At 35.3% G+C, this 282,365-nt stretch overlaps 10 protein-coding genes across 16 annotated transcripts; 5 read left to right on the forward strand and 5 right to left on the reverse strand.

Moving 5' to 3' along the window:
- The first annotated feature begins 422 nt into the window (after positions 1 to 422).
- Positions 423 to 45,787, forward strand: LOC132543914 (caspase recruitment domain-containing protein 11-like). 2 transcript variants are annotated; one of them, XM_060207465.1, is made up of 20 exons: positions 423 to 479; positions 9,546 to 9,735; positions 10,875 to 11,003; positions 11,849 to 12,018; positions 14,558 to 14,672; positions 15,115 to 15,246; positions 15,982 to 16,055; positions 16,891 to 17,049; positions 17,412 to 17,537; positions 19,533 to 19,685; positions 24,704 to 24,752; positions 27,463 to 27,615; positions 30,198 to 30,405; positions 35,968 to 36,124; positions 36,912 to 37,056; positions 37,953 to 38,013; positions 40,157 to 40,330; positions 41,728 to 41,795; positions 41,982 to 42,014; positions 44,829 to 45,787. In XM_060207465.1, exons 2-20 carry the CDS (start codon positions 9,570 to 9,572, stop codon positions 45,083 to 45,085), a joined length of 2,529 nt encoding a protein of 842 aa, XP_060063448.1. In that variant the 5' UTR covers positions 423 to 479; positions 9,546 to 9,569; the 3' UTR covers positions 45,086 to 45,787. The 2 variants fall into 2 exon arrangements, with proteins under 2 accessions (XP_060063448.1, XP_060063449.1); XM_060207466.1 differs by having other exon boundaries at positions 44,832 to 45,787.
- Positions 45,788 to 49,039: 3,252 nt separating this feature from the next.
- On the reverse strand, positions 49,040 to 63,189 carry LOC132543884 (RNA polymerase I-specific transcription initiation factor RRN3-like). 3 transcript variants are annotated; one of them, XM_060207420.1, is made up of 16 exons: positions 63,063 to 63,189; positions 60,766 to 60,871; positions 60,294 to 60,350; positions 59,750 to 59,839; positions 58,196 to 58,325; positions 57,843 to 57,972; positions 55,987 to 56,155; positions 55,316 to 55,387; positions 54,636 to 54,801; positions 53,962 to 54,092; positions 53,088 to 53,218; positions 52,720 to 52,895; positions 52,454 to 52,562; positions 51,973 to 52,101; positions 50,956 to 51,028; positions 49,040 to 50,290 (listed from the first exon to the last, which is right to left on the reverse strand). In XM_060207420.1, the coding sequence occupies exons 2-16, from the start codon at positions 60,820 to 60,822 to the stop codon at positions 50,135 to 50,137; spliced, it is 1,776 nt and encodes a 591-aa protein (XP_060063403.1). In that variant the 5' UTR covers positions 60,823 to 60,871; positions 63,063 to 63,189; the 3' UTR covers positions 49,040 to 50,134. The 3 variants fall into 3 exon arrangements, with proteins under 3 accessions (XP_060063403.1, XP_060063401.1, XP_060063404.1); XM_060207418.1 differs by having other exon boundaries at positions 62,979 to 63,189; XM_060207421.1 differs by having other exon boundaries at positions 63,124 to 63,179.
- A 252-nt stretch (positions 63,190 to 63,441) lies between these two features.
- LOC132543855 (coilin-like) lies at positions 63,442 to 74,216 on the forward strand. Its single transcript, XM_060207370.1, has 8 exons — positions 63,442 to 63,683; positions 64,681 to 64,737; positions 65,395 to 66,691; positions 67,035 to 67,184; positions 69,185 to 69,232; positions 70,007 to 70,073; positions 71,416 to 71,480; positions 72,537 to 74,216. Exons 1-8 carry the CDS (start codon positions 63,442 to 63,444, stop codon positions 72,588 to 72,590), a joined length of 1,980 nt encoding a protein of 659 aa, XP_060063353.1. The 3' UTR covers positions 72,591 to 74,216.
- Positions 74,217 to 76,642: 2,426 nt separating this feature from the next.
- LOC132543856 (folliculin-interacting protein 2-like) lies at positions 76,643 to 89,613 on the reverse strand. The gene is made up of 21 exons (XM_060207371.1): positions 89,563 to 89,613; positions 88,739 to 88,753; positions 87,260 to 87,377; positions 86,815 to 86,913; positions 86,503 to 86,603; positions 86,000 to 86,068; positions 85,625 to 85,719; positions 85,038 to 85,127; positions 84,708 to 84,874; positions 84,432 to 84,550; positions 84,121 to 84,241; positions 83,365 to 83,537; positions 82,948 to 83,065; positions 82,631 to 82,683; positions 80,799 to 82,073; positions 80,435 to 80,545; positions 79,373 to 79,541; positions 78,977 to 79,038; positions 78,546 to 78,684; positions 78,095 to 78,210; positions 76,643 to 77,618 (listed from the first exon to the last, which is right to left on the reverse strand). Coding segments are annotated over exons 2-21 (3,276 nt in total). The 5' UTR covers positions 88,741 to 88,753; positions 89,563 to 89,613; the 3' UTR covers positions 76,643 to 77,539.
- A 13,275-nt stretch (positions 89,614 to 102,888) lies between these two features.
- LOC132543883 (cell death-inducing p53-target protein 1 homolog) lies at positions 102,889 to 133,130 on the forward strand. Of its 3 annotated transcripts, none has more exons than XM_060207415.1 (8): positions 102,890 to 102,996; positions 107,722 to 107,771; positions 108,129 to 108,167; positions 108,483 to 108,521; positions 111,760 to 111,789; positions 114,389 to 114,412; positions 120,259 to 120,454; positions 132,469 to 133,130. In XM_060207415.1, the coding sequence occupies exons 2-8, from the start codon at positions 107,735 to 107,737 to the stop codon at positions 132,575 to 132,577; spliced, it is 474 nt and encodes a 157-aa protein (XP_060063398.1). In that variant the 5' UTR covers positions 102,890 to 102,996; positions 107,722 to 107,734; the 3' UTR covers positions 132,578 to 133,130. The 3 variants fall into 3 exon arrangements, with proteins under 3 accessions (XP_060063400.1, XP_060063398.1, XP_060063399.1); XM_060207416.1 differs by lacking the exon at positions 132,469 to 133,130 and adding an exon at positions 126,311 to 130,894; XM_060207417.1 differs by lacking the exon at positions 114,389 to 114,412 and having other exon boundaries at positions 102,889 to 102,996.
- Positions 133,131 to 137,829: 4,699 nt separating this feature from the next.
- LOC132543998 (coiled-coil domain-containing protein 96-like) lies at positions 137,830 to 146,183 on the reverse strand. The gene is made up of 13 exons (XM_060207556.1): positions 146,169 to 146,183; positions 145,552 to 145,648; positions 145,268 to 145,417; positions 144,887 to 145,138; positions 144,774 to 144,832; positions 144,479 to 144,632; positions 142,307 to 142,437; positions 141,989 to 142,142; positions 141,589 to 141,782; positions 140,931 to 141,050; positions 140,548 to 140,640; positions 139,288 to 139,425; positions 137,830 to 138,075 (listed from the first exon to the last, which is right to left on the reverse strand). The coding sequence occupies exons 1-13, from the start codon at positions 146,181 to 146,183 to the stop codon at positions 137,830 to 137,832; spliced, it is 1,803 nt and encodes a 600-aa protein (XP_060063539.1).
- A 378-nt stretch (positions 146,184 to 146,561) lies between these two features.
- On the forward strand, positions 146,562 to 152,175 carry LOC132543920 (thymidine kinase, cytosolic-like). The gene is made up of 7 exons (XM_060207473.1): positions 146,562 to 146,651; positions 147,325 to 147,356; positions 147,677 to 147,790; positions 149,074 to 149,167; positions 149,598 to 149,687; positions 150,121 to 150,240; positions 150,826 to 152,175. Exons 1-7 carry the CDS (start codon positions 146,583 to 146,585, stop codon positions 151,006 to 151,008), a joined length of 702 nt encoding a protein of 233 aa, XP_060063456.1. The 5' UTR covers positions 146,562 to 146,582; the 3' UTR covers positions 151,009 to 152,175.
- Positions 152,176 to 152,428: 253 nt separating this feature from the next.
- LOC132543893 (uncharacterized) lies at positions 152,429 to 167,215 on the reverse strand. Of its 2 annotated transcripts, none has more exons than XM_060207431.1 (10): positions 167,127 to 167,215; positions 166,230 to 166,467; positions 163,693 to 163,776; positions 162,931 to 163,019; positions 162,414 to 162,596; positions 161,668 to 161,805; positions 160,254 to 160,309; positions 159,717 to 159,853; positions 156,437 to 156,561; positions 152,429 to 155,612 (listed from the first exon to the last, which is right to left on the reverse strand). In XM_060207431.1, the coding sequence occupies exons 2-10, from the start codon at positions 166,381 to 166,383 to the stop codon at positions 155,448 to 155,450; spliced, it is 1,131 nt and encodes a 376-aa protein (XP_060063414.1). In that variant the 5' UTR covers positions 166,384 to 166,467; positions 167,127 to 167,215; the 3' UTR covers positions 152,429 to 155,447. The 2 variants fall into 2 exon arrangements, with proteins under 2 accessions (XP_060063414.1, XP_060063413.1); XM_060207430.1 differs by having other exon boundaries at positions 166,230 to 166,514; positions 167,127 to 167,188.
- A 180-nt stretch (positions 167,216 to 167,395) lies between these two features.
- On the forward strand, positions 167,396 to 235,384 carry LOC132543887 (protein CLEC16A-like). Its single transcript, XM_060207425.1, has 23 exons — positions 167,396 to 167,535; positions 169,714 to 169,842; positions 170,048 to 170,181; positions 170,553 to 170,620; positions 170,920 to 171,000; positions 171,502 to 171,607; positions 171,816 to 171,939; positions 172,180 to 172,369; positions 172,631 to 172,681; positions 173,546 to 173,656; positions 174,180 to 174,369; positions 174,678 to 174,855; positions 176,052 to 176,152; positions 180,741 to 180,793; positions 180,974 to 181,043; positions 181,657 to 181,811; positions 182,084 to 182,134; positions 183,574 to 183,702; positions 202,323 to 202,443; positions 207,824 to 207,866; positions 218,366 to 218,474; positions 226,863 to 227,139; positions 230,587 to 235,384. The coding sequence occupies exons 1-23, from the start codon at positions 167,459 to 167,461 to the stop codon at positions 231,693 to 231,695; spliced, it is 3,657 nt and encodes a 1,218-aa protein (XP_060063408.1). The 5' UTR covers positions 167,396 to 167,458; the 3' UTR covers positions 231,696 to 235,384.
- A 4,328-nt stretch (positions 235,385 to 239,712) lies between these two features.
- On the reverse strand, positions 239,713 to 241,293 carry LOC132543923 (suppressor of cytokine signaling 2-like). The gene has a single exon (XM_060207477.1). The coding sequence runs from the start codon at positions 241,233 to 241,235 to the stop codon at positions 240,492 to 240,494; it is 744 nt and encodes a 247-aa protein (XP_060063460.1). The 5' UTR covers positions 241,236 to 241,293; the 3' UTR covers positions 239,713 to 240,491.
- Between the last annotated feature and the right edge of the window lie 41,072 nt (positions 241,294 to 282,365).

The following is a 282,365-nucleotide window of genomic DNA, read 5'->3' on the forward strand; positions in this document are numbered from 1 at the left end:
ACTAATATAAGTAATATCTGCACCAACCCGCCTCCTGTAAAAGGTTCGAAACGTTCTCTATGATAAGGCAAGTATACATCTTCATATTCGGACATTGTCACCCACTATGCAAGGGAGTTAATCCTGTTTTAAACTAGGCATATACGCCTTTGTGTTACTGGTGGCTCCTATGTATTGAACTTTTAAATTACTTCATTCACTTTTAATTGATGTACTTAAGGACATCTATGTAGTTATTTTGTATAGATTTTTAGTGTTAAAGAATTCTAATTAATTAAACCGGTCGATTACCCCTCGCGTGGGCCTCTCGGGTAAACCAGGAAGTTCTGATTTTGGGAAAAGATCTTTAACGCTGTTGTTTATTGGTCGATGTTACGCAACGAAGAGGTGTTGGTATTTGCGCCACTTCTGCAGATATGAGACGGAATATGAGCAGCTGCCAGCACCTGTAGTCATAACTAAAGTTATCATATTGTCGGGTAGGTAATTAAGATTATCAACATTAATATTGTTATTACACTTTAATATCACAATGAATATATATTTCTACGTATACTAGATCTACGTACATCAGTATGTAAATAACCACTTAATTAAGCCTGCAGTCACGTCATCAGATACGACTCCGTCAATCACGCATTGTCAAGTGTGTATACGTACCGAGTCAATCACGCATTGTCAAGTGTGTGTACGTACCGAGTCATATAAACAAAAATATTTATGTTTTTTTTTTATATTCACATCCTTGAACATCGACCACTTAGAGTCACATAGTGCCTTAAGGGGCCGAGATTGCACGGACCTGATGCTGCCCTTTAATACTATTTTGCAGTTACCATGAATTTAATTGATTTACAAACAGTTATTGAATTCTGTAGAAATGTTAAACATTCATGTTTTATTTTTGTGTTCAAAGTGTATAAAATTATAAGATACACTGAAGTTGGTAGGTGCACAGATAATGTTTCTTACCTGGAAATTCTGTGGACTCCATGTTCAGTGGGTGATCTATAAGGAGGCGATTCACTGCTAGGCCATCGCACAGAACTCTATATGACTGTTTCCAATAACAAAAAGTTATTGAAAAAAAATTCTTAACATAACATACAATATACAATAATTTGTTAGAAAAATAAGATATTGAAAATTCAATATTGATATCACAGAATTATTTGAATGGATGATAATTACCTGCTTGAATAAGTGATATGATATTTGATAACATGAATTCATGTTTTAATGATATACCTATGGGTGATATCTTTAATTAACAGACACTTCCAATATTGATGATATCACTGATTAACATTTTAATGACATCACCTGCTATAAATGATACCCTCAACTGTTTTTTTTTCGATTATATTACCTTTATTGGTGATATTGTTAATGGCTAGTTTTAGATGTATCATTAATTAATTAGTGATTTCAGTATTCTGTTATATAAATAAATGAAATTAGTGACATCCCAGATTTAGGATGTTTTTAAATGGTGTGAGTTGTCCTTCTGGTTTGTGGTATCTCTTTTTGAAATGATTATCAATTAATTGAATAATAACCTCACCAGTGACATTTCAATTAGTGTTATAATTTAGAAAATCATGGTTGTTGTCTCATGTGTGACAGGGTTGTGAAGTGAAACAGCCGGTAGTTTGTTTATGTTTAATTCTGAATTGTTCAATAAAATTACAAGTATTATCATCACCAAACCTGCTTATTGGTTATATTTAAGCAAGAAATCTTAGTACATATTTTTAATTAAGATTCTAACATAAAGTCAACAATTATTTCCATTTGTTAATTAATAGTGTCTTGTTTAGTTTTCCATTTAGATAAACAGTGAGCTTGATTTCTTTTCGTACATAACCATACTAATGTCTATCTATAAACATCCAAAAAGACGTTTCTAATTCTGATTTTCACCTACAGTTTTCTGTTAATTGGACTTAATCAATTTTGCCATGTTAGCCTAATGTTGAACTTCATTTCTCTCCAAGTTCGTACACATATCTATCATAACCAACACATCCCAAAACATATTTCAGATTCTGAATTTCACCTTGTGAACAGTTGTCTGTAAATTGAAATTCCATCCTTTTAACAACATTTCAACATCAATATGGTGTTAATTTTTTCTAATGTTATGTGCATTAAATTCTGATGTCAGAATAATGTTATGATTTGAAATTTATTGATGATGATGTTAAAAATGTTAATGTTCGAATGATGTCATAGTACATCCTTCTGATGTTAAATATTTCCAACACTATATTAATTTAAAATAAATGTTAAAAAATTTCAATGTAACTGTAATGTTATTTTATCTTTAAATGAAATTATTCAATGTTAAAGTAATGTAAAATATTAACATTATTTTCATACATTTGTGTTCATTTCATGTGATTTGATGCTAAAAATTTAATGTTAAAATAACATTACTTTTATGTTATTTAACACCATGAAAAATTGGTAGTTTAGTGACTTAAGTGTTTATAAACTGTTAACCCTTTGTTGACCTTGAAATCAGTTCTAAAAAAATGTGTATAAGCTTCCATTTCAATTTTGAAAAATTAATCCTGTCGAACAACTCATAATTTTGTTTCAAGTATCCTTTGGCTGAGGAAATAAATGTTACTCTGTTAGCTTTCTTGTGTTTATCATCCTGTGAACAATGAGCCTCATTTTGAGGGGGTTCTGTTTGCAGTAGTAGTAGGCTACCTCACTGAACACCATACAGAAGGCCTGACTGGGGTGGTCTCTGAACACCTACTTTTTTTAACAATAGGAAGGTGTTGTTTTTAGAAACAAATGCAAATCAATCACTTACTGTTTCAAGGTTTCTTTATTCACTCAGACTCATGTATGTGTAACAAGGGGTTATTACAATTCAATTTTACAAAATTTAAGGAGCGATGATAGACATAATATATTGTATACAGTTCATTGGGTTAATGGACAATTGTTCCAAATCGATACAAAAAACTATTACAACCAATATTGGCTAATATACGAAGTAAGCTTAATATTACTTAATTTTTACAGAACGAAATCATAGCAGGTTTGATAATTTTCGTACAAATAGGCTTACATTAATTAACAACTTTTTGTTAAATATTGTAAACATTCCATTCATTTTATAATAGTTTGGATTCGTATAGAAGTAGGACGGGATGAATTTATGTCTTAACTGTAGTACATTATCATTATTACAAATAAACAAAAAATGGAATTCGTCACCTATACCAGTGTCACATAATGGACAAATTCTGTTCTCTCGTTGGACTCCTGTCCATCTTCCTGTTTCAACAGGAATTTTTATATTGGAAGTTCTGAATTTACATATTACTTTCCACTCTTTCTCATTTAGACGTTTTAAATAATCTTCAATTTCGAAGTGATTTTAAAATATACTGTATGTTTGTCCTCGTGTTGAAGTTGCCAACTGCTGAAACCTATTTTGAATAAACTGATCGTGTAATGTTTGTTTAACTTTAATTCTTTAAATAGTTAACATTGGGTATGCATGAATTCTGATGTACCCAGACAAAACTAAGTCCGACACTCTAAAATACCTTTAACATAATTGATCTATTTGAACTGAGTTTGTCCAGCTTCATTAAGAGAATACATTAGTCTGTACATATGACTAGATAACTTATTTTCATTTGTGATTAAATTATACCATAAATTTATCATTCTCAATTTTATATCAACTCTAATCGGATATCTTCCTGTCTCTCCATATATCATAAAATTGGAGGTGTGTTTTCTTAAACTGAGCACTCGTTTGCAAAACTGCAAATGTATTGTTTCCAATCGACTGGTATTTTCATATCCGCATATATTGTCAGTAGTAGAATGACCTTTTTTAAAACCCGCCTGGGCTTTGCTGATAAGGCCGGTTTCATCAGATAGTTTATATAACCTGGTATTCAGTATCGATGTCAAAACTTTACCCAAACATGAAACAAGCTGTATAGCTCTATAATTATCCAAATTCTTAGGATCGCCTTTATTTTTGTAAATGGGTTTGATTATCCCAGTACTCCAGCTTTCAGGTATTAGACCAGTGTCTAATATAATGTTAAATAGTTTAACATAAATTGGTAACATAGTGTCAAGTGTACTCTTCATGTACTCATTATATATATCATCTATACCACATGCTTTATTATTTTTCAAATTCTTAACAGAGTAGACAATCTCTTCAGTAGTGACTGGACCGTTTAATATATTATCATACTGATTTCCCGCATTCAATTCTGGAACTTCAAAATCTTCATCTTCTCCATCTTGAAGATTCAAATTTTTAAGATATTCGTACAAATCGTCAATAGGCATGTCAACTTCATGTGAATTATTCCGTTTATCAATTATATTAAGGATATCCCAGAATGCCTTTGGATCATGCTTAGAAATTTTTCTAATATAAGCCATCTTTTTATCACCCAGATTTTTACCTGAGATTTACCTTTGTGTCATACAATACATTTTTTTACATGTTTGATGAGTGATCCATTGGAAAACTTTGAAATGTTGTTAGTTAATGTTTTATATTTATATAATGTAATAACTTTGTTATTTAAAGTTAAGTATATACATATGATATGAAATTTCACATGAAAAAAGAGAATAATTAAATTTAACAATTCATCATTAAATTATATATTAAAAACATTAAATTATCATATGGCCTTACAATACCACTAAAGACTATAAAATGAAAATTATTTCCACTAGATAAAAAAAACACAAGTTATTGAAACATATCAAAATTATGTAGCTAATAAAATTATGTGTCAAGACAAAATTTGATGTTAGCCAGCAAATATGTGATGAAATATATTATTCATCATTATTCAAAATTTTGCAAGTTATCACTGGGTTTTTTAAAAATACATCAAACTACATAGTTTACAAACTCACAACGATTGGTGGTGGATGGCCTTAGACAGTAACAGTTACGTTGCAACCATATAAATGGGCTTGTCCAAGGCCTTGGACTGTGTCCCCCATGGACTATTACTAGAAAAGTTGAAGGCGCATGGATATTGCTGTGAGACTAATTGAGAAATACCTGACTGGAAACAATGTGTTGGGTAGACTCAAGTATTAGCTCTTTTAAAAACCTAATCACAGGTGTCCCTCAAGGCTCATTATTAGGGCCATTGATTTTTAACAATTTTATAAATGATATTTTTTCATTTTACTAAAGAATCCAAACTATTTAACAATGCAGATGACAATACACTTAACTAAGAATTTAAACATTTTAGAAGAAATTCTGCAGAACTAATTTTAACCATGATTGATTGATTTGCAAACAAGAAAATGACAGGCAATCCAGATAAATTTCATGCGATCATTGTAGGAAAGAAAACGGTAAAAGGGGACATTGTCTTAAGAAAAATGACATTCAGATCAATGTGAGGATGATGTCAAACTTTTGGGTATGAATATTGATTCTGTTTCAAATTTTGACGCCTGCATTAAACACATCTATTCCAAAGTCTCTGGACAAAAAAATGTCCTGGCACAAATTGCTAACGATTTGACACTAGAAGGGCGAAAGGCAATTTACACAGCTTTCATTTGATCAAATTCCAATTTCTGCCTTCTTATATGGCATTTCTGCTCCAAAGCAAGCATCCAAAAATTAGAGTGAATTAATTTTAGAATATTTTAGTTTGTTTATCATTATTTTAATTCATCATATGAAGAACTTTTAGAAGAAATGTAACCAGTATACACCAGAAATAAACAGAATAAGAAATTTTGCTATTGAAACTTCAAAAAGATTTTACAAGCTCTTCACCAATTGCTATCTTAAGGATTATATTCATGTAAAACCTTCTAACTAGAAAGTCAGAAAGGTCATCTAATAAAATTGTAATTACAGATTTCCCATTAGGCTGTTAACATTTTGAATGCTTCATTTACACATTATACAAACTTGTATTAAAACTTTGCATGAAAGGAGGAAAACAAATTTAATAGAATTATTTTTGAAATGTCCAGATAAAAAAGATTAGGACTGTTCAAAATCACTCTTAAATTGTCATTATTGATTAATTTGCTATAGCTTTAACAATAGCATTCTATTTTCTTCCTCAAATAAATTTTTGTTGAATTATAGTTTTTTCTCAGTAACGTACTTTATATCTTTATTGATGATTTAAGGCCTTTCTGTACAACACATTCAATGATGGGCTTACACCAGATAAAATTCATTAAAAATTGTTACATATAATCATCTTATGGCTGGTATTTATATCATTTTGATGGGTTTTTGATGAGGAACACTTCAAGTATGTGTTCATAAACATCGTTGTCTTTATTCTTTAACAAGTTTCTTTTTCAGCTTCTAGAATTGAATCTGACAATAAACCCAATTGTCTGACGCCATTTACATTTCATAACAGTTAGGTAGAATTAGCAAGAACTGCTGTTTCATTGTCATGTTGACCTTCAGGGCTATTACCTGGTTATTGTAAGGTAAATACAGGGTGTTTTTTCAATGTTTTGCAAATAGCATATAGAATATACATACACACCAGGTATTATAACAGAAATTTGTACAAGATGGCAGAGAACATTTGCCACCATGTATACATACACAAAAACCATGACATAACCCACTATGTCATAACATTATGACGTCATCATGAAAAACTATTAACAAGCAACCATAACAGGAAGCGGGCTAATAAAATAACATAAGTCCACAATATTCTATTTGTACCAATGTAGAAATTGATGTGCACTATTTTCGCTCACAACTTTATGAAAAGAGTAAGGAAATCAATATACAACCCTGTATAAATTTCACATTCATATTACATCTAAACATTAAAGATGTATTTAGTAACTTATATATGCAATAATAACTTTCTCCTGGTTGTAGTGTGAATTAGATACCTAACAAAAATACGAAAACTTTTCACATTATTGCTAGAAACAGCCGAATCAATTTGAAAACAGAGTGGTCGACAATGAAAGTATGATTTGATATATAATTATCTTATTTCTGAATATGCTGGATATAGTAGTATAAAATGAGTTTCATCCTCAACTTCATTTTTGTCACAAGGGTGCCACAGTCTTCTAGTTGTATGAAGGCCATCGTATCTTCCAGTCTCAACATTTAGTGTATGGGCATTCAATATATACTTAGAAATGATCATTTTGATCTTTAAAAGTGGCTTGTTGAGATAGGATTGTGTAACAAACTGTTCTTTTACATAGCACTGGACACTTTCATATATAGATTTAACAACATTCAACAGTCCTTTAAAAAGAATGTCATAATCATTGCTCTCCAGGCTTTATTTCTTGTCGCCGATCGACTGGGCTTTAAAAAACAAGGATCTTTTAACCATGAAGAATTTTCATAGCCTTTTCAGGTGTATTTCATGAGCCTTTTGGTGGATAAGTATAGTTAATACAAAGTCAGCAAAACTAAAGCTAAATGCCAAGCTATGTATATTTTATCTTATTGTTTCACTACCAGTCAGGAACTTTTCAGATCATTAGGAAATTCAGAAATAGAGGAAATGCTCTGAACAGAAAAGAATTCTAAACCAAGTCATGGACGTAGCAAAATTTTCTCTTTTCCCCCCCTTTTTTTTTGTTGTTGTTTTTAACCAGTTCTTAGTCAAAGATGGCCCTGGCTGCTCATTGACTCACGATTATCATTTTTTTGGGGTAAACTTCCACATGACTGAGAGTGAAGAAATAAGATCTGATTTATGTCTTCATGGTTTGGAATGGCTGTTTTGATTTGGTTTATAAATTGTAAGTCCAAATTGACTTCCTTAGTCTATAATTTGCTAACAAAAAAATTTTGACGAGTCCCTAATTTAACCAGATCAGAAATACGGAAACAACATGTTTACGATATCATACCAAAGAACAAGTGACTGCCATACATGTGCTATCTAGGAAACCTGACACACCATGGTGTGATTAATAAAACCCAAATTATCTCAATTTTCCTTTTAAGTGCCATAGCTTGATATATTCTTCAACCACTTGTACCAGGAAATTTTGTAATAACTGAAGGATAATTGTAGGAGTGACAAAAGTGAGGATACTTCCTGTCTAATGGAAGATAAGGAAGTTTGAAGTTATCTGTATACATTGACCAGACCTGAAACCGGATCTGAAAGTCAAACTTGAATGCAGTAAATTCATGTGTTGCTGTGTTTATACCCATATCTTTTTGCATAAGTTTTCATTGAAAAAAGAAAAGATTTCATTGATTAAAGAAAATCTGTCAGGTAATACAAACAATCACACTATGTCATCTTGGTGTTGGTGTGTAACCCAGGATAAAATAGTGAATAATATTTGAAGTAGGATTATCAAACCTTATAGGTAAGTATAAGGTATACAAAACTGGATCTTACCAAATTTCAGACTGCAATGTTTTAATTTCATTTCTATAAACATCATTTGAAGTGTATTTCTCTTGTTTAATTTGTGTATAAACCCATCATAATTACTCAAAATAAATGAGTTTTTATATGTAGTATGGAAAGGTTAGAAATGCTGTTTATCACCCTGTGGATGATATCTATATATCGTCATAGTGATGATATCTTTATATCACCATAGTTATGACATCATTGTCACCATAGTGTCATTGTTATAGACATTTTCCTCAAAATATCATCGACCATTACAAATTATTAGATCAATTTTAGTTCACCTGTTTACAGGTCACAGAGGTCAAAATTGTTACAAACATTTAATGGCTGGTTCCCAATAACCAAAAGGCCCAGGATTATTGTATTGGATAAGTAGCATGCTGGGATAAAGGGATTTAATTTTGATTCAGATGTATGACTTTGAACCATTTTCAAGGTCATATAGTGTCAAATATGCTTAGATCTTAGTTCAACATTTTTTTCAGTAGCCAAAAGCCAAGGGTTATGTCACCAGACCTAGCATGCTGGGGTGAAGGATCACAATAAAGTCAATTTAACAAAATTATGTTGGTGTTCATCCATATTCACCGCAGACAAATTAGATTAAATCTTTTGAATGAAAAACTGCTGAATGTTATGATATCTGGCTAAAAGTATACTTAACTGAAAAGCAACAAAATCACTTCAGATGAATACTCTTTATCCTAGCTCACTAAAGTCAAATATGTTGAAATCTTCAAATAAGTTTTTGACAGTCGAGAGATCCTCATTTTTGTTATTTCACTTATACACTGTATATATACTGTAAGGTGAATAAGAAAGTTTGAGAATAAACTCTCCCGATATTATTATAAGTCTTAACTGCTTGCTATATCGTCATCATCTGTTTTAGGTGACTATACTTAATGATTTATGATATCATATCAAAATAACACAGAGATATCAAAATTGAATTACAAGGCAAATGTCGTAATATGATACACATCACAAAAAATCCTTTCACTCCTGTTGGTTTGACTGAATTACCTTCCTTTTCAGAAATATATCAGGAAAACAATTAGATATGATGTCATTCTGATGATAACACCACTAATGAATATATATATATATATACAGGAACACTTTGTAAAACAAGACAAGATGGATGAAGAAGATTTGTATGATCAGATGGTTGAACCGAACAGATGTACACTTATTAAGTATATAGAAACAGAAGATATTGTGGATGAGCTGAGACAAAAGAAAACCATCAGCGTTGATGACTATGATGAGGTCCATGCCTGTGCTGGACGAAGACGGAGAACAGGTACGGGCTGTGTTTAGTATGTGGTGCTTGGTTAATCAAAATCATAAGAGAAAAAAGGATTTTTTTTAATGATATTTTCGATTTCATAAAAATCCTTTACTTATCTCAATAAATTCCAAAAAAATTAACAAACCACACAGGAGCAAATACTGCCTAAAATGGTGACTTTGTCTACACATTAGTCTAGACAAAACATGTTATATATAAAAGTGTGTTTCAGGAATATTGACTGTTAAGGTAGCAGCCTGATTAAGAAATGACTCCAGATTCCTAGTATTACACAATCATGAATGTCTGTTTTATAATTTTCTTTTTTCTATTTAACACTTGACCTTGTAGAACAAATCAGACTTTGTCAATGTTTTGATAGAGGGCTTCATTGCAAGCAATCCCCAATTCTTGGAAGATGTACAAAAGCTGGAAGGAGGGGGCTTATTTGCCGGGGGATTGAGGCCTATTTACAGAGGAGTACATTAATAAACCAGTAACTTTGGGACTCAAATTTCATACAGGAACAATAAGACATAAAATTATAATATATACAAACTTACATAGGAAACATCATCTAGTAAGAATCCTGCAAAGGTCACTATATCAGGTTTTATTTCCCACAGTTTTTGGGGACAAAATGAAATTGGGAGAAGAAAAACTGCAATAGATTTTATTCTTTACTTAAAACTTTTTCAGTTCAGTGTCAAGTTCTATCTGTCTATAGGTTAACTTTTGTGTTGACAAGTTTGACCCAGTTCTTATAAAACTGCAGTAATAAAGTCATGTTGTCAGTATTTGTGTTTGCACTCTTTTCTTTCACCTGTCTTTTGATAAAGAGTTCAACACTGTGTTCCTTGAATTGTTAGATCTTTTAATATTTGCTTAGTAATTTTGTGAACAAATTCAATACAATCACCACACTTGGAAAATGTGCTTTTGATCTTATTTTTGATGTAACCTTTGATTGATCAATGACCCTTTTCAGTTTTTTTTAATAAACTTTATATTTTATTGTAACTTGCATATATACGCATGTTCATTAGAAAGTCTTTTTTCAAAACAATGTTTACATATTATACATCTATTCCAGGCAAGAATACATGACAGATTTGATTTGAAAAAACAGTGTTTCATGTTTCTCTATTTAGCAAAGCTTTTAGACATCTTACAAACGAAAGGGGACAGAGGCGTGCAAGACTTTTTCAAGACCATTGAGATGGTTTATCCTGACTTGTATCAGGCAGTGACAGGGAAATCTCCCCAGAAACCGCCTCCAAGTGAGTATTACAGAAGGTTGCCCACAAAGGGACATTGAATGCATTGGTTTACATGCGAGTTAAATTCTGTGAATAGGATTAGCCAGTGTAAGTGATATAGAGATAACAGAAAATACAGGTGTGGTATATTACATTTCTTACAGAAAAAAACAAACAAAAGTGATTGATATACCATATACTACAACCACAGGTTTGTGTGACATGTTTCTACAATAAAAAAATATACCAAAGTTGCATTCACTCATGTTATCTGTTGGAGTGTAATAGTATTACCTTTATTTGATTAGTAATTAGATAATAGGCTAATATGTGATAGTGTTTGATAGTGTAATATGTAATAGTGTTTGATAGTGTAATATGTGATAGTGTTTGATAGTGTAATATGTGATAGTGTTTGATAGTGTAATATGTGATAGTGTTTGATAGTGTAATATGTGATAGTGTTTGATAGTGTAATATGTGATAGTGTTTGATAGTGATAATAGAGTAATATGTGATTGTATTTAATGGTGATAATAGAGTAATATGTGATTGTATTTAATGGTGATAATAGAGTAATATGTGATTGTATTTAATGGTGATAATAGTAATTGATTTAATTTGTTTCAATTACCCATAGAGTCGAAGACTCTTTTCACATATGGCCTAATATATCAAATATATATGATGGTGATGTAAAGTCTACACACCACCAGACAATATTTTGTGGCGATGTGAAGCTGCATGATAAGTATATCAACTGAAAATTCTAGAAAAATGTGCTGGCTATGTTTTTTCAATGCATTTCTAATGGTATGATATCCTATGCTATAACTCATTATCTTGGACTGTTTTACATTTGACAGACTATTTGATAAGAAGTAGTCGAATGCCGTCTTTACACACCATAAACCACCTTCCACAACTTGCCCAGGACCTGAAGACGCAGTACCAGAATAACAAACAACTAGTTCAACAACTCCAGGAACTAGAGAATGCCATGGTGTTTGAACAGAATGACAACAAAGAACTGGAGGTACATAACATTAAGACATTACACAAGCAACTTAAGACATCATTTATTGGAATAATGTCTGGGAAAATTTTATTTTTCGCTTCAAACTTAAGTAACTGCTGCATATATTTTTTTTGTAATTCAGTTTTCATTTTATGCACAAAATAATGCAATACTTCTAAACATACAATCATGAAGAATGAACATAACACATATGTGCCCAGACTCATAAATACAAACACAAACATAGCAAATCACACACGCACATACATACAGAGAGCTTGGGAATAGGGTTAGGGGGATTGCAAGCCTCAGACTTCAAGTTACATCATGTGTAGTATTATAACAGTTATATTGCTACATATTGTAATTGTAATATTATTGCTTTTCATAAGAGAAGCCATTTTAAAAAATTTGCAAATCTATGTTATTTCTGTAGGCCTTATGATTAATTATCAGATTCTGATGGAATTTATTATCAAATTTGTGTCATTGAGATTTTAGTTTGGTTATCTATTGTTAAATTTGTGTCATTGACACAGTATTTTTCAAAATTAAATTCCTGTTTAACAGATTTAATAGGAGTGTTTGATCAGTAGTAATTTTAATTCTCATAACATAACACAAACTTCATTACACTCCTGAAGTAGATGGTCAATGGTTTGTGGAAAAGTTTTACAAAAAGCACAGGATAAGTCTTGTTTTATACCCATTATATGTAGAAGTGCATTTATAGTTAAAATTCTGTGCCTAATTCTATATTGTAACCATCTTAAGTTAGTGCTGTTGGTATTTTTTAAAGGACATGCACACATTTCTTTCCATTGTTTTTCCTGAATGTTGGAGATTAAACTTTTATTTTTTGTGATATACACTTAGTCTAATTATGACTTAAGACTGTATACTAATCATGAACCCCTTTTCTTTTCGTCGATAAAGATATCAAATTTAAAGATATACTAGGTAAACAGATCATTTTCCATAGAAGTTGTTTCTATTTTACTATTCATGAATTGTTTTATGGCAATAATTACACTATGAAATGTCAAAAAGTTAGATTAGTACCATATCTATGTTGAAATTCTACAAAACTGTAAAATGAACGATCTTCTTCAATAACGTCATATATACAGAATATTCCTTTTCTGTACCATTGTTTACAGAAAACATGTGTATTGTTTACTTTGATGTTGTGATGGTACCACAATAGAATTTCACAGATGTTTTCATTGTATATATGTTGGATGAAGATACTGTTTAATACCATGCTTCCAGAGCATCTCTCCAAAATATATTGGTGCATTCATCCATTATAGTTCTAAGTTGATGAGTTCGACAATTTGCTAATGGAAACTTATCAATGTATTTATCTATAATAAACATCCACTAGCATCTTCTTTATAGATCTCCCTTACCCACTTTGCTTTCAGAGCTGTTGCAAAAGATGAATCGTTTTCAAACCACCTTCATTGTATGACTTAATCATAGCATCACATTTAAGTTTATGTGTCTTTCCACACCATAGAAAATCAAACGGTATGTCATTTTTTTTTTTTTTTTTATATAAGAGTGCTATTGGTTTTGAAGAGCTATTAAGAAATGATTTAATTGTGAAATGAGTTTTTATAACCGTAATCTGCCCATTTGGAGTAAGATTTCTTTGGCTCCACGAACTTATTAGTGATTTCAGTTTACAAAGTTCCTTATCAGAGTTTAAATTTACTATGTACGTAAACATGTTCTATACCTTGAAGATTAAACTTTGTACTTCCTCATGAAAGATTGTGTTATAATTACTATGTTTTTGCTGCCTATCTAAAGTCTTCATGAAATTCATCGTGAGACCTGAAATTCTGGCTTAATAATTAAGTTGTTGTAGTGTAGCATTTAAAGATTTTCTCAACAGTAACCAAAGTTAATTGACCTGACAACGAAATGAACAAGTTGTTTCCAAAATACTTTAAAAAATTTGACAGAGGATCCATCAGAATCAGGACTTTTATTTTCTTTCATTTTAATGAAGGTTTTCCTCATTTTCGTTATGGAGATTGCCGTTCTATTGATAGTGATTCAAGGGAGAACATTTAGGTATATCATATGGACCTAATAATTCTCCCAAGTTTGAATCATAACCTCTACGGTTCTTTGTATAGGTTTTCATAGGAAAGTTTACTTAATTAAAAAATTAGTGAAACTTCGATTTATCATAGACGTGGAATTGTCAGAATGATTTCGTGGCTCATGCCATGCACCGTTAAACTTGGTGGTAGTTCCTCATATACAAAAATGTAGTCTAACCTTGCCTGTTTGCTGCATAATTCTTAAAGGTCTTTAATGGAAGACAGAAGCAATAATTAGAGCAATCATATTTTAGTAAACACTTTTTTCTTCTCTTTTTGAAAATCTATTCCCTCCTTTAAAGACCCCCTTGAAAATAAACTTTCTAGTAATTGTCCATTAAGAAATTGATATACGAATAAAGTTACATGAATGTATCGTGGAAATGTAGATTGTCATTTTGCGTGAGTAACACTTAATACTTTCGATGGTTGATTTTCAGAAAGAAAATACTGAATTAAGGAAACGAATTGACAGTTTAAGAACAGATCGTGATGCTTTGGAATCTCAGGTGGCAACCTTTATGGCTGAGAACCACAAACTAAAGGATGAATCGTGTATGTATATACAGATCTTAATATACTGTGTGAAATGTCTTCCTCATTCTTTGTAATTAATAAAACTTTGGTATGTAAGGACCTTTTACCGACAGAAATTCAGAGATGTCATCTTTAATGAGTATGATCACCAGGAATATCCCTAAGATATTATCAAAGTTACACGGAGACTAAGTTTTCCATGTAGTGTGCTTAGTTCGCTAAAAAAATGTATAGTAAATTCTACGACATACATTATTCATGTCATGTAATGGTCATAACCGTTGTCTAGAACATAAATTACTGGTCTCTGAATTTCTATGGAAATGATATTAATGTGAAAACTGACAATATTGTCGTCAGTCACATTTTTGTGGTATGGAAGTCGAGAAGTCTTTTCAAGTAAATTTGATCATAATTTCTCTTGTAAGTTTTATGTGTAAGTTTTTACGGCTTTGTACAGTAAACTACTTAAAGACAAGCCTTGATTACCACCAACAATCTGAACTGTACAAACAAAGGGCAAGAGAGATACAAATAGAGAAAGATGAAATGGAACGCACCTTCCAACGGATTCGACAGGAACACCACGAGGGTACAGTACCTATATCCGTGCTTTGAGTCCATACAGTATTTATTTCGTTTGTAATATATTCCTTGAAACTAATTGATGTTGTTAAATCTAAATTTACTCATGATATGCTAATAAAATTGTCCATCCATTGTCAAGTTGATAAATATTCCAGTATACTCTATTGCTGACAGCATAACTAATTGAATTAATGTATATATCTACAATCATCAGGTGGTGGACCCTTCAAATCCCCCTGTGTTTGCAGTCTGTCTTTAAACAATTTTTTTTATCTGTATTTTTTGAGAAGTGTCAGGTGAATCTTTCCCGAATTTCTAGGTATCTTTTGGTCCCTAATTGTGCTATTTCATTTTGAAATTGATCAGAAAAACAAAATGGATGACAGATGGGCATCTGCGATTTTGAGCGTGAAAAATCGGTTGTTACCTCTGCAAAAGTGGAGGATGGATCTTTCTAAACTTTCCTATGTAGGTTTCTCTTGGTCCCTAGATATACTCTTTTGATTAAAGTTTGTTACTTGTTGGATTTTCGTCACATTTATCTGACATTTCTCTGTGATCAGCAGTGTTTTAGGTGGATGTTTGTTTTGTATATAGGTTTTCTTTCCTGATCATTGTTACCAGATGATTGATTCATTGTAAAGCAAAAAAGAGGAGGGAAAAGGTTTCATGGAGATCATACAATGGTGGGTGCCAAAACCCCTCTTACCGTATTTCTTCTTTTTTTTCACATATAAAGGTGTTCGCCAGTCACGGTTATCCCTTGGTGTCTCCATTCGAGAAGTGCATCAAGGTCCTTCCTTCAACTCCACAGTAAGTCTTCCCACCTCACATCTATAACCTCCACAGTAAGTCTTCCCACCTCACATCTATAACCTCCACAGTAAGACTTCCCACCTCACATCTATAACCTCCACAGTAAGTCTTCCCACCTCACATCTATAACCTCCACAGTAAGACTTCCCACCTCACATCTATAACCTCCACAGTAAGACTTCCCACCTCACATCTATAACCTCCACAGTAAGTCTTCCCACCTCACATCTATAACCTCCACAGTAAGACTTCCCACCTCACATCTATAACCTCCACAGTAAGACTTCCCACCTCACATCTATAACCTCCACAGTAAGTCTTCCCACCTCACATCTATAACCTCCACAGTAAGACTTCCCACCTCACATCTATAACCTCCACAGTAAGACTTCCCACCTCACATCTATAACCTCCACAGTAAGACTTCCCACCTCACATCTATAACCTCCACAGTAAGACTTCCCACCTCACATCTATAACCTCCACAGTAAGTCTTCCCACCTCACATCTATAACCTCCACAGTAAGTCTTCCCACCTCACATCTATAACCTCCACAGTAAGTCTTCCCACCTCACATCTATAACCTCCACAGTAAGTCTATAACCTCCACCCTCACATCTATAACCTCCACAGTAAGTCTTCCCACCTCACATCTATAACCTCCACAGTAAGTCTTCCCACCTCACATCTATAACCTCCACAGTAAGACTTCCCACCTCTATAACCTCCACAGTAAGACTTCCCACCTCTATAACCTCAACATTAAGACTTACTACTTGATAACAACCCCCTGTTCTGCGCCCCTCCTGATTGTCTTTGATGTTTTTCCAGGAAGAAAGTGAGCATTCCAGTTTGGAGACAAACCTGATGTTGCAGCAGCAGATTTTGAATGAGAAGGTAGAGGAAATGCAAATGGATTTAGCTAATATAGCTGAAGACCTATTGCTGGCACGCACACAGAGTGACGAGTACCAGAACCTGTATAAAAATGTAATTAATATAGATCTAATGCTGTCACACACACACACATGCACACGCACACATGCAGTGACCAGTACCAAAACCTGTATCAAAATGTAATCAGTATAGATCTGACACTCTGGAGAAGTAGCCCTGACATTCAGATAATAAAGCAATAGATTTTTCATCATTAAGACCTGAGTTGCACATTGTTTGTGTAATACATTGTTCAAACAATTGAAATATTGTGGTTATATTTTTCTGAAAGACAATGCCCTGAAAAGAATGATTTTTTTTTATTTCCCCAATATAATATAGCAACAAGCAGTAAAATAAATTAAAAAAAAAAAATTGTATAAAATTTAATAAAAATATAAAAAATTGACTAACAGGTGAAGGAAACATGTGAAAAACTGAAAAATGAAAGAACAAAGATGGACAGCCTCCTAGAGAAACAACTGTACACAACTAACCATTACTTTGAGATGATCCAGAATCTGGAAGCAGACAAGAAAATGGTAGGAAGCTCCATATTCCTGGTGGTATACTTCAGATCTTTTTACTTACATTGGTCTTATATTTGAGTTACTTTATTCAATTGGCATTTTTCACTAGCCTGACTCATATGCATGGAGCTGACGTAATAACTATCCAGCTCCTGTTGTAAAGTTTTCCCCACTTCTTATGCTAAAGGCCTAATGAGCTGATGTTGTAGTGTGTCATCTGTAAAATGTCAGCATGTTTAGCTGGTACATTCCTGGGATGAAGCCCATCAAAGTTTTGAGGAAAGAAATGCTGTTGACCCATATTCAAGGTTACAGGAGTCAAAAAACTTATTCTGATTCACCAATAGGCCTAGAATTACATGGTTGGTAGGTTTCTTAGATTAAATCTGACAACATTTGAGAAGGGATTTCACATTAACCCATATTTAAATAAATGGGATTCAAATTTCTTAAAACTTACCAACAACTTCTTCTGATTAACCAAAAGGCCTAGAATCATGATATGTTATTTGACGGGTTTCTGGAATGAAGCCTGACAAAGTTTGCGTAAAGCAATGACCTTGACCCATATCCGAAGTCTCAGTGTTAAAATTTGTTAAAACCTGCAAGCAACTATTTCTGATCAACCAAATGGCTTAGAATCATGACATATGATTGGTAGATGCTTGGGATAAAGCCTCACAAAGTTTGAAAAAAGAATTGACAATATTCATGGTGACAGAGATCAATAATTTCTCACCCATAAAAAGGCTTAGAATCATATTTCACCTATAGGTTCCTGGGTTGGAGCCTGACAAATTTTACAATTAGAAGTGGACTGAAGGAATATTTAAAGCTGCTGAGGTTAAATTTGTTAAAAACCTTCAAACTACTTCTTCTTGTTAACAAAGAAGTTGAATGTAAATGATGTGAAATATTGATTTCTTTAATTATAGGGAATTTCACAATGCCTGTTTATCTATTAGGATATATCACCATACCTGTTTATCTATTAGGATATATCACAATGCCTGTTTATCTATTAGGATATATCACCATACCTGTTTATCTATTAGGATATATTGCCATACCTGTTTATCTATTAGGATATATTGCCATACTTGTTTTATTTATTAAGGAATTTCACAATGCCTGTTTATCTATTAGGATATATCACCATACCTGATTTATCTATAAAGGAATTTCACAATGCCTGTTTATCTATAAAGGAATTTCACAATGCCTGTTTTATCTATTAAGGAATTTCACAATGCCTGTTTATCTATTAGGATATATTGCCATACCTGTTTTATCTATAAAGGAATTTCACAATGCCTGTTTATCTATAAAGGAATTTCTCAATGCCTGTTTATCTATAAAGGAATTTCACAATGCCTGTTTTATCTATTAAGGAATTTCACAATGCCTGTTTATCTATTAGGATATATTGCCATACCTGTTTTATCTATAAAGGAATTTCACAATGCCTGTTTATCTATAAAGGAATTTCACAATGCCTGTTTATCTATAAAGGAATTTCACAATGCCTGTTTATCTATAAAGGAATTTCTCAATGCCTGTTTATCTATAAAGGAATTTCACAATGCCTGTTTATCTATAAAGGAATTTCACAATGCCTGTTTATCTATAAAGGAATTTAACAATGCCTGTTTATCTATAAAGGAATTTCACAATGCCTGTTTATCTATAAAGGAATTTCACAATGCCTGTTTATCTATAAAGGAATTTAACAATGCCTGTTTATCTATAAAGGAATTTCACAATGCCTGTTTATCTGTTAAGGAATTTCACAATGCCTGTTTATCTATAAAGGAATTTCACAATGCCTGTTTATCTATAAAGGAATTTCACAATGCCTGTTTTTCTAATCGGAGATATCACCACACCTGTGTATCTATTAGGATATATCACCATACCTGTTTATTTATTAGACTTGTCAATCTATTGAATTAATGAACTGAAGTTTCTGTTAATAATTAACTTGATGCTTTCCATGGGTTTCCACAGTTAGAAGAAGAACGTATTAAAGAACAAAAGAAAGTGAGTGAGGAATCAGAGAAGAGGAATAAGCTGTTTATGGAGAAACATCAGCTGGAGCAGAGAAACACAGCTCTAATTATGGAGGTAGAACGCTACCGCATAAAAGTACGGCGTTCCCAGGTAAATCCTTGATGCTTTTATTGTCTAGAACACTGTTTGTATTCTTATACTCAGACCAACGTTACATTCTTATACTCAGAAGACTGTTATATTTCTAAACCCCAGAACACTGTTATATTTATATACCCCAGTGTTATATTTCTATACCCCAGTGTTATATTTCTATACCCCAGTGTTATATTTCTATACCCCAGTGTTATATTTCTATAGCCCAGAACACTGTTATATTTCTATACCCCAGTGTTATATTTCTATACCCCAGTGTTATATTTCTATACCCCAGTGTTTTATTTCTATACCCAGTGTTATATTTCTATACCCCAGTGTTATATTTCTATACCCCAGTGTTATATTTCTATACCCCAGTGTTATATTTCTATACCCCAGTGTTATATTTCTATACCCCAGTGTTATATTTCTATACCCCAGTGTTATATTTCTATACCCCAGTGTTATATTTCTATACCCCAGTTATACTGTTATATTTCTACCCCAGTGTTATATTTCTATACCCCAGTGTTATATTTCTATACCCCAGTGTTATATTTCTATACCCCAGTGTTTTATTTCTATACCCCAGTGTTATATTTCTATACCCCAGTGTTATATTTCTATACCCCAGTGTTATATTTCTATACCCCAGTGTTATATTTCTATACCCCAGTGTTATATTTCTATACCCCAGTGTTATATTTCTATAGCCCAGAACACTGTTATATTTCTATGCCCCAGTGTTTTATTTCTATACCCCAGTGTTATATTTCTATACCCCAGTGTTATATTTCTATACCCCAGTGTTATATTTCTATACCCCAGTGTTATATTTCTATACCCCAGTGTTATATTTCTATACCCCAGTGTTATATTTCTATACCCCAGTGTTATATTTCTATACCCCAGTGTTATATTTCTATAGCCCAGAACACTGTTATATTTCTATACCCCAGTGTTATATTTCTATACCCCAGAACACTGTTATATTTCTATACCCCAGTGTTATATTTCTATACCCCAGTGTTATATTTCTATACCCCAGTGTTTTATTTCTATACCCCAGTGTTATATTTCTATACCCCAGTGTTATATTTCTATACCCCAGTGTTTTATTTCTATACCCCAGTGTTATATTTCTATACCCCAGTGTTATATTTCTATACCCCAGAACACTGTTATATTTCTATACCCCAGTGTTATATTTCTATACCCCAGTGTTATATTTCTATACCCCAGTGTTATATTTCTATACCCCAGAACACTGTTATATTTCTATACCCCAGTGTTATATTTCTATACCCCAGTGTTATATTTCTATAGCCCAGAACACTGTTATACCCCAGTGTTTTATTTCTGTACCCCAGTGTTATATTTCTATACCCCAGTGTTATATTTCTATACCCCAGTGTTATATTTCTATACCCCAGAAAACTGTTATATTTCTATACCCCAGAACACTGTTATATTTCTATACCCCAGTGTTATATTTCTATACCACAGTGTTATATTTCTATACTGTTTTATTTCTATACCCCAGTGTTATATTTCTATACCCCAGTGTTATATTTCTATACCCCACTGTTATATTTCTATGCCCCAGTGTTTTATTTCTATACCCCAGTGTTTTATTTCTATACCCCAGTGTTATATTTCTATACCCCAGTGTTATATTTCTATACCCCAGTGTTTTATTTCTGTACCCCAGTGTTATATTTCTGTACCCCAGTGTTATATTTCTATACCCCAGTGTTATATTTCTATACCCCAGTGTTATATTTCTATACCCCAGTGTTATATTTCTATACCCCAGTGTTATATTTCTATACCCCAGTGTTATATTTCTATACCCCAGTGTTATATTTCTATACCCCAGTGTTATATTTCTATACCCCAGACACTGTTATATTTCTATACCCCAGTGTTATATTTCTATACCCCAGTGTTATATTTCTATAGCCCAGAACACTGTTATATTTCTATGCCCCAGTGTTATATTTCTATACCCCAGTGTTTTATTTCTATACCCCAGTGTTATATTTCTATACCCCAGAACACTGTTATATTTCTATACCCAAGTGTTATATTTCTATAGCCCAGAGCACTGTTATATTTCTATACCCCAGTGTTATATTTCTATACCCCAGTGTTATATTTCTATACCCCAGTGTTATATTTCTATAGCCCAGACACTGTTATATTTCTATACCCCAGTGTTATATTTCTATACCCCAGTGTTATATTTCTATAGCCCAGAACACTGTTATATTTCTATACCCCAGTGTTATATTTCTATACCCCAGTGTTATATTTCTATACCCCAGAACACTGTTATATTTCTATACCCCAGTGTTATATTTCTATACACCAGTGTTATATTTCTATACCCCAGTGTTATATTTCTATACCCCAGTGTTATATTTCTATACCCCAGTGTTATATTTCTATACCCCAGTTATATTTCTATACTGTTATATTTCTATACCCCAGTGTTATATTTCTATACCCCAGTGTTATATTTCTATACCCCAGTGTTATATTTCTATAGCCCAGAACACTGTTATATTTCTATACCCCAGTGTTATATTTCTCTACCCCAGTGTTATATTTCTATACCCCAGTGTTATATTTCTATAGCCCAGAACACTGTTATATTTCTATACCCCAGTGTTATATTTCTATACCCCAGTGTTATATTTCTATACCCCAGAACACTGTTATATTTCTATACCCCAGAACACTGTTATATTTCTATACCCCAGACACTGTTATATTTCTATACCCCAGTGTTATATTTCTATACCCCAGTGTTATATTTCTATACCCCAGTGTTATATTTCTATACACTGTTATATTTCTATACCCCCACACTGTTATATTTCTATACCCCAGTGTTATATTTCTATAGCCCAGAACACCGTTATATTTCTATGCCCCAGTGTTATATTTCTATACCCCAGAACACTGTTATATTTCTATACCCCAGAACACTGTTATATTTCTCTACCCCAGAACACTGTTATATTTCTATACCCCAGTGTTTTATTTCTATACCCCAGTGTTATATTTCTATACCCCAGAACACTGTTATATTTCTATACCCCAGAACACTGTTATATTTCTCTACCCCAGAACACTGTTATATTTCTATACCATGTAATGCATATGTTATTTAATCTTTAATACTTAAATATTTCTTTCTGTACTTTAGCTAGAAATCTTAAATCTCTCTACCTTTGGTGTGTATGTGATTTTCTTGGTCATTTAAGTATTTGTTTTCACATTTATGATATGATAGGAGACCCAGGACAGTTCTGATGACTCTTTACATCCCATTCAGGTAAGGATTACCAATATGTAGGATGTTTTTCCAAGAAGAAGTCTATCAATAAAGTAATACTCTGTGTGCCAGGATGATAGTGGACCCACTTTTGTGTATCTTCCAGGAGTAAGAGGAGGTTTGCTTACAATTAACGCATGCCCCCTCCTTTCCTTGCTAGTTGGCTTTTGTCTATTTGCTGTTCATCATTTCTTTAACAATTCTTGTTACTGCTTGTTTTTGAAAAACACCACAAATCTTAAATTTAATTTGCTTGTTCTGCTTCATTTCTGGTTTTGAAAGTTCAGTTTTGGGACTTAGCGACCAATGATAATGGTTAACAGGTAGCCATATTGAATTTTAGTTGTGAAATGATTGTGCATGATTAATTTTGGGACTAATCATAAAGGCAAAATTGCCAACAGATGGCCATCTTGAATTTTAACAGGTATTGTATGTTTTTGCTATTCTTGATAGTTTAGAATGGAACATTCGCAAATTTCATATAAGTGGGTACCCTTTGTCCCCTTGTTATGCCTTTTTGAGTTTGGGACTAAGGGACTAATCAGAAAAATAGATGTTTTAAAAACTTGGTAAGGCATTATATGGATGAACCATATTATGATAATCATGTCTGAAACATGCATTTTTAATCTCTCCTAATTCTCCATGTGCATCAGTCTAAAGGGAAATGAACTTGAATATCTTTTCTGTTTTCTGACTTTTGTTTCATAACATTGCAAACTTAATGCAAATAGTGATACATTACTTGTTGAAGTCATGGGTATGATCATATGATCGGTACGACAATTATTCCAATGGACTGACACTAATGCAAACTGGGGGAAATGCTTGCAAATAGGTCTCCTTTCTTTTCATCTATTTACTGGGAGATGGGGCTAAAATTTGCAGCAAAATATAATAATGGTATTTGTGACAAAATGTGACTTTAAGATGGACTTTCTGTTGTATACAAGTGTTGCGATTGTTAGATGACGAGTTGACTGTCCACTAGTAAAACGGTTCATGTCAGCTCATCCCGAAAGTGCAATGATGTGTGACAATGCTTGCCAGTGTGTACTGCTGAACTGCTACGATAGGACATGTTCCATGCTCTAACAGTTTGGTCATATACCACACTTGCCGTTAATGTCATTTCATAGATTATGTCTATATTCATATGTTCCTAGGCTCTGTATCACTTTACATGTTCTATTGACAAAGGGTCCAAGTCCAAAAGTAAAAAAACGCGTACTGAAAACTTTAAATTTTAAATAAAGGAGGCTTGATTTAAAAAAGTCATTATCATTCAATCTATCATTCATTAGCGGCATAAATTCTGCAAAAATACTAACACCTGTCTAACAATATTTATCTTTACTTTTTATTTCATTTACAATTTTTCATACAAAATATCAAACAGAATAAAAGGTATTTATATACCTCTATTATTTACTTGGAGTTCATGGTTGTGCTGTCGTTGGATATATATATATGAAATAAGAAGCAAAAGGATGAGGGTAACAAAGAGATACTAAGTTGTTTATCAACAAAATCAGACTGGCTTTATGTACAGTATAGTAGCAGTCCAAGTTTTTGTTTCCAATTTTAGGAGTTGAAGTAGAATGATGTTAAACTATTTCAGACATAATATACAACACTAATGTGTCATGCTTTATATGGCTGCATTGTTACTTTTATAATCCAGGACCCCTCTGATGAAGACACTGGAGTCTTACAACGGAGAACTGGACAAGGTAGGTGTATATACCACAGAGACAGTCATCAGGTAGGTGTATATACCACAGAGACAGTCATCAGGTAGGTGTATATACCACAGAGACAGTCATCAGGTAGGTGTATATACCACAGAGACAGTTATCAGGTAGGTGTATATACCACAGAGACAGTTATCAGGTAGGTGTATATACCACAGAGACAGTTATCAGGTAGGTGTATATACCACAGAGACAGTTATCAGGTAGGTGTATATACCACAGAGACAGTTATCATGTAGGTGTATATACCACAGAGACAGTCATCAGGTAGGTGTATATACCACAGAGACAGTCATCAGGTAGGTGTATATACCACAGAGACAGTCATCAGGTAGATGTATATACTACAGAGACAGTTATCAGGTAGGTGTATATACCACAGAGACAGTCATCAGGTAGGTGTATATACCACAGAGACAGTTATCAGGTAGGTGTATATACCACAGAGACAGTCATCAGGTAGATGTATATACCACAGAGACAGTCATCAGGTAGGTGTATATACCACAGAGACAGTCATCAGGTAGATGTATATACCACAGAGACAGTCATCAGGTAGGTGTATATACCACAGAGACAGTTATCAGGTAGATGTATATACCACAGAGACAGTTATCAGGTAGGTGTATATACCACAGAGACAGTCATCAGGTAGGTGTATATACCACAGAGACAGTTATCAGGTAGGTGTATATACCACAGAGACAGTCATCAGGTAGATGTATATACCACAGAGACAGTCATCAGGTAGGTGTATATACCACAGAGACAGTCATCAGGTAGATGTATATACTACAGAGACAGTCATCAGGTAGGTGTATATACCACAGAGACAGTTATCAGGTAGATGTATATACCACAGAGACAGTTATCAGGTAGGTGTATATACCACAGAGACAGTCATCAGGTAGGTGTATATACCACAGAGACAGTCATCAGGTAGGTGTATATACCACAGAGACAGTTATCAGGTAGGTGTATATACCACAGAGACAGTTATCAAGTAGATGTATATACCACAGAGACAGTTATCAGGTAGGTGTATATACCACAGAGACAGGCATCAGGTAGGTGTATATACCACAGAGACAGTTATCAGGTAGATGTATATACTACAGAGACAGTTATCAGGTAGGTGTATATACCACAGAGACAGTCATCAGGTAGATGTATATACCACAGAGACAGTTACCAGATAGATGTATATACCACAGAGACAGTTATCAGGTAGGTGTATATACCACAGAGACAGTTATCAGGTAGGTGTATATACTACAGAGACAGTTATCAGGTAGATGTATATACCACAGAGACAGTTATCAGGTAGGTGTATATACCACAGAGACAGTTACCAGATAGATGTATATACCACAGAGACAGTTATCAGGTAGGTGTATATACCACAGAGACAGTTATCAGGTAGGTGTATATACCACAGAGACAGTTATCAGGTAGATGTATATACCACAGAGACAGTTATCAGGTAGGTGTATATACCACAGAGACAGTTATCAGGTAGGTGTATATACCACAGAGACAGTCATCAGGTAGGTGTATATACCACTGAGACAGTTATCAGGTAGGTGTATATACCACAGAGACAGTCATCAGGTAGGTGTATATACCACAGAGACAGTTATCAGGTAGGTGTATATACCACAGAGACAGTTATCAGGTAGGTGTATATACCACAGAGACAGTTATCAGGTAGATGTATATACTACAGAGACAGTTATCAGGTAGGTGTATATACCACAGAGACAGTTATTATGTTTCAGTTTTTTGTTTGTTTTTTGTTGATATTTCATTCCAAGCTTTCATAACCAAACTTAGAATATATTTCTCTCAATGCATGGCTATTTGAACACATATGTTTGGTTAATAATTTTACCTACAATGATGTATTTATTTTATAGTACTTTGTTAATAATGAGAATAACAGTATATGGCCACTTTTTTCAATAAGCCTACAGTCATTCATCCCAACATTTCAGTCCAGAAGTGTGATATAGCACTCAAGTATTTCAAAATTAATCAAGATTTTGGGAGGTAAATCTTTAAAATCTTCAGAAGTTGGATTATAGCTATTGGAAGAATATATTTATATCTAATGAATACAATATATTTTATAAATTCTGATGATATAGAAAAGTGAGAACAAATGTGACATGTAATTACATGTAGTTCATGTTTAATTCTAATGATACAGAAAAGTGAGAACACATGTGACATGTAATTATATGTAGTTCTTGTTTAATCCTGATGATATAGAAAAGTGAGAACAAATGTGACATGTAATTACATGTAGTTCATGTTTAATCCTGATGATATAGAAAAGTGAGAACACATGTGACATGTAATTACATGTAGTTCTTGTTTAATCCTGATGATATAGAAAAGTGAGAACACATGTGACATGTAATTACATGTAGTTCTTGTTTAATCCTGATGATATAGAAAAGTGAGAACACATGTGACATGTAATTACATGTAGTTCTTGTTTAATCCTGATGATATAGAAAAGTGAGAACACATGTGACATGTAATTACATGTAGTTCTTGTTTAATCCTGATGATATAGAAAAGTGGAGACATGCGAGATATGATAATTCTAGTTTTATAATAGAAATCATATATGAAGGTTATGTTTGTATTTGATTTAAGTAGTAAAGGACTTGTACTTTTATAGCAAACAAAAGAACTGCCATTTATAAACAAGAATGTTCCCTCCATGTTCATCCTGGGACAGTTCGTCAACAAAGTGAGCGCAGTGATCTAGAAATCGACCAGAACAATGAACTAAACACAACTGTGGCAATTTTGTTGGCAGCACGCCTTGGAGGTATTTATCTGAATGACTGACAGATGAAGGTATTTTAAGTACATCTTCAACAAATGACTTTCTGTTCAGATTGCCTTACATCTAGGCTGCTCTGTCTTTCTAGTATACTTGCTTTTGCTAATTCTTGAAAATAATGTAACATATCTTTCTCAGATTTCATACGATGCTTCCCATTGGTTCCTTTAATGATGCCATTTCAATTTTGTGATGTTAATAAAACAAAATAGCCATCTATGATTTAAAAAAAAAAAATTGTCATCACTCATGAAAAGTTCTCAATGGATCTTTCTCAAACCTTCTGGGTAGATTTGCCTTGGTTTCTAAAGGTATTTTCTTAATTTTGTAATCTGAAGATATTGGGTTTATCCTTCCATGAACAGCCAGTGTTGTTTTGAGGAAGGGTCTCATAAAGTAGCTGATGGCTGCCTCATTGCATAAGATGCATGACATCCTGAGCAATTACAGGGTACAGTGTCTTGCCCAAGGACACAACCATATCGGCACACAATGATTGGTTTCTCAGCTCCGTCTCTCAGCTCAGAGAAACAAAAAGTGTCACAAATTTGATTTTTAGATTTGTTAACTAGTTAAAAGGTGATTTGCTTTCTCTGTACAATAACGTAGTCCTTGTTAATAGGTGGTCTTCATGTACAGGAAACCAAATAGACATGTCCTTTCAAATTTACACATCAAATCACATTGATGGGAGTGAAAATCCCACAAGGATCTACCAGCTTAGGTTTATACATAGATAGATCTTTACATTGTACAACTCAATGCAGGACAATGATTGAGCCCATTTTTAGGTCACCAGAAAGGTCAAGATGTCCTAAAGTCATCATGTTTCCTTTATTGTCATTCGACATGCATCAATTTTTCACATTTAAAATCTTCTTCAAAAGTTCAACCAGTGAGATTCAGTTAAAACCTGCCTGAAATAATCCTGAAATATTTTGACCAAGTGTTGTCAGTTTTGGGGTTGATGTGACATCCAATATGGCCACCATGCATGTCATCTTGAAAACGTGCTTTAAAATAGTACCATTGAGTTGAAAATTGATGGGGGTGTTAAGGAAAGGACACAGACAAAGTGTTGCTATTTTTCAGTCTCCTTAAGAATTTGATATGGCTGTTGTTCAATAAATCATGATTGTGCAAATATATGGTCAATATTGGACCATACCGTCAATATTACTTACTAGATGTGTATTACTGAAATAGATATAATATCAGTGATGTAATAATGATAGTATGGACAAGTTACGTTACATACATAGAACATAAAACAAATACCAAGTGATCTACTAAAACAAGGAAATGGTAGTGTTAATTCAGGTGTTTTGATAATTTCTTTGGCCAATGGATGCCGAAGGCCCTTTATTGTTGTATGAAAGACGGTGATTCAAATATCAAAGATGTTTTATATAAGTTTTGGTACGTTGTGCACTGTAGCCTCAGATCATATATGTGATCACATTTACCATCTTAAGTTATTGCATGAAAGATAATGATAATAAATGTGATTTTTATTTTCATTTCATTAATTTTTTTTTATATCTTGGCAAATTCTGACCACATTTTGCCCAAAGGATCAGTACACCATCTGTTTATGCAGATTTTGTGAAAAATAGAAAGCAAGTCATATCACTGTGATGTCAATTTAATTAGAATGTCTTCAGAAATTGTAACTATGGTTATTATTTACTTCAAGTGATGGTTGTCACAGAATGGAAGAATCTTTGAGTCGTGCACATTTTGAAATCAGTTAATACATATAGAGAGACCGTATATACTCGCCTATAAGCCAGATTTTCTGGAGTAAATTTATGACCTCCGAGGAGGGGTCCGGCTTATAGGCGAGTCATTGACCGTGAGCAAAAAATCACACCATAATTTTCCAAAGGTAAGTCATGCTTTAGGACCGAGAATCATGTAAAATCACGTATATAGTAAAATATGCAAGTACAGTAAAGCATTGTCCTGATTGGTCCGTTTTCAACATTACACGCCTACCAGAACTTCCTTAAGTTCCTGGTTGGACACGTATGCAGGTAGGGCGTGGAAATGAATTGTGATTGATCTGTGCGTTTGATCAAAGGACTGACGATCGAACTGTATAATCTTCCATGTTTATAAACACACGAGAACTTGAAAAAATGTAATGACATTTTATTGAAATACCGTTATGTCTTTATAAATATTGAGAGCAGAAATGATCTTTTAACATTAAATTTTAACTGACTTGGCACTCTCCATCTCCATGATCATGACCAACACGTATCAGTACATGATCTCATTTCTGAAATAAAAATACTTACGATAGATTTCCACCAAATTTTATTCACGATCATTTAACTTTACTTCCAGAGATTTTCACTCAATTTTTTGCCAGAGCATTTTTTGATACCGTCTTATAGGCAGGGTCAATGTTCAATTCCAAAATTTTAACCCAAAAACGTACCTCCGGCTTATAGGCGAATCGACTTATAGGCGAGTATATACGGTAATGTTATAAATTGTTGTATTCCTTGATTGATGGTAAACATGAAGACTTTATTGTTTTTTGGTTTTGTCTTTTTCAGAAGCTAGTAAGGAAGATGATAAATTACAACAAGGGAGAGTGCAACGGCGAGGCAGACTGAAGGGTGGGCAGTATGTTACCATGAATATGATGGACGAGATCTCTGGGGAAGATAGGTCATTCAAGTCAGATGAATCTCTACATACCTCAGAAGCCAATGGCCCAAGCCTTGTGCTAGAGGATATACTTCCTTCATACATACTCTCCTCGTAAGTTTGAATTTTGAAGTATAAATTTTTATGTCAGTCTAAACTACTACAATTCTTATAAGTTTGAACTGAAATACAGTTGTCAATTGTCATAATTGTAATACAGCTATAAAAAGTCATAATTGTAATACAGCTATCAAAAGTCATAATTGTAGTACAGCTATCAAAAGTCATAATTGTTATATAGACACCTAAAGTCCTAATTGTAATACAGCTATCAAAAGTCCTAATTGTAATACAGCTATCAAAAGTCATAATTGTAATACAGCCATCAAAAGTCATATTTGTTATACAGCTATCAAAAGTCCTAATTGTAATACAGCCACCAAAAGTTGTAATTGTAATACAGCCATCAAAAGTCATAATTGTAATACAGCTATAAAAAGTCATAATTGTAATACAGCCATCAAAAGTCATAATTGTTATATAGACACCTAAAGTCATAATTGTAATACAGCTATCAAAAGTCCTAATTGTAATACAGCTATCAAAAGTCCTAATTGTAATACAGCTATCAAAAGTCATAATTGTAATACAGCCATCAAAAGTCATAATTGTTATATAGACACCTAAAGTCATAATTGTAATACAGCTATCAAAAGTCCTAATTGTAATACAGCTATCAAAAGTCATAATTGTAATACAGCCATCAAAAGTCATAATTGTTATAAAAGACACCTAAAGTCATAATTGTAATACAGCTATCAAAAAATTGTAATACAGCTATCAAAAGTAATTGTAATACAGCCATCAAAAGTCATAATTGTACATCAAAATAATGTAATACATATCAAAAGTCATAATTGTAATACAGCCATCAAAAGTCCTAATTGTAATACAGCCATCAAAAGTCAAAAGTCCTAATTGTAACACAGCCATCAAAAGTCATAATTGTAATACAGCCATCAAAAGTCATAATTGTAATACAGCCATCAAAAGTCATAATTGTTATACAGCCATCAAATGATATAATTGTAATACAGCCACCAAAAGTCATAATTGTAAAAAAAACCCATCAAAAGTCATAATTGTTATACAGCCATCAAAAGTCCTAATAGTAATACAGCCATCAAAAGTCAAAACCCATCAAAAGTCATAATTGTAATACAGCCATCAAAAGTCCTAATAGTAATACAGCCATCAAATGTCATCATTGTAATACAGCCATCAAAAGTCGTAATTGTTATACAGCCATCAAAAGTCCTAATTGTAATACAACCATCAAAAGTCATAATTGTAATACAGCCATCAAAAGTCATAATTGTAATACAGCCATCAAAAGTCCTAATTGTAATACAGCCATCAAAAGTCATAATTGTAATACAGCCATCAAAAGTCATAATTGTAATACAGCCATCAAAAGTCCTAATTGTAATACAGCCATCAAAAGTCCTAATAGTAATACAGCCATCAAAAGTCATAATTGTAATACAGCCATCAAAAGTCCTAATTGTAATACAGCCACCAAAAGTCATAATTGTTATACAGCCATCAAAAGTTGTAATTGTAATACAGCCATCAAATATCACAATTGTAATACAGCCACCAAAAGTCCTAATTGTAATACAGCCATCAAATGTCATAATTGTAATACAGCCATCAAAAGTCATAATTGTAATACAGCTATCAAAAGTCATAATTGTAATACAGCCATCAAAAGTCTTAATTGTAATACAGCCATCAAAAGTCATAATTGTAATACAGCCATCAAAAGTCATAATTGTAAAAAAAACCCATCAAAAGTCATAATTGTAAAAAAAACCCATCAAATGTCATCATTGTAATACAGCCATCAAAAGTCATAATTGTTATACAACCATCAAAAGTCATAATTGTAATATAGCCATCAAAAGTCATAATTGTAATACAGCCATCAAAAGTCCTAATAGTAATACAGCCATCAAAAGTCATAATTGTAATACAGCCACCAAAAGTCATAATTGTAATACAGCCATCAAAAGTCCTAATTGTAACACAGCCATCAAAAGTCTTAATTGTAATACAGCCATCAAAAGTCATAATTGTAATACAGCCATCAAAAGTCATAATTGTAATACAGCCATAAAAAGTCCTAATTGTAATACAGCCATCAAATGTCATAATTGTAATACAGCCATCAAAAGTCCTAATTGTAATACAGCCATCAAATGTCCTAATTGTAATACAGCCACCAAAAGTCATAATTGTAATACAGCCATCAAAAGTCATAATTGTAATACAGCCATCAAATGTCATATAATTGTAATACAGCCACCAAAATAATTGTTATACAGCCATCAAAAGTTGTAATTGTAATACAGCCATCAAATGTCACAATTGTAATACAGCCACCAAAAGTCATAATTGTAATACAGCCATCAAATGTTATAATTGTAATACAGCCATCAAAAGTCATAATTGTAATACAGCCATCAAAAGTCCTAATTGTAATACAGCCATCAAAAGTCCTAATAGTAATACAGCCATCAAAAGTCATAATTGTAATACAGCCACCAAAAGTCCTAATTGTAATACAGCCATCAAATGTCATAATTGTAATACAGCCACCAAAAGTCCTAATTGTAATACAGCCATCAAATGTCATAATTGTAATACAGCCATCAAAAGTCCTAATTGTAACACAGCCATCAAAAATCCTAATAGTAATACAGCCACCAAAAGTCATAATTGTTATACAGCCACCAAAAGTTGTAATTGTAATACAACCATCAAATGTCACAATTGTAATACAGCCACCAAAAGTCATAATTGTAATACAGCCATAAAAAGTCATAATTGTTATACAGCCATCAAATGATATAATTGTAATACAGCCATCAAAAGTCCTAATAGTAATACGGCCATCAAATGTCATAATTGTAATACAGCCATCAAAAGTCATAATTGTTATACAGCCACCAAAAGTTGTAATTGTAATACAGCCATCAAATGTCATAATTGTAATACAGCCACCAAAAGTCATAATTGTAATACAGTCATCAAAAGTCATAATTGTTATACAGCCATCAAATAATATAATTGTAATACAGCCATCAAATGTCATAATTGTAATACAGCCATCAAAAGTCATAATTGTAATATAGCCACCAAAAGTCATAATTGTTATACAGCCATCAAATGTCATAATTGTAATATGGCTATCAAAAGTCATAATTGTAATACAGCCATCAAAAGTCATAATTGTAAAAAAAACCCATCAAAAGTCGTAATTGTTATACAGCCATCAAAAGTCCTAATAGTAATACAGCCATCAAATGTCATAATTGTAATACAGCCATCAAAAGTCATAATTGTAATACAGCCATCAAAAGTCATAATTGTTATACAGCCACCAAAAGTTGTAATTGTAATACAGTCACCAAAAGTCATAATTGTAATACAGATATCAAAAGTCATAATTGTAATACAGCTATCAAAAGTCATAATTGTAATACAGCCATCAAAAGTCATAATTGTTATATAGCCACCTAAAGTCATAATTGTAATACAGCCATCAAATGTTATAATTGTAATACAGCCATCAAAAGTCATAATTGTTATACAGCCATCAAATGTCATAATTGTAATATAGCCATCAAAAGTCATAATTGTATTATAGCCATCAAAAGTCCTAATTGTAACACAGCCATCAAAAGTCCTAATAGTAATACAGCCACCAAAAGTCATAATTGTTATACAGCCATCAAAAGTCATAATTGTTATACAGCCACCAAAAGTTGTAATTGTAATACAGCCATCAAATGTCACAATTGTAATACAGCCACCAAAAGTCATAATTGTAATACAGCCATAAAAAGTCATAATTGTTATACAGCCATCAAATGATATAATTGTAATACAGCCATCAAAAGTCCTAATAGTAATACGGCCATCAAATGTCATAATTGTAATACAGCCATCAAAAGTCATAATTGTTATACAGCCACCAAAAGTTGTAATTGTAATACAGCCATCAAATGTCATAATTGTAATACAGCCACCAAAAGTCATAATTGTAATACAGTCATCAAAAGTCATAATTGTTATACAGCTATCAAATGATATAATTGTAATACAGCCATCAAATGTCATAATTGTAATACAGCCATCAAAAGTCATAATTGTTATACAGCTATCAAAAGTCCTAATAGTAATACAGCCATCAAAAGTCATAATTGTAATACAGCCATCAAAAGTCATAATTGTAATACAGCCATCAAAAGTCATAATTGTAATATAGCCACCAAAAGTCATAATTGTTATACAGCCATCAAATGTCATAATTGTAATATGGCTGTCAAAAGTCATAATTGTAATACAGCCATCAAAAGTCATAATTGTAAAAAACCCATCAAAAGTCGTAATTGTTATACAGCCACCAAAAGTCATAATTGTAATACAGATATCAAAAGTCATAATTGTAATACAGCTATCAAAAGTCATAATTGTAATACAGCCATCAAAAGTCATAATTGTTATATAGCCACCTAAAGTCATAATTGTAATACAGCCATCAAAAGTCTAAATTGTTATACACCCATCAGATGGCATAATTGTAATACAGCCATCAAAAGTCATAATTGTAATACAGCCATCAAAAGTCATAATTGTTATATAGCCACCTAAAGTCATAATTGTATTATAGCCATCAAAAGTCATAATTGTAGTACAGTTGTCATAATTCAAAAGTAAAGTACTGTCCTCATCAGTCTGACCTGTACTTCAGTCCTCATCAGTCTGACCTGTACTACAGTCCTCATCAGTCTGAATTGTACTACAGTCCTCATCAGTCTGAACTGTACAACAGTCCTCATCAGTCTGAACTGTACTACAGTCCTCATCAGTCTGAACTGTACATTAGTCTTCATCAGTCTGAACTGTACTACAGTCCTCATCAGTCTGAACTGTACTATAGTCCTCATCAGTCTGACCTGTACTACAGTCCTCATCAGTCTGAACTGTACTACAGTCCTCATCAGTCTGAACTGTACAACAGTCCTCATCAGTCTGAACTGTACAACAGTCCTCATCAGTCTGAACTGTACTACAGTCCTCATCAGTCTGAACTGTACAACAGTCCTCATCAGTCTGAACTGTACTACAGTTTGACCTGTACTACAGTCCTCATCAGTCTGAACTGTACTACAGTCCTCATCAGTCTAAACTGTACTACAGTCCTCATCAGTCTGAACTGTACTACAGTCCTCACAGTCCTCATCAGTCTGAACTATTCATAAGTCTGACCTGTAACACAGTCCTTATAACTCCAAACTAGCACTGTCCTCATCAGTCTGAACTGAACTTCATAGTGTTTCCTAACTACGTATGAAATAGTAGAAATGATAAAACAGTCCTTATCAGTTTAAATTGCCGTTAGTCCCCATATATCAGAACAGTGACAGTAATAAACACTATCTTTTGACCATATTGATATAAACTTCTTTTACAAGGACATGTGTTTATGATCATATATATTTGTGTTCAAAATGTCAGTTTTATGACAGTATTGATTTTTTATTCTATTTAAATACCATCTTGTTTGCTACATCTCCAGCTATATTATTCTGTCTGTACACATTACAGGGCCACAAAGACTCCAAACACATACACCATCAAAGTAGCCACTCCCTTACTGAAGGACAAATTTGACATCATAGGCGGCAACCTGAGTGGAATCTATGTCAGAAGAAGCACCAAGAAAAAGTCTGGTCCTATTGAAGAAGGAGATAAGATACTGTCGGTATGTCTGGATGTGATTTTATTGGTAGGACAAAAAATATAGTGTGTTTCTAGAACCACCCTCATTAGGAAGAGATACAACCCTGTGTGTAGTTCTGAAAACACTTGTTTCACAGATTAAAGGTTTCAGTAGTTAAGTTGATACTTATAGGATGGATAAGTTATTTGTGAAATTTCCTTTACAGGATAGACACAGATTGGTATCACTATGTCTTCAAATACCCCTACAGGATAGACACAGATTGGTATCACTATGTCTTAAAATACCCCTACAGGATAGACACAGATTGGTATCACTATGTCTTCAAATACCTCTACAGGATAGAAACAGATTGGTATCACTATGTCTTCAAATACCCCTACAGGATAGAAACAGATTGGTGTCACTATGTCTTCAAATACCCCTACAGGATAGACACAGATTGGTATCACTATGTCTTCAAATACCTCTACAGGATAGAAACAGATTGGTATCACTATGTCTTCAAATACCCCTACAGGATAGAAACAGATTGGTATCACTATGTCTTCAAATACCCCTACAGGATAGACACAGATTGCTGTCACTATGTATGCACATACTTTATTTAAGGAGAAATTATGACCTTACTTTTCATTTGCTGTAAGGAAAAATTCCTGATTGTAACATAACATTGGGGATTTGACCTTGTCTCCCAGTTGTATCAAGGAGAAACTCCTTATATGAATAATGATTATGATGTGTATATAACCTTCCCCTGCTGTAGGGAGACATTCTTCATGTAATATGATGTACATTTTTTGTTCAGGTAGGAGTATTCATTAGTGATGTCCAGGCCCTCCACACAGACTTGATGTACCGCACTTTTGAGGAGGCCACACACATTCTACAGGCCCAGGCAGATCCCAAGCATGCAAATATGGTGGAGGTCAAACTACAGAAGGACCCAGAAGGTGAGTCAGATGATACAATGTTAATTGTCTCACTTTTTATCCATTGATCAGCACCATCATGTGTGTTTGCCCAGGTACTCCAATTTCTTCTAACAGTAAGACTCCTCAAACTCTTCCAGCGAGCATAACTAATATCAGTTGATCTAACTTGTTTTGTAACTATTATGAAATAAAAGAAGTTTACACAAGCAAGTCAATGTGAAGGCAATTGCATTTGATCCAAGAAGAATATTAGAAGAGAATATTACTTTGTTTGCTATAGTATTGAGTTTGTCTTAATCAACTATCTTCACTCACTGTCAAGGTCAGTTGAGTTGAAGGTGTCAAACATAGTAACACTGAGTAATACTGAAGTCAAGAGTATTGGGTTAGCATGTTGGGTGAAGATTTATAAGTTGTTGTTCAAATGAATGACCTTGGTTATTTTCAAGGACACAATAGTTAACTAGGTTGCATAATGTCTTTTGTTATGATAGCTTGGCATGCCAATACTAGAGTGAATGGCTAACAAGATTGTTGAAATGATAAACGTTGATCCACTTTCAAGGTCATGGTGATGAAATGTGTTTTGAAAAATCATTGTGTTTTCCTTATGGTTGCTAAAGCCAAGATGAATCATGATATTTTTTCTTTAATTGGCTTCATTGGACTCTCAAATTATAGCATTTCCTTCTACAGTGTATTAGTTTTGTAAATTTTCAATGTGGTTGGTCACTTGTTTCAGATAATACCATTGTGAATAGCATTGAATAAGATGTGTTATACGGGCCCATGAGCTTCTTGTTTGTCATACTACAATATGATTACATATAATGGTTGCTTTGAAAGTTTACATGTAAATCTTGCATAAGGCACTAACTAGGATGAAGGACATGTCAATCTCTTCTCATCTCCAGGATATAACAAAGTACTCAAATGGACAGAGAAGCATGGTAGCACCGATTGTTTCTTTATCAGGTATGTTATTTCTCAGTCATGTGTATATGTGTGAATGTAAATGTGCATTCTTAGCTCGCCTGGCCTCAAGGGCCAAATGAGCTCAAGGCATACCATGGCATCAGGCATCCGTCCGTCCGTCCGTCCGTCCATCTGTCCTGCCATCCATCCATCTGTCTGTCTTTCAATTTTTTCATACAAATTGTTACTAGTCATAAACAACTTTGACCAAATTTGGTCAGAAGCATCTTTAGGGAAAGACCAACAAGTTTTATATAAATGATGGGTCTAGGCCGCCAGAGGCCTGCAGGGTGGGGCTCAAAATGGGTAAATTTTAAAATTCTGCTCCTTCTGTAGAAATGACTGGATTTTGCTGAAATTTAGTTTGAGGCATTGTTGGGTGAAGGGAAATCAATTTTGTGTAAATGGTAGGTCTTGGCCCCCTGTAGTGGGAGGGATGGGCCCATTATGGGAAATAGAGCAAGTTCCTTAAAATCCTACTTCTCCATGAGGAATGATTAGATATCAACCATATTTGGTCAGAAGTATTCTTTGGTGAAGTGGAACAAAGTTCTTAGGGACAGGGTTCAAAAGAGGAAATTTTGTAAGTTTTTGACATCTTACTCCTCCTAGAAGAATAAATGGATATTGCTTAAATTTGGTGTGAAGTATACTTGGGTGAAGGAGACTAAATTTTGTGTAAACAAAGCATCCTGGCCCCCTAGGGCAGGAAGGGTGGGACCTATTGGGGAAATGTAAGTTCTTAAAAGCCCTTCTTCCATACATGGATATTATCCAAGTTCGGTCAGAAGCAATATTTGTGAAGAGTGAATCTGACCTCTGTTTGACCACAAGGGCAGGGCCCATAAGGAAAATTATATCAGAAATTGTTTGTTATATTTGAAATTCTTTATTAGATTGCTGAATAACTAAATCAACCAGGTGAGAGATTCATGCTCCTTGGGCCTCTTGTTAATTTGATCCATTTCTGAACTTATCATCAGGTAAGATATTCTTAACCTGGCCAGGCCTGAATGTCAGACTTTGGCTGCAGGTAAGATATTCTTAACCTCGCTAGGCCTGAATGTCATACTTTGGCTGCAGGTAAGATATTCTCAACCTGGCCAGGCCTAAATGTCATAATTTGGTTGCAGGTAAGATATTCTCAACCTGGCCAGGCCTGAATGTCATACTTTGGCTGCAGGTAAGATATTCTTAACCTGGCCAGGCCTGAATGTCATACTTTGGCTGCAGGTAAGATATTCTTAACCTGGCCAGGCCTGAATGTCATACTTTGGCTGCAGGTAAGATATTCTTAACCTGGCCAGGCCTGAATGTCATACTTTGGCTGCTGTTTCTAATCCAGGGATATTTTCTTCTGAATCACTGATAGATTTTTGTTTTGTGTGCAACAGAGTTGCAGAGCAATGGTGTGGCTACGGGACAGTGGCAGAAACAGAATTAACACCAAATTTTTCAATTAAATTCAAGTGGAATTGAGCTACATCAGTTATCATAATAAAACATGGAATAAACTTGGGCCCTGATAAAGATTTATGTTTGGCTCGGCATTGAGCTTTATGATCATCCCAACACAAACATTTTAGGTTCTGATTTTTGCCTACTTTTTACTGTTAATCAAACTTCGTTAATCTATTGAGCTAGATGTTAAAGATTTCTGTTGAGCTCTGTGTTAAGCTTTTTAATGCTTAAAGTTTTATGCTGTCATGGCCAAACCTGAAATATATCTATATCAATGTTTGATCATTCCAACACATTTAAGACTCTGAATTTTTCACATACAATTTTTTATTTAATTGGTCTTGGTTAATTAATTGTGCCACAATAAAAAAATTTTGTTTAGTTATACTTGGAGCTTAATTTGTGTTTGTTTATAGGTCCTGACGACACATTAGAGAATTACATGTAATTCTAATTGTTACAAAATTTGATTGCAAATATATGAAAATGATGTAGATACAAAAATGTATAAATGGAAGAGTTTAGTTTCAAGGCAGAAGTACTCAAATGTACACGTACAGCTTGAATAGGAGATGGATCCAAAAAAATGACTTGAAGCTGTCAATTAAGTCAGTCTTTGTTGAGTGATAGGAGTAGTCACATTCCTTGTTTGATCTGATGTTGGATTCATTATGTATTACAGGGCAAATTTTGTTTGGGAAGAAGACAGCAATCGTCCCAGTATACAAAATGGAGACATTTTTTGTGTTTGCTCAACAAGGAAGGACAAGGAAGATAACTATTGGAAAGCATTTCGGTTTGACAAGGGGAGTAATTCCTGGAGCAAAGACCCTGTATTTTTACCCAATGTTTCTGAGTAAGTGAATCAGCATTTTGGTTTTATGTGTTGAATGTTCTGTTGAGACAAAAACAAGAGAAAAGCAAGTAAATGAAATTGACATCTAGGGAGAATGTATACTTAGTTTATCGAAAATAAATAATACTTAAAACAACTGGACCTGGCATTTAATCACTACAATGTAACCATATAATGATACAAGACAATGTTACCTAACAAAGACATCGGTATATATAGATACATACCACAGACATCGGTATATATAGATACATAACAAAGACATCGGTATATATAGATACATACCACAGACATCGGTATATATAGATACATACCACAGACATCAGTATATATAGATACATACCACAGACATCAGTATATATAGATACATACCACAGACATCGGTATATATAGATACATACCACAGATATCAATATATATAGATACATACCACAGACATCGGTATATATAGATACATACCAGAGACATCGGTATATATAGATACATACATCGGTATATATAGATACATACCACAGACATCAGTATTTAAAGATACATACCACAGACATCAGTATATATAGATACATACCACAGACATCAGTATTTATAGATACATACCACAGATATCTGTATATATAGATACATACCACAGACATCAGTATTTATAGATACATACCACAGACATCAGTATACCGGTATATAGATACATACCACAGACATCAGAATTTATAGATACATACCACAGAAATCAGTATATATAGATACATATCACAGACATCAGTATATATAAATACATACCACAGACATCAGTATATATAGATACATACCACAGACATCAGTATTTATAGATACATACCACAGAAATCAGTATATATAGATACATACCACAGACATCAGTATATATAAATACATACCACAGACATCAGTATATATAGATACATACCACAGACATCGGTATATATAGATACATACCACAGACATCGGTATATATAGATACATACCACAGACATCAGTATTCATAGATACATACCACAGATATCTGTATATATAGATACATACCACAGACATCAGTATTTATAGATACGTACCACAGACATCAGTATATATAGATACATACCACAGACATCAGTATATATAGATACATACCACAGACATCAGTATACTGGTATATAGATACATACCACAGACATCAGTATTTATAGATACATACCACAGAAATCAGTATATATAGATACATACCACAGACATCAGTATATATAGATACATACCACAGACATCAGTATTTATAGATACATACCACAGAAATCAGTATATATAGATACATACCACAGACATCAGTATATATAAATACATACCACAGACATCGGTATATATAGATACTAAGATTGAAGTCTTTGGTTATAATCTAATTTATAAAGGGTGTTGAAGCTGAAACGGGGAGGAGTTGTTACTGGTAGACAACGTGGCCGACAACAAGCATTCCGTCGTAAGTATCCTATATATATATAGGTAATATTACTACTGAAAGTGTGATGGTTTATGTCTGTGATATATTAGTGTATTGATTTCATGTAACTATAGAGTCGGTATTATCAACTTTTTATGTAACAATTTGTAAGTAAGTAAAGATTTGAACAACAACAGTCACATATTTTTATTTACTTTATTGCAGATCGACCCTACTCAAGAGTGTTGCCAACAGGATGTAAGCATTATTAAATCTACCAAAATGTGTGGTTGTAAAGCTTTTAGTTAATAATTATATCCCCCAAACAAAGTCTGATACAACAACTAGAGTTAACAACTGGATAAAATGGCTGTCTTACAGGGACAACTGATACAGTGAAATTCAAGTATTGTTAGATTTTTAGCCCACCATCTAATAGATGGTGGGTTATTCAAATCGCCCTGCGTCCGTGGTCCATCGTCCGTCCGTCCGTCTAGGCGGCTAGGCTTCCGTCCGTCATCCGTCCGTAAACAATTCTTGTTACCGCTATTTCTGGAAAAGTACTGGATGGATCTTTCTCAAATTTCATATGCAGGTTCCCTTTGGTCCCTAGTTTTGCATTGTACATTTTGAATGATTCGAATTGAAGATGGCCGACAGGTGGCCATCTTGGATTTTGGAAGTAAAAGTTTGTTACCGCTATTTCTGAGAAAGTACTGGATGGATCTTTCTCAAATTTCATATGCAGTTTCCCCTTGGTCCCTAGTTGTGCATTGTACCTTTTTTGGACTGTTTCGAATTCAAGATGACCGACAGGCAGCCATCTTGGATTTTGGATATAAAAGTTTGTTACTGCTATTTCTTGGAAAGTACTGGATGGATCTTTCTCAAATTTCATATGCAGTTTCCCCTTAGTCCCTAGTTGTGCATTGTACCTTTTTTGGACTGATTCAAATTCAAGATGGCCAACAGGTGGCCATCTTGGATTTTGGATGTAAAAGTTTGTTACCGCTTTTTCTTGGAAAGTACTGGATGGATCTTTCTCAAATTTCATATGCAGTTTCCCCTTAGTCCCTAGTTGTGCATTGTACCTTTTTTGGACTGATTCAAATTCAAGATGGCCAACAGGTGGCCATCTTGGATTTTGGATGTAAAAGTTTGTTACCGCTTTTTCTTGGAAAGTACTGGATGGATCTTTCTCAAATTTCATATGCAGGTTCCCCTTGGTCCCTAGTTGTGCATTATACCTTTTTGGACATCCGAAATCAAGATGGCTGACAGGCAGCCATCTTGGATGTCGACAGTAATACAGCACAAGCATATTGTCCATTATCCACCTGTAACTGACTGCTGTCTAATAATACTTTGGGATCTTTTTCAAATGATATTTGCTAATAGGTGCTTAATAAAAATATCTTGTGCCATCATTGAGTACATTCAATGAAGACCAGTTCATGAACATTTACAACACCTGTAACAAACAAAAAAAATTAAACAAATCTTCAAGACCTGAAAACAGATCCTCAAATGGTGGGCGCCAAGATCCCTCTGGGATCTCTTGTTTATCATGATTTGTATCAATTTTAATTAGATAATATGTACATTAAATATAAATACAGGGGTGTTTGGGGGACATATGTTACAATCAGTACATTTATAACCTTGATCTTATATATTTACTGTAACAAATGACAAGTGAAGTGCGACCTTGACACAGTTGTGACTGTATCTAATTGTAGCACTTGTTGTCACAATGAAAACAACAAAAACCAGGTGTGTTCTTCTCACTTTAATTCAAGAATGAATACAGTGACTTGGAGCCTGTAATATAGCAGACATAATGTGTTATTTCTGTTATAAGGCACAAAAGAGGTAAAATAACACTGAATATAAAACCGAATGTTGTGTGGTACTTACCAGGGGAAGGGTGACGTGGAGGCTGTGCCGGCCAGGTACGGAGTGACAGGTCGCAGACAGGTGACAGGTGACAGTGAATAACCACACATGCACAGCTCACTTACTTTCACTCCAGACTCTCACAGAGTGAGCTTATTTCGTGTGTGCTGATGGCATTGTAAAACAGTTACATGTACTTAGATACAGTAAAGTGAAGTTTGACTTTGAATCCTGGCATTGATAATGTAATGACTGAGTCTGCTGTAGTGTGACCTTGACCCTGTGGCGACTGTAACCAGTGTAAAGTGAAGTGTGACCTTGACCTTGAATTTCCTATCTAGTGACTGTGACTTGATGAGTTAGTTTATCACAACAATGTCATGACTTTAACAAGTGACTTGTGAATAGTGACATTGACCAAATAATGACTTACTAATGACTAGAGACGAAAAAATTTTGAGAATAAAGAAAGGAAATAACTAGTGGAGGGTAGAGGGAAAGGGAAGTATTAGAGTTGAGGGGAATGGGTATGTTAGAGAAGAACAAAGGGACTGTTTTAGGAGGGAAAGTTATAGAGGAGAAATGTTGCTTAAGAGGAGATCAGTGGAAAAGTATGAGAGGGAAAGAGAAGTATTAGAGGCGAGAGGACTGGATGTGTTAGAGAAGAAGGACTGCATTTTAGAATGGAAAGTTGTAAAGGGCTAGAGAGACATTTTAGAGCTAGTAAAGGGTAAATGTTGGAGAAGAAGGGCAGGAAAGTGTTGAGAAGGAGGAGTGATATTTGAGGAGAGGATAAAGGAAATGTTGAAGGATATGGATGGGAAGTGATAGAGGGTAAGAAGAAGTAATAGAGAAGAGGAGAAGGAAATGTGAGGGGAAGAGGATGTTACAGACAGAGAGGGGAGATTTTAGAAGAGGAATTTCGAGGAAATTAGAGAGAATGTATCAGAGAAAATGGAAGGGAAAATGTTAAGGGAGGAAGAGAAATGTTAGTGGGAGTTGATAGAAAGTATTAAAGGATTCGAGAGGAAAATGTAAGGGGAGAAGAATGTTAGAGGGGGATTAGATGGAAGGCAAAGAATGAGGGAAAACTTGGATTATATCATGCAGACAAGTGTTATTTACATGTGTTTAATTGAATCTTTGATTGCAATCCTCGACATATTTATGTTGTAGCAGCCAACACAGACTACAGTATGGATAACGAAGTTGTCTCCCCTTCTGTACCTCTCCCGTGGGACACCAAGTTCAAAGATAAGATACACTGGCACAAGGAGAGCCGGCTAGATGCAATGGAGGTGGAGAAGTACCGCCACCTGCTGGGCTATAGTTCGGAGATGTCATTTACCTCAAACAGTATTGACATGTACAGTGACACTTCCAACATATGCAACTCTATTTCCGTAACAAATGAAGAATGTCAATCCCTGTAGGAGGCGGATAGCACTTTTCATTGACCAGATGTTTGCTGAAACTTAATGATACGGTAGAAAAGCGTTGATGTTTTAATGAGACAGATATATTAAAGAAAGGAGGTAGATATTGCAATAGCAATGTTACTGTAAATCATTATGATCCTTACAAAGGGTTTAACATGTTAGATAAGTCATGCGTTTTCTGAATAAGAAATATTTCATGTTTTCTAGTTAGTTTCCAGGCCACCATTGTGACAAGTAATATATGTGTTATTAATGAAGTGCTCTTGTTGAATTTTTATTATGTTAATTAAGACTAACATTCCTTCTCTGGTGTACAGATTAATCAAACAATTGTGAGCACCCAGATCACTACAGGATCTCTTGTCATAACAACTTGTTAGTCCGTTTATCTGACTGCTGGAACTGATCTGAAGAAATCCCCTTAGACTTAAATGAAGCTTTACACGTAATTACATCTGAACATGTGTACATTCTTTCATTCTGATCCTTTTTTTATTGAGTTATGTCCCCTTGTTTAAAAACCTATCATTACTATTGTTTTTTTTTCACAGATTGTTGTTATTGTTACATAACCAGGCTTTTTGGCATGACAGGCAGTATTATTATGTATGAAGCATTTATATGATTTTTTTTTTATCTATTCTTATTTTTTTTTCATTTCTGAAACCTGATTGGATGAATATATAAAAAATTCAGATGTACCAAATTAAGTTTAGAATTCTACAATAAGATTGTAAGCTCTAAAATTTCTGAAATAGAATGTGATTCAAATATTCCTGTCTAATTTCACAAGGACATATTGGAAAATAATGATCAGTAACACTGTTCCATTGGTTAGATCACTGACAGAAATCAGTTTCTGTGTTAATACCTAAAGCATTGAAAGAACTACCAGGAGAATGGTAAAACATTCCAGACGATGTATCTTACATCATGGTAAAACATTCCAGACGATGTATCTTACATCGTGGTAAAACATTCCAGACGATGTATCTTACATCGTGGTAAAACATTCCAGACGATGTATCTTACATCATGGTAAAACATTCCAGACGATGTATCTTACATCGTGGTAAAACATTCCAGACGATGTATCTTACATCGTGGTAAAACATTCCAGACGATGTATCTTACATCATGGTAAAACATTCCAGACGATGTATCTTACATCATGGTAAAACATTCCAGACACTGTATCTTACATCATGGTAAAACATTCCAGACTATGTATCTTACATCATGGTAAAACATTCCAGACGATGTATCTTACATCATGGTAAAACATTCCAGACTATGTATCTTACATCATGGTTAAACATTCCAGACGATGTATCTTACATTTCATTAAAACAGTTCACACAATTTATTCAGTATCCAAACTCAGGTTTCAAATTTTCATGACAGACGAGTTAGATTCTATTAGAAATGTGTCTTAAACCTTTACCTGTTGATCATTATTTTTAGAAATTGATATTTTACCTTGCGTTACAGTATTGAGAACAAAACATTTTTGCTAATATATCATTCTGCTTCGCTGCTTTACCATTGAAACCATTGCCAATGAAATTTTGACATTGTATTAGATGACGCAAGTAAAAATTAACAAAGAAATCGTGGCATGTCCATTATGGTCACTTCAACCTCATGAACAAGCTCTAATTATATATTATCACAGAGTATAATAATAAAAATGTGTTTGCTCAAACAATGTCTGTGACATGTCCAGAAATCCAGAACAGCAGGTCATTATCAGCCATTAGAGTCTGTTAAATCTGTATTTATCATGTTATGTTTGATTGCTAAAGTTCAGAATAGCAACTTCATTTGCTGGTCTAATTCTGGATATTGCAGTTGTTGAAATCCATACATGTTTATGTACAGTGTATCAATATGTATACAAAGAGTTAGAAATATCAGTATGCTTTTATAAAACTTAGTGATGACATTGTCGGTTATCAAACCTTACATAATGATGCTTTTTCATGTAAATTCTATCAAAGATTTATATTGTTTGAAACAGGGTTACTTTATTATCTATTTTTTTGTCAGATTTTCTATATTACATTGTGTATTCTTTACAAGATTGTTGACATTTCCTTTTATACAGTTTTTATTTTGTGTATCAAATGCTTTTTTACTCGGTTGTACTGTGAATTTCTCACCTGTACAAAGTTTAAATGATCTACAGTTAATTTTGAAAAATTTAACTAAATTTTCACCAGCTTAACTGGAGAATGTTTTCTTGGATGTACAGAGTGTTTAATTCAAATTCATAATGATGCATTTTAATTTGTCTTCCAGAATGTACTTCATTTGTTCCCTTTTAACAGTTCACAGAAATATATACCAAATGGAAATATATGCTGCGTCGTGCAAACATTGATTCAATGCAACTGAAGTGTATTGATTTGTGAATTGAGACAGAATGTGATTAAATGTAATCATTTGTTTCCTTTTTGCGAGTGTGTGGCACAGTGTCAAATCAACAGCTTTGGAATTAAAGTTTGCCATTGTAAACCTTACTGATTTATTAAAGTATTTTTTGAAGAATGTTGTTCTTGTATTTGTTTTTACCAACTTTACCTTCATCTTTATCAAGACTAGGATTTATGATGTCATATCATAACATGTAAATGGTCAGAATTCCATTACCAAATGTAATGAAGTTTCAACTCTTAATTACCGTGATTAAACCAGTTGATGTTTGTTAGCCCACACATACTCCTGATGTACAGAGAAATGTGTTTTGGTGATTGGGCCTTAGTGCTTTAAATGCTTTCATTCCTGTGCTCTTGTTGACTCTTAATGTTCAAAAGCCTTTCATAAATTTAGGCTCAGTTATGACAAATATTGGATGTATATAGGTGCCATGTAATTAACAAAACAGTAATGATCCCAATGTGAAATCATTCAAGTGTAGAGAGAAATGGTCTGGAATCGAGGAAAAGGCACGATAACTTTGACACGAGATTGCTTATAAACGGAGTACCATCAGCTCATGAAAAGGGTCTTGTGAATAAAGAATATCTTATATGTATGTTTATGTTAAGAATTGTTATTACTTCCTTTCTGAAAGAGCAAGTGGGATGATGATATGTCGTATGCACAGTTCTAATTGTCTCAAGTTTTTAAGTGAACTTAAACCCTTCAAATCTCATGCTGCAGTTTGATTTACACATAGAAATGCCCTTGTTCAACAAAAGAACGGCAAGCCATATACTGATCTGTATTATACACCTTTATGTACTAATGAAAAAGTCTCATTCAATTTCAGTGCTACAAGTTTCCTCATTTAGGACTCAACATTAAAGAGGAAATACATTCTGATTTTTGTCACTTTTCAAAAGGCAACCGAGAAAGGATTTCCTCAGGAACCTGAACTCGGGAACTATCAAGGTAATGGGGTGTCTCTGTGCAAAGAAGGAAAGCACAAACATTCATTGCATTAACTATAGAAATTAGATCAATCTGACAGTATTTTTTAATCTGAACTTGTTTCGATAGATATGGTTTAACAACAAAGAATTATGTACTTTCTTTGAAAATAATCAATCTTATTTATTTTACAAAAATTGCAAAACAAGCTGTCAACTCATATCAACCACTCTTGATGGCTCTGATGGAACACATGAAAGGTATGAATGTGCAAGGAAAATGGAGTAACTTGGGAAAACCTACCTGGGTGGGACAGGTGACTGCATACCTTTTCATGTCCAATTTTGGAATCAAACGCTGGTCACCTTGGTGAAAGGCAAGTGTGTCACCCAACCATCTTGTATTTAGCGAAATGGCCATTTATAATTCTAAACTCATTAATCACAACTGATTCCATTGTGATACATCTGATGCCAAACACAACATACTATATTTATCTGGCATCATGCCAAGGGGGACAACTTATTGCTTCAACCTTAAACTTAGCTCAAAAAACAATAAACCATCGTTACAATCAGTACAGAAATAATTATTTATTTCATAAAAAAAAAAAATAGAATTGTTTGTTAACAGAAATATGCTGCAATGTCATTTCTGCAAATTATTAAGGGGTTACCTTCCTAATATCAGGATAAAAAATCACAAAGATATATATTTTCAGAAATAAATTTAAAATAATTTTGGGTGAAGAGTGGCATTCTATGCAAACATCTTGCCCTAAAAACTTTAATAAATAACAATTTTGCTAGTCAGCTAGAACACTGAGGGTACAAATAACGGATCATCTCCTAACATTATCATTACCTCCCCTTCATTATAATCACTGATAGTCACTCCCCGGGAAAAAAAAAAAAAAAAGCATTACTGGTCATCTAGAACACTAGGTACAAATAATGGATCATCTCCTAACATTATCATTACCTCCCCTTCATTATAATCACTGACAGTCACTCCCCGGGAAAAAAAAAATAGCATTACTGGTCATCTAGAACACTAGGTACAAATAACGGATCATCTCCTAACATTATCATTACCTCCCCTTCATTATAATCACTGACAGTCACTCCCCGGGAAAAAAAAAAATAGCATTACTGGTCATCTAGAACACTAGGTACAAATAATGGATCATCTCCTAACATTACCTTTACCTCCCCTTCATTATAATCACTGACAGTCACTCCCTGGGATAAAAAAAATAGCATTACTGGTCATCTAGAACACTAGGTACAAATAATGGATTAAGATATCTCTTTATATCATCACCCACTCCCCTTCACTACACTCACTGAAGCCTCAAACTTAAAATCTCGACACCCCTCACCCTTCCCAGACCAATAGAGCATCCCATTCATCAAAGTCACTTTCAATCAATCACTTTCCATGCTATTCATCAAACTCACTTTCAATCAATCACTTCCTACCAATCAACCCCATGATATTCATCATAGGCATTGGCCATTCCAATCACCTCCATGCTATCCGTCAAACTCAACAGCTGTTCCAATCACTGCCTCTGATCCTTCGCACTCAATAGCTGATCCCATCACCTGTCTAAATAATCAGCTTCAGATTAAGTCTTCGTCTTATTACACACAACGTAGTTATTCATCATCCTTCCATGCTCTGTGGCCAGTCCTGTGTTTGTTTAAATCCTGGGGAAACACTATATGCCATAAAGTCTGCGGAAGCTTTCCCTGCTGACAACACCGGGATAGAGTTTTTTGCAGACACAATATCGTCTGTTATAAAGTCGTCCTCTTCATCCTGTGTGTAAAATATAACAGATGTCGGAAATAAAAATACCCATCATAAACAGTTGGTGGATTGTTAATTATCACTCTCTAAAGATAAAGATAATTGTTGATTGTCATTTCTCTAAATTGAAAAAGGTTCATTCAAAAACCCAAGTCTTTACAGATACAGATACAGTTCTGGAAAGAATTACCGGTAATCTTGAAACTTCATTATCATATAACGGACATTTCTATGTCACTCAAAGTAAAGACTTCATGAGTTCTATTTCAGTAAAACATCTGCCTAACCCTTTGACTCCAGGTCTTGTTAAGGAGTAGTACCAACCGTATAATTTAATTTATAATTTGCAAAGAAGTAATAGGTAAAAACGTTTAAGATACCCTACAGATGTGATTTATTATGAAGTTCCAGGGTAGTGTCTTGTTCTTTTAACTGGAACAGTCGTAAGTAAATTAGATCTGTCAGATATACATAGATTTTTTAATTTTATTTTTTCTAACAGCATCTAATTTTCACTATTTTCATTATATACTAACATGGCAAGGTTTACATGGTTGGTGAAAATACAACAAGACTAAAATTACATATTCGGGTTTCAACATCAAATTGCCATACTTGTGCATGACGTAATACACCTGATATTGCATGACGTAATACACCTGATATTTACTTACTTCTGAGTCGTTATCCTCCTGTACAACATTGCCTTGATATTCCCTGTAATGAGGCTCGATGAACTTTCTTGACCTGTCAAAAAAGGGTACAAGCTCACGTTTCACATAGTATTTACACATTATTTTTAAAATGATGAACAATTTTTGATTACTTAATCTTGAAAAATTTTAATATGCAGACAAATATTGTGAAACAAGCATTACCTGTATGGTTAATTTTGGGTTCAAGATGGTTTGTTTTACCTGTGGTGAATAAAGCATAAAGGCTAGAGTTGATATATCTGTATGGTGAATTTAAAGTTTAGAAAGGGAATAATTTACCTGTGATGATACACTGTTTAGGGTGATGTTGATTTACCTGTGGTTATACACTGTTTAGGGTGATGTTGATTTACCTGTGGTTATACACTGTTTAGGGTGAGGTTGATTTACCTGTGGTGATACACTGTTTAGGGTGAGGTTGATTTACCTGTGGTGATACACTGTTTAGGGTGAGGTTGATTTACCTGTGGTGATACACTGTTTAGGGTGATGTTGATTTACCTGTGGTTATACACTGTTTAGGGTGAGGTTGATTTACCTGTGGTGAAACACTGTTTAGGGTGAGGTTGATTTACCTGTGGTGATACACTGTTTAGGGTGAGGTTGATTTACCTGTGTTGATACACTGTTTAGGGTGAGGTTGATTTACCTGTGGTGATACACTGTTTAGGGTGAGGTTGATTTACCTGTGGTGACATACTGTTTAGTGTGAGATTGATTTACCTGTGGTGACATACTGTTTAGGTAGAGATTGATTTACCAGTGGTGATACACTGTTTAGGGTGGGGTTGATTTACCTGTGGTGACACTGTTTAGGGTGAGGTTGATTTACCTGTGGTGATACACGGTTTAGGGTGGGGTTGATTTACCTGTGGTGATACACTGTTTAGGGTGAGGTTGATTTACCTGTGGTTGGGTTGACACACTTATGTAGTGAATATAGGAGTTAAGGTACAGGTACTGAGGTTGACTTACCGATGTAGTATGTAAGGATCAAAGGGAAATGCGTCATTCAATAGGTCTCCTGTTCCTCCAGATGATGATGGCAGGAAACAACGATTATTTTTCTCTATAATTGTATCACAGAAAGCTAACTGATGTGTTCTGAAAATACACAAAGAATTCATAAGATCTCTGTGAGATTATCCAACATCTGTAATGATTCAGATCCCACAATAAAAAGTGTTCCTCCATAAAGAATTCACCATCTAACCAATACAATCTACCACTCCTGTGCAATGTAGAAAAAATCTTATCAATATTATAACTGAATATTTGTTAATCAATTAAGACTTGACAATCTTTTAAACAAATTGAGTACTCACCTCGTTACAGAGGCAAATGACTTTACAATAACGGGCAGACACACTCGCAGAAAAAATGTAATCAATATTATAACTGAATATTTGTTAATCAATTAAGACTTGACAATCTTTAAAACAAATTGAGTACTCACCTCGTTACAGAGGCAAATGACTTTACAATAACGGGCAGACACACTCGCAGTGGATTGAGGCGACTTGTCACAATTCTCTGAAAATTTAAGCCTTCTGCCCATTTGTATCCTGTTCAGATAAAAGACACAAATACATAGTTAGAAAAAGGTGCTGACAAAAACAGATGGAGGAAATGAACATGACTTTTTTTCTACATACTGATTGAACATCATTTAACTTTATGTTACGATCAACTGTTACACCACATTTCTCAGAATGTACTCACCTTTTTTCATTTCAAATAGCTCTTTACTTCTGAACACAAACACATAGAAAATAGTCTGACAAACAGAATAGAAAGGTCCGTGGTGGCAGACATCAGCATGTACACAGTCCATGTTCACCTGGTCTAAGTACTTGTGTACCCAGTCACACATCAACCCTAGACAGGCTGTCACAGTACTGAAAATATTCAACAGTCACATGTTTTGAATGCATGTAACTTAATACATTTCCTTCTTCAATTATTTAATGACAGTATATAATTTATAATAAGGAATAATATTCATGGACAAAATTGAAAGAAACATCAATTCTATTGAAATAAAAAAATATCAGATAAATAAGGCGTCAACAGAGAGAGATTTTCAATACCTGATAGGTACAAAAAGTCCTCGAGACAACAGGCTTCCTATGTAGGATACACTAGCCTGGCGATATACACCCTGTGTGTTAGGGTCCTGCACTTTCTTCCACAGGAAATCCAAAAACCCTTCACAGATTGGCTAAAATCAATTGAAAAAAATCATTTGATCCCAAATTTTAAAATGAAAATCAACTAAAGGTGACAAGATCTGCATACAAGTTATTTCTCCTACTGAGTATATATAAAGAGTGATTTTTATTCACAAAACCTCGGATACAGGTTGTGCTGTACATATACTTTATAAACAGGGTTAATATCAATTTTCCTTGATTTCTTGTAATTTGCATCCCTCCTGTTAATGGCCTTCAGACTCTGATATCTCATTTCTACTGCAGAAGTTATCAGTGTTAAGGTAGCTCACAAATGATTTACAGATATAAATCAAGGTGTTATAGTCCATCCCAGTACATTTAAAGGTGAACGTAAATTAACAGCTGATCAATCTTCCACAAACAGTTAAAATTATTTACGTCACAGATGTGTGATTTGACATAAATAGAAGCATGATACTTTCATGTATTCCCTTTTCCAATTATTCTGTCTTTTTATCTTTTGTATTAAAATAAAATATCTAAGTTCAATAACAGCTCAAATTTGATACTCATAATTAAATAAACAATCAGGACATGGATAAGATGCTATTTTGTGAGAGTGTTTAAAAAGTAAAAAGGATACTGGGTACAACATCCAGTGTAATTGTTTTGGGACATATTCTCAATCAGTCAAACTAAACTGATGGCACCAATTTATCCAACCAGTCTATCAAACAATGTCATGTTTGGTAAATTCCCTCAAGGTGTTCTCTCCAGTACATGTACTGACCTGCTTTATAGCACACAGAGAAAACATGATAAACTGGACATGACAAGAGGCATGGGTAGGTAGAATGAGACGGTCAAACACCAGAAGAAGTTCCCGGTACAGCGTCTTGGCAGCTTCCCACTTCAACTGACCTATCAATGAACATGTTGGGTAATAATATAAGCAGCAAATATTGGAACTTTCTATATAAATGTATGAGAGAAGATCACTGTGTTCATGTGTAGACTTGCCCTTATTAAAGTATGTATTGAGTAAGTGTTGATCCAATTGATAGAAATATTATGAAAATATTATGGAACATGAGAAGAGTCAACCTCATGAAAGTATTATGGAATTGTGTGTAGACCTATCCTTTTGAAAGTTTTACAGAGTATGTGTAGATTTAACAAAAAGGAAAGTATTACAGAATATGTAGAGACCTATCCTGATGAAAGGTTTACAGAGTGTGTGTAGACTTACCCTCATGAAAGTATTACAGAATATGTAAAGACCTACCAGCATATAAGTGCTATGGAGTGTGTGTAGATTTACCCTCATTAAAGTATTACAGAATATGTAGAGACCTACCAGCATATAAGTATTATGGAGTGTGTGTAGACTTACCCTCATTAAAGTATTACAGAATATGTAGAGACCTACTGCATATAAGTATTAAGGAGTGTGTGTAGACTTACCCTCATGGAAACATATCTGTTGTATGTATTTAAGCACCAGATCCATCATTACATCGAGACGTTCAGCCTCCTTGTGATTCATGGGCTTAGCTGTTTCTTTTTCAAAGTACCCACTGCGATATCCAGCATCTGGTGATAACACTTCCTGAGTTGTACAAGGTTCATCCTTAAAACACAAAATGTTTGAGAAAATTCTCAACTACATTCATACTCTTTGAGAAACACTAGATAGTTTAAGTAAAACAACCCCACCCAATACCTACTTTAACAGATATAAAGCTAAATGTAAAATAAACAAGAACTGAAGAAAGCTGTTCATGTATATCACAAAATGTTACTAAAGTAGACAATACTGTCTCCAGCTGTTTCAATAGGCACATATGAAGGTGGATCACTTTTGAACTTCTAGTAATAGAGTGATAGATAGAAACATGAAATATAATGATGTATAACAAAATCTAAATTAAATGTCTTGACTCTCTATGTACATCTAAATTGCTTTTTGGTTATTCAGGTAAGGAACCGTTGTTTTATACCTTTAATACCAGTCAACGGTCAAAACTCTTTCCCCTCGATGTTGGTCCCAACACCTATGGAAAATGTTATTGACTGATAAGGTATGAAACAAAAGAATAATATCAATTTTATGGACAAAATTTTTCACTTGTCTCAAAGGTTACCATATCAAATATTATGTTATCCTCTTCTCCAGTTTCTTCTGCTTCTGCAATCTCATGTTTAGGGGAGCGTACCTACAGGAAGACATGATGAAACATCATACACAGTTAACTAAAACAAAGGTTATGATTTATGTATATAGATGTGTGACTGTGTATAATTATTTCTGTGTAAGATCCAATTATTGGTTCAAGTAGTCACTGAGTGAAATAATTCCCACAAAATTATTATCAAATATAATTCTACAGTTAGAATGCTGATTTGAAACTAATATGGAATTAAATACTGTGGTACATTTCAATTTACTAAATATGTTTTATAAGGGAAAGAGGAGCATGAATCTTTGTGACAATAGCCCTGAACAACACCATGAACAGAATAAATAAAATACATAACAAGCAAAAATTCAGTATACAGGATAGTGTCATGTAACTGTGCCAAAAGGTTTTTCAAATAAACAGATTCCTAATAAAATAAAAAATAAAAAGTCAATTTCAAGTTAGATTAAAAACTGTGTCAGTTTTATATAGACTACATATAAAAGTTACCAAAAGTAAATGTGATTTTTGCTTCATCTTTGTTTAATCTCTCTGTCATGTCTGTTAGCAAAATTTGTCAGTTTGTCTAGCATCAAAAACATCATAGGTAGAGTTCCAATACTCTTGATACCCACATCCAATTTCAGCATGCGGTCAACGATGAGTTCTAGTATGGCTGGTCTCTGTTTGGGCATGTAATGAGTGATCTGAAGGAGATTCTTGACATAGCACTCCTGTAGATACGTGTCCTTTGTCATGTAAGGGAAGTAATCACTAAGGAGAGGCATCAATACTGTTGGGCTCCTAAAACAAAATATTAAATCTGTAATCACCTTACAACTATACATACTGTGGACTCGAGAGCAAAATATGACGAGTGTATTGGTCATATGTGAATGAGTGGTGGGTGTATCAGTCATATGTGGATGTATGGTGGGTGTATCAGTCATATGTGGATGTGTGGTGGGAGTATCAGTCATATGTGAATGAGTGGTGGGTGTATCAGTCATATGTGGATGTGTGGTGGGTGTATCAGTCATATGTGGATGTGTGGTGGGTGTATCAGTCATATGTGGATGTGTGGTGGGTGTATCAGTCATATGTGAATGAGTGGTGGGTGTATAAGTCATATGTTGATATTTGTATCAGTAATATGTGGATGTGTGGTGGGTGTATCAGTCATGTGTGGATGTGTGTATCAGTCATATGTGGATGTGTGGTGGGTGTGTCAGTCATATGTTGATATTTGGTTGGTGTATGGGTCAAATGTTGATGTGTGATGGGTGTATGATCATATGTCCATGTGTAGTCGGTATATGGGTCAGTTGTTGATGTGCTGGGTGTATGGGTCATATGTTGATGTGTGTTAGGTATATGGGTCATATGTCAATGTGCTGGGTGTATGGGTCATATGTTGATGTGTGTTAGGTGTATGGGTCAATTGTTAATGTGCTGGGTGTATGGGTCATATGGTGATGTGTGTTAGGTGTATGGGTCAATTGTTGATGTGCCAGGTGTATGGGTCATATTTTGATGTGTGTTGGGCGTATTGGTCATATACTTGGCCCAAAATGTTAGGGATCACATTTTGAAGATAAATTTATTTACACCTAAAGGCAAATACTTTTGGAACATGAAATACAAGAGTGAAGTCAAAAAATAAGAAAACAATTTTGATCCACTTTAAATTAATTGAATAACTCTCTAAAACAAAAGTATCAATAGCGCTGAAATTTAAAAATGCTTCAGTGGGTTCAGCAGCACTTTCAATACTCCACTGGCCTCAATAATGACACAACGTCAGCTTGGCATGATGTGAATCAGGCAATGTACAGCCATTTGTGAAATTTACGGCCATTCTTGACAAAGAGAATCAGCAAGCTCCAGTCAGTTGACAGGAAGTCACAGACAATCAATAATGCATAGCTGTAACATGTCCAAAGCATGCTCAATCAGGTCAAGGTCGGGTTAAAGACTAGGTCACTCCATATGATTGACAGTTTGATTTTAACCCCGTGTAACATGATGTCTTGCTGCAATTCATTGTGTATACATTGGTGATGAAACAGTGGTCAAGGAGTGTCAAGCTTAATTTATTTTAATGGCAGAGAAAATCACATAAATTAATGATCCTTAAATTTTTGTGTCCAGTGTATGTTGATGTTGGGTGTATCAGTCATATGTGGATGTGTGGTGGGTGTATCAGTCATATGTGGTTGTGTGGTGGGTGTATCAGTCATATGTGGATGTGTGGTGGGTGTATCAGTCATATGTGGATGTGTGGTGGGTGTATCAGTCATTTGTGGATGTGTGGTGGGTGTATCAGTCATATGTGGATGTGTGGTGGGTGTATCAGTCATATGTGGATGTGTGGTGGGTGTATCAGTCATATGTGGATGTTGTGGTGGGTGTATCAGTCATATGTGGATGTGTGGTGGGTGTATCATTTTTCATCACATAAGACCCGATTCATGATTGAACATTGACTTACATTGGTACAATGTTAGATATGGCTTTTATCACCAAATGGACATTGATGAAGCTTTTCTCGTGGTCCTGAAGTTGCTGACTGTCTATTACCACATTATCTGTGGAGGAATTCTTGGAATTCTCTGAAATTTCTAAGCAAATTGTTTCAAATTACTTCAAAACTTCACATTGAAAACATGTAGATACACAAATATTACAAAGTTCAAAAATTGCTTCTTACTATATTTCAAAATAGGTGGTTTATCTTGAATAACTGATTAAATATTTACAAGTAAATAAAAACAGGTTACTTTAGAGAGCAACTTTAATAGGAGCACTGTTTGGTGCTTTTCTTTGCTAAACTTTGCCTCTTACTTGGTAGAAAGTATTTGACAAGCATGCGTAGCCCTGCACGAAGATAATAAGTGTGTGCTGACACAAGATTGTGTAGAAGGGTCTGATATTCCAGGACCACATCTGGCTCCTTCCTCATCCAATCTACTTTCTGTAACAAAAAACATCACATAATCATAAACTTTTACTTAGGTAGATCCAAAAATATCAAAATGGTTAGAGTTTAAGGTAAGTAGGTTTAAATCACCACTGTGTTTGGTAAAGGTCTCTCTACCACAGTACAACTACTTGAAAGGCTTTTAAAGTGACAAAAGTAAAAAAAAAATACAAGATCTCTATCATGCTATTGGTGTACTTCTTAATGCAATTTGGCATTACATGTTTGAGACATAAACTAAGACAGCATATGGTCATTCAGATTTTGTTTGTTCTGATGTTCAGCATTGACCATAACTTAAATGAAAACTTCATGAAACTAGAACATCAACAGGCTAGCTGTTTATGTATATACAAGATGAACCACTTCTTAATGACTAGGAGGGCTGTATCGCCATTTGCCCACTTTTTAATGAAAACAGGGACAGAAGAATGTTGTTAAAAGGTTAAAGACAAAAAATACCTTTCTAGTGTTTACATAAGTATATTTTTAATATAGGCTGGTAGAATAAACAACAAGAGTAATAGTGAAACTGATAAATGCTCCCCGAAAATGACTTCATTGGAAACAAAATTTTACCAAAGGGCAATAACTTTGCAATTAAAAATCATGGGCCCAGGCTTTGCAACACTGCACCTTGCATTTGTATGCTTGATGTATATATCATGTTTTAATATCCTAGTTTAAAAGCAGGTAAAGTAATGTTCTGGACTTATGGACAAAGTGGTGACTATATGCTCCTAAGAAAAATTTCAGGAAGCATAACAAACAAATATGAATATTTTTTTTCCAACCTTATGAATGTACTAAAGTTTTCTGTAAAATACCAAACTAAATTCCATATACATTACACAAATTACCAAATTTATCTTAAAGAACCACTTCCTCAGTTTAAAAGTTTAGTGTTAAGTTTAGAGAGAGCTTATTTGTGAAACACTTTTAGCTTACTATCTTGAAATTGATCAAGTTGCAAATATGAAGAAGGAGGCATATTTGTGGCAGGGGCTTATCTGTGGATACATGTGGTAAATTGATGATATAATTGATTTTTGTTTATTTATATATAATGCACAATCTTTAAGATAGCATGAGGTAGACACTGCTGGTGGACTTAAAGTCCCTGAGGTTTGCCGTAATCTGCATTTGAACAGGGGCACATTTCAGAATATACAAATGTACTTGACACAGTTCTCACTGTCATCTGATATATGAAAACTACAAAATATATTTAATCACAGGGCTGCTGCTGATTTTCCTCAGTTGCCTCCTAAGATTCAAAATTTAGGCCCTTAGCATCACTGACATGTCCTAGATGGATGCTGTTTAAGTCATTGTTTGACTCTACTGTATCTGACTCTAAATTAGTAAAAGGTGCTATTCACTTGTGTGTCTTTTATACAATCTTAAGAAACCCTTACCAACAGAACTCCAACAAGAATTTCATTATCCTTATCCAGTAGAGTGATACAATCCCTCAGTGACTGAATGTACCCTTTAAGTTGTGCAGACTGAAATATACACAATTAAATGAGAGTTTGACTGGTGTCACATACATAAAGACTGGGTTTAATATAAGTAATACAGTAAAATCTATATTCAGATAAAGTCTGAAAACATCTTAAAATTATCATCAGAAAATTGTGTATTTTGTTCTTAATCTGTAACCATGGAACTATAGGCAAAGAAACACTTAGTTTTAATTGTGAAAATACATATGCCAATATAATCTCAGTATATGAAAACGAAACTTGAATTTAATGATGGTTGTCTAAACCTGGCTCAAAAACTTGACAATACTTAACTGATACCTGTAATTTATTACAGACTTAACTAAAAATTCCTTACATCAATAGTGAGTAACAAGACTATTTTATGTGACAAAGTAAAGCACTGAACAAAAGGTCAATATTTTAAGACAAGAAATCCATTAAGGTTCTAAAAATGGATGGATGCGTTACTTACCGCAATGTTGGGATCCCCCAATCTGCTTAAGAAAATATCATATTCGTGTCTGAAACCCTGAAACAAAATATTAAATGTTGCAGCTCGCAATATCTCTCTCAACATGCACATAAAGAAATGATAATCTTGGGACAAAATGAATATAGGTAAGTACACCGATTCTTCAATATCAACACTAATATTACCATTTCCTCATCTCATCTAATATTTAACCAAACTCATACATGAACTGTTAACATTGCATCTCTATAAACAGTTAGCCAACATTGACAGAAGAAGACAGTTCCATCATCCAGTAACAGCTATCTGGGTTTAATACCATTTCAGTAACACCATAGACTGAGAGATTCTGTGTGTACTGGTATTCAGTTGTAGATTAATCCAAATAACAGAAAAAAAAGTCTTGTAGGGAATTTGATGACTATCTAAATCCTGTCCTTGTTGTATCTATCACCAAATAATGTTTCCTCACCCTTTTGTGGTCCTTCAATATGTTTTCTAGTTGAGGTATCTGATGCTCAGAAGACATGTTTACTCACATCTAATTGAAATCAAGGTTAAAGCCAAAGCTTAAGCTACTGAAACAAAAAATTCAAATACAGTTAGATATTTGTTGGTTGCACGACATGGACACTTTTTTATATAACCATTGATATATAACATATGGACAATGGCATCTTTTCTGGAACGACCAACAGATTGACAAATATTTTTTTGATAAATTTGGGGCATATAGACAGTGTCTGTACATGAAGAAACAAATGTGTACAATATGTTTTTCCAATTACCTCCTTCATTATCCAACTTTATTTTAAATCATCTATTAACTTGCATTTAAAATAAACTGGCATACATGTGAACTGAATTACTTATTAACTACTTCCTAACATTTAATAAATCTGAAAAGTTATGCCTATTATACTTTCTAACATTTAATAAATCTGTTATGCCTATTATAAAACTGCAATTAGACAAATTGCCATTGCAATGGTCTTATATGGCTATTGAATTATATTCTTCACTAAATTTCTCAACAAAACTTCATGGGAATTCCCTTAAGTTGAAAATTGTTACGGTATATTCATATCACTGACTTACATAAGACAAGTAAATGTTGAAAATATTTGCATGTGTTCTTGTTTAAGGCAATTTTCCAAAGATTTGCATCAAAATTATTTTTCCTATTCATGGTGAGCTTCACAGTTTCTTTGCACTTCATATTTTAATGAGGACATGTACACTGTACAGTACTAGAAAGTCATCTGACAAAACATTCTTGTTTTATAAATCATATAATGACCAAACCAATCGTTAAATAGAAAAAAAGAAATAGACAGATCTGACCAAATGAACAATATGAAACAGCTGCTTTTTTAGACAATTTTTGACTTTACAAGTATGTTATGCATGAAATCATTTTATTACAATAATCATATAGGTTATTGCTCTAACTTTATAGGGAATTCTTTGATAACTTTGATTTCAAAATCACAGAGATTTCATTTGCACAAATGTACCACAGTTTGAGTAAAACAGTCAGTGACTGTAACTGTAGGTATTAATACATATGAAATCACTTTTTAATCCATGGATATTTCTGTTTTCAGAGATGTACATATTATTTTTGGAGTTTTTCTTTTATATGATAATAGTAAGAGTTGAGATATTTCATACCTGATCTTATGACCCCTAGATTTAATATTACTGATCAATGCCAATTTACTAGTTCATTAATTCCAAATAGAGAGCTGATGCAAATGTATGCAAACTTGTATTTATTTCAATCACAAAATTATAAATGATGTAGAGATGACTTTATCCATACATGGTAAAATTGAATATATCAGAAATAAGATTGGATAATCTTCCTTCTACAAACATTTTAGAAGCTATGCTCATTGTATTTGTGTAGGAATGATGTGATATTTATGCTTATTTTGAGTCGATAATTACTTATAGCCAATAATAGAAAAATAAAATAATGCTGTCAATTTTGTTTGCAAATTTTCTGGAAGATTAGAAAGTATTAAAATTATTCCAGATCCTCTGTCGCAGACTTCTTCGTTATTTACACCCAGTGCCATTAAGGGAAGGCAAACTCAAACCATGAATCGTGGTTATTTGAAATGTTAATTTGAAATACTTATTTATGTACATTTGAGTGGTTAATCTCAGACGAAAAATATGACATTGAATAGTTTTATAATGGTATTGTTTGTATTAGTATTTTTCATTCTTCCTGGTTATATATACTAATTTTTTTCTGTATATCACCCAAATGAAAAACATATAATGCATAAGTGGGCCCATTCTCCTGTAAAAAAAAATGCTGATTTTAAGTTCGAAAATCGGCCGTAAATCGCAAAATTCTGAAAATCAATTCAAAACAGATTTTAGTAAAATAATCTCTCAAATATTTTATATACAGTCATAAGTTATAACTAGTAAAGCTAAAACAAATCGATTTCAGGTCAGTTTTCCTCCATTTCGGTAATTCAGTCGGGCGATAGTCCGTCCGCGAGTCGGCAATTTCTAAAATAAGTAATAGAAATGTTTCTAAGTGGAATTAACCCACTAGTTTTGACAAGCAAACCAACATGTCATTAAAGAATACAATTCTAGGTCCATTTTCTTAAAATATGCTTGATACAAGTCTCAATTTCCTCCATTTCGGTAAATACCTACCCGTGCTTTAAGTTGTATTATTCATCAGATTATTCAACTCTGACTTGTACACGTATTTGTATATGTAACGTCATTTAGGTTTACCTCAAAAAGACTAAACTTCACCATATATATTACGTTTTCTGAAAATATTGTTGCGTTTTACCAGGGACGTATAATGGTTTCACATGGTATAAGACGAAACAAAACGTCGCCTGCAGAAAACATGTGGCTTTCAGCTTTCACAACACTTTGAAGGGAGAGAACTCTAATGGACCGGAAATGATAAAAGAAATATAAAAAGGAGAAATATAAGTCTTTTAAATAAAAGTTGATGGCCAAACTCAGCCATTTTTAATAAAATTTTCTCATATTTCCTCCTTCATGTATTTATTGAAATAATAGAATAAGACTAATGTAAATGCACACCAGAGATTTATTATGGAACTCTTCAACACTGAAGTCACATTCGTTCCAATTCAATATGTCAGCCAGCATGGTTGAAAAGCATGTTCGTATACGTGTTTTCTTCGAGAATTCATCGCAAGCACCAATCTGGCTTTTAGTTGACTATGAGTCTATGCACACTATCCAAGATTTAGAAAACGAAATAAGGCATCGATATTTTGAAAACACCAATTCATTTGTGTTGTCATTAGACGGTTGCGTTTTACCAAAATCGGAAAAAGCAGTTATTTTACGAGATAACGACCGTGTGGTTGTCAGGTATATGCATTCTTCTCGTCATATTTGCTATATCTTCAACTTGGGAGAGAGGTACACATTGTAATTACTTTAACGGTGTAGTGTGTCGTTGTCTTTGTTAGAAGGTTCCAATCTAAAACAGTTCCCACATGCATTTTTTTATTTGGTCGCTGTTGGAACATCTGTTGTTATTGCAGATATACCTATGCACAATATTTGTTTTGTAAGAGGCACTGAATCCTCAGACATGGATAGGCCTACTTTGTATTTTAGTGTAGAGATAATTATTACAGGCCATGGCTTGTTCCAACCCCGCAAAAACCCTTAATGAGGTGGACTAATGACGGGTTCAATAGCAAATATGTAGCTTTGGGAGGGGGAGGGGCAAGTAGTTTCGGTACTCCTAAACTGGTTAAAGTTCATTCATACCATTATATTATAACTTCAGGTTCTGCACCTGATTAGATTTTGATAGTCATATTGTTCAACTTTTTGTCATATTGTTCAACATTAAAAAGTTGAAGATAACACTTTACCACATTTGAAAAGGAAAAAAAAAAAGATCAGGAATGAAAAATATCTATTCACTTGATATAAATCTTCGAATAACAAGAAATGTACCCATGTCAAATATGACATTTTTCATTTGTCAAACTCCATTTTATATGGTCAGTAATTCAATTTGGAAGAATCTCTCGCATGCTTTGTTGAACAATTGATTAAACATGATCTTCTGTACTCAGTGCTAGAAATATCAATATAACAGGCTAGGTGTGTATACATTGTGTAGCATTGCTCAGAAATAACCATAGAAATGAAAAATAATCATTGACTGAAATATAAATATATTATATAAAATGAGCATTTAGAAACAAACATTTTCATGTTGCTGTCTGTTTGTTTACAATCAATTAACTATGTACCACAAAATTCAATGGAAAGTCAGAGTGATGCAGTAAAATCATGAATATGTCAATAAATCTCTTTGTACTTTAATGTACTTGTATCTGTTTTTCAGACCCAGGCAAGTGGGAAAGGAAGAATATTTACCTGATTTACCTGATCCTGGTCCCGGGTAAGATATTTCAAGACTTGTGATTTTTTCAGATTGACCGATTGCACTTACAGAAAAACAATTTTGATCCTACATTTGTTTGTAATTTCCTTCATTGATTCATTATGGTGGCTTCCATTTAATACATATCACTAAAATTGATATTCAAAAACTAGTGTTAATTCTAAGGAATGCATATCACTGTCTCTTTTACCTTGATGTATTAAATAATTCAGTTGAACAGGAAGTACTGTTGTAACCTTTGTATTTGTTTCCTAGATTATCAATAGTAAAGTTGTATATGAATCAAAGAACTGTCAAAATTGTGTTCATAAATTTGAAGTAGAATCTACACCTCATATATAATTATTGTATTCCATCAAATTAAAGGAATTATTCCCAACCTTTTAACTTGTACTTTTGTTATGCAGACTGGTAACATCTGTGTCACTAGCCTGACTAGAAGTTCAATACATCCATTTAAATATGAAGATCTTAACTCAAATACATTCATGTACAGTGGTGTATATGTAAGTTGTACCATCAGATATAATAGATAGTCATAAATACAGCCATATTACATCTGTTTAGTGTCTGGAAATAGTATAGCTAGTACTTTGAGAAACAGTCTTAAAATATATGCATGCTAACTAATTTTAATATTGTTCGTAATTCTAGTGAAAGTAGCTGTACAAAAAGTCTGCCAGATGCAAGTGTATCATTTGTTCAGGAGAAAAGGGTAGTGTCTCCTGATTTTGATAACGCAGAAAAATCAAAGGAAGCAGACCTGACACAAAACAAAATCAAGAAGAAGAAAAGGAAAGAAAGCAGACCAGATGTGTGTCAGAAGAAGAAGAAAAAGACAGTATCTCCTGATTGTAACAATGAGAAGGAAACAGAAGACCAAAATGCCAGTATACAACATAAGATGAGAAAAAAGAAAAGAAAACAGGATGAAATTGAAGAAACACCTGGAACTGAAAGTCAGCTAAACAGTCATAAAAAGAAATGCAAACAGATTGTAGAAACCAAGGAAAGTCAACCACCAGAGACCTCCTGTTTATCAGAACAGACTCCATCATTGGGCAATTCCAAGGAGAAAAAGACTGTTGAAGATGCTGTACTTGATAACAGCAAAAGAAACAAAATGAAAGTAAAAGAAAAGAAATGCTCAAGGGAGTCTGTTTCTTCTGAAACATCAAATAATGTGCCACAAAATAGTTCCATGATGACTGATATTAATGCGCCTCCTGTGAGTAAAAAGAAACAGGATTCATTGACATGTCAGGAGATGGAGGACAATGGAATGGTGAATGAAGATGAACTTCAAGAAGAAAAATGTTTAAAGAAGCGCAGAAGACGAAGAAGGAAACCAAATGAGAAGTTTATTGAAGAAAAAACCGATGAAATTAGTTATAAAAACAAGAAATCTTTTGATAGGAAAAAGGAATTTCATCCTAAAGTTACAAGAAATGTTATTGATATGAGCAGAAACTCCAACAATCATAAAGTATTTAATGACTCAGAGTCTGAAGAGGATACACATACAACAAACAAATCTGTGACTGGGATGGAGGGCACCAAGGCATCTGTGGAAGAGCAGCAGGAATCATTACAACAAGCTAAGAAAAAGTTGTTACAGAAAGTTGAACAAGAATACAAAAGTATGACACACAGTTCAGATATAGCTGATGGACATTTAATCACAAACCAACTTCCCTGTCAGAGTGTGCAAGGACCGTCCAATAATCCACCTGCACATGAATATGATCAGCTACAGCATCCAGTCAATAAGGATGACCATGTTAGCACTGGTCTGTCCAAGATACAGCTACAGCTAACTGCCTTGGCAAATGGTGTGCCAGTGTACACCAGACAAAAACAGAAGAGGTACTTCAATGCTGGCTTTGGCAAGGAGCTCTCCAAAGAACAACAGCTCAATACAGATCTCACTAACATGTCCTTCGTCATCTTTGTGAGTGTATTAGATATTGTAGGACATGTGTAACAAACAAATTTTATCTTTTACATCGATTGTTTGTGTTTTTTAACTTTTCACATTATATTTAATTTACTGAAGCCAAAGGAAAGCACTAATTCACTTAAGGAATTCTATACTTTGACTAACTCATTTCATCATTGTGACTATTTTCTTGTATGCTTAATGTTAATATCAGTGTAGATTTTTGTTTTGTCCTTCCATCAATGAATCAAAAATATGGTTTGTTTTGATTTTGAGAAAAACAGATCTGATAGACATGTTTTAAACAACAATTGATATTGTAGTGATGTAGGAATCATCAACTGTTTGCTTTCAGAATGACAAGGCTGCTGCTGTACAGAAACCAGACAAGGAAGTAACTTGTGAGGGCCAGCCTCAAACTTTAATCCAACCTCAGATACAAGACTACACAAAATTCCCTCCTTTACAGGGCACACCACGACAAGGAGATAAAATAGCTTATAAGGTAACGAGGTCACCAATAAGGTTATCACTCACCTGCCTTCTCGATATAGGTCACCAACAAGATAGTTACACACATGTCCAGGTCAAACTTAGTTGGAGTTGTGGGTCAGTGTTTGAACACATTGAAGAGGTCATTGGTCATTGTCAGCATTCAGAGTTTTCAGATGACTCTTTAGACTCCCTAAATTTGATTGAGAGGTCTTGAGTTTAAAAAGACCCATCACAATTTTTTGGGAAGTAATATGTGACTTCTAGAAATCGGACTTGGTGCCTGTTTGCATATATACCTGTACTTCAGACTAGTGACCATCTTCTGGCAATTGCATTAATGACTTGGTAACCACCTTATGAAGTAATTGATATATATATAACAGTAAGGAAGGTATATAAAGCTAAAATATGCAAGATTTAGTACCAACATCAGAAATCCTTCAGAGTAAACAACAGTCACTAAGTCTGAAGAAGATTCTAACAAAAGCAAAGTTTGACAACTCTGAACAACACTCTTTCGCAGTATTAAAATGTGGAGACACAAGATGCAGAACATGAACCTGTATATATGAAGGGAATGGTCTGATATTACAGAATGGGAAAACAGCAAATCCTAATGGTAACTTTAATTACAAAAGCAAAGATTCAGTTTATGTCGTTATATGCCCAACTTGTAGAGAATATTATGTTGGTCTAACAGGAAATGCAGTAAGTGAGAAAGTTCGAATCCATAAACAACACTTGAAACACATAAAATTCCACTGAATGCACACCTTAATACACCTGTGTGCAAAGGAACTCACTCCATAATCCCTTGGCAGGTACCAGTACCACAAAAAGACTTTGCAAACAGGAATCGTTTGTAAAATCATTTACACCATTACTTAATAATCATTAACTGTAATGTTTAGTGACCTTACAGGTAGTAACAGTATCACCCACTTCTGTTACTATACAATATGTCATAATGCTATTACCATTGAAATAATTGCTCAAATATTGCCACTACTATGGTGATTTTGTTTTTTTGGCCAACCATCCTCAGATAGTGGGCTATTCAAATTGTCCTACATCCATAGTCTGTCAGTCTGTAAACAATTTTTGTTACCACTATTTGTTGAGAAGTACTGGATGGATTTTTTTCAAATTTCATTTGTAGGTTCCCCTTGGTCATTTGTACTCATTTGATTTTGGATGTAATTAGAAAAATGAAATGGCAGACAGTTAGCTATGTTGGACTTCGACTTTGCAAGATTGTTATCACTATTTCTTGAGAAGCATGTGATGGATCTTTCTCAAAAGTTTTTTTCAATATTTCTTTAGAAATACTGCATACCAGATTTTCCAGGTTATAATCCACACCGATATGTAAGCTGCAGAGCTAATTATTAAAGATTTTTTTCAATTTGATTGGGTAGGTCTTTCTGATATTTCATATATAGGTTCCTCTTTGTCCCTAGTGGTGTCTATTTGGGTTTGGGACTGATTAGAAAAACAAAATGGCCGACAGGCAGCCATTATTTATTTCGCCAAGTAAAGATTGCTATCCCTTTATCTAAAGAAGTTCTGAATGGATCTCTCTCAAATTCCAAACATATGTTCCCTTTGGTCTCTACTTGTATTTTTGGACTGATCAGAAGAGACCAAATGGCTTCCAGATGACCATTTTGGATTGAGCAGGTAAAGATTATCATTGCTATTTCTGCAAAGGAATGCTCAAATTCCTTATCATTAAAAGCAAAAACAGAGAAAATACTTTCAAAGAGCAAATAAAGATCACACAATGGGGGGTGTCAAGATCCCTGTGGGATCTCTTTTTTAATTATCTAACTGGTTCACAGCATATTTACAACTTAAACATAATTCTTTTTTTTGTTTTTTCTTTTGTTTTTATTTTTTGTTTTTTTTTCCATTTTTTTTTTTCATTTTCAACTAGCCGTAAGAGTTGTTTAAGATTATACTATCTGTTGTGTAAATCTGTTTGATGAATACTTAATGTATTCTCCACAGATTCTGGAACTTTCAGACAGTTACACTCCAGAAGTGTCCAAGTATAAGGTATGTGTGAAGAGATTAAACCTCTTTTTGTGCCAATGAAATTGTCATTCATGGATACAGTAACTCATCATGAAATGAATGTAGGAACAAGGAGATGTGAGATAGTAAGGTAAACAGATGTAAATCTTTATAATACTACTCCTGTTGTTCTAGCTGTTGATTTTTAGCTGAATTTAGTCTGAACCTTTTTCAGATGGATAGGTTTGCCTAATAGGGAGCTGAGGTGAATCTTAATGTGTACTTCATCCAACACAGATTAAAGAACTACATAATGTAATTTGGGTTCCCTGGGTAAATTACCCTCAATATGCCAGATGTTACTATCACTCTCTTTGTTCCTGTAACTTTTACATAGCAAAATTGAAGGCACAAGCAAAGAACAATGTAATCTAATTGGTATAGAGCAGGTTTCAGGAAAATAAAAACTGACCAATCACAGAATGACACACTCCTTAGAAGATTACAAGGAGGCAACACCCAACTTCAAATCAAGTACAACATACCGCTTTGCGACCTTGAGACCCGTTGGATGTACATCTAAGGATCGACCTAGTCATTTCCTGTCATACACAAGGTGTCACACATGGAACTTTTTGTCATGAAATGTTTCAGGGGTGCAGAGAGCAAAAGTGATTGTAACCTCTGGAGTATTGAGAAGGTGGCTAATTAGACACAAGGAAAATGAAATACAGAAAATTGTTTTGTAGCCATTTAGACAAAATTTCATTCAATCAAATATGTTAGTTCCACTCTACTCTTTTTACTTTTTTTTAGGAAGGAGTTGTCCTTAATTTTGATCATAATTCACAACTTATAGAAATAGAGACAAAACCAGAATCAGGCAAGTATTTTTGATATATTACACATATTATTATGATACAATATTATCGGTATGTATAAACCTGTGCTGTTGTTCTATTCTCTGATTGTAAGTCTCACTCATACAAGGAGCAGGCAGCATTTTAAGTTCATTTATCCAATAATCAATTGCCATGACCCTACTTTTCCCTGACTTTGCTGCTGTAGTAGAATGGTCACCACTATGTAACCACAACTTTATTGTAGACATAAAGAGACAAATTTGTCCATGCTGTCCAGATAACCTTTGCTTTTCAATCAGAATAAAACTAAGTTTAACTCAGTTCCTGGGTTAAAACATGAAAATAACTGATATCTCTGTCTTGTAATAATGTATGTCAGCTTAGAATGAGCAAATGCTACCTCTACAAGGCCCACTCGACCCGAGGGGCAGGTCATTATAGGGGCCAGTGAGATCACCACCTTCTAAGAATGAAAAAAAAAAACCAATTTAGTATGAAGAATTAACTACACTCATGCTATCTATTGACAGGGTCTGGCCCAACCTTGTTTTGATATTTTTGAGCCTAAAGTAAATACATGTAACTACTATACATCTTGACCAAGTTTTAAATGTAAAGTTTTTGACACATTGAACTTTTAATCACTTTGTTATATCAAGGAAGAGTACATCTCCACAACGTTTAGGAGCATTGCACACAATTGAAATAATTGAGTTTAATTCTGTAAAATCCAACTCTTCCAGACCAGGTGATCATTTTTCAACAAGACATGCATTTATTTATCTTTAGGTTCTAAAAGTCAGAGCCCAAAACAGAAATATGATGTTAATTCTAATGCTTTGATTACTGGAACATTCAGTTGTATATGAATACTCTGGGCTTTAGCCCGAGAAGAAAGTAGGTTTGAGGATTGGGCTTTGTTTGGTAATATTCATTTGTCTGCATTTAACTTGGATAATAAACGTCATGTAACACTTTCCCTATTCCTGGCCTGATGACTATTATAAAAGCATCACCCAGATTTTAGTTATGTAACTTATCCATTGTGACAAGACTAGAAATAGAGAAAAATACATCACATCTACTTTTTTTTTGTGATAAAATTGATGTGGACTAGTTCTCGTTTCATCTTATTATTTTTTGGCAACTGCTAGAGATATTGATCTACAAAAAGTATGATGCTTGTCTCCTACGTAAGGTATGATGATGATCCCTTGCATCAAGTGGTTTTGTTTTTCCAATAATTTTTCAGTTAAAATTATTGTTTCATAAATTGGCTAAACTTATTAGCATTCAGTAATGATTATTCAAATATATATATGTTGTGCAAGTAAACAAATTATGTCTTTTCCCCCACAATAGATTCCAGACTGCAGGGAAAGTTTGATCTGAACTGTGACGAGGATAATATTCACACAGAAACAAAGGTAATGTATAGATGTATATGTGATACTGGTATATATGTTTGTTTATTATATCTTCACGATTAAGAGGGGATGTAATGTTGTTACTGTACCTACACAACACCTAAAGTTAACAGTGCAGTATCTAGTGACATCATTCCAGAAGGAATTTTTATTAAACTTAACACAATTATAAAGGTAAGTTCCAAGATTTTGTAAATGTCGGCCACCCCAACACACATTTCAGATTTTGAATTTGACCTACAATTTACGGTTAATTAGAATTTTTTAATTGATTGCACAATGTTAAAAGTTTTTCATACAAGTGTTAAGCCAACCAAACTTTGTTAATTTGTGTTATAGCTAGTAAATCTCAAAACTACTGACATATTGGGTTATTGTGAAGGAATCCAGTTCTTTGATGAGTTTTTGAAGGGGAAAAAATACCACTTTGGATATTTTGAGAAGTATAGCTAAAAACATTTTTTTCAAAGTTGTTTGCAGTGGATTCACGTGTAATTCTTGTTTATCATGGTAGATGTCTTGATTTTTTCTTGTGTTATGTAATAGAGCCCCACTATATTACTTTGTGCCTGTGTGTTCATATAGTTGTGTGAATGTGAGTGTGCATCTGTGTCTGTTTCAAAAAGCTTGTGTACAAATTCTACACCTGATTCAATGTTTGTGGTCATTGGACAAGGTAAAAGGGCCAAAGGTCACATTTGATCACTTTTGAAACAAAATCATATATACAAGGTATTTATTTCATACCCCTCAATAAGTATCATTTCAAATTCTAAACCTGGTTACCATTAGTGGTAAATTTTGGTGACTGTTGTCAAGATTACAAGGTTAAAGGTCGAAATTGACCTCTTGAAATAAAATGATCCTGGTGTGATAGTATGACCAGTATATATGTTGGCCCTTGCAGAATTCCCTTCCTTGTTGTACTGTATTTTGTTGTATGAAATTGTAGTTATCAGGATGTTATGGCTGTTGAGTTTGATGACACTATATCACAGTTAGTACATGGAGCAATTTTACAAAGTGAATGAAATACCTTTTATTCTTATTTTCCAGCAATCATTGCCTTGGAAGTCTCTAATGGAAACAAGGTTACTTGACATTCTGTAGAACACAAGAAAGTGAGCTAGGCTTTATTTGTACAGTGTTAAAAATAAACAAAACCAGATGGAGAGCAGTGCCATTTAGAGGCCTTGTTTACAATGTTAAAAATAAACTTAACAAGATGGGGAGTGGTGCTATGTGGAGGTGACATGTACAGTGCTATAATTAGACCAAAACTCGGTGGAGAACATTGCTAAGTGGAGGCCCCATGTACAGTGATAAAAAATAAAACAAGATGGAGAGCCCAGTCATACAGTGGTTAATTGTACAGAGTTAAAAATAGACTTAACAAAATGGAGAGCATGACCTTGTGGAGGCCACTTGTACAGTGAGTTAAAAATAGACTAAACAGTATTAACAGACCAAAAAGATTGAGAGCTGTGCTGTCTGGAGTATAACTGACAGACCACCAGATGATGAGCTTGACCACATCTAAGCCATGTATGGTATATCATAGAAAGAACAATAGATAGTGTGCCACACAATGTTGTGGCCATCTGTACAGTGTACATACAGTCGGGACTGAAAATACTGATCCAAGTTATATTTAGGCCTTTTATTAGTGCTGTAAACAGTGCACCAGCTGTTGAGCAGGGATTTGATTAGTCCTGTTGTAAAGTGTTCAAGACAGAAACACAAAATGGTGAGAGGTGTTTGAGGTATTTTGTAAAGTGTGTTCTAAATGGTTCTGGTGAAGGTGAGCTGGGCCTTGGTTGACCTTCAGTGCAATTTGTTAATGACAGAATATATGATGGTGAGAGGGTTTGTGTGAAGCTATCTACGTTAAACTTTGTGATTGTTAAAAAGAATTTAAAAATTGTCAGAAATGTCATGCAGTTTAATTATCTTTTTAAATATCAGATAGCCTATGCATGTGATAACATACTGATGAATATTATTAGAGGTACATAGGAACAAGTATTTTTGAAATTAAAAAAAAAAACAAAATTGGACATGAAACTTGTACTGCAGGTTTATCTGACAATAAGCCCACCTCTAGTAAGACATTCATCTGTATATTATACTAATGTTCAATGACTTTACAATCAATCAATATAATAAATATCATACTGTTTAATCAAGCTTTGGAAATTATGCAATGAGAGTCTAATTTAAATTGCTTGCATTTAAGCTAGGACAATGAAACTTGATGGATACATTGATCATGCTATCACAATGTGCAGTGTATCAAGTTCATAGCCATGACCATATCACTAACAGAGTTATTGCCCTTCATTGAAAATATATTGTCCAGAGCAAAACTTTGCCTGCATTTAGGGTAGGATAATGTAACTTTACACAAGTATGCAGTGTACCAATGTTAGGGCCCACAACCCCATACAGTTATTAACCTTTGTTAAAAAATTCTCGTCCAAAGCATTTAAGTTATATTAAGCTATGATCATGAAAGTTACATTGATCATACGAAGACAATGTGCTATTGCCCTTTGTTAACATTTTGTATTAGAAGTATTACTTTGCCTTGATATTGAAACATGATGTATACATCAGTCAAATAAAAGCAGGGTGCAGGTCTGGGCATATGAACCCTCAGTACAGAGTTATTTCCCTTTGTGAAAATTTTGTTGTCCTGAGCATAGCTTTGCTTCCATTAAAATTAGGATCATGAAATACGTGTATACATTGGTTATGTTAAGAGAAGGTTCAGTATACCAAATTCAGAATTATGGCCCTTTGTTGAAATTTTGTGTCCATTGAAGTCAGTCTCACTGATACTCATAATGTTGATATTGTCTGGAGATCTGTCACTTTCCAAACTTCGTAGACTCCATGACCAAAGTTGTTTCCTTTACGAATCTCTTCTCTCAGTTTTCTACCAGTTCTTTAAAACTTAGTAGCTTTATAACTGTGATACAAAAATGTATTATCTTACATAACAACTAGAATAATTCTTGGGCTTTGATTTAGTAGCTTTTATATTTTGTACAAAGATCTTCCTCAGTCTTTCACCAGTTAATCTGAAATTTCACAGGCTTTATAACAATTATCTAAAATTTTCTTTTAACACCTTTTTCTTCCCTTTATCTTTTCCTGATATCTCCTTCCTCAATTTTCTGACAAATTTCTTTCAAACTTGTTTTCCCTTTTGATATTTTGATTCATTATCATTTTCCTTCATTTTTTTCAGATGCAATAAATATGTGTAGAATTCTTTGGCATGAAACAGCTTGTTCTTCTGTTCCACAGTACTCTAGTTGCCAATATATTTCAATTTTGGTAGTGATGACAACTTGACTTTATCTTAGAATGTTTTAAACCCCTATTGCAGGTCTTTCCGGGTCTTGCGTTGAATTCTGTTTTTTCATGAATTTAAACCACCAAATATATCCATAATCCACTATATTCAAAACATGAAGAAATGTATTGGGAATGAAAGGATGCTTTTTATTATAAATTACACATAAGTCATGAAATTTCAAACTAAATAATAGAGAATAATTATATTAACTGGAGCACCAATACAAGTTGTTATATATTATGTATTAGGTAAGATATGCATGTAAACCTCTTGCACACTCTACTTGTTTGGCAATCACTCGGGTTTGATTCACAAAGGCACAACAGTTTATGCAGTTACTTTGCGAACACAATTTTAAACAAGAACACAATTATATCTGCCAAAATATGAACTAAAGAAATGGATATGACCATGTAAAATTCCTAATCACAATTAATGAATAGATTGTATTCAATTAAAACTTGTCAAAAGACTTGTCAAGTTTATGTTTGCATTAAAGAGGCAAAATGGTCACCTAAAACGTTGATAGATGGGCTTATTACTTGTGCATGCTTGGTGAAAGTTCGGAACATTTTGTAGTTCCAGCCACCAAAATATCACTTATATATTTTGGGCAATTAGAAGAATTTTTGAGTGATGTTTAACTATGATTGAAAATTCTCAAGTTGAAGATAACAATGAATGTGGAGCAGTTTGAATGCCTCACCTATTTTAGGTGATCTATTAAGGCACTATTGATATACAATACTAGCACAAGATACACCTCTGTAAAATTCACAAACACACACAGTCCTAATGGTACTCATGATACTGGCCATTGACAAGATCTTCACACAAGACATGGTTAAGCTCACAATTATAATACATAATTATGTAGTAGTATTTTAAACATATTCATCACTATGACCTACACAATTTCAAAGGAATAGAGTGCTGCATCCAAAAAAGTTTCCTTTGTTAAAATAATACATTACCGGTATATAAAGGATCACAATAAATTACATAAAGCATAAATCAAGAGGTACTTTTAATGTATTTAGCAAATAGCTGCCCAGTTTAACTCTACAGCTATTTTACATATAATATTGGTACACACTACAAAAACATGTACCAGTACACTACAGGTATTCATAATAACTTAATGCTATCTACTACATAGGATATGTGTAGATTATTTACTATACTGTACATATAAAAATATGATATGTTCTATCTTCTCTTAACACAGCTCTGAATACACAACATATCTTACTGCAAACAATATTGAGCAGAAACACAAACATGATGATACATTAAGTCTGAAGAGGCTATCTTTTGATTTAATAAACTGTTATGGCTGTTGTGCATCCATTCAACAGTTGAAATAAAAAACATTTGGCTAACCCAATTGTCTGTCTTAAATTGGCAAGTGTTAACTATCTAGTCTATTGATTGTTTGTGACAAATTTTTGGTTACATCAATATCAAAAACCCCATCTAAGCCTTATTGATTTAAAATTTAATATCATTACATGGAAAGTAAGGAAGTACACCATTTATGAATTATAACCCTACTACATACAAGGATTTATGTGATGGTATATGTTTATTTACCTTATTATGGCACTTCAGTGTAAAAAGGACCTTACAATACACTGAGATGTTAAGTGGAACATCACTGATTGAGAGAATACTTCCTACATAGAGTTCTGTGACCAAATCTTTAAAGTATTTCCATTCTTTGATGAATCAAGTTTGCTGTATTTACAGTATAACACTAAAATATGGTATACTGAAAATATTCTGGAGTCTTAACACCAATCCATATCTGTCTCAAAACAACTACTAAAAGATATCACAATCCAATGACATCCAATAATGTAAATTAATCGGAGATCATTACACATGTGTCCTGTGAATTTGTAATACTGTAAACAGTGAAGATGAACAATACAGTACATACTTACACAATAATAACTTATGTAGTTTATCAGGAAGGCATTGTATGCAATTTTATTTTTATCTAGGTCAATGCAATGATATATATGGCAAAAACAGTGACAATACTAAAAATTTAGGATTATTAAAACTTTCCAAATCATCATTCCAATGCCAAAAGTTATTGTTTATCTGTTTAGTAACAAATATTCTGAATATCTTAATACAATGGGTAAGTAAAGTATGAAGTTTTGATGCTTTGTAGGATTTGGTGACACATGGAAAAGCAACAATGAGCTTACCTGATGTACAACAAAAACATTATCACTGGGAAAAAACTTTTTCATGAACTGCAATTAAATAATGTCACTCTTCATTACTGTACATGTATTCTTAATTTAGCGCTTTTCACTTTGAACGTACTGCACTAAAATATCTTGTTGTTGATCACATTTTCTGAATGTAATCTGTATAGCAATCATGGTGGATGCACAATTTCATCATTGTGCTAATTTGCCAAAAGGTTATAACATGCTAAAATTTGATAGCGCCAAGTAAGTACATCCACAGTCTAAATTAAATTCACAACAGTAATATTTGTGTATCCTTTGAAAGACCTATGATTTGCAGTGCATGTCCTTCTCACAGTTAGCTAATGGATCCTGGACTCGTATAGTGCTTTCCTTTTTTATAACTTTTTAAAAATCAGTTTAAACATCCTCATCTTGAATTTTCAAAATGTGACATTGTCGAGATGTAGCCTTTTGACCCCTGTGACCTAGATAACTCCCAAGGAGAGATGAGGAGAGTGAGTTCCTGCTATGGCCACTAATAAAGGAAGATCGCCTGGCTCAAACCTGCAACAGAAATTGTAATTAAATACAACAGGCAATATTTCAGATGGTCTGTACTTTTTAACCAGCAGTGGAAACTCACTTCACAACCTAATGTTATTAAATGTATTGACAATTTTACGATATATAGGAAGTCATTCAAATTTTGAATCTAACACGTTCTATTTTCACATCTTGTAGTCATGAACAAAATAATGTTACAAAAGGAATCAGTTGTGCCATAACAAAAGTGAAAAATTTCTAACGAAGCTTTCACTTCGGCATATTTTTCATATTTCAAGTACAAACCTTAACCTTGGATAGATTTTCTTTTTTACCTTAACATCCAACAGCTCCTTGTTATTAAGGTATTTTAAGTACATATCTACAGCTATGTCATATTGCCATATTTCATATGTCAATATTGCAAGATCCATATTATGAGTAAATTTAAACAGGTACACATCCTAGACCTGTGCGAGATCTACAATGATACATACCCTAACAGCTGTGTCAGCTCCTTAATGTTACACTTTTTTACATCCTTCAGATATTCTGCCAACATTTTGCTTTTGAAGAAAATTTCCTGAAGTCTATCTTCTAAATGCATGAGACACTGCAAAGTTAAAAAACGAAAGTAACACATAATATTCTGGTATCTGAATATTTAAACAATGTCTGAAAAATAACAGAACATTTTACCAGTGCACACACATTAAAATATTGTATTATTCTGAACATACATCACTTGTCTATAGAGGTTCCATACCTTTAAAATCTGAAAAATTATTCCAAGCATGAACATTGTTCCATTTTCTAAATTTCAGCATTATCCATTGATGACAGATTGAGTTATAGCAAAGATGTTTTTAAGGAAACCTAATTTCTCTTATTTTAAACAAGACTATTAATGCTGCTTTCCAGAAGTGTAATTGCAGAATTCAAACTTACAAACTCTGAGCTCATCTTTAGTTTACAAAGTTGATGGACTCCTTCCATGAGGTTACACACAAGTTGGGAAGCTATTACTGGCTTAGTTAGAGGTTCAAATGGCTTATCAATGTCCCTACTACTGGCCACATTGACACACCTGAAAAGATAGGATAAAGCAAAATATCTCTAGAAGCCATGCATAAATCACTTGTATTTAACTTGAATGACAGTTTGACAATGAATGAGTAAATCTGACCAGGGTGATTTTAAAGTTGGATCAGAATGAACTCAATGATCTTATTTTGCTTTCTGATAAGCTTTAACTAAGTCTTTTGAGACCTGTATTAATATATCTGCAGGACTGTCCTGTTTTACGCCCGAAATGTTACAATGCTGACCAACCAGGTGAGGCCAAAAAAGTAAAACATATCTAAGCTGTAAACACTAACCACTGATCTGTGTCAGCTATAACACACACCGCTTCACCTATGGGCTCATCCAACACAGAATGCTGCAGGTAAAACAAACAAAACAGTTAGCCTGATGAAGTACAATGTTAAAATCTAACAAATAATCAGTCCCTAGTATGTTGTTATTGATGTATCGCTTTATTAGTCTGTATCATCAAAAACTTCACAGAAAGAGCTGTAAGCTATCACTGGAAGGCTATTATTTGAGAAGTCCTAAATGGTTTAATAGATGCATCCCATTTACAGACCCTCAAGCATAAAATTCATTTGAAGTGTCTTAATAGCAATAACTTATCCAATGTAACCTGACAATTTAGAAATTACTATAAACCATTAACACTACTAAGATTAAAAACTCAATACACCTATACACACCTGGACAGCAACCTCCAAATCACTACGTAGTTTTTCATGAAAGCTGTTTTCTGAAGTACCATGTAAAACAAAGTCAGACAGGTAATGGTCGGAGTATCCTGCCATCAGTGACCGTCCAAAGTTACGATCAAATACTTTGATACTACTGCTGCTGAGCTCACCACTGAAACTATTTTCAAACATGAAATAAATACATCATCATTGGATGTTGCAATTGCTTTAATAGAATTGTCAAAACTAGCGCAATTGGACAATTACTAGTCATTTTTGGTCACATCAACATGTGTTAAAAAGGATGAAACAAATACTGTATGTTTACAAATTTTGGTCATATGTGATTGTTTTGGCTGAGGTTTTTCTATTAAGTAAGTTCTTAATTCATAAAACCCATTTTATTAAAAGTATATGAACCTATTTACATTCATTGATAACAAGAGATTACATCACTTTTCAATTTTATGGAAAACTCACAACTTTGTAAAATACATTTATTACAATTTTGCCAATGAAATATAGGAATTTATAAACTTTTCCACTACTTTTGTAGTTTTGATAAACCACACTAGTGCTTTCTAGTGCATTGAAATGTGTCAATTTTCTTGTTCAGACCCAAATAAAGTGAAGGTTGAAAAAGTGGTTTTCCATCAAATCATACCCATTGATATTTCTGGTCTACCGTCTTCTCTAATTTGGTATATAAAACAGCTTTGTAAGTGATTCTTACCAGATTATAACATAAATAGAATACAATTTTAAGCAGCCTACTGAAAATGGCATCCTTTTGTCAAGCATAGTATCAAACTATCTGACATCAAGAATTTCCCTAACCTTTTTGAACACCCCTTTATTTTTGCATCTGCATTTTCTCATGTTTTCCCTTTAAAAAACTAATGAAAAGAAATTTTGATTACATAATTCACTTGTATGACAGAATTCATATATATTTTTAACTCACGCAAATAGGTAGTAAATGGAAACCCATTATATTACAACAGGGATTTGTCCTTACACAAAATTGCAAAACATATCAAGTTCTATACCTATAACAGATTCATTACTTACTTGGGCATGTCCAGCTCTTTACATCCTGATGTAGGATCAGATAAATCTACATCATAACTACTTGTGGAGGACAGGTGACGCCGTCTACTGAGCTCAGTGGGAGTAACAGATCTAAAACATGAAAATATAGCATCGTTACAGCAGAAAAATCCATTGGCAATAAGCTCTTCTTCTGTTCCAGATTTGCTTTGATACATCTAAGACTTGGTCTAAAAGGGCTTTAAGAGTTTAAAAAGAATTCATCATTATTCACATTTAAAAGTTTTAAGAGGAAAATATGATTACTTATTCAAAACACTATTCAAGATAACAGTGAAATAAATAATGATATATCATGGATGCTCCAGATGTATAAAAAACTAACCTGCATCTTCCAGGTGCAATAGATGTGGGACGGCCAGAGATATGACTTCTATCTGTACTGTACTGACGAGAAAAGGATGATAAACGAGGACGTATCCCACCACCAAATGACCCAAGGCGATTCTCATGCGTGCCTTGTAACTCAGCAGTAGGACTATTAGCACAACCTGCCAGTTCTCTATTAATACTATCAGTAGAGCTCCTGATGGATTCAGACTTGACCAGCGGATAACTAACAATCCTATCTTTGGCATCTAAATTATCTATAGTTTTAGTTTCTATATTGGGATCAGTAAAATATTCATCAAACATGCTATTGCTTCCTTCTTTAAGATATCTGGCCCTAATGTCGGACTCTTTGGTTGTGGGTATCTCTGTCACTTCCTTTTTGGAACAAGATTCCTGTTCTTCTAAGAGTTTTTGTGTCAACCTGGACACACTACAAGAACTGGACGGAGAAAATGCTTGTGGTTTCACTGGGTTAGGTGTAGGGATTTCAATCAAACCGCTACTGAGAATCTCAGCAGATCTGGAAACATTCTTAACATTTTCTATTGGTACAGCCTCCAGTATCTGAGACACGGACAGACTACATGGCCTCTGAAGTGACGAGTATCCTTGATCTGGTGGATGAATTGAGTGATAGCCCTCGTCAGTCAGAGAATTGTCATCTGGCAAATGTAAGTGTAAATCATTATCTTTAACACTTTTTATTGTCTTTGGAATAATATCTTCATACTCCTTACTGATCCTTCTCAACTCTTTTTCCACACTAATCTGACGAACACATTCTTTAGGGGAACACAATAGTCTTATTTTACCGTCATCACATGCATCCTTTTCATCAAATTTACTGGGTTTCACTGCTCCATCACCAGAACACTCTGATGTTTTTCTATGAGATCTTTCCGTATGTGTTATACCTTGACTTTCATCACTTATTTTACTGGAGTTCCAACTTGTTTCTATTCTTTCTTTACTTAAGTTTGTCTCTCCATGCCTCCTCATACTTGCAGAATTTTCTTCTCTAACAGGTAAAAAGGCATCAGGTTGTTTTTCTATGATGGGAGTTATGTCCTGTCTTTCACTTTCCATCTCAAAAGTGAGATCATCGAGGCATGATTTTAAAGATCCTAGCTCATCATTTTCATGAACATCACTACATCGGATGAAGTAAGTGAGAATGTACAATATTTTTTTCACTAGATCAGCTTTTTTCCCCACCACCACTGTTCTTGCCAACTTCAGAGGGAAGCCAATAGCTCCATACAGGTCACTGTAACAAAGACCAACATATACCAATGTTGACAAACTGCAGTCTATACCCAAAGTAAATCAGTGTAAATTAAACAAACCTACAACTTGACAATATGCCCTAGATTTTCAAACTAGCACACTAACATGACACCAAGGGCCCACTGTGTGTTTGATCATCTATATCCTACACACTTTACTCTATCCAGGATTACCTGATCTATTTCTAACCCTTATCACACATCTAGATATAGCATAACAGTCTATCACTAAGTGAAGTATTTCAAGAATTTTATACTTATGATATCCAAATCTTTCTTTATTATACACAGGTGAGATAATTTAAGACAAGCATTATGGCACAGCTGTAGTAATGGAATGGTATTATTAATTTAACTTAAATCTAGATAGGATGATTACAAAAGATTAGATGTTAAATGAAGAAATAATTTTCATGATTCAAAATATGACAAAGATCAGAATCATAGAAAGATAAACAAACCACATCTGATTGTCATGTCATATTTCAACTTACATATTTATATTTCATATACAGATTTCAAAACATGTGACACTTACCCAAGTTGAGCCCACAGAGGATTGTAAGGGTGTGTTTTAGCAAAGGTGTCCACCTGTATTGAAAGTAATATTCTATTATGAAGAAACAAAAAAAAGAAGTACACAATTCAATATTTAATCTGTTTACAGAGGGTTATTATACATTCAGTAACTTGTTCAGCAATGTTCCCTATCTAGTAGCATAAACCTCTTCCTCAAACACACTTTTCAAGTTATGAAACCTACAACTGACAACATGAAGATTCCAAAACATTGCTACATCATTAACGTCATTAATATATTTCCAAAGCAATTTAAGCATGTTAAATAGTCCCTACCCAGTTTGGAGTGTGGTTGTGAAGATAGGTTCTGATTGAGGTACCGCCTGCTGGTGTAACTGTAGGCACCCATGCCAGGTGATGAGTGAGAACTGCTGTTACCAGGGTGCTCATAAAACTGGAAGACATATACATTTTTTTATTATCCTAGTAATCAGATAATTTGATAGTTGCTCTGAAAAAAATTACTGATAGTAATTATATACTTATCTAATGTATCATAATCCTGGTAAACATGTAAATGAGTTGATATGGAAAAGAACAGTTTTCATTGGTGATCTCAAAATAATCATTACTGTTTGTTTCTCTATGTTCAAACCTTTTTTGTATAATACATATGATTTTAATCAAAAGTACCACCATTACAAATATTTTTTTTTATTATACAAACAAAGATAAAATCAATATATAACTTACAAATTTGTGCTCTTGTTGTCATATTTAGACACAAGAAACATAAACTGTTTCATAAACTTTTCACACATGACATATCTGTAGCTACTATGAGACATCATGTTCAACCACACTGGTTCAGACAAACGTGGTGTCGTATATAAGTCCTGAACATCTCTCCGAAAGTTCTCCAATGCCTGGAAACAAAGTCAAATTTCAACAAAAAGGATAAACATGGCAGCTCTGTCCAAATCAATAATAACAATGATAAAAGATGGACTACAAGCCCAAACTCCTCAAAGTTTCATTAGCTTTTTTACCAGCAGCTGGTAAGTTTTTTTAATGACAAAAATGGAAACATTTTTCACTAACCACTTATAAACTGTGACCAAGTTTAAGCAACTATAACCAGACTGTTTAAACATCTTATTCTCTAATCAATGTTACATTCAAGAAAACATTTCACTTCACCACTTTAAACATCTGAGCATTATTCGCAGTAAACCATCCCCTCTTGCATAATGTGGCTCTTTTCACTTGCCCTCTCATTAACATCCCATATTGTGATTGTACCCTTTTCAATTTTTCTATCTGTTTCTGTATCTCCAAGAATGTATGTCAAACCATCTTTGTAAGACAAGCCAATAAATTAACAATACTTACAAAACAACCATGAAATGCAACACTACAAATTCATATTGGTCTTAATCAAGTCAAAACTTGAATTGTACAACAAAGCTGTGTTCACTAATTTTAGCTGTAAAATATATGGCATCTCACCTCCATGACAATGTGGACAAATTTCTTGCGATTGTGGTAGGCATGGCTCACCCCTGCCTTAAGCTTGTCCAGGTGGCCCTCAAACAGTGTTATGTGAGAGAAAAAGAAATTCTCAAAACACCTGAAAAATAACGAAAAATGTCATAGCAGCTCTTCTTTAAAGAATATACCAGTATCTTGTGTATTACAAAATAAACTTTTAAAGTTTGGATTTTGCTTGGTCTATATAAGCAATAAATATAGAAGAATGACAATCATCTAGTTTAATGCCTTTTGAATTTCGGGAAGTTCTATCAGATCATATATTTTACCTATTGACTCCCTGACAATCCTTATCTTCTTCCAATCCAAATAAGATGCCCAAGGCAATTTTGGACTGTTTCTTGTTTGATGAGGATGCTGAAGAGGTTGTACACGATGAAAAACTCTGCTAAATACACAAACATTGGGAAATCAAAATCCAGCATCGAACAAGACATTTATCTCCACAAAATCATCACTTAACAGTCTGTATCATTACATATAAGGGAATTCTTAATCAATTAATACATAAATGCATCGGATTGACATCTACTGTTTTCATTTACCTCATGTGCCACCAAATTGTCTTGCGAGTTTCGTTTCTTAAGTCCACTCTCTAAAGATGTATACTGCACCCTCATCCATCTGCGATGTAGACTGTTATAACTGTTATAACTACTAGTATTACTTCCAGGTGATGGGAATGGAGTATGGAAACTGCCACTTGAGGTTACTGAAATGCAAATTCATACCAGTAAGGAAATGCATAGTAACATATCATGTTGTAATAATTATGAAAAGATTATGATCACCATTTTTTTTTACAAAGGGTTGCAACTTATATTAATTTTTTATCTATTTCAAATGACAACTTCTGGACCTGTTTAAAAACTTACATGATGCCAAACCACTGTCTTCATCAATGTTATCAAAGTTGGCTCGTTTTGAGTGAGAGGATAAGGGTACATCCATAGGAACACTTTCAGCTACAAAAGCAGAATCAAACATATATATGTTTGCCAGCATATGAGAAACAAAGTTCAGAAGTTCCTATTATGTCCATCATGTCCGAATCACCACATAGTTTGCAAGACAAAAATGATGGACATATTCACAACTTATTGATATTTTTAGCCACCCATACCACCTGTACTTGATTATAATTATTCGCTCTTGTTACAAGTAGGTTACAGACATGCACTGCAGTTGTTGTCCAGTTTTATACTCTATTGAACAGACTTTGATCTTAATCACTTTCTCATCTTTAATTCCATTTTCAAATCATTGTTATTGACAACAAATTACCTGTCTGAGCTGTTCTACAGAAATTTTAACTATGACCAATAGATGATTATCCGAGATAACCCTCAGAAATGGTAGAATACTGTAATCTTTAAACAAGTGATCTGGACAACAGTATGTCCAAGATTCAATTTACATACAAGAGTAAAGTGAAAGAAAAACAGTGATATTTATATCTTACCCAAGTAACCTCCATTTCTATCAGTACAGGATATAGATTTTGGTTCAGTGGGATCTGAATGACTTTGTAGACTGAGAGATTCTGAATCCACTTCACTGCAAAGTAAAACAACAAAATTAGCATCATTTGAACACAAAAAGGATTTTGTTTTCTTTTTAGTATAAACTTGATTAATTGCTGATAAAGGCTAGATCCTGTAAACCTGACATTATTGACTGATTATAAGACAGCCTCCAAGACAACATGTGACATGATCAAGACACAACGATTTTACCTAATATTTTGTTACATCATACATGTATTCTCTAGACTGTTGCACCACATCATAAAATTATTTCACTACAATGAATTTAGTATAATAGCCCCTATACATACCTTCCTAATGACTCTCTTTTTGGTGCTTCAGGTACAAATACCTTCGTCAGCATCATTTGAGGAGGAGACCTAAATAACAGCAGTACATAATCATTTATGATTTAACTAAAAGACAGACAACTGAAATCAAAGGACAATGAAAGATATATCATTTTAGTATTCACTTGATCACATAGACTTATAAGTGATAGTCATGTATTTGCCAATGCAATATGCACTTAATTATGTAGACTTGAAGTGATATCCCTGTGTATACAATTTCAATACATACTTAATCATATAGACTTTAAGGAGTGACCCTACATATTCTATGGCAGGAAACCAGAGAACCCAGTGGAAAAGCCCACATGGTAGAGTAGGTGATCCTACACCTCATTCACATCCAATCAGAAAATGACTCAGTGACCTAGGTGAAAGACATACATAGTGCGTTACCAATTCACCACTTGACCATCAACACAGATTTTAAGCCATGATCCTGTAGGTGCCATTCTAATACTCACTTCGTCAAATGAACTTTCAGCGATGACCCTGTATATGCCATTCCAACGCTTCCAAACATAATCTCCTCCAGACTCTGTACATCTGATCCTGGTTTTGTGAACTACAAAATGCAAATAATTTCAACATTTCATTACGTTTTTCAGATCAAAATTTTCTGATAAAGTCAAACTTGTCTTTTGCTTTTTTCAATTTAAATTATTTTGACACTACACATGTTAAAACAACCCGAGAGATTTTGTTTCTATGCCATGTACAGATTTTCATATTTGAATGATTAAGAAAAAAAACTGTTTCTAAAGGAAGTCTCTTACCAGGAACTTTGACTGCCTTCCTCCACATATCTGTTCGCTCGGTCCACATAATTTTGTTTTCGGTGTAACAAATTTTCTGAGACCATGATAGCATTTTGGCTGCAAATGAATTGATATGGACATAATTACATACACAGATCATACAGAAATCAAATGAAAGCAATCATATAACTTGTGTTTATTACAAAGAGACAATGACTCAAAATTAACTTGGCTGTTGACAGGGTGACAACCTCCAGAAAGTACATAACTAATGTAAACAAATATACTTACATATAAAAATGCCACCAAATAAATATTAATTTTCACCTATATGGCTATAACATGTAACAGGAAAAACCAGAAATACTCTTAAATAGATATAATCATGTCATCTTTCACACTGAAAATAACAATTTAGTAAAGAAAAAGTACACAAGTAAAAAGTATATATATATATACAGACCTGTGGCTCAAAATTCCTTTTGACAGCCTTGGAATCAAAGAGTAAGGTTCTATCCCTTTCATTATCTACATATATCACCAATCGTATCTGGTCTGGGTCAAATTTTGGCGTCTTCCACCTAAAACACAAAACATTTGGGGTATTATCCAATACAGTTTGTCCACTTCCTTTATTGATCACAGATTTAGAGTAAGAAGAAGAAATAAACAGCGAAAATACCTAAGATTCATCCACAAAAGCAATTAGTTTCACTTGACATTTATCATGTGTATATATATCCAAATAATACATGTACAAAAAAATGAATGCACTGAGCAACTCAGAAAGAAAATTGTGAAAATTACAACATAAATTGCAGGATATATATCATCTTTAATAAAATGAAAAAGTATCTGATGAATGTAACAGAAAAAATATATATTACTGAATATATTGTTATAACAAATGAAACAAAATTGACTTTGTTCCCCTTTTTTTAACCTATGTTTTTTACTACTTTGAAAATACATAAGTGAAAGTACTGTGACCATGATGGGAAAGCAAGTGCCTCTGTGTGTGTGTGCAAGAGATGACAATAAGTTTCGGCAAAGTACCTCTTAATGGTATGCTACTAAATTACCAGTAAATAACTAGTTTTCAAATGACAGTCATAATGTTTCATGGACCAGTATGAATGAGTCTTTTAAAATGCATTTAAATTTCAAGCATGGTTTGACAGATTATAACATAATGCATATTATTCAGCTATTGAAGTTTTAATACTAATAATAATTGAAAGCATGCATTTTCCATGCAATCTGCACATCACTTAGTACCTTTTCATACAATAAACAAGAAGCATATTTCACTCACCTAGATATAATAACAATATCAAATTATTCTAATTAAAAGTAATACAGTAAATAATTGGCTTTCAGTGCCATTACTGGCCAGAGTGAGAAGATTTGCAGGACTTAAGCAACCAAAATTGTGTATGCAGTTGTTTTTCAGATGGACTTACATCACTTAATACTAAATTTTAAAAATTGTATTTTCCTTTTTTCATTCATAAAGCCTAACTTGCTTAGAGCAAACTGATAAAATAAATTGTTCCGATAATAAATTTGTTAACATTTCTTTAAAACTAATGATTTTTATGTTATCAGGTAGGATAGATTTGTCAGATACTTTTAGATTCCATGCAATAATTTTAAGTAGTAAACATGTATTTAAAAGGTTGAATACAGAGCATTGCATTTACCAGAAATTGACAGGAAAGCATTGGTTATTGGACAACTAAATATTTGTCTAAGGTCATTGTATGGGAAAAAACAGGAAGAGTAACATTACATTTTTTGACAATCAAAACACATGTGATTGTGATATGCATCTGTAGACCCTTGTAGAGGAGATTGGTAGTACAGACGTACCTGTATGTAAATACACCAGCCAAAAAGTAAGAAAACATTCTCAAATAATTCAATATACTTGTATACTTACATAGACTGAATATGCCTATTGAATATTAAACATGTATTTAATATTTAAAGATAAAGCTCGCTCTCACGCATACATACATAATATCCTGATTTCCCCTATAGCTAGCAGCCTTTCAGCAGGTCATTTAAGTTTGGAACATAACTGTATGTAAGACTTAAAGATTTTACTTTAAACTTTGCATTGTTTAAGCTATATACTCAGTATCATAATTTCGTCATTCAAGTTACTTTATTCATCACAGACTTTAATTAGAAAGGCTTTCAAGAATGTTCATCGTGTTTTTTTTTTCATTTGATGTCATGAAAACAAAAACATACACTTAGGAGTGGATTGTTAACCTGGTTAAGTTGCTCAAGTCCAGTCACACCGTATGATAAAGTGAATTTTAAAAATATTTTGCTTTGAAAACATGAGGATATTTATCATTCATTTTCAAATTATCATATGGACTGTGACTAGATCGCGATTAATAACAGACCGTTAATATCACTAAAGCTGATCAATACACTAGAGAGTTGTTTACATATCCCTAGCTTGTAATAATCACATGTCGCTTTCGTCAGTAGTGTCTCATCTGACCCTGCCTATACCAATACTGTTAAATCAAATTAAATACTTATCTAGTACAAAAATATTTATGGAACACAGAAGTTAAGATTACAACATAAAACATAATATTACCAAAAATAAACGTGTGGGTAATCCGAAAACGTCGTCAGGTCACGAACCAAAACAAATCACTTCTTTGGCAATTTCTTCCTTAATTTAAGGTTTGGTACGATTGAATTAGTCGAATTACTTTATATTGAATAATAGAAACTCACTCTGTGTTCGTGTCTGACGAATTCCATCGTTCAAAGGCAGTACATCTGCTTCTTTTGCTAGGTAATATCTTCTGTAACAGTGCCATCGTCCGCCATAACAGATCTTCTGTCACATGACTCACGTGGGGCAAGACCCGAGTTTGTATCCTTTCTTGTGATTGGTTAAAAGCTCGAAGTTGAAAATTGGCATTTCGCCAATAGTCACATGCTTCTGCTGTAGAGTGAATATCATGTGACAAAGGTGACGAAGGGCCACACCGTCTTATGTGATCATTTTAGACGAAAACAGCTGTAGACTAGACAATTGATATTGTTTTTATTGATAACGCCAAGTCCTATAAATTGGGTCATTCTGTTTTAGCGGTTTAAATAGCCAACTTGCGACGCATAATCATGTGTAGTTAGTTTATTTTTCACTTAACAGATTTCACGTCCACTATTATGGCCTTTCAGTTGACGATTTATCACTTTGCGTGTCCCCGTGATTATGACTAAAATTAAAAATTGTTCTGCGTTTGTGCTTTATGTCTCAGCTATTAATGGTTCGGTAAAATCATAAAGTCGCTTAAAATACTAGGGTGAAAAATACGTCAGCCGACTTCGTTCAAAAGTAGTCATAATAATTTCTTTTCAACTATCCCGATGCCATACGTAGAACACGAGATTTTACTGGGTATGTCTCTTGCACAGTGCTCGTCTAAACGAAAATTCACACTTGCCAAAGCTAGTAAGGTGACTTGTACTCTCAACTTCCACATTTGATTAGATGGTCAATACATACACAGCATATCCTATAGTTATAACGAGGGTTTGGTTACAGACATATAATATGTGTGGTGACATGGATGCCTGTGCAGATGGTTCAACATTTAAAGCTCAATGTTTACCCCAACAATCACATATAGCGCAGATGGAAGGAAACGATAATATAAATAGCAGCACATTTTGTGTACATTACAGATATGACAGGTCCCCTTTGTGTTAAATTTTAGCACAAAAAAGACGGGAAAGCCGTTTCAAGGATATGATGAATGATATAGTGTATTTATGCTCGCTTGATAGATACATTAGTAGATTTGATTACACTTACCAGTATTAGAAATGTAATAATTTATTAACCAATAATTACCATGTTTTCATAACCTGTAAGCTCATCATCCCATCTTGGAAAGAAGTTTTTATGAAGTAGCAGATGTAATTATTTTTTAGTTGCTACGATGTGTTTGTGTTCACCATCAATAGGGAAGAGTGACATGGCAGCTAAATGAGGTTAGTATCCAAGCACATGTTGAGTAGTACAATGTTATGTCACATCATCGTTCAGATTTTTCTGTCTATACAGACTGCATTTGATTTTTTAAGCAAAGCCATAATCTTTCTTCTCTATCATGGCTAATGCTCACAAACAAGTGTGTTGAAAACAGTCTTGGTGGTCAGAACTTTTTACATGACGGCAACATGTATAGGGCGAAGTTTGCTCGTGGTGAAAGGTATATCCAATATTATTGAAAATTTATACATGATTATAAGATATGTAACTTAATATTTTTCCTTTTTTTCTACTTTTCTTTCAGTTACATTTGTTTTTATTTCAAATACTGTAGTTTTATATCAAATATTTTCTCTTTCTTTATAAGTGTTGGTTCGGGTACCGTCTTTATGTAATGTATGGTAAGTAAGGTAGATGTTGCATATTATCTATGATAGATCACTTATTTCAATATTAGTTTTATTACAGGTACTTTTCTCTTCATATTATAATAATTTTAGAAATATGTTAGAATGTAGTACCAAATCATCAAACATAATGATGTTATTTATATATGTTGTAGTGCTGAATGAAGTCAAAATTAATCATTCAGTATTTTTCATAAAATATATATATATATATACAGATGTGTTTATTCTAATATTTCAGTCATATGAAGGTTATGAGAAACACAGGTAAATCTCTGGTAAAAATCCATGTAAGAACAGGGCAGCTTATAAGAAACCGTATAAAATTACACCGCCAGTTCCTAAAACGACACCATCCTATTGTTTAAAAAAGGTTGGAACACGGAAAATACCCCTTTCGTGACGCTTTCGATCGCTAACATTAAGCATGAAACGTTACAATAAATTATAAAACGATAAACCAAAAAAATATTATTCATTATAGATATTTGAAAAAAATCGACCATGAAGCTTTCAGTGCTGATGTTGAAAATGTAACATTGTCATGTTTGGATGTTTTTGGTGATGTAAATGTCTTATTTCATACTTTCCAATCTTTGGTCATTTATGTTGTCGATAAGCATGCCCCTATTAGGAAAAGGAAGGTACGTTATCCCAAAATACCAGAATAGTGACATGATGACATAAATGTAGCTATACAAATACGGAAAAAACACAAGCGTGAGGGACATAGACATTTACTGTAAATGGAGAAAATTTCGAATGTAAAAACGTAAAATTTCCAAAAACTACTGGAATAATTACGAAGTTATGTCCCAAAAATTTTAACCCATTCCTAGTTCTGTAAAAGACTACAATGATAAAAACTGGTGATACTGAGATAGGAAATTGCTTAAGTGAGTATTTCAAAAATACAGCAACCTCTAATATGTAAACGAAACGTGAAAATGACCTCTCAGGACTATTGCAAAAACTTGAAATGTACACTCGAGAAAAACTATGATATTCCAAAGGTTGGTGTACTTTTTAAAGAGTTTTTTCTGACCTGAAATTTCAATAAAACCACTGATTTAGACAATACTAGCGTATTAAAAAAAAAATATTGTGACAAATCTAATGCTTCAGCTACTGTTGGACGTTTGTATTGACACAAAATATTTTCCTGTAGTTTCGAAATGTGCTCAAGTAAGCCCTCTTTTTGTTTTTATGGTTTTTTGAATGTGACATTTAAGCACCTTAATTGGTTTCCTTTTTGTAAACGAGTTTTATACAGTCAAGTTGTTTCAATGTACAAGGTGCTTAATAATTTAGCTCCACAGAATTTGAATTGTTTCACCTATATGTCTGATGTTCAAAGCACGATGGCGACCATGCATGTTTAGCAGATTGGTTTGAAAAAATGACCCCTGAAATAAATGTATTTATAAACTACATAACAATTACAAATGTATGTGAGAGAGATATGAATTGTGTAAACAAAAACGAAAAATCACCAGATTTCTATCATGTGAAAACCAACTAAAAAATGTTGGAATTTTCTTTCCACCAAAAATTACACCCTTGAATCAGAAATCTACTATATCTGAAAGTGATTTGTCTTAAAAGGAACGTCACTGTCACGGTTATTAGTTAATTAGTTAAAGAAAATCCAAACTAGGAACAACTTCACAACTAAAAAAAAAAAAAAAAAACCTATACATGAATCTCCACAATGCCTTCTTTAACATGTCTATATCAATTTTTAGTGAAAAAATATTTCTTTTTATTTAATAAAAGCCTTTAAAGTGGAATAATCTAACGAACAAAAACGCCATGGCCACGCCGAGAAACTATTTATTGGATGTACTGTACCAAGGAATGCAGCGATACTATGATTTGCAAAGCCGTGTCATCTTGAATAAGGCACGGGCGCGGACCATATATAAAATAAATGTTCTTTGTCCATTTCCCCCCATTTCTTTGTTTTGAAAGTACTTTTCCAACGATTCCGATGAAATCAATAAATCAAAAAGATACATGTAGTTTCTTTATTTGCTTTTTCCTGAACACACTTCGTTAGCGCTCTTGGTGACCGTGCGGTAAATTAGATTTATTTCCCCTACCTACTTCCTTTTCCGCCTTAGCCCCCATCGAAAAGCAGGGTAAAATCCCAACTCATTGCAAAATCTATATCCATCCTCATGTTAATATTGAAATAATCCAAACAAAAAGCAACAATTTAATACGAAACGTTACTTTTACGATGTATTTCTCATTAAGTTCACTGTTTTGAAGGGATGGAATCAAATTGAATAGTTGAAAGCAAATGTAAACACAGCATGTATGAATGGTCTAGTATACGTTTTATGGACCCTCCTGAACATCAAGACACAAAGATCTTCATTGTTATGTTGTTTGTAGTTCCACGGAAAAGATTAACACCAACACGTGCTCATAATATTTTCATCTCGGATATCTAAATAACGACACTTACAAACACCATCGACATTGGCCAAAGGAGTAATGCCTAGATTTTCATGTCAATTCTGAACACAGAATATGCCATCAGTCTTATTCCGATGGGTTATGGTTATTTATGCCCGTTATTTGTTTTTATCGACTGCATTGCAGACAAAATAAAATCGTGCATATATATATGGGAACTACGAACCGATTGGAGTAACAGACGAATATAGTAAAATCCTAAGGTTTCTTACTATCGCCGCTTTTACCATATATTTTTCTGTCAGAATTTAACTCCTAGCATGAAAACATGACATTTTATCAATTTATTTTCAATATGTATGAATGGCTATCATTAAATCATATATGTTGATGCAAAGAAAATATTTTGTTAGTCTAGTTAGGTGTCAAAGTCATGATTGTTAACTAAATTCGATATATCCACTCTTCTTCTGACAACTACAGTTTCAAGTACATTATCGGATCTAAATGATTATCAAAAGTGCCAACTGTATAATTGACTACTCAAACCATAACCAGATAACCTGATTTGGTGTTTATTACTCTGCTGTTGGATGTTGAAAATGTTGTACCGTGTTTACCCTCGTTGGTTCACACACAGTTCACTACTGTATACTGTGCAATACACAACATACAGAGACAAAGATGACAAGGAATCTGTTTCATCCAGGTTAACCATGTACATCTGGAAAACTACATAAACAAATCAGCAACTAGTTGTATATGTAAACTTATAGTCATAAAGATGAGGCATGGATTACTGAGATATGAGCAGGGTAATGAATTTTTGCTGTACAGGACACTGACTAGTTATCAGATAGTTTAAATGCTAACCAGATAACATTTATCAGAAAGTACCAACCGAATCGTGAATTGTATCTCTGGTTTCTAGTTCTGGCACTAGTCATCATCAAACTTTATTTCCTTATTATGTGTTTTATATATATTTTTTTAATACTTATTAGATATTAAAATTACTTACAGTTAATTCAGTTTTCTTTTCTTTACAGCTTTGGTAACAACCAGGCATCAACTAACAAGATGGTGAGAACAAAAAATATGGCTAACTTAAGTCCTTGCTTAAGAGGAAGTGTTTTATAGTTAATGTGCACTGGAGACTTCAGTTTTATATGTTAATTGATTTTCATGGTCAGAGAGTTGGAGTCTAGAGGCAATCGAGGGTTAGGTTAGGTCTTTTGTTATGAATTGGCACCTATAACTATCTAATGTATTTGCCAAAGGAATGCTCCAAGTAATAATTTAAAGCCAATTTTACAATTGAAAAGGTGATCTGTACAATAAATAATGAATTTCATAAACTCATTAGAGAGAGAAGTTTCTAGGGAGGCAAGAAGGATCGTGTTGTAATTTTAGAATTGTGCTCTTGTGATTAATCTATATATGTTTTTTCTCCTCTGTAGCCCAAGCAAATAATGGAGATCAAGGACTTCCTTCTGACAGCGAGAAGGAAGGACGCAAAATGTAAGTTTAGTTGGGAAAATACTGCTCAAAGGTATTACAAGTCCAGTTGGAAGTATGAGACATTGCTTTCATTGAAGGTTTGTACTTGGAACAAAAGCAGTTTTGCTTTACTTGCAGCTAATAACACACCAGAATGTAGTATCATTACATTGATTTCTACATTGAATTAGATTTTGATGATCATTGATCAAAGTTTAAAGGTTATATGTAAGCACTTTTGAAACAAAAATGCAGATAATCACATGTACCATTGATTTCCTTATCAAGCAGTATGAAGTATTTTTATATGAAATTACACTTAAGTTGTATTAATTAGTACTCCTGAGGCTTGCTGATGATGATCCAAAATTTGAGACCTTTGAAGGGAGTGTTTAACACAATGAATACCAGTAACCTTGGAGAACTGAAGCAAGCAAATATTCACATGTTACATTTTTGTTATAAGCTTGTATTGTTTGGGCCTAAGGTGTTCTTGAAAAGTGCTATGTTATATCTACAGCTATTCTTGTTTGTTTTCACAGCTGTTAAGATCAAGAAGAACAGGGACAATGTCAAATTCAAGGTGCGATGCAGTCGTTACTTGTACACATTGGTCATCAATGACAAAGATAAGGCTGAGAAACTAAGGCAGTCTCTCCCTCCAGGTATGTACCATATAATGGGTCTAAAAATTTATAGGTTTTATAATACAGGTCATCTTTGGTCATTAGATTTAGATGCACAATAATGCCTGAGTTGATAGGGCTTGCATGGGAAACTTTCAACTTGTACAATATTTATAATGAAAACATTACCTGAACAATTTAAAAACTCATAATTTGCATTATAGAAATGAAAACCTCTAAAATCGAAATACTGAAATTGAGAAATTTATCATTTTTAGAGAAAAAAATTAATAGATTACTTGCTGATGATGACTCAATATTTGACACCTCTTATGGGAGTGTTGTGTAAACACAATGAATATAACAAGCTTAACCTTGGAGAACTGAGGCAAGTGATCACTCCCAATATCAAAATCAAAATAAAACAATTTGACTGGTAGAAGAAACTAAAATAATTCTGTCTGTAGGATCCATTCATATACAACTCTCTAAGTTACCTTTATGAATCAAAGTTAATATGTAAAAGAGTCATGTGATTATGATTGTAACTGATTGAAAAGATGAGTTTGAACATTTCAAAAAATTAAACTGTCTGCATGTCTAATGACCCATTGAATAAACTCTAAATTTTCCAAGCAAGGTAGTCTTATTCTCTTATTAGAAATAAAGGACTGTGGGCAAACCATTCTAAATGAATTTATTTTCAATATGCAGGGTTTTCCATAATTTTGTTAGTAGTAGACTGTGTATTAAAAGTAGGAGGCTGGCCTGGCGTGTACGTGAAGTCATGTACGGAACATTATTACAGAACTGGATTGGTGTAGGCGGCCAAATGATCAAAGTAGCCAGTCAAATTGGTTGGCGACCGGCTTTGATGGAAAAACCTGAATATGTGTAACATTTTTGTCAAATGCAAGATGAATAATTTGGAGATTTATCAGAACTAATTTAACTTGATAGATGCTTGTGATGACCCAACATTTGACACCTCTTATGGGAGTGTTGTGTAAACACAATGAATACAACAAGCTTAACCTTGGAGAACTGAGGCATCTCAATGTGTTAAATAGCTCTGTAAAATCTTATGAAGCACATTATGTTTTTTTGTAACCATCCTTTTATAATTCATTGTTAATATGAAAAAAATATTGAATACAGCTGGACATACTGTGGTTCTTGCTTGAAATACCACTTTTGTGTTTATGTGCGATAAGTCAAGGGGGTGGAAGGTGGGTAGGGGTGGGGGTGGGAGGGGGTGACAGAAGGTCTTGTCCTAAGTTGATTCTAATAGTTTTTAAGCAGTTGGACTGGAATGAATGTATTGTGAAATGCAGATAACTGTAGATAACAGCTTGCAAGGAAAACTTCCAACCTGTACAATGTTTATAACAAAAACATTACTTGAACAATTTAAAAACTCATAATTTGCATTATGGAAACAAAAACCTCTAAAATCGAAATACTGAAATTGAGAAATTTATCATTTTTAGAGAAAAAAATTAATAGATTACTTGCTGATGATGACTCAATATTTGACACCTCTTATGGGAGTGTTGTGTAAACACAATGAATATAACAAGCTTAACCTTGGAGAACTGAGGCAAGTGATCACTCCCAATATCAAAATCAAAATAAAACAATTTGACTGGTAGAAGAAACTAAAATAATTCTGTCTGTAGGATCCATTCATATACAACTCTCTAAGTTACCTTTATGAATCAAAGTTAATATGTAAAAGAGTCATGTGATTATGATTGTAACTGATTGAAAAGAAGAGTTTGACCATCTCATAAACTTAAGCATTCTGCATGTCTAATCGCCCATTGAATAAACTCTAAATTTTCCAAGCAAGGTGGTCTTATTCTCTTATTAGAAATAAAGAACTGTGGTCAAACCAATCTAAATAAATTTATTTTCAATATGTGTAACATTTTGTCAAATGTAAGATAAATAATTTAGAGATTTATCAGAACTAATTTGACTAGATGGATGCTTGTGATGACCCAACATTTGACACCTCTTATGGGAGTGTTGTGTAAACACAATGAATATAACAAGCTTAACCTTGGAGAACTGAGGCATCTCAATGTGTTAGATAGTTCTGTAAAATCTTATGAAACACATGTTTTTCTGTAACCATCCTTTTATAACTCTTTATCAATATGAAAAATGGTAGCAAATGTACTAAAGTAATGCATATCTGAAAACAGCAGGACATACTGTAGTTCTCACTTGAAGTACCACTTCAGTGTTTATGTGCAATAAGTAAAGGTGGTGGGAGCGAGACAGAAAGTCTTGTCCTAAGTTGAATCTAATAGTTTTTAAGCAGTTGGACTGGAATGGAAGTATTGTGAAATGCAAATAACTGGATTAACATTATTTAAAAAAACTATGAGCACTAGATTAAAGTTTCAGTTATTAATAAATATAAATTTAAGATTGATATAGCTCATCAATGATGACAGCCAACTAATCCCTCATATGAATGTCAAAGGGCACTTGTAATAAACAAAGTTACGGTACAAAACTGAGATGAGCCAAATACTGCAATAGTTCAGATGTTTGATATTTACATTAAATTTCAAAAAATTATTTTGGTTTTTTCCAATCCAAATTATCATTCCTATAGTAGTTGGTACTTGCACAACGTTGTATAACACAGTTATTCATTTCTAGTTAATATGCCTCAGGGCTCATGATCTGCCAGATTTGGGTCCGAATTCCCAATGCAGAGTAGTATCTTTTTTTCCCAATATAGACATAAAGTTTTCCCAATTCTAAGGAAAACACCATTATTTTTCCCGATTCTAAGGGCCCTGAGCCCCAGTCCCAAAATGGGGTGTGAGAGCCCTGATATGCCTATTCAATATTTGTCAACTGCTGCACTGCCAGATGATCTAGCTTTTGAGACTTGATTAGAGTTGTGTCACTGAAATGAATAAAAGTTCATCCTTGGCGAAAATTTTGTATGAAATGAAAACTTAACTTATTGTTTCTTGAGTTGCATGTAGTATATATGGTAATATGATAATTCCTATCAGGAACCAACATATGAGAAAGTATCTTTTAGATGCCTATGATGACTCAACATTTGACACCTCTTATGGGAGTGTTGTGTAAACACAATGAATATAACAAGCTTAACCTTGGAGAACTGAGGCATGTTCATGTATTAAAAAGCTTTGTAAAATCCTAAGAAATACATTACTTTTTGTAACAATCGTTTCATAACTGTTTTTAAATTTGAAAAATGGTGTCAAATGTACTAAAGTAGTGCATATCTGAAAACAAAAGCAGCAAGACGTACTGTGACTCTCACTTAAAATAACACTAGTGTTTGTGTGATAAGCCAAGGGGGAAAAACGGAAGGTCTTGTCCTAAGTTGATTCTAATAGTTTTTAAGCAGTTGGACTGGAATGGATGTATTGTGAAATGCAGATAACTAGATTAACATTATTGTGTCGCCTGCATAGCTGACAGACACTTAGGGATCACTTTGTCCGTCGTCACATGTTGTCGGCATCTGTACAAAAGATTTTCAGACTTTTTTCGGTAATGCTTTGAGTTATCAAAATGAAATTTGGCTTTTTGTTGCGAGGGTACAGATTAAGTTTGATTCCCGGCTGTCTGTGACCCTTCTTGGCTGAGTTTTGCCCCTTAGAACTTGGAAAATTCTCTGGGAATATTGTTTTCTTGACTTTCTTTGGTTATGCTTTGAGTTAAAGAACTGACATTTGCTATATGGCTTCTTGTTGGAAAGGTACAGATTAGTTTTGATTCTTGGTAGTCTGTAGCCCTTCTTGGCAGTGATATGTCCCTTTGAAATTGGAAAATTTCTCAGGAATATTGCTTTGCGCAGTTTTCCCTTTATGCTTCAAGTTGTAGAAATGAAATTTGGTATTACAACTTTATGGTTTATCGTTGCACATCCAGTTCAATTTCTGGGTGACCGCGACACTTTATGCAGGCGACACATACAGTTCTGAGGAACTCTTGTTTTAAAAATATTGAGGACTATATTAAAGTTTCAAATATTAATAAATGTAATTTTAAGATTAATATAGCTCATCAATGATGACAGCCAACTAATCCCTCATATGAATGTCAAAGGGCACTTGTAATAAACAAAGTTACGGTACAAAACTGAGATGAGCCAAATACTGCAATAGTTCAGATGTTTGATATTTACATTAAATTTCAAACAATGATTTTGGTTTTTTCCAATCCAAATTATCATTCTTATAGTAGTTGGTACTTGCACAACTTTGTATAACACAGTTATTCATTTCTAGTTAATATGCCTATTCAATATTTGTCAACTGCTGCACTTCTAGATGATCTAGTATTTGAGACTTGATAAGAGTTGGAGAAAATTTTGTATGAAATGAAAACCAACTTACTGAATCCTGTGTTGAATGTAGTATATATGGTAATATGATAATTCCTATCAGAAACAAACAAATATAAGAAAATATCTTTTAGATGCCAATGATGACTCAACATTTGACACCTCTTATGGGAGTGTTGTGTAAACACAATGAATATAACAAGCTTAACCTTGGAGAACTGAGGCATCTTAAGTGATTTTTTTGGGACTGATCTTAATAATAATTCTGTGAAATCTATTGACATATCAAATTTTGAGAATTCTGAAATTCACCGCAGTTGTTTGAAATCATGGTTTTTCTGCATTTTCATACATTGCTAGGTATTATTAATAATTTGTTTTAATTTCTTATTTGTGTTTCTTTCTACTTGCAGGTCTGGCTGTTAAGGACCTGAAATAAGCTGTAAATAAAAGGGAAAAAAATTGAGCAACTTTGTTTTTATTTTTATTTGAAAAACACAAACTTTGTGAGCAAGACATGGTTGAAAGTCTTTTCATTTACAAGTTAGTATCATATTTGGGATAATAGAACTACTTTTCGACTTTTGTTAATTATAGGTAAGCATGTCAGGGAACATAATTGACAATATTCAAATACTTTATTGAATTTGTTGAATTGCCTTGTGTTCATATATCATATCAGCGTGTAGGAGTTGGTGACTTGTTCTCCCCAAGAGTCCTAAATACACAGATTTTATTAGCAAGATCAAGATATTTCTGCATCACAGATTTTTGAAGAAGGAAATATACTTTAATAATGGTATTTGAAGCGATGAATTAGGCATATTGGATGATGTGACATTAATTTAAAATGAAACCTTAAACGATGAAGATTACAGCAGCTTACTAATCAATAGCATTATACTTTTGTATTCTGACTGGATATAACAATCTGATTATATTATGCCTTACACATTGTATGTCATGGTGAAATAGAAAATTATGTGGGCCAAACTCTGGTATCGCAGTAATTTTCTTTATGAAATTATGAAATGAGTGTAATGGCATGCAGATAATTTGGGTCAAGCTGTAGAATCAAAGTTCTTGGTGGGTGGAAAAATCTAATGGTGTTATATGAAAACTGGAAATTTTATATTCCTCAGTTAGAACAAGCAAAAATAGAAAATACATAGATATATCTTTATCCATTACTGCCTCATTTAAAGAGACTAATGTTAAAAAACACTAAGAGAAAACAATATAAAACCGTTTATTTTCCAATAGTATGTTACAAACTAAGACTTTCTGTATTACTAAATAAAAATTGAAAAAAGCTACTGCAACCATTTTTTATTGATATCTAAAAAATAAAGAATGCAAACAGTGCGGTCTTGATTTAATTCATAAATTACCACTCGTAACCCTGATGCTGCACATTCGTATAAGCTTAGAAAGGAGCAATATGGCAGATGCAAATATGAATAGGCGACGACCTAAAAGTTACCTCAAAGAAAGCGGAGGAGAAAAGAATCGGACCAGGTAAGAATTCATATTAGACAGGAGATCTATATAGATGGCAAAGATGGAGGATCTTGGACTGAATTCTGATTCAGAATTGATTATAATCCAATATCCAGTGTTTGATGAGTGAATATGTTATGAACAACACTTCTAAAAGTGTTATCTGATAAATGTTGAATGAAAATAGTGTTATTCGCTTGAATTTACTATCGACAACGTGTATTTGTTATTGACTGCAAGGTGGGGCACAATTTGGGGTATTCGTTCTAAGTGTTAAAATATGACGGTACTGATGTTACTGTGAGAAAAACGACCGAGATGAGAAACATAACCTTCAAAGTAAACACATAGACCCATGTTGAATGGTAAACAATATCTATTAATGTGTACAGGCAAAGTATCAACCCCAGTGCATTTCTGCACAATGAGTTTTTTTCCTTTTCCTATTGTAATTACCCCCTTCGGGGCCCCACTGGTGTAGCTCCCGCGATTGACATAGACAAGCCAAAAAAACGAATTAATAAGATTGATTGTTAAAAATTATATATTATAACACTATAGAATCATTTACTGCGAACAAGAATAAGCAGAAATGCGCAAAAGCAAGTGTCATATATAAGACATGTGCGTTTGTTAACACTTTCCAGGTAATCTAAAAGTAAATGACATCGTCACGTGACAAGCCATGCGAACACCCGGATTTCTTCTTAGTAAACCGAGCGTGAACATGTTTATAAACAACAGTCAAGATAAACAAACAATGTTCCGACGCCGAAAAGAAGTACAATAACAACACATTTGACGTTGTAGGCGCGTGTATCGCTCTATAATGGATATATTTTATTATTCTGAATATATTCATAAGCCGAATTCTCCATTTCTCGATGTTGAAATCTGAGGTAATAGCCGCTTTAGAAGGCTTATCCCTGGAAATTTACATACAGCATTTCAATTATGCCGACGAAAAGGTGCAAGTCAAGTCCCGTTTAAAGTCAAACTACGTTCGTGGTAAGCCGTACTGGTCTCTCAAACGCATTATATCACTATTCGTGACCCTTTGGTTCTTGAAATAGTGGGAGCGGTATGTGTATTTCAGTGGTTTATTTTTGGATTCTTTTCCGCGAAAAATACCTTTGCACACGACCCATAAACTAATCGGAACATATTGACATTACACATTGTATGATGGAGCGCGATGTATTTCGAATGGATAATAGAGTCGTGTGCAAAATCTTCGACACAGAATATTGTGAAATAGGCCTGCGGTATAAGGCCTTAGTTCCGGCTCTAGGAAGTTGTTTGGAATATACGCATATAATCTGATTAAATTATTTGAGGTTGAAAACAGACTTTTTTCAGGTGAGTTGACCAACTTAACTAATTTATTACACATTACATTGATAATTATGTTTTGCCATGTTAGATAAGAACTGAATTTGGCTGGACACGCCCGGGTATACTGAACTTCTATAACTTCCGGTTAGAAATGATAGGGTGACAATGGATCGTCAGCGCTGCCTTTGCATATTTAATTCATTTTCAAAATGTTCTTACTATAACAGACTTCAAAGAAAAACGTGAAATGTATTAAATAGGATGTCATGAAACAGGAATCAACCAGAGTTGTTTTGTGGGTTGACAAATTAGGTAAATAAACCAGAACCATCGTTCCAGTTATTACACACGGCAATTCTTGGAATTGAATTTTTACCCTCGATGGTATGAAACGTAACTTTAAACACTTAGTGTACAGGCACTAGGTCAAAAAGCGGTTGTAGAAATTACCAGGCAAACCCAAAACGCATTTAGGTTATAAACGACAGCTCAAAGCAAACCATTAAAATATATGTTGTTACGTTTATTTATAATTCACTACACTATGTAACAGGTACTGAAGCATATGCAAGTGGGCTATATTGACAGATTTGAGTCAAATGTAAACAAACAGGTGAAGTTCTTTTTTAAAATCTTAGCAAATATGTAGATTATAAATCAGGTAAGTTAGTGAAAGGAACATTTTTGTTCCATTAACCCGGTTTCAGGCAATTCTATTTTATTTGTCATTGCATTTTTTTCTATATCTAGGTACAGCCTATGTTCAGTAACTAACTCTATTTAGGCTTCATTCACTCATTGTGTCTGCAGATAAGTATCCCTTTGACGCAGAGTGTGCTTTTAACTGGAGTCAAATGCTTTAATGCAAAAAAAAATATATACATGATGTAAACTCCGTTAATTATGATGAAAGCAAGTGAGCCAAGTAATTCAAGGAACTCGCCAGAAATGGTGCCCTTTAGCACAAATCTTTCATTTCATCAATTCATTAAGATTTTTTGTTCATTTTTTCAATTTTTACTGGATTGTCTTGAGCTGACATGGCTTATTAGTATATGTTTGCCCTAAATATACAGATTTGGTTATATGGTATAATCTGCATATATACCGGTATCTAATTCTACTGGTTCTGTACCTGTACAATGAAAATATTTGCGAATATATTTTTAGAATGTACTCCCCTGTGTATTTCTATCAAAAGGATATCATTAATCATTAATCAGGAAACTGGCATATCAGTCTCACATATGTGTAACAGTTGCTCACATGCACCATTAAAACATGTATTCATAATGCAAATCAGATTCAGATTTTTTTAAGGCTGACAGCATTTAACATTAAAAGCAGCAACAGTAAGTACTATAATTGCATTAAGATTGTCTGCAAAAATATTACATCATAATAAATAAAAATGTAGAAATACACTTTCACCACATGGTCAGTCATGCTGCTGCAGTCCGTTGTTTATTCCTATATGGTTCATACAAAATCTCAAACGACTGCCATCAAGGAACACAAAGCCCCCATCTTTGATTCTTCTTTTGGTCATTCTAAAAAATACTGAATTTTCTGGTCTATCAACAGCACCAGAATGTAAGCTGCAGTGCTGGTTTTTTGGGGTTTGATCCACCCTTTCTTACCATGTTATGTTGACCAAGGTTTGTCGATATAACAGACAACAGAAGGCAATTTATCCGTGAAACATTTAATATAAGTTTGCAAATGAATTATACATGGATAGTCCTTTATTTTATTGATATGTTTGAAAAACGTAAAATAGCAAGTAATGAACTCGTTTAGCTTGGAATATTTCACAGATTGTCTACGCACAGATATAGGGCCTGAATTTATATGCAGTTTATTTAACATTATTTCCATCAGTGTTTGTACTGTTAAATATTGGTGGAGGCCCTTGGGTGCTGACAAAATTCTCACAGTCCTATATTATTTCTGGTAAGTTACACGAAGCCATTCTTGTCATAAACAAGCATGACGGTCATTCTAGAATTTGACCTGATGACCTATCGATCCAAGGATGCAACAGGCTATTGTAAACTTCTGCTATGGCTTCCGAAGCAACCATTAAAGTTCAGAAGATATTATTTTAATTCATATTAAAAGGCATCATTAATTAAATCCACAAGAATGTTGTTTTTATTTCAATCTTAAAAATTGTCCTGTATACGGTTGCAAATGACGGTTCTAGACAATCTGTTTCAATCACAAATCTGTGATGGACAGGTACTTGTAAAAAAAAAACCTGGTAACAATGTCTTGTACTGGTATTGTTGGTTTAAATCACTGTTTTGATATTCTTTCTGGAAGCGTGACATGTTACAGCAACCAAAATTATTAGGGTGCAAGGTCATGCAAGTCAATAGTGCATGTGATATGCCTCAACAAAATGTCCGTTTTGAAATACATAATGATCTGGAATTGATGTCCAGACAATATTCTTCATTCTTTTTTTTTCATTCTGCCAATTTTCTTTGTCCACATATGAACCGCACTGGTATATAAGCCGTACGCCACGACTGCTGAGGACAAAAAAAAGCAGCATGGCTTATAACCCAGAAAATAGAGTATGTTTCCCCTTTCCAGGTGACCCAACCAGGGGTCTGGAAAAATATTTTGAACCACTAGGCACAGGGCTGGTGGGATGAAAAATTTACTCATCCAGATTGGAAATTTACTTGTCCAAATTCAGCTATGAAATGGCAACTTAATCAGCGAGGATGAAACATGTGACTTTTTCTCTATTTTTATTTGAAGTTTTCGTGACAAAACTATGCAGTGATGGCTGCTTTGCATCAGACATTGTGCTTGACTTAGGCCTAGCCGTAGTGTTTGTTTACATCCGACTGACTAGGTGCTGTTAAGAACAAGAGCACCTGACATCAGTATGACCGCAGGAAAATGACTAAGGTATTCCGAATGCTATATTTGACGTCATGGGAGTTTCGGTGTAATCAAAAGTTAGAGTGCAGATTGGAATATTTTGTTTTCGAAGTACCATAAACACGTTATTGAAATTGAAGTTGTAACATTAATATCGTTGGAAAAAAGTACTCGTCCGACGGACGACTAACAAAGATAAACCTGGTTGTCCGAGACAATTTTCACTCGTCCATGACAACTGGACAAGTGCTTTTCCGGACCCCTGCCAACATTTTTCAATGGCTTGAAGATAAAAAATGTAGCATATAAATTATGTGACAAATGTACATTGGCCTCCAAAGAGTTGTTCTTTATTGTAAGATAGGAAAAAGCTAGTACTTTGATCTGTAGGATAGCGACAATAAATATTGATTACATTTGTTTTTTCTTTAAAAACTATTGAGGGTAATAAATAACTTAGTTAATTGATAGTAATGAAAGAATCATTTATATGCATTAACCTTTACTTGTGTTTCATGTCCGTGTCACAATTATAAAGTTGATCCTTTCGGTTGATTTTGGACTTCGGCTCATGGTGACCTATTGCCATTATGATTTGTCTGTCGTCGTGCGTTGTGCATCGTTAACTTTTCACATATTCGACTTCTCAAGAACCACTGAATGGATTTTTGACCAAACGTGGCACAAAGCATCCCCATGGGAACTCGCTTCAATTTGCAAAGAAAAAGGGCGTGGCCCCAATAGGGGCCCCAGGAGGGGGGAAAAGGGGGTAAAATTAGGTAAATCTTTAAAGATCTTCTTCTCATGAACCAACAATCAGATTAAGTTCATATTTGATATTTAGTGTCCTTATGGCAAGGTCTACAAAGTTTGTGAATGAAAAAAAATCAGGTCAAAAACAGCCCCACTAGGGGGCGCTCAAAAGGGTAAAAAATTCAACTTTGACCTATTTCAACCAAATTTGGTAGAAAGCATCCCTTAGTGAAGGACATATGAAATTATGTTGAAAAAAGTGATTATGTCCCCTTTGGGGCCCATAAGGGGTGTAAAAGGGGCCATATGTAAAAATCTTCTTTAAATGACTTCTCAAGAATGAGTGGATGGATTTTGACCAAACTAGGCACAAATCATCCCCATGGGAAGCCCCTTCAAGTTTGCGAAGAAAAAGGGCGTGGCTCCAATAGGGGCCCCAGGAGGGGGGAAAAGTGGGTAAAATTAGATAAATCTTAAGAAGTCTTCTTTGCATGAACCAACAGTCAGATTAACCACTAGGTTGATCATGTCTAAACTTGATAAAAATATTCTACACAAGGTCCTGGCAAGTGTTTTAACTTTTTGCGGTGATTCAAAATCCAAAATGGCCACACTGGCCTTTGTTTGGCTAAGACATTTTGGACTTCCTCTCAAGAACCACTGGGTGGATCATGTTCAAACTTGGTACAGATGTTTTACACATGTACCTGCACAAGTGTTGTTACATTTTTGCAACATTTTAAAATCCCCAGATTATTGACATGTATATTCCTCAGGTAACCGTTAAGGCCCCTTGGGCCACTTGTCTATTTTGAGATTTGAGAAGTATCAAATATGATTAAGAGAAATAAAACACTTCTGAATGTATGTGTGATAATGTAGGTATCAGTATGTTCCTGCAGTCCGTTGAAAGCTAATAAAGCCAATTTGAAATGAAGAAGAATCAGTCTTGAGATAGTTTTCACACAAATGTAACAAAATTTTGAGCTTGAAATGCTGTTGGTTTAGTAGATCATGTAAGATGGTTAGTGTGTCAAGTAGTGCGCTTTGTAGATAACATGGACACGCATTTCAAGATGTCAATTTCTTTTGTTTTAGGTTAAAACCAAACATGTCAGCACCACCACCATACCCAGGAAAAGGACAAGGTAAGTTGAGTTCTGGGTGAAAATATGTGATGAAAACTAATTTAATGATAGTTAACCTTGTATGTCCAAATTTTGAATCTCTTGTAATCCATGGTAAGGGAGAATTCACAGTACATAACATGAACTTCAGGTTTGTAAAAGCATTGATAATAGATATCAGTGTTGGGATTTTAACTGTTGAAAATATGGCATTCTTTTAAGATAAATAAGAAAATTGTTTTTTCATTATTGAATAACACTGGGGTATAGTTTATGAAGAAAAATTATTTGTTTCTAAAATTTGACTAGTGTTTAGAAGTAATTTTTTTTGTAAAAGCAATTTTCAGGAGTAATTCTTTGTTCTATGTGTGTTTCTAGAAGCAGGCCAGCCTTATCCTGCTCAGCCTCCACCCCAAGGTAAATATTAATGTTTTGAAATGGCAGAATTGAGGAAGAGTCTTATCCAATAAATAACATGGGAAAAACTTGAGATCTGGATTGAGATGAGATAAGGCCAATGGCGATCATACCTACGTATTGTACTACCTCATTTCTTTTTTCTTATTTCATTTCTAACTGCTTTTACTTAAAGTCTTATCCATTATAACATTTTCAGATATTTGTATTTGTAACAGATTTTCAGGGACTGAGGTATGCAATATTTGTATATACCCAGTATACCACTTCATATTAAAATTTTTGTCAGTAATATTTGCTTTTTTTCCAATACAGGAGGATATGGTCAGCCATATGGAGCCCCACCACCTGCAGGTAAAACAAAGACAATAGCAATTTTTACTATATTTTGTATAATTTTTCATTCCAGTTCATACACTCTTTTAATAGATTGGCCAATTGTACAAGCTTTACTCTAGTATTTTCTCTCTATGACTAGTTGTAGAATTTAACTTTTCTAGTGTTTGCTTCATTAGATATTTATCATAGTAATTTTCAAGCTTAAGGTGAATAGCAAGACAGATTCTACCACAATTTCTATGACATACACAACCCCCCCTTCTTCTCCTTGCACCACCAACTGATATAATCAACGATATTTTGAATTTGAAGGGTAATAAATCATATTACTGTTACAATCATTTGTTTAGGAGTTTGGGTATAATACTGGTTTATGTGTGTATGTGTTTAGCTATAATACTGGTTTATATGTGTAAATGTGTTTGGGTATTATACTGGATTATGTGTATATGTGTTTTGGTATAATACTGGTTGATGTATGTGTTTGGGTATAATACTGGTTTATGTGTATATGTGTTTTGGTATAATACTGGTTGATGTATGTGTTTGGGTATACTACTGGTTGATGTATGTGTTTGGGTATACTACTGGTTGATGTATGTGTTTGGGTATACTACTGGTTGATGTATGTGTTTGGGTATAGTACTGGTTTGTGTATGTGTTTGGGTATAATACTGGTTTATGTGTGTGTTTGGGTATACTACTGGTTTATGTGTATATGTGTTTTGGTATAATACTGGTTGATGTATGTATGTGTTTGGGTATAGTACTGGTTTATGTATGTGTTTGGGTATAATACTGGTTGATGTATGTGTTTGGGTATAATACTGGTTTATGTGTATATGTGTTTTGGTATAATACTGGTTCATGTATGTGTTTGGGTATACTACTGGTTGATGTATGAATGTGTTTGGGTATAGTACTGGTTGATGTATGTGTTTGGGTATAATACTGGTTGATGTATGTGTTTGGGTATAATACTGGTTTATGTGTATATGTGTTTTGGTATAATACTGGTTGATGTATGTGTTTGGGTATACTACTGGTTGATGTATGAATGTGTTTGGGTATACTACTTGTTGATGTATGTGTTTGGGTATAATACTGGTTTATGTGTATATGTGTTTTGGTATACTACTGGTTTATATGTGTAAATGTGTTTGGGTATAGTACTGGTTGATGTATGTGTTTGGGTATAATACTGGTTTATGTGTATATGTGTTTTGGTATACTACTGGTTGATGTATGTGTTTGGGTATACTACTGGTTGATGTATGAATGTGTTTGGGTATAGTACTGGTTGATGTATGTGTTTGGGTATAATACTGGTTTATGTGTATATGTGTTTTGGTATACTACTGGTTGATGTATGTGTTTGGGTATACTACTGGTTGATGTATGAATGTGTTTGGGTATAGTACTGGTTGATGTATGTGTTTGGGTATAATACTGGTTTATGTGTATATGTGTTTTGGTATAATACTGGTTGATGTATGTGTTTGGGTATACTACTGGTTGATGTATGAATGTGTTTGGGTATAGTACTGGTTGATGTATGTGTTTGGGTATAATACTGGTTTATGTGTATATGTGTTTTGGTATAATACTGGTTGATGTATGTGTTTGGGTATACTACTGGTTGATGTATGAATGTGTTTGGGTATAGTACTGGTTGATGTATGTGTTTGGGTATAATACTGGTTTATGTGTATATGTGTTTGGGTATACTACTGGTTGATGTATGTGTTTGGGTATACTACTGGTTGATGTATGAATGTGTTTGGGTATACTACTGGTTGATGTATGTGTTTGGGTATAATACTGGTTTATGTGTGTATGTGTTTTGGTATAATACTGGTTGATGTATGTGTTTGGGTATAATACTGGTTTATGTGTGAATGTGTTTGGGTATAGTACTGGTTTATGTATGTGTTTGGGTATAATACTGGTTTATGTGTATATGTGTTTGGGTATAATACTGGTTTATGTATGTGTTTGGGTATACTACTGGTTGATGTATGTGTTTGGGTATAATACTGGTTTATGTGTATATGTGTTTTGGTATAATACTGGTTGATGCATGTATGTGTTTGGGTATACTACTGGTTGATGTATGTGTTTGGGTATAATACTGGTTTATGTGTATATGTGTTTTGGTATAATACTGGTTGATGTATGTGTTTGGGTATAGTACTGGTTTGTGTATGTGTTTGGGTATAGTACTGGTTTGTGTATGTGTTTGGGTATAGTACTGGTTTATGTATGTGTTTGGGTATAATACTGGTTTATGTATGTGTTTGGGTATAGTACTGGTTTATGTATGTGTTTTGGTATAATACTAGTTTAAGTGTGCAGCTTTTCAGATATATTTCTAGCTTATGTGTATATGCAATGTTGGCCTTTTCAATGGTATGAGACATTCCATTTAATGTTAACATACATGGGAGCATTGCTGGTATATGTTTACTTATCAACATTAAATTTTCAATAAATCAGTAGATTTACAGCATATACCAGATATCAGATACTTGTATCATGTTAAAAGCTCTTGTTGTGCATTACTTTGTGATATGAATGTCAAAAACTAGTGATATACATACCTGGCTTTAAAAAGAAGTATAATTTGTCCAATATATGATATACACATCTCACACACAGATTGATTCTCCATGGAATAGGTATAACCTGCTAGTGTGTTTGTTCACTTTGTTTAGTCTTTTAGCTGTTGTAAATTCTTAAATGCTTTTATATACATTTTTGGGTAAATTCTCTGAATTTCATTCAGAAAGACAAAATATTTAAAATGAAATATCAGTAAGACAAGTTGAATTAAACTTCTTGGAATAAGATGAGGATACAAACAAAAATATTTACTGTAATAGGGAAAAGTTTATTGATGAGACTTTTGAAAGGGAAGGTTATACGTACTGGAATATACTGTTACGCTAATTTGAAAAGGAAACCATACAACAGATATCAGGGGAAAAAAACATACCATACATACTAGAATATACTTTAATGCTGATATCATTCAAACATTTTGTAGAAGAATAACTGATCAAAACAAAAGCAGATATATCATACATCATGAATGTCATTTGTTGAAAGGAAAGGGATTAAAACTGGTATATCTTTTTAAAAGGAAAACATCAGAGAAGGGATCTTTTATCTTGAACAATTTCTGAAATACAGATTTGACATTTATTGAATTAAACAGAAATTGTAATGTGTGTGAATATTTTTTTATATTCAGCTTACCCTGCTCAGCCATATGGACAACCAGGTAAGATTCTAATACTCCTAGACTAATCCTGTATTTTGTAATTTAACTTGTTCTTCGTTTCATGAAGCATGCACTCACTTAAAAAGTAAGTCGTCTTCAGATGAGTTAAGTTTTGGGTCACATGATTAAACAAACTGTGAAGTGAGAGTAAATTAAAATGGGAAACCGTATATCCATATATACATATATATATATATATATAGGAAAATGTATATCCATACAATGGTAATATATTTACATTTATAGACAAAAACATATCTGTACCCCGATCCCATATATCAGTGGAACTTCTCCAAACTGGTCATGCATAGGACATGAATATTTGACTGCTTTAGGGAGGGCATGGTTTTCAGAAGTGAACAAAGTTAACCATTTTGGACTCAGATGTAACATAATTGATTGGACTCTGATCTTTATGAGGGAGGGCACAGTTTGTAGAAGTGATCTTTATGAGGGAGGGCACAGTTTGTAGAAGTGATCTTTATGAGGGAGGGCACAGTTTGTAGAAGTGATCTTTATGAGGGAGGGCACAGTTTGTAGAAGTGATCTTTATTAGGGAGGGCACAGTTTGTAGAAGTGATCTTTATGAGGGAGGGCACAGTTTGTAGATGTGATCTTCATGAGGGAGGGCAAAGTTTGTAGAAGTGATCTTTATGAGGGAGGGCACAGTTTGTAGAAGTGATCTTTATTAGGGAGGGCACAGTTTGTAGAAGTGATCTTTATGAGGGAGGGCACAGTTTGTAGAAGTGATCTTTATGAGGGAGGGCACAGTTTGTAGAAATGATCTTTATTAGGGAGGGCACAGTTTGTAGAAGTGATCTTTATTAGGGAGGGCACAGTTTATAGAAATGAACAAAGTTGACAGTTTCGGACACCGATATAACGTAATTAATTAGATTTTGTTCTTTACATTAACCATAACAACTACCTTCTAAGATATTACTCTATTAATGTTACCATTTTGTTTGAGTTAAAATGATATATTTTTTGACTTGTAAATTACATGTGTAATTGCAGCTCCCTAGTTATGCATAAGTAGATATTTTCACTCTTTCTTCGCCCATACTCGTTTCAGTGAAAATGTTCACTCTTTCTTAGCCCATACTCGCTTCAGTGAAACAAGTTTTTATATGGTTTCATCTTTGATGATTGTTAAATATAATGTGAGATATAATCTTTCAGATCGGGGTAGGCAATGTGTACAAAGCCTGCCTGTGATATGTTCATGCCAAAACTTAACAATTGTCACCTTAGGTGTTGATTTCACTGTTCGCTGGTCAGAATTGTGGTCTTGATAACTCAGGTAATGCTAGTTTTCAGAAGTGATTTTCAGTATATTTCAATCATTTGCAATACAAAAATTGTTTCAGTATTTTTAATTGAGAGAGACCAGTATTTTGTAACTATGATAAAGAGGACATTTTCCACAGAGCCATTTCATTCATTCTCAAGAGGTGATCAGTTTTAAGAAGGATCAGTTTGGGAATTTTCACTGTATACAATTAGAATTGGTCTTTGAGCAAATGTAAAGGTCTACATCCTTTCTTGACACAAATTCAAACAAAGCAGTCTTCCCTATTCCCCCATAAATCTGTCCTTGCATGCTCTGTATGTCACCCCATTTAAGCCTTATATAGACCTGCATTCCCTATCCTTCACAAATCAGACTTATAACTCTTGCAGATCTTCCTTCCTGAATGTATCCCAAAACAGGTATTTAAGCCCTGTAGACCTGCATTACCAAACCCCTCACAATCAGACTTACATACCGTATTGACCTTCCTTCCAGAATGTCTCCCAAACCAGATTTATAAGCCCTGTAGACCTACATTCCCTAGCCCCTCTCAAATCAGACTTAAAGCCCTGTAGACCTTCCTTAATCAAACCTTATAAGCCCAGTATATCTCCAGCCAAATTCTTTCAAAACCAGACCTGATAAACCCTGTTGTCCATCCAACCTAAATCTTAGAGTCTTTAAGTCTTGTAGACCTTCAAACCTAACTCGGACCTAATAATCCCTGTAGACCTACAAACCTAACTCGGGAAATCAGACCTAATAATCCCTGTAGACCTACAAACCTAACTCGGGAAATCAGACCTAATAATCCCTGTAGACCTACAAACCTAACTCAGGAAAACAGACTTAATAAGCCATGTAGACCTACAAACCTAACTCTGGAAATCAGACCTAATAATCCCTGTAGACCTACAAACCTAACTCAGGAAAACAGACTTAATAAGCCATGTAGACCTACAAACCTAACTCGGGAAATCAGACCTAATAATCCCTGTAGACCTACAAACCTAACTCGGGAAATCAGACCTAATAATCCCTGTAGACCTACAAACCTAACTCTGGAAATCAGACCTAATAATCCCTGTAGACCTACAAACCTAACTCAGGAAAACGGACTTAATAAGCCATGTAGACCTTCAAAGCTAACTCTTATAAAATCAGATCTTACAAGCCATGTAAACTTTTTTTTCATTACAACACCTGTCTATATGACATCATCAATTTTAAACATAATATACCCCAACCCACCCCTAACTAATTTAGTAAGACTGGTTAATCTTGACCATGTTTCAATGTTTTAAGGAGGGCATCCATATGGCCAACCAGGTAAGTACATGTTGCATGCTTGTGTTCCTGTAGTGATAATGAAAATGCATTGAAGGCACAATATTCATAAAAAAAAACCACTGATGTCGTTTGATTTGGTATACATAAAATCTGAGTTGGGAAGAAAATAATTTTCAATGTTAACAGTAACATAACAAGTTAACAGCCATTAGACTATGAATAACTTTGAATTAAAGATTTTTTTAAGCAGTTTTATTACCTAGTTCTGTGTGCTGTCATGTTTGTTGTTGAAATGGAAATCCCATTCATATGGTGACTTAAGATCTCAGTAGTAGGAATTTCAAATCCTAGGTTTACTTCAGTGAAGTAAGTGTAAACTGCCTTCAAGTCTGAGTGGATATCAAGAAATTAATGCAGAAGGATTGTATTAACATGTTATATATGCTACACAAGTTATATAAAGCAAATGCAAGTTCAGAATGAAATTCAATGATAAAAGGTTAGCAGGTCTTAGAACAGAAGTAGATAATGCAAAGCAATTTTTATGAAAAAGCATTTAACAAAATCCTAACTTGGCCAGAAATTCCCTTTAAATATCAGTGCAGGTCAAAGATTTAGAGGGAAGCAAAGGAATGTTAACCAAAGACCTGGAAAGTTAAGAGAACTCAAATTGTGACAAAAATTGAAACATTATCTGGTGGTGAAATTCCTTAGGGTAGTCTCTGAAACTGATACAAATTTTAGGTTGACTGATCATCACCCAACAGTAAATACACCCTTGCCAAATGTTTATGTATATGTTTGTAAAAACTGTTTTTATGGAAGCCTAGAATAGATTTGTGTTGTACATAGTTATTCCTGAAGTGTTTGCAAAATATTTATCAAATTTTCATTAACACATAATTAAGTTTTCTGGTTGGTTTTTCATTGTCCAGCAGTTTTCACTATTTCTATGTAAAGCTAACTTTGCAGATATCAAACTTGTAGTAATCAAGAAGAGCATTTTCCTCTGAATCATGTACACATACAGAAGATATATGCAATTTAATTTCAAACACCGACGACAAGATTGGTCAGGTCTGGCACCATTCAGTATGGCTATTAATAGGGATTGGTCGCCCATACAAATGTAACGAAGGATGTCACTTAGCAGTTTTGGATAAATTGGGAAAGCAAATAGGAATTTTATCTAGAATTAAACAAAAAATACAGAAAATATTTATTCTCATTGTGTTCCATTTTAATGAGTACAATGTCACTTGGTACAAACAAATGAATGAAATACAATGAATGCTTTTCTATTGGTTACAAATTACAATATGTAATTCCTGCTCTGCATTGGCAAAAATATGACATGTTTAAAATTAGAAAAATTACATGAAAATTTATTATGTGTGAGCAAACAAAAAAATCTTGTATAGTATTTGTAAATTTCAGAGATAGCAGTTCCGTCCATTATACTAACATTGACTTATTGATCATTGTTCTTTTCAGTTTTATATAATAAGCCCACCATGTTGACAGTGGTAAATCAAATCACTCTATATCCATGATCTGTCATCCATTTGTTTATCTGTCTGTGAACATTTCTTGTTGTTGCTATTTCTGGGGAAGAATTTAATGCATCAATCTATCTGATATGTTATAAGTAGGTTTCCCTTGGTCCCTAGTTTGGTTGTTTGATTTGGAGGCTGTGCTCAATAACAAAATTGATTTTGACAATGAATTGTTGATATCCTTGTTTCTTGATATTCTAGATAAATAAAAAATAATAAATCTTTTTCAAATTTCATGTTTAGGTTTCCCTTGATCCGTAGATGTGTCACTGGTTAGAGAAATGAAATGGCTGACAAATAGCCATCTTGGATTTTGATGATGAAAGTTTGTTAGGTTCTCTCATGAAGAATTGTATGGATCTTACTAAAATTTCATGTGTAGATTCCCTTTGACCCCTTGTTGTGTTCTCATGATCCTGGGATTGATCAGAAAAGCAAAATGGGTGACAGATGACAATCAGGTCTTTTAAATTTCATGTCATGAAGAGCAAAAGATCCAACTTGAAAAGAATAAATAAAGATTAAAAAAATTGCATGGTACAAAGATCTTATTGGATCTCTTGTTGATCTTGTCTGGACATCCTTTTTTTCAGTTTTAGACCAATTTCTTTCAGATGTAGTAGGCTTTTCTATAATGACATGAAATTGCATATACTTTCTCATTGACATTTTGATTAGACAGGTATTTAATGTTACATATTATTAGCCAGGAAAGCTTCTTGTTATCGTTACTCCTCTGAAAGGTGTAATTGATGTACTTTTTGACGAGCATTGTATTGTACTGTTTTACTCCTTGAAGCTCCCTATGGACAACCAGGTAAATATCACGAGATATTGTGAATTGTATACATTAAGGTTTATTGTTTTGTTGACTAGAGGTGACTATTGTTGAATAATTGAGTTTACTAGCTCTACTTTTAAGTCCTGGATGACAAATTGTTGTTCTTTTTACCAGTGATGGGTTTGTATAGTGCCTTAGGCTAGGTGCTATATTTTGGAAGTGTTATACATGTAGTAGACTGATATTTCTGTTAAAATTTGTTAAAATTTATTAATAAAGAATAATTGAATGTCAGAAGACACAAGCAAAAAATAATTATGCACTCAGCAAATATTAGGTGTAGTAAATATTTGCTGTTTTGTCCATTTTTTGTCTATCCATCTGTCCCTCTTTCCATTTGTTTTGTTTTTTTTTTGTGTGTTTTTTTTATTTTGTGTGTGTCTGGAACATCACTTTGCCCACAGTTAAGCAGGATAATGAAACTTGGTATGCACACTATTTACATGAAAGCGATGTACAATGTACTAAATTCAAGGCCTATACTTTCTTGTTTACAGTTATTTCCCTTTATTAAAATTTCATGTCGGGAGCATAACTTGGCTTTCATTTAAACAAGGATATTGAAACTTGGTGTTTGCATTTGTCATAATAAGACAATGTGCAGTGTACCAAAGTCAGGGTCCATAACCCCTTAATAACAGAATTATTAACTTTTGTTAAGCCTCCAATAAAGTTGTTTTCATGAGCATTCATCAGTTCCACTGATACTCATGTTTACAATGTGAAGATAAAGTAGTGTTTAGTGTCATGCTGTAGGACTTTGTTTCATATATAGTATTTGATGTTGTTTGTCTCCATGAGTGTGATACACTAGCTACATTTGCATATAGGGATTTGTGATATATAGATGATACATGATCAAGATCATAAAATATAAGCTGTATTTGGCAAAAGTGAAAAAAGTCATTTATTGAAAATCATACAATTAGTACTTCAGCAGAAATATAGTTCCACACTTTAATGGATATGACAGCGATTGTATGAATTTTCATAAATGAACTTGTTCATTACAACATGTAAAATCGCTTATTTCAACAGTATTTATACTGTTAAACATCTTTTAGATAAATTCAGAAAAGTAATTATGTCAAATTAATGCACGTGCTAAAATACAGCTGTAGTCCTGCACTGCCGAATACAGCAAATATATATGTGGCATGTGTATTCAGGCAATGGCAGTGGACGTTGCAGGATTAAAGAAAGAACAAAAGAATTCAACTAACAATAACTAATGTAAAGAAAGCTATATGAGAACACATTGAATACTGTATTTCTTTCGTTTCATTTGAAATATATATAAGGCACAATTTTCAAATGTGATACAGCTAAAATTAGATGATAGTGTTTTTCAAATGTCTAGCTGAGGTTTAAATTATTTTCATGAATTACATTTATGAATTTATGATTTGGTAGTCTATTTAAACCATCTAGGTAAGATACTGAATTTGTGTTGCTGCATGGTTGATAATCACAAGATTCTGTATTTAGACTGATTACTAGTATATGTGGTGCAGGCCTATTTGACAGACTGCTGAGTGCAAGTACAGTTTATCAGTAATATACAGTGTAACACAGAGTGCCTCCCCATGGAATATCAGCTACCATCCTCCAACAACATTGCTTGACATTATAAAATATTGATATACTACAATTTGGACAAAATGTTCAGGAGTGCTCACATTACAATTGTGAGTGTAATGCATGATATTGAGGAATTAGGATTGTGTATTGTACCATCAATATTGCTTACAGTGTCCTTCCTATACAGGTGAACAGAATCTCCTATGTCATTAAAGATGGTAATATCCAGACAGATTTCGTAAACAGAATGTCCAATAGATGTATGCTAACCAGTAATATACTTTTATTTCATCTAATAATGCAACATGATACAAGTACAAACATGGCTTATGACTGGGATGTCTTTATTTGGACTTTCACCAGGTACAAACCTAGCTTATGACTGGGATGTCTTTATTTGGACTTTCACCAGGTACAAACATAGCTTATGATGGGGAATGTCTTTATTTGAACTTTCACCAGGCACAAACATAGCTTATGACTGGGATGTCTTTATTTGGACTTTCACCAGGTACAAACATAGCTTATGACTGGGATGTCTTTATTTGGACTTTCACCAGGTACAAACATAGCTTATGACTGGGATGTCTTTATTTGGACTTTCACCAGGTACAAACCTAGCTTATGACAGGGAATGTCTTTATTTGGACTTTCACCAGGTACAAACATAGCTTATGACTGGGATGTCTTTATTTGGACTTTCACTTGTTGCAATGTAGCTTAATGAATATGATGTCTTTACATTCATCAATCAACTTTCCCCCATATTGTATGCTGTCAAAGTTTACTTATGTTTCCATGTTTGTCAATAAATGATTGACTGCACTTAGTGTGGTTTTACTCCTCAATTCCATTGAACATATTTGGAGAGATGAAGTGCTAGATGACATCAAACCTTATTATTATTCTACCTCCTGACTGTTCAAAATAAAATGATCCTGTGCACCTCAGATAGTGTTAATGAGTTTTATTGATGGAGGTATTTGAAAAAAAGACAACTCTTTTCAAAATATTCAATATGCTTACCTCCTAATCTACAAGTTATGTACTTGGGAAAATAGCAATAGGGTTAATAATATCAAGTGCAATTTACAGCCTGCTTATAGTCAGATGCATGGAAAAGAGGTGTGGAACGGTTAACCAAAAATGTTTGAAGCAGTCGCCCCCATGTTACTATAATCCCATGCTTTTTTGTTGCTTGATAACAAGTTTTGTATGCAGAGACATTTTCTAGTTTCAGCAATCAGTGTGTAAATTAAATTAAAGAATAATTGTTGAAGTTAGCATAAAATATTTTTTTACCTTCACTTTTAATTTTTTGAAAGTGTAAGCTTAAGTGTTTTGAAAAAATGAAAATTGTTAGGTGTTTCAATGTTTGAACTGTTATGAACATATTGAGTAGTGTTAAGCCTGATTACCGGGTAGGGTATCAAATGAATTTCTACACATTATTGCTAATAAGTTTCTTGATGCATTTTTTCCATAGTGCTATCTTTAACAGTTTTTTTATATGACTGTATGTGAACACTCAAAATGATTCATATTGTCCTAGTCACAATTACACTTTTCATTATGTGATATCAATATTCCTATCCATCATGCAGATTTGTCCATGGAAGAATTCTTGCATCTATGACTCTTGTCATATTAAAAGCTCTGCACAAGTGTTTGCCCTACCATTTTGATACACATCATATCTTTTGAAGAGTTCAAGGTGTTTGTTATTTGAAGTGCATAGATATTTTAGTTAGTGCATAGAAATGTATGTTATAATCAACATTTTCTTTGAGGACATTGGAGTTTCTGAAATGTTTAAGTTCCGGTTAGACAGGCCAAACAAGCATATCTGGGGTAAGAGTTCTCCACTATTATCCAGTTGGCAAGTACCCTTTATTTTCATGTTGTAGGTCAGCCTGGGTACCCCCAACAGCAGGGCCAGACCACTGTCGTGGTGGCTCAGCCAGCTGTAACTGTAGTGCAGCAGTTCCGCGAGTCTCCAGTCCATACTCGCTGCCCCCATTGTCAAGCTGAGGTGGTCACTGCTACTCAATTCGAGACCGGTACATTCACTTGGATCATCTGCCTTGTTCTGTGCATCGTTGGGTAAGTCTTCAGTGAAGTTTTCATTTCTGTTGTTTAAACCAGTCTTTTTAGCCCATCACCATTAGATGGTAGGTTTTTATCTTATTTTGCTATTTTGATTTTAGGACTGATCAGGAATGGCTTATATAGGCAGCTGTTGTAGATATTCACACCAAAGTTTGTTATTGATATTTCTTTTGAAATATTGGTAGGGATCTTTCTCAAATATACTACTCTTGTAAACTTACTCTCTTGTAAATAAAAGAGCAAAAGCAGAGAAAAGAAGAGAAAAGATCCCAATTTTAAAGAACAAATAAAGATCAAACCTTCGTGGGTGCCACTAAAAAAGGGAAAAAGAAAAATTGTTCAGGACATAATGTAATTTGATTTCTTAGAAAACAATAATGTAAATAACTTCTCTGACAAAATGTTTGGCATTGTAGGCAAAAAATCATTCACAAAGTTATACATGTCCTTTATTTAATCTCAGTGGACACATGCATCATGCCAAAGTTGTGGGCTCCTGGGTTACATGACCACTTGGATTTTCCCCCAGGTACTTTGGTTTTAATAAGACCCCTTGTGCACTTTCATGTGGGACAACAAGAGTGATTAACACACGTTTTAATGACTTCCTTTCATCACAATTGTTGAAAAATAAAAGAATATGTATCATGTGTTATTGTTTTGGTACGTTAATGTTTTGGGTGTCCTGTAAGGGTCAAAGTTTTATTTTGCTAAGGTTGCAAATAGAGGTAAAATGTTCTAAGAGAGTTTGAAGAAGTTCTTTGAACACAGCATTATATCTGAAACACTTGAACTTTTACTTCGCTAATTTCAAATTAATGTTGAATCATTCCTCAAAGAAATTAAGTCAGGAGTGCTTTAGAAAATACTGAACATGTGCTCTCAAGAAATTCAGGGATGTTTCAGATATGGTTAGGAGAGAAATTAAGTGGTTACTGTAAAATTTTGCATGTACTTCCAGTCTTGGTGACTAACACTTCTGTTGAACATGTGGGAGGCTGATTGCTTGATCCTTTATGTACGGTCGGCATGTACTTACATAGAGCCAGTAGCTTTGGTATATTGTCCTCGTACCATTAGTTGGTACAAGTATCTCAAATTTTAATAAGTTTGCATGCTGCATGTTTTCAAATATTTTGTATGATTGTTTTGTAGACACCACAATTCATTGAAAATTTGTTTGATTTGACATTTCGTCGATGTATCCTATGTCATATCTACAGTATCAGAAAACCGGTGCCTCGTGAATTTTATTTGCAAGTTTTCGTGTCTATGATTTGAATGTGTCCTGCCAGACTGAAAGGAGACAGGTTGGGATGGTAAGCATGAAGTATAACTATTATTATGACATCTTGTTTGATTATTCATTTGATTTACTGTATTTATCCAGCAAAAAGTCTGGCCTGCTAATAAGTCCTCCCATATTTATTCACAATTTTAATAGAAGCAACAAGAATGCCTCTTCATTGTCCTGTAATAAGCTCGCCCCTGACTTTAAGTCAGTGGTAATGAGTTGGCCAATGTGACTTAATGCAGGATGGATACATTATTCAAGCTTTGATGTCCGTTTAGGGTATATTGTTCCATACCATTGGTACAAATCCAGCAACAGTCAAAAAAGTGTCTCTGTATTCTCTCCCAGCAATTTTCAGATCACCTGGTCCAAAGGACCAATAAGCTTATGCAGCTGTCCGTTGTTTGTCTGTCGTCTGTCCATCATTTTTTTTAACTTTTTTCTACAAATGCCTACTAGTCATAGCAACTAAGCAGATTTGGACAAAATTTGATCAGAAGCTCCCTTGGGAGAAGCACAGTAAATTTTGTATAAATATTAGATCTGGATCACTTGGGGTGGAATCCTTCTCCTTCTCTAGGAATGATTGAATTTTGCCCAAATTTGGACAGGAGCATTCTTTGGCAATTAATTATGTATAAATGGTTGGTCTTTACTCCCAGGGACGGGAGGGACTGAGCCCAATAGGGAAAATAGAGCTAATTTTTTAACATTCTATTCCTAAAGGAGTGATGTGATTTTGCCCAAATTTGGTTTTAAAGACTTTATGGGTTAAGGGGAATCAATTCATATAAACAGTGGGTACAGCTGCTGGAACAGATGAGGTAGGGCAGGGCAGATAGACATAATGAGTGTTGTGTGCTTGAAAATTTAGTATTGCTTTTTCCTTTTAGTTTGGATGAAGCAGTTTCAGCCAAATAAAGCCAGATGAACAATACTGACCCTTTTGGCCTCTTGTTTTTATGTGCTTTGGTACTTATTTTTTTCCTTATGAATAATGATCATTGTGTCAGCAAATGATCTTTTCTATGCCACAACCCATTGGTCCGGAATGATACAGTGTTAACAGAAAACAGAAACAATTAAATGTTCATGCATTAAATGAATAATATTATTTAACAAACACTATACACAATACTACCTTACATTTTGTTTTGCAGTCTGATCCATATGTACACAATCATACAAATAAATAGATACCAATTAACCACACAGCATTACAAAACAGGAAAGGCTATTTAACATAACTTGATAATTCTCTTAGTATGTGAAAGAAAAAGGCTATTGTAACACGTTTACTTAATTCAAAAGCACATTTTTAGCCCAACATCATCAGGTGGTGGACTTTTCAAAATGCCCTGCGTCTATGGTCCATGGTCTGTCCATTTATGATCAATTTTTGTTATTGCCATTTCTTGAGAAGTACTGGATGGATCTTCCTCAAATTTCATTTGAAAATTCCCCTTGGTCCCTAGTTGTGCTTGTTTGATTTTCGGGCTGTTCAGAAAAACAAAGGGGCTGACAGGCAGCTATTTTGGATTTCAACTAGTAAAGTTTGTAATTACCATTTCTTAAGAAGTACTGAAAGGATTTCTGTCAAATTTCATGTGTAGGTTCCCCTTGGTCCCTAGTTTTGACCATTTTGGGGATGATCAATAAAGCAAAATGGTGACCATCTTGGATTTGTCAGTTAAAGATTATTATTGCTATTATTGCAAAGGAGTGAAGTTCAAACTTATTTACAAGTCAGTTGTTGCAAGTGCAAACCAATCAGATATCTCATTATTTGAAACCTTTGGTCAATGCAACTTACATCAATTGCAAGGCAATTACAAGATAGGCCTAAATCTACCTCATTACAGGAGCTACCCAAAATATCAAGGAGAACATTAAACCTGAAAATAAAACTTTTCAAAAGCAACATTATCTGTTTATAAGTGATTTTATCAAACTAATCAACATTGGTAATTTGGGGCAATAAGAATGAGTCTTAAAATGGATGGAGAGAGGGAGAAAGGTTGCCGAATTCCAGTACTTAATGTAATGGGTATCAGCATAAACGCATGCCTAACATTAATTAAGAAGCGCACAACAAAATGGCCAGGGGAGAATGCTGGGTGATTGTTGCTTATTAATGGTAGAACCTTGCATGAGTTTCCTTAGAAGATTTTAAAAATGTTTTTAATACTTTCATTTTGTTAAGGTAGAATGACAAAGTTTCATAAACCTCTCATCATGTTAATATAGAAACAAATTTTTGATAATTTCAGATTTTTGTCATACGATTAAAATTTTTCAAAATTATTACTGAAAGCAGGGTATTATCTTAAAGTGTATGACATTTTTTTATGAATAACACAAATTTATACACAAAATTATGACAATGTGTTAGTTTATTAACTCATCACTGATGAAACCAAATTCTGCAATACAGTGAAACTCATCTACACAAATCGTTGATGCATGACAGCTCCACAGCTTCATTTAATAGCATCTGCTTTTAAGATTAAGCAACCAATGAAAAATGACAGGATTACTTCCCATTATGATGTAATGAAATGTTTCATGTATGTGAAAATATAATCAATAAGTTCAGTGTTTATTGATTTATTACTTAAGCTTTATGATATATGTTGATTGATTTAGCATTTTAAGGAGAGGCAGTTGTCTTTAGTTGGATTTAGCTAGAAAGGTGTAAGCTTTCAAACATTGTTTAAACTCAAGCATGCTGGTGAGCAACATGTAAGGTTCGGAATTATTCCTTTTACATAATGATAGCAAAAGATATTTCAGAAGTAGATTGTACTGTTGTTGTTTTTTCAAGTAATTGGGAATACTTTGTCTGGGGCATGCTCTTGTTCTTACTAGATTTTTTTTGTCATGTAACAATTTTTGTTATTGCTATTTCTTGAGAAGCACTGGATGGATCTGTTTCAAATTTCATAGCAAACAGATGGCCATCTTGGATTTTGACTTTTGAAACTTTGTTATCGCTATTGTTATTGTTTTTTGTGAAATGCTGTGTAGATCTTCACAAATTTCATGTATAGGTTCCTATTGGTTCCTAGTTGTGCCAGTTTGAATTTGGGACTGATCAGAAAAACAAAGTGACCAACATGCTACCATCTTTTTATTTTGACTTCAAAATTTTTTTACCACTATTTCTTGAGAAATACTGAATGGATTTCTCTGAGATAATTTCATACAGATGTTCTCTTTGGTCTCTGCTTTGGCTTGTTTGATTTTGGGACTGATCAGTAGAAACAAAATGGCTTCCAGGCAACCATTTTGGATTTGGCAGGGAAAGATTATCATTGCTATTTCTGCAAAGGAATGTTCAAGAGAAGAGAGAAGAAGGGAAAACATTTTCAAAGAGCACCTAAATATCAAAGAACGATGGGCGCCAAGATCTCTCTGGGATCTCTTGTTAGACATTATATAGAAGGCATGGAAATCTGTTCATCCCTCCATTGTAAAATCTGTCCTTACAACTCCTGAATTTGTAAACCAAGTTCATTGAAACTGCAAAGGAATGTAAGGGACCATGTAAAGAAGTGCTTGCAGGGTTATTTTTCCAGCAAAAAATTGCCTTGGTACCCATGTCACTAAACACTGATTCTTGTAAAATGGCCAACACCTCATTAGTCCTTGGATCAGATTTAACAACCTTCATCAAATATTATTACTGATAGTGTAACATTTGGTAATATTGAGATATTGTATAACTGAGACTGTAGCATTTAGACAGTGTGTTATTGAGAATGTAACATCTAGACAGTGTGTTACTGAGACTAACATCCAGGCAGTGTGTTACTGAGGCTGTAACATCTAGACAGTGTGTTACTGAGACTGTAACATCTAGGCAATGTGTTACTGAGACTGTAACATCTAGACAGTGTGTTATGGATACTAACATCTAGGCAGTGTGTTACTGAGGCTGTAACATCTAGACAGTGTGTTATGGAGACTGTAACATCTAGACAGTGTGTTATGGAGACTGTAAAATCTAGACAGTGCGTTACTGAGACTGTAACATCTAGACGGTATGTTACTGAGACTGTAACATCTAGACAGTATGTTACTGAGACTGTAACATCTAGACAGTGTGTTACTGAGACTGTAACATCTAGATGGTAGGTTACTGAGACTGTTACATCTAGACAGTGTGTTATGGATACTAACATCTAGGCAGTGTGTTACTGAGGCTGTAACATCTAGACAGTGTGCTACTGAGGCTGTAACATCTAGACAGTGTGTTATGGAGACTTCAACATCTAGACAGTATTTCTGAGATGTTGGTTTAATTTTATATGAACAATTATTACTTTCTTAATATATTACTTATTTTTACCTCATTGAGAAGTAGTTATGTAGATCAAAGTAACAAAACTTGATTGCTTTACCTTTAATATTTACAGCTAAATGATAGCTAACTCCCAGGTCTGTAGATTTTAATTGTGATGTATAATTTTTTTCCAGTCCTGCTGACCTTAACTGTGATATATAACTTTGTTCCAGTCCTGCTGTCCATAACTGTGATGCCTTTGCTTTTTTAGATGCATACCTTGCTGTGTTATCCCATTCTGTGTTGATGGGTGTAAAGATGTCATCCACATCTGTCCTAGCTGTCAACAGACCGTTAGCCGTTACCGCCGTATGTAGAATGAACAGACTTGTTAGATGGTCATGATGGCTTGGATCAGGATGAAGATTTTTGTGTGTCGGATTTGGAGTCAGGATACCACTATCATATGTTTATCTAATATCTACACAAGGATGTGTTAGGACTACAAAGGATGAATTGATGTGATTCGCACCAGATTTCTCCATCAATTTCAATACTTATATAGATATATGTGAAAATTGAGCATACTATATATATATACTATTATGTAACATGAAATGTTACTTGCATAGATATATGTGAAAATTGAGCGTACTATATATACTATTATATAACATGAAATGTTGTTTGGTACTGTCTTTCGTGGTTAAAAACCTGAGACATCATTTCAAGGGTAAAAATGGTATACACATAATTCTTTTAGCTGAGATCTTATTTGTCATATTTATGTTCAAGGTTTTTCTATGGTCTAGAAAACAAAGTTACTCCTATAATATTTCATGTTATATAGTATAAATGTGGTACATGTCAACCTCTCTCAATGGTAGTTAAGGCTTAGTTGTTTATAGTGGTCAGAATATGTGTATATTGTTTTATTTAATCGTTGTTTTAAAAAAATGATTACAAGTAAGAGATGTAAATTTATTCAATGAGCTACACTTCTTAACTATGAAGTCTAGAGTTGTGCATTTAAAGTTACCTGATGCTAGTTTGATAGGTTGATATGTATACACACATGTATGTACTTAATATTGAAAACAAAACTTCAGCATTATCACATAGGAAGGAAGATCAACATGTTACATTGACTATTGTTCAAATGATGTTGATAAACAGTAAATAAACTGAAAGAAAACCAAAAATTAAAAATCTGGAGGAAAGAAGGAAAAACCAGAATGATATGATGTTGATGCGGTATTTTAAATGGGCAATACATTTTTGGTTTTGTGAAAGTAGTTGACATTTTGCCCTTTGATGATGGACCAGCCAATCACAATTCAGACACGTAAGTACTAAGGGTACTACTGTAAGAAGTGAATTTAAAGATTAGAAATGAGCAAGAGATATGATTAAAGAGGATGGAGATAGGAGATAAGTTGTGCCTCAAATAATATATAATTGATATTGGAACTACCCGATAGATCCTAAATATTAGATGTTGTATCTGTTTATATATGATATGTAAATATCAGATCTCCCATCATCTCACTAACAATGATATCCATAAACACTTCATAGTTTTCTGGCTAAGAAATTTGTCTTCAGCTAAGGGAGAGGGGGGAGGTGTTTGTCATTTCACAATATATTAATATATCCAAATTGTCATGGGTTTGTAGGTGTATTAAAACAATATAATTTCATATATATTAGCATTTGACACCAAATTTGGCTGAGCTGTGAGGTACCAATATATTTAGTCTACATGTAAATTTTTGTTGGAGATACCTAAACTGCAGCCATCATCACACATTCAACCAGAGGTCTTGGGTTATGTCTTTCCTCAGAAGTGCTTATAGATATTTTCTTATATCATGTATGTTTGTATTTTACTCATGTTGTCTTTAGTGGTTTGGTCTCCTTTTTTTTAAATTTCAATAAAACAGAACTCGGTACTCAAAGGAATTCATCAGGTTACCTAATAGTTTCTCTATTAGGAAACAAGGAGAATTTGTTCGTAGGTTTGTATCTTGAAGACTTGGGAGTAGACACCTAAAAAAAAAAACCACGCACACGAAGGATATAATGCAAATTTAGAATAAAATACAATATAGACAAAAAATTAATTGACTGCATCATACAGCAGTTTCATCCTTCTACGTCTCATCAGTGGTGTTAGGGACCCAAGAATTAGGAGGTAACAAAGGAAAAAATGGCTGAAATAATAGTACACAACACCAACTCAGCAGACACCACCACCCCTCTCTCTTTTTTTTTTTTTTTAGCTAAGGAGATGGGATGCTTTTTGATGTTGAGAATTTTATTAGGCTGTATATACACCGGTGTTAAAACATTGTCAAACATCACACTTAACAGATATACCAGTGTTACATCACTGTCAGACATCACACGTAACAGATATACCAGTGTTACATCACTGTCAGACATCACACGTAACAGATATACCAGTGTTACATCACTGTCAGACATCACACATAACATATATACCAGTGTTAAATCACTGTCAGACATCACACGTAACAGATATACCAGTGTTAAATCACTGTCAGACATCACACGTAACAGATATACCAGTGTTACATCACTGTCAGACATCACACATAACAGATATACCAGTGTTAAATCACTGTCAGACATCACACATAACAGATATACCAGTGGTAAACATCACACATAACAGATATACCAGTGTTACATCACTGTCAGACATCACACATAACAGATATACCAGTGTTACATCACTGTCAGACATCACACGTAACAGATATACCAGTGTTACATTACTGTCAGACATCACACATAACAGATATACCAGTGTTACATCACTGTCAGACATCACACATAACAGATATACCAGTGTTACATCACTGTCAGACATCACACATAACAGATATACCAGTGTTAAATTACTGTCAGACATCACACATAACAGATATACCAGTGTTAAATCACTGTCAGACATCGCTCATAACAGATATACCAGTGTTACATCACTGTCAGACATCACACATAACAGATATACCAGTGTTACATTACTGTCAGACATCACACGTAACAGATATACCAGTGTTAAATCACTGTCAGACATCACACATAACAGATATACCAGTGTTAAATCACTGTCAGACATCACACATAACAGATATACCAGTGTTACATCACTGTCAGACATCACACATAACAGATATACCAGTGTTAAATTACTGTCAGACATCACACTTAACAGATATACCAGTGTTACATCACTATCAGACGTATTGTCATATTATTTACAGATTTTAGAAAGTGTGGCCATCTAACATAATAAGCTGTATTTCGCTTAATAGACATGTCCATATTGATTTTGTTTTTAGATATACTGGTGTTGTGAAAGTTATCCTTAATGGACGACACTCCTATATCAATTGTCTTGTCATTATCAGACTTAATGTAAGAGTGTTGTTGAATCACAAATAAATATCACACTTACCAAAGAACTGTAACCTTTTTTATTTTGACGTTACCAATCTCATGCTTTTTATGCGCCCGTCGAAAGACGGATGTATTATTGTATGGCACTGTCCGTCCGGCGTCCATCATAAACTTTTATTTGTCCGGAGATCTCCTACATTTTTCAGCCGATCTTTATGAAACTTGGTAGGCTTAGTCATCATGATATGAAATTGTGTTTTCCTGAATGGGGTTTTGATTAGACGATTTGAATAGGAGTTATGTCCCTTTGTTTTTTTCACTATAGAAATCTTGTCCAGAGATCTCCTCCAACATTTTTCAGTCGATCTTTATGAAACTTGTTAGGCTTAATCACCATGATATGAAATTGTGTTTTCCTGAACAGGGTTTTGATAAGACAATTTGAATAAGAGTTATGCCCCTTCGCTGTTTTGGATATTCACGGGCGTATTTTGTTCCGCTTTGTGGTACTCTTGTTATCTGTAGAATGTCCTCCAGACTTTCCATCATATTAACTAGTACGATATGGGTGGGTTAGTTTAGGGAGCATAATATTTCGCATTCTGGGGGTAAAGAACTTGATGTCTGACTAACGATTGTGCCATTATAGATTGAGTTTTAGCTTTTTGCTGTATCTTACACCTATGTAAGTACGTCAGTCACAAATGGTCAACAGATTTACTTGATTTGGCTTGGGATAATCCATTTCAAGAGAGACCAAACATTGGGGCAAAGTTCGCAAAATCATTTTTAGCGACATTAATTTCTACTTTTCAACAAATTTTCGCATTTCAAAATAACTTGCTAAAATAGCATGTTAAAATAATCAGCTGTATGGTATTCATTTATAATGCTCATTCATGAAGTTGTTGGCAATACTCTTTTCACTTTGCATTATTTTGTTGCAAAATGTCAGGTATGTAAATATCTCTTAAGGTGTTTCAGGAACATAGATTTAAGGTGATGTTATATACATGTAGAAAATGTCATTTGTATGCTGACCTAGATCATCACAATATTACCAGAAAATTTTTTTCATTATTATACAGGTCTTATTTTTCTGGTGTGGATGAAAATTTGTTTTACATTCAAAATACAAGTTGAGGGTCGAATGGCATACAGCAGAAATTAGGCATTCAGAAGTTATACTGTTATACAACATCTGTTGTGATGTAACATTAGCATATGTTATAAATATATAAATAATTGAGGTTTTTAATTAGTAATCCAAGTAAACATGAATTGTGTTTGTAGGTGTATTAAAGCCGTCTTATTAAGGGGAAAACTTGGCTTTACCCTTTCGTCTGTTTTCATCATGTGTTTAACTTAATATTGTTTACATCTTTATCATGTGAGTATTTTCAATTAAACAATTTCTTATATCCTCTGTATGTTTGTGTGATATTTTATTACAGTTCAGATAATCTTTTAGTGATTTTAAGTGACCTTCAAATGAGCAAAAAAGTGATAGCAATGAAATCCAGCTGATTTTATGTATCTATCGGAATGAAGGAAAACATGCAGTGGTATTAATACTTTGTTGTTTTAATGAGTTTACTGTCAAATCATTAACTATGTATTTATGAAACTGTAATAATTACCAACATAGTTACAGCAACTTTAAAAGGCTTTTCAATTAGCTTGATCTTAATCTTTTGGTACAAAAATTAATTTTCAAGTAATGAAATATTCCTTAATTCACAGGCTATTCATTGGACGTTTTCTTTCCAGAATATTTGTTGTCATGATTTTACTGACAAAAGGAATTGGGCAACAGGCATAGCCTATAAAAGCCCTCTCCTTGCTGTTATAAACACACATCAGTCAAATAATAAATGTATACAGTGATAAATACTTACAATTTTAGTGGTGCATGTAATGATATCATTCAATGACTTGAGACAAAAGTTGGTCTGAAACGCATGGAAAGCAGCAAAGGCAAATTGCCCATACATATTCACGGTCCTTTGCTGAATCCATACAGATAACAAGCAGACAAAAGTCGGACAACAATTTATGAACAGAATATTGATGTCCGGTATCGGCAATGAATCTCGAAATCAATTCAAGAGTCCAATTATTCGTAACTGTATCAAGCTCATGACAACCATTTAGAAATGTTCAAATGTTTAGAGGAATAGGGTTGCTCAGGTCAGAAAGAGAAGTAGAAAAGAGTTGTCTCATTATTCATTGCATTGCAGGTTAACGGTCACTGTGACTACACTTATTTGCATGAGCAATCCAACCACAGCATAATATCCAAACCAGTTTAAATCTCACATCTTCTGAAATAAATTGGTTGTGAACTATACATGAATGAACTATGTATTCAATAGAAAAATCATTAAAGGCTTGTACATTCTAGTGAGATGTGCCTGCACTCACTTATTACCTTAATTCTTTACAGAACTGTAAAACCATGTTAATTATAACTGTAAGTAAATCTTACCTATCACGGATGTAAACCTTGTCTATCAGGGATGTAAACCTTGTGTATAAGGGACATGTACAATGTCTATCAGGGATGTAAACCTTGTGTATAAGGGACATACACAATGTCTATCAGGGATGTAAACCTTGTGTATAAGGGACATACACAATGTCTATCAGGGATGTAAACCTTGTGTATAAGGGACATATAGGGTTCAGTAGCTGGAATGGAGGGCTACTAAAGTGCTTAGTTTGTGAAAATCTTCAAACAGTCTTCAATATTTTCACTTGAAACATAAATGATGAAAATAAACTACCAAAGACTGTAAAACTTGTCAGGGCCAAAATATTAAAGGATGTGACAAGGAGTGTTGTGATGATTGATGTAAAGTTATGACAAGGGGCGGTTTAACACCTTTAGGGGCCAAACTAACAATGGATGTGACAAGTGTGACAAGAGATGTGACATCTGTTATCAGTATAAAGATTTCATTGATGTGTATCTTATGAAATATGTTTGTGTGTTGACAGATGCGACCTCGGCTGTTGTTTCATCCCCTTCTGTGTGGATGGCTGCAAAGATGTGACCCACAGCTGCCCCAACTGCAAGACTGTTATCAGCAGATACAACCGTATGTAGGTCCTTGCTGTGTGACACACTGCCCATCTGACCGGTGATGACTTGGCAGTTTAAGGCCACCTGTATACAAGGGACAATAGTTTTCTACCCTGTGATGCCTAAAATGTTTGTAATTACCACTAATCAGAAATGTAGATAAAAAATAAGTGTAGTGTTGTTAAAAATCTTCTTTTGTTTGCCATGTTAAATGTGGACAAAATTGACCTGTTGTTGTAATTATTTTGGGGTCATAAAGGAAATTTATTTGTTTAAAGATCAGTTCATATACATATATTAACACTTTATATTACATACCAGAGAAGCATATCAAATGTGACTGTTTCATATTAAAAATATAACACAATTTAACATTAAATGATGAAGAATCAATATATCTGTTCTTGCCCTTTAAAGATGGAACTTTTCATAGTTAGCTATTGAACCGTGATCTACTGTTATTTATATGATTAGTTGATTGATCAAGATGAAATTTCTACAACTGTCGAACATGTGCAGTGGAACTTCATTGATCTCTTTTAATCTTTATTTAGATTCAGGTACTTGGTAGTTACTAGTCTTGGTAGTTACTAGTCTTGGTAGTTACTAGTCTTGGTAATTACTAGTCTCTTAATTGATAGTCAGTAAATTGACTGGATTTTTCTTGGCTTGTAACAAGAATTTCCACTTTGCTGAATATCACTGGAAACTCTGGGTTATCCTCACTTGGATGAATGATGTTCCACTGAACATTGCAAATACAATAGTTTTATTCACTTCTCAGGACTTTGTTATGTATTTCAGACGCTGTTATTCTATTCTTTGCTTCAATTTTTATTGTCTATAGAAGTTTTATGGAAATGGAAAGATTTTCTTTAAAGATGTTATATTTTTATTCATTCGTTGGTGTGTTGTGAAACAATTAAATTTGATCTTCATGCAGAAAATATGTCTCAGCTCGAGTAAATCTATAATATAAAAAGTATTTCTTATTTGAGAAATCTTGAGTATTCAGAAAATTGGGGGGAAAATGAAGGAAGTTTTTTAAAAATCTTGAGAGGAGTCAAGATTTTGTGATACTGTCTTTCAGCAAAGGTTTAAGTACTTGAGTATATGTATCATTTCTAGGATGAATTATCCGTCCTGATCCACTCTTAACTTGAACTACTTAGATAGAGTGTTTTTACCTCAATTTGATGTAGTTGTAAAGGACTAGTCCTCTTTCAGTTGTTACATAGAACCAACACTTTAATTGAATACATGGAAGATTACTGTATTATCTCTTTGATGACCAGATATGAATTACTTACATCTCTGGGAATAACTGAATGATTTTAGAAATGAGAATTTCATGGGACCATAGCTTTTTTGGCTTTTATCTGGTTATTAAAAACTAATTGTTCTGGTAAAATTCTTTGATCAGATATGAGGAACATTGTGAACGAAAACACATTATGGTATAGATAACATCTTTTCTAGACAACTATGATGACATAAGTATGAATAGATTAAAAATCTATTAAAATGAAAGTTATAAAATGGTTACTAAGTTTTACATAAAAAATAACTTATCTTAACCTCAATGTGTAAACTGACCAAAACTGTTCAGTCATTATTGAATTTCTTGTTTGTATTTACAATTATTTAATCAAAACAGCTTTGACATGATTTTCTTCTGTCATTAAAGTCTTGTATAGCTTCTGAACTGGAATTTTTGTTTTTCTTTATATGCAGTGTTCGTGTGAAGAAAGTTTCAACAGCTACAGAAAAAATCAACTATTCTCAATTATTGATCTAGGCATTCCATCAGATTTTTAGGTCACTTGAACATAGGTCATGATGACTTATAGTGATTGTTGCTGATCTGTCATGGTGCATTAACTTTTGTGAACACGATAACTTAAGAACACATGAACTGATTTTGATGAAAGTTGGCATGCAGCCTTATTATGCTCTCTGAAAGGAGAGGATATAGACATGGCGTCACTTTGTTCATCTGTCTGTAGTCAAATTCTGCTTTTTCACTTATATTTGATCCAAAACATAAAACCTTGTCTCAAAACAAATCTAAGATCATTCGGTATTCAGGTTTACGCTCTACAAAACACAAATATTGATATTGACCAAATTCAGTCATTTGGAACGATAGAAATTCCACCCTAGCTCATGAATTCACCTGAAGTTGACTTTTCACTTCATGAAATGGTTAGATCTGACAATGACAGTTGCACCTTTTGTTCATCCTTCTCAAAATTGCAGTTGAAATATAAAATATTTCAATATTTACATACTGATGGTTCAAAAAATAATGATAAGGTTGCCGCAGCCATGGATTCACAAGATAAGCATATTGATACCGACTACCAAACAACGCCTCAATATCCTCGGCAGAAGCGCAAGCTATCTTCTTCCCCCTTGAATATATTCAAACAAAGTAATGAGAGCTGTTATCTATTCAGACTCTGTTTGTACTACAAAGTCTTAGAAATAGAAATATCGAAAATATTTCCGTTCGTAATACATTAATACTATATCATGAACTTGCCTTTAACTTTCGTATTGCTTTTTGCTGGGTTCCTAGGCACATGGGGATACCAGGCAATGAAAAAGCAAATGAAGCTTTATGGCTACCACCAAAATTCATTTAACTGATTTATAACTATTTATAAAACATTTTTTAATAGCTCAGTGGCAGGAGGAATGGAATATATTAACAATAAATTGCACTCCGTTAAATCATCATTGGTGAATGGTCTCCATGCTATAGAGACAACCACTGAGACGAAGTTGTCTTTGCCTGTCTTCGGATTGCCCATACATACCTTACACATTCGTATTTGTTGAAAGGCGAAGATAACCCTCTGTGCATAGGATATGATGAGCCATTCACAGTTGAACATTTTTTATTGGACTGCATTGACCTTCTGTCTACTCGATAATTTTTTATCAGAACATTACAAGTCTAAAGATCCATTTTGAAACTGTTGAGATTAATCAAATTTTAGGTTATCTGAAAGATGTTGGTCTGTACTATAGACTATGATTTACAATTTTAATTTTGTGATTATATAACCATTTAAAAATTTTAGCATTTGTCTTTTACATTTAAGTTTGTTTGATGTTATTTCCTTTTTGGATCCCTGTGTGTTTATGTGTTGACGGGCCGTGAAGAATGTAATAATAATGATGACTGTCCGTCTGTCCGTCCGTCCTTCATAATTTTGTCCAAAGCATAACACATAAATTTTATGATGTATCAACATAAATCTTCAAAGGTAGATAGCCAGGAGAAGTGCAGTGCACAAGAACCATCACTCTCTTTTGCATAATTTAGGAGTTATTGCCCTTTGTTATTTTTCATAATTAAATTTTGTCTGGAGCATTACACTAAAACTTTAAGAGATATCAGTATGAAATTTCATATGTAGATAGATCTCAACATAGAACAGAACACAGAAAAGTTCTGTGCAACCTCTCCACACAAATAACTTGTGTACCAAACATCAACTTGAATGCCACAGTAATCCTACTTTTAGTAACAAATCAAATGACCTTTCACCTGAAGAGCCATCAAATATTTCTAATAAGGACCCATAAGAACAGAGTAAGTTGTTGAACATAAACTAAAAAGTAACACTTATATTTATAAATATAAACTATAGTCAGTAGCGTGTAGGCCTTCGTGACAGGTGGAGATCTAAAGTGCATAGTTCAACACTCTACCTGTGGTGGCTTATATTTCTCATTCTGCAACAATGTGTTGTGTTCAGAGGTAAGACACTTTATCCAAATTATTCTGGACAGTATGTAATGGGCCTATCATATGTTCATAAAGGTAGCCACCAGTTACTACAGGGAGACACGGCCTCCGAATGACCCTGGTTTTTTTTGTGGGGCAATCAATAAGTTGCACCACACAATAGTTATATGGCTGATTATTTTTATGGGTTTAGATTCTAAACTGTTTTATAAAAATGAGAAAATTATTATCACGTATTCTGCTCCTTATGTCACATTTCAATAAATATTTTATTGTTCAGTAAACAGAGACAACAAACATACACCCTTAAACTGTTCTGGTGTATCAATAAACATCCAATTAGCTTTTATACCAACCTATATCCTGATCATAATCAATTCACATAAAATTCTAAGGAAATACAAGTTTGTTAATGACAACAGAATATATTTGTGTCATGGTGTTACTCTTTACAATCACCTATATACCCTGTGAATTGGCAAATAAGTTTGAAAAAATACTAGAGGCCCATAGGGTCTGTATCACTCACCTAGCTTCGTTTGGCTAAAATTGTTTCATCTAAAAGGAATTTTAAAGTTTAAATCTATTTCTTCCTCACCGGACCCATGCAATGGCCCCCAGAATTCAGAAAAAAACACTTATACAAAAGTCTTGTTCACTCAAGAATGCTTCAGACCAGATTTCTGTTATTCCTCCAGAAGAAAAAGGATTTTAAAGAATTCACCTTTAAGGCTCCCTCCCATCCTACCCCAGGGTGGGTCAGACTGGCAATTTATACAAAACTTTCCTAAAGAATGCTACTGACTGAATTTGGTCAAAATCTGCTTAGTTGTTAACGATTTGGGTTTTAAACTAAATGTTGAGGGATGATGAATTTACAAATGCCATGGTACATTACAAGCTGGCCTTGGTCCTTTGGAACAGGTGAGCCAACAGGTTTTCACAAAAAATATTTTATCAAACAAAAGTATGCTGATTAAACAGTGTTGATCTAAGAAATATGAAACAGGATTATATACAGTAATTATATGGTCCTCTGAAACCTGTTGCATGTACATAGGTTATCTATAGATATGTATGGCTATTTATTGGTTTTGGGATAGCTTCTGCAGAGTCCTTTTTTACTGGTAACTGCTTGTAACTTTGGTTTTATCAAATATCTATCAAGGTCTCAAAACTTTTCATTTGAAACACACAACATGAAGACATTTTACTTCTGTGTTAAGTGGACATGAGAATCTCGCCTGGAAAGGAATTAGTGTGGTACAAGATACACAGGCATAATGGTGGTCAACTGAAATGGATTCCAAAAGAAAGACACAACAAAATGAAATGATCAATCTGGTTTGATACATCATGATCAATATATTTTATCTTTTTATGTACATTTACATAGATATGTACATATATGTAATTATTTACAATTGTTTACATGATGATTATGTACATATTTGTACAATTATTTACAAATGGCTGCAATTATTGATGAAAGACCTGTGAAGAGAATTGTTGGTATCTATCCATGGGAGGCTCTGGCTTGCTCTATTTTCCTTCTAACTTGATTACAATTCAATGTTAATTCAGCATGTTCCATTTTTAAACTTTCTAGTCTATGTCTCAAATCATCACCCTCATCTTTCCTTTCCTCAAAATCACGAAGTAATGACTCATTGCCAAGTAAACCACAGTTCTGTCGCAACCTCTGGTTGTCTATTCGTAGTGCATCTCTTGCTTGCTTTGTTCTTGACAGTATATCTCGTTTCTGAAAAGTTATAAACATTGTACATTACAACATACTTTATAAAACAGTAAATCTGCGAAGAAGAATTGTTTGCTGTTCCAACTTCCCAATATACCAACCTTACCTCCCAATATACCAGCCTTATATCCCACTATACCAGCCTTATCTCCCACTATACCAGTCTTATCTCCCACTATACCAGCCTTATCTCACACCCATTAACTTCCCACTATACCTGCCTTATCTCCCACTATATCTCATACCACTTATCTCCCAATAGTCTTATTTCCCACTATACCAGCCTTATCTCACACTATTCCAGTCTAACTTCCCACTATACCTGCCTTATCTCCCACTATACCAGCCTTATCTCCCATTATACCAGTCTTATCTCCCAATATACCAGTCTTATTTCCCACTATACCAGCCTTATCTCACACTATTCCAGTCTAACTTCCCACTATACCTGCCTTATCTCCCACTATACCAGTCTTATCTCCCACTATACCAGCCTTATCTCCCACTATACAGTCTTATTTCCCACTATACCAGCCTTATCTCACACTATTCCAGTCTAACTTCCCACTATACCTGCCTTATCTCCCACTATACCAGTCTTATCTCCCACTATACCAGCCTTATCTCCCACTATACAGTCTTATTTCCCACTATACCAGCCTTATCTCGCACTATTCCAGTCTAACTTCCCACTATACCTGCCTTATCTCCCACTATACCAGTCTTATCTCCCACTAAACCAGCCTTATCTCCCACTGTATCAGCCTTACCTCTCACTATACCAGCCTTATATCCCACTAAACCAGCCTTATCTCCCACTATACCAGCCTTATCTCCCACTATACCAGCCATATCTCCCACTATGTAAGTCTTATCTCCCACTATACCAGCCTTATCTCCCATTGTACCAGCCTTATCTCCCACTATACCAGCTTTATCTCCCACTGTACCAGCCTTATCTCCCATTATACCAGTCTAACCACCCACTCTACCAGCCTCAGACACAGGAGATATTGAACTTACTATAACAGTTACAGACAATTGAGACATCTGACAAAGACAATCTCAGACAAGGATGGTGTTGGATTTACTGGTCTTAACTCTAACTATACCAGACACAAACACAAGAGATACTGGACTAACTGTGACAGCCTCAGGTGAGAGAGATACAAGTCTTACAATGGCAGACTCAGACAAGGGAGATATTGGACTTACCATGGCAGCCTCAGACTCAACCTCTCGAAGTGTTGTTTTCTGGACCTGGTTCTCAGCCTGCACAAACTGCAGCTTTTCCTTGAGGTGAGTCAACACCTGTACAGTGCTAGTTATCTTCTTCCTGAGCTTTAGTAACTCCTGTAGTGGTTGAAAAATGGAAAAGAGGTTTTAGAGAATAATATTCCTGTGAGGAAAAAGTTAGATAACAAAATGGCAGAAACTGCATTCTAATGATTTCTTATGTTATATTGTGTCTGTCATTTACATTTATCAATTGATATCCTTGTTTTTCAGTGAATATACTCATGTCATATTTTTGTGTGTGACACATTGGTAATACAGCTTATTGTGATGTCACTTAAGGAGACCAAAAATATAAAGCAAACATGTATTACAAATTTGACATAAAAATGTTAATTTTTTCATGTTTTGTACAGTGATTCCCACAAAGTCAAATTCACTTAGATGCTTGACATATATTTATACAGACCAATGTCAAACATTCTCTTGACACCTTTTTGGAATGATTAAACTACCGGTAACATTGACAACTGTTGCCAATATATGGAATCTCTCTAGAGTTGTCTTTTTTAACTTACAAGATTGGCGGAAATGGCAGGTTTACAAGGACAAGTATAAAGAGAATCTTTATAGCGGTAGCCTTTGTAAATATGCTGGGAAGGAAAGTTGCTTAGAAATATGAATGGAGATACTTAGTGTACAATATTTTATTGCTTTGACACATATCCATGTTAGTAGGAAAAAATATGCATTAATCATAATTATCACTCTGTTTTAAATTATATAGAACATCTCTTGAATACTCATCCACACAGGGGTTGCTAAAATTTGCGTTCTTATTCTGACTCGACCACAAAAAAGACCAAAATAAAATCACAGATAGAAAACCTAAACCCTTCGGACTAGATACACGTTTTTGACATGTTTTGGAAAGTACCTGTTATATACTTGTGTGTTGTAGTGTATCTGTTTTTGACATGTTTTGGAAAGTACCTGTTATATACTTGTGTGTTGTAGTGTATCTGTTTTTGACATGTTTTGGAAAGTACCTGTTATATACTTGTGTGTTGTAGTGTATCTGTTTTTGACATGTTTTGGAAAGTACCTGTTATATACTTGTGTGTTGTAGTGTATCTGTTTTTGACATGTTTTGGAAAGTACCTGTTATATACTTGTGTGTTGTAGTGTGTCTGTTTTTGACATGTTTGGGAAAGTACCTGTAATTAAGTATTTATGTACCTCATTTCTTTCTTCTATCTTTTCATTATATGTTTGATTTTCAATTTTCAGCTGTTCAAAGTCAATGAGGTGAAGATTTTCAGCCAATTCCTCCTGTAAAAAATATCAAATAAAAGTTATTTGTAGATTTAAACGAAGAAAAACATCAGTCAAACAAAACAATACAAATCCATGAACAGGTAGCACTGAGATAACTCAACAGATTAATACAAAGCATGTCTTCACTTGAGTTTTCAAGTCATATTGTAATAAATAATTGGAGCTACAACATGACTCTTTCATTTCTGTCATTATATACCTGTTGTATACTGGTACTTCTTATTCCTGGAATAAAATTTCATGGTAACTATTGTTTATTCACCACATTCTTTGTCTAGTTTTACCTTTGATTTCAACTGCATCTCCTTTTTCTTTAGTTTATTTTTGAGTTTGATGTTTTCTAAGCGGACATTCACCACCTCTGACTCTTTCTTCATTTCGTTTGATAAGTATTGGTCAATATCCTGTAAAGAGGAAAGACTCATAAATATTGCAATGTTTGATATCAATCAAAGTATTATAACCACAGAAACACTCATTCTAGTTTATAGTAATAAATAAAGAAATAGAAAAAACAACATATGATCAGGGATATATCATCATAAAGTAAGGGAAAATTATAGGTGAGAGATTGATACCTCTAATAGTGGTACCTAAATTTTTTTGGTACTTTCATTGATAACCTGCTGTTGGTGGTACTTATAAGTGTTGATTATCAACCTTTAATGGTACTGATATAGATATATATTGGTAACCTATATTTGGGCACACTTGTATTGGTAACCTACCTTTGGTGTTACATATTGGTAACCTACCTTTGATAGTACTTATATACATTGGTAACCTACCTTTGGTGGTACATATTGGTAACCTACCTTTGATAGTACTTATATACATTAGTAACCTACCTTTGGTGGTACATATTGGTAACCTACCTTTGATAGTACTTATATACATTGGTAACCTAGCTTTGGTGACACTTAATGTATGTTTGTAACCTACCTTTGGCGGGATGGGTTTGCCAGATCTGTTACTGACAGAATTCAGAGCAACATGTTTTTTGAATTCCATGAAACGCTTCCTCTCCTCATCTACCATCTCTTTCTTCTGCTCACATTTTTCCTTGACTTCCTCAATCTGGACCTCAAAGTTGTCCCTCTCTAACATGTCCTGTTTCCGTAATTCATCCAGTTGTGCTGAAGGAAGATATCAAACTGTACTATTTCCTTTTTTTCTTAAATAAGGCATAAGATATAACTATTTGGATATAGACCATTAAGCACACAAATGGTTGACTGATTGTCCGGTATTTATGTGTATATCTGACCATTCACTATCACATTAGTACTTATTTCAGTACACCCAACAAAATTATAGATCCTTAAATTCTCACCAAACTTACCCATGTATTTCACATATTTTGAATCCTGATCATTAGCATTTTTATCATAGTCTTGACGATTTTCATCAGCTTTCTTCTTACGAAACAGTTCTGCTAGTTTATGTTGGAGCTGGTAGTTTTGCTGCTGAAGCTTCTCTCTTTCTGTGATTGTTGCCTGGAAATAAATCAGAGGTTTTGTGATTATATATCCCCAAGAAAATTAAAGGAACTGCATTTTTTTCATTTAACAATATGATACAATTTCAATGAATTCAATTCAAGACCAGTATAGTGTTAATTCTAAAAAGATAATAAATTTGTGACAAAATGCAAACATACATAATATTTTTCCATCAGAGCTTCTCTGTCAAATTCTGGCTCTTGTTCCTCCTCCTCTTCCTCTTCTTCCTCCTCTTCTTGCTCCTCCTGGAATGTTTCCAGGTGTTTGTCATGTTCACCAGTTTGTGAAGCTGAAATCAGGAGAAAGATATCTGTAGGAACTTTTAACCTAAAATAAATGGTCAGTTAATTAAACATTCTAACATATCCATTCACCAACGAAAATAAATTTGCTAAAAAAATTGCAAGCAAGTAGCAATTGATGGTGACTAGAAGATACAACTCCAGCCTATTGCTAACATCAGTGGGTGGGAGACCCCCTGCATAGTGTTGATACTACACAGTATACATAGAGGTGGGAGAATTTTTACCTTAATGTATATATAAAAATCTTAGAAGTTGACTCTCTAAAATGTTGTTTTGTATTCTTCCTTTCTAAAGTTAAGCAAGTAATAAAGACCAATACAAAAGACAATAAGAACGAACACAATAGTAATTTAAAATGATACAGGAAATGATATGTGTATACTGTATCATGCCACTTTTCAAACACTTTCACTAATCTGTCGGTGAATTATGCTGCAACTGATGATCTTGAGTAAGTATATGTCTACAATGCAATGACTGATGGTTAAAATTACTTCTGAGGCATTGTATTGTAGCTGTATTGACCCATCAGTTCACATAAATTTGTTTTGACATGTATTGTTATAAGTGTACCTTTCATATTTGAATGCACAGCTGACATAACATCATTTGAATGTGTAATTAAATTCTCTGGAAATGAACTGCTCTCTGAATGCTGATCGGGTAAAACAATCCTATCTGATTCGTCACCCCTAACAGTTTGTTCACTAAATGCAGAAAGCAAGTTGGAGGAAGTTTTGGGTGGTCCATCCACCTCACCAACTGTTGTGTTTATCTTATCTCCCTCTCCATCAGCAAGTTGGGTCCCTGTGTCTTCCTGTCTATCAACAGGTTGGGCCCCTGTGTCTTCCTTTCCATCAACTTGTTGGGCCCCTGTGTCTTCATTTCCATCAACTTGTTGGGCCCCTGTGTCTTCATTTCCATCAACAGTTGGGGTTCCTGTATCTTTCTCTTCATCATGAACTGGAGACCCCGTATCTTTCTTTCCATCATCAGCTGTAATCTCCTGATACAATTGTGTTGCTACAGAAACATCTTCCTCACTATCAGAATTCGAGCTAACTGATTCATCCTCTTCATCAGCACTAACTGATCTAAATCTATCCATATCTAATCAGTAGTTGGTATGACATGAAAATGTACTTTCAGTCCAAAAGTATCCTTTGTGTAGCTGAACTGACAATAGAACCTCTGTTTGTCACCATCTAAAACCCTCTAGTTTCACATAAGCCCAGATAAAAGACAAATCTATGTGAACTTGTATGTTAGTTACTCTACTAATCCCACAATGCTCTATGGTAATTGTTCCAAGTTAGCTTTACATCCCATAATGCAAATTTCATCATCTAAGACCACATGCTATTTATTGTTCCTCAGGTCACATGACATCTATTGTTCTTCAGGTCACATGTCACTTATATTTCTTGGGATCACATGACAGCTATTGTTCACATGGTATATATGGTTCTTCAGGTCATATGACATTTATTGTTCTTCATGTCACATGGTATCTATTGTTCTTTAGGTCACATGACATTTGATATTCTTCAGGTCACATGGCATCCATTGTTCTACAGGTCACAAATTACACTATTGTTTGAAATGTTATCATAGAATGTTGATGATTTTTTTCCTAATTTCCATAATACTTCATCTGATCTGATTAAGGGAATTCAACTTCAAACAACATTGTAGCCCACATAAATGAATTTATTTAGATCAAAAAGTAAACATTTTCCTGGTTCTGACATGAAAATTTCTTATCCCAAGAGTTTGTGTAGTGAAATTCTGCTTGGCAGTTCTATCCTTATTTTCTTCAGACAATAATGCAATTTATGACATTATGACACAGATATGTACATATATGTATTATAAATAAATGCAAGATAAGGAGCAGCTTTGAATAGGTTTTGTTCCTAAATAATAGTCACCTTTATGACCATGGCTTTTGTGTGTAACTTGTTGATCATCAATACTACACTTTAATGTGTACAACAAATACTGTACTAAAATGTCTAGACCTACCTGGTCTTGATCTTTCTGGTGTTCCTGGTTCCAGAACACCAGTATCTGGTTGTGGTACTTCTGCAGCCTCTTGAGTAGGACTACCTTCCCTTGATAACTTCTCTCCAACACCTATAGGACTCTCTGCTCGTTCACCAGCAGCAAATGTATCACTCTGAAAGACACATCTACATATAATTCCTTCATCAGTACCAATTAGATTGCTGGAAAATAATTTAATCATTAAAAACGTTTGCATTTATGATTAAAATAATACTATACTATGTAAAGATAGTCCCAAACACTGATTTAATACCTGAGGTACTGGTGATCCACTTTCTGGCTCTCCATCCTTTTTTTCTCCTCCTTCTTCACCTTCTTGTTTTTCTCCTTCTTGCACTCCTTCTTTGGGTTCAGCTCCGTCGTCACCCTCTTTTGGTTCAGCTCCATCTTCACCTTCTTTTGGTTCAGCTCCATCTTCACCCTCTTTTGGCTCTGCTCCTTCTTCTGTCTCTTTGGGTTCTGCTCCTTCTTCTTCCCCTTTTGTTTCAGTAGTTTCTTCACTTTCTTTAGCTACAGCCCCCTCCTCACCCTCCTTCACGTCTGCCCCTTCATCTCCCTCCTTTGGTTCTTTTACTTCGGTTCCTTCTTCACCTTCTGTCTTTTGCTCGCCATCCTCACCTTGGAAAATAGATCCAGATGAAATCTCAAATGTTGAAATGAGCTCAAATATGCATATAAATGGATATTAAAAATACACATATATGGCTGTGTGAAAAAATGCACTTCACAGAAAAAAGTATGAATTACCTTCTTTTGGTGGCTGCTCATCTTGTGTCTCCTGTGCTTCCTCCCCTTCTGTTTGTTGTTCAGTCAATTGTTCTGTTGGTTGGTCTTCAGTCTGTCCCCCTTCTGCAGTATCAGCTTGATTTTCTCCCTCTGTATTTTCTACTGTTTGTTCTGTAAATGATGACAAACAGAATATTAACATTTGATCTAATCCTGAACTAGCAAATATGTTATATATAAGCACAAACAAGAGGCACAGAGCATTATGAGATTACATTTCCGATGGAACATTATGTAAAAAATACCTTCAGTTATTTCTTGCTCAGGGGCTGGTGGTTCAGTCGTTGATTCGTCTGCCCCAGCAGTAGTCTCATCTGTTGTCTCTGCAACAGGTGCAGCTTCCTGTAATTAGTATGTATATGCTATAATCACATATATGTATTACATTTATAATTTCGCTGGGACTTGCTTGTCAATTCGTACTGATATTTAGTCTTTCTCTAAAATGTATTGTTCAGCGGCTATTTTTTTCATCTTATAAACTCAAAAACTGGTGATACATTTTCACGGTTTTTCATGAAATATCGATAAATACTAGATGTTTTCGACTTGAGTATTCGGTCACCAAATGATACTGAGAACAGGTTATCGTGACATAGCACAGAGTTAGAACAAAGTGCAACGAGAACTGGTAATAATCTACTCTTCATCGATGTTTATTTTGTTGGCAGACAAGTGCTCGACATCAGTGCTACAGTAGATAAATTGACATTTTTATCAAATATGAAATGTCCCTATATGCTTTAGTAATTCAGAAACAATAATAAACGTTAATTGATTATTTGATATGACTAAGTACCAAATATACACGCATCATCAAGTCCACACATTTCACTGAATGATAAACACATTGAAATCTTACCTCTTGGTCCGCCATTGTTGTTGTCAAGGAAAACACGCATAGATGGCGCTTTTATTCAACAAATAATATTTACATTAAATTTATTTATAATTGTAAGTTGCATCTGTACATTTGAATTTGGAAAATATTGACATGATATTGTTAATTTTTTGACCAATATATTTTATTTTGGTATACATATTTGAGATTTTGTCCGGCGGGAATGCAATCGGAAAATTGTTTCGGGCCTTTCCGTCAATCTTGAATACCACTCGATCTCTTCCGTCACACTTGAAAACCGCTCGTTAATTTCCGTCATCATTGTTTCTGGCATTGGAGGGAACTTTAAAGCTACAATCTCCCGCGAGAAAGTCTACCGCCTGCCATAAGCTAACGTTAACAGCACCGCGGCATTTTTTTCTGAAACGGTAAAAGATGATGTCTACAAGCCATGTTGTTGCCTCACCACAAATTGGACCAACTTCATGTAAAGGACAAATACAGGTTGTTTGCGTTTATTTTCGGATTTGCAATATATTTTGACATTTTTATCCAGTGCTTACTCTGGCATGCCAGCGGCAGTGCTATAGATTTCTGTATTGTGCTAGTGCTGCAAGTAGTATAGCTAAAGAAAGAAAAGTTACGTCTGTCGTTTATTGTCTGTGTTTATATATCCAGAATATTTAGGGAATAGTATATCTTCATTTACATTTGGAACTTTTCATTATATGTCAGCGTTTTTCAGTGATGCTTAAAAGCTGAATATGTAAAAATTCGAAATCGCGCCATTTCATTTACTCAGATCTATAGGACCCAAAGATTCCTAACAAAGAATTTGTTTTCCGCGAATAATACTACGGTGCAATGACCACTGGATCACATATGTATGATTTTTATCTATGATATAATAGTGTAACCAGATGATACATCAGTGCCATTTACTTTGTTTTACTTGATAACAGTTAAGAGGCGTATGCAATACACTAGCAGTCAAAGAAATAGGGATTGAAAAATAGATATGCTGGTAATTCATAACTTTTCCATAAATAAATTTTATTCAGTGTATACTTGTGAAAATGTATCAAATTAAAAAAAATAATCAACGTATATAAATAGTATATGAATGGCTTTTACAACATAAAACATTGATTTATACTGTATATATTCTTCTTTATAGCTAATTATTGGACCAATGTTTTCTGGAAAAACGTAAGTATCTTTGTACATGTCATCAGAACAAGAAATAGAAAATAAAAGGATATATTGCCTTTATATTCAGAAATTTAGTGGGTTTTTAAAGTTTTGGCACTGAATGTCTGATGCATGAAGCTAGACATACATAGTTAATTCATGTTTGCTTAAATGGAAGCAATATCAGCATTGTATCTTATATAATTTTATGACAGTTTTGAAACAAGATATATAAACTGGCATCGTTCTGCCATGATTTAAGTCCTGGGTCTTCCATACATATTCATTTCCATGATTAACTAGTAATGAAATTAATACTTTTTGTGTTGATTTTACAGCACAGAACTGATGAGGAGACTAAAACGGTACCAAATTGCCAATTACAAATGCCTTGTTATCAAGTACTCTAAGGATGACCGATATGATAAAGAGGGGCTTGCAACACATGACAGGTAATTCATTTTACAAATCTGTTAAAGCTGCCTGCCATAAAAACCTGTGTAATGTGTGCAGGTATTTTTTTTTTTTTTTTTTTTAGCTGTAATATTTATATATCTACTTGCATGTTGTGTGCACTGGAAAATTCAGTCAAAATTAATCACTGGAAACCAAGAAATTGATCTCAGAATGTTCAGCTATTACGTCGACCCAGAAACTTGAAAGCATTCTCTTCGAAATCTCTATCGTCCCCAATTACCTTATGTTGAATTATAGGCCTTACAATTAAAGCGTGATGTTTGTGCACTATCTACCAATTAACCCACATTTATTTATCTTGCTTACACAAACACTTATCTTTACACTAGGCATAATCAAAAGTGTTCAGTTTTAAAATCACAGGTATATGTTGTAATCTAGCTATTACTGACCAAACCAGGTAATTAAGATGCCTCACTGTCACATGCATTTGCCAGCTGACATAAATTTAGGCCCCAACTCTGTATATGCATTTATGCAGAGCACGGAATGGAACAGCACAGAATGTATTGGAGCAAAACATATGTGTATTGTCAAAAGAAGAATGACATCTTGTTAGACATTTTGGTAAGGTAATTGCATCAAGACTATTCCCTCTTAATCATCAGAGAGATATAGATTTGTTTCATAAATATCAATAGGACCAATCCACACTTAGCATACTAATATGTCAACGCTTACTTCTGTCGACACAGATGAAAACAGATATGTGCTCATGGTTTCTGGTTCATCACAATATCCTACATGAAGGAGAATATATTGTAACCTGTCATTTTCTTAACAGTTGAATAATATAATATAAAGATAATCATATAATAATAAACATATTTTTCAATGTCCCAAGCAGGGCATTGTCTTTGCTGATTGTTGGTTTTCTGTCTTACTAGTTGCTGTCACATATTTAAACACTGTATCCTGATTTTGCATGGTATTGATTTGGATTAGTTGCATTAATATATGCAGTAATTATCTTATTCATTGTTGTTGTTTGTAAACAAATGATCAAATCCTTCTTGTGTCAGTTTTGTGAACCAGATAGTCCTGACAGTCAATGATAGTGGTTTTACAGAATCTTAAATTTGTCTGTGAAAAAAATGAAGATACTTTAGCTACATGATGTGCTCCACCCACATTTTGGACATTTATTTTCTCATTAACAAACTGCACATTTCATTGGTTTTTGTGGTTATTCAGACTGGAAAGCTAGTCTGGTGCTATATAACAGGAATAACAGTCATGAATTTCATTTATTTGTCAGGCAAACATTACCAGCAGTAGCTGCAGATTGTCTGGCAGACATGGAAGTTTTAGGGGAGAATTATGATGTCATTGGTGTGGACGAGGGACAGTTTGTAAGTGTTTATGCTCACTTGTGAACTTAAACTTTGTCTATGCATCAATAACTAAGGAGACCAAGTCATTGGTACAGAACCATGAACACATTGGTTTTGGAATCCTGAAGCTGCTATTGAATTTTAAAAGCAGTCTTGCTTAATCCTGAAAAAGTGCAACACATAAAGCTGTAGGGTCAATCATTTTAGATGAAATTCCTCTAATACATATCATCTTTATGTTCTGGTCTGTTAAAATTTATGAAAGGAAGACATGTATTATTTCCAGGAATAATTCTTTGTATAGACTTTTTGCATAGCAATATTTAAAACATCAGATTTACACTAAAATTCCTGACCAAAATCGTAAGGTAATTATGGTTATAGAGTATGAATTAGTAGTTGTGGTTGTTCAGAGTATAAATGTTATAACATTTACTTGCCTTTTCAGTTTCCAGATGTGGTGTCATTTTGTGATAGTATGGCAGAGAATGGTAAAATTGTGATAGTGTCTGCTTTGGATGGAACATTCCAGAAAAAGGTAGATTTTAAATCCAACCAACATCTGCTAATTCTAATATTTTTTATTTTAAATGTTAAAGTCGTTAATTTATTTGACTATGGATATCTCATTAGAGACTAATAAATACCAAATATAATATGATTATAAATATAAATAATAATATATCTACTAGAAAGGCTAGAAAAGAACACATTTCCTGCAGATGGATGTTTAATTTTGATTGTCAGAATTTACACAGAAATAGGCATACTATAAGCCCAGTAGGAACATCTATAGAGAAAAATCACCTTTGGGATGATATAGGAAAACTCCTGAAAGGTAGTGCTGCATTTCTATTCTTCCTTAGAGTTGATTATGATGTCTGATGTCCTGGTTCAACCAAAGGACAGTGAATGATCTCTTACTATTCTGGTCTTGATTACTGTTACTGATGCAAGACTATTGGTTTCAGGGATTTGGTGATATTCTGAACTTGGTACCATTGGCTGAGAGTGTGATAAAGTTGTCTGCAGTGTGCATGAAATGTAATAGTGAGGGATCCTTTACGAAAAGGAAGGGACAAGAAAAAGAGGTGAGTAGTAGTGATGCCTTCAGTTGACTTTTTTTTCACAACTTTTCCCAGAAGATAAACAGGGCACCAGGCATCAAACTGGATATTGGTGTCTATTTCAAGAATTGTATCTTGTAGAAATGTCTTGCAGCCATTGCTGACTATGCTGTACTATTGTTATTTATGAGAACACAGCTTATTTCTGGGTGATATAGTGATACTATTGGACACCATTTACATTATTACAACTTAGGTAATGCATACAGTATAACATTTTGAAATAATACGGAATATGATTACAATCATAGCACATCACTTTTTGCCACAAAATTCACAATCCAGGTCAAAATGCACAAATTTAGTCTAGATAGTAACCTTCAATATCAGATCTGTTCATAAAACATCTGTATAGAATCCCATTTAATCACAAGACTTCTGGTCCTTTGATATAAAGTCCAGGAAGGGTGGGACATGTCTTTCATAGTCATACATAACTTTGACATAGACAAATACGCACCACAGCCTCCTAAACAAAGCTATTGATTCGACTTAGCATTCTTCATTTAATCTTAATTTTGGTAAGTCTTTTTCAATTTTATCTGGCAGGTGGAGGTGATTGGTGGAGCAGACAAATATTTAGCAGTGTGTCGGGCATGTTTCCAGTCCCCAGTGAAGATATCGGATAAGGAAAACCGCACCCCGACAGTTCTACCACAACAATCATCAGAGAAAATGCTGACCAGTCGTAAACTTTTCTCTCCAATGTCAGATAGAACAAATAATCAATAACCCAAGTCAGATCATAGGGTCAATACTCATGATATATTATTTATTGATTTCAGTAATTCAACACAACATTTAAGTAAATATTTTCAAAATGTTCTCGAATTTAAAGCCATATGTCACCTTAGTCCCATTTTATACCAAAATAAATTTAATTTAAAGAATGTGTCAGATATGTATGTGAAGTTGAAAGCAAAAAAAAAAGTGCCAAACAATGGATGACAAAGGTGAATGTTATCAGAACAAATTATTTTATTACATCAGAAGTAAGCGTACCTGAAATGTATAATTTTTACTTTTCTGTAAAGGTGTTCAATTTTTTGTAATATATCTAATTTACTTTACATATTATTTTATTATTTAGGTGCAATTTTGCCTATCACTTTTTATAGCACTTCAAATTTAATATGGTTGTCAAGAAGGGAATTTAGTAATACTGATTTTGTCACTGCAATATTTCTGTATTTCCAGTAACATTTTGTTTTTTCCACCTTGTCACAGTTCTTTGTGAATTTTTATGCAGGTTGATAATAAAAAATCAGTTTACGTTGAATATAAGGTACACTTACACAGTACTTTCCATTCATCTGAACACTAAAGGAGAAATGTTTCCACCCTAGTTCTAGCATTTTCCTAGTACAAGATGGCAGAGCTGAATGTGCTCTATTACAGGTGAATAGGAAAGATGTGTTGAAACCTTCATACCATTACTTAATCAGGATGACATGAATTTCAACTGCACTGAGCAATGAATGAAATAATTTATTAAATAATTTAATAGATTAAACCAAGGCAATGTGATTGGAAGAATTGCCATAAAATGTAATTAGGTTGCAGTGACCTTTTATCTACTGTTTCATTATTCATCAAACAGTATTTTTAAATTATTTTTTTAGTATTGCACACTCCAGCATTGCTATTTCCTCACATCTATGACCTGCATATTTTTTGTGTTCTGTAAATATGACATTGATACAGGTTATGCAAGCCCTTTTAGTGCAGCTCTTTTATTTGTGCTACATGTATTTTGTAAAGTTGCAGATCAATGATATAAATATTGATCTTTGCTGTTTTTAATCAAACTAATAAATTTAAGCATTACTATCGTGTGTTTTCTTTCATCAGCTTTGTCAGGGTAAATCTAACCACAGAATTTGAGGTTATGATCTCAAGTCAATGTCCAAAAAAAATGTATTTAGCATTTTAATAAAATTTACTTGATGAATGGTACCAGTTATTTCTTTATCTTAATTCTATGAACATCTCCGTGCTGTTTCATAGTTTCAGTTCTGTAAAACTTTCACACACCCATGTCTATATTGAGTGCAATTCTATAAAAAAAATTACAATAGACTAATACAAACAATCCACAAGAATCAAAATGTATATTTATTTGAATAGTTAATCAACTGGAAAATCACTGGATATATTTATAAAAACAATTGTGTAAAATCAAAATGCCCTATTATTATCACTTGGTATTTATCATGCAAAAAATCTTGGCAATAAGTCCACAATATGTGAGAAATAAGTATATACCTTAAAAAGATATATTTTTTGAGTCACAACAATCTGATATAGAGGTATTCAACATCATGTAAGGGAAATCATATACATATGTATGATACCACATACTGATATGGTAATGTAATTAAAGCTTTGTACCACGTATCAATGACTTAGTTGGTCCAAAGTATTCTATCTGATTTTATTTTTGTCTTTGTCCCGCAGGGTTTTAGCGACCAGTACATGGTTCAGCATTCAATGTTTTACATAATTTACTACAAAGTGATAGTTATAAATCAAACATCCATGGAATGATGACACAAAACAGAAATAAAATTGCAGATAGATTGTAAATCCTTTGGACTATGATCTGGAATAGATTCAATATGGAGGTAGAATTCATACACACAATATAAACAGTATATTTCACAGTTTAAAAAAAGGACTTTAACTTTGAAATAAACAATATACAGTCCAATACAATACTTAAGTTGTAAACAAAAATTATTCCACAATACCAAATATACCCGTGATATTAATGTAGTATTTAGTCACCAGAATTTTTCCTGCTACAAAGGTAAATAAAAGTGGCATACAGCTTACCATCTGCTTCTGTGCTGGTCAAAACTGATGTTTCAGCTAGGTGTGGTAACTGCTATCATATGATCATAATTTTTGAAGTGATGTCCCTTCAATGATTAGGCATTCGTATCTTTTCATATCTTATTTCTATCCAACACAAAGAAAATATTGAGAAAGCTGGATAGAATTTTACAAATATCTGAAAGCAATGGGGACATATCTCTGGATTTTCTGAATAACGAGGCAATGCTGTGTACCTTTTATGGTAGTTTGGGGATTATAATATCTCTTATATTTTATTTTAAAAAATTATGAAACGAATGATTACTGGTTTGGAGAACTTTTAAATTTACCAAGCATATGGGAGCAGATCAACAAATTTTGATAGACGTTTTTGAAAGCATTCAGCAAAACAACAATCACCAATATAAAATCTAAACTGGAGATATATTATCACTGCTTATCTCTTCCTTTGGTGATGCCACAATGAATGTGGTGCCCTGACATGACTAGTGAAACAGTAAAAATCTAAGGCAATTTATATGTAATGGGTGTAATGCTGATATTAGTTTGTTAATTAGTCATTGTAATAACCAAGCTGACTTCTCTAAACATAGTTTACTTGTCTCAACAGCGATGTGTAATCTGTGCCCTTACAATTCAACTGAACATCATGAACTCCAAAAATTATGATTAGTATGAAATTAGCATGGTCTTGACACAGTCACAACATAACTAGGTTTAATATGCATCCAAAAATTCTGATGGGATGTATTACTGTATGGCATTATTCATCAGTGTGATCTCCTTCCACAGTTTTCAAATGATTTCTTTGAAACTTAGTAGACTTAATCATCACAACATGAAGTTGTGTTTTCCTAAACGTCAGTTTGATTCGAGAGCAGTTGGAAGATCTACCATCCTTTGATGTATTCATAATGTTCATCTTTTCCAGAGATCTCTCGAGTTTTCGATCAATTTCTTTCAAACTTTTTAATATTAATCACCATGATGTAAAATTGTGTCCTTAACATATTTCCCACTGGACATTTTGACTTGTTATCATATCCATATTTGTATTCTTGATATGACAAATCCTGAATTTCTTGGAAAGTAATGGATGTATATTATTCCACCTCGTAGTACTCTTGTTAAATAATTTTTACTTCAAATCTTCCACAGTCGTAATGATATAGACAATAACATTGAAATTATTTTCTTGTAAATAGAATAATGCTGGTAAGGTAAATGAAATAATACTGCATAGATAAAATCTATAAAAAAAAAGTGGTTTAAAATAATACACACATTAGATATAAAAATGATAAATCTGAATACAAAGTAACAGTCCTTTTGAAGGTGTTCCTTGAGAATAAACCATAATAACGAGGAATCTTGGAACCCACAGTCATTTGGTCTTTTCTATTTTTTCTTTGATTTTCTCTTTATTATACGATCTTTAAAACATTCTGAATGATCCATCAAAAACTTCAAATAGTTATAACAAACTTGAATAATCAAAATTCAAGATGGCTACCTGTCAGCCATTTTGTTTTCTGATTAATACCAAAATCGAAAGGGCACAAGTGACCAATAGGGAACCTACATACAAAATTTTGGCCATGCAAAACTAGAGAAAACGTTGGATCTGCACCTGAGAGTCGAGAATGATTCATCAAATACTTCTCCTGAAATAGTGATAACAATTGCTGGCTGTCAATAAACCAAAATGGCTGCTTGTCAGGTCCCAAATTCAAGGTACTTTTTGTGTTTATGTAATGATAAAGATCACACGATTTTGAAATTGCATTTGAGGTTTCATGCAAAATTAAAGCAATTTACACTATCTACATAAGTCTGTGTCTCTTCAATTTCCAGAAGTGTTTTAAGTTAGAGCACCTGTCCCAGGTTTTACATCAGTTTAGCCCCACTTTCCCTTTCCGAATTACACTCATACTGATTGAGCTTTAGAATTTGTGTCCTTTTTTTTGGCACATGCATATTTAATGTTAAACACATACATTTATGGATGTTCTGAATAGTAAAACCCACACCTTTATCAATTTTGATGATTAATCACATACCGGTATATCATCTTGATATGTACAGTTATGTGTAATTTCCAAACAATTCTAAAACAAAAATAGATAACAAGTAATACATACATCGAGGAAACCCCACAAAAAAATAGTTGGATGGTTGTGGTTAAAATTTCCCAGCAATCAACTATATCTGGACGAGCCCTGAGTGTATAGCTGTATATCAATAACATATATATCTCTTGGGTACTGCTTCACCAACAATATGTGATAAAATTTTCCTTTTTTTTTTCAATAATATTATTTGAGGCAGTGACATTAAGATGAATATTCTTTGAGGACAAACTGAATTTTTTGCACGCTTTTCTCGACATCAGCTGTAGTGATATCGTTGTGAGTAACTAAACGCAACAGTTTGACTCCCCATGGCATCCCCTTGATGATAATTCTACATCCGAGCTCACTTTCCTCGGCAGCTGGTACCTGGATAAAATACAAGAAACATGAAGGATGGAAATAAGTAAAGACCTTTATTTTCCCATTTTAATAAGGTGTAGATAAGGGTAACTAAAGTAGAGCAAAATGAAAATACATGTTTTTTTTTTCCTGTCTGACATCAACACTTAAAAGTATCTTTTAAAGAGTTATCAAACACACTGATTACCCAAAGGGATCTTGGCAACCACCACTGTTTTTATTTGTTCTTTAAAAGTTGGATCTTTTCCTTTCTTTTCTCTGTTTTTGCTCTTAATCAGATGAAATTTTAATTTCAAAATGTCTTGAACAAAAATAGCAATAATAATCTTTATCTGCCAAATCAAGGATGGGTCGACTGTCCACCATTTTTGTTTTTTCATATCAGTCCCAAAATAAAAAAAAAAGAAATAGCTAGGGACCAAGAAGAATTAACATAAAAAATTGAGATCCAATACTTCTCAAGAAATATCAATAACAATCTTTCATAGTCAAAATCCAAGATAACCATCAGTCAGCCATTTCATTTTTCTAATCAGTCCCAAAATAAAAAAGGCACATTTTGGGACTAAGCTAACAATTGTAAGAAATTTGAGAAAGATCATTCAAGTGCTTCTCAAGAAATGGCAATAACAAACTTTCAAAATCAAAGACGACCTTTTTGTTTTTCTGCTTCTCTGGACACTACATCTAGCCATAATCCTGGGAAATGTTGGCAGAACAAGTGTGTCTATGGAAAGAGAAATGATATGTAATCCTCACCCCCCTCCCCTTCCCTCCCACAACTGTTAAAATTAATTAATTACAATTACTAGCACAACAATCATGTTTACCTCTGCTAGTCTTTTAACAATCATCTCTGGAGTCACTGTTTCTGACACAACAGTTATCATCAATATGTTGGTATGTACATCTTCTACGTCTAGAGTGGCGACATTCTGGTCCACAGACATTATCCCTGAATAAATAGGTAAAAGGTAGAGAAGACATGTCTACTTGCAATTATGACCATCCAAATCAGTGCAGATAGAACAGAAATGTCTAATACATCCTGTCAACAATTCTAAAATAATTGTCAGTAATACATGTTTTATTGGATAATTTCCTTGATCTAATCCCTGATTGACTCGTTAATTACATTTTTTTTTTATTCTGTATTTTCATTTGTAGAGACATAGTCACATGTTCTAAGATTTTTATTGATATTGCACTGTAAACCAGATAATTTTTCATATTCCATCGCTTTGTTCTATTTTTAATAACAAGGAATTTCTATTTACAAACTGATCTAACCAATCAAAATAAGTATTTCTTCTGTAACCATCACTTCTGCAATGCTTGTTATATATGAGAATGATGGTTAAAAATCTGGCCTTGGATGATATTTCTTTTTGTACTCCATAAATATCGAACCAATAAGAGTGCAATAATTGTAAAAGAATTGTCCAGTTGTAACAATCATTCTGATGCTAGTCCACATATGGTGGCCATCTTTCCTGTCGAGTCAGATGCTAGTCCACATATGGTGGCCATCTTTCCTATCGAGTCAGATGCTAGTCCACATACAGTGGCCATCTTTCCTGTCAAGTCCGATGATTTATCGTGACATTGAAATTGACGATAACGACATGCTCAAATGTGTCATCGATTATGACTCACATTTCTTCACTTCAAGCAATTTTAATGGTAATGTCGGCATCTTTACAAATATGGTAGCAATTAAGTCTACAATCAGTATCTCAAACCAGGAATTCTCAATGCTACTTATATTAAAACTAAAACCATTTTTTCCAACCATTAGTGGATAGACCTATACAACATGATACAAAATCCAAATCTCCATTTGAATTATTTTTCTGTCACCTGTCAATGTCCGCTGTTTTTATAGTATTGATCTACTAATAATACCTTTCCTATTCAGAGATAAACATGGCAGATATGTAAACAAGGAATCTATGTCAACAATTTTAGATCATTCATGCAGCAAATTATCAGAAGACTTTTCATTTGCCTTGACCTACATCCTGATCCGAATCTTTCAACAAAAATTACTTTAAACTGGGCAGAGCTCCTACATCATCAAAGGTTGAAAAGCGTTTTGATTGACTCAGAACATGTGAGGAAATTTTTTGAAACAAAAATTTGTAAAATAGGGATTTCAACAAATATTCAAATATATAGTAGGACAGAATTTGAATAGGAGAATGGTATTAGAATATTTGTTCTTGCTATTTTTAGAAATTAACATTTGTAAGATATAAATTAATGTGTTCTTTGTCAACAAATACTTCAATTTTCATTCATTAAGGTATAAATAAATGTTCAAAGTTTTATACCTGTACACTTCATGACAATAATAAGTCTATCGCCAGAGATCTTCCTTATCCAGGTAAGTTTGACACCTTGTCAAGGTGAAACAACAAAGATCAATGTACACCTGTAATGTTGTCAAGAACATCAGTCTAACGGTGCTTCAAGTCACTTTAATCAGAATTTAAGTAGGTCATTTTTGTGGAACACTTATGGACAGTAATTATAAAATATGGTTAAGAAAAATACCTAATGATCCTGTGACAAGTTTTTGTGGTATGGTATTTTCACATTTTTAAAGACTGATTTCATAAGCAAGATAGATAGGCCTAGAAATTGATATCATCTATCTGTTAAACATCTTGTTGCTTCATTTGTCATATTGACAATTTGTCTTACGTTAAAACCAAAATTCTTCATCTACTATCCAGTAATGCATAAATAATGAACATACTATCCCCTTATTATAACCATCCTAATCTGTCACAGGTAGAAAGGACATATCTACCTACAATTATAACCATCCTAATCTGTCACAGGTAGAAAAGACCTGTCTACCTACCATTATAACCATCCTAATCTGTCACTGGTAGAAAAGACCTGTCTACCTACAATTATAACCATCCTAATCTGTCACAGGTAGAAAAGACCTGTCTACCTACAATTATTGCCATCCTAATCTGTCACAGGTAGAAAAGACCTGTCTACCTACAATTATAACCATCCTAATCTGTCACAGGTAGAAAAGACCTGTCTACCTACAATTATTGCCATCTTAATCTGTCACAGGTAGAAAAGACCTGTCTACCTACAATTATTGCCATCCTAATCTGTCACAGGTAGAATAGACCTGTCTACCTACCATTATAACCATCCTAATCTGTCACAGGTAGAAAAGACCTGTCTACCTACAATTATTGCCATCCTAATCTGTCACAGGTAGAAAAGACCTGTCTACCTACAATTATAACCATCCTAATCTGTCACAGGTAGAAAAGACCTGTCTACCTACAATTACCATCCTAATCTGTCACAGGTAGAAAAGACCTGTCTACCTACCATTATAACCATCCTAATCTGTCACTGGTAGAAAAGACCTGTCTACCTACAATTATTGCCATCCTAATCTGTCACAGGTAGAAAAGACCTGTCTACCTACAATTATAACCATCCTAATCTGTCACAGGTAGAAAAGACCTGTCTACCTACAATTATTGCCATCCTAATCTGTCACAGGTAGAAAAGACCTGTCTACCTACAATTATTGCCATCCTAATCTGTCACAGGTAGAAAAGACCTGTCTACCTACAATTATTGCCATCCTAATCTGTCACAGGTAGAAAAGACATATCTACCTACAATTATAACCATCCTAATCTGTCACAGGTAGAAAAGACCTGTCTACCTACAATTATTGCCATCCTAATCTGTCACAGGTAGAAAAGACCTGTCTACCTACAATTATTGCCATCCTAATCTGTCACAGGTAGAAAAGACCTGTCTACCTACAATTATAACCATCCTAATCTGTAACAGTGAGAAATGACATGTGTGTTCAAAAGCATAAAATATAATTACTCATTACATGATGTGTTCTAACCTTAGTTACACTTAAGTAGTTATATTATATTTAATAAATGCATCAAACACTTCAAGTACATTATCCTTTCATATAACTAATTCACGCAAGGGAGCCTATTCACCCTGGTTGTTGTTAATTTTGTATAGAACTGCTGAGAAATATCCTTACATACAGTTTTATGAGATTCAATCTCCATAAATAGCTCTGCACATGCACTGTACCTTTTGCTATCATCTTGGCGTGGACATGGTCTTCCCCGAGACGTGGCATAATGTGATCTAATGAATAAAGTGCTGCAGCTGCCAGGATTCCTGACTGTCTCATTCCACCGCCTAATGCCTTCCTTAGCCTCAAAGCTCTACATAGCGAACAATATAAGACAACAGGTTGATACATTAAAGATCATTATGACTTCAGGAGTTAATCCACCCAACAAACTTTGACAACAATAACCAGTCTGATCCATAAGCTTTAATATTGTGTTTACATATTTCAATAACACTTAGAAGTAGAATATGCAATATACCAAAGAAAAGTGTAACTTATTCAAAGAACAATGTAATTAGTATATGTTCCTGTATAGACATTGCTATGAAGTGGATGTCAGGGTGTGAGAAAAAGTTAAATGAACCTAGATGTCTGAAATCTAGATTCCTGTACTTCTTATTGGATGGGAAGTATGATGTCTAAGTTAGATACAGATTTGAGTGAATATAGAAGTATTGTGTTTAAGTAATGAGGTACAGTTTAGCACATACCCAGCTATGAAGGCCTTTGTCCCTGCTATAATCGATCCTACTGGAGCAGCTAAACCCTGTCAAAAGAAATTTCATGTTTCCATAAAAGGGTAGAAAACTCAAACAAAAAGATGTTGGTGACCACTGCATTCTGTTTTAATTACTATACACTGCGAAGTTTTTGCCTCCTTTTGTCAATGAACAAAGAGGGTGAATCTAAGATGGCGCAAAAGTTTATTACATTAATATTGACCCTCGTCCTCAGAGGGCGAAATGAATATGAGGGGAATTCATGTAAGATGACAAAAGGGAGAAAATATCCCTGTATATAATACCTGGAAAGTATGGATTTTTCACCAAAGTGCTCAAAATACATTCTATACATTTTGTAACACAACCAGTAGAAGATTTAAGTGTGATGTTTTGATGACTACACATTCACATTCATCAGACAAAATAACCAGCTTGGAGTGTACTAACACTGATGTACGTAGTGTACGAGATGGCAAAGAATCAACTTACCTATGTGTGCTACAGTCGAAAACAGTATGACAAGATGAAAAACTGATTATAGATGAAAAAGAATTCACTATATCATAACAATGTACAATGATCAATTCAGCTATGTTTTGTTTAACACCTGCTTTTTCAAATTTGTTGTTAACTTTCCGAATTGCCAAATCAGGATATCCACATGTTGTCATGGCGCTGTGGATGTGATTTTGTTCTTGCTTCTTGTCTTGTTCTTCTATGACAATCGTTTCACGTCCGTTGAGCAAGATTCATACAACACACAACTTCTGGTGTAAGAGGTGGTGCCAATCGGAAATTGAGGCTTCATTCCATGAGTGTCCTTCTCCTTTAGACCAATACTTTGATTGTATCATCTTCTCTCTTTGCTAAGAGGGTGTTAAAGAATGGCAAAGTGCCACTGCTTCTTTTCCTCACAAAAGAACTTGATGCTGTTGATAGTATCTACAGTATTTATATACCCAGTCAAATTTTTATGTGACCCTTTTTTAACAATTTACAATTTGTCAACAACATGCTTCTTCTACAAACTGGGCTTGCATTCTACAGGGGCCATGACTACATATTGTACAGACAAAAAAGTTGGTTGACTCCTTATCATCCTGTACACTACTTGTCAGCAAACGTATGCTCTACATCGGTCGTTTGTGTAATGTAGGTGATCATGTAGCCATCGCAATGTCACACTCAGATCTACTGTCTATGCTTCTAACATTACAAACCTTAAGAAAATGTTCAGAAATATATTCTATGTAACTTATTTCTTTACAACTTTGAAAATTCTGTTCTTACAGATTCACCACATTGATAATCCATTATAGTATTAAGTATATACTAAGCAATGAATATATGAGAACTAGTAAAACAAATTTAAAGAGGAAAGAAACTGCCAGGCACAAATCACCTTAGAAAAACACATATTGACTGAATCTGCATACTGTAGAATTTCTGACACTGGTATATTTAAGGCAGTTGCTGCATTCAGAATCCTCGCTCCATCCAAGTGAACTAGGAGGTTATTCTCCTGGGCAAGGTTGTACACCTATCACGAAAGAAATATAATATTGAAAATCACTAAACAGATGCTAAGCAGTGGTAAGTAAAACTTTGAAATATCAGATTACAAATATATGTAATCCAACATTATAAGAACTTAGGGTTGATATCTTGCCTGTCTTTACCAACAGAAAATTATCACATTGCATAATTTATATTCCATTAAAAACAGTCTCAAAGTGACACAGTTCTGTCTATTTAATTCTGTTTCTAATATGCAATCATATGTTCATGAAAATTAGCTTGGTTAATTCATATCCCTTCCCTCTGTGGTTGTTGTGTAATGTGGACACAACCCCTTGTCTGTAAAGACATGTCCTTTGATCTGTAATTGTAACCTAGCTCTTAAACTGATATAGCAATGATACTTCAACTTGTAGAATGTATGTACAAAACAACTATGGGTGAAGTTTAACAAAGAGTTAAGCAGGAGAAGTGATGAGAAATGAAGCACCTAGAATAATGTGTAATGGTGAAAAAGTGTTTTTAGTAAAACATGTGACAGTCAGGAGAAAAGCAGAACAAAACAAAAAATATACTCAGATGGGAAAATGGTACGAGTTGTATTCTTATCTGCAATGAGAAAATGACAACCTCTCTCATGTAGCTGACAGGCAGGACTTTGCCACCACAACAGTTTTGGGTATTTTCCAGACATATGAGTCGTGTGTGAGGTTGGTGGGGGTCATCAAGGGGTCGTATTTTACTTTTCAGTTCCTTCAGATTTAGAGTACCATCATCTTGGTTGTGTACTATAGCTGACATCACACCAGCAAACTGTCAATTTCAAGCATATTAACATTTCATTTCAAGCCTACTAAATAACTCTCACAAATCTGTATGTACACAACACACTAATAAAAAGCAATTGTATATTGTTATCTGAACCCTTTCACATCAATAAATACTTAGTTGTCAATCTAAACCATTACTGTTAAAGCTTTTATTTTCCGAAATTAATGAGTTATCATATTTCTCATCTAGATTCTTATAGGTCCTTACATAACTGTTTAGTAAACTACTTACCTTTACTGTACCTTTTTAGATGTCTACAGTGACCTACTTTCTGGTACTGTACCGCTAATGTAAATGTCTATAGTGACCTAGTTACCTGTGCTATCCCTCCTTGCTCATATCGAAAGATATGACTATTATCACCAATAATAGCCTCTACACCTCTTCCTTGGCAATGGTTTAAGACTGTGAATAAAACATTTTAATCTTGAACACAAACATTCATAATTAACCTTTTTACATAGGATGACTATTTGGTAGAATAACTATTTATGTTAAGCAGCAAACAACATTTGTGCAATATTGAGAACAAAAAATTTTGTATTAGTGGTAAACAGATTTCACATATGTCTGTAATATTATGAAGGTTTCTAGTTGATTAGTGCTTGCATTTTCTCCATGCCAGTCCTTTTGTACATTCAATGGAACTGAAACTTGATTGTCTCTTATTCAAACTGGATCCTCATCAAATGTCAATGACTCTTGACATTGGTAAAAATAAATCAATCCATATTTATGAAAAATGATAAGAGATATAACTGAAAACTTTATCATGAACAATAAAAGGTACACTTCATTTAAAACATACTAGTGATTCATCTATTGTAATCTGAATAAAGCTTTAAGGTATGATAAAAAATTCCTAATATGTGTATAGTGAATTCTGTTAAACTAAAAACAAAAAAACAAAAAACGAAAACAAAAATTTAGTGATGAGAATTTAAAAGAATCTTCCTAGATTAGTTCCCTAACTTTTCCTAGGGATAATTTCTCAGGAACTAACTATGTTGTACATAAATGTACTTTACAGTAATGCAAATAACATATTTGATCAATCTTTTTTTTTAAATATACTTACTAGAAATAAGGTTCCCCATTGTTCCAGTTGGCACAAATAGCGCTGCTTCTTTCCCGAACAAATCAGCACATCTTTTTTGTAATTCTGAAAATATTCAGTAGTGAACTAAGACAGTAAAGTCATGACACTGTATGGGGAAAAAAGGAGGAAACATTCATTTATTTATTTAATGGGTTCTACATCTGCTATTACTGCCTTTCAGTTGACAAAAAATATAAGAAAGTAAGCAGTCAGGGAAACTGATGAAGTGATGGGAGAGAGTGGGATACAGAAATGTGGTAGAGAGGGGTATCTATACATTTTGTACTACGAAACCTGTTCTCAAACTATAATTTTGAAGATCACCTCCTTGTCCAAATTATAGCTCTAACCTAACAATAACTAGGTACATTTTAGCATGAGGACTGGTTAAGGACAGAGAAGAAGAGGATCCTACATTATATGAATTCTTTTATGTTTATAATATTTTTGAAGTCTGTCAAAATTACTTCATAGATAGTCCTTATTGCTAATCTAACCCTGGACTGCTATTGTCAGGCCCACTCTTTTTCTATGAACTGCACCATTTTAAGTCCCTTCAAACAGACTGAGTGTGAGTGGTTAATTGTAAGTAGGGTGTAGGTGCTGGTATGTTTTCTTTCCCTTTCTGTCTGCCCACTGAAAACTGATGGCTTTAACTATGTCCATACTTTCTATTATTCCACACCTTTCATGGTATCATGTAACTGTTCGCTTTAACTATGTCCATACTTTCTGTTATTCCACACCGTTCCTGGTATCAGGTAACTGTTCGCTTTAACAATGTCCATACTTTCTGTTATTCCACACCTCTCATGGTATCATGTAACTGTTCGCTTTAACTATGTCCATACTTTCTGTTATTCCACACCGTTCATGGTATCATGTAACTGTTCGCTTTAACTATGTCCATACTTTCTGTTATTCCACACCTTTCATGGTATCATGTAACTGTTCGCTTTAACTATGTCCATACTTTCTGTTATTCCACACCTTCATGGTATCATGTAACTGTTCGCTTTAACTATGTCCATACTTTCTGTTATTCCACACCTCTCATGGTATCATGTAACTGTTCGCTTTAACTATGTCCATACTTTCTGTTATTCCACACCGTTCCTGGTATCATGTAACTGTTCGCTTTAACTATGTCCATACTTTCTGTTATTCCACACCGTTCCTGGTATCAGGTAACTGCTCGCTTTAACAATGTCCATACTTTCTGTAAAACCACACTGTTCGTGGTATCACGTAACTGTTTGCTTTAACAATGTCCATACTTTCTGTAAAACCACACTGTTCGTGGTATCACGTAACTGTTTGCTTTAACAATGTCCATACTTTCTGTAATCCCACACTGTTCGTGGTATCACGTAACTGTTTGCTTTAACAATGTCCATACTTTCTGTAATCCCACTCTGTTCATGGTATCACGTAACTATTCACATTTAGACATCTATTTATTTATGATTGTGAGGTTAGTATTAGAAGAGGTTGGAAGTGTTTGTAGGGTTTACTAAGTGGTTAAGAAAATAAGACTTGTCAGGATTTTAGGATACCTATTGACTGAATGAGTACTATTTGACATTTATGATAATTGAGTAATGGGGGTAGGGGTGAGAGTAAAAGATGACTATTGGGTGATGGAGAGAACAACCAATAGGACTGGTAACTGTCAATTCACCATACTTCTACTAGAGATTACCTACACCTGTATAACTCTATAAGTGTATACCTAGACCTGTATACATTTACTAGTGATTATCTTGACCTGTATAAATCTACCAGTGAGAACCTAGACTTGGCTAACTCTACCAGTGAGTGCCTAGACCTGTATAACTCTACCAGTGAGTACCTAGACCTGTATACCTCTATCAGTTAATACCTAGACCAGTATAACTTTATTAGTGATTACTTAAACCTGCATACCTCTACCAGTGATAACCTAGACTTGGCTAACTCTACTAGTGATTATCTTGACCTGTATACCTCTACCAGTGATAACCTAGACTTGGCTAACTCTACTAGTGATTATCTTGACCTGTATACCTCTACCAGTGATAACCTAGACTTGGCTAACTCTACTAGTGATTATCTTGACCTGTATACCTCTACCAGTGAGAACCTAGACTTGGCTAACTCTACTAGTGATTATCTTGACCTGTATACCTCTACCAGTGAGAACCTAGACTTGGCTAACTCTACTAGTGATTATCTTGACCTGTATACCTCTACCAGTGAGAACCTAGACTTGGCTAACTCTACTAGTGGTTATCTTGACCTGTATACCTCTACCAGTGAGAACCTAGACTTGGCTAACTCTACTAGTGATTATCTTGACCTGCATACCTCTACCAGTGAGTACCTAGACCTGTATAACTCTGCCAATGATTATCCAGACATATAATCCTCTACCACTGATTACCTACAGCTGTAGCCCTCTACTAGTAATAACTCTGACCTGTATATCTCTACTAATCTTACAGTATATGCATACAAAATAATGACATTCAGCTTACCATTGACTGTAGGATCCTCTCCAAAAACATCATCCCCTACCTCAGCTGTGGCCATAGCTTGCCTCATGCCAGGAGTAGGTTTTGTGAGAGTGTCACTCCGCAAGTCCACTATCCAGTCCCCCTGGTCCTTCTGAACTTTAGTATTACTCCCCATCTGGTAGCCTCTAGACTGTCTATATTTCAACAGCTGAAGGTCAATTGAATGTCTTCTTAACACCTTCTGACTGCTTCTCGTCAACTGAAAAATGCATCTCCCCATGTGTGTACGAATCATCATGGTTGGCGCTAAAAAGTTGAGAAAGAGTTGACATTCGACAGTGATATACTGTCTTATCTATAGAGGTTATTGAGAAGTCCATTAGAAAAATGTTGCCATGAGATGGACGGCATGGCATAGTATAATACAAGCACACTTTAATTCAAACCCTGTAAATCCAAACTTTAGATGAATGGCGTGTTTTAGTATACATGTAACCCTGGTAAAATACTAGCCGCAATATACCACATGGCTAGGGAGAACTACTCTTTAGCTCGATTGATTGAGCGTCAGACTAGTAAGACAGGGATCCTGGGTTCGATTCCTAGCGTAGGCAATGGGATGAAAATGACCTCTGTTACATACATGACCAGAGATAATCGGTCGATCACCCATTCAAATTTCAACAGATGGGGCATTAGGCTTTGGAAAATACTAACCTTTTAATTCGTGCTGACTCAGCGGGAGATAATTTTTCACTAACAGAAAAAGGACCAAGTGAAGACTTATTAAATGGTAGGGAAGCGAAGCAACGTGGTAAATGAAATGGCAAGGATGATATTTTCCTTACATTTCTCTTCTGATGTCATGATTTACATTACCAAAAAATACACAATATCACTTATGACAGTCATACTTACGGGCGTAAGTGATGTCAGATAATTCTTCTAACCAATATCATTTATATTTTGTAAGGCGATGATTATGTATATTGTGCTGGTTACTTAGTTTTGGCCAGTATTCAATAATGAAATCAGCGTCAGCATCAAAGTCCAGTTAATAGATTGGAGTTATTCCCCTTGGTTATGAAAGCCTATACGTGATTGGTTGAATTTTAATAGTAAACCCAATCACAGATGCTGTACTAGTTGTACACGAATATTATTTTCATGGCTGTCATAAGTTGACACCTACTTCTGAAAAATGTTTGTTTGATCAAAGTTTATTCGTTGAAGCGGATGAATTGTTCGCGATGTTTTCCAGATCGAAGGGATGGTTGCCCGGACTATTGTCCAAACCTAAAAATCCACATTCCTTGGAACATTTAAAGTAAGTACTGTTGAATGACCTCGTCCTGTCGCCTGATCAGAATAGTTGTCACAAATCACGCGTTTCGCTGTAATTCGTGTTCAGTTCTCTTTTCTGACTGGATTTTATAGATCATCTTTTCATTCGTTAATCTATGTACGTGTTGTATTTGTATTATTGTTTGATTATTGGTCGAAAACTTAATTGCTGCTGCTGCTGCTGAAGATGATGATGATGATGATGATGATGATGATGATGATGATGACGATGATAATCATGATAACGATAACGTTGTTGCCATTGCTTTCAATACATTAAAATGCTACGTATTCAAGGCAAGGACAAAAAAGTATCGACGGCTCCATTGTTTAATTTGTCAAAATATGATTTGGATAAAGTAGACCTGGAACAGGTCCAAGAGGAGAGACATTGGCGGTATCATTGACTAGACACTGGTTCGTCACTTGAGAAGCACATTGAATTACAGATATCAAATTCAACATAATGGTTCGGGATACCATTAAGGTCAGTTAAATTTATGGACCAATAGGAAAGTGATATGTAGAAGTATTTATGATATGCACCTATCATGAGCTAGTCACAAATGATTCCCTGATTCTGAAGTTTTTCATTAACAAGAGTTCAGGTAAACTCCAGGAAGCTGGTGCACCAATCATGTTGTAGATATGTGTATATGGAACAGGCTCCTCAATGATCTTGTTACTGCCACATCAGTGAAACAGATGGGATATAGATGAGACCAGTGTTGGAAAAATCATTCCATCAAATTATACTTAAGCTAGGAATCTATCAGCTGCACTGGAAACAATATTTGTGATAGTGAGAAAGAAGATGATGAGCTGATTGTAGAGAAATAGATGTCCCTGCATCTGTCCCAACAACAATATACTGATGATGATGAATTGATGATAATGATTTTTGTGCATATCTGTTTACTGATACATTTATGCAGTGATACTTTGACAGTTACAGTTATCCATTACGTTGGTTTGTTTTAAGGTCATGGAGATTACATCACCTCAGTCATCATTTCACACAGTGAGACAACAACATACTCTTGGTCTATTAATAACATCATGATTTCAGGGAGGGTAGATCATGCAATATCCAGCTTATCAAGTTGGTGGATGACCTGACCAACATCATCAGGCATGCCACAAAACTGATATTCTGATCATGGTAAACCATAGTTTGCATGTCCACAAACTTGGTGAACATGGCATCAGATTGAAGATCAACAATATGATTCAGAACTGGCTAGCAGGTAGATCCCAAATTATTGCACTAGAAGAGGAAAACTTTACATCATTGAGTGTTGTCTCTGTAGTCCAACAGGGATCAGTACTTAGTCCGAATCTCTTCAGCAGTTGGCATAAAAATGTCATATGATAAAAGCGGATAAGCCAACCAGTCATTTTTTATGTTATTGGTGTATAGGAATCTGCCCCGTTAATAATGGAGAATAAATATGATAATTGTGTTTATTTCATTATTATCAATAAACCAGGTGGATGGCTATGATTGATATGTACAAATTCACAATCAGAATATTTTTATCGACTGCAAAAAAGAAAAAGAGGACTAGACAGTATTGTAATCAGTCCTGTACCCTTCATACAAATAAAGATGGTCCTGATTTGATTGCTGAGTATCAGTGATATACCTTTTTTGTATTGTACTTGAAAATGAAGCTTAAAACAAAGACCACAAATTTTATGTTTATATACACTGCTATGGACTGTGATTTACACAAGGCTAGGTGCTAGTACTGAACAATCTGGAATTGGCCTGTTGCACTTATAACAAGTCTGATATAACCAGCAACTAGGCAAGGAAAGTAATCAACTGATGATTTAAGACAAGAATTGGGAGACATGTTTAGCCATTTACATGCTTTGTTAACATTTATTAAATCAATATTCTATCTATTAGGCTGGACAAGTAATTCTTTAAGTTTTATATATGTAACTTCTCACTATATGTTATCTGCTGACTAATCTTAATAATGACCCATATATATATACTGCAGGATATGACATCGTTGTGTAGAAATATTTGGTCAACTACAAATTAGTGGAAATTCTTGTGATCTGATATTATGGCTAAAAAAAAATGATCACAGTCTTGAATTTATTTAGACAAATGCACACTTAATTGTTGAATTGTTTTTACCCCCAGGTACTTGTACAATTTGCTGTTGAAGAACCAAATAGTGCATGAACACAATAGAAGTTTGCTGGTTGAAACACTGAGGTCTATTTCAGAAATCCTAATTTGGGGTGATCAAAATGACAGCAGTGTATTTGAGTAAGTAATATTTGTTGAATCGTCTAAACAATTGTAAGCAAGATTAGAGTAAGCAAACACGACCCTTATAAATTTTCAATCAGTGAGATACCTTTTAAGAAAATCTATTCTTTTAAAATTTCTCCTGTTTTTAGCTTTGAAATATGCACATGATATACATAAAATGCTTTCACTGTTTCATTTAATTTTTCTTTTTCAATTCCAGCTTTTTTTTGGAAAAGAACATGCTTTCATTTTTCTTGCGATACCTGCGACAGAAATCAGGACGATTTATTTGTGTGCAGCTTCTACAGACCTTGAACATCTTGTTTGAAAACATTAGCAACGAAACATCCTTATGTAAGAATATATTTTAATGCTTCTTTTCAGAAGGAATGTGTTGGAATGTGGAAGTTGATACTTCTTTTAACTGTAACTAAATATGAAAATCAGATTGGAAAACAATCTTAACATTGATAATTACTTTGAACAAAAAAAAAATCTTTAGAATGTAATGTACATGCATTGTTGTAAACTAAGATCATATTTCGTAACTTATACATTTTATATTGTACATTGCACTACCATGAAATCCAAAATCTTGCCAGTACATGTCTGGGGAAAGCGATATATAAGGATGTGATGAATTATGCCCCAATACCTAATTTATTTTCTTAAAATATTTTCAAAAGAAATTATGTTTTGATTAATTGTTTTCATCTATTTTCCAGATTACCTATTGTCAAACAATCACATCAATGCTATCATAGTCCATAGATTTGATTTCTCGGATGAAGAGGTATGTATGAAAACTTGTGAAACTTATGAAAGAAAATGTATTTCAGATTTTCTTTAAAATTGTGAAATTTAAGTTAATTCATGATGAATTTTAACAATTAAACGAAGCAAGATACACTTTAGGAATGCTACATATTCCAGTGTTCAGAGAGAGAAAAAGCTCAGAATATCATTGAACACTATCACTATTTACACTTTCTATTGATGTCAGCCTTTAACCATTTTTAAAAATTATTTAGATAATTCACCAAAACATCAGGTTAAAAATCAATATTAATCCAAGCTTTTCGTCTGTTGTAGGTCATGGCTTATTATATCTCATTCCTTAAAACCCTTTCTTTAAAGTTGAATCGTCACACAATTCATTTCTTTTACAATGAGGTAAGTGTGGATATTTAATGATAAACAAAACAAACACTTCAGAATAACGTTTTACAAAAAACAAAACTAAATAAGTTTGAAAGGATGATAGATTAGTCATAGTAAGTTGAATGTCACAGACCTTAATGCAGTAGTATGTTCATTTATTGCATTAAGCAAATTCATTGTACATTTCAAAGTAAGAAGAGCAGTCATAGGTGAAATTTGATATTCTAAGATACTCTTACAATTGCCTTGTCTACCAAGAGTTTGACATAGGTACAAAGATACCCAAATGTCATATGAAATAGGGGTTGTCTGAAGTGTTATTTGTCTGACGAGATCATTCTATACAAAATATGATTTAAGTCAATTCTAACGCTGGATTATACTATTGGGAAGGTATTTTGATAGCAAAAGAAAAAAAATAATTATATCATTTGAATGTATGTAGTAAAACAAATCTGAAGTTAATTGAAATAAACTTTTTTGAAATATACTTTTTATCCTATTTGAATCTAGCACACCAATGATTTTGCCCTGTATACAGAAGCTATAAAGTTTTTTAATCACTCGGAGACCATGGTGAGAATAGCAGTGCGAACCATTACCTTAAATGTCTTCAGAGGTATGTGCATTAAGCCCAATTGAAAATTTCATTATACTGGAAAACATTGTTTCATGTAAATTGGATTAGAGGTAATAAAGATTTTCTTAAATTATTAATGTGTGTAAATTATCACAATGTACATTTTTACAGTAACAGAATGAGAGGTCACAATTTGAGGAGCATTGTGTTTGAATAATGAAAATGAATGATGGTTGATTTTTTTCAGTTCAAGACAATGCCATGTTAAGATATATTAAGGATCGCACAGCAGCCCCATACTTTTCCAACCTTGTATGGTTTATAGGCATGCATATACTAGATCTGGACAGTTGTGTACGCAACGATGCAGGGTAGGTGTGAGATATGTACCAGGTCAAACTGTCAATATATGGAACAATCTTCCCTCAGATGTTGTAAATTCAAGAACTGATAAGCAATTTCAATATAAATTAGATGAATACTGGAAATATCAACCACAAAAATATTGTTTTATTCTCATGTTTGTCATATGTCTGTAAAATAAGGTTTAAGACCATAGATATTCGTATTTTCTAGTCTCCAGAACCAATTCAAATATATTTATATTGTAGACATCAGAGCCGTAACTGGTTGTCTGACCTGGTTGCTGAGCACTTAGACCACCTCCATTATATGAATGATATCCTGAATATCCAGATAGATTCACTAAATGATGTGTTGACAGACCAGCTCCTGAATAGACTTCTCATTCCTCTCTATGTTTACTCCCTGACCATGAGGAAGAAACATTCTGATAGAAAGGTACAAGTCGCTTACTTTATTTCATTTGTTGTCCTTTATTTCAGAAGTTTTACATTAGATATTAAGTATTTGAATACAACTCTAAATATCATATACTATTATTGTAAAAGTCTGCAGAGTTTCAGACAAATCTTTGTCTATGATATCAAGATAGATTATTTTTCTGTGTGTCCTGTTAGTCAGGACAGGTTACAATACATTACTTTATCCTGTGGAAGAGATTTACTTTTATGCAATATTTTGACTTTATTTCTGTTTCAGCGTGAGAAAAAACATGTATCATCTGTCGTGTCTTTGTTCCTGCTATCACAGGTAGGGCTTTACTTAGAAATAGATTTTCTTTAGTTACACTTTTACTGCTGTCACACGTAGAGGATACACACAGGTAAAGCATGTATCATCTAAAGTCACACTTTTACTGCTGTCACGGGTAAGATAAAATTCACACAAATACATTTTTTTTCATCTGTAGTCACACTTTTACTGCTGTCACGGATAAGATAAAATTCACACAAATACATTTTTTTTCATCTGTAGTCACACTTTTACTGCTGTCACGGATAAGATAAAATTCACACAAATACAATTTTTTATCTGTAGTCACACTTTTACTGCTGTCACGGATAAGATAAAATTCACACAAATACAATTTTTTATCTGTAGTCACACTTTTACTGCTGTCACGGATAAGATAAAATTCACACAAATACAATTTTTTATCTGTAGTCACACTTTTACTGCTGTCACGGATAAGATAAAATTCACACAAATACATTTTTTTTCATCTGTAGTCACACTTTTACTGCTGTCACGGGTAAGATAAAATTCACACAAATACAATTTTTCATCTGTAGTCACACTTTTACTGCTGTCACGGGTAAGATAAAATTCACACAAATACAATTTTTTATCTGTAATTACACTGATGAACACAAGTTCTGTCCAGGACTCTTCTTTGTTCTCAAATTTTAATTTTTCAGTTAATTAATGAGCAATAAATCAACGCTTGATAAGTTGATATTGAGATAAAATTCACACAAATACAATTTTTTATCTGAAGTTCTCAAATTTTAATTTTTCAGTTAATTAATCTTCAATTGATATTGAGAATGACTTATCATTGTTGTGAATGAGCCTGAAGTTTAATACTGAGTATGAAACTGTGTCTGTTGTCAGGTGTTCCTGATCATCCGGTACTCACCACTGGTTAGACAGCTAGCAGAAATCATATTCCAGGGAGATGTAGATATACTGCGACTTGAGTCATCGGAGGAAATGCCAACAAGTGTGAGTAGCTTTTCATTTCTCAATGTTCATTTTGCACAGTCACTCAGTACTGATACCAACCTAGAAATGTTGTTGTGAACTCCCAACAACAACTTCTACATGTTTTTTGTTCCAGCTTGAAACTACCCAATGTTGTTCATCTGACTGTTACAGAAATTAGGTGCTGATCAAAGTGTGACATTCAACTCAAATTATGACAATGATTGCAGTAGATGATTGTTTATTTTTTATTTTTTTGTTTAATTTTTCTCTTGAAATGTGTCCTCTTAGGTACACTGCTGTAACCAAGATCCACTACCTTAACAGCACCTTCTATTAAATAGGTTTTTAATTCCATGGAAATATGTTACATACTTCATAAAACTGTAAAAATAAAACAAAACAAAACATAGAAAACACTTCAATCCTGAAATACTTACAATTATTTATGCATTTCCAATTGAATTCATTATTTGTTCATTAAAAAAATTCTGGAAAATCCACTTTTTTTATTAAACCACTTCCATTATATGTTGATATACAGCGGGTGAGAGCATTCACTGCTCCTGAGGAAACTTTGGAGAAGACGTTTGGAACACACAGTGTGCGTTCCTTTGCTCAGCCACCTGAGGAAGAGAGTCCACGGATACAGGAGGGAAACTCCACGTTCTTTACGAAAGAGACCACAACGAGTACAACCGCTGGAACAGAAGCAGTCTCCTCTCCTGAAACTGGTGATATAGTTATTCCCCTTTACTCAAGTTTGAATGTATACTATGTGATGTAAGGTACCATACGTAAGTGAATATATTGATATAGGAAAGCAATTTCCACTTTTGACATATTTCTACTTTTATGAGCTGTTCATGGATGCATGAAGTTTATTTTTTACATACAATTCTTCAATATTCCTGTTTCTGATTACTATCAAAGGTAGGTTATGAAACATTCAGTCACAAATTTTATAGTACACTTCATTCTAAATCATATATGATGACAATTGTTTTGGCTATAAGCTAAATGTTTCTCTACTTTTATGCAGAACAAGTTGCTAGTCCCGTGAGTGAAGCAGTGTCAGGTGACAATGATTTATCAAGTCCCAACCAAAATTCAACAGATGAAGAAAAACTTCTCAATTCATTAAGTCGCACTCAGCGCATGGAACTTCCATCATCTATCTCTATAGAACAGAGACAAGCTGCATTTTCTCTCAACAATAGGTAACATGCTTTATAAGCAGGGTATTGGTTCATTTTCAATGAATATATATATATATATATGTATTTAAGTTTGATAAATTTTAAGAATCTGGTTGATTGTGTTATGTGGTTACAAAGTACTGTAAACACAGTGATTTCAAAAGGCAAATTATGTGCATGGAGTGTTATTTAGATTATCAATATACCTTCATATATTTAATGTATATTTTAATATTTATACAGTTGAAACTCGTCTTGAGTCGAAATTCTGTTTTAGTCAAAATAATTTCCAAGTCAGGAGATTTTTCCTTCTATATCTTTGTAATTTTAGTTCGGTTGGGATTTTTCAGTCCCTCCTGTTGCAAATCAAGGGAAAAGTAATTTGTTGTCTTAAAATTATTTTATTATTAGATTGATAATTTGTTGAAAGAATAATTCAAAATCCAATTGCCAGTTACGTCTGTTGTCTCAAATCTTTGCCGGTCATCCAGTTTTTAAGCATGCAACTTTGAGCGAGGTCACGATTGACTGAATCTTAAGCAAAGAACATTTTCATGGAGCGTAGAGGTAGCTCAGTGCCAAATTTAATTAAATTCCGTTTACATGCCAGAAAGTTACTTTACGAAACTCGAACTTGCGTTTCTTTTTTCCACTAGTTTATATAATCCAGGGAAAGTGTATGTATTGTTTCATTTTTCTTAATTGAAAGAACACAGCGGGGAAGGTGTTGACATTGAAAATGAAAATAAATAACTGGCACTACAAAAACCTTAACATCTGTTTTACAATTTTTTAAGTATTATAATTCTATTATAGTTTGCAAAATTTATTTCAGTTAGATAAATCATGTAGAATAACATGTGAGGTAGATTTGATGAGTTTCCTTGGCGTGGTTAATTAGGGAGGGTCAAAATCATTGACAGTTTTAGGCAAATTAAGTTGTATTATTTCATCTTTTAATAGACACACATAAGTAGTCCACACTATCAGTCTGTGTTAGTTTTATGTAAAAATCAGAACTGAAAAAATATGATACGAAAGCTAAAATATACATTTATTCAAAATGCGTCCAGCGCTATTGTTGCAATTAATTGTATATAAATACTATTTAAGTGTGATTATACTTTGTATTTTGAATTGATGCAGAAAAAAAAATTTAATGGTTATAGTTGTTACTTTGAAATTGTTCAGTTTAGATATAACAATATTATTTGCAGGCCATATTTAGAATCCATCTTTAACGCTTTGGAATGTACAGAGAATGACTATGAGGCCCTGTTTGGTCTTTGTCTTTTATATGCCATGGGACACAATGATGGTAAGTTGTATTCATAGCATGGCAGAACACACAGCATGGCAGAACACACAGCTTGTACATATATCAGTCAGCTTACTAAATACAACACACTTACAATATCAGTTGTAATCGCAGAAAGACAAAATGCAGCTTGTGTGTACTACATAGCTTACTAAATATAGCACACTTATATTGTTAGTAGTAATTGCAGAAAGACAGAAGATGAAGTATGTGTGTACTACACAGCTTACTAAATATAGCATACTTGTTTTTGGGTTGTATTTGCAGAAAGACAGAACATGCAGATTGTATGAACTACACTGCTCAATAAATATAACATGCATGAGTTATCTGGTTTTGTTTTACAAACCGTAATTGAAGACAATGATCGATAAATACATGCTGGGGACTACAACATCATAGATTAGTTCATTGTGTTGTTGTGACAAATGGAAACATTTATTTTTAATCTGTAATCTATTTTTATCACATTTATTTATACAAGACTGTAATTCAGATCATTGCAAATCTCATTACATTTATGAAACATAATCTATTTTATCTGTCAAATAGACAAAGTAGTAACTTATACCCTAATCCTTAGTTATGTTACAATCAATAACACATAACTTATTATAAATAATAATCCTTTATAAGAAACGGCAATAAAGGATTGTCTTCATATCTCATTGATATGTCGTTTCACTGTTTTTCTATAACCTTGACCTTGCTCAGAGGGTATGGTATATTCTATTTGATGTTGTTGGTGTGTCTACATATATGTTTCGGTGTATCAGTGTATTTCTGTGTTTTAGCTATGTCACAATGTATTTTGACATTTTGGTATATAACAGTGTTATTCGGTGTTAGGGTTTATAGCAGTGTATTTCTAGTTTTTTAGCCCACCATTATCAGATGGTGGGGTATTCAAATCGCCCTTCCGTCCGTGGTCTGTGGTCCGTCCGTCCGTCAACAATTCTTGTTACCGCTATTTCTGGAAAAGCACTGGATGGATCTTTCTCAAATTTCATATGCAGTTTCCCCTTGGTCCCTTGTTGTGCATTGTACCTTTTTTTGACTGATTCGAATTCAAGATGGCCGACAGGCAGCCATCTTGGATTTTGGAAGTAAAAGTTTGTTACTGCTATTTCTTGGAAAGTACTGGATGGATCTTTCTCAAATTTCATATGCAGGTTCCCTTTGGTTCCAAGTTGTGCATTATACCTTTTTGGACTGATCCGAAATCAAGATGGCTGAGAGGCAGCCATCTTGGATTTTGAGAGTAAAATCTTGTTACTGCTATATCTGAGGAAGTACTGGATGGATCCTTCTGATATTTCATAGATATTGGTTTCCCTTAGTCCCTAGTTGTGCATTGTACCTTTTTTGGACTGATTTGAAATCAAGGTGGCCCACAGGCAGCCATCTTGGATGTCGACAGTAATACAGCACAAGCATATTGTCCATTATCAACCTGTAACTGACTGCTATCTAATAATACTTTGGGATCTTTTTCAAATGATATTTGCTAATAGGTGCTTAATAAAAATATCTTATGCCATCATTGAGTACATTCAATGAAGACCAGTTCATGAACATTTACAACACCTGTAACAAACAAACAAAAAATAAACAAATCTTCAAGAACTGAAAACAGATCTTCAAATGGTGGGCGCCAAGATCCCTCTGGGATCTCTTGTTGGTATGTGTTAGTGTATTTCTAAACTTAAGATGTGTTTCAGGTATGTGTCTGTGTATTTCTGTGTTTCAGGTATGTGTCTGTGTATTTCTGTGTTTCAAGTATGTGTCTGTGTATTTCTGTGTTTCAGGTATGTGTCTGTGTATTTCTGTGTTTCAGGTATGTGTCTGTGTATTTCTGTGTTTCAGGTATGTGTCTGTATTTCTGTGTTTATAGGTATGTGTCTGTGTATTTCTGTGTTTTAGGTATGTGTCTCTGTATTTCTGTATTTCAGGTATGTGTATGTGTCTGTCTTTCTGTGTTTATAGGTATGTGTCTGTGTATTTCTGTGTTTTAGGTATGTTTCTGTGTATTTCTGTGTTTTAGGTATGTGTCTGTATTTCTGTGTTTCAGGTATGTGTCTGTGTATTTCTGTGTTTATAGGTATGTGTCTGTGTATTTCTGTGTTTTAGGTATGTGTCTGTATTTCTGTGTTTTAGTTATGTGTCTGTGTATTTCAGGTATGTGTATGTGTCTGTGTCTTTCTGTGTTTATAGGTATGTGTCTGTGTATTTCTGTGTTTCAGGTATGTGTGTGTGTATTTCTGTGTTTCAGGTATGTGTGTGTGTATTTCTGTGTTTCAGGTATGTGTCTGTGTATTTCTGTGTTTCAGGTATGTGTGTGTGTATTTCTGTGTTTCAGGTATGTGTCTGTGTATTTCTGTGTTTCAGGTATGTGTCTGTGAATTTCTGTGTTTCAGGTATGTGTGTGTGTATTTCTGTGTTTCAGGTATGTGTCTGTGTATTTCTGTGTTTCAGGTATGTGTGTGTGTATTTCTGTGTTTCAGGTATGTGTCTGTGTATTTCTGTGTTTCAGTAATGTGTCTGTGTATTTCTGTGTTTTAGGTATGTTTCTGTGTATTTCTGTGTTTCAGGTATGTGTCTGTGTATTTCTGTGTTTCAGGTATGTGTCTGTGTATTTCTGTGTTTCAGGTATGTGTGTGTGTATTTCTGTGTTTCAGGTATGTGTCTGTGTATTTCTGTGTTTCAGGTATGTGTCTGTATTTCTGTGTTTTAGGTATGTGTCTGTGTATTTCTGTGTTTCAGGTATGTGTCTGTGTATTTCTGTGTTTCAGGTATGTGTCTGTGTATTTCTGTGTTTCAGGTATGTGTCTGTGTATTTCTGTGTTTCAGGTATGTGTCTGTGTATTTCTGTGTTTCAGGTATGTGTCTGTATTTCTGTGTTTTAGGTATGTGTCTGTGTATTTCTGTGTTTTAGGTATGTGTCTCTGTATTTCTGTATTTCAGGTATGTGTATGTGTCTGTCTTTCTGTGTTTATAGGTATGTGTCTGTGTATTTGTGTTTCAGGTATGTGTCTGTGTATTTCTGTGTTTCAGGTATGTGTCTGTGTATTTCTGTGTTTCAGGTATGTGTCTGTATTTCTGTGTTTTAGGTATGTGTCTGTGTATTTCTGTGTTTTAGGTATGTGTCTCTGTATTTCTGTATTTCAGGTATGTGTATGTGTCTGTCTTTCTGTGTTTATAGGTATGTGTCTGTGTATTTGTGTTTTAGGTATGTTTCTGTGTATTTCTGTGTTTCAGGTATGTGTCTGTGTATTTCTGTGTTTCAGGTATGTGTCTGTGTATTTCTGTGTTTCAGGTATGTGTCTGTGTATTTCTGTGTTTCAGGTATGTGTCTGTGTATTTCTGTGTTTTAGGTATGCCACACTGTATTTTGGTGTTAAGGTTTATAACAGTGTATTTTGGTGTTAAGGTTTATAACAGTGTATTTTGGTGTTAAGGTTTATAACAGTGTATTTCTATAATTTTGGTAGGTGTAAGTGTATTTCTTAACTTTAATGTGCATCAGAATGTTTCTATCTTTATGGTGTGTGTCAGTGTATTTCTGTTCTTTAGATGTGCGTCCATGTATTTCTGTGTTTAGGTATGTCATAGTGTATGATGATATTATAGATTTTTTATCATTATTAAACCATCATTTTTGTTGTATCAGTATATATACTGTTGTTATAGTTGTGTTAAAATGTGTGATGGATTTTTTTGATGTTTCACAATGTTATGATGTTCTTGGTATGTTATTTTATGTGTTCATTAGAAGAATATAATGCAACCTCTTTGTGTGTTATTGGATTTTTACATATGCCATGCTCTCATGATTCAAGTTGGTAGTTGTCTGGATCTTCAATGCTGTCTGTATGTTAGTAGTTATTAATGACTAAACCATGTGATTGTACAATAGTGTAAGTGGCAGTAGGTTAGTGCAATGTATGATACTGTAAATGACAGAAGGTTAGTGCAATGTATGATACTGTAAATGGCAGTAGGTTAGTGCAATGTATGATACTGTAAATGACAGTAGGTTAGTGCAATGCATGATACTGTAAATGGCATTAGGTTATTGCAATTTATGATACTGTAAATGACAGTAGGTTATTGCAATGTATGATATTGTAAATTGCACTGGATTAGTGCCTTATGTGGTGCTGTAAATGGCAGTTAAGTTTGTGCCTTGTGTGATATTCTTATTGGCACAAGGTTAGTGCCTTGCATGTTTAGGTCAATATTTATTTACTTTTCTATGTAATTATCACACTTTATCCTATTATTAGGATCATATTAACATAATAAAAAATTACCATTATGATGTAAAATGTGATTTTTGGCTATGATTCTTACTCAATTATTACTTTTTGTATAAATAGTCTTTATAAATCTGATGTTTATTAAAACTTCATTTATATTGTATTTAACATTAACTCTTCTGCATTGTATGAAATCTTAGCAATAATGAAATTAATAGAATTGTTTGAAAGTGATTAGAAAGAAATTGCAAAATTCTGTTTTGAGATGTTATTAAACCAGCTACATTGATTTGATATATGGATATCTAAAAATGTGGTTTTTTTTTCAGGTCTTCACCAAGGCTTGATGGATTCAGTACTCATGCCTACTGAGAAATGTGAGGTGAGTGTGTTGTACATGTTCGGATATCTCCTGTTATTTATACCTCAATTCACCATATATTTGATTTATTATAAAATAAGTTTTAAAGAGTTCATTATTAAAGATTTTGCAGTAATGTGATATAAAATTGATAAAAAAATGAGAGGAAAGAAGGAAACCTGTTTTTTTTATGTGTCACAGACAAAAGACCATTACAATGTGGCTTTAGTGGAAAGATTGATCAAAATCATCACCCTGGCATGTCAGCATGGTGAGTATGTCGTTCTTAATAACATATGTCCTGGCACTTCTCATTCTGGACATGAACAAAATGTGTTTATACACATGTTACCTGTATAGAGCTTTGCTGATATTAACCATGCTACATAAGACTGACAAAAGTAAAAACTTCTAAAATATATTTCATAAAAAATCTCATACAAAATGAAAACTTTGTTATTTATGATATAGTCTACTGTGTCCTGTAGAATCCAAACAGATCTAACATACAGAGGACCATATCTTGTGACATTTCTCAACCAGAATTTGTTGTGACAAGTTTCTGAATATATAAATATTCATAGGTATTAATATTGCAATTAATTTCAAGTGTTATATACTTCATGATGCGAATATATGATGTGTAGAAACTTACGCTGTTTTAATGGCTGTTGACAAGCCATGTAAATAAAATGTGATATATAAGATTTCTGATGAATCATTTAAAATTATGTAGTACACACTAAAGGTTTTTCATTTAAAATGATGCATGAAGTTTGACGATCAAGAAAGAACACCTGAAAATAAGTTCATGTTCTACTGTATCTGCATTTATTAGGATACCAAATTGATTTGAAGAGAGTAAAACTTGTGTTATATTACAGAGAGTAAGGTGAGGCTGTGTACTCTAGAGTTGGCCATTCAACTACTAAAACAATTGGTATATACCCCAGACAAGTCTTACCTCCAGGACCGCCACCTTGCATGTGTAGAGGCCGCCCGCGAGTGTAGCACCCAGCTTCTCAGGAATTTTTATAAGGTATGCTAGGTTATTAACCTCCTAATCAAACCATTGAAATATCAGACTGTAAGCTATTGATGGTCTACTGATGGATTTATAGGTTAACAGGCTTACAAATTATAGGCATACATTGATTAACAAGCACTGTATCAGTCACAAGAAATACTCATCTAGCCAAGGATTTTAATAGCAGGTAGATTTGTACACTTGTAACATCTTCTGAGTAAAATATTTCAAACGTTAAAAGATGTTGAGTAATAAATTTATATATCTGAAATTACTTTTTACAGGGTGAAGAAATATTCCTTGATATGTTTGAGGATGAGTACAGAGAAATGAAAGTGAGTTATTTCCCTTTGACTGACAGCTCTAACACACCCTCCTTTCTATTTTGCAACCACTGTACAGATTACCAATCAGATGTGAAATAGTATTAGCTAAAAGTTATCTGAGTAACTTCTAAAGTCTTCAGTCGATTTCAATCAACAAAATCTTACACACATCACAGCTACACCCAGACATCACCGCTAAGGATCATTTTTGCGTTTCGACCCTATCTTATGGAATTATGTCCTTTTATTGAAAAATGCATCAAATTTTGCCTAGACTACTCCTTCTACACTCTTAGGCTAATTTCATTGAAACTGCATACATATTAAGACTATCCCCTGAATTTTTTCATCTCTTGAAACTAGCACAAATCTTTGAACAGATAACTCCATATTCAGTGAAACTTGACACATATCCTACCTAACCCCTGCTGTTGTGCATTTAGGCATTATATTTTGATAGATTATTTTCATGGATACAAAAACTTTGGCCTATGATCTGTCAAGATGCTTTGTTCAGTAAAATTTGAAATCTTTACTAATTTCCTTTAAAATTGTGTCAGTCGTCATTGTGTATAATAAGGCTTTTTGTTTGGCTTCAATAGGCTCATTATCAAGTTCACATATAGGCATTTTCAGAGATTATAAGAGTATTCTTCAATCTTAGCTAGCATTCATAACCATTGATTGTTAAGGATGAATGCCTACAGAAGATAGGAGATATTGTGTATCGAGGATGACCGTACAAGTTTATATTACATAGTGTAAACAAGGGGACAGTATACTTAGTAGTTTATTTGTATCAAGGGTTAACCAGTTTATATGTGATTACCTCAGCATTATCATTTACCTCTACAGAGCATTTTTTAGTGCCAAATTTCATCTCATGCCCTCCATTTTTTAGATTCTGTAATCACAAAAGGCACATAAACTTTACAAAATTTTCCTTTTTCTTTCAAATCTGTCTTCTTCTAAAAGGTCAAATAAATATGGTCCAAATTTGGTCTTAAGCATTATTTGGTGAGAGGAATAATTTTTACAAGTTCTTTAAAATCCTACTCCTCCTATAACAATAAATGGATATTGCCCAAATTTGGTCTGAAGTAATTTTGGGTGAAGGGAACTATATAAATGATGCATCCTAGCCCCCTAGGGCAAAGTAGTGGTCCCAATTGGGGAAATGTAAATTCTTAGAAGTCCTTCTTACATACAAGGATATTGTCCAAGTTTGGTCAGAAGCAATATTTGTGAATCTGACCTCTGTTTGACCACCAGGGTGGGACCCAATAGGGAAATTATATCAGAAATTGTTTGTCATATTTGAAGTTCTTTATTAAATGGATGAATGGCTTCAGCAATGCTGTCCCATTGGACCTCTTTTTACACTAAAGTTTCCGTCATCAGGCAATGAATGTCACATGGATAGTTACTTTTATTTCTGTTGTCTCCAGAGTCGGCCAGTAAATGTGGAATACTTCATGATGGATGCCTCTATTTTATTACCACCCACGGGAACACCTTTGACTGGGATAGGTTTCAACAAAAGACTACCTTGTGGAGAAATGGAAAGAGCTCGGAGGGTAAGTACACTTTCCTTGTATTTGATAGGAAGTCTACCTAGAGAGCAGTCGTGTGGCCTGAGGTTTTTAAGTCTGGCTTCTTTAAGCTGCAAACTAGTTACAATGAACATTTCAAATCAGTTTTCACTTTTGGAGAAATGTCTGACTGGTAACTATTGAATGGGAAAGCATTGTTGATTTATTCCTTTTGGATGTATGGGTAATATCTGTGTGTTTCCCCAGAGTATATTAAACCAGACTGTCAATCTGCCTACCTGTTAAAGGAGCTTAATTTGTACACATACAAAGGTAGTGGTGTTGTTGTGTCATTTGTGATTACAAGATAATTGTGCATGTAATAACACTAATCCATCTGGTGTCTGGTCAATGTTAAAAAAGTCAAGAGTTTATCTTTTATACTTGGGCAAAGGTAGACCAATTAAGAAAATGATGGGTAGATATCATCAGAGCACTGCAATCATAATACGCGTGAAACTTGTGTGTCAAATTTGCTTGTGTTGAAATTTCTGCCCATCGTACACTCAACACATGGTCTGTGGTAAATAATTACCAGTTTAACTACCCAGTAAAAGTTTGGCCTTTAATTAGTGTCACCATCCTGTAGCAGTGACTTACATGTACATTAAAAAAGTAGCGTGTTTACACAAAACACGAAAACATTTAGCTTGGTGATGTTCATCTTCAGGAATGATAAAAATGAAACTGTCAAACCAGTACAAACTTTTTGATGAAATCTGATCCCCACAATTCAGAGAGAAACTAATTTTAAGCTTGTTTACTAAAGGACTGTGATTATGAACTTCAGATTTAGTGTTTGGAAAATGAAGTGCTGAAAGTATTTTTCATTAATAGAGTCTATATCTGTACATGTCTAGCGCTTTTACAATGTTTTCTTTAGCAGGTGAAAAAAATTTTAGTGTCACGTTTTTCATATGCTGATTTATTCGTAATAAAATCATAATTATATGATCTGTAGCTTTATACATGGTTTCTTGTAGCTTATCAAAAGAAAATTTTAATTTTGTTTTATTGTCATTCAGTAAAATATATGATGTATGTATGCTTGGTCAGTAAGGGTATTGTGCACGTATGAGGGATGGAGCGATGTGAGTACAATTGCATTTGATTGGAATTGTTATTACATGTTTTACTATTTGGATGAATAAACAATAAAAAGAGAAAGTAGGATAAATTCATTCAATACTTGAAGTGTAAGTTGTTGAAAAAGCTTCTTCCATACAAGAACATTGTTTGGTTTGAAGCGACTTTTATGAAAAGTGAATCTGCCCTCTGTTTGACCACAAGGTCTGGGCTCAATAGGGAAATTATTTCTGAATCATATGGGTGTGTATGATTCTTACATGTGACCTCTTGTGTATTATAGTTGTCACAAATATTGTCATATATAAAATTCTTTCTTAAATGACTGAATAGCTGAATTAGTCCGGTGAGTAATGCAGGCCTCTTGGGTCTATTGTTTTAGTGTGCAATAAATTATTTATAAGTAGACAGAATATTCTCATGGTTGATTGGTGAAATAAGCAATATTATGAAATTCTATGATTGAATACACCTCATTCTTTCCAAGATAAAAGGTGGACTGTTCCTATAGGGACAGTTTTTCATTTAATATGATGTATGAATTACAGAAAGCCAGGTGATCTATTTTGAGCTTGGTCTGTCTCTAGGCTTTTTACCTGAAAATATCTCCTATCAAAACACTTTGAAAAATATGAATAAGCAATCAGATAATTTCATTAATACATGTGTGTCTATTTCTAGTAGAGTTTTTAGCTCACCTGACACCAAGCAGTGTCCATCGTCCATCTGTTGTCTGTTAATTTTTCTGCAAAATGCTACTAGTCATGAATGACTGAGGGGATTTTGACTAAATTTGGTCTGAAGCATCTTTGGGTGAAGAAGAATCAATTTTGTATAGACGCATACCTGTCAACTTTCCCGATTCAGTTGGATTTTCCCGATTTTCACTTCCCACCCCGCCTACCGATCATGTGGATCAAAATTGGGGGAATCTCTCCATTCAGAGATCCTACTTGGTAGGTCATAAGTAACTTTGCTGTATTTGTCAAATTGGTAAGGATGACCACCTGGCCACATCATCAAGGCCTAGCTAGGTGAGTACACAGCCCAAATATCTAATTAGTGTCACCTAATTCAAGTTAATCCTTACTGACTGCTATGCTTGGGAGCCTACTTGTACATGGCCAATTGTTACTTACCTAATGAACGGATGTTCACTTGTCAGGACTCATGACTGGGCCCAGGTAAATGATCAGTTAAGATGAGGTCATTATACAGATAATTAAGTAGTTGAAATGGTTTGAAAAAAGTGATTAATAATGGTTAAACAGGAAGTAACTACACTTAAGCAAAATAGGAATGGATCCAAACCAAATTTCATGATTTGTATGTGTCTACAGTTGTTTTCTACATGTATATTTCACAGTAAATACAAAAATTAATTTTTCATTTGTTACAAATGTCACAACACACAAGATATCATGAGAATTTTGAAAAGTTGGCAGTGGATCTCTCTTGTAAGAATGATTTGATTTTGCCAAAATTTGGTCTGAAGCATTGTTGGTTGAAGGGATATCAATTTTTTATAAACATTGGATCTCAGACCCCCTGGGATATAAGGGGAGGGAAATAGAGCAAATTCTTTAAAAATCCTACTTCCCCTGTAGGAATGATTTGATTTAGCCCAAATTTGGTGTGAATCATGTTAAGGTAAAGGGAAAGCAATTTTGTATAAATGAGGGATCTCGGACCCTGAGGGTTGGCGAGGAAGATCTCAATAGGGGTAATGTATTTGAAAACAGAATAACATTGCTGGACATAAAGAGATAAACGTAATTGTGATATAAGAATTGGCCTTGGGGTATGGCCCTGCTCCTGGGGACTATGGTAATATCTGTGAAACAGATGAGATGCCCGCCCTTAAACCACATATGTCAATGCTGGGCATCAAGAGATAAACACAAATACAATGTAAGAACTGGCTCTTGGGTATGGCCTCACCCCTCTTGACTTCATTTCTGGGTGATTTCTTTGAAACAATTGACCCTTAGGTGTGGCAAACCGATAACCATATAAACTTTTACTTGGAATCAATAGAGAAAGACAGTGATGTAATAAAAATTTACCCATTGATCTTGCCCCATCAAAGAGGTTAAGTGACTGAGCTTTAATTTGGAAATATATGAAATACCCAACCTATAATCATGTATAACATTGCTTGGCTTTTAGATCCAGGTGCACGATACATGCCCTATGGGCCTCTTGGTAATGTGATTTTGGTAGATGTTCACAGGAATTACTTAGTGCAGTCCGGCATATATTATCATTAGGCTTCAAGTAGATATTTTACCTCACAAGAGTTTATATTCAAACATGTTGAATAGCAGTTTTTGTATTTTTCATTGAACAGAACACATCTATCTGACATAATGCTTGTCATTTCAAGAATTGTTTGATCCATTTCAGAAAAATGCAAATTATCAGAGGGCAAATGAAAATCTTTTTTAAAACTATCGACTTTAGCACTCAATTTTCTCAATAGGTTCTGATGTGGATCGAAGGATTATACGCAAAGTTCCACTCAGTAATGATACATAAATTTAATCAAATTTTATGTACTAACTGGAAAATCCATAATCTTATTTCAAAATCATGTGGTATTTTTAATGTTCAGTGTCCTAGTAAATCCTGAGGAGAGACCTCTTGTTTTCAAACCTATAAAATTCCCTTTTCTAACCCATGAAACTGCTTCACAGTTAGCTTTCCTGAAACAGGATGTTGACTTTCACCAATGGCTATGTAAATTGATCTTATGTAAGCACAGTCAAAGGTCAATAGAGAAACATTTATCATTTGTAGATGTGTCATTTTATAATTTGAAATAGGACAACTTTTTTAAATACCTCACCTTTTATTTACGAAATGATATTGGAAGAGAAACATATTTACAAAAAAAAAAAAAATTAGTTTACATAATCACCCTATGTAAACACCCACTTGATGTTGTGACTAATCTTTTTTTTGTTCTTGGAACAGTTCACCTATGGCTTTGTAACAGTAAACAAAAGTAACGCTAAATATACAGCATTTTGTTTCATGTAGATTTCTGATGAGCTGAAAGCTCAAACTTTATGAGAGATATGATCCAGCATTTGTACCAAATTATTTACACATATTTTAATTGTGTGTTTACTTTCATAATGATTTCATTGAATCAGAGTATTGCATTTATTATGGCCCATTTGTGAACAGTTTTACACTGTATTCATTGGTTTCAAAATGAGGCTTTGATGTGAAAATGGGCAAGAGATTTACAAAGTGTTTTACATATCATTTGATTGAAATGAGTGACTACTTGTTTACAACAAAGGAGGCATATAATAAAGACAATTTTTTCTTTACTAATAAATCTCTCATTCATATGCAATGTGCATGTGAACATGGCAGTCATCATTAAAGTTGATTTTGAAATGTCAGTCAAGTACTTATCCTTTGTTGTGATGACATGATTATGTATAATTTTAACAGTGTTAGGAAGTTAAAGCCTTACACAAAACAAGCAAGCAGGCTATATTGTTTTGTAGCCTACTCATCAAAAGCATTTTCTAGCTACCATATATTTGCATGAAAAATAAAAGGAGAGAAAATTATACATATGTTTATTTGTCTTCACAAATTACCCTGTGATTGGAGACAGAACACAATACATTTTCATTACCTGGTGACATATGGTTTTACCATGTGTTATACACTGTCAAGATCCAAAGGAGGGACAAAATCCAACTTTCAAAGAGCAAATAAAGATCAAACAGTGGTGGACGCCACAATTCCTCTGGTTAGGAAATCAGACTAACCTAAGAGAAATACCAGTAGATGTTGGGATTTGAACTCTCTGCCTTTTTCTCATTTTGATATTATTAAAGATCACAGAAAGATCTTATTTCGGCTACTAAACAGTCACCGTTAATTAGTTTTAGCTAATAGTCCTACAACTTAGTCATCCATTAGTCACTATGAATGAAGGAGACAATTCCAATGTCAAATGAGTATCAAAGATTTTCTGCCAACCATCCTGTCCTAAAATTACAAAGGATCAAAGATCCTTATACTGAATGCAGTTTCAAGGAAAACTCCCTTTTTCTTTGAACTGTGAATAGATGTATACTTACATCTACATTATTGTATATGCAGGATGAAAATTGAATACTGAAATTATGCAACAAGTGAAATATATTTGTTATTACTGAAGACACTATTGAATATTCTATTTACTACATTTTCACAAGCAAAATAACCAAATTACTGGCATGTTTAGAACAAATATGTAGCGAGGAAGCTGACTAGGCTTTTCATGGCCACTACTCACTCACTATAACTTCACATTACACAACAAAATATAGTAAGTTATCTTTTTAATTCCATCAAAAATATGTTAACGCAAAAATAAATTTCAGTGGAAATTGATTTTCATATTCACATAGAAAGTGTTACTTACTTATTCATGTCACTAAGAGACAAAATTTTCTGTAAAATGTTCAAAGAGAGTTTAACCTGTGACAAGTTACTATATGGCAACCTACAATTGCCACTGATGACACAACCCCTTGAAATGTCTACCGTGTTAGTTCCACATTAAAGACATTTGGTTGGGAATTGGATTTGATCAGGTCATTTGAGTTTCATTTTTTGTTGACTTTCATGGAAATGAACGTTTACTATGGAAATGAAGGTCATGTGACAAGTTAACAACCCTTTCAGATGTCTGGTTTAGTGTTTTGTATGAGGGTTTAGGATTTGTCACTTTTATCAGATGATAGTGAAAACCACACTTTTATAAATGAGATATCTCTCTATATTTCACTGGCAAAAATGTAATAAATGAATATCTATCATAGTAAATAAACAAGAAATAAATCTATACATTTTACTTATATCAGGTGGTTACAGGTATAAAATAGTACTGCTGGTACATCGTTCAACATACAGTTCTCAATTTAAAGATTTCATCTTCCGATTTAGGGCTTAAAATGAACTTTTTATTTTCATAGCTGGTGACCTTGAAGTGCTCAAAAAAATAGGATAAGCATTATCGCATAGTAAATATGAACTGGTATCAGATTAACATGTGTATGATACTCTTCATAGAAACTGAATTTCCACCATAGATTATCACTTCAAATTCTTCAACTACTAACAAATGCAGTGTCAATGAAAAGAAGCATAGAAAAATATTATTTGAAAACAGATGGGCAAATTAATCTGTATAAGCATCCAGTTCTGTAATGGTGAGGTTGTTATACATGTAGGATGAAAATATAAAGGATATGTTGTTTAAATTTGGAAGAGAAAAAAGCTTCTCTTTCATGTACAAGTCTTTTAAGTTTTTCAATATTTCTTTAATTCAGCTTTCTAATGGACTTATTACAAGGCAAAAACATTTGTTGAAATTTCTACTAAATACTGTACAGTAGATGTGATAAAATGAATTAGCTTAACTAAACATTTGATTGCCGTCAAACAACAAAGAGATTAGGCGGATTTCTAGAGAGGATCCGAAGAAAGAGGAAGAATCAAGGTGACTAGAATAAGAACGCTTAAAAGGATTTCACAAACGTATGGAGAGAAATGATGACAAGAATGTAAATCTATCTGATTTAAATGATAAAAGTCACTTGGTCATGTGTAACCATTGTGATGTATATGGTGTCGTTTTTGTAGGGCTAAACACTGTTCATGGTCTATTTTTAACATTATCAGTTTGCCCATATTTGAAAAGAGGACGAAAGAAAGATGAAAAATTACAAGGAAAACTGTAATGTAAGAAAACTAAACGTTGTTATGATTTCATTTAGAGTGTTAGATTAAAGAAAAAATAAGATATGATTTGAAAAGAATTCAGAGCATATTGATAATTTTGATGTTGAGATGATAATTATTCTTTGTAGTCTGGGAACACATATTTGTGTTCTTGTTGCTGTAATGATAATAAAGCAGTCTGATTGGTCAAATTTGAGATATTTAATGAATGAAAGTAGTTCCAATATTTCTCCTTAGATTGAATCATGACTTGAATCATATAGTAGAGGTAACATAGCATAGAACACAAAGGACAAATATCTATAAAGGTGAAGTGTCATGCCTTCTGAAAACCCAGTGTGGTATCCTCTACAGCTGACCATCACCCTACAGCTACAGCAACAGAGAGTCGTTTACTGAATGGCCTAAAGGCAGTTATAGTGGATGAAAAACTAGTGAAATAAATAGCAAGAGAGAGCTGACACAGCATTACACTTCCTACATATCTGTTACAATCACTTGACGCTTACATAATTTACCTGGCTAACATGTAAATTATGTTTCAATGATTTAATTCTTGGAATAGATGTGATTATCTAGCTTCAATAGACAAGGTGTCCTGGTGACTGTCTACGTATCTATAATTAAAATCCTTGGATGTTTAAAAGCTTGTACTCCAGCTACTACTAAAATATTCTTTAGTATCAATATCACATTAATATACCTTGTACACATGTGTCTCTGTTTATGACTAATGTTAGGCAGTATTTTTTTGATGTATTAGCAACACATGTGTTCCTCTATTGATCAATACCTGTATTTCTTGGGAAAATTGAGGTCAGCTACAATAGTTGTGCAAACAAGCAAATTCACAACACATGGAGAATGGAACATTTAGTCTATTGAAGTGCTTGCTATTAACTACTTCTACAGTCTGTGCTTATTCTAAAGCTTTTATCTAATCCATTTGGAGTAAATGTCAGATTTGTTTTTAATAGATAAACAATGATGTCCATTATATCCAGCATCGAAGGATTCTACCAGTTACATATATATATAGATAGAATATATATAATTCTACTCAAATTATAAGTTTTTGGAAATCACATGTAGTAAACAGAAAGCTGAGTATATCTTAATAAGTCAATTACACAATATTGATATCTGTGTAATGATACTGCTTTATGGGTGGAACAACTGGGTGTTTGTATGAACAATAGTTCTATGTGTTTGTGTGAAAGTACCTGGAATCAATCAATGATTTCAGTGAATTATGAATTATTAAGCACAGACTTCTGATGAAAACATACAAGAAGTGAATTCTAGATACTTGCATGACTGTAATGGATATGTTTTAGCTTTGTATAGTGACTATGTTATAGTTGCACAGTTGATTAAAATGGTATATATAGTAACAGTATTAGTAACACAGCTGACTGATGTTATATATAGTGACAGTGTTACAGTCACACAACTGACTGTCATATATAGTAACAGTGTTACAGTCACACAACTGACTGATGTCATATATAGTAACAGTATTAGTAACACAGCTGACTGATGTTATATATAGTGACAGTGTTACAGTCACACAACTGACTGTCATATATAGTAACAGTGTTACAGTCACACAACTGACTGATGTCATATATAGTAACAGTGTAACAGTCCCACAACTGACTGATGTCATATATTGTAACAGTGTAACAGTCCCACAACTGACTGATGTCATATATAGTAACAGTGTAACAGTCACACAACTGACTGATGTCATATATAGTAACAGTGTAACAGTCACACAACTGACTGTCATATATAGTAACAGTGTTACAGTCACACAGCTTACTGATGTTATTTATAGTAACAGTGTTACAGTCACACAGCTGACTGATATTATTTATAGTAACAGTGTTACAGTCACACAAATGACTGATGTTATATATAGTGACAGTGTTACAGTCACACAACTGACTGATGTCATATATAGTAGCAGTGTTACAGTCATACAACTGACTGTCATATATAGTAACAGTGTTACAGTCACACAACTGACTGATGTCATATATAGTAACAGTGTAACAGTCACACAACTGACTGATGTCATATATAGTAACAGTGTTACAGTCACACAACTGACTGTCATATATAGTAACAGTGTAACAGTCACACAACTGACTGATGTCATATATAGTAACAGTGTTACAGTCACACAACTGACTGTCATATATAGTAACAGTGTTACAGTCACACAGCTGACTGATGTTATTTATAGTAACAGTGTTACAGTCACACAGCTGACTGATATTATTTATAGTAACAGTGTTACAGTCACACAGCTGACTGATGTTATTTATAGTAACAGTGTTACAGCCACACAGCTGACTGATGTTATTTATAGTAACAGTGTTACAGTCACACAGCTGACTGATATTATTTATAGTAACAGTGTTACAGTCACACAACTGACTGATATTATATATAGTAACAGTGTTACAGTCACACAAATGACTGATGTTATATGTAGTGACAGTGTTATAGTCACACAACTGACTGATGTCATATATAGTAACAGTGTTACAGTCACACAAATGACTGATGTTATATATAGTGACAGTGTTATAGTCACACAACTGACTGATGTCATATAAAGTAACAGTGTTACAGTCACACAAATGACTGATGTTATATATAGTGACAGTGTTATAGTCACACAACTGACTGATGTCATATATAGTAACAGTGTTACAGTCACACAACTGACTGATGTCATATATAGTAACAGTGTAACAGTCCCACAACTGACTGATGTCATATATAGTAACAGTGTAACAGTCCCACAACTGACTGATGTCATATATTGTAACAGTGTAACAGTCCCACAACTGACTGATGTAATATATGGTAACAGTGTTATAGTCACACAACTGACTGATGTAATATATGGTAACAGTGTTACAGTCCCACAACTGACTGATGTAATATATGGTAACAGTGTTACAGTCACACAGCTGACTGATGTTATATATAGTAACAATGTAACAGTCACACAACTGACTGATGTCATATATAGTGACAGTGTTACAGTCACACAACTGACTGATGTCATATATAGTAACAGTGTTACAGTCACACAACTGACTGATGTCATATATAGTAACAGTGTAACAGTCCCACAACTGACTGATGTCATATATAGTAACAGTGTTACAGTCACACATCTGACAGATGGTTTATATAGTAACAGTGTTACAGTCACACAACTGACTGATCTCATATATAGTAACAGTGTTACAGTCACACAACTGACTGATGTCGTAAATAGTATCAGTGTTACAGTCACACATCTGACAGATGGTTTATGTAGTAACAGTGTTACAGCCACACATCTGACTGATGTCATATATAGTAACAGTGTTATAGTCACACAATTGACTGATGTCATATATAGTAACAGTGTTACAGTCACACAACTGACTGATGTCGTAAATAGTAACAGTGTTACAGTCACACAACTGACTGATGTCATATATAGTAACAGTGTTACAGTCACACAACTGACTGATGTCGTAAATAGTAACAGTGTTACAGTCACACATCTGACAGATGGTTTATGTAGTAACAGTGTTACAGCCACACATCTGACTGATGTTATATATAGTAACAGTGTTACAGTCACACAGTTTACAGTACTATGGTCACACAGTTTACAGTATTATGGTCACACAGTTTACAGTACTATGGTCACACAGTTTACAGTATTGTGGTCACACAGTTTACAGTATTATGGAAACACACTTTGGTCACACAGTTTACAGTATTATGGTCACACAGTATACAGTATTATGGTCACACAGTTAACAGTACTATGGTCACACAGTTTACAGTATTATGGTCACACAGTTTACAGTATTATTGTCACACACTTTGGTCACACAGTTTACAGTATTATGGTCGCACACTTAGGTCACACAGTTTACAGTATTATGGTCACACACTTTGGTCACACAGTTTACAGTATTATGGTCACACAGTTTGCAGTATTATGGTCACACAGTTTACAGTACTATGGTCACACAGTTTACAGTATTATGGTCACACAGTTTACAGTATTATGGTCACACAGTTTACAGTACTATGGTCACACAGTTTACAGTCTTATGGTCACACACTTTGGTCACACAGTTTACAGTATTATGGTCACACAGTTTACAGTACTATGGTCACACAGTTTACAGTATTGTGGTCACACAGTATACAGTATTATGGTCACACAGTTAACAGTACTATGGTCACACAGTTTACAGTATTATGGTCACACAGTTTACAGTATTATTGTCACACACTTTGGTCACACAGTTTACAGTATTATGGTCGCACACTTAGGTCACACAGTTTACAGTATTATGGTCACACACTTTGGTCACACAGTTTACAGTATTATGGTCACACAGTTTGCAGTATTATGGTCACACAGTTTACAGTACTATGGTCACACAGTTTACAGTATTATGGTCACACAGTTTACAGTATTATGGTCACACAGTTTACAGTACTATGGTCACACAGTTTACAGTCTTATGGTCACACACTTTGGTCACACAGTTTACAGTATTATGGTCACACAGTTTACAGTACTATGGTCACACAGTTTACAGTATTGTGGTCACACAGTTTACAGTCTTATGGTCACACACTTTGGTCACACTGTTTACAGTTTTGATCACTCACTGACGATGTATACCTAGATTGACACGGTTACAGAAGTAAACATGTTTACATGTTGTTGATTAGGTAAGTATTTTATTTAGACTGAGTTTCTTACTTCACACTTAGGGACATTCAAAGTAGTGAATGATTACCTTGAGATTCAAAAGCTGAAATATTCCTGGAAGGAGACAACTTCCTCATTAATCTGTAGACATGTTTCTCGGAACAACATGAAATTCATACTTCTATTTATAAATTCTGTAAGCCAAGAAGGAGATGGGGGATTTACTTCACATCTATTGTAAAAGAAAAGAAAGCATTGACAGAATTGTAAAAGGAATGAAAACATTGACAGTATTTCATATGAATATTTCTAATTCATGTATTTACTTTTTTCATAAAAAAAAATTGAAAGAATGAAATAAATATGTTAAAAGACCCATTTTGGTTTACCTTTATTTGTCTCACTTAACCTTATGTGTGACAGTATGTTACTGGCTTGCTGGATAACAACAAAGTATTTTTCAGACTGTTATATACTCGCTGTTTACCTTCGTTCAATCAACTTTACAGTTATTAAGATGTCTTGGAAAGGTATAGTGTCACATGCTGGAAATCATTTGTTTTTTAAATAAGATTATCAACTGGCATAGGGAATCAAAAATTATGGTCTGTTCGTTGTGTTTTGGTTTTTGGTTGTTAGAACAACCTTTTATTTAAGGAGCACATTCTTGTGTGAAATCGTTACATGCACATACTGGTACAATCACAATACATTGCAATCTAACCATCTTTAGTCTCCACCAGGCTGTGTCAACTTCCTGGTACATCATTCTTGTCATGTAATAAAGTAATAATAACTCTCATGATGAATAGTCTTAAAATATATTACAAATGAAACTGAAGTAGACTGATATTTATTTTATGTGAGGACTGGATTTTCTGAAATTAGCAGAATGTGATGACAACTTTTCACTGCATTTAAAATATAATTAAAAGCTAAATGGTAGTTGATCTTCCATTGATGTTGCTGAAGGATTGCTGTCATGTCACATTGGTAACATTAAAGAACCTGAATACTTTTTCCCCCATCATCAAAGTATCAGGGATACTTTTTTGCCCATCAGAAAAGTATCCCTCCTATAGTATTTGTATCTCCTCTGGAGATCAATTCCATAACTTAATAAGTTTTACAAATTTGTTGTTTATACTTCAGTTGTTGGCCAGCTGACCACATTTATCATGGGTATGTGTACAGGTATCCAATTAACTAATTACACCTGGTCAGGTGTTACATAACACCTGTAAGCAGTATCCCGGTGGGGCAGGGCTTACCTAATTGTCTGTATATAGCCAATATAAGCAGGCTATAACGACTTGTTTACCCGTAGTGTAGGTAATAACTTTCCTGTGCAGGAATAAGGCATAATTTTGAAGTATAAAGGTTATAGTAATATACACGGGGATGGGAGTTGAAATTTCATGAGATGATTAATATTATATTTTACTTATGTCAGTTAAACAAATTATTTCAGAAGCATCATATTTTGGAAATACATATCCTTACTAACAACCAAACAGATAATCACCAATTTTAATATCTGTTAAATTGTGTGTGAGTTCAATGAATACTGAGAATTTAAATGAATAAATTCCAACTTGATCCTTACTTGTGGAAAAAGCAGATATTTTTTCATTGTTATAGTGTAGTAAAGCATGCACTGAATCTGTTTAAAGTTATCTAGATGTTTTGACTAATTGATTAATTAATTTTTCATATGTTACAAATGTCGCGACGCACAAGGTAAACACACAAGGTATCGGGGCGAGTCAAAGATGTTGTTCACACATTTTTCTCAACCATGAGAATTTTGAAAGGTTGGCAGGTATGATAATGAAGCTGATGTAATTACAAAATGAGAAAACGAACTTTTATAGAGAGGTGTGATCCCTGCTCTCCTGTTATATAATACAGGTCAATTTACCTGTACCAAGCGGGTCTCCTCTGTGACAGGTGTGATCCCTGCTCTCCTGTTATATAATACAGGTCAATTTACCTGTACCGAGCGGGTCTCCTCTAAGGCAGGTGTGATTCCTGCTCTCCTGTTATATAATACAGGTCAGTTTACCTGTACCAAGCGGGTCTCCTCTGTGACAGGTGTGATCCCTGCTCTCCTGTTATATAATACAGGTCAATTTACCTGTACCGAGCGGGTCTCCTCTAAGGCAGGTGTGATCCCTGCTCTCCTGTTATATAATACAGGTCAATTTACCTGTACCAAGCGGGTCTCCTCTATGGCAGGTGTGATCCCTGCTCTCCTGTTATATAATACAGGTCAATTTACCTGTACCGAGCGGGTCTCCTCTAAGGCAGGTGTGATCCCTGCTCTCCTGTTATATAATACAGGTCAATTTACCTGTACCAAGCAGGTCTCCTCTCTGGCAGGTGTGATCCCTGCTCTCCTGTTATATAATACAGGTCAATTTACCTGTACCAAGCGGGTCTCCTCTATGGCAGGTGTGATCCCTGCTCTCCTGTTATATAATACAGGTCAATTTACCTGTACCGAGCGGGTCTCCTCTAAGGCAGGTGTGATCCCTGCTCTCCTGTTATATAATACAGGTCAATTTACCTGTACCGAGCGGGTCTCCTCCATGGCAGGTGTGATCCCTGCTCTCCTGTTATATAATACAGGTCAATTTACCTGTACCGAGCGGGTCTCCTCTAAGGCAGGTGTGATCCCTGCTCTCCAGTAATACATGTACTACTTGGCCATGGCCAGGTGTCATTAACTAACTACTTAAGTCACCATGACACCTAAAATTAACTATTTTTGTGATTGTCTTCCTCAAATTAACTTTTATGATGGCCAGAAAAAAAGTATCTGCATGGATAATTTTATGATGGGAGATACATATGATCTGACACCGGCAATGAGTCTCTCACTTGATGTTGATATTATGAGAAAGGACAAGGAATTTGCTCTCTGTTTAATTCATATCTCACAGAGATCAATTCTTACTGCAAAGAAAAGTTTGCATGTTAAGGTATTTCATGTCACAGTATTGCATAAAAAAATGAAGTGTCATCTCATGTAAAATACATTGTTGACAGTCATGTTTACAACTCTCAATGTTGACAGTCATTGTTTACAACTCTCAATGTTGACAGTCAAGTTTACATCTCACACTGTTGACAGTCATTGTTTACAACTCTCAATGTTGACAGTCAAGTTTACATCTCACACTGTTGACAGTCATTGTTTACATCTCACACTGTTGACAGTCATTGTTTACATCTCACACTGTTGACAGTCATTGTTTACATCTCACACTGTTGACAGTCATTGTTTACATCTCACACTGTTGACAGTCATTGTTTACATCTCACACTGTTGACAATCATGTTTACATCTCACACTGTTGACAGTCATTGTTTACATCTCACACTGTTGACAGTCATTGTTTACATCTCAAACTGTTGACAGTCATTGTTTACATCTCACACTGTTGACAGTCATTGTTTACATCTCACACTGTTGACAGTCATTGTTTACATCTCACACTGTTGACAGTCATTGTTTACATCTCACACTGTTGACAGTCATTGTTTACATCTCACACTGTTGACAGTCATTGTTTACATCTCACACTGTTGACAATCATGTTTACATCTCACACTGTTGACAGTCATTGTTTACATCTCACACTGTTGACAGTCATTGTTTACATCTCAAACTGTTGACAGTCATTGTTTACATCTCACACTGTTGACAGTCATTGTTTACATCTCACACTGTTAACAGTCATTGTTTACATCTCACACTGTTGACAGTCATTGTTTACATCTCACACATGTCACAGTATTGCATAATAAACTGAAGTGTCATCTCATGTAAAATACATTGTTGACAGTCATGTTTACAACTCTCAATGTTGACAGTCAAGTTTACATCTCACACTGTAGACAGTCATTGTTTACATCTCACACTGTTAACAGTCATTGTTTACATCTCACAATGTTGACAGTCATTGTTTACATCTCACACTGTTGACAATCATGTTTACATCTCACACTGTTGACAGTCATTGTTTACATCTCACACTGTTGACAGTCATTGTTTACATCTCACACTGTTGACAGTCATTGATTACATCTCACACTGTTGACAGTCATTGTTTACATCTCACACTGTTGACAGTCATTGATTACATCTCACACTGTTGACAGTCATTGTTTACATCTCACACTGTTGAAAGTCATTGTTTACATCTCACACTGTTGACAGTCATTGTTTACATCTCAAACTGTTGACAGTCATTGTTTACATCTCACACTGTTGACAGTCATTGTTTACATCTCACACTGTTGACAGTCATTGTTTACATCTCACACTGTTGACAGTCATTGTTTACATCTCACACTGTTGACATTGTTTACATCTCACACTGTTGACAGTCATTGTTTACATCTCACACTGTTGACAGTCATTGTTTACATCTCACACTGTTGACAGTCATTGTTTACATCTCACACTGTTGAAAGTCATTGTTTACATCTCACACTGTTGACAGTCATTGTTTACATCTCAAACTGTTGACAGTCATTGTTTACATCTCACACTGTTGACAGTCATTGTTTACATCTCACACTGTTGACAATCATGTTTACATCTCACACTGTTGACAGTCATTGTTTACATCTCACACTGTTGACAATCATGTTTACATCTCACACTGTTGACAGTCATTGTTTACATCTCACACTGTTGACAATCATGTTTACATCTCACACTGTAGACAGTCATTGTTTACATCTCACACTGTTGGCAATCATGTTTACATCTCACACTGTAGACAGTCATTGTTTACATCTCACACTGTTGACAATCATTGTTTACATCTCACACTGTTGACAATCATGTTTACATCTCACACTGTAGACAGTAATGACATTTGCTATGATAGTTTTGCTGATTTCCAAGAATTAATGTGATAGGTGAAGCACAAAAAAAACAAACATTTCCTGTTATTGACTGAAGTTTCAATGAGTTAATACTTTCACATTGCTATCTAAAAATATGACATTTTTGACACATGATCAAGTTTCATCATGATAAGTAGGGTATTTCCAACATCAAAGAGGAAGATTTTTAAATGGAAAGAGCTCTCGAAAAGAAATATTTCTTTCAGTTGATTGCTCTGAACTATTGAACTTTCAAGTATCTCTTCAAATTTTCACATGTGATACCAGTTAGATCAGTCCATCTGTCTGTCAACAATTTGTTCAAGTTTTAGGCTAGTGTCTTTAAAGGTCTACTGTTCAGTTTGTAATTAAATTGTTTTCAAAGTTAAATCACTCTTCACCAGTAGTCCAGCTGTCCATGAGCAGTTTCATATATAGGTTCCCCTTGGTCCCTAGTGCCAGTTTGATATAGAGACTGATCAGGGTTTTAACTTTGTTGTGAAAATAAGTTATTTGACAAAAACTTCCTTCTTGATGATTTTTTCTTGTTTTTGATATTGAAACTATTTCAATATGTATGAACTTCCTAAAACTACTAAGGATATGAACTGAAAGGTAAGCATTAGATAGGGCCTGTTAGAAATTGGTTAAGAATTTAACTTTGATGGTTCCTTCCAACTTCAGATATCAAAATCTTCTGTTTGTGATATACAGGTGTATCATGTGTCCATTCATGGTGCTCTAATTAAATCTGCATTGGCGATTAAAAGAGTGTATAGTGATTACTTGTACGCCCTAGATTTGTCAGTATCCCTACAGGTAAATAATAAGTCTTGGTATACATTAATATTCATTGTCTGAGACAGATTGAATTTTTTACAGTATTTTATGTCCCTGTTTATGTTGGATATAATATTATCCATGTCCCTTCCACTGTGATAAAAAGTCCCTGTTCCCGTCATTGTCCCATTCAATCCCGGTCATCCCCTTCAGTCTTGCCCTGTCCCCCTCCCTGCACAGTTTTGTCTCATCCAGTTCCTTCTCGAGTCACTGTCATCATTCTAGTAGCTTCATTTGAACAGGGATTTTGATAGAACGTTATACTTAGGTAAAATACAGCAAGACTTTGAATAAGTTCTAGCTTTTGGGTTCTAAATAAAAGATGAAGATGAAGGTCACAGTTACTGTTCATAAAGTGTAGATCATATATGTCTCAACAACATTTTATAGCCTTGCAATATGATTTACAGTTTACCAACGAACATTTCCATAACTTTTTATGAGCTAGAGAAATATGATACTGCAATGATTTGAATGATATTGTGTTTGTGAAACATATGTCTGATAACAGATAAAATATTCTAAAACTAGGGCAAAATATAAACAAAAGAAAGGTTTGCAAGGACATTCCTGACAAAGTACATTGAGAATAAGACCAGATGTACAGGAAGAGTAAGTGTCTTGCTTGATCAATGGCCTGCCATGTAAAACCTTGGTCAGTCCAAGTAAGTGATGTCATTTTCTCAAATTAGAACAAGTTATACAACAATTGAACCAACAGGCTAACTAACAGCATCAAACACGCCCAGCTTCATATCATCTTGTGAACCCTTGTGTTACAAGTTGTTTGTCAGTTGACTACTTCTTGCATGAAAATTGTGATTATGGGAATAGGCCCTTGAATATCAAATCAACTATGACATTCCAAAGGTCACCAGAAGCAGCATTAGCTAAATCCACAGTTTTCATAGCACACAGAGAGGAAGCAAATATAACATAGTTCTAACATGATTGACACCTAGTGGTATCTGTAAAGTGTCCATTAGATTTTCAAACATGATGGTATATCCTCTAGATTTATTGTATTACCTGTCCATGACTATGATTACATCTAGTTTGAGGTGTAAATAAAACCATAATGTTAGTGTTACTTTAACCAGGACTGGACAAATTTTCTACATAGTCCACACTGTCATTGCAGACATATGGTGCAGCTGTGCCTAGCAGTATTGCTCACATTGTCTTTGGTAGGGTGTAACCATGTTATCATACACATCATTAGCACTTTACAAATACTTTTCATTAAATAAAGGATGTTTTCTGTCCACAGGCTATTGGGGTGTTCATCATGGTGAGAGACTTGTCTCTATGTCTGATGCATGAGGAGGAAACACAGCTGCCTCTCACCAAAGAAAAAGCCTGTGTCAAGGTGTCCGAAATACTGGACTTAAGTAAGTGTTCAACCCATGTTTTCACCAATTGTATGAAATACCAGATAGCAGTTATTGACCTGTCCAGGATGTTTGACACAATTTTTGATCAGCTAGATATATTAAATTATTCAGCCTTCCTCTCAGAGGCACATTTCAGTCTGTCCGATCATCCGAGATAAAGAACCTAAATCCAAAACTATGAAATAACTGAATTCTCAAGATCCTCAGATATGATAGAATCAAATACTCATCATGGAATGGTCTTGTGAGTTTCCTGGCCACATGGTCTTACATTTCCCAGCTTGTGAGTGGGTAATTTGTACTAAAGTTGATATAGGAAGAGACAATTCAGACTTGGTTTGAATTATTGATATGGGATGGCAGTTTGATGGTATGCTGTGCTTCTTTAACATGTTTCAACAACAAATACAACAGTTTTTATACATCTTTCTTGGTCAAGGCCCTAGAACTTCTTGTCTTCAAAGTGTAAAAAAAGTGAATGACATCTTGCTATTGGGGTAAACTTTCTTGCCCAAGGACATTACTGTGACAGTATAGACCTCTCGGCTCCTCATGTTTTTTTATGATTACAAACCACCAGAGGTAGGGAACATCAAACCATGTACCTCTTTTATTCATATGAGATAGCGTAGGCAAACACTTCACCAACTAAGCAGCCCCATGTGAGAAAGATGGAGGGGTCTGGTTATGATGACTACTCCTTCTGTACAGTGTTAGTTTGGGCAAGGGGTATCCATTTAATGGCCTATACCTTTACTTAAGTATAAGGAGGATAGGCATATTTCTTCCATGACTTACTTCAGTATGATAGCAAAAGAGATAGAGGTGTAAGAGGAGGATAGGGGTTAGCAGTGTTAGCAGACTGGGTAAGGGTATCAATTTAATGGGCTTCAATATTACAGTGTTAGCAAAGGGGTTAAGGGTATCAAATTAATGGTCTCCTGCAGCACAGTTTTAGCAGAGGGGATAGGGGTATGGATTTAAGGACCTTCTCCTTCATTATTGTGTTAAGTGATTTATTATTGATATTGTTTTAATGGACGGTGATTATCAGCAGTTCAGTGTTAGGGTGATTGGGATGTTAGTTTAATGGCCTGCACATTCAGTCAAGTGTAAAGGTGATTGGGATGTTGATTTAATGGCCTACTTAATCAGTCTAGTGTAAGGGTGATTGGGATGTTGATTTAATGGGCTGTACATTCAGTCTAGTGTAAGGGTGATTGGGATGTTCGTTTAATGGCCTGTACATTCAGTCCAGTGTAAGGGTGATTGGGATGTTGATTTAATGGCCTGTACATTCAGTCTAGTGTAAGGGTGATTGGGATTGTTGATTTAATGGCCTGTACATTCAGTCCAGTGTAAGGGTGATTGGGATGTTGATTTAATGGCCTGTACATTCAGTCCAGTGTATAGGTGATTGGGATTGTTGATTTAATGGCCTGTACATTCAGTCTAGTGTAAGGGTGATTGGGATGTTGATTTAATGGCCTGTACATTCAGTCTAGTGTAAGGGTGATTGGGATGTTGATTTAATGGCCTGTACATTCAGTCTAGTGTAAGGGTGATTGGGATTGTTGATTTAATGGCCTGTACATTCAGTCCAGTGTAAGGGTGATTGGGATGTTGATTTAATGGCCTGTACATTCAGTCCAGTGTATAGGTGATTGGGATTGTTGATTTAATGGCCTGTACATTCAGTCTAGTGTAAGGGTGATTGGGATGTTGATTTAATGGCCTGTACATTCAGTCCAGTGTAAGAGTGATTGGGATGTTGATTTAATGGCCTGTACATTCAGTCTAGTGTAAGGGTGATTGGGATGTTGATTTAATGGCCTGTACATTCAGTCTAGTGTAAGGGTGATTGGGATGTTGATTTAATGGCCTACTTAATCAGTCTAGTGAAAGGGTGATTGGGATGTTGATTTAATGGCCTGTACATTCAGTCTAGTGTAAGGGTGATTGGGATGTTGATTTAATGGCCTCCTTAATCAGTCTAGTGTAAGGGTGATTGGGATGTTGATTTAATGGCCTGTACATTCAGTCTAGTGTAAGGGTGATTGGGATGTTGATTTAATGGCCTGCTCATGCTTATTGATTTCATGATTTCATGGAAGGAGAGGTGGGGATGGAGGGTAGGGGGTGGTAGTGGTATTGATTTTATTATTTCATGGAAGGAGAGGTTGGGATGGGTGGGGTGGGGTAGGGGGTGGTAGTGGTATTGATTTCATGGCCTACTTCTTCAGGACAATGTAAATTTACATTTCATTGCTCTATCATGGTTGTATATATACCTAATAGGTATTAAGGAAATTAATCAAACAGGCTGTTTTTGATAGTTTGATTTTGAAAAACATTATATTAATATATTACAATAGAAATCTTTCATTTTTGGCAGTAATTGGTAAAATCTGGAGAGAACTATATCATCATTTTACATGTTCTATTTTTAGAGTCCAAGGAAATCCATTCTATTTATAACCTTCCTTGTATGAGGTTTCTGTGCCATTCTGTACATGTGATTTGGTACTTAACCAGGCGTAGTAGGGAAGAATACTATTATCATAGACATCTGCTTGGTATTTAAATGCTTAGCATGAGATCAGCTGATTACTTACTGTAAAACATGTAGAATTCTTTGAACTTAAATAATTTTGTTATCAATTATAAACCAACAGAGTTATTACGTAAATTTACATTGATATGAAAGACACGTTTGATCCAGGCGTATATATAAAGCAAATTAAAGATTCTTTTATCTTGATCAACTTGAAAGGTCTCCTGTCCAATCAATATACCACCAGTTTAACATCGAAGAGACCCAATACACTATAATATGCTGATTTTAATAACATGGACTTGCTATATAAAGGTGATATCCTTTTCTTACCAGTTGCTTCTTTGCATGAGTTAAACTTAATACTAATTCCCACAAACAAAGCCTAAGTTATCTGATAATTTTGGTAAATCTACCCTCATAATCACAGGGGTCAATGTATCAAAGGTTCAAATGACAGCACTGAATTAAAAACATGACCATTAATGAGTTCAGATCAATGTGGTTGGATGCTGTCAGCTTTGTTTAAACATATCATCATTAATTGCCTTTAAGGTTATGGTCAGGTAAAGTTTTAACAGGACTTAACAGGTAGTCTGGTAAAATTTTAACAGGGCTTAACATGTGGTCTGGTAAAGTTTTAACAGGGCTTAACAGATGGTCAGGTAAAGTTTTTACTGGACTTAACAGGTGGTCTGGTAAAATTTTAACAGGGCTTAACATGTGGTCTGGTAAAGTTTTAACAGAGCTTAACAGATGGTCAGGTTAAGGTTTGCTGGACTTAACAGATGGTCTGGTAAAATTTTAAAAGGGTTTAACATGTGGTCTGGTAAAGTTTTAACAGGGCTTAACAGATGGTCTGGTAAAGTTTTAATAGGGCTTAACAGGTGGTCTGGTAAAGTTTTAACAGGGCTTAACGGATGGTCTGGTAATTTTTTAACAGAGCTTAACAGATGGTCTGGAAAAGCTTTAATAGGACTTAACAGATTGTCTGGTAAAGTTTTAACAGGACTTAACAGGGCTTAACAGGTGGTCTGGTAAAGTTTTAACAGAGCTTAACAGGTGGTCTGGTAAAGTTTTAACAGGACTTAACAGGTGGTCTGGTAAAGTTTTAACAGAGCTTAACAGATGGTCAGGTAAAGGTTAATGGACTTAACAGATGGTCTGGTAAAATTTTAAAAGGGTTTAACATGTGGTCTGGTAAAGTTTTAACAGGGCTTAACAGATGGTCTGGTAAAGTTTTAATAGGGCTTAACAGGTGGTCTGGTAAAGTTTTAACAGAGCTTAACAGGTGGTCTGGTAAAGTTTTAACAGGACTTAACAGGTGGTCTGGTAAAGTTTTAACAGGACTTAACAGGTGGTCTGGTAAAGTTTTAACAGAGCTTAACAGGTGGTCTGGTAAAGTTTTAACAGAGCTTAACAGGTGGTCTGGTAAACTTAATAACGCTAGTCACACTATCTGATCAATAATAAAGGATGAGTCTAACTTTCTGGATGTAATCACCTTGAGTACTGAGAGTTGCAAAATTTGGTCTAGCCCTTTTTCATGGTGATTATAGTCATATTGCTTTGAGCATCTACTGTGTAACATATGCACAGATATAGTACTGTTGGTCATAAAGATCCAGGTGAGCGATACAGGCCCTCTGGGCCTCTTGTAAAAATCACGATAGCTTGTATCTAACAGTTGTGAGAGATAATACGATTTGTACAAATGTGGAAAAAAAAATTCTCAGTTTATAAAGCACAAAAGGTGTCCAGGATTCACCTTTCATCAATTAAAATATAAAGATTTGATATTGTCTAACATTTGCTATGGTGGAAATGATGTGTTAACTTTAAGCTCATCTGGCTTGTCCATCCATTTCAAAATCATTACTTGTCATGAACGACAGAGTGGATTTTTGCCAACTTTTGTCCGAAGCATCCTTGAGTGAAGATGAATCTGGTATAAATGGTGTGTCTTTTCCCCCTAGAGTGGGATGGGAAGGGCCCCATGGGGTAAATAAAGAAATCCTTTAAAATCCTACTCATCCTGTAGGAATAATTGGGATTTTGCCAAAATTTGGTCTGAAGGTGTAACAGAATCAATTTTTATAAACAGTGGGTTTCTGACCTTGTAACATGCAGTGGCAGGACCCAATGCAGCAGATAGAGCAAATTCTTTAAAATCTTACCCCTCCTGTAGGAATAGTCATATTTTGCCAAAATTTGATCTGAAGTATCCTTGGGTGAAAAGGAATCTATATTGTATGAATGATAAATCTCAGCCACTTGTGGTTATGAGGGAGAATGGGCAATAAAGGAAATAATCCAAAATCTTCAAAATCCTAAATCCTACTTCTCCTGTAGGTAATATTGAATTTTGCCCAGATTTGATCTGAAGCATCCTTGGGTGAAAATCAGTTTTGTAGAAACAGTGGGTTTTGTTATCTGGGGTGGGAAGGCACAATAGCAGACATAGAGCAAATTCTTTAAAATCCTTCTTATGTTGAAATGATTTAATCTTGTCTTAATTTGATATGAATCATCTGTACATGAAAAGAACATAGTTCTGTATAAATGATGAATCTGATCCCCCAGAGAGGCGTGGTCCAATAGGGAAGAAAGATGAAAATATTTCAAATATTTATTCTTTACATCAAATGAAGCAATTTCAGAAAACTGTACGAGGAGAGTGATACAGGCCATATGGGCCTCATGTTTGATTATGTTTGCAAATGCTAAATGTGTTAAGAAATGACAAATAGAAAGTACAATGAAGGATAGGTGAACAATCAAACTGTATGTGTATGCTTTTAATCATTATTGTTTTTGTTACAGATAACAGTGACCTGATTGCCTGTACTATCGTGACGAAGGAAAGGTATGTCCTTCATGTTTCTGTATCAGTAATTATGGGTCTTCTGCAGAACAAATGTCATCTTTTACCTGCTTCTTCACACTGGTCATTGTCAGATATCTCCACAGCAATCATTGTCATATTGCTGCACAGTGATCTGTGTCATATTTCTCCACAGTGATCTGTGTCATATTGCTGTACAGTGATCTGTGTCATATTGCTGTACAGTGATCTGTGTCAGATTTCTCCACAGTGATCTGTGTCATATTGCTGTACAGTGATCTGTGTCATATTTCTCAACAGTGATCTGTGTCATATTGCTGTACAGTGATCTGTGTCAGATTTCTCAACAGTGATCTATGTCATATTGCTGTACAGTGATCTGTGTCAGCTATCTCCACAGCAATCATTGTCATATTGCTGCACAGTGATCTGTGTCATATTTCTCCACAGTGATCTGTGTCATATTGCTGCACAGTGATCTGTGTCAGATTTCTCCACAGTGATCTGTGTCATATTTCTCCACAGTGATCTGTGTCATATTGCTGCACAGTGATCTGTGTCATATTGCTGCACAGTGATCTGTGTCATATTTCTCCACAGTGATCTGTGTTATATTGCTGCACAGTGATCTGTGTCATATTTCTCCACAGTGATCTGTGTCATATTGCTGTACAGTGATCTGTGTCAGCTATCTCCACAGCAATCATTGTCATATTGCTGCACAGTGATCTGTGTCAGATTTCTCCACAGTGATCTGTGTCATATTTCTCCACAGTGATCTGTGTCATATTGCTGCACAGTGATCTGTGTCAGCTATCTCCACAGCAATCATTGTCATATTGCTGCACAGTGATCTGTGTCATATTGCTGCACAGTGATCTGTGTCATATTTCTCCACAGTGATCTGTGTCATATTGCTGCACAGTAATCTGTGTCAGATTTCTCCACAGTGATCTGTGTCAGATTTCTCCACAGTGATCTGTGTCATATTTCTCCACAGTGATCTGTGTCATATTGCTGTACAGTGATCTGTGTCAGATTTCTCCACAGTGATCTGTGTCAGATGTCTCCACAGTGATCTGTGTCAGATGTCTCCACAGTGATCTGTGTCAGATTTCTCCTCAGTGATCCACAGTGATCTGTGTCAGATTTCTGCTCAGTGATCTGTGTCATATTGCTGCACAGTGATCTGTGTCAGCTATCTCCACAGCAATCATTGTCATATTGCTGCACAGTGATCTGTGTCATATTGCTGCACAGTGATCTGTGTCATATTTCTCCACAGTGATCTGTGTCATATTGCTGTACAGTGATCTGTATCAGATTTCTCCACAGTGATCTGTGTCATATTTCTCCACAGTGATCTGTGTCAGATTTCTCCACAGTGATCTGTGTCAGATGTCTCCACAGTGATCTGTGTCAGATGTCTCCACAGTGATCTGTGTCAGATTTCTCCTCAGTGATCCACAGTGATCTGTGTCAGATTTCTGCTCAGTGATCTGTGTCATATTGCTGCACAGTGATCTGTGTCAGCTATCTCCACAGCAATCATTGTCATATTGCTGCACAGTGATCTGTGTCATATTGCTGCACAGTGATCTGTGTCATATTTCTCCACAGTGATCTGTGTCATATTGCTGTACAGTGATCTGTATCAGATTTCTCCACAGTGATCTGTGTCATATTTCTCCACAGTGATCTGTGTCATATTTCTCCACAGTGATCTGTGTCAGATTTCTCCACAGTGATCTATGTCATATTTCTCCACAGTGATCTGTGTCATATTGCTGCACAGTGATCTGTGTCAGATTTCTCCTCAGTGATCAGAGTAAGACTTATCCACAGTGATCATGTGCAGACGTCTCCACAGAGATCAGTGTCTGAGATTTCTCCTCAGTGATCCACAGTGATCTGTGTCAGATTTCTCCTCAGTGATCCACAGTAATCTGTGTCAGATTTCTCCACAGTGATCTGTGTCAGATTTCTCCACAGTGATCTGTGTCAGATGTCTCCACAGTGATCTGTGTCAGATTTCTCCTCAGTGATCCACAGTGATCTGTGTCAGATTTCTGCTCAGTGATCTGTGTCATATTGCTGCACAGTGATCTGTGTCATATTTCTCCTCAGTGATCTGTGTCAGATGTCTCCACAGTGATCTGTGTCAGATTTCTCCTCAGTGATCCACAGTGATCTGTGTCAGATTTCTCCTCAGTGATCCACAGTAATCTGTGTCAGATTTCTCCACAGTGATCTGTGTCAGATTTCTCCACAGTGATCTGTGTCAGATTTCTCCACAGTGATCTGTGTCAGATGTCTCCACAGTGATCTGTGTCAGATTTCTCCTCAGTGATCCACAGTGATCTGTGTCAGATTTCTGCTCAGTGATCTGTGTCATATTGCTGCACAGTGATCTGTGTCAGCTATCTCCACAGCAATCATTGTCATATTGCTGCACAGTGATCTGTGTCATATTGCTGCACAGTGATCTGTGTCATATTTCTCCACAGTGATCTGTGTCATATTGCTGTACAGTGATCTGTATCAGATTTCTCCACAGTGACCTGTGTCATATTTCTCCACAGTGATCTGTGTCATATTTCTCCACAGTGATCTGTGTCAGATGTCTCCACAGTGATCTGTGTCAGATTTCTCCTCAGTGATCCACAGTGATCTGTGTCAGATTTCTCCTCAGTGATCCACAGTAATCTGTGTCAGATTTCTCCACAGTGATCTGTGTCAGATTTCTCCACAGTGATCTGTGTCAGATGTCTCCACAGTGATCTGTGTCAGATTTCTCCTCAGTGATCCACAGTGATCTGTGTCAGATTTCTGCTCAGTGATCTGTGTCATATTGCTGCACAGTGATCTGTGTCAGATTTCTGCTCAGTGATCCACAGTGATCTGTGTCAGATTTCTCCTCAGTGATCTGTGTCAGATTTCTCCACAGTGATCTGTGTCAGATGTCTCCACAGTGATCTGTGTCAGATTTCTCCTCAGTGATCCACAGTGATCTGTGTCAGATTTCTCCTCAGTGATCCACAGTGATCTGTGTCAGATTTCTGCTCAGTGATCCACAGTGATCTGTGTCAGATTTCTGCTCAGTGATCTGTGTCAGATGTCTCCACAGTGATCTGTGTCAGATTTCTGCTCAGTGATCTGTGTCAGATTTCTCCTCAGTGATCCACAGTGATCTGTGTCAGATTTCTCCTCAGTGACTCACAGTGATCTGTGTCAGATGTCTCCACAGTGATCTGTGTCAGATTTCTCCTCAGTGATCCACAGTGATCTGTGTCAGATTTCTGCTCAGTGATCTGTGTCAGATTTCTGCTCAGTGATCCACAGTGATCTGTGTCAGATTTCTCCTCAGTGATCCACAGTGATCTGTGTCAGATTTCTGCTCAGTGATCTGTGTCAGATTTCTGCTCAGTGATCTGTGTCAGATGTCTCCACAGTGATCTGTGTCAGATGTCTCCACAGTGATCTGTGTCAGATTTCTCCTCAGTGATCCACAGTGATCTGTGTCAGATTTCTCCTCAGTGATCCACAGTAATCTGTGTCAGATTTCTCCACAGTGAACTGTGGAAGAATTCTCCTCAGTGATCCACAGTGATCTGTGTCAGATTTCTGCTCAGTGATCCACAGTGATCTGTGTCAGATGTCTCCACAGTGATCTGTGTCAGATTTCTCCTCAGTGATCCACAGTGATCTGTGTCAGATTTCTGCTCAGTGATCTGTGTCATATTGCTGCACAGTGATCTGTGTCAGCTATCTCCACAGCAATCATTGTCATATTGCTGCACAGTGATCTGTGTCATATTGCTGCACAGTGATCTGTGTCATATTTCTCCACAGTGATCTGTGTCATATTGCTGTACAGTGATCTGTATCAGATTTCTCCACAGTGATCTGTGTCATATTTCTCCACAGTGATCTGTGTCATATTTCTCCACAGTGATCTGTGTCAGATTTCTCCACAGTGATCTATGTCATATTTCTCCACAGTGATCTGTGTCATATTGCTGCACAGTGATCTGTGTCAGATTTCTCCACAGTGATCTGTGTCAGATGTCTCCACAGTGATCTGTGTCAGATGTCTCCACAGTGATCTGTGTCAGATTTCTCCTCAGTGATCCACAGTGATCTGTGTCAGATTTCTCCTCAGTGATCCACAGTAATCTGTGTCAGATTTCTCCACAGTGATCTGTGTCAGATTTCTCCACAGTGATCTGTGTCAGATGTCTCCACAGTGATCTGTGTCAGATTTCTCCTCAGTGATCCACAGTGATCTGTGTCAGATTTCTGCTCAGTGATCTGTGTCATATTGCTGCACAGTGATCTGTGTCAGATTTCTGCTCAGTGATCCACAGTGATCTGTGTCAGATTTCTCCTCAGTGATCTGTGTCAGATTTCTCCACAGTGATCTGTGTCAGATGTCTCCACAGTGAACTGTGTCAGATTTCTCCTCAGTGATCCACAGTGATCTGTGTCAGATTTCTCCTCAGTGATCCACAGTGATCTGTGTCAGATTTCTGCTCAGTGATCCACAGTGATCTGTGTCAGATTTCTGCTCAGTGATCTGTGTCAGATGTCTCCACAGTGATCTGTGTCAGATTTCTGCTCAGTGATCTGTGTCAGATTTCTCCTCAGTGATCCACAGTGATCTGTGTCAGATTTCTCCTCAGTGACTCACAGTGATCTGTGTCAGATGTCTCCACAGTGATCTGTGTCAGATTTCTCCTCAGTGATCCACAGTGATCTGTGTCAGATTTCTGCTCAGTGATCTGTGTCAGATTTCTGCTCAGTGATCCACAGTGATCTGTGTCAGATTTCTCCTCAGTGATCCACAGTGATCTGTGTCAGATTTCTGCTCAGTGATCTGTGTCAGATTTCTGCTCAGTGATCTGTGTCAGATGTCTCCACAGTGATCTGTGTCAGATGTCTCCACAGTGATCTGTGTCAGATTTCTCCTCAGTGATCCACAGTGATCTGTGTCAGATTTCTCCTCAGTGATCCACAGTAATCTGTGTCAGATTTCTCCACAGTGATCTGTGTCAGATTTCTCCACAGTGATCTGTGTCAGATGTCTCCACAGTGATCTGTGTCAGATTTCTGCTCAGTGATCCACAGTGATCTGTGTCAGATGTCTCCACAGTGATCTGTGTCAGATTTCTCCTCAGTGATCCACAGTGATCTGTGTCAGATTTCTCCTCAGTGATCCACAGTAATCTGTGTCAGATTTCTCCACAGTGATCTGTGTCAGATTTCTCCACAGTGATCTGTGTCAGATGTCTCCACAGTGATCTGTGTCAGATTTCTGCTCAGTGATCCACAGTAATCTGTGTCAGATTTCTCCACAGTGATCTGTGTCAGATTTCTCCACAGTGATCTGTGTCAGATGTCTCCACAGTGATCTGTGTCAGATTTCTCCTCAGTGATCCACAGTGATCTGTGTCAGATTTCTCCTCAGTGATCCACAGTGATCTGTGTCAGATTTCTGCTCAGTGATCCACAGTGATCTGTGTCAGATTTCTCCTCAGTGATCCACAGTGATCTGTGTCAGATTTCTCCTCAGTGATCCACAGTGATCTGTGTCAGATTTCTGCTCAGTGATCCACAGTGATCTGTGTCAGATTTCTCCTCAGTGATCCACAGTGATCTGTGTCAGATTTCTCCTCAGTGATCCACAGTGATCTGTGTCAGATTTCTCCTCAGTGATCCACAGTGATCTGTGTCAGATTTCTCCTCAGTGATCCACAGTGATCTGTGTCAGATTTCTCCTCAGTGATCCACAGTGATCTGTGTCAGATTTCTCCTCAGTGATCCACAGTGATCTGTGTCAGATTTCTGCTCAGTGATCTGTGTCAGATTTCTGCTCAGTGATCTGTGTCAGATTTCTGCTCAGTGATCAATTTGGTCCTTGATATTTCTCTGATATAGGACATCAGCTCAGCAGCAGCAGTAACTATTATATATCATCAGGCATCTAGACCAGTTTGAGATCACTTCATGTTCAATGTAAACATTTTATTAGTAACATTACTATTCATACTTAACTGAGCAAACATAAATACAGATTTGATTATCAAAACTCAACACAACACATAAATATGTTCATGGCTGCTGAGGACAGTGAATGAGGGACAGTGTCGCAGAGGCAGAGCACTATAAATATAGTCAGACACCATAGCAACACCAGTTCATAGAATTAGACATCAGTATGGTGACAAGTTCCTGGAATCAGAGGAGCCTTAGCTTGCAATAATTGTGAATAAATAGTTGGCAAGTTCCTGGAATATTGTGGAAACTGGTACTTGGAATGAGACAGATAGAAATCACTAGATCAAACGGAATATTTACAGAGTATATAAGGAAGACCTATGTCAGTGAATACTTGACCCGTTCCTGGAATTGTACAGAGCCAAAAAAGTCCTTGGAAATTTTCTGGAGTATAACAGGATGACTTACTTGAATGAATACTTGACCTGTTCCTGGATTCCTTGGAATCAAATGGAAGTATCTGTACACTTAATGGTAGACTTTTTACACAATATACTTGGAAATCCTGTTTTGATTTAAAAGTTGTAATTTGGGGGATGTCAGTTGAAGTTTGACTTCTATTTAAATATTGCATTTGACAGTAACACTTTCATTACATCAACTGCTGTCTCCTCTCAAGTTATATGATTTAGAAGCTTATTACTAGAACAAAATAGTCCTTATGTGATTTAGAGACATATCACAAGAACAGAGTAGACCTTATGTGATTTAGAGACATATCACAAGAACAGAGTAGACCTTATGTGATTTAGAGACATACCACAAGAACAGAATAGACCTTATGTGATTTAGAGACATATCACAAGAACAGCATAGACCTTGTGTGATTTAGAGACATACCACAAGAACAGAGTAGACCTTATGTGATTTAGAAGCATATCGCAAGAACAGAGTAGACCTTATGTGATTTAGAGACATATCACAAGAACATGTGAGTAGACCTTATGTGATTTAGAGACATATCACATACCTTATGTGATTTAGAAGCATATCGCAAGAACAGAGTAGACCTTATGTGATTTAGAGACATATCACAAGAACAGAGTAGACCTTATGTGATTTAGAGACATATCACAAGAACAGAGTAGACCTTATGTGATTTAGAGACATACCACAAGAACAGAGTAGACCTTATGTGATTTAGAGACATACCACAAGAACAGAGTAGACCTTATGTGATTTAGAAGCATATCGCAAGAACAGAGTAGACCTTATGTGATTTAGAGACATATCACAAGAACAGAGTAGACCTTATGTGATTTAGAGACATACCACAAGAACAGAGTAGACCTTATATGATTTAGAAGCATATCGCAAGAACAGAGTAGACCTTATGTGATTTAGAGACATACCACAAGAACAGAGTAGACCTTATGTGATTTAGAGACATATCACAAGAACAGAGTAGACCTTATGTGATTTAGAGACATATCACAAGAACAGAGTAGACCTTATGTGATTTAGAGACATATCACAAGAACAGCATAGACCTTATGTGATTTAGAGACATATCACAAGAACAGCATAGACCTTATGTGATTTAGAGACATACCACAAGAACAGAGTAGACCTTATGTGATTTAGAGACTTGTCACCAGAACAGCATAGACCTCATGTGATTTAGAGACATACCACAAGAACAGAATAGACCTTATGTGATTTAGAGACATATGGCAAGAACAGCATAGACCTTATGTATTTTAGAGACTGAATACAAGAACAGCATAGACCTTATGTGATTTAGAGACATACCACAAGAACAGAATAGACCTTATGTGATTTAGATACTTGTCACCAGAACAGAATAGACCTCATGTGATTTAGAGACATACCACAAGAACAGAATAGACCTTATGTGATTTAGAGACATATGGCAAGAACAGCATAGACCTTATGTATTTTAGAGACTGAATACAAGAACAGCATAGACCTTATGTGATTTAGAGACATACCACAAGAACAGAATAGACCTTATGTGATTTAGATACTTGTCACCAGAACAGAATAGACCTCATGTGATTTAGAGACATACCACAAGAACAGAATAGACCTTATGTGATTTAGAGACATATGGCAAGAACAGCATAGACCTTATGTATTTTAGAGACTGAATACAAGAACAGCATAGACCTTATGTGATTTAGAGACATACCACAAGAACAGAATAGACCTTATGTGATTTAGATACTTGTCACCAGAACAGAATAGACCTCATGTGATTTAGAGACATATCACAAGAACAGAGTAGACCTTATGTGATTTAGAGACATATCACAAGAACAGAGTAGACCTTATGTGATTTAGAGACATACCACAAGAACAGAGTAGACCTTATGTGATTTAGAGACATACCACAAGAACAGAATAGACCTTATGTGATTTAGAGACACATGGCAAGAACAGCATAGACCTTGTGTGATTTAGAGACACATGGCAAGAACAGCATAGACATTATGTGATTTAGAGACACATGGCAAGAACAGCCTAGACCTGATGTAATTTAGAGACTTGTCACCAGAAGATATTAGTCCTTATGTGATTTGGAATTCTTTTATTTGTAGAGCTTATCATTACATGATTAACTGTTCAAATACCTAGTAGAATAACGATGGAGAGTCAACACCAAGGGTTCTGTAGTTGTTTAGATTTAGGTATGTTGACATGTTTCAGATGGCTAGGCCTTCCGTCATCAGAATAATTTTACATTGAACAAAGTTAAGCCTAAGTACAAATTAATGTTCAGGGTACTGATTGGTTTAATCACATGATGTACAATTGTTTGGAAGTTTCGCAAGACATTGATAAATCAAGTGGAGGAAAAAGTTATTTCATGTAGAAATGAAATGTTAAAAATGAAATAGAACTGTGTTAATTATTGTTTTGCAGAGTCAAATAACTGTTATTGCAACAAACAGAAAACCATTGTTTTAAATTACTGTTGATGCACTGAAGATGATTCTAAGATTGACTCTGAGATATTGTTGCAAACAAATTATTACAGGGATTTACAGATTCATATATCTGTTGCTGTGTCAAACCAGCTTGACAGAAAAAAAATACTTAAGAAAGATTATACCAGTATTCTAGCGTGACAGTTGTAACAACTTTGACCTGTCCAAGTGGCCCAGTTTTGTCAATAGGAACATCTCTGTATTGATTAAAACACCATTTTATTGATAATGAGGATATCCCTGTAGTAACAATTTGAAACATTTCTATATTGATGACAGTGTATTGACAGTTGAAAAGTCACAGTAAACACATTGGAACAACCTAATGTTGACCATAAAAGAGACAGAAAAAAAACAATCATATTAAAAATTGAAACATTTTGATATTGACAATATTACTGTATTACTAATTTGAACATACCGATATTGACAATGGGAACATCTCTGTACTGACAATATTAATGTCCTAGTATTGACATATAGATCATCACACTTTCAATGTATTGACATTGGGAACATCCCTTTATTGACAGTTGAAATATCTCTGTATTGACATTGGGAACATCCCTTTATTGACAGTTGGAAGAGCCCTGTATTGACATTGGGAACATCACTGTATGGACAGTTGGAAGAACCCTGTATTGACATTGGGAACATTCCTTTATTGACAGTTGGAAGAGCCCTGTATTGACATTTGGAACATCACTGTATGGACAGTTGGAAGAACCCTGTATTGACATTGGGAACATCCCTTTATTGACAGTTGGAAGAGCCTTGTATTGACATTGGGAACATCCCTTTATTGACAGTTGAAATATCTCTGTATTGACATTGGGAACATCCCTTTATTGACAGTTGGAATATCTCTGTATTGACATTGGGAACATCACTGTACTGACAATATTAATGTCCTAGTATTGACATATAGATCATCACACTTTCAATGTATTGACATTGGGAACATCCCTTTATTGACAGTTGAAATATCTCTGTATTGACATTGGGAACATCCCTTTATTGACAGTTGGAAGAGCCCTGTATTGACATTGGGAACATCACTGTATGGACAGTTGGAAGAACCCTGTATTGACATTGGGAGCATTCCTTTATTGACAGTGGGAAGAGCCCTATATTGACATTGGGAACATCACTGTATGGACAGTTGGAAGAGCCCTGTATTGACATTGGGAACATCCCTTTATTGACAGTTGGAAGAACCCTGTATTGACATTGGGAACATCCCTTTATTGACAGTTGAAATATCTCTGTATTGACATTGGGAACATCCCTTTATTGACAGTTGGAATATCTCTGTATTGACATTGGGAACATCACTGTACTGACAGTTGCAACATCCCCATATTGTCATTTGGAAGAACCCAATATGAACAGTTGGATTACCCTTGTATTGGCAGTTAGGAGAGCCCTGTATTGACATTGACAGTTGGAACATCCCTGTAGTAGCTTTGTGATCTTGATGGTTAATAATCCGCTTATCTTTTACATTGCTAGGAAACAAGAGAGACGTTTTTTGGTGATTGACAGTGTCCAGATGATACTGGTAGAACCGGACACCAAGCGACTGGGTTGGGGCGTGGTCAGATTTGTGGGATTTCTTCAGGTAAGTTAGTTCAATTTTCTTCAGAATTACTTCTAGAATTTCTCATCCTGTTCATTATTCAAAGAAATTATTGATAAATGTTCCTTATGTATATCAATTATTGCAGTGGAAGCCACTTAATATCATGTTTAATGTGTGACAGGAAAATAAGATAAAATAAGTGGGACATGACATTAACAGTTGGCACCTTTTTTTTGGATGTCTAAACCCTCATGCACCAAACTAACTTGTTTCTAACAGAAATTGTTAGATGGTAATTATTTGTAGTTTAATTCGGTTTTCCCAGAAGAACTAATTTTCCATAGCATTTGTTTGTTTATTCTTTCAAATATCAAAGCTACTATCATAACTTATTGTGAACGATCATGTCATATTCATGGTTTACACACATCAATGATTATTTCACCATTACTATCATTTGTATTCCAATAAGCCCTGTGGTGATTGTGATGCCACAGCTCCCTTTAGTCATTGGTCTGTTTACACATATATTTATCTACTCAACAAAAACAGACGTAAATTTATATTAATTAATAGCCTATGATATTTTGGGAAATTTGTACAAAAAAATTATATCAATGTAGAAGAAAAGTCTGTGTGACATCACTTGTGTCATCAGTAGTTAGTCAGAGTGGGAAAACCATGAAAAACCAAATGACACTTCAGTAGCTGGTGTGGGCATCTATTGCACAAACCCCTGCACGGATTCTCCTATGCATTGAATTCATGAGAATTAATTCACCTTAAGTGAATGTTTTTCCATTCTTATGTTAATGCTGAGATTAACTGGACTTGATTTGTTAGGGGTTTTGACGTTTCCTAATACTCTAGCCCAGCTCTTCCCACAGATGCTCAATGGGAGAAATGTGGGGGCTATATGGATGACATTCCAGAGGCAGAACGTTGTTTGCCGTGAGAAAATCATGACAGACTTGGGCAACATGCAGTCGAGCATCGTCTTGCTGCAAAATTAGGTTATGATGTCTGAGAAGTGGAAGGACATGTGGTTTAAAAATCTGGTCTCTGTATCGAATGGCATTGAGGTTTGGATCCAGGACCACTAAGGGGGATTTTACTCCATAGAAGATGTCTCCCCAAACTATTACAGAAGCTCCACCAAATCTATGGTGTTCAACCACACATGCCTTGATGAAACACTCAACGTGTCTGCTATATACCTTTTTTCTTCCGTCTGAGCGTTACAAACAGCAGTGAACCCCACTTCTCCACAAACACATCCCCAACCTATTTTGGCCATGTCTGCGCATCCGGTAAAGACGCACTTGCCACCTCTGTGATGTCAGAGGTGGCCCGACATGAGGTCAACGTGCAATGATTCTCTCGGCAAGCAAGCAGTTCCTGACAGTTTGAGCACTAATTGGTCTGCCATGAGTACGTAATGTATGCGAAGCAGTCTCTACAGCAGTCTTGAATCTGTTGTACAAATGCAACAATCGAATCGCCATGTCTTGTCATACAGTCTTTACAGGCAGACAAACGCCGTACGACAGCACTTTGGCTTTGACCATCCATCAACATCCCAGTGGCTCTACCCCTCTGAACTTGCGTTGAGCATGGCATCTCGGTCAGTCCATCTTGGCTTGATCATGCTGCATGATTTGGACTAAAGAAGCTCACAAATTCAGACAATGACATTGTCACGCTTGGCTGATTTAAGGGTATATTGTCGCAAAGGGAGATCATTCTTGATGTAATACCTGACCGAGGTTCCATTATTTCCTTACAGCAAATGTGTACTGCAGGGGAGAACTATGTGAATTTCTTTGTTTTTTTTTTGTTAAGTATAGTAATGTCTTTCCATAAACATGAATCCAACACCTACATCTAAAAATGGCCAAGGCATGTTTTGTAAGCAAAGTATATGTTTTTAATGAAAGATAAAAAATCTTATTTTGAAATTAAAAATCAATAGGAATGTCAATTTTGCACTGTGATTCGATTACATAAATCATATATAATGCATGTTTGTTAATTTATGGAGTTATATCAGCTTGTTTAGTAGGTCACACAATACTATTGCATGGAAGTGTTATCTGTTTTCCAGGGATTTCTTCTTAAGTACACTTCCTTAAATTCATAGTTCTTAAAATATAGATAATATATATGAGGATTTATTCAAGTTACTCAAACAGTTTTGAAAATGATTCATTTATAAACATGTAAGAAATTTATGTAATATGCAACAATGATAACAGTTTTCTAGTATTAAATATGGGTTAATGTATTACTGACTTGAAGGAACTGATGAGAGTTGATGTAAGTTTACTTTGTGACTCTGGTTGGTGTTAGTGTACTTGAGGAACACAGGAAACTGATGATGGTTGGTATAAGTGTGCTTAGTAACACAGGTTGGTGTCAGTGAACTCCAAAGTACAGGTTGGTGTATTTCAACAACTTGATAAGTAAACCATGATACAATGTCATGTTACTCTGAAAGTCGATCGATATTTGACCAAGTTAACCAAATACACTTATACAAGTTGACAAGGGATTATCGTGCCCTATATAGATTTACCAGTAAACAAATGAAATCTTATCTTTCCCTGGTCAAGGTCAGTCTTTCCCTGGTCAAGCTCAGTATTTGCTGCATTGTTATCTTATTGACTTGACCAAGTCAGAGATTATACATGGAGTCATATCTAATAGGTATTCATTAAAAAATCTAGTTAATTAGAAATTAAAAAATCTAGTAAATTAGAGATAGCAAGTTAAAGGAGAGTTGAAAGGATACAATGTAATACAGCCTTACCGTGACATAAAAACAATCTCTAACACAGCCTTATTGGAACATTGATACTTTTATTTTGTAGTACATAAACTACTGATTCTTTATAGAGATGCACATACACATATCTCTACATTAACATGTATAGACCTAGGCTAGACTAACTCAGTACCTCTAAATTAACATGTTAGTCTAGCCTAGGTTTATACATGTTAATGTAGAGTTATTGAGTTAGTCTAGCCTAGGTCTATACATGTTATTGTAGAGGTATTTAGTTAGTCTAGCCTAGGTCTATACATGTCAATGTAGAGGTATTTAGTTAGTCTAGCCTAGGTCTATACATGTCAATGTAGAGGTATTTAGTTAGTCTAGCCTAGGTCTATACATGTCAATGTAGAGGTATTTAGTTAGTCTAGCCTAGGTCTATACATGTCAATGTAGAGGTATTGAGTTATTCTAGCCTAGGTCTATACATGTCAATGTAGAGGTATTGAGTTAGTCTAGCCTAGGTCTATACATGTCAATGTAGAGGTATTTAAGTCTAGCCTAGGTCTATACATGTCAATGTAGAGGTATTGAGTTAGTCTAGCCTAGGTCTATACATGTCAATGTAGAGGTATGTTAGAGGTAGTAGCCTAGGTCTATACATGTCAATGTAGAGGTATTGAGTTAGTCTAGCCTAGGTCTATACATGTCAATGTAGAGGTATTTAGTTAGTCTAGCCTAGGTCTATACATGTCAATGTAGAGGTATTGAGTTAGTCTAGCCTAGGTCTATACATGTCAATGTAGAGGTATTTAGTTAGTCTAGCCTAGGTCTATACATGTCAATGTAGAGGTATTGAGTTAGTCTAGCCTAGGTCTATACATGTCAATGTAGAGGTATTTAGTTAGTCTAGCCTAGGTCTATACATGTCAATGTAGAGGTATTGAGTTATTCTAGCCTAGGTCTATACATGTCAATGTAGAGGTATTGAGTTAGTCTAGCCTAGGTCTATACATGTCAATGTAGAGGTATTTAGTTAGTCTAGCCTAGGTCTATACATGTCAATGTAGAGGTATTGAGTTAGTCTAGCCTAGGTCTATACATGTCAATGTAGAGGTATTGAGTTATTCTAGCCTAGGTCTATACATGTCAATGTAGAGGTATTGAGTCTGGTACACATAAAAATGCAGCACACGTGAGGATACACACCCACTCTGGTACACATAAAAATGCAGCACACATAAGGATACACACCCACTCTGGTACACATAAAAATGCAGCACACGCGAGGAAACACACCCACTTTCGTACACATAAAAATGCAGCACACACGAGGAAACACACCCACTCTGGTACACATAAAAATGCAGCACACATGAGGATACACACCCACTCTGGTACACATAAAAATGCAGCACACGCGAGGAAACACACCCACTTTCGTACACATAAAAATGCAGCACACGCGAGGAAACACACCCACTCTGGTACACTTAAAAATGCAGCACACGCGAGGATACACACCCACTCTGGTACACATAAAAATGCAGCACACGCGAGGATACACACCCACTCTGGTACACATAAAAATGCAGCACACGCGAGGAAACACACCCACTTTCGTACACATAAAAATGCAGCACACACGAGGAAACACACCCACTCTGGTACACATAAAAATGCAGCACACATGAGGATACACACCCACTCTGGTACACATAAAAATGCACCACACGTGAGGATACACACCCACTCTCGTACACATGAAAATGCAGCACACACGAGGATACACACCCACTCTCATACACATAACTTACTGGGTGATACCTAAAGATGTACAAATATTTTGCTCACATTTACATCTTTAATAGCTACAAATCCCATCAACAATATTTAAAAATAAAACTCCATATAAATACATACTCATGAACATCCCACATTGATATAACATTGGTAGCACTGATGTGGGTTATGAAAAGGTGAAGGCCGCAGCAACATGAATGAAGCATAACTTTAAAAACCCATAAAACAGTAACCATAAAATAGAATGAAAGAAAACTTGCACTTTGTATATGTACATGTATATCAGTATACATATTTAAAATCAGAGTCAAACTCATGATTTCTATCTAAATTTCTACAGACCAAAGCTACACTAACTCATTAGCTCTATCTAAACTTGTATAGATCTAAGCTAGGCAAGCTAATGACTTTTGTATCCACTTTTATAGGCCTAAACTAGCCTAAATACATCAGGTTTATATACAATCAGTGTGAATGTAAACTATATTAAGAAGTAGAGCTTGAAGTCGCTCAAATTGTTTATGGACATAATTCATCAAAAATGACTTTTTTAGTATCAAATGGACTGTCAAGTATCACAAAAATAAATACATATGGAAATTATCTTAGATCTTTATTTTACAACCTCCAACTCGTGCTCTATATAACCAGCTTGCTAACTTTCTAACATTCTGTCAGCTGCATTGTTTACCTACCAACGTTTATAATGTAGGCCTGTCTGAAAAGTAAATATTACAAAATTAAAGTTAAAAAACCTTAACATTTAGTTACATGTATGATACAACAATGTATATTTAATAAAGCATATTCATTTGAATGATATGTATTTAATGTACAAACCTCAACTACATTATTTGTGGAGCAAAGACATAATAGTGACAAGATCGCATAACATGACCCTGTAGGGTCAGTGTGTCATTAGAACAAGACGTTCTAGGAACTGAACAGATTTCTAAGAACCGTCTTACATTTACATACCCTAGCAAGTTCCTGCAGCCAACTTACTAAATCATAGTCTATTCTCAGCTATTGATATTAAACAGTTATATGAATTTTGTTTGTATTTTCTAATTCTCATGTAATATCTGTCTCTAGTGATCCCTGTCTATACTGACACCTTTCTGCTGTCCTATCTGTCTCTAGTGATCCCTGTCTATTCTGACTCCTTTCTACTGTCCTATCTGTCTGTAGTGACCCCTGTCTATACTGACACCTTTCTGCTGTCCTATCTGTCTCTAGTGATCCCTGTCTATTTTGAGTCCTTTCTGCTGTTGTATCTGTCTGTAGTGATCCCTGTCTATACTGACACCTTTCTGCTGTCCTATCTGTCTCTAGTGATCCCTGTCTATTCTGACTCCTTTCTACTGTTGTATCTGTCTGTAGTGACCCCTGTCTATACTGACACCTTTCTGCTGTCCTATCTGTCTGTAGTGATCCCTGTCTATACTGACACCTTTCTGCTGTCCTATCTGTCTCTAGTGATCCCTGTCTATTCTGACTCCTTTCTACTGTTGTATCTGTCTGTAGTGACCCCTGTCTATACTGACACCTTTCTGCTGTCCTATCTGTCTGTAGTGATCCCTGTCTATACTGACACCTTTCTGCTGTCCTATCTGTCTGCAGTGATCTCTGTCTATACTTACACCTTTCTGCTGTTGTATCTGTCTGTAGTGACCCCTGTCTATTCTGACACCTTTCTGCTGTCCTATCTGTCTGTAGTGACCCCTGTCTATACTGACACCTTTTTGCTGTTGTAGCTTTCTGTAGTGATCTCTGTCTATACTGACACCTTTCTGCTGTCCTATCTGTCTGTAGTGATCCCTGTCTATACTGACACCTTTCTGCTGTTGTATCTGTTTGTAGTGATCCCTGTTTATACTGACACCTTTCTGCTGTCCTATCTGTCTGTAGTGACCCCTGTCTATACTGACACCTTTCTGCTGTTGTATCTGTTTGTAGTGATCCCTGTTTATACTGACACCTTTCTGCTGTCCTATCTGTCTGTAGTGATCCCTGTCTATACTGACACCTTTCTGCTGTTGTATCTGTTTGTAGTGATCCCTGTTTATACTGACACCTTTCTGCTGTCCTATCTGTCTGCAGTGATCCCTGTCTATACTGACACCTTTCTGCTGTCCTATCTGTCTGTAGTGACCCCTGTCTATACTGATACCTTTCTGCTGTTGTATCTGTCTGTAGTGACCTGTGTCTATTCTGACACCTTTCTGCTCTTGTATCTGTCTGTAGTGACCCCTGTCTATACTGACACCTTTCTGCTGTCCTATCTGTTTGTAGTGATCCCTGTCTATACTGACACCTTTCTGCTGTCCTATCTGTCTGTAGTGACCCCTGTCTATACTGACACCTTTCTGCTCTTGTATCTGTCTGTAGTGACCCCTGTCTATACTGACACCTTTCTGCTGTCCTATCTGTTTGTAGTGATCCCTGTCTATACTGACACCTTTCTGCTGTCCTATCTGTCTGTAGTGACCCCTGTCTATACTGACACCTTTCTGCTGTCCTATCTGTTTGTAGTGACCCCTGTCTATACTGACACCTTTCTGCTGTCCTATCTGTCTGTAGTGATCTCTGTCTATACTGACACCTTTCTGCTGTCCTATCTGTCTGTAGTGATCTCTGTCTATACTGACACCTTTCTGCTGTCCTATCTGTCTGTAGTGACCCCTGTCTATTCTGACACTTTTCTGCTGTGACATGCCTTTAATGGTCCCTGCTTTTATGTTCCCATTATGTAGTGATACATGCTAAGCGATCCTTCTGTTAGACTTTTTATTGTAAAGTATAAAGTCTATATTTACTATTTATCAACATATGGCTGTCAACTGATCTCTGTGTGAAATTACATGGATCTTAAGTGATCTCTGTTTGTAATAAACTTTAGTTAAATGATCTTTGTCTGACACCTGAGTTTGCGACCTATGGATTCATTGATTCATGCTTATAGTAATCTGGTTGGATGGTGTTCCATGTAGAAGGTGATTATGCCTTGATTCTGTCCTGGTCCCTATCTTTGGTGAAAGACGGTCAAAGCTGTTCATGTAAATGACATTGGCTGCCATTCAAGGTCACAGGTATTAAATGTGTTGAAATCTTTCAAATTGATGGACTTCTTTGTGAAGTAGTAATCCTGCGATAATACTATTTGACATCAGGGGGATTTACATGTTGGATCAATTAGTAATCCTACATAGATGGTAGTGTTAGAGTGATCAAACCAGTCAAGCTTCTCCTTGATATATTTATTCATTCATCAGCATCACTCTTATGGGTTGCCTAGAGCTGAATTCCCCTTGGTACAGCACAACAACATATATATATACATCCTACCTGTACTTGCTGCTCTACCCTGTAAGTATGTAGCATCCTCAACTAACAGCAGGATGTGTTTCTTACTGAACTTTAAACATTATTACATGGTACAGTGTTACAGCTTCAAGTAACCTATGAAATTAATACAACAGAATACATTCTCTAGTTTGTAATAAAGTCATTAAATCTATACTTAAGACACATATTTATATGTAACTTTAACTAATTTAAGTTTAGACTGTTTTACATTACAAATAACTGTGTATATCTTTCAGCTTACAGGTGAGTTTTTTAAATATAAAAACAGTGTCAAGATACAAAACATTTAGACTATAAAACAAAAACAACTACCCACTGGTATGTCAAGACAAGGCCAGCTAGGTCTCCATGGGGTGTCTCCCAGCTGACCAGGCCCTAGAGGAAGCTGACCCAGCATGGCACTTCCTAAATACTATATACACTGCAACTGTAGTATTTCATTATTTCATCAAATGTTATTGGATATGTTACTTTCTTTTACACAGGATGTGGAAGTGATGGGAGATAAAGATGATAGCCGCTCTCTACACATCAACATCCACAAGCCAGCTACCTCCCAGCACACACGTCCAATGTCCCTCTTGTCTGCACGTTTCCTCTTTGATGACCATATACGCTGTATGGCTGCGAAACAACGACTGTCCAAGGGGCGACTGAAGGCCCGCCAACTAAAGATGCACATGATAGAGAGGCTATTAGACATCCCCTCTGACAGCAGCTCCCGGTCACACACACCAGTGTCCAAGTCTAAAGCATATCCAGGTAAGGCTAGACACACTCCAGTGTCCAAGTCTAAAGCATATCCAGGTAAGGCTAAAGACACTCCAGTGTCCAAGTCTAAAGCATATCCAGGTAAGGCTAAAGACATCCCAGTGTCCAAGTCTAAAGCATATCCAGGTAAGGCTAAAGACACTCCAGTGTCCAAGTCTAAAGCATATCCAGGTAAGGCTAGACACACTCCAGTGTCCAAGTCTAAAGCATATCCAGGTAAGGCTAGAGACACCCCAGTGTCCAAGTCTAAAGCATATCCAGGTAAGGCTAGAGACACCCCAGTGTCCAAGTCTAAAGCATATCCAGGTAAGGTTAAGACACTCCAGTGTCCAAGTCTAAAGCATATCCAGGTAAGGCTAGACACACACACCAGTGTCCAAGTCTAAAGCATATCCAGGTAAGGCTAGACACACTCCAGTGTCCAAGTCTAAAGCATATCCAGGTAAGGCTAGAGACACTCCAGTGTCCAAGTCTAAAGCATATCCAGGTAAGGCTAAAGACACTCCAGTGTCCAAGTCTAAAGCATATCCAGGTAAGGCTAGAGACACTCCAGTGTCCAAGTCTAAAGCATATCCAGGTGAGGCTAGAGACACTCCAGTGTCCAAGTCTAAAGCATATCCAGGTAAGGCTAGAGACACCCCAGTGTCCAAGTCTAAAGCATATCCAGGTAAGGCTAAAGACACTCCAGTGTCCAAGTCTAAAGCATATCCAGGTAAGGCTAAAGACACTCCAGTGTCCAAGTCTAAAGCATATCCAGGTAAGGCTAAAGACACTCCAGTGTCCAAGTCTAAAGCATATCCAGGTAAGGCTAGACACACTCCTGGTCCAAGTCTAAAGCATATCCAATTAAAGGCAGATACTTTAATGTCACAGTCTAAAGCATATCCAGATGTCATATACTCTGATGTCCATGTTTATAGCATATAAGTTAATATTACACTTTGTAGTGTTCAAGGATATTCAGATTATGAGCATACACTTTGGTGTCCAAGTCTAAAGCATATCTCGGTAAGGTTACATTCTCCATTGTCCATGTCTTAAGCCTATCCAGGTAAGGTTACATTCTCCATTGTCCAATTCTAAAGCTTATCCAGGTAAGGTTACAATCTCCATTGTCCAAGTGAGAAGCATATCCAGGTAAGGTTACATTCATCATTATCAAAGTCTAAAGCCTATCCAGGTAAGGCTAAAGACACTCCAGTGTCCAAGTCTAAAGCATATCCAGGTAAGGCTAGACACACACACCAGTGTCCAAGTCTAAAGCATATCCAGGTAAGGCTAGACACACTCCAGTGTCCAAGTCTAAAGCATATCCAGGTAAGGCTAGAGACACCCCAGTGTCCAAGTCTAAAGCATATCCAGGTAAGGCTAAAGACACTCCAGTGTCCAAGTCTAAAGCATATCCAGGTAAGGCTAGACACACTCCAGTGTCCAAGTCTAAAGCATATCCAGGTAAGGCTAGACACACTCCAGTTTCCAAGTTTAAAGCATATCCAGGTAAGGCTAGAGACACTCCAGTGTCCAAGTCTAAAGCATATCCAGGTAAGGCTAGAGACACTCCAGTGTCCAAGTCTAAAGCATATCCAGGTAAGGCTAGAGACACTCCAGTGTCCAAGTCTAAAGCATATCCAGGTAAGGCTAGACACACTCCAGTGTCCAAGTCTAAAGCATATCCAGGTAAGGCTAGAGACACTCCAGTGTCCAAGTCTAAAGCATATCCAGGTAAGGCTAGAGACACTCCAGTGTCCAAGTCTAAAGCATATCCAGGTAAGGCTAGAGACACTCCAGTGTCCAAGTCTAAAGCATATCCAGGTAAGGCTAGACACACACCAGTGTCCAAGTCTAAAGCATATCCAGGTAGGGCTAGACACACTCCAGTGTCCAAGTCTAAAGCATATCCAGGTAAGGCTAGACACACTCCAGTGTCCAAGTCTAAAGCATATCCAGGTAAGGCTAGAGACACTCCAGTGTCCAAGTCTAAAGCATATCCAGGTAAGGCTAGAGACACTCCAGTGTCCAAGTCTAAAGCATATCCAGGTGAGGCTAGAGACACTCCAGTGTCCAAGTCTAAAGCATATCCAGGTGAGGCTAGAGACACCCCAGTGTCCAAGTCTAAAGCATATCCAGGTAAGGCTAAAGACACTCCAGTGTCCAAGTCTAAAGCATATCCAGGTAAGGCTAAAGACACTCCAGTGTCCAAGTCTAAAGCATATCCAGGTAAGGCTAAAGACACTCCAGTGTCCAAGTCTAAAGCATATCCAGGTAAGGCTAGACACACTCCTGGTCCAAGTCTAAAGCATATCCAATTAAAGGCAGATATTTTAATGTCACAGTCTAAAGCATATCCAGATAATGTCATATACTCTGATGTCCATGTTTATAGCATATAAGGTAATATTACACTTTGTAGTGTTCAAGGATATTCAGATTATGAGCATACACTTTGGTGTCCAAGTCTAAAGCATATCTCGGTAAGGTTACATTCTCCATTGTCCATGTCTTAAGCCTATCCAGGTAAGGTTACATTCTCCATTGTCCAATTCTAAAGCTTATCCAGGTAAGGTTACAATCTCCATTGTCCAAGTGAGAAGCATATCCAGGTAAGGTTACATTCATCATTATCAAAGTCTAAAGCCTATCCAGGTAAGGCTAAAGACACTCCAGTGTCCAAGTCTAAAATGTGTTCAGGTAAGGTCATACACTCCATTTTCCCATTTTAAAGCATATGCAGTTAAGGACAAAGTCCTGTGTATAAGGTTGAAGCATATCAAATTCATATCAATTTGTGCAAGTATGCATAGTATTTATACTTAATTTCACATGGCATTTATTTTTTACATGAATACGTAACGAGAGCAAATCACAAATTCCATTTTCTCATGATTATTTGTACCAATCTCTTGATGACATCCTTGTTGTTCTTGCTTTTACTTCCATGAATATATTTATGCCTTATGTCATCACGACCAAATGTGCTAGACATATATCACTGTTAAAGTCAAACAACTGGAGAACAATTCAAATGTACAGCTATAGGTCAGAGGTTGGAGGTCGAGCAAGTGTGCCACAATAGATGGAAATATCCAATGCTATATCCGTGTTGGAGAGGTGCTGAAATATTTACAATCACAGAGTTTATAACATGCAAAATATCTAGTTCAAAGTTTAATGTTCATGTGTCTTATAGCTTGTCATTCAGAATTCAAAGTCATTTCTAGATCAGCATTCATGAAATTACGTATTCATGAATATGTCTGCAGAGGTGAGTTCGCAACGTAAAGTCCCTGTAAAAAGTTATTAACAGTATGCAAATATTAGAAGGACATGAAATCTTACATTGTATAAAGGCAGTCTTGTTGATTTGGTAATGGTTTGATGTTTTTTTTTTTTCAGCCATCTATTGTTTCAATTATATTGAATTTCACCTTTCCGTTTTAGGTAGAGGTCATGCAGTGCGAGTAACCTCTGGTCATTCATCCAGTCCAACACCATCTGAAAGCTCGACTGGATCACAATCTTTAAGTAACCAGGCAGTTAATAAGTCTGGACATAGAGTACTGCCCAGTGTTCCCAGTGAGGCTGCTGACACAAAGATTAGCTCCAAGAAGCCTGCTCCCTCTGGTAAGGAGGACATTGAAGTTGCTGAGGAAGCCACAAGCTTTGCCTACCATTCCTTCAATCAGCAGACAGGTGGGGCCTCACCAAGTAGACATTCCCCCTCCCCGGTTGAATCACAAGACATACCTCTTGAGGACTTGTCAAGGAAGAAGAAGAGGCATTCAGCACGTAAAATGTCAGATTCCAAAATTATTACCCTTGCCTCTAATTCTCACAGCAGAAGTCACTCACACAGTCCAAAGAGACCAGAGGGAATCAAGCCAAGTCGAGGACGATCTACCTCCCTGGCCATTGAGGTTGAAAAACGTGACCGTAGCTCCACACCAGTCAGACGACCACACAGCAAAAGCAGTCCACCAGTTCATGTGTCATCAGGTCAGTCAAGATCTCGTGCTTCATCAACTTCATCTGATGAAGAAACATCCCGGCAAAAAGTGAAAGGTAAGGAAATAGCCCACCAGTCTCCCAAGACTCTGCGACCAGCTGAGGAACCAGCCCTGTCACTCCTTCCCCAGGGAGAAAATGCTGCATGCTTGCCTTTAAGTAGTGATGACTCGTTAAAGTTGATAGCTCCAGTAGAGATGGATCGTATCCGAAGTGTGAGTGATACCTCCAGCACCAGTAGTTCAACCAGTAAGATTGATTTAGTATCGCAGGATAAGAGCAAAGAAGACAAACAGGTAGGAAAACCACAATTTGCCTACAATATACCAAAGGGAGCTGAAGCAGAGGTGAGCAAGGCCAGCGTGGAACAGACCAGTATGGCTAGATCTGATAACCAGAATAAATCCACATCTGACCAGCTCACAAAATTGGCTCAGATAGTGCAAGAGCATTACAAGTTCTCAAATGATGATGGTGGTGGTGGACAACAAAAGACATCCCCATCTTCTTCTAGCTCACAAAGCACAGAAACAAGCGGAGTGTAATGCTGAAGAAAGAGTCACAGGCTTGAGTCTATAATTATGTGAAACAAAATTTTGCAATCCCTACATGAAAGGCAGAACTTTAAACTCTTGACTCAATGAAAAGGAGTGGAGGATGTGATTTGAATTTGGTCACTTGCCACGAGGATGTGAACTGGAGATGAGCTCTTGGGATCTGGTGTTCCTTTATATATGGACAGTTGTAATGTTGTGACAGGTATTATTAAGAATAGTTACATCCTAGGTGAAGATAACTTTGTTAGGTGATCTGACCCAACTGAGAGTAGTTTGCAATGATATATTACAGGGTATAAAACAGGTCTTTATTTTGTCTGTTGGGCTTTTTGTAGTTGATTTCATTTTGGGTAATGGTAGAGGTCAGTCAGATTTATTTTGTTTAACTGGAGGGGGTAAGTTAGGTTTACAATGTATAACCTGAGTGGGTCAGTCAGGTTTATAATGTGTAACTGGAGAGGTCAGTCAGGTTTATAATATATAACTAGAGGGGGTCAGTCAGGTTTATAATATATAACTAGAGGGGGTCAGTCAGGTTTATAATATATAACTAGAGGGGGTCAGTCAGGTTTATAATGAGTAACAGGAGGGTGTCAGTCAGGTTTGTAATGTACAACAGGAGGGTGTCAGTCAGGTTTATAATATGTAACTGGAGAGGTCAGTCAGGTTTATGATATATAACTAGAGGGGGTCAGTCAGGTTTGTAATGCACAAAAGGAGGGTGTCAGTCAGGTATGTAATGTACAACAGGAGGAGGGCAGTCAGGTTTGTAATGCACAACAGTATGGTGTCAGTCAGGTTTGTAATGTACAACAGGAGGGTGTCAGTCAGGTTTATAATATTTAACAGGAGGAGGGCAGTCAGGTTTGTAATGTATAACTGAAGGGAGGTCAGTTAGGTGTACAGTATATAATTTGAGGGGGTCAGTCAGGTTTATAATGTATAACTGGAGAGGTCATTCAGGGAGGGGAGGGGTCAGTCAGGTTTATTTGATGTAAAGTAGGGGAGGAGTCAGTCAGGTTTATTTGATGTAAAGTAGCATAAAAAGTAAGGTATTTTTAAGTAAAAAATGTATAATATTTCAATTGTACGTAGAATTTATTGACGTCACTACAGTGTATCTATATATATATATATATTCCCAGAATTCTTTACCTTATATAAGTGATTTATATTCAGTTCTAGTGTATTCCTACTGTAGGTTTCTTTACTACTATACCTACTGTAGGTTTCATTACTCGTATACCTACTGTAGGTTTCTTTACTACTATACCTACTGTAGGTTTCTTTACTCCTATACTTACTGTAGGTTTCATTACTTCTATACCTACTGAAGGTTTCTTTACTCCTATACCTACTGTAGGTTTCATTACTCCTATACCTACTGTAGGTTTCATTACTCCTACACCTACTGTAGGTTTCATTACTCCTATACCTACTGTAGGTTTCTTAACTCCTATACCTACTGTAGGTTTCATTACTCCTATACCTACTGTAGGTTTCATTACTCGTATACCTACTGAATGTTTCTTTACTCCTATACCTACTGAAGGTTTCTTTACTCCTATACCTACTGTAGGTTTCTTTACTACTATACCTACTGTAGGTTTCTTTACTCCTATACCTACTGTAGGTTTCTTAACTCCTATACCTACTGTAGGTTTCATTACTCCTATACCTACTGAAGGTTTCTTTACTCCTATATACCTACTGTAGGTTTCATTACTCCTATACCTACTGTAGGTTTCATTACTCCTATACCTACTGTAGGTTTCTTTACTCCTATACCTACTGTAGGTTTCATTACTCCTATACCTACTGAATGTTTCTTTACTACTATACCTACTGTAGGTTTCATTACTCCTATACTTACTGTAGGTTTCTTTACTCCTATACCTACTGTAGGTTTCTTTACTCCTATACCTACTGTAGGTTTCTTTACTCCTATACCTACTGAATGTTTCTTTACTCCTATACCTACTGTAGGTTTCATTACTCCTATACCTACTGTAGGTTTCTTTACTCCTATACCTACTGAATGTTTCTTTACTCCTATACCTACTGTAGGTTTCATTACTCCTATACCTACTGTAGGTTTCATTACTCCTATACCTACTGTAGGTTTCTTTACTCCTATACCTACTGAAGGTTTCTTTACTCCTATATACCTACTGTAGGTTTCATTACTCCTATACCTACTGTAGGTTTCATTACTCCTATACCTACTGAAGGTTTCATTACTCCTATACCTACTGTAGGTTTCTTTACTCCTATACCTACTGTAGGTTTCATTACTCCTATACCTACTGAATGTTTCTTTACTACTATACCTACTGTAGGTTTCATTACTCCTATACCTACTGTAGGTTTCTTTACTCCTATACCTACTGTAGGTTTCTTTACTCCTATACCTACTGTAGGTTTCTTTACTCCTATACCTACTGAATGTTTCTTTACTCCTATACCTACTGTAGGTTTCATTACTCCTATACCTACTGTAGGTTTCTTTTCTCCTATACCTACTGAATGTTTCTTTACTCCTATACCTACTGTAGGTTTCATTACTCCTATACCTACTGTAGGTTTCATTACTCCTATACCTACTGTAGGTTTCTTTACTCCTATACCTACTGAATGTTTCTTTACTCCTATACCTACTGTAGGTTTCATTACTCCTATACCCACTGTAGGTTTCTTTACTCCTATACCTACTGTAGGTTTCATTACTCCTATACCTACTGTAGGTTTCTTTACTCCTATACCTGCTTTAGGTTTCATCCATGTGATAAATATGACTGATATGTGTTGTGAGTTTATTCTCTAAGGTAACCCCCAAACAGCAGCTCACTTCTGATATTTGAGGAACAGTTAGTCAAATTCATTCATGTGTTAATGGATTTATTTAATGAACCATTGTTGACATTGAAATATTTACATTCCCCTAGTGTGATGATGAACTTGGTATATTCCTTGTGGTTCTCCTCACGTTGATGGATATACTCCACACATTGACTTGGCATACCCAATATGATACACCCTGGGTACTCCAACCTTGATGTGTGTACTCAACATGGTATCTTGTCATTATATCAAATCTGTGTGAAGAAAGGGCACAACTGGTTTTTTTGGCACTATGTGTTTAAACATAGTCTGTTTGTGAAAGATTCTTGCTAGGAATAAGTTCTAGTTTTCAGTGTGTAACAGCTTACAAGGATATTGTTAATCACAAATATTTCATAGGTCAGCAGGTGATATGCAGTATTCTTTTGATTTTTTTTTTTTTTTTCAATTTTGTTGCTGAAAGTCACAAATAGGAATCAGCTGTTATAATTTGATCATGCACAAATAGGTCGGAATGATATTGTCTAGAGAGATCACAGGTCATAGATGCTTTTAGTCAGATGTTTTATATGTCCATAAAATAAGTTTTGGAATTTGATTGGATATATTATTTTAATGTAAAATATTGATGACTAATATGTTTTGGTGTTTTGGACTTGACAGTTGAACTGTTTTTATTATTCATAAAAAAAGTAAAATGACCGTTTGATGTTTTATCCCTGTAAAACAGAGCCAGTCTGTTAATTCTGGTCAGGGAATAATCATGTTTGTTGCATGTGAAGCAGTATTGTGATAGTTGACCCATATGTGCAATATGTTAATAAAGATATTGAGTGTATGGATCTTCACATTATTTTTCAATAAAAATTTAAATAGTGACACCAAGGTAACACTGTGATGTCACTATCAATCTTTCCAATGAGGAGTGACACCAACATTTTGTTTTTTGTTGTTGGTTTTTTTTTGTTTTTTTTTTTCAATGTCCAAGAAGTCTTGATTTTTGATTAATAGTTTCATATTCAATGATCTGTAAAGGAGGGGCATAGTGTTTGAGATGAACATGAAAGTTACCTGAAAATCTTCCAGCTGAGTCCTCTCTGTAGAAGCTGCAAAACTGGTGAGTGATCTCCAATGACCTAGCAGCACTCTGTTACTGGGTCATGAACTACAGGATTAGTATAAGTGTTATGAAAGGAGTTCACCAACCCAGGAACCTGCTTAATTGTAAGTGTATAAATATTCAGACGTAAGTTGTCTGCCTGGAAGCAGAGATACATATGACAATCAACGTAAAAAACCATTAAGGGCTCCGGGACTCTGGTCATGTAGACAATTATGATTCTAACCTTAAACTGTTTATTCTTGGGCAGTTAGTTGTATGTCAAATAAGCATCGGGTTTGCTCCATTAATTTAAGGTATTTCAGAAGAGTAAGCTGTTACATGCGTCTTACTCTATGGCGTAGGCAAGGGGGGCAACTGCCCCCTCCCCCTTCCAATTGTCCCATAGGTGACTTTTGTGAAACGTGTAAATCCGTTGAATTTTTTATGGCGGGAGGGGGTGTTGCAGGAAATGGAGCCAAAATTTTCAAAATTTTCTTGGGAAGGGCCCCCAGACCCCTCGCCAAAGCTTCGCGACTTACGGCTTCGCCGGCGTCGCCAGATTTTTGCCCGCCCGCTTATAAAGGATTTCATATATATTTATATATTCATATATTTATAAGTGAGGATTGAAAACATGGCGTAAGTTAGTCCTCTATCTAACAAAACACGTTCCGTGTCCTTATAAACGCGTCAGGGAAACTGCATAAGGGTTCTTGGTTTTGTATGTAAATATGCCGAGGTACGATGTTGATCGTCTGTCTATGAAACATTGTCAGCTCCTATTTTCTTATACCGTGTGAAGAACTACATTTTAAAGTATAAATGTTGATGTTCATTAAGAAAATGAGTATCTACTTTCCGATATTTGCTTGTCCAAGAATTTGTTTTGTGGTTTGTTTTTTTTTTTAATTTTTGCTGCGGGTACGTCAAAGATGACAGAAAGTCTTGACGGTGAATTTAGAGTGTACATTCTTGTGTGCCCGTTAAACAAAGACATATTCATTTCAAGCATCATGACAGGAATCGAACCCCCGCAACAGTAGTCGAATCCATTAGCGCCGTAACAGGGATCGAGCCACGACAGAGCCAAAAAAAAGGTTAAATTGTTGGAGTGTAATATAATGTACATTATCAGCATTACTCTTGCTGTTAAAGACATATTAATCTCGTTATAACGGGTCTTTTTTGTTTGTCCATGAATGTCAATATATATACTCGAGTTTAGAAGGTCACTGACATGGTTCTTTGATATTAGTTTCCGTTCGGATGCAACCGATTAAAACTGAACGGTAATTCTGACAGTATTTGTTCCTGGTTGTGTGGCCAACTGACCAATAATTTGGCCTTTAAATATAAGCCATGCGTGACACTCGTGGAAGAGTTGGAACGATGTCAATATTGTAAGCTTTGTTACTGGTATGACTGATTCTATATATAATACTAGGTATTTCGATCTGTACACTGTTGACTGTATATAGGCGACAGTTTGGTACGAAGACATATATAAATGAAATCTATCCACACTTTTTATATTCTGTACCGTACTATCGTATTACATTCATCTTTGGCCCAGTAAAACGTGTGCATACAATCAAAAATACAACGGAAGACATCAGAGCTGTCGGCAGAGTAGGAGACATCTGCGATGCAATTCATATTGTATTACTAGAAAAAGTGCAACTAGGAGCAACCAGAATAGTCACGGGGCTGCCCACGTGCACAAAAACATCATTTTTGTATCGTGAAACCGGTTGGCTACCACTTACTAAAAGACGAGAAGCCCGGAAAATTTCTTTTTTTATAGTATAGTAAACAATTTTGCAACTAATTTTTTTCTGAGATTTATTGCCAGTGGACATTGGAAATCTAGCTCCAAACAATTTACGAAACGCACACTTACCGAGATAACAACACTTTTGTCTTCAATTGTCGCAAAATCCATTCCTTCTACAGCAAAACTTTGGAATTATTTAGTTAACAACATTAGATACTTTCCTTCTATAAATTCTTTTAAGGCTAATCTTCAAAAAAAATAATTTCCACTAATGGTAATCTAAGCAAACAATTAACAAACTGTTGAGCTAGAAAACTAAATAGCATTCATTTTCGTCTTAGAAATCGAGCGATCATTCTTAATTATGATTTTTTTATAGCAAATCTCTGAGAAAGTCTGCTGAGTGTCGGTGTGCAGCAAGTCTGCTGAGTGTCAGTGTGCAGCAAGTCTGCTGAGTGTCAATGTGGAGAATTAGCATGGTAAGACGGGGATGTAAATGTTGACATACTCTGTAAAGGTGATGCCAATATCTAACTAAATAAGGACAACATGAAGATTGTAAATAATATATATATATATATATATATATATATATATATATATATATATATATATGGAGAGGTCACTTGTAAGTTGGTAAAATTTACTGACCAAACCTTTTGATACTCTATTATGATTATAAAATATGTTTGGTTGAATATGTCTTCACAAAATTTAAGCAAAACTTAATTGGGACAACATGAACAGGACTTCAAAATCGCGCGGGTTGCACGCTCACCCGTCTGCCGACTGTTACGGTCGATTTTAGGCAGTGATTATTTTTATATTAAGTTAATTAGCCCTTCGAGCTATAGCAAAGACCAACAGTGAATTAATAACCTCATCTAGTTTTTTTTAAGGACGAAGACGACAGATGTTTATTTTCATGGTGGGTTTTTGTTGTTGTTTTCTTATCTTTCATCCTTTATAATCAACTGCTGTGGTTCAAACAATTAGTATTTTTTTCAGTTGATCAGTATCATTATTTGTAACCCTAACTTTAAATACAATGTAACATTTTCGATGTATCGATGGTAGTGGCAGTGTAAGTAAAGGGAATGTATAAGGTGTACGGAAATAACATTTAAAAATGGTCCTAACTTTTGTAAGTTTTATTGGCTGAATAGCTCATTAATAAATGTTAAAAGGAAATATTTCATATAATAATTGTTCATTGATTAATGGTACGTGAACAGTGTTATTTCTATCGCCTGATGTTTAGTGTTACCTATATTTTCCTGTCTTTATAATGTTCCGTTAAGCCTATTGACCCCGAACCTCCGAGAATAATTGTATAATGGCAACCCTTTCAGGATTTCCTTTGCGGGTATGAACAGTTGTGTATATATATACACATACAGTTGTAGTGATTCATATGTACCTAATCTTTACACTGTGTATGTGTCATGTGCTTTCTTGTTCAGTCAATCCTTAATATCCTATCCCATTTGTTTTTTTTAAAGATATCGGCTCCCGCATCACCCGAAATCAGAAATATCAGGTTATACCAAATAAGGAAGTTATTTCAACTTTCAGTATAAATACATCAAGTCTACCTGAATCAGACTAATCTACGTTATCGTATCGTTGTGTTATCGCGGTCAATCAAGCAAAGTGGGCAACACGTCATCACAGGGTGCTCACACCGTATTACTAAAGCTTGACGTTATTAATAAGTACAAATATACTATCCGAAATGATACGTAATGTGGTTTAGGTTTCCACGAATTGGTTTTGTGATACCGCTAGGAAGTTAATGTCCTGTTCTCTGATTGGTCAAATTTAAATAACCGTGATCAATACAGAATAAAACTGAATAAAATCTCTCGGTCTAAAAAAAAATGAAAGAAAGAATACAGATTGGCCATTTATCAGTGATTTTTTTTAAAGTGGAACCTTCATGTCTGCTCTCAGTAATCCGTATACTTCTTTTAGACAAATTTATTTTTAGAACAAAAGTGTGTCTAGAAATTTTGTTGAAACTCGACAAAATATTCAAGTACGATTTACAAGTGTAATATTTTGTCCAGCGGCATATACGTGTAACAGCAACAGATGTTAAATCAGCTTTCTCATAAAACTGTTCTGATGGGAACTACTCGGTAATTTTCACGAAAACTACTAGTACAGACCAATACACAAGGAAGATGTGATTGTCCTTTCAAATTTTATTAAACAATATCTGAACAAGATAAAGTACTAATGTATACTCAAATGCACTTCAGTGACTTAATAAAATACATGTCGTATACTCAAATGCACTTCAGTGACTTAATAAAATACATGTAACTCCAGTAAGTGTCGTGAGGGACGATTTGGCAATTTGATTAACTATTAGCACCATACTAAATTCAAATCTACCGTCAAAAGATGGCGACTCCATCCAAGATCATTCACTATACATCACTGAACACTTAGGCGAATCCATGGTAGTTTTGACAAAATCTGCCAATATTTTCATGTATTTGATATTACAACACACTAATGTCACAGTTTGCAAGAATCTCTTGTTACCGTGTTCAAAGTTACATATCTCTTCAAAATAAAAACTAACTGACTAGGAGCGAGATCAACACACTCACAAAGGTTATGAAATGGCAGTACACGGGGTGTTGGTGCCACATTAAGTAACACACGAAGGAACACCGATTGTCCAGGGAGTCCTGAGGTAGAAACACAATAAATAGTAAATTATTAAATTAAAATTTTGTCTCGGTAGCAATCCGCATCACTTCATGTCAATCAACGCCTCCAATTTTGTCAATTCATTTCAATATCCATATTTTTCACACGGTAAAATGCATAGGTTCTTTCTGTAACCATGCGGACGACTTCGAACCATATTCTGCCTCATAATTACGTCACTGCAACCATTTCCTATCAGAACCAGACGAACCACGGTCTATCCATCATGTAACCATGGGAACTTTTCATTATCCCATTCGTAGTCATGATAACCACTTCATGGTAGGTACATTATCTGCCTATGGTAATATGATCACTGTTCCGTGTCCTTCCACTAGGGCTGTCAGTTCAGATATGGATAACTCTTTAAATATTTACGTAAATCTTTTGGTAGCATGACCAGTTTGTCTATCTGGCCGTTATGCGAGGAGTAGTCCTGTTCGACACTGCTTGGTATATTTCGGTTGATTATTTGTCGACAGAGGTGTTGTAGTGAAGATACACTGTTTATGCGAGGTTTAGTTAGCAACACTGGCATATCTTTCTTTCCAGAACTTTCCAAAAACCTATTGACATTTTTACGCTTTGTGTCACCCTTACTCGTCCTTACGTAATAATCAACAAGGGCCACCGTGGAGTCAAATTTTGGCAACAACTTTTTTAATTTTTCTAGACAGTCTAACTGAAATTTTCCTTTGGTGTAAGTTATGCGAATACTGGTAGCCCCTTTGGGAGTTTGAATACTAAGAGAATAGAGAAATCTCGGGTCTACACTATCGCGCAGCAGAAATGTCCCCACATCGCTTCTTCGTAACATATCTTTGGCCATCTCACTAGTGGTGTTGGAATAGTACCAGCCACACCCACATATATTGTTCATGTTTTCAGTCTGGACACGGAAATCCTGTTCACAATAGTATACAACCCTCTCCGGACGAACATTGGCCGTTGTATCTTCACATTGTTTCGAAGAGTCCTTCGCTTTGTCTAACAACCATGGACGATGCGATGGAGGGGGGACTGAGTCACCGGCCATAACTACTTTTACACTGTGATCACTGTCGAGCTGAAAGCCCATCGGACTCATGAATAAGTCTTTTAAGTTGTTTACCTTTCCCTGACCACCTTCTTAAATCTTCTTTCTCTCGATAGCAGCTTACACACACGCCTATATACTCCTGACACGTCCTATTCCATGAAAGAATGTTAACGGATTTCGTGTACCACACTGCTTTATACTGGTGACCTACATTCTCGGAAATACCTTACACAAGTGATATCAGCAGATACCGAGAATACAGTAGGTGATTCCCCGACAATCTATTATTAGCTTCACACGACACGCTACTCTTCTTTACTTCAGCGGAAACAAGAAATTTAGTTTCTTAAGGTTTCACATCATGTAACACAAATAACGACCACTTTCGTTTCCCGTGTTTTAATATTGGAATTAGATTTTCTGCTTTTGAAAAATTCATTTTTGATTATCATGAATACTTAAACATGACAAACCAGTTTCGCTTTCCGTTTTAGAAATACGGTAACTAATTATTAGCATATTACAGTCTCTGCGTGCTTCTAGAAATGTTGATGTTAAACAGAAATTATTTTAGACTTAAGAACACATGTTATATATACATATATATATGTACATAGATATATAACAATTATAATTTTAATAACAATAATAACATTGCTAATGAGAGGCACATATTAATTTAATTTTAAAGGTTTCTATTTCTATAAATATAGTAATGATACCAATATCGTGATGTATTCACGAGTGTTTGCATTGAAACAGTTATCCAAAATAGAATTACCAGAAACGCATTCACCCTTTGGAACAGCCAGTCCGCTATTGATGGCGAGAAGTATCGAATGTTTTAAATAATTCTTAGAAAGTTTAACTGTCAGTTAAAATACCTGAAATATGAAGCGGATGTATCGATGATGTTTTGAGGTTTGGCGATAATTTTCCTGGAACAGCATTTGCGTAGAGCACACTATCATAGCAGATTATTGAAGTGAAGAAGACAATGTCAGACAGATTTACTCGTGTGTCGCGATCCTATATGGAAGTTTATTTCATTTTTGAGTAAGTAGTTTATTTACTTAGATTCTATATATAGAGATATATACATGCGATTTAATGCTAGATTCAATTTCAAAACTTTTGAGAAATACATCCTAATTTTACCTTTAAAACTTATTAGTAAGCCATGTACAAATCAAACGTTTTTAGCAGCTTGTATAGCAACAGTGGTAAAACTCGACACTCAACAAAAAATGAATTAATTAACGATATTCAATTTTTAGTGAATACATGTTATCAATTTATTTGCCCGAACGGAAATTTTAACTGAATAATTATCGGGTTTCAACCACATTATTAACTAAAACAAGAATATCATCTGTCGATAAACTCGGCATATCTGCCTGAGATTTAGAATATTCAGGTACATATTGAAAAAGATGCTCACTACATACTGTTGTTTTGGTATTAGAATCATATTTTTGAAATTCCAGGATGACTCGGACAACAACAAAACAAAGACCTATTTTTTTTTTATAGAAATTCGGAAGTGGAGAAGTCAAAATATTTTAAATGTGAAGCATAATAGTTGTTGTTTAGTATAGATAGAGAGTAAGATAAGATAGGATGGTAAAGGGAAGTGGATATATTCGGACCTAACCGTGTTGTTGTCCACGTGTTGTTCCAACAAGTTCGAGCTGGTATTTATTCAATATGGCGTCATATCTTCCTTTCTGGACCGTCGGGAGATTCTGTAAAATAAACTGACAAATATGATAAATTGTACTTTTTACCCCCACCCTTTCCATTTACCCATCCCCACCCCCACCCTCTACTTAAATTTTGTAAATTAATGAAATATTTTTTGGACTTTGAAATAAACATCAGACACCCAGTTCATTACACCACTGTTTCAGTGTCTGCGCCGTTCGTTAATCAGTCGCCTCCCCTTCATACCGGTGTAAGACTGCCTCTGTTTTCCAAGATACATACGTCGCAAAAATCTTGTTTCTCATTACATCATTGATCGGTCGTGTTGTCTGTATGCAACGGCAACTTTTTCGAAGGATCATAGGCGAGCAGCGTTCTTCTGGTTGATGAACAGGATTTCACTCAGACTCATAACGAGGCTAGGATTTATTGTTGATCACATGACTTTCTTATTTATTTTTTGTGCGTTTTGCAAATTAATTAGTAATCAAATTTGGTAACTGTAATTACCTTTTTTATTTCAGGAAATATAAACTTTGACGAGCAACTTACCGTTGAAAAGTCTAAAACACAACTGCTGGTTTTGTCACGTCATCGAGATCTCTGGAGGATGTACCAAAGGGAGGTTCATGACGTATGTATCTTGTTCGAAAAAAACTTTGCTTTCTTCAATTTCGTATCACTAAAGATTGAAAATTCAATAAAATTTATTTGAACAATATGCATTGTTTTGTTGCTTTTGATTTTGTGTTCTTGTCAATATACTATGAAATACGTCCGGTAAGCCTAGTTATCACCAATATAGAGCCTCATTTACGAAATCATACCCTCGAGAGAATCGTTAAAATAGGGGCATCTCATTGGTCAGGTATTTATAAATAACATCTCTTAAAATTATGAAGACTGATCATCAGAAAGAAAATTAGTAATCAATAGACAAAAGTTAAAATATTGAAAACAAATCACGAGACTAGCGAGGGCTAGTGTACGAATTGTTTTGGTCGAATTACGGATGTTTGTTTTTATTTACATTCTAAGGTACATTAACGATAGGGACAGTTTTTCACCAACAAAGAGGTATAACCTTCTCCACCCTCATTTGTCATTTTATTCTAATGTAATTACACTAGTGATGTAAACAGTCACATTGATCAACTAGCTGACGTTTTCCCCAAGATATGAAAAGACATTTTCGTGGAAATAAGTTAAAGGAAAGCTATCGGATAGAAACGGCATAAAAACAATGCACTGTTTGACTAGATAAAATCATTAAAGAACTCAGAACAAATTAATAGTAAACTGTTCTAGATTATGATTTATATGGTTTATTATTGATTATCATGAATACCCATACTTGAGGGAAACTGTCTACAGTGACACTGATTAGTTAACAAATTATTATATTGGGAAAGAAAGGTGTGTTCCCATTTCGCCTTAGTTACATATTTTGGTATAAAACAGGTGGACATGTGCTAAGGCGAAATGGGAATCGGGCTAAGGCAAAGTGGGAATTTAGGAAAAGTGTGGAAAGATAAACAAACCAATTACATGCAGCGGTTGTTGTTTTAACAATAACTCATTCTACAGTTAAATCTTAATTATAATTGACCAAAGGCCAAAGGCCATATAGATTTGATATATATAATATGTAAAATATATATGAAGAAATAAAAATAACTATTACATTTTTCACATTTAAAGAAATAAAAATAACTACATTTTGTATTGGAACTTGTACATTCTAACACTAAATCAATTAAATATATTTAAATGAATATTGAATTTATTTCTTATTTCTTTTATAATTCAAAGGAACAAATCATATATTAAAGACTTAGTTTTTCTATGAAATGTATGTTTAGAAGCAACTTATATTTTTAGTTACTTGACTTCATTAATTTGTATATACAAAGTTCCATTTCGCCTTAGCTGACTCCTTCCTACCTGGTTTTGGCACTAAGGCGAAATGGGAATAATATTTACCATGAAATTGACAGCTAAGGCGAAATGGGAGTAAGCCGAAAGAAACACAATGACACTGTGCATTTAATTAACTTAAACATATTCATTGCCAAAATATAGACAAGGGATTAGGCACAAGTTATTGCAACTTATCAACGCCTTATCTCAATATACGTTTTAAATGACATTACAATACTGGCAATGCAATTACGCATTTATTGTTACAATATGCTGGATTTAATCAAATTCTTCACAGATCTAAAAATGTATGAATTAAGGTGCAAGGAAAGTTGAGAATTGCCAAACAATGCAATGTTTCAATTATTTAAATTTTGAACTAGAATGATCTTTCGTTTGGGAAACATTGACATTCAATAAAATAGTGACATTCTCATAAGGATGACCACAATTACAAGATGCATTCTCAACGAGGATAACTCTAAGAAGGTCATAATTAAGGGAACTGCATTGGTATCGGAGCTTAGTATGCAATGTATTAAGTTTACGATTTCCAATTGTAGAGTGAATTGGTGGACTTGACTGAATATTTGATGTTAAACAGGATTTGAATGAATTAAAAGAGAGTTGGGATCGAACCGAATTTTCTAATTTATTCCAACAGTAAAGAGTATAAGGTAGAAAAGAAGAGTCAGAAAGAGACAGCCAATAGAAGGAATCTATAACGACTAGATTCGCCAGGTAAAGGAGGCAAAAGATGATTGAGGTATTCAGGAGTTTATTAATTGTGCATCTTATACATTAGTTGAAGTTTGCTCATCTTTCTGCGATAAGATAAGGTTGCAAGACCAGTTTCATAGTATAAAGTATCAATAGGGGTATATGAAGGCAGTCCTAATATAATGCGGACGGCTTCACCTTGAGCCTTTTCTGATTCAAAATTAGTGCAACCGTCACACGACTCACAAGCATATTCTAAAACAGTTAAAATAAAAATCTTTTCAATTTTCAAAATAACATCCCTACTTAATAAGTGTTTCAATTTCAGTAAGACATTGACATTTTCTTAAAACCGAAGTGCAAATTCCATTTACATGACCCCCACTTTGCCACTGTAGTGATGCCTTGTTTGGTGGACCCATTCTCGTTGTGTGGTATTTTACTGTCTCTGTAATGATGCCCTGTTTGGTGGACCCATTCTTGATGTGTGTTATTTTACTGTCTCTGTAATGATGCCCTGTTTGGTGGACCCATTCTTAATGTGTGTTATTTTACTGTCTCTGTAATGATGCCCTGTTTGGTGGACCCATTCTCGTTGTGTGGTATTTTACTGTCTCTGTAATGATGCCCTGTTTGGTGGACCCATTCTTGATGTGCGGTATTTTACTGTCTCTGTAATGATGCCCTGTTTGGTGGACCCATTCTTGATGTGTGTTATTTTACTGTCTCTGTAATGATGCCCTGTTTGGTGGACCCATTCTCGTTGTGTGGTATTTTACTGTCTCTGTAATGATGCCCTGTTTGGTGGACCCATTCTCGTTGTGTGGTATTTTACTGTCACTGTAATGATGCCCTGTTTGGTGGACCCATTCTTGATGTGTGTTATTTTACTGTCTCTGTAATGATGCCCTGTTTGGTGGACACATTCTTAATGTGTGTTATTTTACTGTCTCTGTAATGATGCCCTGTTTGGTGGACACATTCTTAATGTGTGGTATTTTACTGTCTGTTTTTTAACAAGGGCGCTGATTAATCGTTGACTGTATGTTGAACACAGTACATTTTCACGGCTGAATGCTTTACATGCTGTGCTGGTTGTTTTACAAAAATGGAATTTTTCTGGATTCCTGGAAACCGGTTTTGATATACCGAGAACTTTATACCTTTATACCAGGGGTAAACTACAGGTTGGGACCTTTATACCAGGGAAAACTAGAGACTGGGACCTTTATACCAGGGAAAACTAGAGACTGGGACCTTTATACCAGGGGTAAACTATAGGCTGGGACATTTATACCAGGGGTAAACTGTAGGCTGGCACCTTTATACCAGGGCTAAACTATAGGCTGAGTCCTTTATACCAGGGGTAAACTATAGGCTGGGACCTTTATAACCAGAGAAAACTAGAGACTGGGACCTTTATACCAGGGGTAAACTGTAGGCTGGCACCTTTATACCAGGGGTAAACTATAGGCTGGGACCTTTATACCAGGGGTAAACTATAGGCTGGGACCTTTATACCAGGGGTAAACTATAGGCTGGGACCTTTATACCAGGGGTAAACTGTAGGCTGGGACCTTTATACCAGGGGTAAACTGTAGGCTGGCACCTTTATACCAGGGCTAAACTATAGGCTGAGTCCTTTATACCAGGGGTAAACTATAGGCTGGGACCTTTATGCGAAAACTATAGACTGGGACCTTTATACCAGGGGTAAACTGTAGGCTGGCACCTTTATACCAGGGGTAAACTATAGGCTGGGACCTTTATACCAGGGGTAAACTATAGGCTGGGACCTTTATACCAGGGGTAAACTATAGGCTGGGACCTTTATACCAGGGGTAAACTATAGGCTGGGACCTTTATACCAGGGGTAAACTGTAGGCTGGGACCTTTATACCAGGGGTAAACTATAGGCTGGGACCTTTATACCAGGGGTAAACTATAGGCTGGCACCTTTATACCAGGGGTAAACTGGCACCTTTATACCAGGGGTAAACTATAGGCTGGGACCTTTATACCAGGGGTAAATTATAGGCTGGGACCTTTATGCCAGGGATAAACTATAGGCTGAGTCCTTTTTATTGGGGGTAAACTATAGATTTGGACCTTTATACCAGGAGAAAACTATAAACTGAGTCCTTTTTATTGTGGGTAAACTATAGGCTGGGACCTTTATACCAGGGGTAAATTATAGGCTGAGTCCTTTATACCAGGGGTAAACTATAGGCTGGGACCTTTATACCAGGGGTAAACTATAGGCTGGGACCTTTATACCAGGGGTAAACTATAGGCTGAGTCCTTTATACCAGGGGTAAACTATAGGCTGGGACCTTTATAACCAGGGAAAACTAGAGAGTGGGACCTTTATACCAGGGGTAAACTATAGGCTGGGACCTTTATACCAGGGGTTAATTATAGGCTGAGTCCTTTTTATTGGGGGTAAACTATAGGCTGAGTCCTTTATGCCAGGGGTAAACTATAGGCTGGGACCTTTATACCAGGGGTAAATTATAGACTGAGTCCTTTATACCAGGGGTAAACTATAGGCTGAGTCCTTTATACCAGGGGTAAACTATAGGCTGGGACCTTTATACCAGGGCTAAACTATAGGCTGGGACCTTTATACCAGGGGTAAACTATAGGCTGGGACCTTTATACCAGGGGTAAACTATAGGCTGGGACCTTTATACCAGGGGTAAACTATAGGCTGGGACCTTTATGCCAGGGGTAAACTATAGGCTGGGACCTTTATACCAGGGGTAAACTATAGGCTGGCACCTTTATACCAGGGGTAAACTATAGGCTGGGACCTTTATGCCAGGGGTAAACTATAGGCTGGGACCTTTATACCAGGGGTAAACTATAGGCTGAGACCTTTATACGAGGGGAAAACTATAGGCTGAGACCTTTATACCAGGGGTAAACTGGGTAAACTATAGGCTGGGACCTTTATACCATACCAGGGGTAAACTATAGGCTGGGACCTTTATGCCAGGGGTAAACTATAGGCTGGGACCTTTATACCAGGGGTAAACTATAGGCTGGGACCTTTATAACAGGGGTAAACTATAGGCTGGGTCCTTTATACCAGGGGTAAACTATAGGCTGAGTCCTTTATACCAGGGGTAAACTATAGGCTGGGACCTTTATGCCAGGGATAAACTATAGGCTGAGACCTTTATAGGCTGACCAGGGGTAAACTATAGGCTGGGACCTTTATAGGCCAGGGGTAAACTATAGGCTGGGGGGACCTTTATACCAGGGGTAAACTAAGGCTGAGTCCTTTATACCAGGGGTAAACTATAGGCTGGGACCTTTATACCAGGGGTAAATTATAGGCTGAGTCCTTTATACCAGGGGTAAACTATAGGCTGAGTCCTTTATACCAGGGGTAAACTATAGGCTGGGTCCTTTATACCAGGGGTAAACTATAGGCTGGGACCTTTATACCAGGGGTAAACTATAGGCTGGCACCTTTATACCAGGGGTAAACTAGAGACTGGGACCTTTATACCAGGGGTAAACTATAGGCTGGCACCTTTATACCAGGGGTAAACTATAGGCTGGGACCTTTATACCAGGGGTAAACTATAGGCTGGGACCTTTATACCAGGGGTAAACTATAGGCTGGGACCTTTATACCAGGGGTAAACTATAGGCTGGGACCTTTATACCAGGGGTAAACTATAGGCTGGGACCTTTATACCAGGGGTAAACTATAGGCTGGGACCTTTATACCAGGGGTAAACTATAGGCTGGGACCTTTATACCAGGGGTAAACTATAGGCTGGGACCTTTATACCAGGGGTAAACTATAGGCTGGGACCTTTATACCAGGGGTAAACTATAGGCTGGGACCTTTATACCAGGGGAAAACTAGGCTGGGACCTTTATACCAGGGGTAAACTATAGGCTAGAGGTGGGACCTTTATACCAGGGGTAAACTATAGGCTGGCACCTTTATACCTTTATGACCAGGGGTAAACTATAGGCTGAGACCTTTATACCAGGGGAAAACTATTGGCTGGGACCTTTATACCAGGGGTAAACTATAGGCTGGGACCTTTATACCAGGGGTAAACTATAGGCTGGGACCTTTATACCAGGGGTAAACTATAGGCTGGGACCTTTATACCAGGGGTAAACTGTAGGCTGGGACCTTTATACCAGGGGTAAACTATAGGCTGGGACCTTTATACCAGGGGTAAACTATAGGCTGGGACCTTTATACCAGGGGTAAACTATAGGCTGGGACCTTTATAACCAGGACTGGGACCTTTATACCAGGGGTAAACTATAGGCTGGGACCTTTATACCAGGGGGACCTTTATACCAGGGGTAAACTATAGGCTGGGACCTTTATACCAGGGGTAAACTATAGGCTGGGACCTTTATACCAGGGGTAAACTATAGGCTGGGACCTTTATACCAGGGGTAAACTATAGGCTGGGACCTTTATACCAGGGGTAAACTATAGGCTGGGACCTTTATACCAGGGGTAAATTATAGACTGAGTCCTTTATACCAGGGGTAAACTATAGGCTGAGTCCTTTATACCAGGGGTAAACTATAGGCTGGGACCTTTATAACCAGGGAAAACTAGAGAGTGGGACCTTTATACCAGGGGTAAACTATAGGCTGGCACCTTTATACCAGGGGTAAATTATAGGCTGAGTCCTTTATACCAGGGGTAAACTATAGGCTGGACCTTTATACCAGGGGTAGGCTGGGACCTTTATACCAGGGGTAAACTTTATAGGCTGGGACCTTTATACCAGGGGTAAACTATAGGCTGAGTCCTTTATACCAGGGGTAAACTATAGGCTGGGACCTTTATACCAGGGTAAACTATAGGCTGGGACCTTTTTACTTGCTGAGTCCTTTATACCAGGGGTAAACTATGGGACCTGGGACCTTTATACCAGGGGTAAACTATAGGCTGAGTCCTTTTTATAGGCTGGGACCTTTATACCAGGGGTAAACTATAGGCTGGGGCCTTTATACCAGGGGTAAACTATAGGCTGGGACCTTTATACCAGGGGTAAACTATAGGCTGGGACCTTTATACCAGGGGTAAACTATAACCTTTATACCAGGGGTAAACTATAGGCTGGGACCTTTATACCAGGGGTAAACTTTATAGGCTGGGACCTTTATACCAGGGGTAACTATAGGCTGGGACTAGGCTGGGACCTTTATACCAGGGGTAAACTATAGGCTGGCACCTTTATACCAGGGGTTAATTATAGGCTGAGTCCTTTTTATTGGGGGTAAACTATAGGCTGAGTCCTTTATGCCAGGGGTAAACTATAGGCTGGGACCTTTATGCCAGGGGTAAATTATAGGCTGGGACCTTTATGCCAGGGGTAAACTATAGGCTGAGTCCTTTCTATTGGGGGTAAACTATAGATTTGGACCATTATACCAGGAGAAAACTATAAACTGAGTCCTTTTTATTGTGGGTAAACTATAGGCTGAGACCTTTATGCCAGGGGTAAACTATAGGCTGGGACCTTTATACCAGGGGTAAACTATAGGCTGGGACCTTTATACCAGGGATAAACTGTAGGCTGGGACCTTTATACCAGGGGTAAACTATAGGCTGGGACCTTTATACCAGGGGTAAACTGTAGGCTGGCACCTTTATACCAGGGGTAAACTATAGGCTGGGACCTTTATAACCAGGGAAAACTAGAGACTGGGACCTTTATACCAGGGGTAAACTGTAGGCTGGCACCTTTATACCAGGGCTAAACTATAGGCTGGGACCTTTATACCAGGGGTAAACTATAGGCTGAGACCTTTATACCAGGGGTAAACTATAGGCTGGGACCTTTATACCAGGGGTAAACTATAGGCTGGGACCTTTATACCAGGGGTAAACTGTAGGCTGGGACCTTTATACCAGGGGTAAACTATAGGCTGGGACCTTTATACCAGGGGTAAATTATAGACTGAGTCCTTTATACGAGGGGTAAACTATAGGCTGAGTCCTTTATACCAGGGGTAAACCTTTATAACCAGGGGTGGGACCTTTATACCAGGGGTAAACTATAGGCTGGGACCTTTATACCAGGGGTAAATTATAGGCTGAGTCCTTTATACCAGGGGTAAACTATAGGCTGAGTCCTTTATACCAGGGGTAAACTATAAGCTGGGACCTTTATACCAGGGGTAAACTATAGGCTGGGACCTTTATACCAGGGGTTAACTGTAGGCTGGGACCTTTATACCAGGGGTAAACTATAGGCTGGGACCTTTATAACCAGGGAAAACTAGAGAGTGGGACCTTTATACCAGGGGTAAACTATAGGCTGGGACCTTTATACAAGGGGTAAATTATAGGCTGAGTCCTTTATACCAGGGGTAAACTATAGGCTGAGTCCTTTATACCAGGGGTAAACTATAGGCTGGGAGCTTTATACCAGGGGTAAACTATAGGCTGGTACCTTTATTCCAGGGGTAAACTATAGGCTGGGACCTTTATACCAGGGGTAAACTGTAGACTGAGTCCTTTATACCAGGGGTAAACTATAGGCTGGGACCTTTATAACCAGGTAAAACTAGATAGTGGGACCTTTATACCAGGGGTAAATTATAGGCTGGGACCTTTATACCAGGGGTAAATTATAGGCTGGGACCTTTATGCCAGGGATAAACTATAGGCTGAGTCCTTTTTATTGGGGGTAAACTATAGGCTGGGTCCTTTATGCCAGGGGTAAACTATAGGCTGGGACCTTTATACCAGGGGTAAATTATAGGCTGGGACCTTTATGCCAGGGATAAACTATAGGCTGAGTCCTTTTTATTGGGGGTAAACTATAGATTTGGACCTTTATACCAGGAGAAAACTATAAACTGAGTCCTTTTTATTGTGGGTAAACTATAGGCTGGGACCTTTATGCCAGGGGTAAACTATAGGCTGGGACCTTTATACCAGGGGTAAACTATAGGCTGGGACCTTTATACCAGGGGTAAACTGTAGGCTGGCACCTTTATACCAGGGGTAAACTATAGGCTGGGACCTTTATACCAGGGGTAAACTGTAGGCTGGCACCTTTATGCCAGGGGTAAACTATAGGCTGGGACCTTTATGCCAGGGATAAAATATAGACTGGGACCTTTATACCAGGGCTAAACTATAGGCTGGGACCTTTATACCAGGGGTAAACTATAGGCTGGGACCTTTATACCAGGGGTAAACTATAGGCTGGGACCTTTATGCCAGGGATAAACTATAGGCTGAGTCCTTTTTATTGGGGGTAAACTATAGGCTGAGTCCTTTATGCCAGGGGTAAACTATAGGCTGGGACCTTTATACCAGGGGTAAATTATAGGCTGGGACCTTTATGCCAGGGATAAACTATAGGCTGAGTCCTTTTTATTGGGGGTAAACTATAGATTTGGACCTTTATACCAGGAGAAAACTATAAACTGAGTCCTTTTTATTGTGGGTAAACTATAGGCTGGGACCTTTATGCCAGGGGTAAACTATAGGCTGGGACCTTTATACCAGGGGTAAACTATAGGCTGGGACCTTTATACCAGGGGTAAACTGTAGGCTGGCACCTTTATACCAGGGGTAAACTATAGGCTGGGACCTTTATACCAGGGGTAAACTGTAGGCTGGCACCTTTATGCCAGGGGTAAACTATAGGCTGGGACCTTTATGCCAGGGATAAACTATAGGCTGGGACCTTTATACCAGGGCTAAACTATAGGCTGGGACCTTTATACCAGGGGTAAACTATAGGCTGGGACCTTTATACCAGGGGTAAACTATAGGCTGGGACCTTTATACCAGGGGTAAACTATAGGCTGGGACCTTTATACCAGGGGTAAACTGTAGGCTGGCACCTTTATACCAGGGGTAAACTATAGGCTGGGACCTTTATACCAGGGGTAAATTATAGGCTGGGACCTTTATACCAGGGGTAAACTGTAGGCTGGGACCTTTATACCAGGGGTAAATTATAGGCTGGGACCTTTATGCCAGGGGTAAACTATAGGCTGGGACCTTTATGCCAGGGGTAAATTATAGGCTGAGTCCTTTCTATTGGGGGTAAACTATAGGCTGTGACCTTTATACCAGGAGTTCTTTCGAGAGGAGATATTCCGAAACCTTTATTTTTCTAATTATTTTATTTGTTAACGGGACACTTTAGTTTTTCATACCTTGATTATACAGCTGTCGCGTCCCTCCGTTAGTCGTCAGTGATGCTACATCATACAGCTGTCGCGTCCCTCTAGAACTCGTCAGTGATGCTACATCATACAGCTGTCGCGTCCCTCTGGGAGCCGTCAGTGATGCTACATTATACAGCTGTTTCGTTCCTCTAGGACTTGTCAGTGATGCTACATCATACAGCTGTCGCGTCCCTCTGGGAGTCGTCAGTGATGCTACATTATACAGTTGTTTCGTTCCTCTAGGACTCGTCAGTGATGCTACATCATACAGCTGTCGCGTCCCTCTGGGAGTCGTCAGTGATGCTACATTATACAGTTGTTTCGTTCCTCTAGGACTCGTCAGTGATGCTACATCACACAGCTGTCGCGTCCCTCTAGCACTCTCGTCAGTGATGTTACATCATACAGCTGCTTCGTCCCTCTTGGACGTGTCAGTGATGCTACATCATACAGCTGTCGCGTCCCTCTGGGAGTCGTCAGTGATGCTACATTATACAGTTGTTTCGTTCCTCTAGGACTCGTCAGTGATGCTACATCATACAGCTGTCGCGTCCCTCTGGGAGTCGTCAGTGATGCTACATTATACAGTTGTTTCGTTCCTCTAGGACTCGTCAGTGATGCTACATCATACAGCTGTCCCTCTAGGACTCGCCATTATTGCTACATCATGCAGCTGTATCATTCCTCTAGGTGAAGGATTCAAAATCGTAATGTACCAACCATAAAGATTGATAGATTTTACAACGTTAACAAAGAATGTGCACATTTACTACAAGAACAATAATTCTTTCCACCGACAGAAAAACTACCTGAATAACAACATCAAAAGTCAGTATAGAGAGGGGAGTAATCTAGAAACCGATTAAAATTACTATTTTAAGGTATTATAAAACATTTACACATAAGTGGATGACCATCTCTGACGTCTGTAAGAAAATTAACACTGCGATACCCTCCCCATCTACCACCACCACCACTCCTCCCCATCTAACCCCCCCCCCACTACCACCACCACCACTCCTCCCCATCTAACCCCCCCCCCCCCCACCACCACCACTACCACTCCTCCCCATCTAACCCACCAACACCACCACCACTCCTCCCCATCTCTGTGCTGTAGCTGCAATTCATAGTCAGTAACAACAACAGTTATTCATTGTCAGTAACAACAACAGTTATTCATTGTCAGTAACAACAGTTATTCGTTGTCAGTAACAACAGTTATTAGTTGTCAGTAACAACAGTTATTCATTGTCAGTAACAACAGTTATTCGTTGTCAGTAACAACAGTTATTAGTTGTCAGTAACAACAGTTATTCATTGTCAGTAACTACAGTTATCCACTGTCAGTAACAACAGTTATTCGTTGTTAGTAACAACAGTTATTCATTGTCAGTAACAACAACAGTTATTCATTGTCAGTAACAACAGTTATTAGTTGTCAGTAACAACAGTTATCCATTGTCAGTAACAACAGTTATTCGTTGTCAGTAACAACAGTTATTCATTGTCAGTAACAACAGTTATTCATTGTCAGTAACAACAACAGTTATTAGTTGTCAGTAACAACAGTTATTAGTTGTCAGTAACAACAGTTATTCATTGTCAGTAACAACAGCTATTAGTTGTCGGTAACTACAGTTATTCATTGTCAGTAACTACAGTTATTAGTTGTCAGTAACTACAGTTATTCATTGTCAGTAACTACAGTTATTCATTGTCAGTAACTACAGCTATTAGTTGTCAGTAACTACAGTTATTCATTGTCAGTAACTACAGTTATTCATTGTCAGTAACAACAGCTATTAGTTGTCAGTAACTACAGTTTCTCTAAAAACAAGAGTAACACGGCACATCATTACTGGGTAGTACTTTTGTCCTTAAAATATCTTTTAACTTTGGGTAGGTAGTTATTTCTTTGCCTTTATCTATTTATTGACGAACCTTCCAAACTTATTTTGTACTAAGTATGAACTATAATAATATACAAATGATGTATATGATCTTATAGATATATAGACTTGGAAAACATTCTCTGGTGTTAAAAAGAAGAAAAAACACCAAACAAAAACAAGTTTATGGAGATTATTAGTATAAGAAAGAAAAAACATTTTTTTCGGAGAAGTTTGATGTCGTGTAACCACAGACATACCTGATAGTGTTATAAACAACACAATCACGTGATATCATCACCATGTACCTGGGACATGTTATAGTGTATTTCAGTAAGGTCACATCTGGAGGTAAATATATTTCAGTATAATATTGTACAGATAGTGTAAACAGTCATTATCATTATGAGAGGAGTAGGATCGTTTAAGCATTGTCTGTTTCCACCAATCCTCTTTCAGTCTTCCTGATTTCATAATATTGAAAGAAAAACAATAGTATAATGCTTAAACTCAAATATTAAGAGACGTTGACAGATATTTTCAACAACACAGAGTTCCTTTCTTACTAGATCTTTAGAGCCACTCCCGTCGATACTCGAGAACACGGTCACCAGAAAAGGAGGATTGTGTGGGTTGTCTATATGGTCTGTTAAATGGCTTTCGCCGATAAACTTACCGTGAACACACCTTGTGGTCAGGAATATTTCAGTAAGTATCAGATTTAAAAGGAAATGGGGATAACAGTAGGCGGGGTTATATATCTACATATGTAGGTTTATAATAAATACAAATAAATTGTTCGGAATTTGAATAATAAGAAATCTTTGAGCTTAGTTATAACCTCCTCAACACAAGTAATGTGTTATTTTGATACTTAATGCCCCATTGCATGATTAAGAGTCGACTAAATTGTTCTTTTAATAAGATTTTTACTGTGCTGTCCTTGACACAATACCTAACGTTTTGTTTTTGATGTTTGCCTCTGTGAGGCTTGTTTTATGTAACGTGGTAAGTAATACAGCAGTGTTATCCGTTTGATGTGACGGGGTGGGTGCCCTACTGGGTGGCTAATACACGCACGTAACATAACGCATTTACCTCGCATACGTAGTTGTTGACAGGTTGGTTTCTGCGATAATCCCGACAGAGACGTATTGTGCGAGGTAACCACTTCTTTAACCGGCTTTCAGACAATTTTGCGGTCGTTTCTATTATGTTAAGTTGCCTCAATAATGAAAAAAAGACAGGGTGAAAATAATGGTTCGATTGGTCGATACCACGTTCTCCAGCAATCTCGGTCAAATCTTAAAGCTTGTCAAATAAATTCTCCACGACGTGGACATTCCTATCATATCCCCTCTGTTATTGTTTATTTCAGATGCGCCGTATTTTAAACAGCATATACGGCACACGCTGAGACACCCCGTGTTCCCGGGGTTGTTTGTGTAAGATGTACATTTGTTCTTTGATAAGCGACCTTCAGGAGCGGGGCGTTGACCCCAACCCGTAAAATGAACACGCTTTAAGTAGGTTTATAAGCATAATTCATTTTTGTTTGCTCATGCCATCACATTCAATTATATCCAGACTTTAAATCGCGGCAAAGGTGAAATATTACTCCGGGTCACATCAGTTGCGTTAGTACATTGAACTGGAACGTTAACCAGGTCAAGTCCCGATTGTCATCCAATCTATTTATAGACTTCTACGTACGTTATCAATTCCTGGAATATACTTGAAAATTTAACAATGGAAAGCTATTGGCTGTTACAGTATTTCAAATTCACTTTTAGTATCGCCACACGGTAGCAGATTCAGAATAAACAACTGGCTTGGAATTCTTAACAGAACAAACATGACCCAGGGGGTGGTAGGGTGGCGCAGTGGTAACACACTCGCCTTTCACCTAGCCGCAATTGTTGTAAAATAAATAAAATTATAATATAATTACCAGGTAATAACATTCACAACTAAATTGGGTCGATCAATGACTTTTCTATCAACAAAGATCATGTAGGTACTTTGCCAATTGGTGATGTGTCTGAATATTCAACCAAACAAAATAAAGTTGTGGTGTGACATATAAGGAAATACGTGACAAATATTTGATGGATATTGACATCGAACCGTAAAAATAGATATTGATTATTATATCGAACATACCGTTATATTTCAAGCGATTGTTCAAAAGATGCTCAGAGACTCTCGGATGTCTTAGGAAGAAAAAGAAGCCATATTGAACTTGGCCCTAAATATTACAGATATCGTTGAAGTAGTGTAAATACATCAAAGCATATGAACATAAACCATGCAGGACTTGTTAACTGATCCTAGGGGCCTAAGGAATAGTCAAAGTAGAAAAAATAACCACCATCTAAATATGTGACTCACACATTATCAATCAGCATGGTAGATCTAACGGTAGGGGACAGCCGTATGAGGCATGGTAGATCTAACGGTAGGGGACAGCCGTATGAGGCATGGTAGATCTAACGGTAGGGGACAGCCGTATGAGGCTTGGTAGATCTAACGGTAGGGGACAGCCGGATGGGACATGGGAGATCTAACGGTAAGGGACAGCCGTATGGGGCATGGGAGATCTAACGGTAAGTGATAGCCGTATGAAGCATGGGAGATCTAACGGTAAGGGACAGTCGTATGAGGCATGGTAGATCTAACGGTAAGTGACAGCCGGAAGAGGTACGGTAGATGTAATGGTAAGTGACAGCCGTATGAGGCATGGTAGATCTAACGGTAAGGGACAGCCGTATAAGGCATGGTAGATCTAACGGTAAGGGACAGCCGTATGGGGCACGGTAGATATAACGGTAAGTGACAGCCGTATGAGGCTTGGTAGATCTAACGGTAGGGGATAGCAATATGAGGCTTGGTAGATCTAACGGTAGGGGATAGCAATATGAGGCTTGGTAGATCAAACGGTAAGAGACAGACGAAAGTGGCATGGTAGATATAATGGTAAGGGACAGCCGTACGAGGCATTGTAGATCTAACGGTAAGTGACAGACGAAAGAGGCATGGTAGATATAATGGTAAGGGACAGTCGTACGAGGCATGGTAGATCTAACGGTAAGGGACAGCCATATGAGGCTTGGTAGATCTAACGGTTAGGGACAGCCGGATGGGGCATGGGAGATTTAACGGTAAGGGACAGCCGTATGAGGCATGGTAGATCTAACGGTAAGTGACAGCCGTATGAGGCTTGGTAGATATAACGGTAAGTGACAGCCGTATGAGGCATGGTAGATCTAACGGTAGGGGACAACCGTGGAAGTTGTGAAAGTTGTCGTAGATGTAACGGTAAGTGACAGCCGTAAGAGGCTTGGTAGATATAACGGTTAGGGACAGCCGTATGAGGCTTGGTAGATCTAACGGTAGGGGATAGCAATATGAGGCTTGGTAGATCTAACGGTAGGGGACAGCCGTATGAGGCATGGTAGATCTAACGATAAGGGACAGCTGGATGGGGCATGGGAGATCTAACGGTAAGGGACAGCCGTATGGGGCATGGGAGATCTAACGGTAAGTGACAGCCGTATGAGGCATGGGAGATCTAACGGTAAGGGACAGTCGTATGAGGCATGGTAGATCTAACGGTAAGTGACAGACGAAAGAGGCATGGTAGATATAATGGTAAGGGACAGCCGTATGAGGCATGGTAGATCTAACGGTAAGTGACAGCCGTAAGAGGTACGGTAGATGTAATGGTAAGTGACAGCCGTATGAGGCATGGTAGATCTAACGGTAAGGGACAGTCGTATGAGGCATGGTAGATCTAACGGTAAGGGACAGCCGTATAAGGCACGGTAGGTATAACGGTAAGTGACAGCCGTATGAGGCATGGTAGATCTAACATTTTACTAAAACACTAATACCACAAAAAAATTATGAAGGCTTGAGAGATTTGCACATCTGTAACCTCACAGAGAGTCTGTGTGCCATGGAAATAGGAGTATATTTGAAAGATGTTGTATCATTGTTGGTAAAAATAAAGTGACTTTGTTCCGTTTTATGGATTAAATGTATTCAAATATAAAAGATTATCTTCTATCCTAATGTTCTGCTTGTTTTCTACAGGCCATTTCCTCTGGTCCCTCTTTGTGTGACTTAAGCCATTCTCACTCATATGACATGTACTGAGTTCTTCAGAGCAAGACGTAAGCGTTGAGTTCGTTTGATTATGACCAGGGAAAATTCGTGCTTTGCAGCAATTTTTATTTAAAAGAAGTTAGTATTGCTCTGTGTTATAAGATATTGCACACAAAACGAAAACGTGTCTTTAACATATTTCTATATATAGCACATACTTCCTTGTCTAAATGCTACCCTGTAATCCTACATAGCAACGTTAACTAGATTAAACACCTGGTAGAGTTTTACTGGCGGGACAACTACCCTCATTTTTATATAAGTTGGTTGATTACCTACCTCCCCTGCCAACATTGGATTCATGACAAAGCCTATGATGTCTTTAACCATTGCGTGACGTTTATTAGAATTTCTTTTTTCATTTTCATTAAAAATAAGTGTATCGTCGATACACTACACAGTATCACACATGTTAAGTGTATCGTCATTCCACTACACAGTATCGTACATGTTAAGTGTATCGTCACTCCATCATACATGTTAAGTGTATCGTCACTCCACTCCACAGTATCATACATGTTAAGTGTATCGTCACTCCACTCCACAGTATCATACATGTTAAGTATATCGTCACTCCACTACACAGTATCATACATGTTAAGTGTATCGTCACTCCACTACACAGTATCATACATGTTAAGTGTATCGTCACTCCACTACACAGTATCATACATGTTAAGTGTATCGTCACTCCACTACACAGTATCGTACATGTTAAGTGTATCGTCACTCCACTACACAGTATCATACATATTAAGTGTATCGTCACTCCACTACACAGTATCATACATGTTAAGTGTATCGTCACTCCACTACACAGTATCATACATGTTAAGTATATCGTCACTCCACTACACAGTATCATACATGTTAAGTGTATCGTCACTCCATCATACATGTTAAGTGTATCGTCACTCCATCATACATGTTAAGTGTATCGTCACTCCACTACACAGTATCATACATGTTAAGTGTATCGTCACTCCACTACACAGTATCATACATGTTAAGTATATCGTCACTCCACTACACAGTATCATACATGTTAAGTGTATCGTCACTCCACTACACAGTATCATACATGTTAAGTGTATCGTCACTCCACTCCACAGTATCATACATGTTAAGTATATCGTCACTCCACTACACAGTATCATACATGTTAAGTGTATCGTCACTCCACTACACAGTATCATACATGTTAAGTGTATCGTCACTCCACTACACAGTATCGTACATGTTAAGTGTATCGTCACTCCACTACACAGTATCGTACATGTTAAGTGTATCGCCACTCCACTACACAGTATCATACATGTTAAGTGTATCGTCACTCCACTACACAGTATCGTACATGTTAAGTGTATCGCCACTCCACTACAAAGTATCATACATGTTAAGTGTATCGTCACTCCACTACACAGTATCGTACATGTTAAGTGTATCGTCACTCCACTACACAGTATCGTACATGTTAAGTGTATCGTCACTCCACTCCACAGTATCATACATGTTAAGTGTATCGCCACTCCACTACACAGTATCGTACATGTTAAGTGTATCGCCACTCCACTACACAGTATCATCGGTGTTAAGTGTATCGCCACTCCACTACACAGTATCATCGATGTTAAGTGTATCGTCACTCCACTACACAGTATCGTACATGTTAAGTGTATCGTCACTCCACTACACAGTATCGTACATGTTAAGTGTATCGTCACTCCACTACACAGTATCGTACATGTTAAGTGTATCGCCACTCCACTACAAAATATCGTACATGTTAAGTGTATCGTCACTCCACTACACAGTATCGTACATGTTAAGTGTATCGCCACTCCACTACAAAATATCGTACATGTTAAGTGTATCGTCACTCCACTACACAGTATCGTACATGTTAAGTGTATCGTCACTCCACTACACAGTATCGTACATGTTAAGTGTATCGCCACTCCACTACACAAATATCGTACATGTTAAGTGTATCGTCACTCCACTACACAGTATCGTACATGTTAAGTGTATCGCCACTCCACTACAAAATATCGTACATGTTAAGTGTATCGTCACTCCACTACACAGTATCGTACATGTTAAGTGTATCGTCACTCCACTACACAGTATCGTACATGTTAAGTGTATCGCCACTCCACTACACAGTATCATCGATGTTAAGTGTATCGTCACTCCACTACACAGTATCGTACATGTTAAGTGTATCGCCACTCCACTACACAGTATCATCGATGTTAAGTGTATCGTCACTCCACTACACAGTATCGTACATGTTAAGTGTATCGTCACTCCACTACACAGTATCGTACATGTTAAGTGTATCGTCACTCCACTACACAGTATCGTACATGTTAAGTGTATCGCCACTCCACTACAAAGTATCATACATGTTAAGTGTATCGTCACTCCACTACACAGTATCGTACATGTTAAGTGTATCGTCACTCCACTACACAGTATCGTACATGTTAAGTGTATCGTCACTCCACTCCACAGTATCATACATGTTAAGTGTATCGCCACTCCACTACACAGTATCGTACATGTTAAGTGTATCGCCACTCCACTACACAGTATCATCGATGTTAAGTGTATCGCCACTCCACTACACAGTATCATCGATGTTAAGTGTATCGTCACTCCACTACACAGTATCGTACATGTTAAGTGTATCGTCACTCCACTACACAGTATCGTACATGTTAAGTGTATCGTCACTCCACTACACAGTATCGTACATGTTAAGTGTATCGCCACTCCACTACACAGTATCATACATGTTAAGTGTATCGTCACTCCACTACACAGTATCGTACATGTTAAGTGTATCGCCACTCCACTACACAGTATCATCGATGTTAAGTGTATCGTCACTCCACTACACAGTATCGTACATGTTAAGTGTATCGTCACTCCACTACACAGTATCGTACATGTTAAGTGTATCGCCACTCCACTACAAAGTATCGTACATGTTAAGTGTATCGTCACTCCACTACACAGTATCGTACATGTTAAGTGTATCGTCACTCCACTACACAGTATCGTACATGTTAAGTGTATCGTCACTCCACTACACAGTATCGTACATGTTAAGTGTATCGTCATTCCACTACACAGTATCGTACATGTTAAGTGTATCGTCACTCCATCATACATGTTAAGTGTATCGTCACTCCACTCCACAGTATCATACATGTTAAGTGTATCGTCACTCCACTCCACAGTATCATACATGTTAAGTGTATCGTCACTCCACTACACAGTATCATACATGTTAAGTGTATCGTCACTCCACTACACAGTATCGTACATGTTAAGTGTATCGTCACTCCACTACACAGTATCGTACATGTTAAGTATATCGTCACTCCACTACACAGTATCGTACATGTTAAGTGTATCGACACTCCACTACACAGTATCGTACATGTTAAGTGTATCGTCACTCCACTACACAGTATCGTACATGTTAAGTGTATCGTCACTCCACTACACAGTATCGTACATGTTAAGTGTATCGCCACTCCACTACACAGTATCGTACATGTTAAGTGTATCGCCACTCCACTACACAGTAACGTACATGTTAAGTGTATCGTCACTCCACTACACAGTATCGTACATGTTAAGTGTATCGTCACTCCACTACACAGTATCGTACATGTTAAGTGTATCGTCACTCCACTACACAGTATCGTACATGTTAAGTGTATCGTCACTCCACTACACAGTATCGTACATGTTAAGTGTATCGTCACTCCACTACACAGTATCGTACATGTTAAGTGTATCGTCACTCCACTACACAGTATCGTACATGTTAAGTGTATCGTCACTCCACTACACAGTATCGTATATATCAAGTGGTAGTCAGAATTTTACATTATCATTTTTATATTACAAAAGGACATACAATAGACATACTTAACAATGCGTTAAGACGGCGTCGGTGTTGTTTAAGTTCTCCACATAATACATTTAAATACATGGTATATACACACACTGTATATATAAATACCTCCGCTAGGAATCGAACCCCGGACCTCTGGCTTACTAGTCTGACGTTCAACCAATCGAGCTAAAGAGAAATTCTCTCTAGCCGAGTAGTATATTGAGGTAAGTATTTTACCAGGGTTACATATATAAAAGGTAAATATCCTAAAATCCTAAATCATTAATTGTTCATTTGCCAAAAGCATGTGAAATCCTTTGTACAGATAACTACTCGGTTTTAAAGAGACGACATAAAAAACTGGCCGTAGAATGTAATTTTTATTAGATATTTCAACAGTGCGCAGGCCATTCAGTTAAACGGTAAAAATAATTTGAAACTTGGCTGTCCGTTTTTAATATGGTGTCTTCGAGGAGAGTCAGTCCTAAGTCCTGTATATTTGGCAATATTGAGATTTGAAAGTTTAATTCGTCAGAGCGTGTCGTTCTCATTTTAGACTCTAACCTATCTGACTGCTATGCTACCATCTCCGTGTACTTAAAAATCCATCTTGAGCACCACACACTGGAGTATTTTCCTGTCTTTGGCAGAGCGCAACGACGACTTGTGTCTGGTTTAGGCATCTACCAACCGTTTTTAAAAAACAGTATTTTACAATCTTTTACTTCCCGTAAGCAATAAGCAACTCTGGATATTGAAACAAGATAAAATATTAAAGGTAATCGGTGACGTTTTAATTCTTGTGAGGTTGTGGATTTCAAATTTCCAAATTCTTATTCATTTTCAATGTCTTTCGATTAGGAATTTTGAAGAAACCTGTGCGTGAATGCTACAGTATATAACTTAGCCACAACTCCGATCATTTCTGAATTGATAAGACCCGATTGATTCTCCGTGAGTGTTTTCTTTCCGTGAACAAATTATGAAACCGAAAGCATTTGTCTGATTTCCATAAATCTGTTGCTGTATTCATACCAAGAAACTAGATAGCCACGTATGTGGTCAGTTTGAACGTTAGCCATAGGAACTGGATATATTGTGGAGGGCAATATTTCATTATAAAATACTATATCAAGCATCAATTGACAAGTTCGTGTTCCTAAAATATCTGCTATTAACAGTAAAACTACAAAGTGAAACATATCGTGTTTTCAAAAAAATCACTGCAGCAACAGCTCTATAAATAACACCACAGACTGCACGGTCATTGTTATACTTTATGGTCATGTCCGATGAATTGTGATATTCAACATCCTTCCTCCTGTCAAGTTACTTGTAGCTGTAGTTGAATCTATTTGTAACTATCGAAACCACGTATGTTTTCGATTCAGTTGGTTACAACATTAAATGAGATCAATGTTGTGAGGGCCCGACAAAGCTTCTTTATTCATCACTCTGGTATCTTATATAAGTATAAAAAATGATATAAATCAATTAATTTGCATAATAGAGTCACGTGAAAAACCCGGAGGGAAACAACAATTGAATGAACAATAATCATAAACCAAAATCAGATTTTAAAAAAAACTAGAACAAAATATGAACAAAAGAAATATTTACACGTAGACTCATCAAACAGTACAAGGAAAATTAGACCAGGTGTTCCGGAAGAGTAAACGTCTTTTGCTTCATGACGATACCCACCATAAGCTCAATAGTAAAACCTCATATCTAAGTGGTCAACCCAGAGGAATGTGGCATACAAGTCCAAAGCCTTATTCCTACATGGTGATCCAAAACTTTAATTTGACATATGTAATGTTGCTGGACTTTCCCATCAAGGTCGTCTAGATAGCCCAATATCTCTATGTATGACTTTACCACTGACAATGGGGTATTTTCTTAGTTTCTTCCCGAGATCACTATTGAAAAATAGAAAAATAATTTGTGTGACTTTTTCCTGCTACACGAGGTTGTGTGTTAACTTTGAAGTGTATGCCCTACTGAGATGTATAAACCAGTCATGACTTAGTAGATAAAGTATATATACCAGGATACCTTCAAACTATAAACATAAAAAAACGGGGAAAAATCTACATGAACGGTGTGTGATTGCGCAATCAAAACCAGTCTGTCAATACACAAATCTACATTTTAATGGTATTTCTGGTAACTACAACCGGACACGTGCAGTGATCAGATCGGATTTCGAAGAATTACGTCAATATTGAAAACACATGCACATCGTGCAATGCTGTGTGCAGAGGTGAGACTCGAGTCCTTTTTGACGGAGATCAGTTTCCGTTAGACAAAGTAAACATTTTATCGCGAGATTACGTGATTAGTCTACATTGTTACATGCTAGCGATTAACAATACCCCCGTGTTCAATATAATACTACACCAATACCATATACATGTACATGTACTACTCCGGGTCTGGACTAATGTTTTTCATGGAAAACGACTCCAACCATACACTCCAATTCCGTAATTTAGTTTATGGAAAACTTATGATTGCTACATACCCCGCACCCGTTTAAAAACTTGCGCAAGTGGTTTTTTTCCAGTAAATGACTTATCGGATGAGAAAGTACCCCAAAAATTTTGATTAAGTCTAATATTGTATAAAAAACATCGATACAAAACCAGTTTAGATTAGAGTTGACTCAGATAATGAATTTATCTGCAGCAAACCTCAGATGCGACTTTAGAAGACCAAAATTGATTGAAAATAATGTAACAATGTAGACGTGGAGGTGCATTTTACCTAGAATTAAATCAATTTTGTAATTCTCATATCCTTAGCATTGCCTATTATTCTGAAAAAATATAAAGAAATAATTGAATCCTTACACCAGTTTTTTTATCTGTTAATAGCCAATGGAAAACCGAAGAAATAATTCCCTGTAACCTTAAAGTTCACTTTGTAGAGCTTTGAAGTATATTTTATCAAAACTATGGGATTAACAGAACTGATATGAGTTATGTAAGATTGGTACAAAATGCGAATTTAGATTAGCTAAGTAGAGTCGAACAAGGAGTTAAACTGCACCATACCGCTGTTACGTCCTAAACCTTGAAGACAACTGAAGAAAAATCCAAAACAACCAGGAAAAATCTAGATAGGGAGGTACGCTTGGCCAATAGGTCAGTAAATATTGTAGTTTTTTTTTTGTAAAATAACACAAAATTGTACTATTATGTATAATTAGCTGCGAGATTCTGGTTAGAAAGGCAATTTTATTTTATTTACTTGATCTCTAACAACATATATGTTTGAACTCATTTGAATAGTGGCTGGTTTCAAAATATGCACAACTCATGGATTTGTCCATTATAGATACTTAGCCCTACATACGAAACAAAGAACAACTAAACATAGGTGTGGTGTCGTTTTATTTATTATAGGGCTCTACGGTACCTTAGTTTGTACTGAAACCTGCTATTAGTTTCTGAGTGTTTTGGCAAGCCTTTGATTTAAACGAATTCTATAAATCAATCAATCTTGAGGAATATTGTGGTTTGAACTACTTATCGTACTTAACCGTGAGTTGCTGTACTACACCACTAAAGTATTTCTTACCGAGAAAAAATATATATATCGATCTGTTTGATCGACATTCTTCTAACCGCCGATGTCGTTCTCCTGATCAATCTCATTGTTTGTGGAATTCTACACACGTACATGAAATGTCTGTTTTCTTCGAAAGGGCCAGAATACTTCCAAATAAGGCGCTAGTGATGTTGATTTCTTGGTGTCACACGTAGCGAATTTCAGAGAAGCAGTATACTGATCATCAGGTGGAATGATGTAATGACGGGGTGCATGAAGCATTTTATCAAAAAAACAAAAGTTTTATTTTGGATACCACGACAATACAAGTAAGGACATACTTATAAACCAGATCTTTTATGGGACATAGTCTGTTAATATCGGTTTGTTCTTTATTGACGAAAATAGTGATTATACTCTATCACATCAAAACTCATGTTTGATTTACATACAACATGTAATAGTTCGGACCGTTCAACTGGCACCTTCGGTCTCCATATAAAACAGCGTTTTCCTAAAAATTGCCACTGAAGTCAGTTATCAGCATGACTATGAATTCCTGAAACCATTCCCTGATTCCAAGAAAAAGCCCTGCCCAAGCACTGATATATCAGTAATCGAATTACTGGAAACAATTAAATGCCAATTTTCTTAAGACATGGAATCACATAAGCAATGTTTACAGTCTGAGGTGTCGGTCTCTCCCTGACAATTGATAAATACCTAGACAATAGACATGGCGTGTATATATACAGTCTGACAGGCTGAGGTGTCGGTTTCTCCCTGACAATTGATAAATACCTAGACAATAGACATGGCGTGTAGTAACTGGTGTATATCTACAGGCTGAGGTGTCGGTCTCTCCCTGACAATTGATAAATACCTAGACAATAGACATGGCGTGTAGTAACTGGTGTATATATACAGTCTGACAGGCTGAGGTGTCGGTTTCTCCCTGACAATTGATAAATACCTAGACAATAGACATGGCGTGTAGTAACTGGTGTATATCTACAGGCTGAGGTGTCGGTCTCTCCCTGACAATTGATAAATACCTAGACAATAGACATGGCGTGGTAGTAACTGGTGTATATATACAGTCTGACAGGCTGAGGTGTCGGTCTCTCCCTGACAATTGATAAATACCTAGACAATAGACATGGCGTGTAGTAACTGGTGTATATCTACAGGCTAAGGTGTCGGTCTCTCCCTGACAATTGATAAATACCTAGACAATAGACATGGCGTGGTAGTAACTGGTGTATATATACAGTCTGACAGGCTGAGGTGTCGGTTTCTCCCTGATAACTGATAAATACCTAGACAATAGACATGGCGTGGTAGTAACTGGTGTATATATACAGTCTGACAGGCTGAGGTGTCGGTTTCTCCCTGATAACTGATAAATATCTAGACAATAGACATGGCGTGGTAGTAACTGGTGTATATCTACAGGCTGAGGTGTCGGTCTCTCCCTGACAATTGATAAATACCTAGACAATAGACATGGCGTGGTAGTAACTGGTGTATAGCTGGGCAACAGAAATCACTTATTGTCTACAGGCTGAGGTGTAGTTTTCTCTACATTAACTGACTTATATCTTGGTCACAGAAATCCCATAGAAAGTGTCTCTAGGTCCGGCTGTTCCTAGGCGACAGAAATCCCATAGAAAGGGTCTATAGGTCCGGGTGTTTCTAGGCGACAGAAATCCCATAGAAAGGGTCTATAGGTCCGCGTGTTTCTAGGCGACAGAAATCCCATAGAAAGGGTCTATAGGTCCAGGTGTTTCTAGGCGACAGAAATCCCATAGAAAGGGTCTATAGGTCCGGGTGTTTCTAGGCGACAGAAATCCCATAGAAAGGGTCTATAGGTCCGGGTGTTTCTAGGCGACAGAAATCCCATAGAAAGGGTCTATAGATCCAGGTGTTTCTAGGCGACAGAAATCCCATAGAAAGGGTCTATAGGTCCGGGTGTTTCTAGGCGACAGAAATCCCATAGAAAGGGTCTATAGGTCCGCGTGTTCCTAGGCGACAGAAATCCCATAGAAAGGGTCTCTAGGTCCAGGTGTTTCTAGGCGACAGAAATCCCATAGAAAGGGTCTATAGGTCCAGGTGTTTCTAGGCGACAGAAATCCCATAGAAAGTGTCTATAGATCCAGGTGTTTCTAGGCGACAGAAATCCCATAGAAAGTGTCTATAGGTCCAGGTGTTTCTAGGCGACAGAAACCCCATAGAAAGGGTCAATAGGTCCGGGTGTTTCTAGGCGACAGGAATCCCATAGAAAGTGTCTATAGGTCCAGGTGTTTCTAGGCAACTGACATCAAACTTCATAGACATAATGCACTGCAAGGGTTATCATTTTCATCTGTTTTCCCACAATTTCACGAATGGAATAAAACTAATATAAATAATTAATTGAACCATTTATCCGGATATTGCATCCGGTTTGTATCACGACCTTGGTAAACCTCTGAAAATTCAAACTATTAAGAAAAAAACTTCACTCCATTGTGAAGTTGTATGAGACTTTTAATGATGTTACATGCTGTTACATGCCTGTAAAACAGTAATTAGGTATTAACTGTGGTAAACAACTTCCACACTTGTTTGATAACCAAATTTACATTTAAATCACACGTCAAACGAGTTAAGTGACTAGAATTGAAACAGATACTCCTGTATAAGTATAAATGTATAGACATCAACACGTTTCCGTATTCCTGTCAGTGATTCCGAACTATTCTGTCGCATTTACATACGCCAGTACGTGAAGTTTCGATATGACTACACTAACAGTCTTTCTGAAGACGTATACTATTCTTTATGTGGTGATTTTTACAAAAAAAAAGCTAGCTTCTTTGTAAGATAAAATCTTCCGTTAATGTTTAGTGAGGCTCAAGTCATGAATGGAACGTTAGTTGTAAAAAAAAAGTCTCAAGTGATATATCTAATCCGTACGAGAAAAGGCGACCACCTGTAACGACCCAAATCGGTTGGGTTCATGTGTTAATCGTTAATTTGACTTCTTCACACATTTTGTTGCACACACTTAAAGTTCTGATAAAACATATACACGTTGTTATATCTGACAATCCTATTATAAAACTACCCACACGTTGCTCTGTCTGACAATCCTATGATAGAACTACCTTCACGTTGCTATATCTGACAATCCTATGACAAAACTACCTACACGTTGTTGTTATATCTGACAATCCTACGATAAAACATATACATGTTGTTATATCTGACAATCCTATCATAGAACTACCTACACGTTGTTGTTATATCTGACAATCCTATGATAAAACTACCTTCACGTTGCTATATCTGGCAATCCTATGATAAAACATATACATGTTGTTATATCTGACAATCCTATGATAAAACATATACATGTTGTTATATCTGACAATCCTATGATAAAATAGGCGCGCGCGCGCGCGCGCGCGCGCGCGCGCGCGCGCTGATCATATACATGTTGTTATATCTGACAATCCTATCATAGAACTACCTACACGTTGTTATATCTGACAATCCTATGATAAAACATATACACGTTGCTATATCTGACAATCCTATGATAAAACTACCTTCACGTTGCTATATCTGGCAATCCTATGATAAAACATATACACGTTGCTATATCTGACAATCCTATGATCATGTTGTTATCACACATTTTGTAAAACATATACACACTATATCTGACAATCCTATGATAGAACTACCTACACGTTGTTGTTATATCTGACAATCCTATGATAAAACATATACACGTTGCTATATCTGACAATCCTATGACAAAACTACCTACACGTTGTTGTTATATCTGACAATCCTATGATATCTGACAATCCTATCATAGAACTACCTACACGTTGTTGTTATATCTGACAATCCTATGATAAAACTACCTTCACGTTGCTATATCTGACAATCCTATGATAAAACATATACATGTTGTTATATCTGACAATCCTATGATAAAACATATACATGTTGTTATATCTGACAATCCTATGATAAAACATATACATGTTGTTATATCTGACAATCCTATCATAGAACTACCTACACGTTGCTATATCTGACAATCCTATGATAAAACATATACATGTTGTTATATCTGACAATCCTATCATAAAACTACATACACGTTGCTATATCTGACAATCCTATCATAGAACTACCTACACGTTGCTATATCTGACAATCCTATGATAAAACATATACATGTTGTTATATCTGACAATCCTATCATAAAACTACCTACACGTTGCTATATCTGACAATCCTATGATAGAACTACCTACACATTGCTATATCTGACAATCCTATGATAAAACATATACATGTTGTTATATCTGACAATCCTATGATAAAACTACCTTCACATTGCTATATCTGACAATCCTATGATAAAACATATACATGTTGTTATATCTGACAATCCTATGATAAAACTACCTTCACGTTGCTATATCTGACAATCCTATGATAAAACATATACATGTTGTTATATCTGACAATCCTATGATAAAACTACCTTCACGTTGCTATATCTGACAATCCTATGATAAAACATATACATGTTGTTATATCTACCTACACGAACTACCTACACGTTGTTATATCTGACAATCCTATGATAAAACATATACACGTTGCTATATCTGACAATCCTATGATAGAACTACCTACACGTTGTTATATCTGACAATCCTATGATAAAACTACCTTCACGTTGCTATATCTGACAATCCTATGATAAAACTACCTTCACGTTGCTATATCTGACAATCCTATGATAGAACTACCTACACGTTGGTATATCTGACAATCCTATGATAGAACTACCTACACGTTGCTATATCTGACAATCCTATGATAAAACTACCTACACGTTGCTATATCTGACAATCCTATGATAAAACTACATACACGTTGCTATGTCTGACAATCCTATGATAAAACTACATACACGTTGCTATGTCTGACAATCCTATGATAAAACTACATACACGTTGCTATATCTGACAATCCTATGATAAAACTACATACACGTTGCTATGTCTGACAATCCTATGATAAAACATATACACGTTGCTATATCTGACAATCCTATGATAAAACTACATACACGTTGCTATATCTGACAATCCTATGATAAAACCACATACACGTTGCTATGTCTGACAATCCTATGATAAAACTACCTACACGTTGCTATGTCTGACAATCCTATGATAAAACTACATACACGTTGCTATGTCTGACAATCCTATGATAGAACTATCTACACGTTGCTATATCTGACAATCCTATGATAGAACTATCTACACGTTGCTATGTCTGACAATCCTATGATAAAACATATACATGTTGTTATATCTGACAATCCTATGATAAAACTACCTTCACGTTGCTATATCTGACAATCCTATGATAGAACTATCTACACGTTGCTATGTCTGACAATCCTATGATAAAACTACATACACGTTGCTAGGTCTGACAATCCTATGATAGAACTATCTACACGTTGCTATATCTGACAATCCTATGATAAAACTACATACACGTTGCTATGTCTGACAATCCTATGATAAAACTACATACACGTTGCTATATCTGATATCATAGGAAATATCGTATTCATTATATCATTAACCTGAATAGGTTGAATGTCTGGTAAATGCGTGCGGATGTACTTCGATTTTTTTATGAACGTATATACTCTTTTAGACTCCTCATAGATTTGATGTAAGTAAGATGATTTGATCATGTTGTGTGTCTCCCTAGTTTCCCTAGTAAAGCCGAATCTGAAACGTATTCATGACGATGTACGTAAACAGACACACCTTTTACTGCCAGTTTCCCTAGTAAAGCCGAATCTGAAACGTATTCATGACGATGTACGTAAACAGACACACCTTTTACTGCCAGTTTCCCTAGTAAAGCCGAATCTGAAACGTATTCATGACGATGTACGTAAACAGAGACACACCTTTTACTGCCAGTTTCCCTAGTAAAGCCGAATCTGAAACGTATTCATGACGATGTACGTAAACAGACTTTCATTTTGCGTTTTCTTAATTTACCGAAACATTAACCAACCTCAGGATGTATGACATGAGATATTTAAGTTACTAGTTTCGTTTTAATTCATGTGAGGTTTTAGAGCTGCATAGTCCTAAGTCAGATTCATTTTCTAAATATACGTGACATTGGAAACGAAAGAATTTGTAACAATAGCAATATAACGTGTATATCGTATTTTATTTTTTAGAAAAAACTTTATAAGAATTTTCACTTCCAATAATTGTAAGGCATTGATGAAGCCAGTGTAGATTTTATGTAGATTAAGTAAGAATAAATTCCGAACACTTCCGAATCGATAATCTTGTAGCTTATTAGGGTCCTTTTCTATGAAAGAATAACGAAACCGAAAGTGTTTCTTGGATTTCTGTAAATCTATTGCTGTAGTTATATATAGAAACTAAATAGGCACTTGTTGGGTCAATCTGCACGTGTGCCTACTGCGTTCAGAGATCAAGTAGCGGTTATCGGGTCAGGACACATTGTCAACAGCTACTGGTGATTGTAAATATACCTACTATTTAGGAAAAAGTCAAAAACTGAAATATATCGTTTAAAAAAACAGCAACATATTTGCCATAACATTGAATGTACAAAAGCCACACAAGTTAAGAACACTTTTAATACGCATTTAGAATAAGTTAAAGCCAAACAATAAATTTAACTACATCATACGGATGTGTCGACTTTCTCTGTGCCTGACATTTTGAAAGCTAGGGGACCCAGGAATGATCGAAAGAAATGTAAAAATTTAGACGAGGAATTGAACGAACCGCATAATAAGATAAAAATGTCGTTATTTCTCTATATCTGATAATTTAACATCAAATACATGCTTTATATTCTAAACCGTGCTATTATTCAAATAAACCAAAGCGAGACTAGTAACAAACCCGTGCTATTCAGCAACTGATGTACAGATGATAAAAATAGTTCAATATACAAATTTATGGGAACCACGCATGTTTTCGATTCATTTGGTCACAACGTGTAATGACGCGACAGGAACATGGCCGTGTATAATAGTGTTGGTCTATGGGTGACCCATGGTAACCATGGTGATAGGCCCCTACAAAACTTCCTCTACCGCTGGATCACACTGGTATCAAACAATGATAACATCAACTAACTCACACAATAGAATCACGTGATAAAACGGACACACGGACAGAAACAACAATCAACAAAGTGATGTTTTTTGTTTGCTCAGTAGCTTTAGCTTGGATTGATGAACAACACATTTTGACAATAGGACACTAACGTAAAGATGGCAAATTCGAGGAATTCAATTTTCCATACGACTTGTACAGTCAGAAGGATAAAGATGTTATCGAACGTTATATTGAAAAAAAAATTAGAAAATCTGATACATGTACTTTGAAATTGAAAAATCACGGAAAAACGGTCTTTGTAACGGTCGTAACAAGGCAGGGTTATAAACCCCATGACAGTCCATACTATTACAAAGACTAAGTATTAAGGAAGTGTTTCACCAAAAGGAAGGGGTATTTTGACCATATAGGTGGCTCATAATTATTCCATGCTATGTTGCTGAGCTCCCCATCACTTACGATACAAGGAGTGATAAAGAGAGCCCAATGTTAAAACCAATCAGGTTATTTCATCGTGAGAACACTGATGGAAAATCCAATATTTCTCTTTTTTTTCTTTTGAAGAGTTACAGAAAGTTATATATCTAATCTGAGGTGTGATTTTCTATAGTGTTTCTGTGCTGAGTATGGTCTATCAAAAATACAGATACATTTTACTCCGTACATAAAATATGGCGGTTTAAATTGTAACTTCAGTGTATAGTGTCTAGTTGGTTAATCAAGGCTGATTTGTCAATAGATACTCTGAAAACATAATCCTTTTCCAGGTATCAGCACATTAATTGTATAAAAGCACGTGTGGTTCTAAATTGACGTCGATGAGCTAGGTTTTCTCAGAAATACACCCTGGTTGAAAGCATATGTACATCCTGCATTTGATGGTCCAATCGCTAGATTCTTATCGATTATTTCTGATATAAATTTCCGTATAAAATTGTAAACATGTTATCGACTTAACGTATTGAAGTCTGTACTGTTGTAATAGGGTTGTAATTAACAGTAACCCTCATTGATTAAACTACATAGATTAAAACATCTTTGATTAAATTTTCAAGAAAAAAACACGTTTACACAATTCAAGTGTTACATAGAAAACAACCTGAATCCTTATTATATATCCCGTATTGGGTAGAATACTTCCTCTATTGATAAAGTCGGGTCAAAAGGTCAACTGTCGGACGAGACACTATCTACGAAGTCATGTGCCTTTATTTTGTACAATTGTCGAAACTGCAGGTCGAGACACTGCTAGTGGACTGTGAGTCCCTGAATGTCAATGTAACTAGCCGGCCAGGTTTGAACAAAAACCAAATGGTGGCACGGTTCAGAATATACACATGTACCAGAAATTATCAGACATAATGAAAATGACGAAATTTATTGAAGTATGGAGCTCGTTCACCTTCATTTTGGACATTTTTTAAATACCATATTTTATTCAGTCGCTTTCTCACATGGATGCATCACTGATATGTTCTAGAAGGTCGAAACAGCTGTAGGATTCATTGACTGACCTTCCTGTGTCTAATTCTCGTTTTATATCTAAAGGTGCTATTCACATATAAGGCTTTTGTACAACCCTCATCATTATATGTCTCAAATAGGAAAAAATCGATCCTTGAACACCTCAAGCATTATCCCACGCCCTGCATCGGATAGAAATCTACTTCACTGATCTAAGTCGCCAAACCAATTAAGGGCTGGTGTCAGTAATGATATACCTGATTCGCCGACAGCCAAGGTGATATAACCGTAGTGATACTTCCCGGTCAGTCTAGGTGATACTTCTGTGTGGAAGGGAGACAAATACAACAAGGCTTTCCTGGAATTAAACATAAACAGTGTTGCTACTGGTTGATTGTTAAACAAAGATATTTTTAATTTTTTTTTCCAGATAGTTCCTGCCTGGACCATATAATTCCTGGAAACATGTCTTTATTTGTACCTCAATCTCCGTTTAAAGGGAGGTAACCTCATGTTTATTGGAACATCTATATCGGTTAGTTTTCAATTGAGAGCAAGTTATAGACTGCGGCGTCTTAATGGTTGTATCATGCATTCTTCTTTTGTCATATAAATTTTGCAGAAATTATTAGTTTTAACAATATTTTAATTCTATTTTAAAACAATATTACACATATACGTTTCACGTACTGGGTGAGAAAGCAAACTCACAGACTATCATTTCCTTCCTCCGTGTATATATAATATTGTTGAAATCGAATGAAAACATCTTTTTAACTAAACTAAAGAACATATTGAATAAAAGCATGTGAAAATGACAATTTACTAGCATTTACTGATGATGTCATTCAACAAAAGCATGAAATGATATTATTTTTTTAATTCGGACATGTATAACTTGAATGCCGAAATCGCCGTAACAGTTAATCAATGATAATTAATTTGACAACGTACAAACACAACAGATTTTTAGGTGAAAGTTTCAACAGTTGATAGTGGAAGAACTAGTAATTGTTGTCCGCTGTGCTCATCTTAATTTGCAGGGAAGCCAGTGGTAATTTTAGCTGCGTCCTATATAACGGAACATCCCTTATCTAAGTGTGGACGTATCATATCAGATCTGGTGTCAACAGAAATTTGACAGAAATTTTAAAGGAAAATTAACCAAAAAGTTAGAAAAATTCACACGGTGTAAGTTATCATATTGAACAGCGTGATAAGCTATCAATTATTCACATCAATTATACGGTTTATATACAAAACCAAAAGTTACATATTTAAAAGATAGGGATGGCCTTTTTCGTTGACTAGATAGTAAGATGTCAGAGTGTCACTTCACTGGTAAGTAATGATAATATTAGGTAAATAATTAAAACTAAAGTCGGAATCAAACACAAACGGATCATGTCCGTACTTCGTATATATTGGGGAATGGTGAGCTTATAGATTTTGGAGTATCGACTTGTTTGTGACCCATATTGAACGTTAACCTTATAGTACAGGCATTGTAGTACTGATACATATTACTGTATGTGAAAAAAACACATGTATAAGGCATCATTTCTTAAAATGGCAAGACGGACATGACCATGCGTTCAGAAAGTGCGATATCCGGATTCCTTTGCCTCGCTAATCTAGGTAAACAAATATACAAAAGACACAAATGTGAATAGCATCCTTCAATACAATTTTGAATTACATAAAGAATAGCCAAATAAAATGTTTTGGGATTTTTAAGTACTTTTATGGGCCTAAAGAAATGAAAGAGGCCCCGGTTAGTGTGTAGAAGACTCTATTGTGACTGATTAGGCATGTTAGATTGAAATGTTTCTGGTCCGGAGTAGTCTCGTGACATCTAGATAAAGAACTTGTACAACGTGAACTACAACTCTCAATACCAATCTGTAATGAGTCACGCTGAATCATACAGCTCTTCCTCCGCTTATGAAAGGTAAGAAGCGCTATGGGCCTAGAGAATTAAAAGATACAAGGAATGAGGATTGTTTCTACTTCAGAGAAATAGAAATTTACACTACCTGTATATTGAAATATGGCTGTTGCTGAAGTCACTTAGGTCCCAGTTTCAAGGTATATGTCGCAGATAAAAATTCAGTACATGGAAACAGAACGTAAGTAGGGTAGGAGTGTTTCACCGTTTTCATCTTTGTGTGGTTGCCCTTTCTCAGTAAATTATCTTTATCGCTGAGCGACTTTTTCCGGGTTAGAAATCTTCCCAATAGAAAATAAAACATTCCTGCAGTTTGTTGATGAGGTAGAGTTGCTGTTAGATAAGAAAAACAGGATGTTCAAGACTTCATGAGTTGATAAATTCTGTAATCTATTGATTGATTTCGATTTCGTAGTCTTAATAGGACCGTAAACTTAATTCAGAAGTGGTATTTTATTCACACAATAAAATGGCTAATTATTACGAGATAATTATATCAAGACAATTATCTTTTCAAACGTGGTATATGTCGACATAGTATGTATATAAAGGTATGTTTCCAAGAAAGAGCTTACCTCAGTACTAGTGTTGTGGACATAGAATTTACAAACAAACTACAATATCAAATTATTGAAAAACAACCTAATTAGCATATTCATACACAAATGATATCACATTATAGATCATGATAGAACAATATCGCCACACCACTGCGCTACACAGGGAGTCTGAAACCCGAAGTCTATTTATGAACACGTTTTCCCTTATATTCTGACTAACGACGTTCTCAGTAATTCAGCATTAAAGCGAACTCGGCTACGTGAAGTTTCGATATGACTACACTAACAGTCTTTCTGAAGACGTATACTAGTCTTTATGTGGTGATTTTTACAAAAAAAACGCTCGCTTCCTTGTAAGATAAAATCTTCCGTTAATGTTTAGTGAGGCTCAAGTCATGAATGGAACGTTAGTTGTAAAAAAAAGTCTCAAGTGATATATCTAATCCGTACGAGAAAAGGCGACCACCTGTAACGACCCAAATCGGTTGGGTTCATGTGTTAATCGTTAATTAACCATCAAGAAATACGACATAAAACCTAACCACACATTGACATTTGACTTCTTCACACATTTTGTTGCATATGTAGTCATGAGGTTAAAGGTTAGCACACTTAAAGTTCTGATAAAACATATACATGTCGTTATATCTGACAATCCTATGATAGAACTACCTACACGTTGCTATATCTGACAATCCTATGATAGAACTACCTACACGTTGCTATATCTGACAATCCTATGATAGAACTACCTACACGTTGCTATATCCGACAATCCTATGATAGAACTACCTACACGTTGCTATATCCGACAATCCTATGATAGAACTACCTACACGTTGCTATATCCGACAATCCTATGATAAAACTACCTACACGTTGCTATATCTGACAATCCTATGATAAAACTACCTACACGTTGCTATATCTGACAATCCTATGATAAAACTACATACACGTTGCTATATCTGACAATCCTATGATAGAACTACCTACACGTTGCTATATCTGACAATCCTATGATAAAACTACCTACACGTTGTTATTTCTGACAATCCTATGATAGAACTACCTACACGTTAATTAAATGGATATTAATCAAGTCTAGTGTTTGGATGGAAGCCATCCCGATCATTATCACAAGTCCTGTGGCCATAAGCCAAGCTGTACATGGAAATCCAGGACTTACTCACAAATTAATATATCAAAAGGCATGCTGACGATCCTTCATGTGTGTTGTTTCTTCACAACTGTGTGTGTGTGTGTGTGTGTGTGTGTGTGTGTGTGTGTGTGTGTGTGTGTGTGTGTGTGTGTGTGTGCGTGCGTGTGTGTGTGTGTGTATGTTTGTGTGTGTACAGCAAACTCTCCGTTTAAAGGAAGACAACCTCAGCTAAAATACGTTTATAAGTCTGTACTGTGTGGTACTTCCCGTTCCTCAAATCTATATCTTCTTCTCACAAAAATATTAAATTAAAGCATAGTGTAATGACAACTAATTTATATCTGATTGTGTTAAGTGATATTGAATATTTAAGTACACTAAGGCTTGCCCTGTTTCAGTACACTAAGGCTTGCCCTGTTTCAGTACACTAAGGCTTGCCCTGTTTCAGTACACTAAGGCTTGCCCTGTTTAAGCGCTGTGGGGTGTCGAATACTGATTTATTTATAAAAAAAAACACGGACGCTGTGGGGTGTCGAATACTGATTTATTTAAAAAAAAACATGGACGCTGTGGGGTGTCGAATACTGACTTATTTATAAAAAAACACGCGGACGCTGTGGGGTGTCGAATACTGACTTATTTATAAAAAAACATGGACGCTGTGGGGTGTCGAATACTGACTTATTTATAAAAAAAACACGAACGCTGTGGGGTGTCGAATACTGATTTATTTATAAAAAAAACACGGACGCGGTGGGGTGTCGAATACTGACTTATTTATAAAAAAAAACACGCGGACGCTGTGGGGTGTCGAATACTGACTTATTTCTAAAAAAAACGCGGACGCTGTGGGGTGTCTAATACTGACTTATTGATAAAAAAAAACACGGACGCTGTGGGGTGTCCAATACTGATTTATTTATAAAAAAAACATGGACGTTGTGGGGTGTCGAATACTGACTTATTTATAAAAAAAACGCGGACGCTGTGGGGTGTCGAATACTGACTTTTTTCTAAAAAAAACGCGGACGCTGTGGGGTGTCTAATACTGACTTATTGATATAAAAAAAACATGGACGCTGTGGGGTGTCTAATACTGACTTATTTATAAAAAAAACGCGGACGCTGTGGGGTGTCGAATACTGACTTATTTATAAAAAAAAAAAAAAACTTATTTATACTGAAAAAAAATGGACGCTGTGGGGTGTCGAATACTGACTTATTTATAAAAAAAAAAACGCGGACGCTGTGGGGTGTCGAATACTGACTTATTTATAAAAAAACGCGGACGCTGTGGGGTGTCTAATACTGACTTATTTATAAAAAAAAAACGCGGACGCTGTGGGGTGTCTAATACTGACTTATTTATAAAAAAAATGGACGCTGTGGGGTGTTGAATACTTACTTATTTATAAAAAAAACGCGGACGCTGTGGGGTGTTGAATACTGACTTATTTATAAAAAAAAAAACACGGACGCTGTTGGGTGTCGAATACTGTCTTATTTATAAAAAACACGAACGCTGTGGGGTGTTGAATACTGACTTATTTATAAAAAAAACGCGGACGCTGTGGGGTGTCGAATACTGACTTATTTATAAAAAAAACACGCGGACGCTGTGGGGTGTCGAATACTGACTTATTTATAAAAAAAAAAAAACACGCGGACGCTGTGGGGTGTCGAATACTGACTTATTTATAAAAAAAACACGCGGACGCTGTGGGGTGTCGAATACTGACTTATTTATAAAAAAAACACGCGGACGCTGTGGGGTGTCGAATACTGACTTATTTATAAAAAAAAAAAAAAAAACGCGGACGCTGTGGGGTGTCTAATACTGACTTATTTATAAAAAAAAAACGCGGACGCTGTGGGGTGTCGAATAAAATAAAAACGGACGCTGTGGGGTGTCGAATAATACTGACTTATTTACGCTGTGGGGTGTCGAATAAAAAAAAAAAACACGGACGCGGTGGGGTGTCGAATACTGACTTATTTATAAAAAAAACACGCTGACGCTGTGGTGTGTCGAATACTGACTTATTTATAAAAAAAAACATGCGGACGCTGTGGGGTGTCGAATACTGACTTATTTATAAAAAAACGCGGACGCTGTGGGGTGTCTAATACTGACTTATTGATAAAAAAAAAACGCGGACGCTGTGGGGTGTCGAATACTGACTTATTTATAAAAAAAAAAACGCGGACGCTGTGGGGTGTCGAATACTGACTTATTTTTAAAAAAAAAACACGCGGACGCTGTGGGGTGTCTAATACTGACTTATTTATAAAAAAAACACGGACGCGGTGGGGTGTCGAATACTGACTTATTTATAAAAAAAACACGCGGACGCTGTGGGGTGTCGAATACTGACTTATTTATAAAAAAAAACGCGGACGCTGTGGGGTGTCGAATACTGACTTATTTATAAAAAAAAAACACGCGGACGCTGTGGGGTGTCGAATACTGACTTATTTATAAAAAAAAAAACACGCGGACGCTGTGGGGTGTCGAATACTGACTTATTTATAAAAAAAAACATGGACGCTGTGGGGTGTCGAATACTGACTTATTTATAAAAAAACATGGACGCTGTGGGGTGTCGAAAACTGACTTATTTATAAAAAAAACACGAACGCTGTGGGGTGTCGGAAAAAACGCGGACGCTGTGGGGTGTCGAATACGGACGCTGTGGGGTGTCTAATACTGACTTATTTATAAAAAAAACGCGGACGCGGTGGGGTGTCGAATACTGACTTTTTTCT

Source organism: Ylistrum balloti, unplaced genomic scaffold, assembly GCF_031769215.1.
Source record: "Ylistrum balloti isolate Yb309-2 unplaced genomic scaffold, AGI_CSIRO_Ybal_v1 Utg369772, whole genome shotgun sequence".
Lineage (NCBI taxonomy): Eukaryota > Metazoa > Mollusca > Bivalvia > Pectinida > Pectinidae > Ylistrum > Ylistrum balloti.

Bases quoted from the DNA above. Each gene is read 5' to 3' on its own strand.
- LOC132543914 (XM_060207465.1), top strand. From the start codon at position 9,570: ATGGATGAAGAAGATTTGTATGATCAGATGGTTGAACCGAACAGATGT. The intron at 9,736-10,874 runs GTACGGGCTGTG...TTCTCTATTTAG, and splicing joins TGGACGAAGACGGAGAACAG to CAAAGCTTTTAGACATCTTA. The intron at 17,538-19,532 runs GTAGGAAGCTCC...GGGTTTCCACAG, and splicing joins TGGAAGCAGACAAGAAAATG to TTAGAAGAAGAACGTATTAA.
- LOC132543884 (XM_060207420.1), bottom strand. From the start codon at position 60,822: ATGTCTTCTGAGCATCAGATACCTCAACTAGAAAACATATTGAAGGAC. The intron at 52,563-52,719 runs GTGAGTACATTC...TTATCTGAACAG, and splicing joins GCTATTTGAAATGAAAAAAG to GATACAAATGGGCAGAAGGC. The intron at 50,291-50,955 runs GTAAGTAAATAT...TTTTACACACAG, and splicing joins AGGAGGATAACGACTCAGAA to GATGAAGAGGACGACTTTAT.
- LOC132543855 (XM_060207370.1), top strand. From the start codon at position 63,442: ATGTCAGCCAGCATGGTTGAAAAGCATGTTCGTATACGTGTTTTCTTC. The intron at 63,684-64,680 runs GTATATGCATTC...TCTGTTTTTCAG, and splicing joins AACGACCGTGTGGTTGTCAG to ACCCAGGCAAGTGGGAAAGG. The intron at 69,233-70,006 runs GTATGTGTGAAG...ACTTTTTTTTAG, and splicing joins CAGAAGTGTCCAAGTATAAG to GAAGGAGTTGTCCTTAATTT.
- LOC132543856 (XM_060207371.1), bottom strand. The intron at 85,128-85,624 runs GTAAGATATAAA...CTGCTTTTGTAG, and splicing joins TAGAAATGGAGGTTACTTGG to CTGAAAGTGTTCCTATGGAT. The intron at 82,074-82,630 runs GTAAGTGTCACA...TCTTTGTTACAG, and splicing joins CCTCTGTGGGCTCAACTTGG to TGACCTGTATGGAGCTATTG.
- LOC132543883 (XM_060207415.1), top strand. From the start codon at position 107,735: ATGTCAGCACCACCACCATACCCAGGAAAAGGACAAG. The intron at 107,772-108,128 runs GTAAGTTGAGTT...GTGTGTTTCTAG, and splicing joins ATACCCAGGAAAAGGACAAG to AAGCAGGCCAGCCTTATCCT. The intron at 108,168-108,482 runs GTAAATATTAAT...TTTCCAATACAG, and splicing joins TGCTCAGCCTCCACCCCAAG to GAGGATATGGTCAGCCATAT.
- LOC132543998 (XM_060207556.1), bottom strand. The intron at 142,143-142,306 runs GTATGTTTGCAT...ATTTATTTCCAG, and splicing joins CTCTGATGGAAAAATATTAT to GCAACAATCACAGAAAGAGA. The intron at 141,051-141,588 runs GTAGGTTACAAA...TCCTCTTTACAG, and splicing joins GCAAACCCATCCCGCCAAAG to GATATTGACCAATACTTATC.
- LOC132543920 (XM_060207473.1), top strand. From the start codon at position 146,583: ATGATGTCTACAAGCCATGTTGTTGCCTCACCACAAATTGGACCAACT. The intron at 149,168-149,597 runs GTAAGTGTTTAT...TTGCCTTTTCAG, and splicing joins GTGTGGACGAGGGACAGTTT to TTTCCAGATGTGGTGTCATT. The intron at 150,241-150,825 runs GTGAGTAGTAGT...TTTATCTGGCAG, and splicing joins GGAAGGGACAAGAAAAAGAG to GTGGAGGTGATTGGTGGAGC.
- LOC132543893 (XM_060207430.1), bottom strand. From the start codon at position 166,506: ATGATGATTCGTACACACATGGGGAGATGCATTTTTCAGTTGACGAGA. The intron at 163,020-163,692 runs GTAAGTATATTT...TTTTATTCACAG, and splicing joins AATGGGGAACCTTATTTCTA to TCTTAAACCATTGCCAAGGA. The intron at 159,854-160,253 runs GTATGTGCTAAA...TTCGCTATGTAG, and splicing joins ACAAAGGCCTTCATAGCTGG to AGCTTTGAGGCTAAGGAAGG.
- LOC132543887 (XM_060207425.1), top strand. From the start codon at position 167,459: ATGTTTTCCAGATCGAAGGGATGGTTGCCCGGACTATTGTCCAAACCT. The intron at 167,536-169,713 runs GTAAGTACTGTT...TTTTACCCCCAG, and splicing joins CATTCCTTGGAACATTTAAA to GTACTTGTACAATTTGCTGT. The intron at 180,794-180,973 runs GTGAGTGTGTTG...TATGTGTCACAG, and splicing joins TGCCTACTGAGAAATGTGAG to ACAAAAGACCATTACAATGT.
- LOC132543923 (XM_060207477.1), bottom strand. From the start codon at position 241,235: ATGAGTCCGATGGGCTTTCAGCTCGACAGTGATCACAGTGTAAAAGTA.